Source organism: Balaenoptera physalus (genome assembly GCF_965194825.1).
Source record: "Balaenoptera physalus genome assembly, chromosome: 1".
NCBI classification, from domain to species: Eukaryota; Metazoa; Chordata; class Mammalia; order Artiodactyla; family Balaenopteridae; genus Balaenoptera; species Balaenoptera physalus.
In genome coordinates, this window is record NC_138882.1 from 184,446,206 (window position 1) to 184,731,350 (window position 285,145).

The following is a 285,145-nucleotide window of genomic DNA, read 5'->3' on the forward strand; positions in this document are numbered from 1 at the left end:
CCATGGTCCCCATCTCCAGGAACCAAAGTCTGATGGGGAAACTGGACAACTCATGGACCAACCAGAGGCAGCCGTAGTTGATGGCTTTCCTAAGAGGACTTCAGAGGCTGGGTTGGGGGTACCACCCTCCATAGATCAGCACATCCTCAGGAGCGCCCTGGACCAGAGACCCTATGGTCAGGGGTCGGGGGTCCCGCTTGGATGTACCTCACTGGACACTGGGCCCCTCTCTCTTCTGGCCCCCCTTGCCCTCCAGTCGGCCTCAGGACCAGAAGGCCCTGCCCTGAGCCTCTTGCCTGTGCATCACTGGCCGTCTGTTCCTGTGATCTGGCCCAGCTCTTTCCTTTTCTGGGCCTGAGCTTCCCTGCCTGTCTAGTGCAGTGCAAGCTTTCCCACCTCTGACCTGCTGTGACTATGTGTGGAAGCCATTGCAGTTTGATCAGGGCCTGGTGGTTCACGGCTTATGAGATGTGCGGGGATGGGGCAGGTGTCTTGTGTGTCCTTAACTCATATTCCCTCAGGCACCAGGTGGCTTCCTGGGGGTGCCCCCTCCACCAGCATCCCCAGCAGCTCCCTCCAAGGCCTAACCAGCCTGGCTGAGGGGGGTCTCTCATTGCACCCCTGGTATGGAAACGGGCAGCCCCTAGAGAGCCCGGGAACCCGCAGGGGACGCGCAAATCAAGAACGCGGGACGCGCAAATCAAGAACGCAGGTCGCTTGAGGGGGAAGGAGGTTTATTGCAGTTGCCGGGATTTGCAGCCTTGGCTCCCAGGGATGAATCACAGCTGTAAGTGCTGGAGAAGCAGAGAACAGAGTGAGGGACTCTGGGTGTGGGGGGGTGGTGAGGCTCTGCTGGGAGGGTAGGAACATGGCCGGCAGCCCCGGGCCTTGACAAGCCAGGCTCGCCTCTGCCCAAGGGGTCTGGCCCTCTCGGCAATTCCAACCACTGTGCAGGTGAGCTCAGGACACCTCCTGCTCCCAGGGTGGAAGCCCCCAGCCCAGGGTGACTCTCTGTCCCCCCACCCTCAAAATACAGACGGCCATCCATGCCGCCCCTTCTACTGTGCTGGGGCCATGTTTCACATTTGGGAGCCCTGGTGGGGAGCCTGGGCTTGGGACAGAAGCATTTGCTGAAGCCAATGGATGAAAGAGTGGGGAAGTGAATGACCTTTTCCTTCACTGCCCCTGACTCAAGGCTGCATGCAATAAGCACTCGATCAAAACATCTTGAAGGAGTGAGTGAGTGACTGGAGTGAGAGAGAGTGAGTAGGGGAGTGAGCGAAGGAAGGGCGAGGGAGGGTGAGGGGTGGGTGGTGAGAAGGGGGGCGGGCAGGCACACCCACCTGGTTGATCCAGTTGATGTAGGCGGACACGCGGGTGAACACCGTGGGCTTCTTGACGGTGTTACAGCTCAGCCCGGAGCCAAAGCTGACAATGCCCCGCAACTCCCAAGAGCCGTCCTGGGCCTGGCAGTTTAGCGGGCCGCCCGAGTCCCCCTGCACCAGATGGGGCGGGTGTCAGAGGGAGGCTCGGGAAGCAGGTGAGGGAAGCAGGGCGGGGCATGTGGGTTGGCCTCTAACCCCTGTTTGGGCCTCAGCGTGTCCATAGTGAGGGAGGCAGAGAAAATGTGGTTTGTGGGTAACTTGGCCTTATTCTGGGGGGGCCTTGGGGTGTCAGACTAGGTCTTGGTTTGCTGTGTGATCTTGGGATGTTGGGAACCCACTCTGTGCCTTGGTTTCCCTAGCTGTTCAGGTCACCATGCCCAAGGCTCTGAGCTGCCCAGAGGGATGAGGATGCTGGGAGCCGTGTAGGAGACCCGGGAAAGTGAAGAAAATGCGAGTGGGGAGAGGCTCGTGTGCTTGAAAACGGGACAGTCCCTGATTGTCCTAGATGTTTCTTCGTTCTGTGCCAGACGCCCTGAGTCTTCCGTCTCCCTGGACCTTTGGAGCTGATGGTATGAAGGAACGTGTGCCCGGACTTCACCGAGGTCTCTCCTACCTGTGTTAGACTCAATTAGTCCTCACAGCAGCCCTGTGCTTACTATCGCTCCATTTTATGCATGGGAAAACTGAGGTTCAGATAGATCAAACAGCCTGCTCAAGGTCACACAGCTATGAAGCGGGGGGACTGGGACTCGGACTCAGATTCACTTTCAGCTTTCATGCTCTGGCCACAGTGCTGGTGGGGGAGGGGAAGAGGGACGGTGACAAGTTTCTCCTGAGCCTCTTAGGCCCAGCCGGGGCTCAGTCTCCCCCCAGGGAGTGGGTGTGGCGTCTCCCCACTTCTCACTCCTTTGCCCTCCTCACTGCCCCCTTCCATCTGGCCACCTGCGGTAGGGACGTGGGGCAGCGCCTCGACACTCACGTTGCAGGCTGAGATGACGCCATCACCCCCGGCGCAGACCATGGTGTCCTTCACCATGGTGTTCCACCAGTCTTTCTGGGAGCATGTGGCGTGATCCACCACAGGCTGCAGGCCCTGCTGCAGCTCATCAGCGATGGGGCCGTTGGCTGGAGAGAGAACGGGTGGTGACCGGGCGGTCAGCCCAGGCAGCCTCAGCCCCAGCCCAGGCCCAGGCCTTCAGGGAACAGAGGGCTGGATGGGGCTGGGACAGGACCGGGCGAGTTCTGGATAGACTTTGAGGGACCCACACACAGGCCCTTAATTGAGAGGCGAGACTCTGAGCCAATGGTCCTGAACTGTTTGGGTTAGAGACCCCTCTAAGGGCAGGGAAGGCAGAGCCAACCCATAGAAAACCCTTAAGAAATAACCACTGAGTTATCTTTAATTTGGGTTCTGGGGTTTTAATTGCCAATGGTTTCCCTGTAGTTCTCTGCCTTTGGTGTCACACATTGAAAGGTCTCTCTCAACCCCAAATTTTCCAAATTTTAGAGGATCTGCATTTTCATCTAAGTATTCTGTAGTTTCACTTATTTGCATTTAACCTTTTAATTCAGTTGGAATTTACTTGGGCATGTGGTATAACATAAGATCTAATCCCCCACCCCAAAATGGTTAGTTTCATTTATTTAATAGTCACTTACATGGCACTTAGTATGTGCCTAGCCCTGTTCTAAGCCCTTGACAAATTCTAGTCCATTTAATCCTTATAACACCCTTTATATGCACTTGTTAGAGCGTCTGCCACATGGTATATGCTTAATAAATATTAACCATTATTACAAAATTTAAAAAGATGTGAAGATGTTAAGGCAAAAAGGAAAGTGGTGGGCAAATGTGGGTGGTGTGCTTATCATGGGAGCTGCTTCCTCCAATAAGACACTTGTGTTTGGCCAGGGGCTATACTCACTCCAGAGACGGCCCCAGCCAGTGACGTAGCAGGGGTAGTCCTGAGGCAGCAAGGAACCCTCCTCTGGCAGGCAGGCTAGCTGGATGGTGTCACTCAGTTCCACGGGCTCCGCCAGTTTGATAAGGGCAATGTCATTGCTGGAATCCAAAGTGGAGGTGGTGAATGGCAGGAGGGCCTGGTCCCCCAAGCCAATGCTAAGAGACCCAGGCTGTGAGTTGGGAGTCGGGCCAAGGGTGAGCAGGGATCCTCTGTAAACATCCTGGACCTCCAGCTTCTTACTGGCAGATAGAGATGCCGGAGGAGCAACGATCTGCCTTCTAACCCCATCACCCGCTCCTGTAGGTGTAGCTTCTTCCCCCCCATCCCGCGCCACCTTATGTCTTCACAACATGAAAGGCTTAACAGAGGGGAGACAAGAGCAGAAGCATTCTGAACCACTGCAAGGTTATGTATCAACTGAAATTCAGCTAAGCAAATTGGAAATTACAATGATAAAAACACTTGCGGTTGCAATTTTTAATGTTTTCGTGTTGCCAGAATGAAAATGGACAACCCTAGAGAGAGCCTGGTTTGATTTCTAGTTCTGCCATGTACTGGGCTGTGTGACCTGGGACACATTCCTTAACCTCTCTGATCCTCGGTTCCTTGTCTAGGGCTGTTGTGAGGATTAAATAAGAGATGGCATGTAAGCTGCTTATTACAATGCGGGCATGCAGTAGACATCAATAAAGGTGAGTGCTGGCTCATCCTCTGGCTGAGAGACTTCAGGTAATATACTGTGGGACCCTCAGGGTCCTTATTCCCTGTGTACTTTCCAGAGACCCTTGGCCAGTGATGGGTATTGGAGGGGTGTCCATCTCCACTTAGCATTTTGCCATTTTGTGTAAAGCCATCACCTGTTGGCTGTTCAGGATAAGGATGGGGTCCAGGGACAGGCTCCGGCTGCATCTCAGGGACCCCTCCTTCTTCTGAGCTGCTCCCAGGGGGCTGTGAGACGGCCAGCTGGGCACTCACTGAATTAGGAAGGAGTTCCACTTCTTGTGGACAAAGATGGTGTCCACGCCCACGAACAGGGAGCCTTCCTCATTCTCCACCGCCAGGTTGTTCTTCCCCAGGGCCACGCGGTAAGTCAGGGTATTGCTGGACAGAGCAAGGGGACAGGGTCAGGGTGGCCTCCTGTCCCCACTGGCCGGTGGGGTAGAGGGGGAAGTTGGGTCTTTAGTGACCCAGCTTTGGGGCCACCGTGGGACTTGTTTGGGGGAAGGGAGTGTTCATCCCATTGACCCTTCCCAGGGCACGGGGTAAGGACCCTGGTCTTGGAGTCAAGTCCACTTTGACTGCTAGGTGGGTAGGCTCGGCCTCAGTTCTCTCACCTGTAAGGTGGAGATAATCTTGGAACTCACCTGCCAGGGCTGCTGTGAAGATGAACTAGTCCACACTGCTGCTGGCCTGCATTCTCTCTCCTGCATGCCTCTCTAACCGCCTCTTCCTCTCCCCTCACACAAACTGCCCCTGCCACACCGGCTTCCACTTTATTTCTCAAACGTACCAAGTGGGCTCCCTCCTCTGGGCCTTTGCATTAGCTGTTCCCTCCACCTGGAACACCCTACCCCCAGACCAATGACGTCTTCCCTTATTTCCTTCAGGTCTTTGCTCAAACATCCCCTTTCAAGAGAGATCTTCCCCCGGCCACGTCATTTAAAATAGAACTCCTCATACTTTTTATTCTCTTCCTGCTTTCTTTTTCTTCCTTGCCACTTGCTTTGTTATATATTTACTCGTTGAATGGTCTGTCACTCTGTCTTCCACTAGAATATAAGCTCCCTGAGAGCACAGACTGTGTCCTCACTGCTGTGTTCCCTGGCGTATAGTAGGTGCACAGTAAATACTTGTGGAATGAATAAATGAACAACCGAGTTACTGGATGGGAGTAGCTTATTTAGCCCAGTGTCTGGAGTGTGTGCTTGAGAAAAGCAGCTTATCAGGCTCCTGCCCCCGGGCGAGGGTGGGGTGTCTGGCAGCATCCCGTTAACCTGATGCAGTGGGCAGCTGTGAGGACGTGCTTGGAGGTGATCAAGGTGCCTCCGCAGGTGTGCCTCCACTTGCCATTCTTGAGGTATTGGAGGGAGATCTGGAGGAGGATGGGGAAGGACCACGTGTCAGCCCCCAGGGACCTGCTCCCCACCCCCCTCCACCTTGCCTTCCCCACCTGCTGCCATGCGCTTACCTGCCAGGGCCAGCTGTGGGGAATGGCGTTCTCTCCGCCCACCACCCGGGCTGATAGGTTGGGCTGGAAGACGGGGACCCCGCAGCTGGAGACTGGGGATACAGGAGAGGAAGAGCACAGGTGAGCCGGGCTGGCATCGTTTTGGGGAAGGGGCAGGTGGAAAGAGCACACATTTGGGGGCTGGGCAGACATGGGTTTGACTTTTCCTGCATGACTTTGGGGAAGCCATCGAGTTTGCTGGGCTGCAACTTCCCTTTCTGTGAAACGGGGAGACTAGCACTAACCTGGTAAGTTCGTCCTGAGAACTAAATTAGATGATGCAGGTAAAGAATTGAGCAAAAGACCTGGAGTGAATGTTTAATCATTGAAGGAAACCCAAAGTGGTTGGCTTGTGTGTGAGTGCCCAGGTACACCTGTGTCCTTCATTCTTACCCTGCTGTCCCTTTTCAGGCCACAGCACAGTGGGGGTGTGTGAGCACTGAATCTACAGAATTCCAGACTGTCATAGCTGGGGAGCTGTGTGGAACAGTCAAGAGCAAGTGCTGTGCAGTGAGAAAGACCCAGACTCAAATTCTGGCTCTACCACTAACCAGCCGTGTGATCTTGAGCAAGATACTGAGCTTCACTGAGCCTCGGGGGTCCTCATCTGTAAAATGGGGATATTAACAGACCCTGCCTCTCAAGGTTGTTGTAGGATCAAATTGGCTCCTGAACGTCAAGGGCTTAGCACAGTGCTTGGCACATAGCAAACGTGCGGTACACAGGAGCAGCTATTATTATTATTACTGTTGTTATTAGCTGGAGGACTCTTAATCAAGTGCTCTCATTTGCCAAAAGAGCCAGTGAGCTTTAGAGAGGGGAAGTGGCTTGTCCAGGTCCTGCCAAGAGAGAGAGTGACATTCAAGCCAAGTTCCTGGATTCCCAATCTGGGAGGTCACCAGCATGGCGGGGAGTAAAGAATCCCCGAATGAGAAATGCCAATGCTGGGAAAGGTAGGCCCTGATGGCCCCGGGGTAACCCGGGATGAGGCATCTTCTGCGTCCCTGGTGCTTTCCATACCTCATGGCTCACCCTCACCCTGGGGTGAGGGCCGTCAATCCTATTTTGCAGATATGGAAGCATAGTTGCCAAGCAGGCAAGTGGCTCACCTGACACACAGCTGGTCAGTAGTAGCTGAACCCACATGGGGCCCCAAAGCTCCTTTCCTGAAGCCCTGGAGAGCAGAGGGTCCCTGACCCCATCCTTGTCCCCGGGAGGCCAGCCCAAGCTCACAGCCCGCTGGCTGCAGCTGGTCCCCAAGCCACAGCTTACCGTAGGCCAGGAACGCTGTGAAGACTGTGACGCCCAACATGTTGTGAGTGCTCAGGATCGAGTGGCCGTCGAGGTGACCAGGCCCGCACTTATAGGCAGGAGGAGGGCGGGCCCACCTTGTCAAGGCTGAGCCACCCCTTGGGAGAAACCTGTTCTGTCAAGGCCCTTTCCCTGACCTTGGCTGGTTACTGTTTAATTTGTGCAGGAGCTGGAGCTGGCTTGGAGGCATGGGTTTCCCAAATACCCTGAGACAGAGCAAATCTGACGTTTGCAGGTTTTGGGGGCCCTGCCACGCTGCTTGGTCTGACTCATTTTTTTTAGTTGTCATTTACTGTGCCGGGTGCCATGCTCAATACCTCTTGAAGTCACTTAATTCTCCCAACAACATGCGGTAGACACTCTTGTCCGCTCATTAAACTTCACGAAGCTGAGACTCAGAGGGTCAGGGGCAATCCGGGGTCACACAGCTGGGCAACAACAGACCCAGGATTTGAAGTCAGCGCTTCTAACGTCAGTCTGGGGCCGCAAACTCCTGTGATGCACCGCTTCCTTCTCTGTCTTTATAGCTCTTTGTTTGCTTCCTGTCCTTTTCTTTCTCCCTTATTCAACTAATACTGTCTGGTCTTGGGGTACCCCCTGCTCTCCAGCACCTCCTCCCCAGGCTGTGGGTGAAGGCTGAGGCGCTTGCACATCCTGGGAGGTGCTTGGTGGGCTAAGTTCCTACTTGGAGCCAGCTCAGTTGTCTCCCAGCAAGGTCTTCAGTCTCCCTGTCTCTAAAATGGGCAGGTAGGACCAGATGGGCTCTCAGGCTCCTTTCAGTCCTAAAATTCCATGACTTGGATGTCAAGGTCGAGTGCAGATCTGGATTTGTGATGTGTGCCCAGAAGTTCCAGCTAGAGCCCCAGCAGTTTGGGCTCAGCCTGGCTCTCGGAGCATCTGGTTTAACCCACTTGTCCTGAGGCCCGACTTGTCCTCTTTGTCCCCTTTTGACTCATTCTCGTGCTCCTAGGAAGTTGTTTTCTGAGCTGGGCCCACTGGTCCCATTAGGAATTATTTCCTAATAAAGAAATTCAGAACGCTACACACCCTGCCGGTCATGGTGGTGAGCTGGGGGTAGAGGAGGACTCTTTAACTCACACGTTTTTACAGCTTAAATCCTTTCTAAAAACAAGTGTGTGTTACTTTGGTCATATTAAAAATCAATAAAGTTTTGACTGAAAAAGCAACAGCAGAGAGGGAGTGTGAGGGAGTGTGTGTAGGGGTGATGGCCTCAGGCCTCAGAACTGGGGTGTCTGGGGGAATCACAGGCTGCGAGAACTTTCTGTTGCCTTCTAGAGGATGGTCAGTGGCTACTGCCCACCACACCTCAGACCCAGAGCTGTTGGTCACCAAACTCTGCAAAGGGTCGCCCTGGGCTGGGGACTGACATCGTAAAGAGATACAGGCTGAGCTAGGGACGTATTGGGGGTCGCCAGGGTTCAGGGGGCAGGAGACAAGACTCCTGGTTGCTGTCGCAGTCAGTGACTTGCTGGACCCCGGACCTTGGCAACTTCTGTGGCCTCAGTTTCTCTTGAACAACTTGGGAAAATGATTAGCTGGGCTTCTGTGAATGGGAGTTTGCTGATTTACACACACAGAGAGACAACAAGGTCTAGGCGCCCATCTCAGTCACGTGTACAAACCCATGGATATACAAGCATACAGGGACAGGCAGACAGACAGACAAACACACACCAGTGTCATACATAGAAAGCATTCCGTTATAAACACAGTCACCCTCAGAGCCATGAGCCACATGTTCAAAATGTACCCCGATATAGAAGTAGCCACAAGTGCACAGGCACATAGGTAGTGAGGTACCAGATAAAAAGTCATTCATTTTTTTTTCTTTTGGAATGTTCACAGAGAAACTGACCTTTTTGGAGAGGGAGTTTGCTGGCTGCTTTGGAAGGTGCAGACAGCATCAGCTTTAGGGGAACTTCATTGTTTTGAGACATTTACTAGTTGAGGTCCTTTATGTAAGACAGCACCAACAATTGTACTTGGAGAAAACTGAGGTCACCTTAGTCTTTTTCAGATGCTGAAGATGGGATGTTGAGTGCTTTGCCTAGTGTTGGACCATATTCCCAAAGGATGGAAAACCTAGAGCCAGTACTTCCTAGCTGTGTGACCTTGCGCTAGTGACTCAACCTCTCTGTGCTTCCACATCCTCATCTATAGAATGGAGGTTAAAAAATGGTACCAGCCTCATAGGGTTTTTGTGAGGAGTGCCTGGCATAGGGCAAGCACTATATAAATGTTGGTTGTTATTATTATTGTTGTTGGTCATCTGGTTCTCATGAGAAAGCTTGAATCTGGACTGTCACTGAGCCCTTTTGCCTTTGTGGGCCCCTTCCTCCACCAAAAAATATTAAGAATTTTATGTTTTATGATTGCGGGGGTATAAAGACTAGTATAATCCAGTTTGGATTCTATTCATTTTTTTTCCTGCCAGTTTTAAGAGAAACTAAAACATTTTTGTGGGCCTTAAAGTTATTGTGGGCTCCAGGCACTGGGTCCACCGTACTGATGGACGATTTGGCCCTGGCTGTGGCCCCTCCGCATGTCAGGTTCTGTACAACTGAATGGCTGAGAGAGACGTTGGGGAATGTTCTTTGGATCATCATGAGTGCCTGCTCTGGACCCTGGAGATGCCTTTAGCTGTGCCCTGGGGCAGCCAGGGAGAAAACTGTGCTCTCACTGGGAGCAACTGGGCAGAGGTGGGAGCTGCCTCTGGGCGTGCGCACGGCTAGTGCCAGCCCCTCCTGACCTGGCCCTGGTGCAGGGAGCCATCGGACAGAGGACGCCATCACTCCAGGGGCTCGAAATGCCTAAAGTTATGGTGGTGACACTCAGTTGGCTGACCTGATTTTCTGGCCACCAAGATTGAAGAAGCAGCCCCAGGAGGACTTGGGAATAACTGCAGAAGGGCGCCCTGGGGGAGTGGATTGCTGTGATTGGAGGGCAGGGGGCTTGGTATTGGATTAACTTAAAGCTGTGACTCTTGCCTGCCCAGACTGTGAGGCACTGACTTACCAGGTACACAGAAGCCCTTCATTTCCTTCATTCTTCCCAGACTTGCTGGGCAGCTCCGGTGCATAGGCGCTGTGCTAGGGCTGGGGCCACAGAGAGGATAAGACCCTGTTCAGCACCGCTGGACCTCCCTGCCTGGCAGGGTGATAAGTATTCCTTGGAGTGTTCTGGGCCAAGAGCTGGGAGCCCCAAATGAGAAGAGGTTAGTTCTGGGTGGGAGCTTGATAGGGGGCAGGTGGGAAAGGGTAGCTTCTCTGCAGATTCCATGTCCAAAATGAACGTGAGGACTTGAGACTGTGAGAATGCCGGACACCCCCATCCTTATCCCGCTGAAGCTCGTGTATTCCAAGGCCTGGAGCACGGCCTCCCAGGATCTGGGCACTTAATGTCCCCCAGCCATTCAGGGCCAGACTGTGCTGGAAAAATAACCATGGGTGACTTGGCAGAGGCTGGGCTCAGGGGAGGGGAACGCCAGGAGAAGCAATGCCAAGGTTGGGAGTCAAGCAGGGAGGCTGTTGGTGAGAGCCTGAGAAACAGGGCAGGTGCCACTGCCCGGGGCCCATAATTTTTAGTTGCTGGGACAGGACTTTTGGGTGGCAAGTGTTACATCTTGGGTGGGACCCACTAAGGAGGCAGGCCTGGGGGCTGGCAGGGTTTCTCCTCAAAGCCAGATGAAAGTACTGGGTGTTCAGAGAGGGTTTGGGGGCTGAGTGAGGGGTTCGGTGTTTGGTGATGGGGGCCGGGACTCGGCGGGGGGGAAGGCTTACTGAGAGCACGGGACCTGGGCAGGGTTTGAGGAGCCGTCTCCCTTTCCCACTCCTGGTCCCTGAATCACTTCAGGCCTCCTTATTCCTCCCGTGCCCTCTGCCTGGGCTGGGAGTGGGAGGTCTTGTGCGGGCCGAGGCTGGGGCCCCTCTCAGCTGGATCTGATGGTGGAGGGCCTGGCGTGGGACCGCTGGCCTGTGTCCCTCACATTCTGAGGGCTGGAGGCCCACATCCACTGCTGGGCCAGCTAGGCGGGGGCTCTGGGGCTTGAATTTTAGCCCTTGCCTGTCAGTATCCTCTGTCCCTCAGTTCTGAGACCCTTTTGCTAGCATGTCAGGGGTTCTGATGCTCTGCCCTTGGGAAGGCAATTGAAGGGCGACGTTTAACCCAACATGTGGTGTTAATGATGGTGGCATCTCAGGCCACAGGTGGCATGTGGGAGTGGCCTTTCTCAGGAAATACACTTCAAGGACGCAGCCTTCTCCAAGCAGGGCCTGTGAGGAAGCCAGAGGTGGAAAGCATTCTGGCTGCTGTCATACCACCCATGTCCACCCGGGGGCAGCGATGCCCAGCCTAATCTCAAACTCCTGCACCCCCAACTCAGGTTGCACTTGACAGACGGGGGACACCCTACCTGGAAACCAAAGGGTTGGGAAGACTTTGAGACCCTCTCATTGAACAGATGGGGTGACTGAGACCCAGCGGGAGCCTGATCTGTCCAAAACTAGGCAGGGATCACCTGGCTCTTTGCCTTTCATCCAACCACCCGCCTGCTGGGGAGGCTTGGGGTGTCTCTGAGTGCGGCAGAGAGTCTTGGGGGGCTCTAGGGTGCCTCAATCCAGAATCCCTGTGGCCTCGGTGCCACCCCTGGTGCACGTCCTCCTCTGAATGAACTTGCCAGGCAGGGCGGCTGGATGGGTAGGGGCACGAGCTGTGGACCGAGCAGCCTGGAGCTGCCCCGCTTGCCTGTGTGCCTCTGGGAGACTTTCTGGGTCTCTCTGTTCTTATCTGGGAATAACACAGCACTCCCAGCCCCCTCCTGGGCTGGCTGTGCAGATGAAATGAGTTGTTATATGTAAAGAGCTTAGACTAGTCCCTGGTGACAGCAGGCGAACATCAAACTCAACCTCCCATTAGGAAGAGCCCCTCTTCTCCCTGGCTTCTGAAATGACATGGGAGCCACCTGAGCCAGTGCTGCCCCAGCACCCATGTGACCTCATCCTGTCTGCTCCTTTCCCAGCCCCTCCCCTCTCTCACCCCAACAAGAACCACACACACATAAGAATATAGAATTTTATCTTATTTTAGTTAAAAAAAATAATCGTACCACCGAACGAAGAAGTAGCCTTTTTTTTTTTTTTCCTTTTTCTTTTTTGGTGAGAAGGGAAGAGAGAGAAAAAAAAGCAATAAGCCAAAAGAAAAAGAACTTTTTATATTCATCTGTATAAACATATCCGCTAAGGCAAACGCAATCCAGGGCCAAGGCTGCTGCACTGGGGTCAGTACCTCCTAATTCCTGCAGATTCTAAGGCCAAAAAAATAAAACCTCTGCAAGTCCAACTCTGCAAGTCCAACAGGAGTTTAGTGGACTCTTGGGGCATTTTACTAAAATAAAGAGTTACCGAGTTTAAAAAGCAGTGACGCTGTCACAACACACACTGAAAGTTGCATAACTGTGGCCTCAGTGGCCATTCACTTGTTTGGACTGGGGGACGGGCACAGCTTCACGACACAGCAATGGACACAGACGCACGTACACACAGACACGCACGCACGTGAGCGAGCACATCGGGAGCCGCGTAGGGCCGGGCCGGTGGCACAGGCTTGGCCACGGCCCATCTGGGGATGGGCACGGGGAGGGCTGGGTTCCCCATGCTCCCTCAGGGGGTGGGTGTGACAGGACAGGTCCCGTTGCTGGTGACAAGGCGGTGAATGTCACTTGGGGAAGGATGGCGTGAAAGAGCCGAGCCAGGCCCCCTGCTCCCCACCACCTGGTCCGTGCAAACCACTTAAAGCACTTCTTGGACGCCTCCTGGAGAATGGAGACGTGCTGGTTTCCTTCCCTATGAAGGGGCCAATCCCTCCTCCCCACCCTCCTCTCTCCAGAGACCCTCAGGCTGTTCTGGGCCAGGGAAAGGGGCGGGGGGAACCAGGGACTGGTGTTTCTGCCCCCAGAGCCTTCCCTGCCCACAATCCATGGCATGGCCGGCAGAGTGTGGGCCCGTGAGGTAGATTGGCACAGCTGCCCCCTCACCCTGCCTGGCTGGGCCCCAGAGAGCTGGGGTCTCCCTGCCAGCATGGGGTGCCAGGGGCCTGGGTCCCTTCGCCAAGATAGAAGCCCCCCCTTGATTCCAGCGGAGAGAGGAGGCAGGGCCAGAGGAACAGGTGCTGGTGATGGGGAGCCCGGGTGCCACCAATCAGCTCTATGGGGCCGGCCACGATTCTTGCCATCTGTTGCTCCCCCAATCAAGGGGGGGTGCTCGAGGGCCCCAGGGACAAGTGCAGCCTGTGGGTTAAGGGCAGGTGGTCTCTGCGGGGGTAGGAGGAGGTGGAAAGCGAGAGGCACAGGGAGGAGAGGAGTGTGTGTGCAGCAGCCCACCGGCAGGGGGCGCCCTAGAGCCGGGAGCAGAGCGGCTGGAGCAGGCAGTGGGCGGCCAGGAGGCGAGAGGTGCAGGACTGGCCAGGGAGGGCTGGGCCAGGCAGGGAGGCGGCTGGTGTCAGGGCCTCAGGAACAGCGGAAGGGAGCGGGGAGGGGCCGGGCCGCTCTGGGAGACCCCTCAGCCGGCTCGTTCACAGACATGTGTAGCTTTTTAGCACGGTCCCTTCAGACAGAGCCGAGGACCAGGCTTGGCCTCCGGTCTGCCGGCCCTCGCCACCCTCGCCAGCGGGACCGGGCGCCGGGGCCGGGGCCAGGCGGTGGGGCGCAGCCTCGCTACTTGAAGGTCGACTGCAGCTCCTTGAAGGCCGCCTTCCGCTGCTTCATCTCCTCTGCCTGCTTCTTCCTCTCCTCCTGCTCCGCCTTGATCTCCTCCTCGAAGCGGCTGGACACGTTCATGGCCTGGACCTGGGGTGGGGTCGAGGGAAGAGGCGGCTCAGGGCCAGAGGGGGCTTTCTCTGGGGTCTCTTCTGGTTCCGCTGTCCCCCTCCCCTATGCACACACAGCTCTGCCTCCCACTAGCCTGGTCCTGGGCCAGGCACTTCAGTCTCCTCTCTGAGCCTCAGTTCTTCCACTTAGAGCCTGGCGCTCAATAACTGCGACCTCATGGATACGTTGGGAGGATTGAAAGAGAGAAGACATATTCAGTAGCTGCTGCAGAGCACGGGTCCTGTAAATGCGAGCTTCCGAAGTTGCTATTCTTATCCTGTCCCCTGTCCTGGGAAGCCCAGATGCACACCTGGTCCTACTGATGAACCCGGAAACATCCCACCAACCCTAGAAGCCCAGAGGGAGGTGGGAGGAGGCCTCTAGAAGGAATGTTCTTAGCTAACATGGGGAGGGGGAGAAGCCAGAACAGGCAGGGGCCCCGGGGCCCGGGGAGGGTAGGATCCAGGAACCATACTTGTCCCCTCCAACTGAGCGTGTGCTGAAAGGGGAGGGTACTGTGCACGGCAGTGGACTCTGGGGCCCATCATACTTCCTCCCGGCTGGGGCTGGCGGGGCTAGTGTCTCCGAGAGGCCCCGGGAGCCAGTGCTGTGTTTCTGGGCCTGCTTCCTGTCTCTTGGGCCCCCTCTTTAAGGCCCAGTCCTTTGCGGGTAGTGGCTCCGGGTACAGGGCTGGGGCAGCTCAAAGTGGCCCCTGTCACCTCTTCAAGAGTACACACCCCTCCCTCACCCACCTCTGGGGCAGGGAGAGAAAGAGAAGCTGGAAAGGATCACAGGCTGGACGGGAGGCGACAGAAGCCAGGAGCGCCGTGGGCCCTGACCGACCCAGGAGGGGCGTCAGCTCCCCACCTCCTGTCTGCGGTCTCAGCAGGGACAGGAAGGGGACGTGCTGACCCTTGAGCTAACTCAGGGTCCCGGTGTACCCCGGCCACACCTGTCCTCAAGCGGGGGTCAGGGCAACCCCACCCTGGGCTCCACACCTCCTCCCATTCCTTACCTTAGCCTCAAAGAAGCTCTTGGCCCCCTTGACGCCCTCGGTGGACACATCGATCTCGGAGAGGCGGGCCAGCACATGCAGCCCGCTGTCCTCCTGCAGCTCCCCAGCCGCTGCCTTGCGGAAAATCAGGAGGAACTGCAGCAGGGAGAACAGAACACTGATGTTGTCAGGGAGAGAGGAAAAGGGGCCAGAGCCTGGCCACACCCGGGGCCAGCTGCAGGCCTCCCCGGAAAGGCGGTACTCACAGGCCTGGGAGCTGGAGGTCTGGGCTCTCCGTCCTCCGTGCTCTGTGTCCTGCACAGGCTGTCGCTTCCCTCCCTCTCTGGGCCTTGGTTTGCCCATCTGTACGATGGGAGGCTAGGTGACCTGTCTCCTGCCCCCCCTCAGGACTGGGGCTACTGCAGGCTGCTCTGCCCACGCTCAGCTCCCGTTAAAAGCCTCAACCTACCTCTTACATTTGTTACCACTGTTCCCCAAACGAATCCGCTCTAAATTCCATTTACTGAGTCCTAAAGGTACATGACTCTGCCCGTTCTACAGAGCGAGGAAGGCTCAGAGGCAAGAAAAAACCTGCCCCAATCTCAGCACCAGAAAGCGATGGAGGAAGGATTTGAACCCAGGTCCAGACTCCAAACCATCATTGTGTGCTGCTTGCACCTTCCTCCCTGGGACTTGGCTCCCCCAGGCGCCTCCCCCACCCCTTCTCTCGCCCTGCCTCTTCTGTGCTTCCTGATAGTTCTCCAAGGCCCAGCCTGAGCCTTGACTCCCCAGAGGCCACCTCTGGCATTTAACCCTATGCTGCCCGGGGACCAGTGCCCTTGCTCTCTGGCCTTGAGCCTCTGCTTCCTCCTCCAGCAAACAGGCTGGTTCGTGGCTCCTGTCTCAGAGTGAGGCCTGAGTGAGGTTCGGAGTGTGAAGTCACCCGGCTCAGCGCCCGGCTCCTCTCGGACCCGCAGTGCATGTCCCTCCTTCATCTGTCCCCTCTTCTCCTGAATCACAGCATCCTGTTATTTCACTCTCTGAGCATCTCCCCCTCTACACGCCAGGACCCCCGGAGCACAGGGCCTTTCTCTGTACTCTCACAGCCCACACAGGGTCAGGTATACAGAAGTCACTCCATAAGTGCTCACTGCATGAAGGAATGGATGCCTCCTTCTCACTTAGGCATCTCAGAACCTCTCCAGGTACCTGCTCTAGGATCCGCTGAAACCTCACTCAGCCAACTCTCAGCCACTCAACAGTGGCTGTTCACGGACAAAGTCGCTCAATGACAAAGAGGGGTTAGTTTCTCCCCACCCCCTGGTGTTGCCCCCCACGGGGAGTGGGGCTCACCTCTCGGAAGCTGAGCTTGCTGTCAAAGTCCTCATCCACCTCCTTGATCATGTTTTTCAGGCCCAGGTGGGTCTGGGGGGCTCCCAGTTTCTCCATCATGAGCTTTAGCTCCATCAGGTCAATGAAGCCATCCCGGCCGGCATCGTACCTGTGAGCGCAAAGGGAGAGGCCTAAGGACATCCTGCCACCTCATACCTGACCAGGGTGGTCATAAGCCAGAGTAAAAGGAGCCTGGGGGCTCAAAAGGTACCTCCCACCAACACATCATCTTATCACAGCTGGAGAGGACCTCGGCCCAGGTGGAATCCTGATTCGAGGCCCAGCTACTGCTTGGTTACCTCTGATGATGGGGAGCTCACCACGTGACCTGGCAGCCTCCTACATGTTGAACAGTGCTAACTTTTGGCCAAATTTACCTGCTACACAAGGAAGCGGAAACCACAGCCCCTCTCTACTGAATGAGATGTGAACAAGCAGGGAGGGAGAATTTACAATACCATGGGGGTGAGGATTGGGACGGTAGGCCCTGATGTTAGAACTCACTGAACATCTCCAGGTACCTCCACAGGCACTCGAGGGACATCTTGGCTCCATCTCTCCCCCTCTCCCTGTTCCCACCCAGGAGGGAAGCAGAAGGTACCACATGTCTCAGGGTAGGGCCAGAGGTCACAGGAGGGAGGGGCCACTTCTAGTTTTCTGGAAGGTGGCCTGGGGTGTGTTCTGGGAACAAGTTGTGCAGGGTGCCTGCAGCGAGCGGCGGGGATCCAGCTGGATGGCTGGAAAGACCTGGAACAGTGATTACGTGATGACCGTGCCTCTGCCCTGCACATTTCAGGTCTCTTTTCCTACCACCAACAGCCTGGCAGAGAGAGGGACAGGGTGAGGGGCAGAGTCTAAACGGCTCACTCGACTGGCTTCCCTGCGGTAAGAGCTTGGGTCAGAGCTGGACTCCAGGCCCGTCCCCTGGCTGGGGAGGTGCTGCTCGTGCCGGGAGCACACAGCATGGCAGATGTGGGTGCTGCTCCCACGGCCCAGCCAGGCCTCTTATCAGGCGAACCAAGCAACCACCCTGTCTCCTGGTGGGCTGGGGAGAGTCATCTCAGCGCCGGCCAAATGGGCCTTCTGAGCCTAAAGAACCTTGTGCAGTCCCCGAGGCCTCAAGATGGCTGGGTGGCAGCGCTGGTGACAGCAGTATGACATACAGGGGCTGAGTTCCAGAAACTTCCTGGAGACTTGGAGTTCCTACATAAACACACATCTCATTCCCGTGGCCTCTACAGGGCTTCCCAATTCCCTTCCCCCATCTCTCATTACACATAAGCTGCACACGACTATGGACATCTGACAGCAACCACTTTTTGAAATCTATCTTTGTGCTGGGAAATTTCCATACTTTATTCTACTTAATCTTCATAATAATCTTCGTTTATAATGGAAGCTCAGAGAGGTTAAGTGGCCTGCCCAAGGTCACACAGCAGTAAAGGAAGGGGCTGGGCTTCTACCCCACATCAGTAGGGCTCATAAACCTGCACATTTGCTGGGCCCCGCCCCCCCCCGTCCCCCGCCATGTCCTGGGGTTGCCAGCAGGACAGAGACGTCTGCCTGGAGCGCTGAGCAGAGCATTTGTGCAAGGGGTAAAAATAGTTCACGAGCAAGTGAGTCAGTGGTTGGAAGTGATGCAGCACAGGGAAGATAGGTCTCTGGGAACCCTGCAGGGAACACAGGGTCCTGAGACCTTTTCCCCCACCACAGGGTGAAAGGGGCCGGGGTGGGAGCAGTGGCCACAGCCGAGGCGGAAGCAGATGCGAGAGGATGTGGTGGAGGGTTGTGGGACTCGGGAGGTTCAGGGAGGCCAACGATCCCGTGGTCCAGGCTCCGCTTAGAGCTGGAGGGGCCCTGTGGGGGGCACAGCGGAGCCCCCCCTTCCATCTTTGGAGCCTGTTTGCCAGTGGTAAGGGGCTGGGTGGCTGCTGCAGGAGCCTTAGTGACCGGTACTGGAGCAGCCCTGGAGCGTGGCCAGGTGAGGGAGTCAGTCTTTCCCGGGGCAAGTCACACGGATGCCACTCCTTAGCGTCCCTGAGGAAGACAAAGCCCCCGCCTCTTTCTGAACTCGGGCTCCAGTGATGACATGTCAGGGCTGGAGCAGACTGCCTGGGTTCCAGGAGACTGTGTCATCGAGCCTCCAGCCAAGGCCGAGAACCCCTGGTATGATGGTGACTCTTTCGTAAGGTCACTGCGAGGACTGAGTACGTTCACACGTGACAAGCACTTAGCACAGCGCTGGCTCCAGAAACTGCAGCTACCAGCACTATCACGAGACTTCGTTACTTTTATAAAGCTCCTACTATGTGCCAGGCATTTTCTCTTTACAATCTCTGCGCTCAGCAATCCTGGGGGGGGGTCAGAGTTATGTCCCCATGTGACTGATTAGGGGACAGGGGCTGGAGAGGTTTGGTCACTGGCCAAGGGTTCAGACGCCCATCGCTGTGATTCCCACACTCTACCGCCCCACCTGCCTCTCCTGAGCCTCAGCTTTATTTACTGCTCATGGGTTACTCCTGCAGCCAGGGGTGGTTCAGTTTCAGAGGAAGTGCAGATAAAGTGTCCAAACTTGGACAGAAACTTGGGCTCTGGATCTCGGTCTCTGGCAGCTCCCAGGTCTGGCTGGGCTGCGGCTCAAACCACGGCGTGAACTGCTGCCTGTGTCAATCAAGCATCAATCAATTACTGGTTCCGGGCTCCTGCCCCCAGGGGGACAATGCAGGGGCTGGCCACACTGGAGGGGGTTGTTCCCGCAAGACCCCCGGGGGAGTGAACATCTACCATGTGCCCTGGGCTGTGACGTGGGTGGGCTCTGAGTCATTGGACCAGCCAGGTTCCTGGGTAAACCCTGGAGGTTTGTGCTCACAGCAGCTCTGCTGAGACCAACCTGAGTCCAACCCCAGCTCTGCCACCTGCTGGCTAGGTGACTCTGCTCAAGTCCCATGACCCTATGAACCTCAATTCCCCCATTTACATCATGGAGATCAGACCCATCCCAGGCTTGTGGCAAGAGTTAAGAGTTGATCCATGTAGATTCTTAGCACAGGGGCTGGCCCACAATAAGTACTTAATCATTACACGCTAACTACATTACTACTACTACTAAATTATTATTATCGGTAACATCTACCTTTAGGATTTGAGATAAAGGAGATTGTGGATGTAGAATGCCTAGTACATAGTACGTGCTTAAAACCTGCAATTTCTTTAGAATAGTGGCTATTGAGAACGTTTTATGTGCCAGATACTAGTTAAGTACTTTGCACATATATAATATAAAAATGGTGATAATGAGAATAATAATGGTAAAAAATACAATTTCTCCCTCAGGCACCAGTCCTGATGGTGCATGGCGGGGAGGAGATGCTTGTTGTAGACTGGCCTGGAGGCGGGGAGTGGACACGATGACCCAGAGGTCCCTCCAGCATCTTCTCTGAAGGTCCCCCTACTTCCCTCCCCCACCCCCATTAGGCCTGATTCAAGGACCCCGCCACTTGGGGAGGTGAAGAGACAGCAGGACAGAATCTTTTGCTCTCTCGCTGGGCAGAGAGAGAGAGAAGCCTCGGTCCTGGATTACTCTCTTGTTCCTCCTCTGACAGGGAGGGAGGTGACAAAGGGGGAGACTGTCACTGTGCCGCCAGGAGGAGGACGACCGGCAACCCAGGAGAGAAGGGTGTTCTAAGATGCTTGGAAACAGGCATATATCCCTGACTGGGGACAGCCTCTCTTCCCTCAGTGCTCTCCCTGAGCTGGAGCTGAGGTTGCAGGTAGCTCAGAGGGTCCAGGAAAAGAGTCCGTAGCCAAGATCCGCCTGGATGCCTGGTCTACCCCCTTCATGTCGTGCAGGGAGATGGGGGCCCAGAGTGGGTAGCAAGCAGCCCAGGGTCACACAGCTGGAGAAAAGCAAGATTCCCAAAGTTGTAAGTTTTCCTCCCTGCCTGCCTGCTTTCTTCTTGGGGAGGAGGTCCCATGGAGGCTCCCAGATTCTCAAGCCTGCAGGGCTGGGGGAGACTGGGCTGAGAGGAGAGGCTTGGGGCCTGCCTGGGAGGGCCAGTTCCATCTGGCAGGACTGACAACAAAGCTCCTGGGCTGGGAGCTCAGCACTTTTCTCCAGCATTGGAGGGAGGCTGCTGCACCTGGTGCTGTGCCCACATTCCTACCCGCCTCCCCCCGAGCCTCCCCCTGAATAGTTCTCGACGGAGAGGGCTCAGCAGCTGCCGTCCCGGATGCTGGTGACGAAATCCCCTCCCATCTGCCCTTGAAAGTGGAGCAGCGGCCACCACCCAGGCAGACTTTGCCCCTTTGGGCTGCAGGTCCCATCCGGCTGACGGCTCCTCCTCCCCCGGTTATGATAACCCGGAGATATGGGGGTGAGCAGCGGCCGGTTCCTACAGCGTGCAGGGCTTGCCCTCATTTCGTAACAATATTATCATTAGTGGCTGCTCTTGGCTGGGCACTTACTATGTGCCAGGCACCGTGCCAAGTGTTTTGTATCAGATCCTCACAGGAACTCAGTGAAGCAGGCATAAATATCCCCATACTACAGACGAGGAGACTGAGGCTCAGGGAGAAAGTGACTTGGCCAAGACTATAGCCGACAAGGGCACACCTGGGATCAGAACCCTGACCTGATGAAAAACATGTGCTTTTAACTACTATGCTATGTCCTGATGCCTACAGACCCTGCACCAAAGAAACTCAGGTTGGGAAGGATACTGGAGGCCACCTCATTTAGCCATTCATGAGGGTCAGATACACAATGCAGTTTTCCTGCTTGGCATCTTGAATACCTCTAAGGATGGGAAGCTCACTGCTTACCCAAAGCAGCACATTTTGGCTTTGGAACTATTAGAAAGTTGCTCCTCACGCACGACCCTCCCCACCAGCCAGCTGTGCCGTACAGTCTGATAGGAGAGTGAGGAGGAGTTATCACAGCTGCTGCACGAGGGGAGGGTGGGAACAGTTGATTTGGGAGCATAGGGGACCCCAATTCTCTCCCTTCTAGTTCCCATCCCAGGCCTTTGCCGATGGCCCCTCTGCCCATGGGGGTCCCCAGGAGGACAGACAGCTGGAGAGAGTGGTGTTTATGGACCACTGAGCCCCCAGGCCCACCTGGTTTTGTTCTCAGCATTCACAGACCTGGTCTTCCCCCATCCTATCTGGGGAGGCCCCAGAGGCTCCTAGGCCTCTACTCTTTGTCCTGCAAAATGGGAAGGCAGGTCACTTGGGGCAGGAAAGTTCTGGACAACAGGGAAATTCTGGCCTTGCTAGCTGTTACAGGCAGGTGCAGGTGGACGCCCACAGGCTCGGTGATGACAGCCGGCAGTGCCCATCAGTTCCTGCACTGTCCCACCCCCAGACTGCCTGACTCATGAGGGGAAAGCCCAGCCTCTCACCACTTCCTCCAGTCCTATCTGCGGAGTCTGACACTTGATCTGTTGCCCTGTGTCAGCCAAGGAGAGGGTGTGTGAGTGCATACGGGTGAGTGTGTGGCTGGGGGGGTTGCTCACGCCTCCTCCACAGCTTTCCAGTAAGTCCAAGGATCAAGTGGGGGCCCCCCAGGCTGATGGCAATTGCTGGGCGCTGTCAGGACTTGGGGACCTCAAGTTCAAGCACCTCATGCTGAGCCCACCCTGGGAGGGCAGCTCCCTCCACATGTAGTTTCAGCAGTGGGTCTCCCCCCGGCTCTCCTCTGTGCCGCCTCCTTCCCTGCCTGCACTTAATAATAATTCTTATTATAATAGTGATTGCAAAGAACATTCACTGAATGTCTAATATAACCCAGTGTTTACTATTTAACTCGATCTTCCCTCTTGTTTTCCCCTCACTGCCCAGACTAAGTAACGTGGCAGGGAGACGGCTATGGGGTGGCCCAGTGCTTCTTACCCCTTAATGTGCACACCTGGTGAGCCTTGTTAAAATGCAGATTCCGATCCAGTAGGCCTGGGGTGGAGCCTGAGCATCTGAGCTTTCTAACAAGCTCCCGGGTGACACCGGTGCTGCTCTCCTCGGGTCCCATGGGAGCAAGGGACTTGGGAGTCAGAAGGACCCTAGTTCAAATCCTGTTGTCTCCACTCCTCAAGTCACGGAAACCTCTCTGAGACCCAGTCTTCTTATCTATGAAAGGGGTGATGACCATCTTCCAGGATGTTGAGACAGGATTAAACAAGGGGCAAAGTGCCTGGGATGGAGAGGCCACAGCGGCCCTCTGTCTCCGCACAGCTCAGGAGTCCCTAGGCCCGGCTCCGTCCGGCTGCACCTTTCTGGACCGGAACCCTCGTTTCTCTAGAGACCTTGAAAAGCAGAAGTCTGCCGAGGGGCAGGCTGCTGGGCAGTCAGAGGGAACTCGGCTGCTGGAGGCTGTGGGGACTGTCCCTGCTGAGGCCACAGGGCGACTCTGCCCCTGGCTGCGCTGGCCCTGCAGAAAGGGCCCCAGGCAGCAGGGCTGGGTGTCGTACAGCTGGAGCCAGGCCCTGAACCCAGAGGCACAGAGGACAGAAGGCCGGAAGGTGCAAACCAAAAGGGAACCAAAAGTCCCTGGGGGGAGGGAAAGGAGAGGTGACTCAGAATCAGAAGGGAAGTAGGAGAGCAGAGGACAGGCCCGAGGCTCGGGAAATCCTCCCTCCCCAGGGGTGGGGCTTCTCCCCAGAAAGGCAGGCTCCTGGCTGCTGCAGGGGGAAGGGCCCAACCTCTGAACCCCCAGAGGACTCCCCCGACCACTGCCAAGGCTCTGGGACTCCTCTTGTCCCCCAACCATAAACGCAGCCCTCACTTGGCCTCGGGAGCTCCCAGTAGGCAGACCTGGTTCCAATCCTGGCCCTGCCACTTATTATAACCTCGAGCCTTGCTTTCCTCATCTGGCAAATGGGGATAATGACAGCACCCACCTCACTGGGCTGGTGTGAGGATGAAGTTCAGTTCCTGAAATAACACACCAGGCTCAACTGGGCCTGGTGGCTCCATTTAACAAGGAGAGGGCGTGGCGGCAGGGGGCTGGCTGTGGAGGGCCGTGGGCATGGCATCCCTCAGGAGAACTTCCACTCCTCGTCATAGAAATAAAGAAATGGAGCCTGCCGTTTCCAGCCCGGTGGGCCCATCCTCTCTATCCCCCCAAAGACCCCTCTATGCCACTGCTCTCCTTGAGACTTTAAGCTTCTCGAGGGCAGGAACTCTATTTTCTCCTTAATTCTCTGGACCTTGCACACAGAAACTTAATAAAATGTGATCAAAGGAATGGACTTGAAGCTTTTCAAAATCATCGTCTATGTTGTTAATAGCCCACAGACCAGACACAATGGTGGGCTCTTTACAAAGGCTCAGGACTTTTTTTGGCCACACCTTCAGGTTTGTTAGTTTCCCGACTGGGGATTGAACTTGGGCCCTCGGCAGTGAAAGGGCGGTGTCCTAACCACTGGACCTCCAGGGAATTCCCCAGGACCTTTTTAAACTTAATCCTCAGGACTTTACCAGGCTGGTTCTTCAGCCCCAGGGGAAACAGGCTCTGAGAAGCGGAGCACCCCGTCCAGAGTCACCCAGCTGGGCGGTGGCAGACGGGCGCTGGAGTCCTAGTTTTGTGTCATCCCAGGGCTGCTGTTTGCGCTGCCCTTTTTTCTGCCACCTGCCTTCCACGTAATTAAGTGATAATGAATTCGGTTTCCCATTTTTGTGATTTATCAAAGCCATAGGTAGCTGTCAATCAAAGTGTCGGTTCAGCAGGAGGGAAAGAAGGTTCTCATGCTGGGTCCCCATCACTCCGGCCCAAAGCAAGAGGGTTCTTGCCAGCCTGGCAGGCCGGGCACCTCCGTGGGGGGTAAGTGGAGTCAGCCAGTGGCTTCTGTGGAGCAATCTCCGTGCTAGGCACCACCACCAGGGCTGGGGACGGTGGTGACAGGAACTCGGAAAGTACTTATTTTGTGCCAGGCACTTCATAACAACCTTCTGAGGTGGGTTCTATTACTCTCCCTGTTCCAGGGTGAGGAACCGGGGCTCAGAAGGGTTTACATGCCTTGCCCCAGGGCCCAAGGCTGGGATTCCAACCCAGGGCGGCTGACTCCAAAGGCCCTGCCCTTAACCATTGCACCAGACAGTCCTCCAGGAAGGACGAGGGGGTGGTGCTGCTGAGCTGCAACAGCCTGAGGCGACACCAGGGAGGCGGAGCGGGTGGAGAGGAGGGGAGGGCAAGGTGGCAAGAAGAGAGGGAAGCCCCCCTCTTCTCTGACGCAAGGGGTCATGAGATGAAGTGGCTGGGGACGAGGCTGAGCAGGGCAGGGAACTAGGACATCTTCCTCGGATTCCACGGCAGGTTCAGAATTACATGGCTGCCTTCCTCTCTGGCAGGTCTCGGCTTACACCACCCCGCAGAGCCCCACGCAGGCTGTTGCCAGGCCAGAGGCCCTCTGGGTCCACACCACTGCCCCTTGCCTGGAGGGTTCCAGAGCAGCCCTGGATGGATGGGCAGACAGAGGAGGGGAGAGGGTCGGATTAGAGGCGATGGGTGCAGCCTGAGGCTGCAAGAGGAGGAAGGACTGAGAGTCCAGGCGCCTGGCACCGTGCCAGAGCTCTGCGTGCATCGCCTCCCCCCTGTCCCACCTCGAGAAGCAGGGACCACTTTTCCCATTGTATAGACAAGGATGCTCTGGTTCAGCCACTGAAAACCTCCCCATGAATGTCACTCCACCTTCCTGGGCCTCAGTTTCCTCTTCTGTAAAATGGGGGAGAAGCGTTGGTGACAACCCCAGAGGTCTCTCCCAGATGGAAACTACCAGCAGCGTGAGGTCAGCGATGACGGAGAGCCCGTCTATCTTCCCGCTGCCCCCTCTCTTCTCCCTCCATCTCCATCCTTAGGAAGTATCTGCTGATGATCACTGAATGGATGCACTGGAAGACCCCGGAAGGCAGTTCTGCCATCCGGGAGGGTTCAGGACCACTAAGAAATAAGGAAGTCATTGGTGAATCGCCTTTGGGAATCATCAGATACATCAGGCTCCTTTTACAGGTGGCAAGCCTGAGGCCCAGAGAGGGCAGGCAGACTAGGTAATTTAGTGGCAGAGCCACGACAAAGCCCCACTTCCCAGCTCCTGGCCTCCAAGACAAGTCCAGCTCTCAGCTCCCTCTGCCCTCTCCCAACTCCTGCACTCTGCTCTGGTGGATGGCTTCCCGGGGGGTCAGGCTCCCCTGCCCTCTGCCATGGGAGCTGCAGATCAGGGTGGAAGTGTCCCAGCAGAGCCCCGGCTGTGATCCTTGGGCCCTGCTTGGACCCAGGAGGCTGCAGCACCTCTTGGACAGCAGAAGCAGAACGCGGGTTTTGTCCTCCATGAGAGCCTGTCTGTTGGCTGTTCACAGCCGGGACGCGGCTGGGCTGGGCTCGGCTGGCACAGTGGAGCCTTGTTTCCTTGAATACAAAATCTGCAGCCTTCCATCCACGCCAGGGCCCCCCGGCCGGTGGCACTTCCTTCCCTAGAAGCTCCCTGACCCCTTCCTGCCCCCCTCACCCCTGCCAATACCCCATCGAGCAGTAGTGGTGCCAAGAGGGGGCTTCCAGGGGTTCAGCTCCCCTCAATTTTCAACGGAGTACCCCTCGTCAAACTAACAGCCAAAACAGCCTCTGTAAAAAGTGAGCTTGCTCTGCAGATGCAGCTTCACGACCATTCCCCTAGTCGCACGCCCCTTCCAACCAAGCTGCAGCCTCCCAAGTCCCTGCTCATTTGGTGTGTCTGGGTTCTCCAAACAGCTCCTTCTTTTTTTTGGCGGGCGTAGAGGGGATGAAGCCTAAGAGAAGGAGGACTATGGTGGTGGGTCCAAGTGGTAGAAAATCAGCCATGCACACGGAAGCGGGTGTTGGCGGGGCGTGTTTCCCCGCGTGGAGGCAGACGTCTGCGACGGGAAACCCAGCAGGGAAGAACATGGGTTTTGGAGTCACAGACCTGGGTTTAGATTATGACTCCATCGTTTTTGAGCTGTGTATTCTTGGCAAGTTACCTAACTGCTCTGTGCCCAGACTGCCCAACTGCGCCACGGTGGTGACAGTTCTATGTCATGGGGCTGCTGGGAGGAATGGAGGAGCTCCTTAGTCCTGCGGCACTGAGAATGCAGGGATCGTGGCCGCATTTGAATAATCTCCCTACTTCCCCGGGGGGCAGAATCTATAAGGAAGTTCCGACTGCCCTCAATTGAGGGTGCGATCCTGGAACTCCTGCTCTCCTGATAGGGCCAGTCTTTTATCAGGAAGAAACTTGAGAAGAACTCCCAGACAAGACCCTGGAGCCAAAGAAGCAGGCTTCTCAAGGCCCAGGGGTCTCCATGCAGAGGCCTGGAGTGGGGTTAAGGACTCAGTTCCACCCCAGGCTGACCCTTGGAAAAACATGGGGCTCCCAGCCATCCAGGTCTGAGAACCAAAAGCCTCTTCCCCTGCACTGGGGCCAAATGCAGAAGCAGCGGTCACAACAAGCAGTGAGGAGTGGGAAAGAGCCTTTCTCAAGCTGGGGGGTTGCAAAACCCTCCGCCCGGCCCCGGGCTTCCTGCTTGCGGCCCGGGCACACTGTCCCAGCCAAGGTGGGGTCAGCACCCCTCTCTCTCGACCTTGGGCTGCCAGACCTCCTGACTCCCTCACCTGAGACTTGGCCTCAGGACGGTTCTACCTTTTGGATCCACTTTCAGATCTACTCCAGATCACACCCCTGGGCTGTTTTCCCCTCCAGGGGCCAGGGGCAGGGGGGACGGGCAACAGGAGGTGGGTAGGGAAGAATACCAAAGGGAGGCGGGCTGAGTACCTTCACCCCCGCCCCAGGCTCCCGAAGCTGCTCGGGGTGGGGCAGCGTGGCTGACCATCTCAATTCCAACTGGGTGAACGCAGGGTTGGACCAGAAGGGGACCTGGAAGCCTTTCTCTCTAGTCATTTCACAGAGATTGAAAGTTTTTTTGTTGGGGGAGGGGGAAGCCCAGAGGCCAGGAAGGACCTGTCCAACCTGCTGAGGGCATGGGGTGTGGAATTTAAGGATGGAGTAAAGGCAGAGGTGAGAGCTACCAGCCAAGTCAGAGAGGAAGGTGTGGGGTGTCAGGGACCCTGCGTGGGGAGGGAAGGGGGCACGCAGTGGGGGAAGGGAGGCAAGGAGAGATGGGGCCTTCTGACAGAAAGCAGGGAGGCAGTGACTGCAAAGCTGCTGGGTGTAGCGGGGTGGTGAGGGCAAGAGGAGGGAGGGACGGTCTGGGGAGGGAGGCGGGGACTCGGCCCTGCAGGGACGTGGCTGCGGGGGGGGGTGTACATACCTGCCGAGTTGGGGGGCAGGGAGGAAGGGGTCCCTCCCTGGGGAGATCACCTGAGGGTCAAGGGTTGGGGTCCTGGCTAACGGAGTGGATGAGGGTAGAGGTGGGAGGGGCCGAAGGGTCTTTGACACAGTTTGCTGGCAGATGCTGAATAAGTGGAGGGGACGCGGGGGAGGGGTCTCGGCCCAGAATCCACGTTGAGAGGGATCTGAGATAAGCAGAGTAAATGAAAGGACCCCAGTGAAAGGAATGGTCACCTTTGTTGAGGCGCTGGAGGGTGGGGTGGGTGTTTTAGACCCGCGTTTGTGGGGGGTGGGTTGGGAATTCAAGTAGCTGAGGAGGGGGAAAGGGGGCCACGGGGTCCTCAATCTCGGTGTGCGCGCGTGTGGAGAAGCATCACTAACAAGGCCAGAGAACCGGACCCTCCAGACCCCTGTTCTTATCTAGAAGGAGCCGCGGGGTCCCCCACTCCGCGTGCGCGCGTGCGGTGTATCGGGGGCAGCGTCACCGTGAGGAGGGGTCGCGTGCCAGGGGCCGCGGGTCCCCAGACCCATATGCGTGGTAGGGAGGAGGTCCCGAAGCCTCGTGATTATCTGGAAGGGGCCCGGGGTCCCCGCCCCTGGTGTGTCAGGGATCGGGGAGCTCGGCTGGCCGCACGGGTCCCGGGACGGCGCGGGGTCCAGGGTTCGGGGGCTCGGGAGCCGAGGCCGGCTCTCGGGGTGGGTGGGGAACCGTGTCGGGCGGGCACTCACTGCTTGAACATCTTCTCCATGTCCTTGATCTGCTTCCTGGAGAACTCCTTGAACTCGGTGTAGGGGTTGAAGACGCGGCGGCTGGGCGACTGGGGCTCGCCGATGCCCTGGTTGAGGTCGGCGCGCCGCAGCAGCTTGGCGCTCAGCTCTTCGTCCGCGCTGCCCAGCGCCTCGGCCGCCTCGTCGGGCGCCCCCGCCGCCGCCGCCGCCCCGTTCAGCCCGGGCTGCTCCGGGGCCTCGACGCCGCCCTCGCCCTCCATCTGCAGCCGCCGGCTCAGCTTGCTGGCCAGCTCGTCCGTGGCCATGGTGGCCCGCGCGGCGCTCGCCCCCGGGCCCTGCTAGTCGCGCGCCCGCGCCGCCTCTGGCCGCGCTCTTCCTCTTCCTGACACTCCCCGGCGCCAGGCACCGCCCTCGAAGGTGGGACTTACGCCCCTCGCTGGGCCCGCCCGCTCCCGCCCCGGCTCCCGGCCCTGCGCAGCCCGCCCCGCGCGGGCTCGGGCTCCGGCTCGAGCTGCGCGACTAGAGTGGGCCGGGGCCGCCGGGCCCGCCACCATCCTCCCCCGTAAGGTTGGGGGGCTCCCGTAGAACCCATCCCCCCTCTCCTTCTCACTGTGCCGGCTGAACGGGAGAGGTCGGGCTGGGGGCCGGGGACCGAGGCGGGAAGGACGAGGGGGTCCTTCCCTGCAGTTTGGGTGTGGGTCTGGGGCGCAGGGGGGCGCCGCCCACAACCCCTTCTCTGGAATCCCCACGCCGTGGAGTCGTAATCCCATGTCGGTGTGACACCCTGTCGGTTGCCATGGAGACGACTCAATGTTACACACTGTCGCTTTCGATGAGGGTTGCGGGGGTAATGAAGAAGGTGCACCCGGTGAGCAGGAACCCCCGTTTAGATGTAACCGCAGGTGGAGCTCCTGCATCTTTTGGAGAGGGATGCATCAGCAGCTGCGAGGGAGATGGCGCTGGGCCTCAGCCCTGAGAGGTCCTCGGAGATAGCGGGAGAGCGAGAGGGAGAAGAGCCTTGCCCTCTCCCTCTGGGCCAGCACATCACATGAATGACTTGGCAGAATAGCTGCTGGGCCACGCGGTCGCCTGAGACTTAATTTTAGGGGAACTGACAGGGAGATCTTGATATTGCCATTTCAGTGGGGACCCCAGAGAAGAGATGTCCTCTCCAAAGGCTCAAGCGATGGCGTGTCAGGAAGAGACCAGAGAGAATTTCTCTTCTGTGGTCTGGTCTGTCACCTTAAAACTGCAAAGCTGTGGACCTCCAGCAGCAGAACCACTGCGGGGGTGGAGTGGGGCTGGTTAATAATTCAGGTTCCCAGGCTCCAATCCAGACCGACAAAACTGATGTCTGGAATGGGGCCCAGAAATCTGCATTTTTAGCAGGCACCCAGGGGAGTTTGAGAATCACTACTGTGCTTTGTGCTTATTCTCTAAAACAGGGGTCCCTAACCCCCGGGATCTAATGCCTGATGATCTGAGGTGGAGCTGATGTAATAATGATAGAAATAAAGTGCACAATAAATGTAATGCGCTTGAATCATCCCGAAACCTTCCCCCCCACCCCGCCCCCATCCTTGGAAAAATTGTCTTCCATGAAAACGGACCCTGGTGCCAAAAAGGTTGGGGACCGCTGCTCTAGAATGTTAGGATGATGCTCAAGACCCCTTTGCAGAAGCATCTCCTACCAGTCAATGTGCAGAGAAGAGATGGGCTTAGGGCTTAAGACACCAGTGCTCTGGAGGCAGAGAGCACTTGAGAATGTAAAACCAGCAAGCTGTTACAGACTGATTTGCACAGAACAAACCCTCAATTGATATTTTTTGATTTTCCACAGTTTAAGAATATTGCTGAATTAATTTAAAAGGCATTTTAAAAATAAAAGAATTGAGAAAAAAACCCTTCAGGGTTCAAGAAAATATGAAATTTACATTAACTTATTTTTGAGATTGTTTCTGAATCCAATAAAGATGTTCAGCTTAAATGACACGATTTTGTTTTTTTTAAAGCTTGGAATTAAGTTTCTGTTGGTCTTGGGCAACTTGGTACAGCTACTTGTAAAAGGTAAGTTTCTATATCTTCCATATGTGTCCTTTAAGGACCCAACAGAAGCAAAATAGTTGTATTTTTATTGAATGCAAAAGACTAGGGACAGGGTGTAGATCAAAACTTTAAAAATTATGCCTGCAAATGCTTGGGTTTGCAAATTCTGAGCTTTCTTTTTAAAGCAGCTAATTACTTAAAAAAATCTGATGAACCTCAACTTGCCCCAACCTATGGTTTATAGCGGATCTGCATGAAATAGGGCTACTTTTTTTTTTTTTTTCTGGAAACACCGTGAGGCATGCAGGATCTTAGTTCCTCCACCAGGGATTGAACCTGTGCCCCCTGCAGTGGAAGCACGGATCCCTAACACTGGACTGCCAGGGAATTCCCAGGGCTACCTTCATTATGAAATGTTTTGCATCTGGGAGCAAACTTTTTAACAGTGAAGAGATTAGGTGAGGGTTTGCCTTCTTGCAAAACAATTTACATGTATGTGAAAAACCTGGGGTTTTGGTTTGAATTAATCACACAGGCTGTATGTATTAAATGCTCTGGTCAATTACCCATTTGGCTCCTGTGGACACAACCCTCTGGAGGGAGGGAAGGCTCCGTGATGCACAGTTGGGGGAATTCCAGTTCATTACCTACTGCATCTTGTAAAAGGGGAGCAGAACGCCCAGACCTTGCTGCTGTTATGCTCAGGCAGAGCTCAGGAAATGCTGCCGGATGGGTGAGCCCTTTTAACACCTCTTGGGCTGATTTTCTCACAGGTGCTCAGGGGTTGAGAGGCCTGAGACTCTGTGACCATGGAGTGGGAGCTCATGCTGCCCAGAGCTCTGCCTCATTTCAGAGGCCTTGTTGATCCGCTCCAAAGACAGAGATGCATGCTAGGGGCTGCATTTTATTTGAGCTCTTTCTTTCTAAGGTCATTGGACTTCAGGAAAAGCACTTATTCAGAAACCAGAGAAGTAGTGGGGGAAGAACAGGCCGGGATAACTGATGATCCCTGATTGCTGGTGAAACTTCCGGGAACCATCAGTTGCCTGTTCATTAGGGGAAATCACTTCTGAGTGACCCTGAGCGCTGTGTCCCAAGCATGGATTTGGGCAGAAAGAAACGATCTGGACTGGTTATGCATTACGGCATTTGGTCATGCGGAAAGAATGATCTTCAGGAAAAATCACACCCTTGGCAAAGGATTTTTACAGAGGCAGGGGTGAGAGAGAGCCAATTCTGACAAAACTCCAGCGACAAGGGAGCTAGGCAGACTTAGTCATCGTTGACTTATATTTCTTTGCTTCCTCCCACATCTACTTGTGTAACTGTCTTTTGAGGAGGGGTAAGGTAATATTAAGAAAAACAACAGCACTTTGAAAAAGAGGAGGGAGACACAGGAAGGGTTGGGAAGAGCTCTTGGGTGATGGGGGCAGATGGAGAGAGCTCTGAGGGGCATTCCAGAGCCGGACGGAACTGGGTGGTCCCTCCAGCTTGAGGTGCTGGGAAAACAAGAAGGGATTAGGGAGGCCAACAGAGATAAAAGTCAGCTCATAAACTACATCATTCACTTGGCACTTTATAAATACCAATTTACTAATTAATCATCACAAACCCTCCATGTTCACCAGCAAACCCGTGATGGATAGAGAAAGGTGCACAGAGGTCAAAGTTCAGGGACAACCCAGATACTCATTTGGAGCGATTGGAGGAGTGAGAGCAGGGAATGGGGTCACAGCCTGGTTGATCTCAGAGGCTTTCTCTCCTCCTGCAAAGTCTGGAAGCTGCGCAAAGGGGGGTGGGGTGGGGAGCTGTGTCAGGCAGGCGCTCATGGGACTGCTGAGCAGGGCAGGTGCAAAAGGGCACGATGGGGCCAAGACCTGCAGGTGGTTGCAGGTCATTAGAAGCCAACCTATCTCTCTAGTGAGCTCTCTTTTTGGGGTTATCTTGGATGCGTTGAATCTACTTGAAAACCAAAATTGTCTTGCAAATTATTTGCATATGCCCGACTGGACAGACTGGAGGAAAAAAAATCTGAGCGTGATTTCTGCTTCTGTTAAACCCCAGGTGGTTCTGTGTCCAACTTTAACAACTGATAGGCCTGAGTCTTAGCCCTGTTTTAAACTCTCAAAGACTCTGCTTGTGTGTGTGTGTGTGTGTGTGTACCATGTGGCTTAAAACTCAGCAATGTTGCATCTGCAGTGCCCTCCTGGACCCTTTCCAAAGATGGCAATAATATGGGCAGCTGATTTCGATTTTTATACTATTCTGTGAAAGCAGTGTGCGTCTACGTCCCGGCAATCAAGACCTATTTATTAAGTGTGTTTGGCAGCAGGCTCTGGTCCTGGAATTCTTCTGGTCATGGGCAAGAGTGGGGATGGCGGCGGGGAGAGCGGGACTAGCCAGTCTGAAGAGTGAGATCTGTTGGACCCCACGCTGGGGGACTGACAGAGGCTCTGACTGTTGCAGCTAAACCCGCCTCTGGCTGGGACTGAGCACTTATTACAACCCACAATGAAGCTGTTAATAAAATATCTGACGCCTCCTACCCCACCCCATCCCGGCACAACTTCCTGGGGGAAGGGACCTGTCTGTCTGGTTCAGCTTTGGCTCCTCAGTGCCCTGCATGGTGCCTGGCCCAAGGTCCTTGTTGGAGAAATCGGGGTTGACTGGACGCATGATGGCCTGCTCTGCCTGAGGGCTCAGGATGGGCTGGATGTTTTCTCAGTGTCCCCTCCAGAGCATCCGGTGGCCCGATTTCAGGTCTCAAGGTCACTGCCAAGAAAGAGAAGCTGCTAAAGTGACACCTCTGTGCACGCACATGACTCAACACAAAAGTTAACAGGATCTCTTGAACAACAAGCCTCTCAAGTGTCTGTCCCCTGCTCCTCTGAGGACAGCGTCAGCCGCATCAGATAGGGATTGGGGCCGGGTGACCTGCTGGTCCTTGGGCATCGATGTGGCCCAGAGGTCATTTAGAGCTCTCTGCTCAGCACACAGGGTGGAAGGAATAAAAGGAAGTTACGGGTAAACACTGCTTGTGGCCGCTGCAGGGGCACATGAGGATTTGGGAAACTGAAAGGAAGGTTGTAAAATGAACACAAGGCGGAGACAGGCAAAGTCGGTTGAAAGAGAGAGCATGGTGCCTAGGCTGGGAACACCTGAACTTAGATAGTAACTAAAGAAAGCAGGGGACTCTAAGAAGGGCTAGTAAACTAGGATGCCGAGAGGAAGGGATGTGTTGTGAAATCTTGGTTCTTTCAGGCTTGGTCCAGTGGAAGGCAGGTGTCCAGACTCACCAGCAAAGCTTCCTGTTGTCCAGATGCAGCACGGTGATGGTGAAAGGCAGTGTGGTGTCATGGTTAGGAGCTGGGTTTGAAAATCCCTTTGGGGTGACCTTGGGCAGCCTGTTTTACCTTTCGAGAGGCCTTTCGAATGGCTCTCTCCTCCTGGAGTACTTGAGAGGATTAAATGAGAACATTTATGTAAAGTGTTTCGTTTAGTGCGTGGCACGTGGCACGCAGTAAAAGCTCACGATGCTCTCAGTGATGGAGACGATGATCAGCTGGCTTCCTGGTAGTCGTGCGGCAGACAATAGCCATGCAGATATTAACAATCTAGTCTGGGTGAGAGTTTAACACGGGTTGGCATATCTGGCCCTCTGCCTATCTTTATAAATAAAGTTTTATTGGGACACAGCCAAGCTCATTTGTTTAGGCATAATGCTGCAATGGCAGAGTTGAGTAGTGATGACAGCGACCCCATGGTTCACAAAGGGAAATGGCCCTTTATAGAAAACGTTTGCTGACCTGATCCTCGTCAACCAGTAGATACCAAGCTGGTTCCTGGACTTCACCGAGGAAAACGATGTATTGGAGCAGTTGAGCACGAAGTCTGGGCTCTGATGCGCCTGCTCTGGGGCAAGCAACTTACTTCTCATCATCTTCACACGTGAAACAGGAGTGATACAGACAGTGAGGACTGAGCGGGATAACGTCTGGACCGTGCTTAGTGCAGGGTCTGATGGCTGGCAAGGATGCTCTAAAAAGTTGGCTATTATTAGCTATTAAACTTCAACTGTTGAAAGGCACAAAGAAACTCCCAGAAGAGGGTCACTGCTGCATGCAGCTCTCTCTAGAGAAGGTCCAGCAGTAATCTCATTGAAAGCCAAAAAAGAGGATGGGAATGTTACAGGTGAGCTCTCCCAGGCAACACACCCACTAAATTAATGATTCCAACTCCTTTGCAGGAAGGCAGCAGATTAGACCGTGAAAAGAAAGGGGAGCAAAGGTTAAGGCCCCAAGGTCTAGCACAGTATCATTAGTACCTGGCGCGTAGTAGGTACCTGGTGTTTGCTGGAATGAATGAAGGCTGGTTGTTTAACCATAAAAGTGATTTATCAGTCAAAGGGCACCTCTAATCTGTGACGATAAGACCACATCGAGCCAGAGGTAAAATTTCTGCCTCCGATATCTTTTTTTTTTAATTAATTAATTTATATATATATATATATATATATATATATATATATATATATATATTTGCGGCAAGCGGGGGCCACTCTTCATCGCGGTGCGCAGGCCTCTCACTATCGTGGCCTCTCTTGTTGCGGAGCACAGGCTCCAGACGTGCAGGCTCAGTAGCTGTGGCTCACGGGCCTAGTTGCTCCGCGGCATGTGGGATCTTCCCAGACCAGGGCTCGAACCCATGTCCCCTGCATTGGCAGATGGACTCTCAACCACTTGCGCCACCAAGGAAGCCCTGCCTCCGATATCTTAGGGTCTTAGGAATGAAAGCAATATGATGAGAGGAAACTCAAAACAAGGAGCGTGCTTATGTTTCCCACTGCAGGAGGGAGGCATTGCAATGGATTCCCGGGGAACAGATGGACAAAGAAAAATGTTTAAAAACAAAAGCAGGCACATAAGATCATGAATGGGCCCAGAATAACTCGGGACACTGAGCAGACGGATGCAGGCAGCGCATCTTGATGGAAATGAGGCCAAGCTGATAAGCCGGAAGAGTTTACCCTCACCTGGCTCCCTAACTCCTGCTTTAGGAAACTCAGTACGAAAAAGAGGAGCACATGGGCTTCCCTGGTGGCTAAGAATCCGCCTGCCAATGCAGGGGACACGGGTTCGAGCCCTGGTCCAGGAAGATCCCACATGCCACGGAGCAACTAAGCCTGTGCGCCACAACTACTGAGCCTGCATTCTAGAGCCCGCGAGCCACAACTACTGAGCCCGCGTGCCACAACTACTGAAGCCCCCATGCCTAGAGCCCGTGCTCCGCAACAAGAGAAGCCAACGGAATGAGAAGCCTGCGCACCGCAACAAAGAGTAGCACCTGCTTGCGGCAACTAGAGAAAGCCTGCGTGCGCAGCAACGAAGACCCAACGCGGCCAAAAATAAATAAATAAATAAATTTATGAAAAAAAAAAAAAGAGGAGCACATTAGCATTAGCAGATTTTGGGTTTCTTCTCATCGTTAGTGTATTGCTTTCATCCCTAAGACCCTAAAAAATTGGAAACCACTTCACTTACCAGGAACACACTTCGGAACGCGGATCCGGAGGAAGCTGTTTTTTTCCGCAGACACTTCATGACTCCGGTTTCCACGACAGCAGGCACTGCTGGCTCTGCCAAGTTGCTGGAGAAGGGCACCTTATCTGCAAAGTCACGAATCCAAATGGGCCCCCATTGGCAAGGGTGGAAGGAAGTTTTTGGGCTTAGCTTCTTGGGGGATCAGAAGATTGGGAGTTCTGGTGGGGGGACGGCAGGTACCTAGTTGTCCCCTGGTACGACGTCAGGGGAAAGAAAGGTCTCTGGTAGCTTCTCAGAGCTACCAGTTGGGGCTGTGCAGAGCGTCTTAGTAAATGCCATTTTGGTTGCAAATAACAGAAACTCAAACCGGCTGAAGCAAAAAGGGGACATCTATGGGGAAGAAAAGACGGCTCCTGCCTGTCCAGACTCCTCAGCTTTGCTTGCCCTTTGATTCTCTAACCTTCCTCATTTCCTATCAGTAAACTCCTTTTCTGTTTCAGTTAGCCACAGGAGATTTCTGTTGTTTGCAACCAGAGAATCTTGAGTGATACAAAAAGTCCTAGTGGAACCCAAGGGCAGGCATTGTACACGAGGCCATCCTAAACTAGCCCCAGCCAAGCCAACCAGACCAGTACAAGTGGCCAGCTTGACGCATGGAATCATGAGAAATAATAGTTGCCATTTTAAGTCACTAAGTTTTGAGTGGTTTGCTCCACAGCACAAACAGGTACATCTGACCACCGTGGCTTAAACTGATAGGGATTTATTTATTTATACAACAGGATGTACAGAGGTAGGCAGTTCAGGTGCAGTCCAGAGCACAGTGATGCCACTAGGCGCCCACCCAGGCTTTTCATGTCTTTCCACTCCATTGTCCTTTGAGGTGGGCTTTGGTCTCTTGCTTGTTACCTGGTGATCCCCAACATGGCTGCTCCAGCTCCAAGTCTGAGCTCCAGGAGAGAAAAAGGAGACAAGGCAAAGGGACAAAGAGAAAAAGCTTTCTCCTAGCAAAGCCTTGCCTTTAACTCCAGAAGGGAAGCCCTGCCCAGGGCCTTCACCTGCATGTCATTGGCCAGAACTGAACAACACAGCCAGGTCTAGCTGCAAGGGATGCTGGGAAATGAGGGCATTTAGCGTGCTGCTTATACAGTAGACGGAGGCAATGACTAAGGGACTTGTAGTGTCTGCTGCACTGTCTCTCTGGGGGTCGTCTTGGTTTCTTCTTCTTTTTTTTTGCCACGCTGTGTGGCTTATGGGATCCTAGTTCCCTGACCAGGGATTGAGCCCGGGCCCTTGGCAGTGAAAGTGCGGAGTGGACCGCCAGGGAATTCCCTGGGTCTTGGTTTCTTGTCTCTACTTGTTGCTTATCTATCCTGGCCATCTCTTTCCAAGACTGGCTTTGTTTCTCCAAACACGGTGGGAGAAACGGCCACCCCAGCTGGGAACTGCATCAAGACCTTCAGCTCCGGACCATTAATGACCTGTGTGGTGACTCCGTGTCCCGCTTCCAAATATCAAGGGCACAGGTGCTGATTGGCCCAGCTTGGGTTACAAGAGAAACCTGATTGGTCTGGCTTGGGTAGAATATCTACCGATCAGCCAATCACGTGTGGCCAAGAGAGCAGCAGTAGGTAGGGTAAACCTGGCTGGGGAATGTGCATTCTCAGAGAAAGGGGTGTGTGGCTGAGGAGACACCTAAAGAACCATCTAGTTCAAGGAGTGAAGAAAGGAAATTGCCTTTGTGGGTTGCAATGTTGATATGGTAAAAATTAACACGTCCTTTGAAAGACCTCAAATACAGTGGCGTCACATAGGCGTTACATTTAACTTATGCAAATTCAAATATTTGTATTCAACCAAAGTATTTTTTTTTCCCCCACACAATTTGGCTTCCAAACATGAGCCAGCTACTTAACTACTGCCTGACCAAGTGATCTTTTCTGGTGCTGGAGATTGCTGTTTTGGATTTTGGGGATATGGTACAGTATAAGAAATATCATGTTCTTTATGGAAAACTGCTGGGATTTTCAAGATCATTTTTAAGGTCAGGTGATGCTCACCCTTCTCACTGTGTAAGAGGTACCTTTAGTGGAAGAGCATGCAAATAACTTGTCCCATTTCCTTCTAGTTTTAATCAGTATAAAGAATGCATTTGGTTTTAAAATATCAAAATATTTTTATGGTGGCTTTTTAAAAATAAAAAATAAATGATACTCATGACTTCTGGCTCTTCCTCCTGTTTTGTTTGGTGGTCTTTGGCCGTATAAGAAAGGCAGGGAGAGAACAGATGGCTGGAGAGAAGGCAAAAATGAGGGTCTCTTCAAACACCATGGGAAAGGGGTGTGTCCACCTGGGCAGTGTGTGCTCTTTGATGACTGGGTACTTGGTCTGTCCTGATGGCCTGGGACTTGACCTCCTGGGCTGTCTTGGTGCGGCAGAATGGGCAGCGTGAGATGGAGTTAGAAACCTGGGTTCCGGACCCAACTCTTGAATTTACTAGCTGTGTGACTTTAGATGGGCCATTTAACCTCTCTGGGCCTCAGCTTCCTCATTTGTAAAATGGGGAACATAATGCTATTTACCTCCCTGGGCTTGGGAGAGGATTAGATGAGAAGTGTTTTGAAAACCGCAGAGCGCCCTATAAACATGACTCACTGTTATGGAAGCGATAAAACAGGTTGGTGTTCGAATTTATTACAATAAATTCAGATATAAATGCACTATACCGTGGCCCCAACAGCCCTGAGGTTACCATTCTGTCCTGTGGCCCCAGTACACGCCCTGGGTTTTCTCAACTGCGGGTTTCTCGGAGCTCCTTGGAGGTGTGACATGTGGGTTTGTCACTACCCAAACACATAATTGTATCTACTGGGCCTAGGAGTCTGAATGTCAAACTTATTCTTCATACGCCTGAGTATGTTTACATTCGTAATATCTGTGAAAAGAACCCCTCTCCTCACACACTCCAAAATACAGTGTTGTGCAAAATACCAGTCTAGGAAGCAACACACTCGGGTAGCAACCTTTAAAGTCCTAAAAAAGCGTCTTAGTAGTTTGACGCAGAAGAGTTACACTGACTCACGGAGGATCACGCGAGGCCCAGCGGGACGACGTTTCTAGTTCCTTCCACCAGGTTTAGAAAACAAAAGGCTCTGGCTGGATCTGCTGGAAACTTCTCTCTTCAGCATCTCCCTTTCTTGGTCCGTCTTTGGGGTGCCTTTTCTGGCTCCAACCTTCAACAAGCAAGAGCAACAAATGCCCAAACTCTATAATTGTAGGGAGATCCCCAAATATTTCTCAAATGGCATTTTTTTTTTTTACTCAAAATAAAATATTTGTTGTAAAAAATATTTATATATACACATAGACGTGAGCAAAACGAAGGTAAAATGATCCACCATTATCACACTACCCACAGGTAACCTTATTCACATTTTGGTGTACACTCTTCCAGATACACAGATAACGTGTTCTTCTTCCATTTGCATCTTTTTTTGAACCAGGAGTTTCTGATTATAGGCACATTCATTGGGATGGACTTTCTCTCGAAAAGCTGTTACTGAACTGAATGCCTTATGTCTCTGATGTCTTAGGAGGAGAAAATGCAGGATACTCGAGGGGGTCTGTCTAACCCTTTTCTGAGCACTACTCCTGGCTCCAGGCAGCCATGTGTGTGACTCTGTCCCTGGTCATAGCTGATCGGGCACTTGGCACGGGCTGGGCTTTTAAGATGGTCACTCCCAGGATTTGGGGTTACGGGCTCTAAGATGCTACTTGCTCCTTGGGCTGGTCCTTTGAACTGGGGGACCGTGAGGTCATTCCTTCCTGTCACATGACTGGAGAGAGCAGAGATCAGGGGAGCCATGCAGAGACACAGAGAGGAGATACGGCCTGTGTGTGTGTGCGTGCGCATGCTTGTGTGTGTGTAAAAGAGATGATGCCTGAGATCTGATGGCTTACCAGTTCTACTTCGAGGCCAGGCTCTCTTTCAGCTCTCAGTTTTTATGAGGCACTCACCCTTTATCCTTATAAAAGCCCCCTCCCTCTTTCTGAATAGGTTTCCATTAATTGCATCCCAAGAGTCTCTCGCTCACACAGTTCTGTATGTACTGTAGATGCCACTGTACCTTACAAGTTTCTTTCCAGCAGGTTTCACACTGCCTTCCTGCAAGTTTTTGACTCCAACACATGCCCCTGGGGGAAGAGGGCTGGTGGGTAGTCAGCTGGTTTCAGCTGGTTTCAGTCAGGTGGTTTCAGCTCTGCCACTGACTGCGTGACCCTCGGTTTCCTCATCTGTCAAATAGGGACCAGAATGTCCTGTCTTTCTCAGGGGTCGAGAGGAGGTTCTGGGTGGATTTCAATGGGAGGGGCTGTTAGGACCATCTCTGTAGCTCTTTTCTCTTTAAGACAGGTTTAGAAATCACCTCCTGTGCCGGACCTGTGCCAGTGGCTGACAGGAGCCTTGAATGTGTTTTGAGACTGCATTCAAAATCATTTCAAGGAAAAAAAAAATCATTTCAGGGTAAGAAAGGCTAACATCTCTACACTAGCCCACAAAGTAAATCTTGGCGGGAATGCCCAGATAAAAGGAAAACAGACAGGAGATGTTGAAAATCTTTTGCCTCTAAACCACTTTTCCTTTGTATCCTTTTTTATTTGATTTTCAATAAAATTGCTGGCTCTGGGTGGTTCCCAGATGCCAGTGCCCTGACCCGGTGTGGGGCTGGCTGTCGGAGTTGGAGTCTGGGTGTTTGTTAAAAAATAAAGATTCCTTCGTCCCAGGGTCCCCCGAGCCCCAGGTCTGCCACGAGCTTGGGGTGGGAAGCACCACAGAGCAAGCTTTGGTCCACTTTTTTGAGTCGGGGGTCAGGGGCAGCAGAAGGCAGACGGGATGGCTGAACTGGGAAAAGGAAGAGATGGGGAATGGGAAACGTGAAAATGCAAGTGTGGGCCCGAGGGTTGGGGGAACCTGGCAGGGTCCGTCTTGAACCCGTGACCACAGGCAGCGACACGCATTCAGCCTGAGTGTTTGGAACCACATGCCCCGTCCTTAGAAGGACAAGGCAGGGGTAGAAGCCCCTCATTTAAAGAACAACATCCAGATTGGAAATTTGGAAATTAACTGGAAATTAACTCAGGGCATACTGGAGTGGCTGCTTTGGGCATCTGCAAGCATCGGTTCTAGAAAGATCCCAGTTCATTCCCACATCACCTCAGGTCTTGGTTTTAAACATCCCCCTTTCAGGGAGACCTCTCTTGGCCCTTGACCTGGGAGGTGGGGGAGGGAGGTCCCTGTGAAATATGCTCCTGAGCTCAGTGCACTGGCCTTTGTCCTCAAAAAGTAGTTATTTAGTCATTATATTTATTTATTTATCCCAGAATAAAACCCAGAAAGACAAGGAGTTTTGTGTGTTTCTTCACTGATCTAACCCAGTGTTTCTCACCCTTTTTTTCAGTATCGTTCTTCCCCTAAGGAGCCTTCTTGGGCATTTTTTCCTAATTGCTCTCACCTCCATAAAATTTGAATATTACAGAGAGCGCTGTGTGTACGTCTGCGCTTTATACATTAAAAAAGTAGAGTTTTGGCCTCGCAGGTGTGATATGGCTCCCACTGAGAACGGGATTGAACCTTAACACCTGGACAGTACCCGCCATATCGTAGGCTCTCAACAAATATTTGTTGAATGAATGAGGGCTGGAATCGTATCGTCTCGTTCATTCTTCTATCCCCGGTTCCTACCACAATATGTGGCCTAGACTAGGTATTCAATAAATATTTGTCAACTAGAAGATTTTCCCCTTTAGCATATGACTGACAAACAATTATAGAAGACTGTTAGCTGCAATGGAAAAAAAATATAAAATCGATGAATGGCATTTGGAGGACAGAAAACAAAAAACCAGAGGGTCTTAAAAAGGTAGGAGGTGTTAGTTCTGAAGTTTGTTAGAGATGGAGACTCTCTTATGAGTGGGCGAGACAGAGCAGATTTTACACGTCCCATCCTTTTCAAGGTGGTCCTGGTGACTCCATCCCCTGAAGGACTCCAGGCCCACTCTTGAGGATGGAGTCGCCCAAGTTACACTTGGCAAGGAACCTGGAGGAAACCTTTCTGTACCGAGGAGATCCTAGACACCAAACTTCTAAGCTCAGGCTGGAGGGCAGGGAGAATAGGAAGCTGGCTCTTTGCTCTTAGCCGAAGCACGATCTGCCCCGCTTCTGTTAAAGCCAGAGGCAGCGTGAAGTTCCAGGGGGTCTCACATCTCAGAGAAGCACAGTGTTCCCACAACATCCGGGACCCATCCCAATATCTCCTCTGCCATTTTACATCCCCAGGTGGTCCTCAGACAAAACCTAGATGTAGGGCAGTTTCTGCCTCCTCCCAGCTCAATCCTATATGTGAATGAGTAAGTAACAAACTTCCAGTCATTTCCACTTTGCAGGGTGGCAAACGTCTCAGATCAAGTGGGGCCCTCAGGATGCTCTCTATCCTCTTAACATCCTGCTCTGGGTAGTAACCACCTTCTGGTCTCAGCACAAGGATGCTGGTTGAGAAGCTTCTATTTTCCAAATATATCCCTCACCTAGAATATCTTCGTTTCTTCCCATGATAATTTGGTTGCCTCAGCATGACTGTGGCCTTTTATCAAACTTGAATGTCTCCTCTCTCATATTCAACCAAAATGTGTTTGGCTTTCAAGCTTCCTGAGAGCTCGCTTCTACTGTCTGCAAAGTGGGAACGTGGATTGGCTTAATTCCAGTTCCAGGGCTGATTTGTCAATGGCAATGTTTCAACATGTTCAAGATTTCATAGTCTTAATTCTCAACTTTTAAGAGAATTCTAGAGGATGCTTCCTTGAAATTTAAGAGAAATGCCACTGGAAATGTATCAGGTTTATTACCTGGAGGTTTATAACCTAAAGGAGGAAAAGCTAGCACTCACCTGGGTGTCAGATCTGCACTGATTCCCAGCTCTCCTACTGAGCTGTGTGGCTCTGGACAAATAAAGTCTCTGAGCCTCAGACACCTCATCTATAAATTGGGTATAATAACAACACCCACCCCATAGGGTTGCTGTGAAGCTTAAATGAGATACTGCACGTCGAGTGTTTGGCTCTGTGCCTGGCACATGCCAAATGCTCAGTACATAATAGATGTGGGATAACTGTCAACTGGGCTTCCTGCTGACGTTCTATGGTTTTCTCTCGTCTCTCTTCTGGCTCACCTGGAAATTTGAGTTCTGCATCTTTGAGTTCTTCACCATCTCTACAAACATTCGTCTCTTTAATACAGAGAGAATATTGACAAAATTTAGCTTATGTTCTTCTTTGCCTTTTGCATCAGAGAAAAATGGATTTTTCTCAACTTTCAGATGCTACCCATTTGGATGGAATGTTGAGCCTTCCTAGGTGAGGAGGTGAGGATGGAGGTCTGCAGAAGGGGGTGTGGCTTTTGGGCAATGCTACACTGTCCTGCTGAACCTCTTAGGGAATCTCTGTTCCAGATTCCAGCAGAGAAGGAGGTGGTCAACCAAGAAGGCTATGAAGGATACTGTAATCCTTCCTGGAGGACAGATCTGCTTTAGCTGGAAGCAGAGCCTCCTAGATCAGTGAAAGAGGCTGTAGATGTCCAGCGGGTTTCCACCCAGTGGAAATGTTGAAAGCCCCAGTGGCTAACCTCCCTGGCAGGGACCACAGGGGCCTGTTGGGAAGCCAGCATCACTGAACATCTGGAGCTTGCCACTCCCCTGGGGTTTGATGACTGTTGCGGACCCTGATCCGCTCAAGACCCCGCACCTCAGGGAAAGCTCATCAAAGAAAGAGCAGCCCCTAAGCACTGGAGACACAAAAGTGAGAGGGAACTGGGGTCTCCCTTGCAGACTGACACTCCGCAGGTGAACGTGCAGTGGTGTCAGGAAGGAGACTTTCTCCGAGAGCCCTGAGCATCCACCGGGGTCGCCAACCTGGTTCCTACAGGGGCCAGGAAAGTAAAAGAAGTGGGTGAAGTGAGCTGGGGTGATGGTGGACAGCAGCAAACACACGAGCCCAGCGCCCTTCTAAGGGGCCTGGAGGATGGAGGCTTGTGATGGTGGCTTGTGGGTCTGTGGGCCTAGGGTCGCCAGATCCTCCGAGTTTCCCAGAGAAGCTGGAAATCCAGAGTATTCCAGGAAACTGCCCTATTTTGAAATGTAACTTAAAAAAAAATCCCATGAGCCAAATGGAATATGTCTGTGGACTGCCCTCTTGTGACACCTGCTTCAGAACCTCCCTGCTTGGTGTCTAGTTGGTGCTCAGTAAATGTTGGAGGCGTTGCCGGATAAAATACAGGATGCCCAGTTAAATCTGAATTTCAGAATGAAGCCAACAAACTTTTTAGTGTGAATACGCCCCGTGTAATATTTAGGACATTTATACTGAATAGCTTTTGTTGTTTATCTGAAACTAAAACTTAACTGGGCATCGTGTTTTTTGTTTGTTTGTTTTCCCCTAAATCTGGCAACCCTACTGGGTAGTCACAAAACTCATGGAGGAAATAAGGCTGTCTTTTGGGACAGGGCATGGGTGCTTACAAGACTCTTCCATTCTCCCAGAAGGATGCTAAGTCTACCCTCAGAGGACTGTCCGTGAAGGCCGATGGGCCCGTATTGAACCGACAGGTGCCCTCCAGGCATTTTCCATGGAGAAGGCCTCGAGCCTGCAGCCACTCAGTATTTATCACAAGCTCAGTTGAGACAGTCACTATCCAAATTCCCAGATGTTATAAAGCAGGGGTTAGTTTTAAACCAACAGCCTTCTTCTCTCCCACCCCATCCCGCTCCCCCCCCTTTTTTTTGCAGAACCGTTTACCCAAGCAAAATCCCATGAGGAACTTGGGGTATAAGATAATGGAGAGCTTCTCTGGTGGGAGAAAGGTGTGTGTGCTTTGAGAGTCACACCCTTCCATGGTACCCAAAGGCTCCAGGGAACCCCAGTTTGAACATTGCTGCAAAATTCCTTCCTGGATTAAGTTCAATCAGTGGGCAGCTGGGCACTGAAGGGCAGAGCCTGGCCCCTCCCTGTGCACCTGCTTTTCCTGAACTTTACTGAACTCACTGGGATGTGATGACATCAGTCTGTCTCAAGAGCTGTGCACAGATGTGGCCCAGCCAACACCGCGTTGCCGTTCTCAGGGGTGCTGTCCATTATATCACACAATGTCCTCTCTGGGGGAAAATCCAGTATTGTCTTTGTTCTGTGAACACTTCTGAGCATCACATCTATCATATCTCATGGATGCTGTGAACTCTGGACCACACTGGGTTTTCCATTTCCCATGGGCTGCCAGAAAGCCCACCATCAAATGGGGCTCCCCTTTGGCAGGTGAAGGGATCGTTATAATAGGCACTTTCATCCTTATTTCTGGCTCCATTTTGTATCACTTTCCCCCCTTCTTTCACCCACATACTTCCTTCTTAGGGCAGGGGTTCCTGGGATGCCCCACTCCCCCCCCTTCTCCTTTTCTTATGATTTTGTCTCTATGTCCCCAAATCATTTAGCACCCAGGATGGTTGCACTGCCCTTCTGCCTTCTCTCACCTCCAGATACTGGGTCCCTTAGGTCATTTGTTCAGGAGAAGGGATGGGGGCAGGGGCTGGGGTGGGGGAGGGGAAGGAACTGGAGGTGTGTGGGTGTCTCTTGGGCCACCCACGCTGGCATTTACACTCCATAAGTTCTTACCCTTTGAAAATAAGGTACCTACTTTGTGTCTGGCTGCAAGATCAGAAAACCTCTCCATACCTGCCTCTCTTTCTCTTTGAAGGAACAGTTGCAAGGTGCTGATTCTTTGGCATTTCTCTGTACGAGATCCTCTAAACGTTCCTGAGTGAAAATACCAGGTGAGCACGACAGCGTTTAATGCATCCCCACCTGTTCCATTCGGGGACGCACCTCTGAGGTTTCTAGGAGACGCTGGGATTCACTGGGATTGGTGGGTAGAAGAAGGGGGTGGGTGAGGGTCTTTTTCTTTAGTCTTCTTCTACCTGTATGCTGCATAGGCCTGGCCACATGGTTCTACTTCATCACTGTGGGCGGAAGAGTACCACCCCAAGCCCCTCCCATCCCACGCTCCTCCTACACAACATCTACCAATTTCTACTTCCTGGTCAAAAACACACAAGTGGCACGGAGGAAACCAGAATCTTGAGAATACCTGGGCCTAAGGAAATCTTGCAAGATAGTGAGTTAAATAGAATAGTGAGGATAATGACGATGGTGGGAGATCATGTACGCTTTGTGGTCTTATGTGCTAAGGGTTTTGTATACAAGCTCCCATTGAACGGAAGGCTACGAGCTAGGTGCCATTTTTATTCTCATCTTAAAGAAGAGGGATCTGAGCGAATTAAGCAGAGGGAAGGTTAGGGGGTTTTCCTGGCTGAGACCACAAGGCAAAGCGGTGGTCACGCCCCCTAGCCAGGACTTGATTGGCTGGAGATTTGATTGGCAGGAGAGCTGAGCGGCTTCTCCTGCCAGAAACAGCCAGTGCCCTTCAGCCTTTCTTACACTTCAAGCCCCAAGAAAGGGCTTGCGTGCTTCTCAAGTGGCAACTTCTGTGCATTTAAAAATTTCCTATTGAAAATCCCAGCCTTAGCCCATTCACAAAAGGTATCTGGGTCCTTTCTTGGCCGTGGCCCTAGTCGTATTCACCAAAGAGAAGAGCGCGTCCCATAAGAGCTGCCGGCTTTGGGAGGACCGGGGAAGGCGTCAGCTGGCAGGAAGCTCCCTGAAAGAAATAGAGGAATCCCCACCCATCCATGAGCTGCCTATTCTTCCCCCTTAGAAACCGGGCTTGCGATGTGCCAGGCACTGCAGGCATTTTGCCATTTAACCCTCCCGCTGCCCCACGGAGTAGGCCCCTTGTTGACAGTTCTGGTTGCTGTTGTTGAGGAACCTGCGATACAGAGGTCAAGCCACTTACTCAGGGTCATTCGGGGCAGCGGTGGGGCTTGACCTCTATTTGTTTGACTCCAAATCTGGCCTCTGAACTCTGAGAGACACTGCCGGCTTCTCCAGTGATGTGGGATGTGGCTTAGAGTGAGTACGGCCTGGGCCACGGTTCCAGTCCCTCTGCCACCTGGACAGAGCCACAGACCCAGTTCTCTGTGAATGCCCAGCATTTTATACCAAGTCTCATTTTCACAGCCAAAGGTATTAGCGTGGAAGTATGACTTTTGATTCTTGAAAGTTCTGCTTGGTGAAGAGATGGTCAAACGTTAAAACTACAAACTACATTTTTTTGGGGGGGGCAATTCTGAAGCTTAAGATGTGTAATTTCATCTCAGTGCTTCAACCCTGCCACCTCTATGAACGGGTGAAGAGTTTCAACGTTTTATACAGGAGACTAAAAAAACTAAGGCTCCTTGTGAAAATACTAAGTGTAAAACTTAGAAAAGAGGAATTCTATTTTCTGTTAATTTCTGCTTAAAAACAACGAAGATATACTCCCTGGAAGGAACTGATGCCAAGACAGATGTATACAAGTGCCCTTTAGAATCCAGCAAAACTTTAAAATTTATTATTGTTTTCTTCCTGATAAACAGGGATTTCTGACGACATATTAATAACAAGCCTGAAATGCAAACCTGAGTCCTGGAGTGAAAACCCCAGGAGCAACGGTGAGAGGTATACAAGGGGGCCACCCTGGTAAGGGAGACACAGAAGGAAGGGGTGTGGAAAAGTGAACATGGGCTGGGGAGGGCAGCAGGTGGGGAGGGAATCCTGTTTCTGCTGCTGAGTAGCCAGGGAACGGTACCCTCTGTCAACTCAGCTTTCCCCTCTCTCTAAGGGGCCGACACTTGCCAGCATCCCTTGCGGGTTGATGGGAGAGATGAACAATGTGCGGCGTGGAGCAGGTGCCTGCCGCTCGGTAAGTGCTCAGTACATGACACCGTCGGCGATGCCATGATCGCGGCTGTAGTTCATACACATCTTTCCCCCGGTTGTGAATTCCACGAATTTGAAAGCTACTAGCTGTAGCTCTTCTGGGGACCCTGACACAGGTTCAAGTTGGCCATTTCAGACCCTTCTCAGCTGAAGGATGTCTAGCGCCAAACAGGCTGGCACGTCCCCTGCATTGTGTATGAATGAGGCAGCCCATGAATAATGCATGTGAAGCCTGATTATGTAAATCCTCAGGTTTTCAGTACATGACAATGGCTTTTTTTGGGCCCTTTGCTGTCCCATTCTGTGGTCGGGTGTCTCTGCTTTGGGGCCTAGCCTGCCAAGCCCTGGGGGCGGTGGGGGGCCACTTCGGGGAGGGGTGAGCTCTCCAGAGGGCACATCAAAGGGAAAGTCACAACTCTGTCACTGGCCCAGCTCTCCCTGGCATTGCTTGGTGTGAAAGGAAACTGTCCTCTGCCTGAGGCAGCCCCATGACACACGCAGACTAAGGCCTGTGATGTTTAATTCAGAGCAGTGAACACTGGAAACACGGCGTCCAGGCTCCCTCAGAGCAGGACAGCCACTTCTCATTTCTGGGGCTCTAAGCCAGAGAGCCTGCTGTATAGCACAGGGAACTCTACTCAATATTCTGTAATAACTTATATGGGAAAAGAATCTGAAAAAGAATAGATATATGTGTATGTATAACTGAATCACTTTGCTGTACACCTGAAACTAACACAACACTGTAAATCAACTATACTCCAATATAAAATAAAAATTAAATTAAAAAAAAAAGAAAGTTTAAAAAAATAGAGACAAGCTAGACTATGGGTCTCAGACAGGTTAAGCTAACACATATATATGGAATCTAAGAGAAAAAAAAAAGGTTCTGATGAACCTAGGGGCAGGCCAGGAATAAAGACACAGATGTAGAGAATGGACCTGAGGACATGGGGAGGGGGAAGGGTAAGCTGGGACGAAGTAAGAGAGTGGCATGGACATATATACACTACCAAATGTAAAATAGATAGCTAGTGGGAAGCAGCTGCATGGCGCAGGGAGATCAGCTCGGTGCTTTGTGACCACCTAGAGGGGTGGGATGAGGAGGGTGGGAGGGAGACGCAAGAGGGAGGGATATGGGGATATACGTATGAATATAGCTGATTCACTTTGTTGTACAGCAGAAACTAACACAACACTGTAAAGCAATTATACTCCAATAAAGATGTTAAAAAAAAAAAACAACAAAAAAAGAAAGCTGCCTGAAGTCACACAGTAAATGGTAGAGCAAGAGTCTAAACCTAGGTCTGCCTAATGCTAAAGCTGTTCTGCCACCTTCCTTTGCATCAGTGAATGCATTCTGTGCCGCCTGGATCCCACTGGGACCTCCGTTGGCTGTTTCTCAAGGGAGCTGAGGGGCAGCCTCAGAGGCTGTGCTCCGGGCAGGGACCTCTCACCTTCTGCTGCCTGATCGCCCTGTTGACCCTCTTCTCGTGGTGCAGCCGCTGCTCCGTGCGTTCCAGGGCCTCCTTCAGCAGCGCCTTTTCTTCGGCCTCTTTGTAGATGTCGTCCTCCAGCTTTGCCACCTGTGACTGGTACACCTGAACCGACACTTTGCTCTGCCTGAGCACACAGGAGAGACAAAGTCTCTTTTCCCCTCATCTTTCTCACTCACCACCAACGCTCCCGACCTGGGAGATTCTCAAAACACTTCCGTATATGCCTAACTTAGCGGTTTCATTACAAGTGGGGGAGAAGGATGAAGATTTGGGGAATAGAGGGCAGAATAAATAGCCCATTGGCTGTGGAAGTGTAGCATGAAGGCGGCAAAGGTTATGCTACCAGCCCCTCCCAACTTCCCAGAGAGGGTGGGGGAACGGATACCACTGAAAATAGGATGGAATTATGAAAAGCACACACATGGTGAAACATCAGACACATTCATAAAAGGTGTACCTTATTCCTTAAGAGAGAGTAGGGCACTTGAACTGCTGCTTTCTTGCCCAGAGACTTGGGTCCATCAGGCCCTGACTCACCATCCCGCCTCCCCCCTCCTCACCCAGGCCTCTGTCCTCCGGTCCTGGTCCCTACGGGTCTGCAGCTGCCCCGAGGTTTAGCCTGGAGAATGGAGGCCTGGGCCTTTTGCCGGGGACACGGGCCGCACCTGAGCTGTTCAACGTCTTTCTCGTATCCTCTCAAAAGCTCTTCTTTTCTCTCCAGCTGGCTTTTGAGTAGGGTGATCTTATCAAACACCAGGTCGAGGTCTCTTTGTCGAAGCTGGTTGACTCTCTCCCTCTCTTTTGGGGAGACGTGTTTCATGGACACGTGACCTGACATATCTTTGATGTTCATCAGACTCCCGAGGGTTTTGCTCATATCCATGTACTACGAGAAAGCGTTTCGCAGGTAAGAGGCCTGGCCCAAGACCGCTGGTGGCCACTTTGAGGAGGCAAACGTCTAATTCTGTTTCATTCATTTTCTGCAGTTGCAGAGAAGAAACACATGCTTTGCAAATGAGTGCATTTGGGGCTTTTGGTACGACTTTCATTTTCCCCGCATCCATTTACACTATGCCTTTTTGAGAACTGGGGGCGGGGGGGTGGGGAGGGGGAATGACAACAGACATAAACATTCATTCTTACTGCCCAGTCTTCCAAGGAATTTGGCTGTGCAATTTCCAGCCCATGCTGGGATAGTAGATGGGTCTCGTGGAGCTACTGTAACAACTAAATATGTATGTGGGTTGATGTTTAAATTATCTGCAGGGCACGCAGGTTCGGACAGGAGGGGACTGATGCTGGGTGTACCTACCAGCTTTTCACTAAGATCTAAAGCCTCAGCCACATCCGTTTCCTCTAACTTCTCAGTGGCCGTGATGGACCCTGGGCTGGAAAGGCCATTTTGAGGCTGAAATTAAAAAAAAAGAAAAAAAACTCTCTTGGCATTCTATTACGATTTTCTACATCCAGAAGAATAACCCAAAGAATAATGGAAGAACTGGAAAGTTACTAAAGAATAATTTGAGAGAGCTGATTTTTTTTTAAACGTCTTTATTGGAGTATAATTGCTTTACAATGGTGTGTTAGTTTCTGCTGTACAACAAAGTGAATCAGCTATACGTATACATATATCCCCATATCTCCTCCCTCTTGCGTCTCCCTCCCACCCTCCCTATCCCACCCCTCTAGGTGGTCACAGAGCACCGAGCTGATCTCCCTGTGCGATGCGGCTGCTTCCCCTAGCTATCTATTTTACCTTTGGTAGCGTGTGTGTGTATATATGTCCATGCCAAGAGAGCTGGTTTTGAATCCAGTCTGACTCTGTGAACTGCTTTCTTTATAACTGTGTTCCTACCCCTTCAGAGCACGACTGCCTTTGAAATGACACATCACTCGTGCCGTTCTTTGGCCACCGTCTCATCTGTCTTCCCTTTAGGCCAGCGGTTCTCAACCGGGGGTGACTCTGTCCACCCTACCCCCGCCAGGACATTTAGCAATGCCTGGCCACATTTGTGGTTGTCATAATTGCTGCTGGCATCTAGTGGGTAGAGAACAAGGATGCCGCTGAACACCCCACGATACACAGGGCAGTCTCCCAAACAAAGAGTTACCTGGCTCAAAAAATCGGTACCGCTGACGTTGAGAAGACAAGCTCCAGAAAAATGGGGACCATGTTGCTTTTGCTCACTACCCCCTCCTTGCGCCCAGCATGGCACCTGGCACCGAGTGGTGCATAGTGGGCATGTTTGTTGAATGAACGAATGAAGGTTAAGCAGAAAATAGCCTCCCTCCTCTTTATTAAAGGAATCTCATTTCTATGCAGCAGAAACCATACCCTCACAAAATTTGGCCAAACCTTCTCCTAGCTCTGGAACCTGGTGGGTGGGCATCACTTCAGACCCTTTCCAGAGACAATGCAGATAGTGTTTGCAGCTGCATCTCCCTAAGACCCCAAGCAGCCAGCTGGCTGCTGGAAGCCCAACTGACTGCATGGAAAGGCCACCAGACTGAATAGGGGGCCTGATCTGAACAACTACAAATAACCATAATAAGCCTCCTTAAAAAATAAGTTGGCTTTTAATGCTTGCCATGAGCATCTCTTAGCCCTAGCGTTTGTTGGCACTACCCTGAAAACCTCTGAGATTAAAAAAAAAACAACTACAAAAATATAAAGGCCCCCAAAGTGACTGTGATAGATAAGAGTGGACATATTTGTCTATATATCTATGGAGATGAGAATAAAAGAGGGTATCTGAAGATGACAATCAACCGGGCAGATCTGCTGCAAAAAGAACCTGAGATGCTGCTCAGTGTCTTCAGCGCCCCTGAGCTGCATCCTCTGTACCTCTCCAGAGTCCCCCTCTTCTCCTGAGGGAGGGTCACTAAGGAAGAGCCTGGGCTACAGGATCCAATCACACAGTCCCCTCCCGGTCTCTGCAGGTTAGCAGACAGACCACCAGGGACACACCCCTGGCTTCTTCAATCATTATTCCGTGACCTCGGATGAGGTACTTGACCTCCTGAGGCCTTAATTTTTCTTATCTGTTAAATGGGGACAATAATAGTAACTATGACACAAGGCTGCGACGATGGTTAAATGAGATAAGGCATGTAGCCGGCTGAGCTCAAGGCCTGGCACACAGTAAGCAGTTAACAGATGTCAGCTATTCTTCCTCCTGCTCCTTCTCTTCTTTTAACTACTGCCAACCTTGGAGGATTGAGAGTTGGGAGGTTTCCTGCTCTGTGGTGTCAGTGGTGGGATGAGGGGTTGGTGTCAATGGTGGGATGAGGGGTTGTTGCCAGGGAGAAGGTAAATCTTGGAAGCAGGGTCATCAGGATGGGAGATCCAGCTGAGCTCCCCATCTGGAGATGGTCCCTCTACTCCCAACCTCAGAGAAGGAAGGTTCGATTTTATCAGGAAAACCAACATGTTTCTGAAGAGTCACATCTCTAGACACGTGAGCAAATGTCTAGAAAAACTGTAGGAGAGAATGCTGGTACAGATAGGATGACTTTATTATTTTTTCCAAAAGCTGGTTTAGACCAGCTGCCGCAGCAAGCCACACCCAGTAGATCCCGTGATTAATGCTGACCTGAGCTGTCCATTGTCATGTGTCAATCAAACACCAGATCAAACATCCATTTAGGATACAGGGCACCTTCAACCTAATAATCAAATTACTTCCGAAAATCCTGGCAGATGGAACTATGCTCCCTAAGAAAGGAAGGTTTTCTTGGATAATACTATTTAAATACTGTTTAATAATAATAACAACTATCATCTATTAAAGTGCTCACTATGAGCTAGGCACTGGGATAAGCACTTTACATAATTATCTCCTTTAATTTTTCCATCGTCATTTTACAGCTGGGAAATGAAATCCCAGAAAGGTTAGGAGCCCGCCCAAGGTCACAGAGCTTGCAGAGCTGGGATTAGGACACAGGTCTCTGATTCTAGAACTTGTGTCTTCTTAATCATCATGGCTCCCTTCTGCTGCCCTTTATGTGTTCATGTTTTTCAGTTTACAGCAAAAAGCAAATGTTAGGCAAGCTCATGACAGAATGTTGTACATTAGCTTGTTGAGTATTTTCTGCAGAATATAACATGTGATGTGAAAAGGAGGGCCCAGAGATTGACCTGGCCAATATCAGTGCAATGCTATATCATGCTGTACATGATGGGAAGCCGCCTTTCTATTCAAACATTGGACCGCTGGTACGGCCAGGCACCGACCAGTCCATACAGGTGCTAGCCCATCAGGGAGGACCTGGCCTTGAACCAATGATGTATACAGTGGTGTCAGGGCACACGGCTAGTGTCTGTCCTCATGCCCACCCTCTCCACGTGTCAGTCAGTGCACAGAAAAATTTTCTTTGGTTACCGCTCGGATCTCTACTCTTGAAAAAGTTGGCAAGTCAGGTTTTACATCCAATATTTTCTGAACATTTTTTTCCATCCCGAGGGTCTTTAAGTCTAGAAAAGATCCATCCATGTGGTCCTTATGATCTATAAAGGAAATAATTTACACTCAAAAGAAAGACTCAGGAAGAAGTTACGGCATATAAAAATCAAAGCTGCTATTTACTGGACACTTACCACAGGCCAGTACTAATCCTCACCATCCTCCCTTGGCAGGTGAGGAATCAAGGCCCAGAGAGGTGAAATGACTTGTCCAAGGCCACACAGCTAATATGAGGCTGCAGCCTCACAGGGCTGAGGCACTGAGGGTGAACCTTCGGCCACAGGTATGAGGATGGACTTGAACCCAGGCTTCTGTGTCCTAGCCCAGTGCTCTACCCAGCAGCAAGCTTGGTTTCTTGAAAGCCCTATTCCCTCTAAACAGGGTATTTATCCTGGGAAGTTCCCCAAGGTTGGTCCTTGCACAGCATCAGTCTATGAAAAAGTTTCCACTGGGCCACAGTGAAATAAGAAAAAGAAGGACAAGGTTGTGAGTTTTTCATGAAATCCTGTTTATTTAATATCAAGGCCTACTCTTGACTCTCAGATCATGTCTGCCCATCTTTTTTTTTATAACTATGTCCTTTTAGTTATGAAATGATGGGGAGAGAAGATGGTAGTCCTGGCAAATTGGTCAGTCCCCAAAGTGAACCCTCAAGTCTGGGGCCCACGGCTCTCAGCACAGAGGGGGTGACTAGGAAGGAGGAAACTTACTTGACGAGCTGGCCTTCTCAAGTTCTTTAATTCGCGCGCGAAGCTCAGATAAGGCCTTTTTCTGACGCTGAATGACTTCCTCATGTCGGGACCCTTTGCACTTGGCCCCTAGGTCACTGAAGGACTGCTCCTGTGGCCAGAATGGTGGAGACAGCAGCTTTATTAGGGATCAGAACCTCCCTCTCTTGTATTTGAAGAAACATGAACAAGTCATTGGTTAGCAGAAACCCTGTCACTTACTTAGTATCTTGGAAAATATCATTAAGGGGCTTCAGCAGAGAAGGAATTTAAAAATTTCATTTCAAATACGAAGTCACATGTAGGAAGATTTACAACTTTCCTACCTACTTAGCATCACTATAAATAAGAGATCCCCTCTATGTTCCCTCCCTATGTTTTATTTCTTATTTTCTTCTAATATTCTTCTAAGCTTGGGTTTCCACTTGTTGTCATTCTGGTCTCATCTCTGAACAATCACATCAAATTCGCTCCTGGAGGGGCATTTTTTTTTTTTTTTTTTTTTTGCCCGCACCGTGCGGCATGCGGGATCTCAGTTCCCTGACCGGGGATCGAAACTGCACCCCCTGCAGCGGAAGCGCAGAGTCTTAACCACTGGACCGCCAGGGAAGTCCCTGGAGGGGCATTTTTTAGGTAAGAACATGTGATACTTTCTTCTTAGCTGGTAATAAGGATGGTGGTTTAATATTTGCTAGGGGGAATTTGATGGGCGGACTCCTGGCTGGCCTGGAGAAAGGAAAACACTCCTCTGAGACTTCTGGACCCTCTGGAACAGTGTGGTCCAACAGAACTTTCTGCAACAAAGAAAATATTCTATATCTGCGCCATCCAATATGGTACTCACTAGCCATGTCGCTAGAGTTGGGTTTACGAAGGGCACAGACAAGGAAAGGTCTTCTTCATCTCTTAAGGGTCATGCACATATCCTCCCCTTTGAGAATAGGAAGAATGCAGGTTTCTTCCTCCAGAAAAATTCACATACAAAAATTTGCAGATAACTTCTGGAGCTTCAGGGACCCCCTGAAGCCCTGTCATAGACTCCAAATTAAACAATGCTTCCCTAGGGTAAGTGATTCATTCATTCACTCATTCATTCATACCACAAAGGTTTATTGAGCATGTCTATGTGCCATGCCTTGTTCTAGGCTCTGGGGACTTAGCAGTGACTAAAACTGGCAAAATCCCTGTTATCATAGATTCTGCATCCTAGTGTGAGCAGACAGACAATAAATAAGATAATCATGGAAAATATATGGCGGACAGTGATAGATATTAAAGAAAAAAACTGGAAATGGGATGGGGTGTTGGGAATGGTTTTCAGATGTAAACACTGTGGCTAGGGAAGGTCCCAGTCAAAATGGCGAGAAAGGGAAGAAACTGACAATTTGTTTGTTTTATAACAATCTTATAACAATTTTGGTTCAGAGAGATAGCGCTCACCAGACACTGTTTGAGGCACTAGGGAGAGATCGGGGAACCAGGCAGAAAGCTCTGCTGCTGGGGGCTCATTTCTATGGGGCAGACACATCAAACAAGCAGAAAGACATGTTAAAATTCCAGAAAGTGATAAATGCTACCAGGAAAACAAAGCAGAGAAGAAGGAAAGGGACATTTATTTGCTCTTCCTTCCTTGCTTCATCAAATGCTTATTGAAGGCCCATGTGACATGTGCCAGGCCCCATGCTGGCCACAATGGGCACAAGGCTCATGGCCTCCCTCGGGGAGCCCAGCAGGGCCGTCTGAGGTCCTCCTGGGGCCACTTCTCACCCCATGTCCCCACCACTCATTCCTTCATTTCATTCAGGCTCTGCTCCTGGTCTCCTCCTGGAGAGGCCTCCCCACACCCCACCATCACCCTGTCCTAAAGAGCCCCCTCCCACACGCTACTCTGCCCCGAGTCCTGCTGTATCTTTCCTCGGAGCGTTCACTCCCGCTGGACATTTTGTTCGATGTTGACTTGTTTATTGCCTGTGTCTCTCCTTTTCCAGAATGTGGGCTCTGTGAGAGCAGAGTTTGTCTCCGCTGTAGACTGTGCTATTCCCGGGGCCCAGCCTTATGCCCGGGCATAGTAGGGGCTCAATAAATACAGAGCCGGAAGGGGTCTGCCCCAGTGTTCCTGCTGGGACCAGGGCTCAGTCCCTGAGAGAAGGGGGCACTCTACCCCCGGCTGCACTTAGTAGGACCTCAGTGGAGCCCGACCCTGGCTATAGCCGGCTTGCTTCCCAGGCTCTTTCTACACTGGCCTCCCTCTCTTTGAGGGTGTATGTTTGCCTTGGGAGTAAACACCAGGAATGTCGTGTGTGTGTGTGTGTGTGTGAGCACATGCTGGAGGGTGGAGAGGAGGAGGTGGGCAGGGGTGACCGGCCTTGGGGGTGGGGCAGCCGCAGCAGCCGGGCTTGGTGACAGCCCTTCCTCTGCCTGCAGAGCTCGCCTGAGCCCGATGTGACCCTTACTCATGGCTCTTCTGGGAATTTGTTTATTTAGAGAAGATGGAGATTCTTTCTCATACAAAGCTTAAGCCCTCTGACCCACTCTGGTTTAGAAAGCAGGAAGTAGCCTGAGTGTGGAAAGCCGTTCTGAGAAAGAAAAAATCCTTTTTTACTTTTATCTTGCAGCCCCCCTCCCCCATCCTCCTCAATTAACCCCGCCTCATCATAGAAACTAAAAATCACAGGCGTCTGGTCAACAGTCCTTTCCAGCAAACACGTGCAGAGTCGCAGGGCGTCTGGTGTGGGCAGGGACCCGGAGCATCCTCCCCTGAGCCCAGCACAGGGCCTGGCATACAGCAGGTGCTCAATAGTTGTTGAACGTGTGAACGAACATGGGCCGGGTCCTGCACGAAGAGCTTGGATTCCGACAGGAGTGAGACCTGCTTCCGGCCCCATGGAGCTCACAGCTGCGGAACCCGCTGCAGCCCCATCGCCAGGTGGCCCTGGTAACGAGGAGACGCCTCTGCGAAAGTTCTCTGGATGGTGATCGTTGCCAGGGCCGGAGGGCTGGGCCGCCGAGCCCTTTCCTTCACGCTGCGGGCGGCCCCGGCTCACCGCTGTTTGGCAGGGGAAAGGCATCTTTGAGAAAGCAGGAAGGCAAGCTGACACATTTGGCCCCGTCTCCAAGTGAAAGTCCAAAGCCCATTTCTGAAACGCTCTGCTCTCTAGTTTCATAAAGCAAAGGGTGAAAGGAGATCCCCGGACTCCAGGAAACCCGGGGCCTCGGGGAAGCGCCATACCCACAGTCAGCCTCCCACAGACAATGGGGAGCATCACAATCACAGCCCCTGCCACGGGCACAGACGTGAGCGCCGCCATTCAGGACCGCGTGGTGAAGGCTGTTCTCGCTCAAAGACATGATCCCTGTGTGCTGCGCGGCTGGGACTTCCAGGCATGCAAAGGCCTCTGGGCAGAGGTTGCCAAGAGTCAGCCATGGAGCGTAACTGGCATGGCTCTTTGGGAAGGCAGTTTGGCCATACCAAGCACAATTTAGGCTGTCCTCTGGACATCTCGGAATCACATCTAGGAATTTGTTCTACATACTTACAAGGATATTAACTACAGCAACGTGTGGAAGTAGAAACAAATGTCCATCAATACGGGACTGGTTGGATAAAAGGGACATGATGGAATTCATTGCTGCCGTTTAAAAGAATGAGGTAGATCTTTACATGCTTACTTGACAATATGCCCATTAAATAGTCTTATGTGAGAAAAAAATAGTTGCAGGGTATATGCGGCTTGATACCATGTTTTGAAAAAAAACCTATTAAATAAATATATGTATATGTAAGTTTGCGGGTGTTTGTGTGTATAAATTCATTTCTCAACAACCCCATGGGGATGGGCGGTGACTGTTATTACTCCCACTTCCCAGATGAGGGAATTGGTACCCAGGTGCATCCTTGAGGTCACAGGGTTTCTGAGTGGAGAAGTCAAGATTGGAATCGAATCCAAGCCTGACCTGCAACCACCGCACAATCCTGACTGTATGAGCATGTGGTGGTTTCTGTGAGGAAAAGGTCTGATGGCACACATGCCAAGCTGTTGATAACATACATTTCACATAAGCAAGTCATATTTTTGGAACTTAAAATGAAGATGTTTACAAAAACAAAGAAAGGGGCTTCCCTGGTGGCGCAGTGGTTAAGAATCCGCCTGCCAATGCAGGGGACACAGGTTTGATCCCTGGTCCGGGAAGGTCCCACATGCCGCAGAGCAACTAAGCCCGTGCGCCACAGCTACTGAGCCTGCGTGCCGCAACTACTGAAACCCGTGCGCCTAGAGCCCGTGCTCTGCAACAAGAGAAGCCACCGCAATGAGAAGCCTGTGCACCACAACGAAGAGTAGCCCCCATTCGCCGCAACTAGAGAATGCCCACGCACAGCAGCGAAGACCCAACACAGCCAAAAAAATAAAAAAATAAAAATAAAAGTTCTCCCAGATCCCAAACTGCCCTCCTTCCCACATATATTCCTCCTGAAACATATTTCTGCCTCAGGGCCTTTGCAGTGGCCATTACCCTGCCTGGACCGCCCTTCCCCAGCTGTGCCTTCTCATTCAAACTGGAACCTCACATCACCCTGTTAAAAAAAAAAAAAAAGCAAAGAAAGCCACCACTGGGCTCCTTCTTAGCTTGTCTTTCTAGCTGCCCAGGGACAGGGCAGGCACTCACCTCCTGGCTGCTCAAGAAAATATCGGTGTGGATTGGTTCTATCTGCACCGAGATGTCACACATCTGGGTTGTGTTCCTGGGCTTCTGTTCCTTCTCCTTGTGCAGCTGGAGTCTGTGTTTCTCTTGGGAGGCCCTAGGGCAGAGAAGATGAGACACTGGGCAACAGAGTAGCTGGCAGCATGAATTCCGGGAACCGTGAATTACCTTTGTACCCACGAGCAGAATTGGAAAAGGGACTCCATTTTTACCGGGTACCAAAATCTTTGAGCCTTCAAGTCTACTGCCCGAAGATTTCTAGAGAATTGAGCTTCGGGGGACTTAAGGCTATAGTGACCAGAGAGGCAGGCCCCTACCCATCCTTGCTTCCTGCATTGGGTCTGCGGGACACCTGCTGTGACATTCATGGTGGGTATTTACTGTGTGTCTGCTGTTTCTAACACTTATTATGTGTCAACCCTTCTATTTCTCATAGAAGCCCCATGAGGTGGGGACTCTGCTTGCACCGTTTTACAGACAAGGAGAGAGACATACAGCAATTTGCCTGTGGTCGTGGAGCTTGTAGGTGAAGGCGCCTGGCCTCGAATCCATGCAGCCTGGGTCTGGAGCCTGTTCTTTTAACCACTATGTGAATCTGCCTTGGCCATGAACCACGGAGCACATGAAGCTACAGGGTATACATGAGATATCAATTCTACGCAAACTTTCTTGGGAAAAACATTAATCTTATGTCAAAATATGGATACACTATAGATGAAAATGCAAACTCACATGTATTTTTGAGACGAATCCGTGGGACAACAACAATATACTTAGTTTAAGCTGACCTCTGACACCTCCAGTCTATACCTTTATACAGTCAATATTTACTATGTTCCTTTATATGCCAGGCACCGTGTGAATGCTGGGGAGTCAATAGAGTCTACACAGGGGTTCTCATGGGGAAGGCAGACAATCAGCAGGTGGGAGCAGCCTGGCTGTGTGAGAAGGGTTCGCTCAAATGGCATGCAGGAGCTGACGGAGCCCAGGCAGAGCAGGAGCCCTTGGCTATGTTTGGTGAGGGCGAATGATGGAGGGCTTCCTGGAGGAAGTGGCACTTAAGCTGAGACTCATCTGGAATATTGGGCAGGAATGTCTAGATGCACAGAACTGAGCAAAGCTTTGTTTTAAATGATGAGGTTGTAAATCAATGAAATGTATGTCATTCATTCATCTACTCATTCATTCAACTCTTCAACCAGCATTGACTGAGCACCCCCCCCCCCCCCCGCACTGCCTCTCTGTGCTAGGCTCCCTGGGCACTTGGGTGTGCCTGGGCTCCTCACACCCGCCATGCAGACCTTCCTACCCACCTGAGTGCCTGCTTGAGGACCTCTAGCTCCTTGTCCTTCTTCTCCACCAGGCTGGTCATCTGTGCCATCTTTTCCTTGAGCACACTCAGCTCGCTGCTTTGTTGCTGGACCAGCGCCACATTCCGCTCCAGTTCCACCTTCTGCTTCTCGTTAAGCTCCCCTGGGAGTGACGTGGAAGCTGGTGAGGGGGTCTCCCGCCCCGGGTCTCTGCGAGGGCCACAGCAGCTCTGCCAGGCCTCTAAGAACCATGAGGCGGTCCACCCTCCAGAAATGCTCAGGGGGCTTCAGTAACGGCCAGGAGGTCTGTGTGCATCTTCCCCCAAAAAACAGCAGAATAGCCCACCGGCAATACCTTTCAGTGAGTGCTGGCGCCATGAGGCAGCCCGTGAGGCGCCTGCCTGGCCTCAGCTGTCAGGACCTGTGAGCCTGTGCCATTCTAGGTCACCTTCGGCTGCCTGCTCTGCATGTTTGCCTACGGCGTTCTAAGGCCTCTGGAGACTGCTCTGCTCATGAGCCTGCCAGAGGCAACAGCCTCCAACCACGGACCGGTGGAGACAGGCTGGGGTACACAGCCCAGCTCCCTCCCACCCCAGGTGGCGCCCTTGCGACCACACTGACCACACTGCAGTAGTAAGCTCGGTCCCCCACTGGGCCCGCTGACTGACAGCACAGCCATTATCTGCTTTCTTCCCCCTCCTGTCTTACTTCACTTCCACTGCTGTTTTCCCTGGGATCATCTCTCAAATAAACCACCTGCAGTGGAATTCTGGTCTTGCGGGTCTGCTTGTGGGAAAACCCAAAGTAAGACACCTACACTGGGACTTCCCTGGCAGTCCAGCCGCTAAGACTCCGCGCTTCCAGCGCAGGGGGCGAGGGTCTGATCCCCGGTCGGGGAACTAAGATCCCACATGCCACAGGGCCAGAAAAAAGACACCTACATTGCCTTGAATCTTCAAAGCAACCCTGCAAGGCAGTTCCTAGTAACACCCCCATGTCACAGGTGCAGAAACTGAGGTTCACAGAGGTCAAGGGACTTGCCTAAAGTCACCCAACTAATAGACAGCAGACCCAGAACTGGGTCCAGCGCCTCCCCATTCTAGAACTGGACACTGTAGCCTCTCTCCCACGTGTTCTCATAACTTAGTATGGAAAAATCACTCTTTGAGAAATCCTGCCATAAAAGCCTTGGGGGCATCAGCTGGTCCAGACACAGGGAGCAAACACCACTGAAGGTCTGGGGTGCACACGGTTTGAGATGGGGACAAGAGGAGTGTTTCCTCCCTCCACCTCCCCAAACCTAGTTATACCCCCTGACTCCTGCCCTTTGGCTGGATGGAAGCTAGGGGTGGGAAAAGAAGGCAGCTCTAAGAAGCAAGAAGAAGAGAGGCAAAAATAAAAGTTTGGGGAGAAGAAGGGTCAAGTAGGAATATTCAGCCAGACTTGTGTCCGTCCAGAAGAGAGCAGACCTCGGAGCTATTTCGCCCCTACTCTAGTGGTCTCTGACGTTCAAATCAACCCCGGGAGGCAGACGTGCTGCAGGTGTTTTTGCATCAGAGGAAGGAAAGGCCCGGTGGACACCTTACTTGAGGTCCCTAAGCTGTTGGGTACTAGGACTTGTGCCGGCTGGCCTGCCCAGGGGCGCCCACGATTGACCCCCAAGCCTTTGCCCCCAGAGACAAATCCTCTGTGGTCATCAGAGATTCTCTCCGAAAAAGAAAGTTGCGTTTCCACACAGGGGTCCAGAGTCATCTCAGAATGTTCCCTGTAGCCCCATATCAAATGGAATCAGTTCAACACCCAGGATACAGCTCTTGCTGACCCTGAGCTAAAAGTACTGTGACAGCCCAGGAAATCAGGTTGAGTGGGATTTTTAATGCCCAGCTTTCCAACCCTTCAGACACGTTTCTTTCCTTTCTTGAAGTGGGTCAGGAAATCAAGTGACATGGGCAACTGTACAAACCTCTCAAATCTGACATTCGGCTATGGGCTTCAGTGAGGTTCTTCCTTAACCTCATGATGATCTCCTGCTGAGACAGGATTTCCTTCTGAGCGGTCAATAAATCCTCTCTGAAATTCACAGAAACAGACCAGGTCAGTTCAACTCAATCTCCTTGGTGTCTTGGGTGCCTGGAAGGGGCCAAGTACAAAGGCAAAGTGATGCCCAATCAGTGATGGTCCGTGCGATGCCAGTACCAGCAAGGGCGATAAGCACACTCTTTAAAACTTCTCAAAACAAAAATCCATTCTGATCCACCTTCATTACAAAGAAATACATGGAGACAGAACAAAGGATCCCGGCTGGGTTCGCTCTGAGGTTGAGATACAACTAATATGAAGATGAAACCTCTCGCTGCTCAAGCATCTGTCAGCGTGAACCAATGCTCTTGTGGACTTTTGATCTTTGGTGCAAAGAGGAAGGAAGACTATTTTTGTGTGGGTTCAGGGATTCTTTGAGGACGAGGAAGAGGAGAGAGAAGAGGACGGTATGGCTTCCGTTCTCTCACCAGCTTCTTTTAATTCCTGATGGAGAGACGTGGTGCCACGTGAGTGACTGGTGCTCATGGGACCCTTTGCAGAAGTGTGGGCCCCGGGGCCCAGAAAATCAAGGAGGACACAGGGAGAGTGGGATGAGGGCAGCTCTTTGGCCCCATGCTCCAGAGGGCAGGACGTCTTTGGCACCATGACGATCAGGGTGGCTGACAGGGAAGCAGTGTTCCCTGGGAAGGGGCCCAGCGTGACAGCGGGAGAGGTGCCTTGAGGGGGGTTATGAGCAGGGGTGAGACACCCCAGCCCTGAGAGACGCATGCTGTGTGTGTGTGTGTGTGTGTCTGTCTATCTACTCCTTGGCTATAACTCTTCCAACTTGAGGATGAAACTCTGCCTCAAGGGTGTCCACAGCTAAGGAAGTGGACCGGAGAAGAGTGACATGATGCTGATTCTTCTCCAGGTCGTGGCTACTGCTGTCTTTAGAGAGAGTTCTTTCTACCAGGAGGAGTCAGTTAGGAACTTTTCAGAACATGAAGGCTGAGTATCTGAGTATCTTTGCCTTCTTGGGGTAAAACTCCTGTGACATTAGACTTTGGTAACTGGTATGTGGTGCAGGGCTCAGGCTGGTGGCTTGTCTTTTTCGAGAAACTTTCTGAATCCTTTCTCTGCATCACATTCCTGCCTACTGATTTGTACACTGCTTGTCGGTGGCTTTCAGGATCTTTCCCATCCATGGTTCTCTGGAAACTGTCAGCTCTTTGCGGCTCCAGGTATGGACTTTTGGGTTGGGAGGGAGCCTCAAGGTCGTTTAGTCCAACCTCTTAACTTTTAACCATCTCCAGGACCCACTCCACCAAGTGGTCTCCACTGTTTGAAACCCGCTTATAATACCCAGGAATGCACTTGCCTCGAGCAGGTACTTGGGAAAAGTAGCCAATCATAGCGTTAGCTGGCATTCATGTACCTCATCTCACAAGCAGGGAAGCCGAGGCACAGGAGGTGACGTGACCTGCCCGGGGCCACACACCTGGAGAGTGTTGAGTTGGAATTTGAACATGCTTGAGAAACTAAACTAAAGGGATCGAAAAACTCAAATAGCAGCAAGAACAGCCCAGACTCAAATCCTTTTTGCAGACTCTGACAACGTGGCCAGAAGCAGGGGTCCGGTCGGGTACTCACATCAGGTGTTCACACACTGCGTCTTTGGCGGTGCTCTCCACCGGAGGTGCTGCCACAGTGTCTTGCTGTGATTCCCCCTCCTGGGCTGAATCAGAGGGACAGGCCAGCGTCACCACAGTCCTACAAGACGGATGTCTTCCTTCCCCTTTGCTTATCAACACACCTATGTCTTTCTCAACTTACAAAGCTTCCCTATGCCCCCGGCCCTCTCCACCTAATGGGAACCAACGTGTGTTCTGTGTCACAGGCTGCTGCCTCCCGCCGCACCACGCATGAGCTCATGAAATCTTCCCAGCTGCTCTCTAAGGCAGGGATTGCGGACTCCATTGAAAGACGAGGAGATGGGCGCAGGAGGGGCGGGACCTGCCGGTGACCACTCAGCTAAGCGGTGAGAGGTGGAGCCTTAACCCCTGGGTCGCACCTCCTGCCCTATTTCCTGCTCTCCGCTCAGACAAGAGTCTCGTCCTGTCCTCACCTCCCACTTACTCCTCAGCCCACTGCCTTCCAGTTTCCGCCCTCACCCTCAGTTCACCCACTCATTCATTCGATCGACAGATGCTTAGGGAGCATCTGCTTGATGGCACGCATGGATCTAAGAGCGGGGTGACAAAGATGTAGTCTCTCTCGGGTCCCAGCTGAAACATCCCCCCTCCGACCTGGACTTGGGCTGGGAGACTGAGTCCCCCCGCCGTGCTCGTGCCGGGGTGCCCTGTCCATCCTGGGGCCCCTGTCAGGGCAGTGATTTGGCTAGCTGCCTGGCCTGTCCATTGCTGAACCCCCAGTGCCTAGAATGAGCTTGGGACATAATAGATGATCAGTTATGCATGTTGAGTGAATGAATCCGTGAGGTGAGCCCTGACAGCTTGTCAACTGGCTTGAGGCTAGGACCAGGGTTCTCAACCAGTGGGGAGTTTGCCCTGAAGGGGACATTTGGCCATGTCTGGAGACATTTTTGGTTGTCGCACTGGGGTGGGGGCGGGTGCTACTGGCCTCCAGTGGGCAGAGGCCGGGGACAGTGCTCAGCACCCTAAGTGCACAGGACGACCCCCAGCCAAGAGCTCTCCAGCGCAAATGGCAATACCAGTGCCGAGGATGAGAGAGCCTGGCCCGAGGCCTCTGCTTCCAGAACTCTCTTCCAAGAGCTCACTGTCTTTAGTCTTACGCATCACCTTGGTCATTCAGGGCGAAAAAGTGCTCACAACTCTTGAGTTCTTTCTTTAGCCTCTTTTTTTTTTTTTTTTTTTAAAGAGATAAACCCCAGCTGGTTATGAAAGCGCATTAGACAAAGTCGCAAATTGCTGATGGCAGAGAGATGCCTTTGAAAGGCCCCTGCACGGGACGTTTCCATGTGGAAAAGATGATTCCCGTTGTGCGGCTCTGACACCCCTAACAGCCCCGGCAGCCTGTGCCCCTCGCTGGCTGACTAGCTCGGCACAAAGGCTGTCCCTGCTCATTGCTGTTACTTCTGTTGAACCTGGGCCTTGAGGGCGCCTAACCTTGCTGTGTAACAAGAAGAAAAGGCCTCCAGACAATAGAGGAGCTTTTAAATGAGGCGCAGACTTTTCTTGTGCATCGGCCTAGGGGGACCCACAGGGTCATCAGAACCTGCCCTGAACACTAAGATTTCCTCGGCGTCTCTTTGGACCAACCTGGGTCATTGTCCTTCAGCGTTGCAATCTCTCCTTCTATTTTTTTATGGTGTTCGGTCACTTTCTGGAGTCTTTCTTCAAGACTCACAATCGTCTGGGAGTGCTGTTTGATTTGCTCCTTGTATTCCATGATCTGTTTTTCAAATCCGTGCTTCTGTGATTCCTGTTCTTCTTGGAGGGCCCTTACTGTGTGCCCTTGCAGCTGCATCCGCTCCTCCATCATGATCTGGGAAAATGGACGTGGTTAACATGCTCTTGGGAGCTGGATAAGAGGACGATAACAACAATAACAACATGGGCCCCCTGCACCCACCAGCACCAAGCTCCACCCCACCCCAGGACCTTTGCACGTGCTGTTCCCGCTGCACGGTACAATCCTCCCCCAGCTCCTCGCATGGCTGACTCCTCATGTGACAGGCCTCAGGTCCAATGTCACCTCCTCAGAGAGGCCCTCCCTGACTGCCTATCTGAAGGAGACATCATCCTGTTTTATTTCCCCTGAGGCACTTGTCACCATCTGAATGATCTCATGTCTTTATTTGTCGCTCCCACTGGAATGTAAGCTCCATGAGAGCAGAAACTTACCCTTTCTTATTTACCAATATCCCACAGCATCAGTGTCTAGATCCCTGCCACAGCATCTAGACCCAGATGCTCAGTAAGTATTGGTTGAATTAATGAGTGAACAATTTTATAAGAGAAAAGTGAATGAATTTATAGTTCTTAAAAACAAAAATGATCAGTGGTCCGCTGATGGTGAGTCAGAACCTTACCTGTGACCGCCCCCCACCTTCCTCCCCTCTCGGGATGACGTCATTCTCCTGCTACCTGGATGACGTCATCCTCCTCCTCCTGATTCCCTTAACACATTGAGCCTCTGATCTTCTCCAGATGCGTAAAGTCTCTGCCTGAGACGCTCACATGCTTCCGCTCTCTCAACAATCACTCCACCAAGGCTATCTTCCAAATTTTGTTCCCATGTCTTGCTTCCTGCCCCAAATCTATTTTTTTGCCCCACCAAAAGTTTGGGCAACTTTTGAACTTGGTACTCCACCCTCGTCTCAGTCTGAATTCTTCACCTTCTCCAGAAGACAGCCCCTCTCCCACAAGAGACCCCCCCCTACCACAAACCCCGACCCCCATCTTTCCAGCATCTCCACCGTGTGCCGTCAGCTCGCCCGGTGCCCTGGCTCCAAGCTCGCCCGCCTCCTTTGGCTTCTCCCTCTCCTCAGTACTCCTGTCCTGTCAATCAGTTGTTAAGTCCTGCCATTTCTCTGGTCACTCTCGCCAGAGTGGTTCCTTCCTTCCCCTCCTCTGCTGCCCCGAGTGTCCAGGTCCTATGATTCAGTACTACAGCAATGACGTGCCACGCCCTGAGCTGGTGTCTCCAAGTCCAGTCCCACTCAGGTTCACTCTGCGCACTTCTGCCAGGTCAGTCCTCATCACCTCCTTGTACACAGACCTATCTGTTCAATGTATGAAGGACAGGCGAGTGCAATATTGAGCCCTGCTGGCGGAGGGCCTTGAATGCTGAGATAAAATGGAAAAACATTACCTTAACGTCTGAGGAATAGTCACTGATCCCTAGATTCTGGGGCTGCTCAGGGCTTCAGCCTGATCCTGTGAGGACCCCGAGTTACAACATCTTAGAAGACCCTGGACAGAGGGCGTCAGCATAGCTTCTGTTTACTTTTTATACTAAACTAATGCTTCTCAGCAGAGGGTGATTTTACCCTGCCAGAGACATCTGGCAAAGTTGGAAGACATTTTTGGTTGTCACAACTGGGGGGAGGGTGCCACTGGCATCCCGTGGGTACAGACCAAGGATGCTGCTACACATCCTATAAGGCACAGGACAGGAGAAAGAGTTACCCCACCCAGAACATCAACAGTGCAGAGGCTGAGAACCCCTGGTCTAAACCACGCATCCTCATGGCATCGTGATCTTGCGTTGAAGGGAAAATTCTCCCGTCCCCAGAAGGCACTGACTTACCATTTTCGTCTTGGCAGTTTCCAGTTCAGCTAATGTTTCACTTAATTTCATGGTGAGGCTCTCTGCTTTTAGACTTTCAGCCATCTTTGTTTTCTGAGTCTTTTCTACCATGGCCAGTGCATCATTTAATTTGTTATTTAAAATGTCTTCTTTTTGCATTTTTAAATCTATTTCCTAGACAAACGGCAAACATCAAATTAACAGAAATTCAGGTATAAATATTTACCCTAGCCTCCCCCTCCCCTGTTTTCAGAGAGGAAGTGACCTCTGTTCTGGTATTGTTCTGTTGATCCTTTTAAAGTCCAAAGTCCATGCTTCCTCTGGAAGGTTCCAATGATTACAGAACTCTTTTTTTATATGCAGCTGAGATCTGTCTACTTGAGATTTCTGGTCTCTGAGCTCAGTTCTGTCACCTGGAGCTCATTGAACAAGTTTTATTTCTCTTTTATGAGACAGCCCTTTAAATATTTGAGGAGGGCTGTCATGTCTCTCCCTAAATCTATTTTCCAGGATAAACGTGCCAAGTTCCTTCACCCCTTCATCACAGGACCTGCCTTCAGGACACTCCTCCATCTTCCTCTGTGGCTTCGGCCCTGGGATGACCTCCCCTCCTCCTGTGGGGCCCCGGCAAGTTTGGACTCTGGTCGCCGTGTCCTCAACACCTTCTCCCTCCTCCCGGGACCCATTCTTCCGATCTTTGTCAAAATTCTACTCTCCTCCTTGGGTCCATGCTCCAACACTGTGGAATGTGGGCTTCGTGACAGGCACTGTGCTGGGGCTGGACGGACTTTATTTATTTATTTGACTTCATTTTTTAGAGCAGTTTTAGGTTCACAGTAAAACTGAGCAGAAAGTACAGAGTTTCCATGGAACTCCTGCCCCCATCACATGCACAGACCCCTCCACTGTCAACATCCCCACCGGACTGGTACATTTCTTACACTGATGAACCTGCCTCCACACATCATGATCACCCAAAGTCCATAGTTTACGTTAGGGTTCACTCTTGGTATTGCACATTCTGTGGGTTTGGACAAATGTACAATGACATGTGTCCACCATTATAGTATCATCCAGAATAGTTTTACTGCCCTAAAAACCCTACGTATTCCATCTGTTCACCACCACCCCCCTAACCAATCCCTGATCTTTTTACTGTCGCCATAGTTTTGCCTTTTCCAGAATGTCATATAGTCGGAATCATACTGCATGTAACCTTTTCATGAACATTATTTAATCCAATCTAAAATATATTCTTGAGGTGCAGTGCTGGGCATTCCCAGACTCTGTTGGGGGCAGTGAAAACTGGTATGACCTTTCTGGAGGGTCATTTGGGAACGTGTATCATGAGCCTGAAAATGCTCATATCCTGTGACCCAGTGATTCCACTTTTGGAGATGTATCTTAAGGATATAACTACACACGCGCACAAAGCCCGGTGCGAAGGGCTGTTCAGCTAAGCATTTTTTACTTCAGTGAAAGTGAGATACAGCCCAGTGCCCGAGGGTAAACAAATTGGGGTTCACCCAACACAGTGCAAACCCAGGTCATCCTTTACTGGCAGGTTGTAGAAGAAAGTTCAATGACATGTGGACATACTTGTAATATATTAAGTCAATACACAGCGTGCACAGTATACCAGTGTAAATCACTTTGTAACAAATCGATATTTGTCGATCAACATATAGCTGGTCCAGAAGGAATCACATCAAAATGTCACTAGTGGTAACTCTGCTCAGTGGAATCATGAGTGATTTTCCATATTTTTTCAGAATTTCTAGAGCAAACAGGTGCTCCTCTTACACTTGGGAAAGGAAACTGATTTTTTTTTTTTTTTCGGAAACAAAACAAAACATGATTCTCATCATGTGATGCCTGCGAGCCTCATCTGAGAGAAGCTTCATTCTCTCGGTACCGTCACTGAACTCTCTCTGTTCTTATTTGGGATCTTGACGTGGTCGTTACTGTTGAGAAATCCCATTGCAGACAGTGTGCAGACCTGCCTGAAGGAGGCGCTCCCTGGGGTCGGTGGCAGGCACACCACGGAGCAGCGACGCTCCAGCTGTCCCAGGGAATCTACAACAAACTGAGATGGCTTCGTTGGTGGGCCAGAACACGCTGCCTGGCATCTTTGCTCCTTGCCAGCTACTCAGCAGCTTACTCAAGTTCAGTGTTCCGGCGGGTCTGAATTAATTTTTCTTCTCCCCTCTCTCCTCTTTTTCTCACATAAATCCTGTTTTTACCGGTGTAGATGAAATCAGTCTTTCGAATGCTCTTCCCTGTGTACAAGTAAAACAGCATGCGAATAAGCAACTCTAGGTCTGAGTGGGTCTTTGACCTTGTACTTCCTTGGTCTTTCCTGGTAAATGGGGAGTCCCCAGGGACAGAGTCCCGTTTCTCCTCGTCTGGTGTGATGCCACCAGCCTGCCTTGAAGGTTGTTGCGAGACCGTGCCCTCTGGCGTCACCGTTGTTTTCTCTAAGGGGGTCGTGGACACGCTGTTGGTTGCATTGTAGAGTCTCCTCTGTGATGACCCTGAGGGTACGTGCTTTCTGGGTCCAGCACCCAGAATGGTCTCATTTCCAGGAGCACTTGGTCCAGTTTTGCTCGTGAACTACACAACCTTTCACTGTAACTGCTGGAATAAAAACTGTGACCCATTCATTGATTTCATAATACACACTTTTTTTTTTCTTTTGCATTAGTCTCATTCCTAATCCATTTTCTGCCCTGAATAATCTGCTTTAAAATTCTAATTTCTCCTTTTCTCCTACCCCTAATTGAAGTACTGTGTGGAAGAGCCATGGTGAATCACTGGGGAAACAAGGCTGTGTGTAGAGATGGCCCCTCTTGGGCTCTCTCTCGGCCTGCAGCGTCCGCCTGCCCACGGGGAGTCCTGCACAGGTGCATCAGCCCAGAGCTGACAAGTCTTGCGTCACTTCACCCAGCTCTGCTCTGCTTCCTCTGGAGACGCTCCAATTGGTCAAGGCCCCTCTTAAAGTGGTGCCCGGGACTGATATGTAATCCAGATGTGCTTTCCTGGCACTAGTCTTCCTGGAGTAGCCTTGTTCCAAGAGCACCAGCTCCACTTGGGCTGCTTGTTAATAATGCAGATTCCTGAGTCCACCCTACAGACAGTGAATCAAAATCTCCGGGGGCGAAGCCCCGGGATTGGGCATTTAAAACAAACCCCCTAGGGGACTTCGCTGGCGGTCTGGTGGTTAAGACTCCACGCTTCCACTGCAAGGAGCATGGGTTTGATCCCTGGTTGGGGAATTAAGATCTCGCATGCTGCGCGGCGCAGCCAAATAAAGAAAAAGAAAAAAGAAGAAGAAGAAGAAAAGAACCCCCAAGTGATTCTACGTATGCCAATGTTTAGGAACCTTTCTTTGAAGAAAATGATCTAAGATCGATGTGAATGGACTTAAAGATCTGTTTAGTCCCATCTGGTATACTTATTTATTTATTTGGCTGCATCCGATCTTTGTTGCGGCATGCGGGATCTTTCGTTGCAGTGAGAGGGCTCTTTGTGACGGCGTGCGAGCTTTTCTCAGTTGTGGCGCGTGGGCTCTAGCGCATGCGGGCCTAGTTGCCCTGCGGCATGTGGGATCTTAGTTCCCCGACCAGGGATCGAACCTGTGTTCCCTGCATTGGAAGGCGGATTCTTAACCATTGGACCACCGGGGAAGTCCCAGCCCCATCTGGTCTTGAAAATCCTTTGAAATTGTATTTACCTGTATTTAAATTTAACCCACTATTGTCAGGTTGTGTGTTTATCATGTGCCTTGGCTTTTGAGATATCGGCTTGCGTGTGTGTGTGTGTGTGTATGTGTGTCTTGTACTGTTGGGACCCAGGAGGGGTGAATTCAGTCCTCCAGCTTGGAGGTGCCTAAGACAGGGTCCTGTGCAACAACTTCTGCTTCTACTGCATCTCCTACTCCCGGTAATAATCGTAAATGTGGTTTGATTATGAAGGTGATGATAGCGATGATGACAGATTCTGGTGGAGAAATAGCACCAAGGCGATCAGACATTCAGACATCTATATCCTGCCACCCCCTCTGTGACCCCGGGCAGCTGAGCCCACACCAAGCTCAAAGATAGAGAGAGGAGGGGTGATGATGAGAAGTCCTGGAGTCAGGTAGTCCTGGGTTAAGATTCTGCCCCTCCACTTCCTGGCTGTGAGATAATAATAATAATGATAATAATAATAATAATAATAACAACAACAACAACAATAATAAAACAGGCAGCATTCACTGAGTGCCAGGTGCTTGTCTCTGTGTATGTTAGCAATCAAGCCTCACAACTCCATGAGGTTGATCTATTGGATCATCTGTATTTCATAAGTGGGGACACCAAGGCACAGAGGTGCCTAATGTCCCACGGCCAGGGGGTGGCAGAGGTAGGATCTGAGCCCAGACCGCCCGCCCCCAGAGCCTGGTGCTCAGCCATGCCGGCTCCTCCGTGTCTTTTCCTCTTTGAGACTCATACCTCCTTCTGCTTGGTTATGCGGTTCTCCAGATCTTGCACCTTTTTCTTTTCCTTCTCTATGGCCTCCTTCGCTTTGTGTTTCTCATAGGCGATGCTGCTCTCTGAAATCTGGAAGTCAACAACAAGCGGTCTGAGGGTGTGTGCACGAGAAAGGAAGGGAAGTGACATGGCAAGGGGAAGCCAGGATTAGTCATTGTTGACACCAGTGAGTCAGGGTTTGGGAGCGAGAGCTCAAGGGACAGGATGCTCGCTGGAGAGAGAGGTGAGAAGGGTGGCGTGCCCAGCACGGTGAGAACCCGCAAGTCACGTCTTGGTTAGTTGTGTTCTTAAAAGAGAGAGTTATTCATCTTTCAGGATTTCTGGGCTGGTGTTCAGGAAGTGACAGGCTGGTGAGTGTTCAGGTCAAGGCATTTGGCGCTGAGCCGCGAACTAAACTACTAAACGGACAGGTGATGGCACCAGTGTGGTCCCTTGTTGGGAAGTACCTGGCTTCTTGGGAGGTGGGGCAGGAGAGGCAAAGCGCAGGGGTGGGGGCGGGAGGGGGTGGGGGGAGACACCTCCTGTGCCAGCAGGCCTGACGCCTGTGGCTTCAAAGGACACTGGTGGTCTCTCTCCAGCCTACAAAGGCTTGGGTGCAGAAACTGAGGCCCAGGACAGTTTGGGACTGAGAACATATACCCGACAGACACGGTGATGGGGAGGGGATTGGAGCCCAGCCTCACCTACACAAGCCCCAGGAGGGAAACAGCCAGAGTAGGGTCGAGAAACTCTATTTGCAGTTGTTGAAACTCTTGTAGTTATGCCTCCCGTACAAATATAGAGTTCACAAGAATAACATTTTAATGAAATAAATAATTTATATATGCATAAACAAAAGACTGGAAAGCTATGTACCAAAATATAAATAATGGCTATTTGGGGGGAATTGAGATTATGGTAATTTATATTTTCTTCTTTTCACTGGTGTGTATCTTCTAAATTTTCTTTAGTGAACGTGCATTATTGGGTAAAAAGAAAAGCTACTGACATTGCTATACTTTGCGGGTGGGTGGCCCTGGAGAAAAGACGATCTTCCCGACAGCCTTGCTGTTCTAGCATTGCGTCCTGGGCCTCCATCTCCACTGCCCTGCTCTGCACACGGGCCTCCCCGCCCCACCTGGGCTCTGACTCTCCTCCCTGCATGGGCTTGGCATTTTCCCACTGCCAAGTCTGCCTAAGACTGTCCAGACCCCACCCTGCCAGTCTGCGTCCTGCCTGACGTAAGAGGCCACATGCCCCGTGGGAGGGCGCCCTCCCTTCTCTTATTCTGCGCCGCTTGGCAAATTACAAATGAAAATGATGATGATGATGATATTGCCCACTCTCTAAATTCTGCAACACGAGCGCCTGCGCCGTGTGCTGAACGCGAGCCCCCAGGTGGCGTCTGCCCCCCATTTTGCAGGTAAGGACACGGAGGCTGTAAGTGAGGCAGTGAGAGGATGAGTAACGCGTCAAGGTCACACCGTCAGGAAGTGGTGGTGCCAGATCAGATGCCAGTGCCCTGCCCTAGCCATCCTGCTGGACCTTGCCTGAGCTGTCCTCCTGATTCAAACCCCACCCTACCTGGAGGCAGGAGACATGCTTGTGTATTCACACGTAGACTGGCACAGAGTCTGCCACCCTGCTCAGCAGGAGCCCACACTCTAAAACCCCACCCCTGGCCCACCTGTATAAGGGATGATCTGGGGACAGCTGTGACCACAGTTTGGGTTCTACCCCTTAACAAGGCTCGCTCTGTGTCGGAGCTCCCTCGCCCTGTGTGGACTCTGACCTCACTTCCCTGCAGGGGCTGGCACGGTCTCACTCCCGAGGTCTTTGCTTGACTGTCCAGCCCCCATATCCCGCCATGCACTCCATCCTCCCCACCCAACCGGGACTCTGACCTCACCTGGGGAGGTGCTTCACAATGAATGCACGGACTCCTCGAAACAAACCTCTGTCACTACACCCACATTAGAGATGAGGGCACAGAGAGGGCAAGGGGCTTGCCCAGAGTCACACAGCATGTTAGGGCAGAGCTGGAATTGGGACCAGAATCGACGCTTTTAGCCCACCCAGCTCTGCTGCCATGCCTCGCTTTGCCTACTCTGTGTCTCCCTCCGGCTTTCTTCCTCTGACCCCTCATTTGGCTTCCATCTTGTTCCGGCTTGATTTCACTCTTCCCGTCCTGCCTCTGTCCCTCTGGCTAACTCAGGTCCCCCTCCTTTGCACTTGGGACCCCTGACCTAGTGGCATTCTCTTCCCACAGATGTTCCCGTGGTGTTCCCTCTGCCCTCCAGTTCTTACTCAAGGTCACCTCCTTGGAGAGGCCCTCCCCGCTGGAGGGCCCACGGGCTCTCTAACCCACCCTGGTTTTGTCTACCCCACAGCCTGTGGCTCTGGAGTCACCTGTGTTTGTTTACATGGTTGTCTGTCCTCCGCCCTAGAGTGGGGGGCATAGCCGTGGTCCGTCTAATGCTCTGCAGTATCCCTGACACCCAATAAGGTCTGGCATGTGGTAGGTACTCAGTAAATATTTGCAGATGGATGAATAAAACTGAATTAAACAATTCATTGAGTCACCAGCTTTGTTTCTGGAAGTTCCACGAGGGCCGGCACATGTCTGTGTGTGCCCCCTCTGTCCCTAGAGTCCGGCTCCTGGAGATGCCATCACAGGTCACTGAGGGCACGGCCACCTGGCCTCCTGGCTCCGGAGAGCCCTTCTTTGACTTTCAGGGCATGACTCGGGCGTTCATCCCTCCTCTAAGCCTTGGGGCCTGCCTTTCATGGCGGCTCCGGGCAGGTGAGGCTGGTAAGCCCAGTCCCCAGGCTGGTGGCAGTGGATGTCACTGGCTCGGCCTGGGCCTGGCACTTGGACACCCTTTCCCCTCCCACATCCCCCTGCCCTTGAGGGTGTACTTCTCATCTGTTCCAGAAGGCACTGACCGCTGGCGCTTATTTGATGTGACCACCGTGTGAGCTGGGTGTGTACCGTCTACTCCATCTTGCTCTGCAATGTTTGGGTCTCTGTCTGTCCATCGGCCCAGGGAGAGTCTACTTTGGAGTCTATGAAACTAGGAGGCTGGAGCCAAGAAGGTGTTTTCCTACTGTGCCCACGCTGGGTGCATCATAAATACCTTTCGACGACAAGGAGGAGGATGCTGGCTGATGGACTGACCCAGACTCCAACACAGGGGGTCTCCCCTGGAGTGCATCTCCCTTCCCTAGGTAGTTGGCCAGCAGTGCTTTTGGAGACGGCCCTCCGTGTGCGAGTGCAGTTCTAAGTACTTAATGTACACTAACTCATTTAAACCCGCGAGGCAGGGACTGTATCCCTCCCCATGTTACAGATGAGGAAACTGACGCACAGGAGGTTAGGTGATCTGCCCTAGGTCATACAGCTGGTGAGTCCTATGATGTGATATCGGTCACTCTGAATGGAGGCACTGCTCCCCATCTGCCTGCTTTACCACCTGCTCTACATCAGGGCACCGAAACACAGCCTCGCATCTGGTTCTGGAGCTCCTTCCAAAGTGCTTTTGGCTGCCACCGCCCAATTTCTCTCTCTCTGCTCCTCATACCTCCTTCTGCTGGGTTAAGTGGTTCTCCAGATCTCGCACTTTTCTCTTTTCTGTCTCTAAGGCTTCCTTCGCTTTTCTTTTCTCATGGGCAATGCTGCTCTCCAAAATCTGAAAATCAATGACCAGTCTTTTTGGTTGCCTGCACATTTAGGGGGACAATTGCTAATAACGATGATACTAATTATAATGACAGTAGCTCAAACGTTGGGGGTTGGTCTTCCGTGCCAGGGCCCAAAGCTTTGGTGCCAGGGCCCAAGGCCAGCACTTCTCACCCACGTCACTCTCACGGCAACCTCATCAGAGAAGTTAGTGTCTGCAAATTTAACAGATGAAGAAACTAAAGAATGGAAAGTTGGTGAGGGTGCGGGGACCATGAAGTTTGTTAGTGGTGAGGCCAGGATTGAACCCCTCACGTTGCCTGTGGGTGGAGGCCCTGGCAGGGAGCAAGCGAGCAGAGGAGACCAAGCCTGTCTTATTTCAGAGTCTGAGCTCTTATCACTGTGCCAGGCAGCCTCTGTGATAAGAAGAAGAAGAATCTCATTAATAATGGAATTTCCCATTGTTGAAATAAATCTCTGAAAGACAATCAGGTTTCTGGAGGAGGGCAGTGTATTGAATTAATGAGCCATACGTAACAGTCTCTAGGAGGGGTGGGGGCAAAGCTCACAGGGGAAGCTCTGAGAGGATGCGAGGGCTGTGATTGGTATTTAGTGCCCGCAGTCAGGGAATTTCATCTGGGAAGCAGCTTGCTGATAAGCCGTTCAGTTAAATGGTTTATGCAAATTGCAGAAGGCTAGAAGTTGCCGGTAAGGCCCCTGTTTCTAGTCACTGCAAGAAAGAAGGGGCACCTCATATTCATCATCATTATGTTAAAAAAAAAAAGAAAGAAAAAAGGGCACCTCAACTCTCAAACGGGTTGTGTTTTAAACACCAGCTTGGCAGATGTCTGGAATTTGGAACACGGTTTCCATTATAGCTGGTGGTTAGGGTCCGAGATTAGCCTGCAAAAATATCTAATCCATAATATGGAGGAAGTACTACACATTTTTATATATTTTGCAGTGAAAAGCAGTTTAAAAAACGCCAGCACTCAGCTGTTCCAATACCAGCCCTCAACGAAGCAGAAGAGCAGTAACATCACGGGAGCCTGGCGTCTCCCATGAGACGTGAGGCAGCCGAACGTCTGAGGAGGGTTTCGGGTTAAGACATTTTCCTGATCTGCTGCGCCTGATCTCACGTCTACACGCGGGACTTTGCTCCCGGCAGCTCCTCTGCAGCCGAGACGGGCGCTACGCACTACAGGGAAGGCTGTCCTCGTACGACTCACGCCCAGGTCCCGGCCCCCTCGGCCACTTTGCTCCCACGCTCCTGGGCAGGTCATGGGAATTAACCTTTAACGTTACCTCCGAACCCGCATTATGACCTAGTGATTCTGTCGTCCTTAAATATTCATCTGACAGGGGCTTCCCTGGTGGCGCAGTGGTTAAGAATCCGCCTGCCAATGCAGGGGACACGGGTTCGAGCCCTGGTCTGGGAAGATCCCACATGCCGCGGAGCAACTAAGCTCATGCGCCGCAACTACTGAGTCTGCGCTCTAGAGCCTGCGAGCCACAACTACTGAGCCCGTGTACTGCAACTACTGAAGCCCACGTGCCTAGAGCCCGTACTCCACAACAAGAGAAGCCACCGCAATGAGAAGCCCGTGCACCGCAACAAAGAGTAGCCCCCGCTCGCCGCAACTAGAGAGAAAAACCCGTGTGCAACAATGAAGACCCAATGCAGCCAAAAATAAAAAAAAAAAAAAAAAGAAAAAGATTCATCTGACAGTGTGGAGGAAGGTCTAATAGAAAGAAAAATCAAATGACTGTTTGAAGTTGATCAAAGTCTGTGTCTGGGATTTTAATCTCAGGTTCCCTGACAAGAAGCCACGGAGAGGTCCTGCCGGGAGAAGTGGGCTGGCGCTGTCCGGGCCTGGGTGACCCGGCCACAGCTCCTGCCTGCCACGGGGCTGTCCACCACCAGGCTTTCCTTAAATCTCCCTCCTGAAGTGCCCCGTGACCTCGAGATCTCTAAAATCGAGGGGCTTCCCCATATTTGTTGGCCGCTGTGAACCCTTGTGGCACCCTCCTCCTCCTCGCCACCCCTGGAGAAATAACTCAGGACCGGGTACTGACACTGTTTACACAGGCCTGTAGAGCACAGCTGCGCCGGAGACCTGAGCGAGACCCAACGCATAAACACTTTCCCTCTCTGGATCGGATCAAATGGCATGGGCTCTGCCCACCAGGCTCCTTATTTCTCCCTCACTGGTGGGTGGGCCAGGGTTTCACTCTGAGGAGTAGGGATGCAGTGGGGGATTGGTAGGAGGCAAGTGCTTAAACAGAAGTGGAAGTACAGTGATTGATAGTACTAATAGCTACCATTCTTTGAGTGATGATTCTGGGTCAAACACTTTAGTGTACATTATCTCTAATCTTCACAGCCATCCTTTAAAGAAAGTAGGTATTGAGCCAGTAAGTAGCTCAGCCAGGCTGCAAAGCCTGCACTCTTCACTCCTCTGCGCTGCCCCAGGACTGAAGCGCTAATGAAAACATTTTGTAAAAAAGACTCAGGGATCTGAGAGTGACCACGAGGTGAGTATGAGTGAACACTGTAATAGGGCTTTTCCAAAAGCCATTTTGGACACATCAATAGAAGTACAACATCTTCAACGAGGGAGAGAAGAGTCCTGCTCTAGGCCACTAAATGCTGGAGAACTGTGTCCAGTTTTGGCTACAAAGACTTTAGGAAGAAAACAGATGATGGGTTGCAAACTCAGATGCCTACAGGGGCTCGACAGTTACCCAAAGTGAAGTGAGTTGTGTGTAATGCAATAGGGAATGGCGAGGACTGTGGCAAACTTCTGCTACTTGGTTCCACTCCGGTCCGTTTTTGCCAAGTGGAAAGGAGGGCCAGATTTCCCAACTTTTCAAGAGAGGATGGAAATCTGGATTTTTCAGTATATTTTATGAATTCAAGATAAAACACTCGAGGACCAAACATAACATGTCTGCAGGCCCTTTTCAGCCAGTGAGCTGCCTATCTGTGACTTCTGGAGCACAGAGCAGCTCAGAGGAGCGGAACAAGGCCATGCTCCAGGACTGTGAATGGCATTTGGGTCTGGAGAGGAGCAGGTGCCTCTATTTTCAAGCATCTATAAAAGGTTATTCTGTGGAAGAGAAAGTATTCAATAGACGGGTCTTGTAGGAGCCCGGGGGGCGGGTGGAGGACTGAAACCCTTCTGGGAGAAAGTCTGAGTCAGTTCAACCTAAAGGAAGAATGTTCTGCCAGCCCAAGGCATCAACATTGGGATGGGCTGCCCTGGGCTGCAGAAAATTCCTTGGTGGTGGAGTTGAAGGCTGGATGATTTTAGGATGTTGTTGGAGGATACACGCAGCCCTGAAGTCCCACAGTTCTGTAATTCCTCCATTTTTGTGATTTGGGATACAATCTCTGCGCAGAAAATGCTCATGTCACCAATCCCAACTTGTCCCCTATCTAAGGCTGTATTTTACGCTGTTTACAATTTTTCCAACTAATTGTGAAGACTACAGCTCTAGGGTTCTCTCCTAGAGTGCCCCTTGCTTCTTCCCAGACTAGCTGAGCCCTCCCAAGGACAAATCACTCTAGGAAACTCCGCCACACGCTTCTCGCCATCATCTATGGTTCTAAACTTCTTCCATTTGGCCCTCAAGCCGGATTTGGGCTGGAGCCAACTATCTCCCCGAGCTGCGTACCTCCTTCTGGCGGGTTAAGCGATTCTCCAGCTCTTGGACTTTGCTCTGTTCTTCTTCTAATGCTTCCTTCGCTCTGCTTTTCTCCCGAGAAATGGTTTCCTCCAAAGCCTGAAAGTCATGACTGTTGTTTAATAGACATGGTTACCATAGTAGGAATCTGGACTCTGTGCCAGACACTGCACGGATTAACTCTTTCACTTCTCACAACAACCCCACAGAAAACTGTGGGCAGTATACCTAGGGGCTAAGAGTACGGGGTCTGGAGTCGGCAGGCCCAAATTAGAGCCTCCTGTTGATCCTTCCTAGATATATAGTCTTGGGCAAGTGAGAAGCTTTAGAAGCCTCAGTTTCCCTATCTGTACAATGGGGACAGTAATAGTGCTTCCTGCATTGGGTTGATGTGAGGAGGAGATGAGATGATGAATATGAAATACTTGTCACATGATAACTATTCACGAGTAAAGATCAATCATTTCTTCTGTCATTTCGACTTTGCAAAGGAGGAAACAGGCTTAGAGAGATTAAGGAATCTGTTCAGTTTACTAGTAAATCACATCAACAGGAGTTTGAACCCTGGTCCCTTTGACCCTAGAGCCAGGAGTTGGCAAGCTATGGCATCTGGGCCAAATCTGGCCCGCTGCCTGCTTTTTTGTAAATAAAGTTTTATTGGCATCCCTCCATGCTCATAGTGGGTTGCCTATGACCGCCTCTGCACTGCAACAACAGAGCTGAGAAGCCACAACAGAGACCATACGACCCGCAAAACTGAAAATAGATACTATCTGGCTCTTCATGGAAAATGTTTGCTGATCCCTGATTTAAACCATTAGTGTGTGCAAATCAGAGGACTGCTGCTAACAGATCATAATAAAAAAAAGAACGTTAGTTCCGTAAGGGAACCTAGAATTTCTTACCATTGAAACAGAGTCCTCAGACAAGCTAGGACTCGTGACGAATTTAATTAATGAATTCTGACAAACGTATTTTTAGAAAGGGTGGGGGTGATGGTGTCATGTGGTATGAGGGAGGTTCATTTAAAATCGGGGCACCTGGCACTCGAGTCTGGAACAGTACTTTCAGATGAGTCCCTGGGGTCAAGCTGATCAATGTGCGTGTCTGGGGAAGGATGACCCTAGACGGGACAACAGTGGACATGAACAGCGGCACTCTGTCTTGGTGGGTCCCTGGCATTGCGTCCCCCTCTGGATGGGCTGGTGTGAGCTCTGAGGTTTGTTGTGATTAAAGGAGGATTGATGTCAGCCCTTGAAACCCTGTATCTGTTGGAATCGATGTTACAAATGGGCGTCTGGGAGGCCCAGGCCGGTGCCCAAGGTGATGTTGAACATGCTGGGGCTGCAATACCGTACATCCACAGTGGGAACAAGTCAAACCAAAGTTAAAACTAAAATAAGACATTTGGCAAGGGAGAAGTTAATCAGAGAGGAGGGAGGAAACAGGTGGAGAGTCTGGTGAAGATTTTGAAGATTCCTACGTTCTTTCTGGTTTTATTTCCCTCTCTGTGGAAATGCACTGGCTTTTTCTATGTCTAATTGCCCTTCTGGAGGGAGCTGCCTTGATTTAAGGCTGTTGTTAATGGTACCTTTATGTGGCTCACAGGTGATTTTGGTCAGGTGGTTCTTCCTTTTTAATCTTTTATTTCACAAAAGGCAGAAAGGCAGAGAAAGAGGCAAACAGGAGAAGAGGTAGTGGGGCACGAGCTAGAGGATGAAAGGAAACAGGCAGAGGTCTTTGGCTCTTGGACAGTTCTGGAGAGTGAGGGTGTGTGACAGAGAAGGACGGTCCAAGCAGGAAGTCACCAAGCTTCCCCTGGTGAAGGTGGAGGAAACGGCAGGTCCAGTCCTTCTCAGGGGAAGAAAGGAGGTGCTGGGGGAGAGTTGGGGTCCAGCGGATCTGGTGCTGCTGTCCTGAGGTGGGTGGATGAGGGGCAGCACGCAGTGGCTCTCCACCGTGGCGGCACATTGGAACCACCAGGGAGAGCTTACCAATCCCAGTGCCTGAGCCACACCCTCACCCCAGTTAGGTCAGAACCTGGGGGTGGGGTGGGGGGAGGGGTACAAGGCATTAGTATTTTTTAATCTCTTAGGTGACAAAAGTGCAGCCAAAGTCATGAGCCACTCATCTAGGATGATGGCGACCGAGGTAGTTAAATTCATGGCGGGTCCCTGAATATCAGAAAGGGCCAACTCAAGGACAAGGATGAGAATCAGCCCATTATCTGCAGTTTCCCAGCTTTCTCCTGAGATTCTGATTCAGTGGGTCTGGGGTGGGGCCCAAGAACCTGTATTTTTCACCAGCATCCAGGTGGTTCTTATCGGCCAACTTGGGGAAAACCTTCCTCTGAGACTTTGTGGCTGAAAATGTTGTCTGCAGAGCTGTGCCATCAGTACCAGCTGGGAGCTGGTCAGAAATGCAGAATCCCAGCCCCACCCCAGACCTGCTGAGGCAGAATCTGCATTTTAACAACATCCCCATGTGATCTGTGGACACATTTGAGTTGAGAGGCGCTGCTGTAAAGTTTCCTCTAATTGGATGGTTTCTGGAAAAGTAAGTAGCAGTTTTGGCCATGTGTTTCCCCTGATATGTATGAAGAGAAAGCAGAAGACTGAAATACTATTGGTTGGTCTTGCACACACTTAGACACAAACCAGGACCTGCAGTAATGGCTGGGATTTGTATCAGTAAAATCAGCTGCAGTATATAAACAAAGTACCATTTCTAGACATTTCAATAACCTTGCCTCTTCAAGTTGATCTTCAATTTGATCTCTGAGTTTTAGGACTCAAGCTTCATGTTAATTCCTCCTACCTCATTCACCCTCTTCAATTAATTTAGTTCCCAACAAGGAGTTGCTGAGATCTCTCCATCTAAGTACGCGCCCTCTGTTTCTCATAGGAAAGCCCATTTCATCAGTTTCCAGTAGTAAAGAGAAGGACGGGGACCACCTTACCGATTTCTCTTCCATTAGCCGCTTGACTCTGGCTTTCAGCTTCTCCTCTTGCTGTAGCCTTTCCTCGGTCAGCTTCTCCTTCTCTGCCAGATGCTGCCGTAACTTTTCTTGCAGCAAATACTGCTGAGTTTCCTGAGAACTGTTGATCTTGATCTGAAATGAGGGGAGGGGAAACTGCAGCTGATGGGGGACAGGACTAACGCAGGAGTAATTTCCACTACCTTTGGGGGCGGGACAAAGGTTCACGAAACTTTCTTCAAAACACAGAAAAATGATGCTTAGCTTAGTAGCTAGTAGGGAAGTAGTAGAGCATCGTGGTTAAGAGCTCAGACTCTAGATCTAGACAGAATCTCAGCTCTAGTTCTTTCTAGACACTTCTTCGTATAGAAAATGAGGTTAATACTAGTATCTACCTCTTAGAGTTGTAAGAATGAGATAATGATGGAAAGCTTTTGGCACAGTGTTTAGCACATAGTATGTGCTCAGTAAATGGTAGTTAGACTTATTTGTTATTATTTGCTGAGTGTAAGAGTAAAAACAGTGAGCTAGGGCCAGAAGGCCTGAGCTTTTGTCTTGATTCTTCCACCCACTAGCTGTGTGACGTTGAAACAGTCACCTAGCCTCTGAATGACATTGTCCATCTCTGTAAAATAAGGAGAATGGACTAGATCAGGGGTTGGCAAACTACTGTCTGCAGGCCAAATATGGACCACTGCCCATTTTTATAAATAAAATTTTATTGGAACAGAGCATGCCCGTCACGCCCATTCATTTACGTATGTCCATGGCTGCCTTTGCTCTACAACAGCTGGTCAGATAAGTGTGGCAGAGGCTGTATGTCCTGCAAAGCCTAAAATATTTACCATCTGGCCCTTTACAGAAGAAGTTTGCTGACCCCTGGACTAGATGGTCTTTGGGGTTGATCGTAATGGTGGTCCCAATATTTCACCCTTCCTCTATTCATATCTTTGGCTATGTAACTTGCAGTGCCCACCCATATCCTGCCCCCTGACTCTGAACTCAGTCATGTGACTTGCTCTGGCCAATGGGATGTTGGCAGACATAACACAAGCAGAGGATTGAAAAGCACTCCATGATTGGGCCTGCATTCTCTTCCCGATTTCTGCTTCCTCTGCTAGCGCCATGAGAACGTGCCCAGGCCAGCCTGCTGGAGGATCAGAGACACGTGGAACAGAGCACAGCCGCTCCAGCTGAGGCCAGCCTGTATCAACCAAGGTCCAGCCAACACCCAGACCCGTGAGCAAGCCCATCCAAGACCAGCGGACCCACCTAGCGGCTGGCCCCAGATGTGTGATCAGTAGACAATAACTGTGGACCACTGCTGAAAGTGTTATGGTTGTTTATTATACAGTATTAATACGGCAATAGCTACCAGAGAGATACAATCCCTAAGGATAATTTTGCCTCTAAAATGTTGACATTATGTAACTTTTGGTAATTCTGCTGCCTATACTGTGGCTAGCTGTACTTCTTCCACTGCATTTAATAAACAATTTTAAAGATCTGATGGCATTTACATTTTTCTGGTTTCTGACAGAGGAAAACAAGCCTCCTTGCCCTCCTGGGAGATCTCAGCCACCCTGTCTGAAGCATTTCGTGTGCAAATGGAGGTGTCATCTCACCTTTTGGAGGATGTGTGCTGACTAGCTAACAGAGGAGAAACAGAGTTCAAATGCTCAGGGCTAGGTGAATTCTAAGCAGGAGCTGAAATGAACTTTTGAAGTTCAAAGATTACCTGAAGTTCCTGGGTCCGGCTTGTAATTTTTTTATAATGTTCCAGAAGGTATTTCAGATACAAAGACAATCCTTAAAGAGAGAAGCAAGAAGAAGGTAAGTATCAATTCAATTCACTTCCTTTGCTTTCTGAATAATGTCTTCACAGAGCTTGCCGACAGGTGGGTGAGGGCAACGCCGCCCTCCCATCGAGGAAACGTGAGTTGCCACCCACCTTGTGTGTGTGTTTTTTTAAAAAATTTATTTATTTATTTATTTATGGCTGTGTTGGGTCTTCGTTTCTGTGCGAGGGCTTTCTCCAGTTGCGGCAAGCGGGGGCCACTCTTTCATCGCGGTGCGCAGGCCTCTCATCATCGCGGCCTCTCTTGTTGCGGAGCACAGGCTCCAGACGCGCAGGCTCAGTAGTTGTGGCTCACGGGCCTAGTTGCTCCGCGGCACGTGGGATCTTCCCAGACCAGGGCTCGAACCCGTGTCCCCTGCATTGGCAGGCAGATTCTCAACCACTGCGCCACCAGGGAAGCCCCACCTTGTGTTTTTAAAATTGTTGATCAGCTTCGGCTGGGCTCAAATCCAAGCTTCTTTTTGTGGGTGGGCAATAAGAACCCTCTGCAGAGCTCCCACCGACTAAGTGTCTGCTGTGTGCAGCACGGTGAGCTGAGCAGGGGGATGATATGAAGCCATTCAGCGTGAGAGACAAGCTCTAAGTGCCTGGTAGGAAACAGGCAGGGACGCCAGGTGGCGTGGAAATGATGGCTGAAGGAGTGCGGAAGCGTGAGGGTCCCAGAGGAGGCGCCATCATTCCCCTGGAGTGATCACTGCTTGGCTGAGGACCCACTGGGCGTGGGCACTGGCGGGTATGCAGAGTTGGAGGGGATGGCGTTTCAGAATGGAAGATGCGGTTGGGTGAATGATGCCTCCCCCCCCCCCCAGAGATGTCTGGGTCCTAATCCTTAGAGCCTGGGAGCATTACCTAACAGGGCAGAAGGACCTTTGCAGATGTGATGAAGTTAAGGATCTTGAGATGGGGGGGCTTATCCTGGATTAGCTGGGGGGACCCAATATAGTCGCATGGGTTCTTACAAGAAGCAGACACAGGGAGTCTGCCTACAACAGACAGAGACGGTGATGTGACAGAAGCAGAGGGTTGAAGATGCTCCTCTGCCATGAGCCCAGGAAAGCGGGGAATAAAAGCTCTAGAGCTTGGAAAAGGCGAGGAAACGGATTCTTTCCTAGAGCCTCCAGAAGGAACCAGCCCCTTGCCTTTACTTTAGTGAAACTGATTTTGGACCTTTGGCCTCCAGAACTGCGAAAGAATAAATATGAGTTGTGTTAAGCCCCTAAGTTTGTGGTAATTTGTTAGAACAGCCATAGGAAGCTAATATGCGGGGGTGAAGGCAGGAGGCAGGATGAGAGGTGGGGAAATGCAGTGCATGTTCTGGAAGAGGGCGGAGCTTAATTGGGGTAGAGCAGATGATGGGGGAGGGGAGGGGTAGAGGGAAGAGTTGGGATGGAAAGCTGAGTTCAATTTGTGGCCAGCCTAGAACAGTAGCCTAAAGAGTATAAACTTGACTTAAACATCACTGAACTGTCATGAGTGTGACCTGTGTGCCCAGCCCTCTGCTAAGCAATCAGCGCATCACCCCACTGTATTGTCCCGCCATCGCCTCCTTTTACACGTGAGGCCGTCGGGCTCTGAGACATGTGGCTGCTGGACGCCACACAGCTGGCAAATGGCTGAGCCAGGGCTTGGGCTCACAGTGGTGTGACGCCAGGGTCTGAGTCACTGCTATTTCAGCTTCTTGATGGAGCAGTGAGTTGGCTTAATCAAGGGTGTTTTTTTTCAGAAAAATAACCGGGATGTATTAGAGACGAAGGAGCCAGCAGCATTTCTTAACTGCAGCATCCTCGACGTGTTGGGTTGGACAGTCCTTGCTGTGGGAGCCGTCCTGGACACTGTAGGACGTTCAGCGGCATCCCTGGCCTCTACCTACTGGCCGCCAGAAGCATCCCCCACCCAAGCTGTAATTATCAAAGATGAGAGGGTTTCAAGAAAGCAAACCGAGAGGGCTGGGTAGGCCAGAGAGAACACGGCGGGGGGAGGAAGGTGGGGCTTCCGTGCAGGGGGGCCACGTCAGTTGCCAAAGAGGCAAAGACAAAGTAGGAAGTTGGTGGCCAGCACACAGGGTGTAACGCACTTCAAGGTCTTAGTGGGACAGGAGTACGAGAAGTAGAAAAGGAGCTAAAGAAGCAGTGGTCCCAGTGAAGATGCACCAGCTTGAAGCGCATGTTTGATGACATAGGAGAAAGATGGAGTGAGAGGCTGGATACGCTGAAGAAGGAGGTCGTGATTCAGGAGCTTGTGCACAAAGTGGTCTGGGAGGGAGAGAGAGGGGGAGACTCAGGGAGGGAAGAGCTGCATGTGGAAAGAGAACGTAGTGAGGGAAGATAGAGGGAAAGGAGAAAAGATGGGTGCGGAGGGAGACAGTAGGGGAGCTCAACAGGCTCGAGCCTGGGCCCTTGACCTCTGACAATGCCACTTGCTGAGAATTTCCAGCTTGGAAGAGTGAGAAAAATAATATTATAATAATAGCTATTCAGTATTAAGCACTTGCTGTGTGCCAGGCGCCATGCCAGGAGTTTAACACGTGATATTTTCTGATCATTACAAACAGCCCAGCAAGGAAATGTGTTTGCATTTATAGGTGAGACACAGACGCTCAGCAAGTTTAAGCTACGGAGCTGGTAAGCAGTAGGAGCAGAATTCAGACCTAGGTCTGTCATTCTCTTTTCAGAGAGACTAGAGGCTGGAGAGTGAAGGGCTGGGCTGACTGATGTGAAGGGTGTGTGAGGAGAGGGGCGCTGGGAGGATCCCGAGATGGCAGAGATGGGTGATGCTGACTTGGGCTGTAGGAAAGAGGGATTTTCTTCTTTGGGAGAAGAAGCAATTCTTGATTATATTTCTGGTTACAAAAGTTACACATGCCTATTACACAAATCTAAACAGGGCAGAAACCCATAAAGCGGAAAGTGTCGCCCTGCTGTATCCTCAGTGGCCGGCACACAGTAGGCCTGCAATAAATAGTTGTTGAACGACTGAAAGTCAAGGCTCATGCAGTCTCATCATGCTGGGATAATACTCTCAACACTTTTATGTCTTTTTCTCCAGATTTCTCCTGTGGTGGATATTGGCATTTAAAAAAAAAAAAAAAAAGGGGAGAACACTGTGCATATTGTATTACAACTTGCTTTTCTTTTTTTTTTCACATAAAAATAGTGCGTATCTTGGATATCTGAGAAAGAGCGATTTTCTATGTATGCAGGGAAGCCTTTTATTTGCAACAAAGTCTTGCAGAAATAGACACAATCAACTGAGCTTGCAAAGAAAAATGTAAAAAGTCCTTTCCTTCCCTTATCAAAAGAAGCTGGGAAACCAGGCAGGAGGAGAGGGGAGCTAACTTTTAAGGTCCTCCTTAGATGTTTCCTATCTTCCAGTGGGACCACACAGTAATCCTTCACCAATCAGATTTCTTTTCTTTTTAGGTCACAGCTTTTTTATTTTTTAATTGAGATATAGTCGATGTACAATATTATATGTTTCAGGTGTACAACATAGTGATTCACAATTTTTAAAGGTTATATTCCATTTATAGTTATTATAAAATATTGGCTATATTCCCTGTGCTGTAAAATATATCGTTGTAGGTTATTTATTTTATACATGGTAGTTTGTACCTCTTTTTTTTTTAATTGGAGTATAGTTGCTTTACGATGTTGTGTTAGTTTCTACTGTACAGCAAAGTGAATCAGCTGTATGTATACATATATCCCCTCTTTTTTGAATTTCCTTCCCATTCAGGTCACAAAAATATGGAACGCTTCATGAATTTGCGTGTCATCCTTGCACGGGGGCCATGTTAATCTTCTCTGTATTGTTCCAATTTTAGTATATGTGCTGCCGAAGTGAGCACAGTAGTTTGTTCCTCTTATTTCCCTACCTCTAACTTGTCCCTCCCCCTTTCCCGCTCCCCACTGGTAACCACTAGTTTGTTCTCTATATCTGTGAGTCTATTTCTTTTTTGTTATATTCACTAGTGTTATTTTTTAGAATCCACATAAAAGTGATATCATACAGTATTTGTCTTTCTCTGTCTGACTTATTTCACTAAGCATAGTACCCTCCAAGTCCATCCATGTTGTTGCAAATGGCAAAATTTCATTCTTTTTTATGGCTGAGTAGTATTCCATTGCATAGAGATATATATAGATATATCTATATCACATCTATTTTTTTGGGGGGGCCACACCATGCAGCTTGTGGGATCTTAGTTCCCCAACCAGGGACTGAACCTGGGCCATAGCAGTGAAAGAGTCGACTCCTATCCACTGGACTGCCAGGGAATTCCCTACTGCATCTTCTTTATCCACTCATCTGTTGGCACTTAGGTTGCTTTCATATCTTGGCTATCGTAAATAATGCTGCTGTGAACATTGGGGAGCATGTATCTTTTTGAATTAGTGCTTTTCATTTTGGGGGAATAAATACCCAAGAGTGGAATTGCTGGATCACATGGTAGTTCTATTTTTAGTGTTTTGAGAAAGCTTCAAACTGTTTTCCATAGTGGCCATACCAATTTACATTCCCACCAACAGTGTACAAGCGTTCCCTTTTCTCCATATCCTCGCCAACACTTGTTATTTGTGTTCTTTTTGGTGACGGCCATTCTGACAGGTGTTAGGTGATATCTTAACCAATCAGATCTTTAGTAGTGACCCCAATCTCCTGGGCTGCTCATGACATGATCCAACAATACTTACTCAACCTGGATTTCCCTGAGGGATTTATTCCAGGATTTTACAGACCTAGCTCGTTAGGTGTGTTTTATCCCTTAGGACAATATTTTAAAAGGCAGGTAGTATGGTGGTTCAGAGCAGGGGCTTTGAGGTCAGAGGGACCTGGATGGAGTCCCAGCTTTGAAATGCAGCCCATTGTCAAGAGCCGAGGAAGAAGGCCTGGGAAGAGAACTGAGTGCTCACGGCTAAGAAAATCTGACTAGCTGTCAAATAGAGATGCGGCAGGGGTCACAGGTAAAGGCACCTCGGCGTGAGTAAATCAAGCTGCCCTGCCTGTGTGCATACCCATCTGCCTTCCATCCACATTTAGTTCACATTAAATCAACAAGTATTCAAGGCTGATGCTCATGGCAGCTACCGTTTACTAAGGCTTATGTGTGACCCTATGATTTGGGTACCACATCGTTTAATCCTCACAACTACTTGGTGAGATCTTAACCCCATTTTATAACCAAGTAAACAGAGGCACACAGAAGTCGAGACTTGCTCACACAATGAGTAAGCGCACACTTGAGAGTCAAACCTTAGCAGCTGGTCTCCAAAGCCTGAACTCAGAATTATTCGCTCTAATGCAAATGGGGCTTTGCTGGGGCAAGGCCCGCAGTGTGCATCAGACACCCTTCACTCCAGGGAATGAAACTCTCAGGTTTGTCTCTGTTCAAGTTAATGACAGAACCTGTCCTCTAGGAACTGGGCATGTACCTGGTACCTCTCTGGATCTTCGGAGGGCCTGTGGGGTCACAGAAAAAAACACAAGTGCTAGGATCACAACGACCTCAGTTTGAGTCCTGACCCTACCATGTACCAGCTGTGTGACTTTGAGCAAGTCTCTTAATGTTATTGATACTCAGTTTCCTTACCTGCAAAATAAAGACAACAATAGTACCTGGCTCATTGGGTTGTTGCAAGATGAAAGTACACAGTACATGTAAAACAACTAACACAGTGACAAGTACCCAGGAGGAGTTAAACAAGCCATGGTGCCTACCCTCCTCTTAGGAACTGTGAACACAGAAGGTTCTTAGGACTGTTTGTGGATGGTGATGAATGACTGGGGATCCCCTGCTGGCCTCCGTAATGGGAAGTACCTTGAATCACTTATCATGGTGGACTAACTCATAAAAAGTTTTTGAGCCAGTTTCTTCATTTCTAAAATGAGGATAATGTTACCTGCCTTATAGAGGTGTTGTGATGATGAACCGAGGTTATGTATGGAAAATACTTAGAACACCATCTAGAATATAAGTGCTCAATGATGAATGATGGCCACCATTGTCACCATCACCATCCTCGTCACCATCACCATCTAATCATTATTCTCACCACCATGACCATCACAATCATCATCACCGTCATCCTCACCACCATCATCATCACCATCCTCACAATCATCATCATCATACCATCACCATCACCATCCTTGTGTACATGCCTCTAGGAAGTAGGTACAGCAGGACCTCATACAGAGAATATAGGGAATACTCTAGCTCATCCCATTCTTTTAGTCTTCTGGGGCTTTGCCATAACATTGCTAGTTCTGGAAGATAAAATGCCTTTTACCATCAACTTCCTCTCCTAATGAATGAATAAAGAATGGGCCGTACTCACTAACTTCTCTATTGCCCTCCATCCTTCTTCTTGACTTCTTAGAACCAAGTAGTTGTAATCACAGAACACAGTCTATGTTTCCCCAACAGGTGTTCTGTAGAACATTCTCCAAGAGTTGTTAGCTGGGGGTAAGGGCAGCAAGAAAGGAGAAACGTATTTTGGGAGCATCGCATTCTTTATCCCATCCTTGTGGATCCATAGTGCGTATCAGTGCAGGAGGGATTCCGCAGAGACCTGTTTGATGTTACTTCAGTCTCCTGACTCTGTGAAGTCTGGAGAAAAAGACGGTGGGCCTGAGAAATGCTGCCTGAAAAGAGTCTTTCTCAGGCTTTCTGGTCTGGCTGGCCTGATGGCTTAACTTGGCAACCCATGTTTCTTTACGGTAACATATGACTAGATTTAGAGACAGAGGCTTCAGTGACTCCTGGGACTGGGGAGGGTACAGTGCACACATTGCTTGGCCCCGCTATTACTAGGATAGAGATAATGGTCTTTCCTTGTTTTAGTTCTGATTTCGAAGAACAGCTAGAACTGTGGGCCACGTCTCTGCTGGTTTCATGCACACTCAGACTCTGCCATGATTACAACAACAGTAATACTGGGGTTGGGGAGGCTCTGGGTTGCTGGGAGAAATTCAGCCCCCCTCTTCTCTATGCTATCTGAGAGGGGCAGGCACTTACAGAAAAGTTAATCTTGATTTTGCCTTTCTTTTTAAAAACGTTTAAAAGAAATTCACACCACCTTCTGGATTGCCTTAGAGATATCCTGGCTGGGGTTGTTTAATCACCGGAGTTGAAAATCACTCCTCTATTCTCATTCATTATTGTAAGAATGTCAAATGCGTGCAGCCTCTCTGGAGGGCGATTTGGCAAGAAGGATCAACAATAAATGTTGGAGTTTCCCAGGTGTGGCCCTGGGCTCTCCCGTCTCATCCAATACTTTCTTCCTCGTGATACCGTTCACATGTATGGCTTTAATCATCATCCATCCATCCACCCGTCCATCCATCCCATCTGACTAAGCGCCCGCCATGTGGCACCAGTTCTTCTGCGTTCCGGGGCCACATGACTGATATAGTTGGATATCCAGGTGACAGCTGCGTCCTTGGCACCCCACTTTGGATGTCTACAGGCACCTCACACTCATCTTCCCCCTCAAACCTGGTCCTCCTGTGGCATTCCTTACTCTGGATTTTAGTGAAGGAACCACATCTGTACTTTTAACACAAGCCAGAAACCTGGAGATCTGTAGGCCCCTTTCTCTCCGTCACTTCCCTTCTAGCCATATCTAACTCCGTCACTGAGGCCTGTTGATTCATCTCTTAAATGCCCCTGGAATCTTCTCTCTTGCTCCGTCCCCTCCATTGCCACAGTGAGGGCCACCATCGTGTCTTGTGACAGCCTCCTAACTGCTCTCCCGGGGTTCTGTGCTGGCCACCTTCCTGTATGTTTTCCACTCGTGGCCAAGATGACTGTCTCCAAATGCAAACCTGTTCCATCAGTTCCTTACTTAAAACCTTTCACGGGCTTCTCTCTGCTCTCAGGTTAAAGCAGAGCTTCTTACCAGGGCCCTGCAAGCCCCTGGCCCCACCATGATACAGCCCCTGCAGACCTCCTTCACCAGTCCCCGACCTCCGCCTCCACTTCTTTTAGCCCCTTGAGTTCTCCATGCTTCCTGCGATCCCATCACGCTGCTCCCTCCACCCAGAATGCCCTCCCCTCCCCTCTTTGGCAAATAACTCCTATGCATCCTGCAGGTGCCCTGCCGTCCCTGACCAGGTCAGAGCCCTGCACTTCTCCTTCAAAGCAACTGTCACGATTAAAGTTTTACATGTGAGTGATTTTTCAGTTAATGCCCCACCCTATTCCTCCCTGAGACTGTAAGATTTACAAGCGCAGGGATAGTGCCTGTTATCTCCCCAATATTTTATTATGAAAGATTTCAAATGTACAGTGAAGAGGGAGGAATTTTACAGCCAACATCCATATACCCCATGACCTGGATTCTACCTGTTTCTGACCCCATTATATCTCCACCCTGAACTGTGCCTGGTATCTAGGAGGCCTGCGATAAATCTTCGTTGAATGAAAGTGGTTCATATCCTTCCACATCTAGGATGATAAAGATAAGATGAACAGGTATGTGTGAATAATATTTATGTCAGCATCATCTATTAAGTGTGAAAAACTGGAAACAACTTAAATGCCCGTGATAGAGGACTGGCTAAATAAATTATGGTACATCCTACGGAATGGGATTCCTTGCCATCAGTGACAGCGATGATGTAGATCTGTGTGTATTGACATGGAAGGGTGTTCCTGATGTACTGTTAGGAATGAAACTAAAGGAAATTGGGTATAATATGACATTATTCTTTTGTAAAGTTAAAAAATCAATAAATGTATATAGGTAGTGCCTATTTTATGCCAGGTACTATTCTAAGTACCTTACATACATCAATGCATTTTAATCCTCACAACAAGCCTAAGGGGTGGGTATTCCCTATTATCCCCATTTTACAGGTAAAGAAACAGGCACAGAGAGGGGAAGTAACTTGCCTAGAATCACACAGCTCTTTCCACGGGAAAATGCCTTGGAAGTTACACACAAAATATGATAGTAGTGACAATACCAAATGCTAGCGAGGATGTGAAGCCACAGGAACTCTCATTCATTGTTGGTGGGAACGCAAAACAGCCACTTTGGAAAAGAGTTTTGTGGTTTTCTTAAAAACCAAACGTACTCTAGGGACTCCCCTGGTGGCGCAATGGTTAAGAATCTGCCTGCCAATGCAAGGGACACGGGTTCAAGCCCTGGTCCGGGAAGCTGCCACATGCCCAGGAGCAGCTGGGCCCGTGCGCCACAACTACTGAGCCTGCGCTCTAGAGCCCGTGAGCCACAACTACTGAGCCCGTGTGCTACAACTACTGAAGCCTGCACGCCTAGAGCCCATGCAATGCAACAAGAGAAGCCACTGCAATGAGAAGCCCGTGCACTGCAAGGAAGAGTAGCCCCCGCTCGCGGCAACTAGAGAAAGCAATGAAGACCCAACGCAGCCAAAAATAAATAAAATAAAATAAAATAAATAAATTAAAAAAAACTAAATGTACTCTAACCACACGATTCAGCAACCGCGCCCTTGGTATTTACTCAAAGGAGTTGAAAACATGTCCACACAAAACCCTGCACATGGACGTTTATGGCAGCTTTATTCATAACTGCCGAAACTTGGAAGCCACCAGGATGTCCTTCAGTAGGTGAATAGACAATGGAATATTATTTGGCACTTTAAAAAAAAGAGCTATCAAGCCATGAAAAGACTTGGAGGAAACGAAAATGCATATTACTAAATAAAAGAAACTAATCTGAAAAGTTGTATGATTCCAACTATATGATATCCTGGAAAAGGCAAAAACTATGGCGATGGTAAAAAGATCTGTGGTTGCCAGGGGCTGTGGGGGGGCCGGGAGGGAGCACACAGGATTTTCAGGGCAGTGAAACTATTCTTTTATTTTTTTTTGGATAAGGTTCTTTTATTTGGAATAAAAATGTCCAGTTTTGAAAAGAAAAGAAGTTTTCTAAAAAACATAAGTCCTCAAACCACAAGTTTCCCCATGACGAGTTGAATTCCTGAACACCGCAGAGGGGATTACTGGAGACGTTGATTACTTAAGACACTAATAGGAAGGCACTGAAGAACAGCAGGGCCAGGCTTCAATCACACAAACGTGTGCTGCCATGGAGGAATTGCATAGGCTGGCTTTGAAGCTGGCTTCTCCTTTGCTTCTTTTATTTTGTTAAACTTGTAGCTTCACTTTCCTCAATTTCTAGAATATCAGTTTCTAGATATTCTGGTTTGTGGACTATCATCATTTTGCTTTATTACCACGTCCCTGATCTGTAACCTCACCCACCCCATTTCCCCTCTATGGACTCCACCGTGGCTTTTAATGAATTCTCTGTACTTTCTGTTACTATGTAGTTATAGAGTGATCTGAGAAGTGAAACTCATAAATCGAGTTGACCTAATACCAGGGCTTTGTGCACAGAATCACACCAATCTGCTCAGAGATGGCCTGATCTGAACCGCATCACCCACCGTGCTCCCTGCCTTCTGCTTATGGCAGTAGATTTGGAATCAAAGGCACCTTCAGGATTGGACCATCTTCCCAGTGGAGCATCGTGATTTACAGGGCCTCTGTGTCCTCTCCGGGGTTGGCCTCATTATTGGTGGACCTGCTGGTTCCAGGACTTAATGAAGCTCAGGTTCTTGATGTCTCATCACAGAAAGAATCCAGTGAGAGACAAGGTGATGGGTAAGAAGTGGATTTATTTAGAGAGACACACACTCCACAGACAGAGTGTGGGCCATCTCAGAAGGCGAGAAAGGCCAGGGCAGTGAAACGATTCTGTATGATATTATAATGGTGGATACATGTCATCACACATTTGTCCAAGCCCAAACCCATAGAATGTACACCACCAAGAGTGAACCCTACACAGCACTGTAAATCAACTACACTCCAATAAAATTAAAATTTAAAAAAAAGAGTGAACCCTAATGTGAACCATGGACTTTGGGTGATCATGATGCGTCAATGTAGGTTCATCAGTTCTAACAACTGTACCTCTCTGGTGCTGATGTTGATAATGGGGGAGGCTGTGTATGAGTGGGGACAGGGGGTACCTGGGAAATCTCTGTATCATCCTCTCAATTTTGCCATGAACATAAAACTGCTCTAAAAAAAGTCTCTACTATATATATGTATATATATGGTTACTTCTGAGAGAGAAGATTTAGCATAATTTTGATTTTTCCTTTTGCCTCTGTCACGTCTCATTTTTCTCCAGTAATCACGTCTCACTTGTGTACTTTTTTCCAGGAACATTGCTTCTCAAGTGGTGAAGCAAAGTGAAGTCTGGAGAAGGGAACACTTGGCCACATACCTAAGAAGCCTCCCTCAACAGATGTCCCATCGTGATCAGATTCAATGCAATATTTCAGTCATGCAACTATGTGAGAAAAGAGTTGCAATCACCTTTGTCGGAGCTGGAGAACTGGATCCCCACCTCGTGGAGGAGATGCTCCGTTTCCTCCAGCCAGGACAGTGACAGGCGCAAGATGTCCAGCGCCACCTTCTGGAGCCCTGAGACAGGTGGGCTCACCTGCAGGTGCTGCAGGAGGTCGACCTCCTTCTTCAGGTCATTGCTACAGCAAGACATTTTCATGCAAGCCTGGAAAGAGATGAGGTCGTGAGGAGCCCGGGCACCATCGCCAGAAATAGCACCTGACGGTTGTGACCCACCAAGAGCAGTGTTCCTGACGTGGCCATGAAGCAGGCAGCGCCGTATGTTGGCCGCCCTGTGACGGCCCAGTTCTACTTGCCTTTTTTGGGGGGGCAGAAGGAAGGAGGCAGCTTTTATTTCATGTGGACTCTGGATTTTATTTAATTTGGACTCTGGATGGTCAAAGAGACCCTGTGTTTAGGTATAGGCAATTCCAAAGTCAAATTGCCAAGGACGATTTGGCTGAAACGAGAACCAAATTTGGCTACAGAATTCCTGCTGAGATCAACACACAAGCTGGTCAGAAAGTGCGGTTTCCTGATTTGAAAGAGTGCTGACAAGCCAACATTTGCACAGACTCCCCAAATAGTAGCTGCGTTTTTCCAGAGAAAGCAGAAGCAGCTGCCTGATGTGATAAGCTGGATCCCTGCGTGGGGGCCATGAAGGGGGGGCTCTGCCAGACCCTGTGGTCCCGTCTCCTCCAAAGTCAAAGGCAACAAGGGTAAGAGCAGCCTTCCACTGCTGGGACAGAAAAGAAAAATGCAAATAAAGAGCAGAATGTTTCTTTGGTTTCTCTGGAAATAACACGGGGCTGGTTTTCTCCCCGGGGTCTGGGGCCTCCCGAAGGCAGTACTCGGATTGTGTCGGGCAGCTTCTCCTTGGCCACACCAAGTTCACCTGGGAGGCATTTCTGGAGGTTCTTTGTTTTCTGATCTCAAACAGATTCCTCCAACAAGAGAAAAGGTAGACTAAAGCAGAGCTGGACAATTTCCTGAACCAGGAGCACAAAAATGAGACACAGGGGACATTTGAGAAATGGAGAAGGGGGCACCTGGCAACTGTCTAAGGACGTCTTCAGCTTCTTGATGTTCTCTGTGACTTCCTCCTGTTTGGAGCTGCTGAGCTGGGGCTCCTTCTGCAGGGTCCACTTTTTCTGCTGAAAGTTGATGTTGTCCTCTGTGACCTTGGTGATCTTCTCTATTAACTGGTGAGAAAAAGAAAAAAAAAGATTTAAAATGCAGGGTGGCTCTGGGGGGAGGGGACCTGGGGGGCTTCAGCTTAAGCTCAGAGGAGGGAGGTCCTGGCGTGTTTTGGTGATGGCTCTGGAGGGCGGATGTCGGCTCTGACACCAGGGCATGTTTCCCAGGATCAGAGATGGTTTTTAAGAGCCAAAGGCCTGTCATGTGGCCACGAGTGTGTTCTAGATTCTTCTGCATTCTGGGAGTGATTCATCACGCTGAGCCTGATGCTGTGGGCCCCTAAAAAGCAGGTCCTCCAAGAGAAGCCCGTGCTGTGATTTTTTGACCCACGCGCTGACACCCAGGGTTGGAGAGGATAAATGGAAGAATAATAAGGCAATCGTTACAGCCAGAGGCCCATCCTCACTGCCATCTGCCTCTTCAGAAGAACGAGCGAGCGAGGACGCATCGTCTATGCTGAGGCCGCCCCTTTCCTCGCGGGGCTGACGGAGGTTAACTGTGCGGGTCTGGTGACCAGACACAGTCCTGGGTGGTTTAATTTGATTTTCACAGAAACACTGCAAGGGAGTTTAACTGGCTTTTACTTTAAAAGCCAGGAAATCCCAGAAAATCAAAACAAATCTTTATGGTGTAGCAACAGTGTGAAAAATATGTGCCACCAACAAAAAACAGAAACATATGCTCCCAGTGTCTGGAGTGCTGGGTCCCTGAAGGAGAAAGCGGGGAAGAGAGACGAACCTGCTGATCGGAGACGGGTTTGTCCTGGAACAGCTTCGCGCGTCCATAGGTGGCCTTGATGACCTGACTTCTGAAAAGCTCCAGCTGCAGCACAAAGAAAGGGAAGGGGATGAGGTGAGTGGTGCAGCTGCAGCCGCAAGGCTGGGGGAGGCGCCTCCATCGCTGGGTCTGGGAGAAATCGGTGAGAAGGCTCTGCATGCCTTTAGTGGTCATTATGGGTAATTAACACCTTCACCTCTCACCGGAAGGGGCAGTGCCCACACAAGAGAGGGGGACAGCAGGTTTTAACGACTTTTCAGGTGTGCCCGCCTAACCTAGCTGACGCACGTGGTCAGCACACACACGTCTCGGGCTCTTGGAAGAGCCACTTGCTGCCAATTATCCAGTGGGAAGTCCAGGGCCAGGAGCACTCTTCCGTAATTGCTACGTTGGCACCAGGCTGTGAGATAAATATTGAGGCTGTCAGCCCGAGTAACTCGTGTAATCAGCAAGGGCGCCTGGGGAGAGAAGGAGGAGCTGCCTGATGCCATTTTGTGCCTTAGACCTTGTGTCCTGAAGACGACGTCTCCTGTATTCCTCTCCAGGTCCCCAGAGCCTGGTGCAGTGCCTGGTACACAGCAGGCACTCAATAAATGTTCATCAAATGCTTATAACAGAAACATCTGTCAAGTCAGATGTTCGAAGTCCTCTACTTCAGTTCAGCCAGTTTTTATTGAGTGCCTCCCTGGTGCTGGTGTCTTCGTATTACGGATGATGAAACAACGCAGTTAAATTAAATCAGTGCTTCTAGAATGACGAGTTCAAGATGCCCCAGGCTCATGAGACCTGAACGGCAAAGAAGCCCAAGTTTCTCTGGAAATTTACCAACATGATGGCCCTTGGCCTGGGCTTTTGGCTCACTGGCAAAATGTGGTCATGAAAGGCTCTAAAACAGAGCCCTGAAGGACCATAAGGGCCACTGAATCAATGAGAACGTCAACAGGTCCCAAGACACAGGAGTCTGCTGCATACCAGGGAGCTCTGGGAAGCCAAGCAGAGGAATTGTGACTCTCCTAAGGACACCTCTGTGGTCATCCTGCCGGAAGCCAACCGGGTGATTGGAGGGACTCTGGGTCGTCTGCTGGTTTCATGGCCAAGGGAGGGTCCTAGCTCGCCCAAGGAAGAGGTTATGTAGAGAGGGCCCTGTGGGCGATGGCCCACATTACCACCAGAGGCGCCCTACGGGACTGCTTGGCGGGGGGTGGGGGTAGGGAGGGACAGGTCCTGCTGGACGATGGGCTGAGTCCCGTGGTCACTGGCCTGGGGAAGGGCAGGACCGCAGGCCGGGAGCGGGCTGTGGAGACAAGGGGGTGAAGCAGGAAGGCCCAGGCAGCGCAGAGAAGCCTCATTCGTCCTTTCTCTCTCAAGTCTAGACCTGGAGGAGTCTCAGTGTCTCTGAGGGTCTTCCCGGATGACCCCTGGCCAGAGCCATGACCAGGCCCTCGGCAAGTGGCCCAGATCATGCCCTCAAAGCGGGTGTGCGCTGTGGGTGCAGAGTGCCAGCAAGGTGAGGGGTAGCCCAGGTGCACAGAGGGGAGCCCAGGCTGGCGGGCTCTCTGCCTTGCTAAGGGGTCGGCACCCTGCAGGAGAAAGGACACCGGGGGTGACGGTGTGGAAGTTGGTTGAAGAGGCTTTAAAACCTCCCTGAGAGTCAGCATCGTCATTTAACTTGTGGGCACCTCTGAGGTTCAGCGTGTGGGACAAATTCCGCTCACACTGATGGTTCAGGCTTGGATGCTACCGAATGGAAGGGCTCTGGGAGCTGGGCTGGGTGGGATGTGGGGCTCCTTTAAGGATTGTGGTTCTTAACCGTTTTTGGTGGTTTACAGATCCTTCTGAGAATCCAATGAGTGACGAGGTGGACTCACTCTCCCAGAAAAAGAAAAGCACAAACACATACACGCAAAACGTTCTTGGTCCCCCTGGAGCCGTGGCTGCCAGGAGAGGATGCCTTGTGGAGGGGTCCAAGAGGGGCTGCCCTCGGTGGGCCATATTCCGGAGGGCCAGCGCCCCATCTTGGGTTCTCGTTTGCTCTCCCTTAGCCTTTGGTGAAGGCTCGTTTGCATGTTCTGGCCCTCATGTCTGTGCCATGTGTAAGAGGAAGGGCCACTGGGCCATCTTGGGTCAGAGCCCTGGGAAATGGCCCTCCCCAGACCTGCCAGGTCACAGCCTGCTCCCCACCCTGCCCATCTCCATCTGGCATAAGCCGTGGTATTCTGGGTTTTACTTTATTAAGAAAAGCGGCAGGACTTCCCTGGCGCTCCAGTGGTTAAGACTCCGCGCTTCCACTGCAGGGGGCACGGGTTCCATCCAAAACAAAACAAAACAAAACAAACAAACAAACAAAAAGAAATGTGGCATTTCCCTGTGGACACTGAGTGTAGCATCTGTTTGGGGGCCCAGAGGAAGAAAGATCGCTGTAAATGTCAGGACAAAAAATGTGATGGAGAAAGTGCTAGAAACACCCCCGGGGTCCAGAGCTCAAACCCTTCCCAAGAGGGAACCGCACAGCTGGTTCACTGGGCCGGGCCTTGAGCTGGGACTGGCTGCTTGGTCAGGGTCTCAGGCAACAGCAGACACTGGAGGGGGCAGCTTCCCAGAAGGAAAAGCCTCTTCAGTGATGCCCACTGGGACGCGGGAGCCACACAAAGCCCTGCCCCTGAGATAAGCGGGTGAGCTAAACCAGGCCGTCTTCTTCCTCACTCATCCCTGCCGGCCGCTTGGGTGCGGGATTCCGTGGAGAGCACGGGCCGGTGAAGGGGCCCTGCAGCACGCCTACCTGACCTACTGCCCTTTCCAAATTGGCTTTAATGAGCTTTTCTCTGTTTCCCATTTCTTGCAGCTGAAGCAATTTCCTTCTGGAATCCTCCTGAAGCTTCTCTTCAACCTGAAAGGATGATGAAAGCGTGGGCTTGCTGCTAATGTGATCATCATGCCCTCTGGGGAAACTCTTCTGGGGGGGCTAATGGCAGTGGGGGTGTCCCTGAGGGGTAGGGACAGCTGCAGCCCAGTGGCAGGGGTCACAGGCATGCACGGGGTGGAGGCAAACTCACAGGGAGTTGCCCCCTACGGGAAAGGGCCGAGCTCTGCACCCTGGGCTCAACTATGTTCTACCGCAGACTCCAGCCCCAGCTTGGTCCCTAACAAGCCGTGCGACCCTGGGAAAGTTATTTCACTGCTCCCTGACTCAGTGTCCTCATCTGTCAAATGGGGATGGTGATGCTAGTACCACTGCGTAGAGTTATTGTGGGGCTTCAATGTTTGGGATAGTGCTTAGGGGTTCTGTGAGTGTGTTAAGTACTGTTGTAACCTATGGAAGGTGGACGGGAATGTCCGCCGTACAGTCTCGTTCTAATAACTCATGATGGGTACTTGGAAATGTTATTATTGGGTTTATTATCATAACTATTTGTCGTTACCACTTTGAGCACACTCACTGGTGGAAACCTCTCTGGAGGCTTGCTAAAGCAATGTCTATTGAGAATAGACAAAGGAAGAGAATAGACAAAGAATAGACAAACGCTTTCCTGCAAAGGAAGGCGTTTAAAGTGGAGAAGCTTGCCTATTTTTCCTCCCTTGCTTGGGTAACAGTCAACGCACGGTAAGCTTGGGAGCGCCCCACGCTACCCTTTGCTGGCCAGTATAGGCCTTGCAGCTGCTCAATTCTTGGATGCACCTGCTGAGCCCTGGGCTCTGGCACCAACAGGAAACGAGGCAAACTCTCGTAAATAAATGGAAAGATTTTGTGCTGAAACAAATCCACAGGCTGTTTATTAGGGATCTGAAGAGGGGGATCACAGGGATGTAATTAAAGACCCAGAAAAGCCCTTAAGAGCTTTCTTCTGAGTAGTGTGGTACAGTGGAAGAGCCTCTACCCAGCTCTGTTACCTTGGAAAAGTCATCTAACCTCTCTGGGCCTTAGTTTTCTCCCAGGTCTAAACATGCTCTGACTTCTATTTCAGCAGCCTTTTTCATATGCTGCAAAAGCCAAGTCCAACCTTGGACTCTGCCCTTATCTGTGTTCTCCATGAACAGCCCCCATTCCCATCCCCAAGCCTCAGAGTCACCTTCAGCGGCCGACCTGCTCCCTCTCTCACACTCGGTAGTCTCCACGCCTGTCCTCCAATCCCTCTCACATGAAAGTTGGCCTGTGACAACTGGCCTCCTCGCCTCTAGTTTAGTTTCTTCCAGTGCAATCTTAACGGTACTGTGAGAGTTACCCAGCTGTAAGGCAGCTCTGTCCAACAGAACTTTCTGCAACGACACAGGTACTCTGAGCGAGCCTGTGTTGTCTAATATGACAGCCACCAGCCACATCGGGGTATCGAGCACTCGAAATGTGGCTGGTGTGACAGAGGAACTGAATTTAAATTTTATTTAATTTTGATTAATTTCAGTGTAAACAGTAGCATGTGGCTGTTTGCTACGCCAGGGTAACTGAAGTCAGATGAACCTGGAGTCAGACAAAACCGACTGTGCAATTGGGCTAGTTAACTTACTAGTAACTAGTAGCCTTGACTTTCTCAACTGTAAAATGGAGAGGATGATTTCTAGACCATAGCGCTGTTGTGAAGATGAAGAGATGAAATGTTCGGGGTAATGCCTAGTACATGAGAAATTGTAACTATCATTTTCACCCTTATTACTGGCCATGAATGTCATTGCATCAGTCCCCTGTTCAGAAGCCTTAGTAGCTCCCCACTGCCTATGTGGTACAGAGCCCAAGCGCCTGAACTAAGGCAAAACACCAAGCCAGGGATTCAAGAAGCCCCTATGAACTCTGAACGAGGTAAACAAAAATGAATCCACACCTAGGTAAACCATAATAAAACTGCTGGAAATCAAGCGAAAAGACAATCTTAAAAGCAACCAGAGAAAAAGACAGATTATGCAAAGGTACAACAGTTAGGCTTACAGATGACTTCTAAATAGAAATAATAGGAGCCACAAGACAATAGTGACATATCTAATGCTATCTCTAATGTGCTGAAAGAAAAGAATTGCCATTGTAGAATTCAATACGCAGTCAAATGTGTCTTAAGAATGAAGGTTAAATATACATCTCCAGACAGACACACAGGCACATCTGAGAATTTGTCATCAGCAGAGCCACAATGAGGGAAAACACTAAAGGGTATTCTTCAGACACAAGAAAAATGAACCCAGATGGATGATCAGAGATGCAGAAAAGATAAGCAACAGTAAGGGTAATGCGTGGATATGATACTGACTATATAAAAACACTAATAATGTCTTTTGGGGTTTTAACTATCAAGAGGAGTTTAGAGAATGACAGCAATGGCTTATAAATCTGGAGGGGGTAAGTGAAGTTAAGGTGTTCGAAACTCATTGTACTGTCAAGGATAAGGGCATAATTATCAACTACTATTGCCTCTTGGTAAGTTAAGAATGCATATTGTAGTCTTTAGGATGACTACCAAGAGAATAGTAGAAGAGTGAAAAACTTAATTAATGTGTGATTTAGGTGAGTCAAGGATGAATGCTGTTGTCTTACTATTATTAAAAGAATAGTAAAAAAAGTGAAATATTTCCAAGCTAATAGAGGGGGAAAGTGGAATGAGAGAAAACCATCAACTCAGAAGGAGGCAAGAAAGGAGAGAAAAAGGAATATAGCACAGATGGTACAACTGGTACTGAGCAAGAAGGTAAATTTAAACCCCAGTACATGAGTAATTACATAATATAAATGGACTAAAAGTCAAAGATTGTCAAACTGGATTTTGTAAAAACGATACGCTATTTGGAAGGCATATGTCTAAAACGTAAGACAAAAATTGACAGAGAAAGTATGAAAAAGATATGCTATGAAAACTCTAACCAACAGAAAGCCAGTGATGAAGCTAAATGACAAAGAAGACGTTAAGGGAGAAACACTACTAGAGATGAAAAGGGACATTTCATGATGATCAAAAGTTTTGTTCTACAGGAAGTATTAGGATTCTAAATTTATATGCACCTAGTAACACAGCCTCAAAATATATAAAGCAAAAATCATTAATATTGAAAGAAGAAACACACAAATTACAAACATGATGAGATTTTAAAAAACATTCTCAGTGACTGATGGAACAAAAAGACAAAAAAAAATCAATATGAGAATTTAAGTTGGAACAACATCATTGGCAAACTTGATTTAATGGATCAATTCTTTCCTAGATAATTTCACAATTAAGATTTGAAGGCAGGGCTTCCCTGGTGGCGCAGTGGTTGAGAATCTGCCTGCCAATGCAGGGGACACGGGTTCGAGCCCTGGTCTGGGAAGATCCCACATGCCACGGAGCAACTGGGCCCGTGAACCACAACTACTGAGCCTGCGCGTCTGGAGCCTGTGCTCCGCAACAAGAGAGGCCGCGACAGTGAGAGGCCCGCGCACCGCGATGAAGAGTGGCCCTCACTCGCCGCAACTGGAGAAAGCCCTCACACAGAAACGAAGACCCAACACAGCCAAAAATAAACATAATAAATAAATAATAAATTAAAAAAAAAAAAAAAAAGATTTGAAGGCAGTCTAGGGTAGTGGTTACACACAGGAGCTTTGGAGTCAGTCAGACCTGGATTCAAGCTCTGTCACAGCTACTTTATCCAAGTGAGCTTGGGTAACTTCCTTCACCTCTGTGAGCCTCAGTTTTCCCGGCTGTAAAGTGGGGTCAATACCAGTATAGACCGCATGGGGTCACTGTGAGGATCCACAGAGATGATGCAGGTGGAGTGCTTGCCCCAGAGTGGTTGCCAGGCTGACCCGTCCCTGCCATACCTTGCTCTTTTCCCGCAGCGTCTTAGAGATCAGGCTCTGCTCGGTACTGCTCCTTTTCAGCTCCTCCCTGAGCTTCCTCATTTCTTTCTCCATGTCATGGATTTGCTGAAAGAGTTCCAACAACAGGGAAGTCAACTTCATAACTCATTTCATCCGCTTCATTAAGGCAGAAACCTAGTCTGGGATTCGCTTAATTCCTTCCCATGGGGGACAATTCTACATCTTTAAGGCAAAGTGGACTTTCTTTCAACGGATGCAATGAAAGTGCTGGGTGAGGGAAAATCTGAGCTTCTTTAGAAGATCAGCATGGATCCTGGATTAAACAGTACAAGATACCTATCCACTCATTAGAATCTCTTGCCTTGGGGTATATTTTTGAGTTCAATCTAAATAAGGGCTGTTTGGAAGACACAATGGGCACAGTTTGGAAGAAAAGAACAATGACATTTTTCTTCTTTCTCATTTGAGGCAGAGAAGTGTGCTCCTGGCATAGAGAAGAGCACATGTCTCCTCCCCCGTCCCAGGCACCGTCCTTCCCAACGGATGGAAAACGTATGCCTGGTGATGTGCACGAGGATTCGGCTGGTACAGGGGGTGAACATTTACATTTAGCGGTCATCTTGTCATTGTATTAATTTTTATGTTCACCTTCCATACAAGGCCAGTGATACATTTGCTTTTTATTTTGTTTTTATGAATTGGTGTAAAATTGAATGTATTTAAGTAAAAATGCTTAAAGAAGAGTGGTGTTAATAACAGTGCCCGGGGCTGTGATAAAACTTGTGACAGTGGATCATGAGAGTTTGGGCATCACAAGTGCAGGGGTAGGGACCACGGTGAATTTCTAGCAGCATATGGTGGCCACCTCCCGTCCCTTTCCCCAGGGGAAACCTGATGAGGGGCCTCGAGCCCACTGCCCAGAAGATCTGGGGAGAGTGTGTTTTCCATGGTCTTTTCACCCATCTCTTTGAGGCTAGCAAATCAAAGAATTATGAGACTACATTAACAGACAAACACCCATAAAGCCCCAGAGCTTGTGCTAGCTAATGGGCCAAGGAACCCCTCCAAAACCCTGAAGGTCAAAATCTAGGCTTTCTGTGGACACCTAGGGGTGAGGAGGTTCAACGCACGGTTTTGCAGAGTTTTACCTCTTTCTCTTGGGCTTCCCAGTGCTCCTTCTGGGCCTCTTCCTTCTGTAACTCTTCTTTCAGCACTGAGCACTGTGGAGAAAAAGGACAAGGCCACGGGGGCTTGGCTGGGGCTCCCAAGTCCCTGTGTTCACGCCCAGGAGTGTTTCCTGCTGTATAACCCAATCACACCTCTGAATTCCGAGAGGCGAGACCATTTGTGTGATGGGAGCACGGGATACTGCAGTCGTTCCCAGTTCACCCCTCTCATGAGTTCTGAGGAATAGAGTGTCTAAATTCCTCTTCAAAAGCCAGCAAACTTCACCGCAGGGGAAATCCAGCTTTGTAGAGTCTGGGTACTTAGGGTGCGGGAATTGGGATGTTTTCACGCTGTGACCGGTGAGGGTGGAGGGGAGCGGAACCAGTGAGCTCGGGTCCATCTTAGGGCTTTTGTGCAGGTTGCATCTCAAAGACACAACTGCCCCGGCTGGTGTGGAGGGGTAAACGGAGCTGTCTTTCCCGAGGGCGGCTCGGCAACAGGCATTAAGGTCATAAGGATGGATGTGCCTTCTTTTGACCCAGCAATTCCCACTTTAGGAATGTACCTTAAGGGCAATGACTGGAGAAATAAGTAAATCTGTAATTTCAAGGATGCTTTTCACAGAATTGTCAGTAACAGTGGAAAAAAAAAAAAAAAGAGGCAACAACCCAAGTGTTGTTTATAACAGCAGACCACTTCATAACACTGGGTACATCCAGGAGAAAGTATGTAGCTTTTAAGACCAAGGATAAGAGCGTTGATTTATTAGCACGGGAAATAGTAAGTATTTAAAAATTTAAAAAATGTGCATAGTATAAATTCACTATAAAATGATTGATTGATTGATTTCTAGGTAATATATAGAAACAAGACTGGAGGAACGTACATGAAAATATTAACATTGATTTCTCAAAGTAGCATTTCCTCTCCTCTCTTTTTATTTTTTCTTTTCAATGTCATCTACTTATTTTTCTAAAATTAACACACATGATGTATGTCATTAAAAAAAAAAAGGCATCTCAAATGTTCACAAGGGCAGTACCCTTGGTGGTGAAGAGCCCTTGGTGGTGAAGAGCCCTTGTGCTGTTGGCCGGCACAGGCTAGAGGAGAAGGGACCTCATTCCAAGGTCAATGAGGAAGGGGAAACGGGGACATAAATCATCCAAATGCACTTCAGGAGGTAGAAGAGCCAAGCAGGTGCTGTCTTTGCATATTCCTTCTACTTAGCACCAGCTCTGCACCCCCTTCCCGTCCCCAACACACACACACACACACACACCACATAAAACAGCTATAGCACATGCCTAGGAAGACACTCCGCTTGGGAGAAACGAATGCAGAGGGCTTGGCCAGGCAGCTGACCCGGGGCAGAGGCAGAGGAGCACAACGAAAACCAGATTCCCACTTCTCGGAAAACGATTTTGTCATCCCCATTTCACAGATGGGGAAATGGAGGCCAAATAAGTTACAATAAAAGAAAGCTCTGGGATTGGACCCTGGTCTGTCTGACCTCAAAGCTCATGCAGTGCCTTTCACCAGCTCCAAATTGGGTATGGTACTACGTACCAGGTATTACTTATTATGCCTTTTCCTTGGAACCTCAAGATCTGTTCTCACCCCACCCCCATGCAGACCTAGCTAACCCGTTGGGTAGCTGCTGGGAATCTCTGAGTTGCCACCTGAGATGAAAGCTTTGTGGTTTTACCTTGACTCACAGAAACAGACACATCATACAAATACTGAGAAATCTTATCCTATAGAGTCAGGATTCTAAAGTTTGCCTTGAAGGCAAGATTTGCAAATAGTCAAAGTTACACGTAAAAAGCTCTTTGCTTGCCTACCACGTTCATTTTCCATAGAGAAATTCTACACACTAAAGTCTAAGGGAGAAATGAGAGTCTGCGTGTTTGCATCTGGATCTTCAAACATTCTGCTTTGAAGGCAGTTATGAGAACCAGTGGCGCTGGGACCACGATGCAGCCGTGTGGTCGTCCTTGCTCACAGAGAGATCCTGTTCTGTTTAACATTAAACTTTGCAATGGCAATATATGCTAATAGGTGTGTGTGTCGCTGGGGTTAAACAAACTAACTTATAATGGGGTTAGAAAATGTTTGCTGGATTTGAATATATATTATGCTTATTCTGAGCCACATACACGCTGTACTTTGAAAAGCTGCAAAGAAGTTGGCCACCTGCCCAGCAGCTACCTCCCTGTGCCCTTGGGCACTGGCCTCATCTCACCACCGTGTGTCATGTGACTCCACCGTGTCTGCTTTTCGCAGCTACAATTTGGTGATGACCCGACACTCACTCTGGAGTTGAGGGCTTCGAGCTGGAGATCCTTTTCTTTGTTCTCACTTTTTAGTTGATTCACCTCCCGTTTTAGTTGTTGAACTTGATCATCCTTTACTAACACATCTCTTTGCAAAGATGACACCATCTCTGTAAAAAAAACCAAACCAAACCAAAACAAAAAACTCATGGAGGTCAAAGAGGCAGGAAGGATTATTGGCAACACCATGGCTGTCAGCCAACGTTTGGACAAGACCTTCCAAGCCCGGGCCACCACCGGTGCCCGCCTAGAACTGGGGAGGCTTTTTCCGAGGGTCCCAGAGCAGGAGTGGGAATGAGAGCAAAGTCCACAGAACATGGTTTGAGGCTTCAGTGAGAATGAGGGGCAGTCAGCACCAGCGAGAGGAGACGCCTTTGGGGGCCCCTTGTGGGCACAGGCCAGGCAAAGCCGGGAGGACAGGCCACACCATGGGCCTGGGGAACGAAGGCCCAGCACAAGGAAGGTCCAGGAATTCTCCAGAGGCCAGGAGACAGGCTTGTGGCAGAGGGCACTGCTGGACACTATTGATGGGGTGGTTGGTTTCACTCTCCTCTGAGTTTGGACCCCTCTCTACCACTTATTAGCTTGGTGGTCTTGGACAAGCTATTTCACCTCCCACTGTCTGTCCCGCACAGAGTTATTGTAAGGGTCAAATGAGACGGTATGTCCCAAGAACATAAAGTGGCTAAATTATGTTTGTTACATGGCGCCTATTATTTTTCTCGGCAGCCAGCTTCCAAAATGCCCCCAATGATCCCTGCCGCCTAGAATTCATGCCCTGTGTAGCCCCTCCCACCCTGAATAGGGCTGACACGGGTAACCAATATGATCCTGTGGAAATGACGGAATGTTTCCTCCCAGGCTGGGTCATAAAAGACACTGTGGCCTCCTCTTGGCTCTCTCTTGAATCACTCACTGTGGGGGAAGCCAACTGCCGTGCTGTGAGGACGCTCAAGCAGCCCTAGAGAGAAGCACGTGTGGTGAGGGACTAAGGCCTCCAGCCAATAGCCACATGAGCAGCCATTCTGAACGGGGATCCTCCAGCTCCCCTCGAGGCTTTAGATGACATGACTGATGCCCCAGCCGACATCTTGACTGCAACTCATGAGAACTAAGTCACCCCCACCCCTCAAATTCCTGAACTACAGAAACTGGGTGAGATAATAAATATTGGTTGGGGTTTTATCCATTACATTTTGGGGTAACTTGTTATGCAGCAATAGATAACTACTCCATTACTGTAGTATCATTTTTTTTTTAACATCCTTATTGGAGCATAATTGCTTTACAACGGTGTGTTAGTTTCTGCCTTATAACAAAGTGAATCAGTTATGCATATACATATATCCCCATATCTCTTCCCTCTTGCGTTGTAGTATCATTTTGAATAAAAGTGGGAAGAAGGGTGCATAAACGCAGTGGTATTGGGTTATCCCATACGGTTCTTTTCTTGGAAGAACATTAGGCCCAGTTTTATTGGTAGGTATCAATCAAGAATGTATATGAAATACAGAACAAAATGCTCCAGAGTTTCATTTTAAAAATGAGCTTTGCCTCCAGGACACAGTTAAGTTACTTGGAAATCCCTCTGGGGCTTGCCACACTTTGAGTGGGTCCAGCTCATCTCAAGTGTTATCCCAACCCGGGTCTGTCCGACTCCCTGATCGGAGAAAGTGGGATCTGAGACAGGCTTGATGCTTGGATGAGGTCTGACTGGCCGACATATGGGAGGAAGGCGAGGACCAGCGAGTTCATCCGTACATTCCCGGTGCCCAGAACAGCACCTAGCCTGGGGGAGGTGCTCAGCAAATATCTGAGGACATCCCGAGTTAGGGAGGAGCAGAAGCAGAGACCTGGGGGCAGCAGGCAGTGGGGGTGGGAGTGATTAAGTTGCAGAGTGAGGCAGAAGAAAAGCACAGATTCATACAGAGATGGTGATTCACGTGCGACTCAATGCTATGCCCGGCTTTTACAGCTGTGGGCGTGTTTCCTGCTACGTGCTGGCTGCTTTAAGAGTGATGTGCCCCTCCGAAGCTCATTGCCTCCTCCCTGTCACCTGCTTCTCTCCCTCCCCTCGTATGTGAGTGGTCCCATCCTCTTCAGGTCTCTAGACATGTCATTTTCTGCTTAAAAAACCCCACTGGATTCCCAACACCCTTAGAATAAAAACCCCAGACCCCCCGACCCTGCCCAGCCCCACAATCCCTCGTTCACTCCATGCAGCCTCACTTGCCCTTGGTTTGTCCTTGCCCACCTGAAACAGGTCCTCTCTAAAAGAAGGACATAGCCGTGGAGGATACAACATAAACTGGTTAGAATCAGTTAGGTCCAAGGTGGCGTAAGATTCGACTTCCAGTGGAACTTGAGCCTCACTATAGGCTCATTGTAATACATTAGCTAAATGACACACTCACCAGCACCAGGACAGTTCCGAGGCTGCCCATGAAGGTCAGAAAGTGGGTGGTGGCCCAATTCCTGGAAATCCCCGCCCCTTCCCCAAAATATTAGAGTTGTCATAATCCTCCCACTCATTAGCCTGTAAAATTACCCAGCCCATAAAAACAAACCACCCCTTATTTGGGGGCCTCTAGCCTTCTGAGATGGCCCACGCTCTGCCTGTAGAGTGTGTTTCTCTCTAAATAAATCCACTTCTTACTTTGTCTCTCACTGAATTCTTTCTGCGATGAGACATAAAGAACCTGAGCTTTATTAAGTCCCGGGACCAGATGTGTGATCTCGATTAAAAGTTAGTGGGTTCTCACTGGGCTCGAGTCCCAGCCCACGGGTTCGAGTGCCACCTGAGTTGCGTGGCTGCACGCCCACTAAGCTGTTCTCCCTTGGCCTCCCCCCTTGAAGCGCTGGCCAGCACGACACACGGTTTATTTTCTCCACAGCACCACTGCTCTCTGAAGTGGGCTTGTTTGTTCATCCGTTTGCTTTTATTGTCTGTCACCCCCTCTCGAATCTGTGAGTACAGGAATCTGACTGTCTTGCTTGGCTCTCCCTCCCCAGAGCCTGGAACGGGGGCCTGACACCTAGCAGGTGCTCAATAAACATGTTGAAGGAATGAAGGAATCCAGGAAATCGAAGCGCAGCCACAGCTGTGCATTGGCTGCCCCTCTCCACACCCAAGCCCTTTATCAGGGAACCACCTCGGATAAAATTAGAAACTGTTTTCACTTGGGCCCAAGTGCACTCGGGTGAAATGGGTGAGACAATGGGTGCCTTAAAAGAGTGAACTCGGTGCGTCCTCAGCCCCGCCCCCGGCGCGCTGGCGTTAGGTGGACGCGGTGGTCTGGGCGCCTGCGACGTGCGTGGTGTGGTCGGGCACTGGCATCCGAGCGGGGCTGGCTGGGCGGCGGGAGCCGTCACAGGAAATAAGTGACCGTGGTGCTCAATAGTTTGGATAAGATGATTCAACTCCAGAAAAACACTGCTAACATCGGGAATATCTGTGTTTTGGCTCATGTTGACCATGGAAAAACTACTCTGGCTGACTGTCTTATATCTAGCAATGGCATCATCTCCAGCCGCCTGGCAGGCAAGTTAAGGTACATGGACAGCAGAGAGGATGAACGGGTCCGAGGGATCACGATGAAATCCAGTGCCATTTCACTACATTATGCAAAAGACACAGGCAGTTCTGCGACAAGCCTGGCTCGAAAACATCCGTCCAGTTTTAGTGATTAATAAGATAGATCGCTTGAGAGTGGAACTGAAATTCACCCCACAGGAGGCCTATTGTCACCTCAAGAATATTTTAGAACAGATTAATGCACTCACAGGAACTCTTTTTACTTCTAAAGTGCTAGAAGAAAGAGCAGAGAGAGAGAGACTGAATCCCAAGTGAATCCAAATTCTGAGCAAGGAGAGCAAGTGTGTGACTGGAGCCCTGGCTTGGAGGACACGGGTGATTCTCACCTTTACTTCTCTCCAGACCAGGGAAATGCGGTATTTACAAGTGCAATAGATGGGTGGGGCTTTGGAGACTTTCTGGGAACTTGGTAGCTGGACACATTGTTCTGCCACTTGCAGCCACTTGGGAGCCCGAGTTCAGAGACCCCAGTGTGTAATGGCCAAAGGGCAGGAAGTGAGCGAGGCCTTCTGTGAGCACCTCCAGAAGCCGCTGGCTGGGTTCCAGCCCTGTCACATCTGGGACGGCCCCTCGAGGTGGTTCACGGGCACGTGGTCAGAGTGCTCTGTGTCTAGCGGTGAGAATTCCGCAGTCGGCAAGTGACCTGTAAGCGCACGAGAGCCAATGGAACTGTGCAGGTGATGCGTCCGAGAGCATGTGCCCCCAGAGAGAGGCCTCTGGGAAGTACCTGCTCCAGCCACCCGTGTGTTCAAGGGCTTATTGAACCAGGGAACCAGTTGTTCCGATTAACTCCAAGCACCACATGGGTCCACGCTTGTCTCACTGGAAAATGCACAGCCCCAATTCTGTGCAGGGACGACGCAAAGCAGAGTGTGATACATCTTTCCGGAGCATCAAGTTTATTAACTAGAATTGGAAGAACCAAGGAGTTCTTGGAACAAGAACTATCCCCCTCCCCCACCAACACGGAAGACAGAAGAGTGGGGGAGGGGAGACGTGCCCCAGGAATGACAGTCCAGTCTCTCAAGTTTCACCCAGGTGGGGGTTGAGGGGCAGACCTGCAGCCACGGTGGCCTCGCTTTCGGTCGCCCGGGCTGCTCCGGACCATCCTCTGAGCTGGCCAGGGTCTTGGATACGATGCTTCTGAAGGCCGTGCAGAGAACGCGCTCGTCTTCCACTGGACGGGGCCCCAGGGAGCGCGGCGGCCTGACCTTCCTGCCTCGGTCATGCATGGGGTTCACATGGGCTCACTTTATTATGACGCCTCATGCTGGGCAGCTTGCAACAAAGATGTTTCAAAACAAAGTTCCAGATTCTCCCAGCCACCCCTTGCTTTTTCTGGCTCTGGCCAGAGACAGTGGATGAGGACACACTCTCAGGCTGCCCAGCGTGGGAGGACCTTCCAGTGTTGGACACACCCGGGGGGCAGCTGGTTCTCTCCGGGGCTCCAATCCTGCTGCTGCTGGAGGTGGATGTCCCAGTGCCACACTGGGGGCCTGGGCTGGGGGTGGCAGTCCTCGCCTCCAGGCTGGGTGGGGGACAGGCAGACTCACCGGTCTTCTGCCCTGCCTGCTGGTCTTCCTGCGGCTGCACATTTTTTCTCTGGTAGAGCCAACTGGTTTGCAGGGAGGACACCACAGGGCTTGGAGAAGGCTCAAGTTCACTGCCACTGAGGTCCCCGAAAGAGAAGGGCTTCACAGTTATGATGGAGACCCCCACCTTGGGTTTCACGGAGCTCACACTGCCTGTCCCAGTGTCCTGGATCTGGTCGCAAGTCAAGCCCGGAGTCCTCACCATTGTCACCTCCAGGTCCTCTGCACAGGGTGGCTGGAGTGGCTCCTTCTGGCCCATGTTTAACCAAGCATGTCTCATGAGGTCAGGTAAGGTGCCTCTGTCACTGGGGCTGAGGGCAATCATTTTTTGTAATAGATCCCTTATCTCTAAAGACAGATAAGGTGGGATGGGGTATTGCCCTTGTAGGATTTGCTTCCGCAGCTCCTGGAAGTCTTTTCCCACAAAGGGCCGGGACCCAGTTACCATGGTGTACAGCACTACTCCCAAGCTCCACACGTCCACCGCAGGGCCGCTGTAGCTCTGCCCCAGGAAGAGTTCCGGGGCAGCATAAGGGGCTGTGCCGCAGATCGTGTCCAGTAGGCCAGTGTCATCACACTTGTTGCTGAGGCCAAAGTCTGTAAGTTTAATATTCATGTTGGAATCAAAGAGGAGGTTCAGTGGCTTCAGGTCCCGATGCACGATGCCCCTCTGGTGGCAGTGCTGCAGGGCGGAGAGCAGCTGCTGGAACGGGCCACGGGCCTGCGCCTCTGTCATACGGCCATGGATCTTCAAATAGCGGTACATGTCCCCCCCACTGAGGTACTCCATCACCAGGATAAATGCCTCCTCTGTGTCAATCGTCCACAGCAGTTTTACAATATTGGGGTGATTCAGAGCCTTCATACCGCACACTTCCCGGAAAAGTGCCTGGACACTTGAGAAGCTCTGACGCCTTTTCTTAATCACCTTGAGAGCCACCTGTGTCCCGGTCAGAATGTGCCGGGCCAACTTCACTTTACCGAAGGTGCCTTCACCAATGGTGTGGAGGATCTCGAAGTCATCAATATGAGCCGCCTTGCCAGCAGATTTGGCTGTGAGGCCCTGCATCCTGGTGACCTGCTAACTACACTGACTGACAGCACTACCGAGCAACGCTAACTACACTAACTAACAATGCTAACTGTACTAACAGGGCTAAGTATGCTGTCTCTACTAACAACGCTAACTACGCTAACTGTACCAACAGCGCTAACTAGTACTAACTACACTAACTATGCTAATCAAGTATTAACTATACCAACAATACTCACTATGCTAACTGTAGAAAGAAAAATGAGACAAATAAAAAAGAGTAGAGAAAAGAGAAACGAAAATCAACAAAATGGCAGAAACAAGGAAAACACAAGCTAACTGTAGGTCCAAGGCCGTCAGGTCACCAAAAGCAGCTTCCTGGGCTCTAAGGACCAAAAACCTGGGCCCACCTTTCTCTTTTATAGGGCTTTGTGAAGTACATCACAGTGGTGCATTCTGAGGTCAGAGCAAGAAATGGACCCATCACCGCTGGGGATAAACCACAGGGGTTTTCTCACTTTTTGAGTTCAAGGCCCCTTTACACTTAGGAAAAAGGATCCCAAAGAAATTTTTCTTTACGTGTGTTATTAGATATTGGTATTCACTTTGTTATAAATTAAAATCTGTAGGATACTTCAGTGGCCTTTTTATTTCTAGTTTGAAAATGGGTAATAATTTTAAAGACCTCATAATGTCTACACTTGAAATATTCAATTCCTTTTCCTTAAATTCTGGTCTCAAAATAACGTTACAACTTAACTGACTTCACGATACTATACAAAATGTTCTGTTGCATAAGACACGATAAGGTACATTAGGAAAGTCTATGAAGCTGAGAGAAGATTTCCCAGGAAGGTAGGTCATGATCAGATTTCTCATTAGGAGCCTCGGAGGCCAGATGGCATGGCTCAATGTACTTGAAGTGTTGAAGGAAAGAAACCGTCAACCAAAAATCCTATATCTAGCAAAACTTTCCTTCGAAAATGAGGGAGATTGTGACCACCTAGAGGGGTGGGATAGGGAGGGTGGGAGGAAGGGAGACGCAAGAGGGAAGAGATTTGGGAACATATGTATATGTATAAGTGATTCACTTTGTTATAAAGCAGAAACTAACACACCATTGTAAAGCAATTATACTCCAATAAAGATGTTTAAAAAAAAAAAAAAAAAGAAAATGAGGGAGAAATCAAGACATTCCCAGTTAATCAAGAGTTAAGAGAGTTCTTAACCACCAGACCTGCCTGCCACAGGGAGTTCTTCAGGTTGGAGTCAAGGACCCTGGATAGTAACTCAAAGCCTTATGAAGAAATAAAGACCTCTGGTACAAGTAGATAGACGGGTGATGAGAAAAGCTAGTACTATTGTAGCTTTGGTTTGTAGCTCCACTTTTTGTTTTCTGTTTGATTTAAGAGACTAATATATAATAAAACACACACACATACAAATCATAAAAAAAAAAAAAAGAGTGACCCCATTTTGTCCACACTCTAGTTTGCACTCAGGCCGGTTTGTGGAACCACCCAAGCCACAAAGTGACCTGTGTTCTCCCTGGTGGGGCCGGTGCTCAGGAGACCTTGTAGCCAAGAGATAACATTCTCTCAAATATTTATCAGGCCCTGCCCTCGGAACTGGGTGGCAAGAAACCTCCACTGAGGGAGAGCTCTAATGAACCGACACGGGGGATCCCTGAGGCTGCACCCAGGTCACGGGCATAGGTGTGGTGGTTGACTGGTGATGTCTGCAGGGGGAGGGCAGAAGCTCTGGGGCCTAAATGCAGAAGGGCCTCACCTGATGTGATGGCGGTATCCCTCCTTAAGTTCTCGGCCTCGTTCTTCAGGGATGTGATTTCTAAGTTTCTCTCAGACAGGGTCTGGCATAGCACCTGGCTGTAGCCTTGCTGTAGGGCACTGATCTGTGGAAGGAGGCAACACACAGTCAGAGGGGGCCAGCCAGGCCTGCAGGACATGCCGGTACTTCTCCAACGTTGGGCAAAGAGTCGGGTTGATCTTGGGTCGGGGCGTTGGGGAAACCAAGCTTTTCAGTTATAACTAATGGAAGGGGAGGGAGGGGGCCTGTTCCTTCAGTGACCACCATGTCATAGGTCATCGAGACACGAACCTTATCTTTGTGGCCACCCAGGGGCTCAGGTGCCACTGTCTTCCTATGACCTGCGGATTTTCAGCCATAAATAGACCAGCTGTTGGTTCCAGATCATCCAGCAGTGACTGGATGCACAGCAAAGTTCAAGAGACGGGAGCAGGTTATAAACTGAATTCCCTCTAATGATAACAGTGGGTAGTTTATACCTCACAGAGCACTCCAGAGTTTACAAAGCCCGTTCACACATGCTACACTGATACTCCTCACAGCGTTGCTGAAGCCTGATGTTCCCATTAACGTTCCCATCTTGCAAGGGGGCAGGTTGAGACTCAGAGAGGCGAGGTCCCTTGCTCGGGATCGTGCGGCTGGTCAGAGGTGGAGTAGGATTCAAACCCAGTCTTTAGCTGCCTGGTTCCTCCTTCCCAGGCGGCTCTGGGAAGGGGCATGAGAAGTCAGAGGCTGTAAAGCATGGCACGGGCTCGGGAGCCGGACTGTGGCCTTCAAGTCCTGTCTCTGCCACTTACGGGCTTTGTGAACACAAGGAGGACACCGTATTCTGTTTCCTTTTTTCCAGTCTGTACGCGGGGTGATGGTAGTCCCAATCTGATGGGATTGTTAGAAGTTATTTTAATAAGTTAGCATGTGTACAAGCGCTCAGATCATGCCTGGCACATGGCACAGGGGAATGAACCGTGACGGTCCTCTCCTCTGACTACCCACGGGGTGCTTTAGCTTCAGCTTCCCTCGTCTGTCTCTGGGGAAGGTAGTTGGTAATCTTCATGTGTGCATTTGGAAGCCTTGCCAGGCTCACTTAAACACCAGTGTGGTTGTTATTAAGAGGAAATACCGGAATCGTGGGTGGGATGACCACAGGCCGGCTCTATCTAACGCTGCTGTGGGCACCCTCTAAGTCCATGGCTCAGAGCCCCCTCGAGGGCGGGCCCCCCTCCAGGGGTCTAGGTCTACACGTGGGGCGCGGAAGGCTCTCCATCAAAGGCAACGTTGGTAAGAGCCCGAAAGTAGCTGCCAGGCCTCGGCCTCCGCAGAGCAGGTACCCGAGAGGCTGGGAAAGAGAGCTGGGCCCGGAACCCCCTCCCTCTCGGTCTGATGGGGCCAGACTGCTTGTTCTGAGTGGCCAGGTCTTTCCCACCTCAAGGTGCACTGTGGGCCTTTGCCCCGTGATTTTTCAGATGTCAGGCCTCAGTACTCCCACAGGGACACGTTTATTGGGGCATAAATGCCACGCAGTCCGTAGACAGGACAAGAGTTAGCTTGTTTTGATAGATCAAAATGGAAGTGACAAGGAGAAGGGTGCAATTTCTTTTCTTTTTTAAAAAATAAATTTAGTTATTTTATTTATTTATTTTTGGCTGCGTTGGGTCTTTGTTGTGGTGCACAGCCTTCTCACTGCAGTGCCTTCTCTTGTTGCAGAGCATGGGCTCTAGGCGCACGGGCTTCAGTAGTTGTGGCGCACGGGCTTAGCTGCTCCGCGGCACGTGGGATCTTCCCGGACCAGGGCTCGAGCCTGTGTCCCCTGCATTGGCAGGCGGATTCCTAACCACTGCGCCACCAGGGAAGTCCCGGGTGCAATTTCTTTGTTCTCCTAAGGTAAGTTTGCCAGATATAGGGGAGGAAAAAAGGATGTTCACTTAAAATAGGATTTCAGATAATGACTAATATTTTAGTGCAAGTGTGTCCCATGCAATATTTGGGACGCACACTAAAACGAAATTCTAAAATTCAAATTTAACTGGGTGTCCTTACTTTATCTGGTAACCCCACCCTAAGAGAGTTCCTAAACTTCAGTCATTCATATACCACTTTCACTATTTTTCCCATGTCTCTTGGCTAGCCCCACTATAATTTCTTAGCATTTTTCGTAGAAGCAGCTCCCTTTTTAAACTTAAAAACGTGCATTAAATTAAAAGTAACTGTTATAAGAGTAAATAGAGACTCAGTATCTTAAATAAAAATAATCCCCCCAAAAGAAGAAATACAGGAATTTCCCTGTTTACCATCAGACCAGGTTGCGGGCATCACATTAAAAAAAAAAAAAAAAAAGATTGCGGGGAGGGGGTGGGCATGCCCAGGTAATGGGGTTCGGGCGTGGTGACCTGGCCACCAGATGGCGCACACAGCCTTTGGTCTTGGTTTGTGTCCTTGGAAATCTTGTCATTATTACTCTGGTAGAATTAACAGAAGCGTCAAGGTCTCACAAGTTTTCTGACTCGTTTCCTGTACCGTCATGGTTCAGAGTGTATGACAGTTGGGGCAGTTACACTTACTATTTCCCTGGGGCACCTGAGACATTATGGGGGGGGGGTCTATGCTAGAAGTTGTGGGGACACAGGCCACTCTGCCCCCTACTCTCCCCAAGGCTATACTTTTGCATGTTTGTGCTTTGGAAACTTTGAGTAAAAAAATTCTTTCACATCTTACTTTTCTCTGTTGGGGGGACATACAACTTTTCCATAAAAGATCCTTGGAACACTGAAAGTGTTTGTAAGTTCTTCTCAGCTTAATGCTTTTATTTGCATGATACCAGAGGCAGAACACACAGAGACAAACTTCTAGAAGGGAAAACATACATTCCCCTCTAAGACTCCAGTGCTTATGACAGATTTAAAATATTTCAATCTAAGTGTCAGTGTTTTAGGATTTCGGATTGCTGGAAAACTCCAAGAGTCTTCAAACCTCTTCGATACTTTTACTACCAAAATAAATATCCATATTGTTTGTAATTGGCATAAATTCCAAGATGTTTAATGTCTGTTAAGCTGTGTAATAAAATGGGCACTGAATCATAAGAAAGTTAATAGTGCTAGGAGGAGTGATTGTTTCAAGATAATAATTTGGCTTCTAATTAGCACAGGCGTATAAGAGCACATGGAGGTAAGAATTTTCTAGTGATATTGTAGCGGATCGAAGATCTTTGAGAGCAAATCATTATGCACACACCTTTGGGGACCAGGGAAAACACATAAAGTAATCAGAACAATAAATCAACCTGCCACGTGGCTTACACTTCTGGTGGAATGCTCTGCAGGCAGTAGAATAGTTAAGAAACTAAAATGTCAGTGGATGAAACTCGATTTGAGTTCAAACCAGGGGAGCCTCTGGTTCATATATGCCTTGTTATAAAATATTCTCCTTCAGTTATAAGTGAAGCTCCAGCGGTAGGGGAGGAAACAGCATGATGCATCAGTGTAATTATTTCTAGATAATTTCTTTGTAAAAAAACATTTTTTTCCCCCAGATATCGGCAGCCGCTTTAAATAATACTCAAATTGTGACCTGCTGATACTCAAAGATACGTGGAAATTATATAATAGTATATGTCAAATATATTTCAGTTAAAAAAAAAAGGTATGTGGGGATTTCCCTGGTGGTCCAGTGGTTAGGACTCCGTGCTTCCACTGCTGGGGGCCTGGGTTTGATCCCTGGTTGGGGAACTAAGATCCTGCAAGCCACGTGGTATAGCAGAGAAAAAAAGGTATGTGGGAATAATTCAGCCTCATCCATGCACCTGAAAAAGACATGTCATTTGCTCAGGAAAGCTCTGAAATGGGAGAATAACTGAAAGGAATATTTCAGCAAAATTGGGTTCAGTTCAAGAAAAAGATGCTCATTAACGTGTCAGCTACATGTCAAGGTAGCTGTTTGCACTAATAATTCCTATAGGACCTGTTACTTTCATTGTTTTTTCAAAACCAGGTTCGAAGGAGAGTCATTAGTTCGTTTAAATATTAGGGCATGTATTTGTTTACTTGTTTATTCTGTCTCCCTCACTAGAGCATAACAGGGGGAAGGATCATGTCTGTCTTGTTCTCTGCTGAATTCTCAGAGCCTGGAAGAGGGCATGGCACAGGATAGGCCCCCCAAAATATTTATTTGAATGAATGGACGGATGGATGGATGGATGAATAAAGAACAAACAAACAGACACGGTCCTAACAGAGTTTTGTTTTGTTCTACAGGAAGTATTAGGATTCTAAATTTATATGCACCTAGTAACACAGCCTCAAAATATATAAAGCAAAAATCATTAATATTGAAAGAAGAAACACACAAATTACAAACATGATGAGATTTTAAAAAACATTCTCAGTGACTGATGGAACAAAAAGACAAAAAAAAATCAATATGAGAATTTAAGTTGGAACAACATCATTGGCAAACTTGATTTAATGGATCAATTCTTTCCTAGATAATTTCACAATTAAGATTTGAAGGCAGGGCTTCCCTGGTGGCGCAGTGGTTGAGAATCTGCCTGCCAATGCAGGGGACACGGGTTCGAGCCCTGGTCTGGGAAGATCCCACATGCCGCGGAGCAACTGGGCCCGTGAACCACAACTACTGAGCCTGCGCGTCTGGAGCCTGTGCTCCGCAACAAGAGAGGCCGCGACAGTGAGAGGCCCGCGCACCGCGATGAAGAGTGGCCCTCACTCGCCGCAACTGGAGAAAGCCCTCACACAGAAACGAAGACCCAACACAGCCAAAAATAAACATAATAAATAAATAATAAATTAAAAAAAAAAAAAAAAGATTTGAAGGCAGTCTAGGGTAGTGGTTACACACAGGAGCTTTGGAGTCAGTCAGACCTGGATTCAAGCTCTGTCACAGCTACTTTATCCAAGTGAGCTTGGGTAACTTCCTTCACCTCTGTGAGCCTCAGTTTTCCCGGCTGTAAAGTGGGGTCAATACCAGTATAGACCGCATGGGGTCACTGTGAGGATCCACAGAGATGATGCAGGTGGAGTGCTTGCCCCAGAGTGGTTGCCAGGCTGACCCGTCCCTGCCATACCTTGCTCTTTTCCCGCAGCGTCTTAGAGATCAGGCTCTGCTCGGTACTGCTCCTTTTCAGCTCCTCCCTGAGCTTCCTCATTTCTTTCTCCATGTCATGGATTTGCTGAAAGAGTTCCAACAACAGGAAAGTCAACTTCATAACTCATTTCATCCGCTTCATTAAGGCAGAAACCTAGTCTGGGATTCGCTTAATTCCTTCCCATGGGGGACAATTCTACATCTTTAAGGCAAAGTGGACTTTCTTTCAACGGATGCAATGAAAGTGCTGGGTGAGGGAAAATCTGAGCTTCTTTAGAAGATCAGCATGGATCCTGGATTAAACAGTACAAGATACCTATCCACTCATTAGAATCTCTTGCCTTGGGGTATATTTTTGAGTTCAATCTAAATAAGGGCTGTTTGGAAGACACAATGGGCACAGTTTGGAAGAAAAGAACAATGACATTTTTCTTCTTTCTCATTTGAGGCAGAGAAGTGTGCTCCTGGCATAGAGAAGAGCACATGTCTCCTCCCCCGTCCCAGGCACCGTCCTTCCCAACGGATGGAAAACGTATGCCTGGTGATGTGCACGAGGATTCGGCTGGTACAGGGGGTGAACATTTACATTTAGCGGTCATCTTGTCATTGTATTAATTTTTATGTTCACCTTCCATACAAGGCCAGTGATACATTTGCTTTTTATTTTGTTTTTATGAATTGGTGTAAAATTGAATGTATTTAAGTAAAAATGCTTAAAGAAGAGTGGTGTTAATAACAGTGCCCGGGGCTGTGATAAAACTTGTGACAGTGGATCATGAGAGTTTGGGCATCACAAGTGCAGGGGTAGGGACCACGGTGAATTTCTAGCAGCATATGGTGGCCACCTCCCGTCCCTTTCCCCAGGGGAAACCTGATGAGGGGCCTCGAGCCCACTGCCCAGAAGATCTGGGGAGAGTGTGTTTTCCATGGTCTTTTCACCCATCTCTTTGAGGCTAGCAAATCAAAGAATTATGAGACTACATTAACAGACAAACACCCATAAAGCCCCAGAGCTCGTGCTAGCTAATGGGCCAAGGAACCCCTCCAAAACCCTGAAGGTCAAAATCTAGGCTTTCTGTGGACACCTAGGGGTGAGGAGGTTCAACGCACGGTTTTGCAGAGTTTTACCTCTTTCTCTTGGGCTTCCCAGTGCTCCTTCTGGGCCTCTTCCTTCTGTAACTCTTCTTTCAGCACTGAGCACTGTGGAGAAAAAGGACAAGGCCACGGGGGCTTGGCTGGGGCTCCCAAGTCCCTGTGTTCACGCCCAGGAGTGTTTCCTGCTGTATAACCCAATCACACCTCTGAATTCCGAGAGGCGAGACCATTTGTGTGATGGGAGCACGGGATACTGCAGTCGTTCCCAGTTCACCCCTCTCATGAGTTCTGAGGAATAGAGTGTCTAAATTCCTCTTCAAAAGCCAGCAAACTTCACCGCAGGGGAAATCCAGCTTTGTAGAGTCTGGGTACTTAGGGTGCGGGAATTGGGATGTTTTCACGCTGTGACCGGTGAGGGTGGAGGGGAGCGGAACCAGTGAGCTCGGGTCCATCTTAGGGCTTTTGTGCAGGTTGCATCTCAAAGACACAACTGCCCCGGCTGGTGTGGAGGGGTAAACGGAGCTGTCTTTCCCGAGGGCGGCTCGGCAACAGGCATTAAGGTCATAAGGATGGATGTGCCTTCTTTTGACCCAGCAATTCCCACTTTAGGAATGTACCTTAAGGGCAATGACTGGAGAAATAAGTAAATCTGTAATTTCAAGGATGCTTTTCACAGAATTGTCAGTAACAGTGGAAAAAAAAAAAAAAAGAGGCAACAACCCAAGTGTTGTTTATAACAGCAGACCACTTCATAACACTGGGTACATCCAGGAGAAAGTATGTAGCTTTTAAGACCAAGGATAAGAGCGTTGATTTATTAGCACGGGAAATAGTAAGTATTTAAAAATTTAAAAAATGTGCATAGTATAAATTCACTATAAAATGATTGATTGATTGATTTCTAGGTAATATATAGAAACAAGACTGGAGGAATGTACATGAAAATATTAACATTGATTTCTCAAAGTAGCATTTCCTCTCCTCTCTTTTTATTTTTTCTTTTCAATGTCATCTACTTATTTTTCTAAAATTAACACACATGATGTATGTCATTAAAAAAAAAAAGGCATCTCAAATGTTCACAAGGGCAGTACCCTTGGTGGTGAAGAGCCCTTGGTGGTGAAGAGCCCTTGTGCTGTTGGCCGGCACAGGCTAGAGGAGAAGGGACCTCATTCCAAGGTCAATGAGGAAGGGGAAACGGGGACATAAATCATCCAAATGCACTTCAGGAGGTAGAAGAGCCAAGCAGGTGCTGTCTTTGCATATTCCTTCTACTTAGCACCAGCTCTGCACCCCCTTCCCGTCCCCAACACACACACACACACACACACCACATAAAACAGCTATAGCACATGCCTAGGAAGACACTCCGCTTGGGAGAAACGAATGCAGAGGGCTTGGCCAGGCAGCTGACCCGGGGCAGAGGCAGAGGAGCACAACGAAAACCAGATTCCCACTTCTCGGAAAACGATTTTGTCATCCCCATTTCACAGATGGGGAAATGGAGGCCAAATAAGTTACAATAAAAGAAAGCTCTGGGATTGGACCCTGGTCTGTCTGACCTCAAAGCTCATGCAGTGCCTTTCACCAGCTCCAAATTGGGTATGGTACTACGTACCAGGTATTACTTATTATGCCTTTTCCTTGGAACCTCAAGATCTGTTCTCACCCCACCCCCATGCAGACCTAGCTAACCCGTTGGGTAGCTGCTGGGAATCTCTGAGTTGCCACCTGAGATGAAAGCTTTGAGGTTTTACCTTGACTCACAGAAACAGACACATCATACAAATACTGAGAAATCTTATCCTATAGAGTCAGGATTCTGAAGTTTGCCTTGAAGGCAAGATTTGCAAATAGTCAAAGTTACACGTAAAAAGCTCTTTGCTTGCCTACCACGTTCATTTTCCATAGAGAAATTCTACACACTAAAGTCTAAGGGAGAAATGAGAGTCTGCGTGTTTGCATCTGGATCTTCAAACATTCTGCTTTGAAGGCAGTTATGAGAACCAGTGGCGCTGGGACCACGATGCAGCCGTGTGGTCGTCCTTGCTCACAGAGAGATCCTGTTCTGTTTAACATTAAACTTTGCAATGGCAATATATGCTAATAGGTGTGTTTGTCGCTGGGGTTAAACAAACTAACTTATAATGGGGTTAGAAAATGTTTGCTGGATTTGAATATATATTATGCTTATTCTGAGCCACATACACGCTGTACTTTGAAAAGCTGCAAAGAAGTTGGCCACCTGCCCAGCAGCTACCTCCCTGTGCCCTTGGGCACTGGCCTCATCTCACCACCGTGTGTCATGTGACTCCACCGTGTCTGCTTTTCGCAGCTACAATTTGGTGATGACCCGACACTCACTCTGGAGTTGAGGGCTTCGAGCTGGAGATCCTTTTCTTTGTTCTCACTTTTTAGTTGATTCACCTCCTGTTTTAGTTGTTGAACTTGATCATCCTTTACTAACACATCTCTTTGCAAAGATGACACCATCTCTGTAAAAAAAACCAAACCAAACCAAAACAAAAAACTCATGGAGGTCAAAGAGGCAGGAAGGATTATTGGCAACACCATGGCTGTCAGCCAACGTTTGGACAAGACCTTCCAAGCCCGGGCCACCACCGGTGCCCGCCTAGAACTGGGGAGGCTTTTTCCGAGGGTCCCAGAGCAGGAGTGGGAATGAGAGCAAAGTCCACAGAACATGGTTTGAGGCTTCAGTGAGAATGAGGGGCAGTCAGCACCAGCGAGAGGAGACGCCTTTGGGGGCCCCTTGTGGGCACAGGCCAGGCAAAGCCGGGAGGACAGGCCACACCATGGGCCTGGGGAACGAAGGCCCAGCACAAGGAAGGTCCAGGAATTCTCCAGAGGCCAGGAGACAGGCTTGTGGCAGAGGGCACTGCTGGACACTATTGATGGGGTGGTTGGTTTCACTCTCCTCTGAGTTTGGACCCCTCTCTACCACTTATTAGCTTGGTGGTCTTGGACAAGCTATTTCACCTCCCACTGTCTGTCCCGCACAGAGTTATTGTAAGGGTCAAATGAGACGGTATGTCCCAAGAACATAAAGTGGCTAAATTATGTTTGTTACATGGCGCCTATTATTTTTCTCGGCAGCCAGCTTCCAAAATGCCCCCAATGATCCCTGCCGCCTAGAATTCATGCCCTGTGTAGCCCCTCCCACCCTGAATAGGGCTGACACGGGTAACCAATATGATCCTGTGGAAATGACGGAATGTTTCCTCCCAGGCTGGGTCATAAAAGACACTGTGGCCTCCTCTTGGCTCTCTCTTGAATCACTCACTGTGGGGGAAGCCAACTGCCGTGCTGTGAGGACGCTCAAGCAGCCCTAGAGAGAAGCACGTGTGGTGAGGGACTAAGGCCTCCAGCCAATAGCCACATGAGCAGCCATTCTGAACGGGGATCCTCCAGCTCCCCTCGAGGCTTTAGATGACATGACTGATGCCCCAGCCGACATCTTGACTGCAACTCATGAGAACTAAGTCACCCCTACCCCTCAAATTCCTGAACTACAGAAACTGGGTGAGATAATAAATATTGGTTGGGGTTTTATCCATTACATTTTGGGGTAACTTGTTATGCAGCAATAGATAACTACTCCATTACTGTAGTATCATTTTTTTTTTAACATCCTTATTGGAGTATAATTGCTTTACAACGGTGTGTTAGTTTCTGCTTTATAACAAAGTGAATCAGTTATGCATATACATATATCCCCATATCTCTTCCCTCTTGCGTTGTAGTATCATTTTGAATAAAAGTGGGAAGAAGGGTGCATAAACGCAGTGGTATTGGGTTATCCCATACGGTTCTTTTCTTGGAAGAACATTAGGCCCAGTTTTATTGGTAGGTATCAATCAAGAATGTATATGAAATACAGAACAAAATGCTCCAGAGTTTCATTTTAAAAATGAGCTTTGCCTCCAGGACACAGTTAAGTTACTTGGAAATCCCTCTGGGGCTTGCCACACTTTGAGTGGGTCCAGCTCATCTCAAGTGTTATCCCAACCCGGGTCTGTCCGACTCCCTGATCGGAGAAAGTGGGATCTGAGACAGGCTTGATGCTTGGATGAGGTCTGACTGGCCGACATATGGGAGGAAGGCGAGGACCAGCGAGTTCATCCGTACACTCCCGGTGCCCAGAACAGCACCTAGCCTGGGGGAGGTGCTCAGCAAATATCTGAGGACATCCCGAGTTAGGGAGGAGCAGAAGCAGAGACCTGGGGGCAGCAGGCAGTGGGGGTGGGAGTGATTAAGTTGCAGAGTGAGGCAGAAGAAAAGCACAGATTCATACAGAGATGGTGATTCACGTGCGACTCAATGCTATGCCCGGCTTTTACAGCTGTGGGCGTGTTTCCTGCTACGTGCTGGCTGCTTTAAGAGTGATGTGCCCCTCCGAAGCTCATTGCCTCCTCCCTGTCACCTGCTTCTCTCCCTCCCCTCGTATGTGAGTGGTCCCATCCTCTTCAGGTCTCTAGACATGTCATTTTCTGCTTAAAAAACTCCACTGGATTCCCAACACCCTTAGAATAAAAACCCCAGACCCCCCGACCCTGCCCAGCCCCACAATCCCTCGTTCACTCCATGCAGCCTCACTTGCCCTTGGTTTGTCCTTGCCCACCTGAAACAGGTCCTCTCTAAAAGAAGGACATAGCCGTGGAGGATACAACATAAACTGGTTAGAATCCGTTAGGTCCAAGGTGGCGTAAGATTCGACTTCCAGTGGAACTTGAGCCTCACTATAGGCTCATTGTAATACATTAGCTAAATGACACACTCACCAGCACCAGGACAGTTCCGAGGCTGCCCATGAAGGTCAGAAAGTGGGTGGTGGCCCAATTCCTGGAAATCCCCGCCCCTTCCCCAAAATATTAGAGTTGTCATAATCCTCCCACTCATTAGCCTGTAAAATTACCCAGCCCATAAAAACAAACCACCCCTTATTTGGGGGCCTCTAGCCTTCTGAGATGGCCCACGCTCTGCCTGTAGAGTGTGTTTCTCTCTAAATAAATCCACTTCTTACTTTGTCTCTCACTGAATTCTTTCTGCGATGAGACATAAAGAACCTGAGCTTTATTAAGTCCCGGGACCAGATGTGTGATCTCGATTAAAAGTTAGTGGGTTCTCACTGGGCTCGAGTCCCAGCCCACGGGTTCGAGTGCCACCTGAGTTGCGTGGCTGCACGCCCACTAAGCTGTTCTCCCTTGGCCTCCCCCCTTGAAGCGCTGGCCAGCACGACACACGGTTTATTTTCTCCACAGCACCACTGCTCTCTGAAGTGGGCTTGTTTGTTCATCCGTTTGCTTTTATTGTCTGTCACCCCCTCTCGAATCTGTGAGTACAGGAATCTGACTGTCTTGCTTGGCTCTCCCTCCCCAGAGCCTGGAACGGGGGCCTGACACCTAGCAGGTGCTCAATAAACATGTTGAAGGAATGAAGGAATCCAGGAAATCGAAGCGCAGCCACAGCTGTGCATTGGCTGCCCCTCTCCACACCCAAGCCCTTTATCAGGGAACCACCTCGGATAAAATTAGAAACTGTTTTCACTTGGGCCCAAGTGCACTCGGGTGAAATGGGTGAGACAATGGGTGCCTTAAAAGAGTGAACCCGGTGCGTCCTCAGCCCCGCCCCCGGCGCGCTGGCGTTAGGTGGACGCGGTGGTCTGGGCGCCTGCGACGTGCGTGGTGTGGTCGGGCACTGGCATCCGAGCGGGGCTGGCTGGGCGGCGGGAGCCGTCACAGGAAATAAGTGACCGTGGTGCTCAATAGTTTGGATAAGATGATTCAACTCCAGAAAAACACTGCTAACATCGGGAATATCTGTGTTTTGGCTCATGTTGACCATGGAAAAACTACTCTGGCTGACTGTCTTATATCTAGCAATGGCATCATCTCCAGCCGCCTGGCAGGCAAGTTAAGGTACATGGACAGCAGAGAGGATGAACGGGTCCGAGGGATCACGATGAAATCCAGTGCCATTTCACTACATTATGCAAAAGACACAGGCAGTTCTGCGACAAGCCTGGCTCGAAAACATCCGTCCAGTTTTAGTGATTAATAAGATAGATCGCTTGAGAGTGGAACTGAAATTCACCCCACAGGAGGCCTATTGTCACCTCAAGAATATTTTAGAACAGATTAATGCACTCACAGGAACTCTTTTTACTTCTAAAGTGCTAGAAGAAAGAGCAGAGAGAGAGAGACTGAATCCCAAGTGAATCCAAATTCTGAGCAAGGAGAGCAAGTGTGTGACTGGAGCCCTGGCTTGGAGGACACGGGTGATTCTCACCTTTACTTCTCTCCAGACCAGGGAAATGTGGTATTTACAAGTGCAATAGATGGGTGGGGCTTTGGAGACTTTCTGGGAACTTGGTAGCTGGACACATTGTTCTGCCACTTGCAGCCACTTGGGAGCCCGAGTTCAGAGACCCCAGTGTGTAATGGCCAAAGGGCAGGAAGTGAGCGAGGCCTTCTGTGAGCACCTCCAGAAGCCGCTGGCTGGGTTCCAGCCCTGTCACATCTGGGACGGCCCCTCGAGGTGGTTCACGGGCACGTGGTCAGAGTGCTCTGTGTCTAGCGGTGAGAATTCCGCAGTCGGCAAGTGACCTGTAAGCGCACGAGAGCCAATGGAACTGTGCAGGTGATGCGTCCGAGAGCATGTGCCCCCAGAGAGAGGCCTCTGGGAAGTACCTGCTCCAGCCACCCGTGTGTTCAAGGGCTTATTGAACCAGGGAACCAGTTGTTCCGATTAACTCCAAGCACCACATGGGTCCACGCTTGTCTCACTGGAAAATGCACAGCCCCAATTCTGTGCAGGGACGACGCAAAGCAGAGTGTGATACATCTTTCCGGAGCATCAAGTTTATTAACTAGAATTGGAAGAACCAAGGAGTTCTTGGAACAAGAACTATCCCCCTCCCCCACCAACACGGAAGACAGAAGAGTGGGGGAGGGGAGACGTGCCCCAGGAATGACAGTCCAGTCTCTCAAGTTTCACCCAGGTGGGGGTTGAGGGGCAGACCTGCAGCCACGGTGGCCTCGCTTTCGGTCGCCCGGGCTGCTCCGGACCATCCTCTGAGCTGGCCAGGGTCTTGGATACGATGCTTCTGAAGGCCGTGCAGAGAACGCGCTCGTCTTCCACTGGACGGGGCCCCAGGGAGCGCGGCGGCCTGACCTTCCTGCCTCGGTCATGCATGGGGTTCACATGGGCTCACTTTATTATGACGCCTCATGCTGGGCAGCTTGCAACAAAGATGTTTCAAAACAAAGTTCCAGATTCTCCCAGCCACCCCTTGCTTTTTCTGGCTCTGGCCAGAGACAGTGGATGAGGACACACTCTCAGGCTGCCCAGCGTGGGAGGACCTTCCAGTGTTGGACACACCCGGGGGGCAGCTGGTTCTCTCCGGGGCTCCAATCCTGCTGCTGCTGGAGGTGGATGTCCCAGTGCCACACTGGGGGCCTGGGCTGGGGGTGGCAGTCCTCGCCTCCAGGCTGGGTGGGGGACAGGCAGACTCACCGGTCTTCTGCCCTGCCTGCTGGTCTTCCTGCGGCTGCACATTTTTTCTCTGGTAGAGCCAACTGGTTTGCAGGGAGGACACCACAGGGCTTGGAGAAGGCTCAAGTTCACTGCCACTGAGGTCCCCGAAAGAGAAGGGCTTCACAGTTATGATGGAGACCCCCACCTTGGGTTTCACGGAGCTCACACTGCCTGTCCCAGTGTCCTGGATCTGGTCGCAAGTCAAGCCCGGAGTCCTCACCATTGTCACCTCCAGGTCCTCTGCACAGGGTGGCTGGAGTGGCTCCTTCTGGCCCATGTTTAACCAAGCATGTCTCATGAGGTCAGGTAAGGTGCCTCTGTCACTGGGGCTGAGGGCAATCATTTTTTGTAATAGATCCCTTATCTCTAAAGACAGATAAGGTGGGATGGGGTATTGCCCTTGTAGGATTTGCTTCCGCAGCTCCTGGAAGTCTTTTCCCACAAAGGGCCGGGACCCAGTTACCATGGTGTACAGCACTACTCCCAAGCTCCACACGTCCACCGCAGGGCCGCTGTAGCTCTGCCCCAGGAAGAGTTCCGGGGCAGCATAAGGGGCTGTGCCGCAGATCGTGTCCAGTAGGCCAGTGTCATCACACTTGTTGCTGAGGCCAAAGTCTGTAAGTTTAATATTCATGTTGGAATCAAAGAGGAGGTTCAGTGGCTTCAGGTCCCGATGCACGATGCCCCTCTGGTGGCAGTGCTGCAGGGCGGAGAGCAGCTGCTGGAACGGGCCACGGGCCTGCGCCTCTGTCATACGGCCATGGATCTTCAAATAGCGGTACATGTCCCCCCCACTGAGGTACTCCATCACCAGGATAAATGCCTCCTCTGTGTCAATCGTCCACAGCAGTTTTACAATATTGGGGTGATTCAGAGCCTTCATACCGCACACTTCCCGGAAAAGTGCCTGGACACTTGAGAAGCTCTGACGCCTTTTCTTAATCACCTTGAGAGCCACCTGTGTCCCGGTCAGAATGTGCCGGGCCAACTTCACTTTACCGAAGGTGCCTTCACCAATGGTGTGGAGGATCTCGAAGTCATCAATATGAGCCGCCTTGCCAGCAGATTTGGCTGTGAGGCCCTGCATCCTGGTGACCTGCTAACTACACTGACTGACAGCACTACCGAGCAACGCTAACTACGCTAACTAACAATGCTAACTGTACTAACAGGGCTAAGTATGCTGTCTCTACTAACAACGCTAACTACGCTAACTGTACCAACAGCGCTAACTAGTACTAACTACACTAACTATGCTAATCAAGTATTAACTATACCAACAATACTCACTATGCTAACTGTAGAAAGAAAAATGAGACAAATAAAAAAGAGTAGAGAAAAGAGAAACGAAAATCAACAAAATGGCAGAAACAAGGAAAACACAAGCTAACTGTAGGTCCAAGGCCGTCAGGTCACCAAAAGCAGCTTCCTGGGCTCTAAGGACCAAAAACCTGGGCCCACCTTTCTCTTTTATAGGGCTTTGTGACGTACATCACAGTGGTGCATTCTGAGGTCAGAGCAAGAAATGGACCCATCACCGCTGGGGATAAACCACAGGGGTTTTCTCACGTTTTGAGTTCAAGGCCCCTTTACACTTAGGAAAAAGGATCCCAAAGAAATTTTTCTTTACGTGTGTTATTAGATATTGGTATTCACTTTGTTATAAATTAAAATCTGTAGGATACTTCAGTGGCCTTTTTATTTCTAGTTTGAAAATGGGTAATAATTTTAAAGACCTCATAATGTCTACACTTGAAATATTCAATTCCTTTTCCTTAAATTCTGGTCTCAAAATAACGTTACAACTTAACTGACTTCACGATACTATACAAAATGTTCTGTTGCATAAGACACGATAAGGTACATTAGGAAAGTCTATGAAGCTGAGAGAAGATTTCCCAGGAAGGTAGGTCATGATCAGATTTCTCATTAGGAGCCTCGGAGGCCAGATGGCATGGCTCAATGTACTTGAAGTGTTGAAGGAAAGAAACCGTCAACCAAAAATCCTATATCTAGCAAAACTTTCCTTCGAAAATGAGGGAGATTGTGACCACCTAGAGGGGTGGGATAGGGAGGGTGGGAGGAAGGGAGACGCAAGAGGGAAGAGATTTGGGAACATATGTATATGTATAAGTGATTCACTTTGTTATAAAGCAGAAACTAACACACCATTGTAAAGCAATTATACTCCAATAAAGATGTTTAAAAAAAAAAAAAAAAAGAAAATGAGGGAGAAATCAAGACATTCCCAGTTAATCAAGAGTTAAGAGAGTTCTTAACCACCAGACCTGCCTGCCACAGGGAGTTCTTCAGGTTGGAGTCAAGGACCCTGGATAGTAACTCAAAGCCTTATGAAGAAATAAAGACCTCTGGTACAAGTAGATAGACGGGTGATGAGAAAAGCTAGTACTATTGTAGCTTTGGTTTGTAGCTCCACTTTTTGTTTTCTGTTTGATTTAAGAGACTAATATATAATAAAACACACACACATACAAATCATAAAAAAAAAAAAAAAGAGTGACCCCATTTTGTCCACACTCTAGTTTGCACTCAGGCCGGTTTGTGGAACCACCCAAGCCACAAAGTGACCTGTGTTCTCCCTGGTGGGGCCGGTGCTCAGGAGACCTTGTAGCCAAGAGATAACATTCTCTCAAATATTTATCAGGCCCTGCCCTCGGAACTGGGTGGCAAGAAACCTCCACTGAGGGAGAGCTCTAATGAACCGACACGGGGGATCCCTGAGGCTGCACCCAGGTCACGGGCATAGGTGTGGTGGTTGACTGGTGATGTCTGCAGGGGGAGGGCAGAAGCTCTGGGGCCTAAATGCAGAAGGGCCTCACCTGATGTGATGGCGGTATCCCTCCTTAAGTTCTCGGCCTCGTTCTTCAGGGATGTGATTTCTAAGTTTCTCTCAGACAGGGTCTGGCATAGCACCTGGCTGTAGCCTTGCTGTAGGGCACTGATCTGTGGAAGGAGGCAACACACAGTCAGAGGGGGCCAGCCAGGCCTGCAGGACATGCCGGTACTTCTCCAACGTTGGGCAAAGAGTCGGGTTGATCTTGGGTCGGGGCGTTGGGGAAACCAAGCTTTTCAGTTATAACTAATGGAAGGGGAGGGAGGGGGCCTGTTCCTTCAGTGACCACCATGTCATAGGTCATCGAGACACGAACCTTATCTTTGTGGCCACCCAGGGGCTCAGGTGCCACTGTCTTCCTATGACCTGCGGATTTTCAGCCATAAATAGACCAGCTGTTGGTTCCAGATCATCCAGCAGTGACTGGATGCACAGCAAAGTTCAAGAGACGGGAGCAGGTTATAAACTGAATTCCCTCTAATGATAACAGTGGGTAGTTTATACCTCACAGAGCACTCCAGAGTTTACAAAGCCCGTTCACACATGCTACACTGATACTCCTCACAGCGTTGCTGAAGCCTGATGGTCCCATTAACGTTCCCATCTTGCAAGGGGGCAGGTTGAGACTCAGAGAGGCGAGGTCCCTTGCTCGGGATCGTGCGGCTGGTCAGAGGTGGAGTAGGATTCAAACCCAGTCTTTAGCTGCCTGGTTCCTCCTTCCCAGGCGGCTCTGGGAAGGGGCATGAGAAGTCAGAGGCTGTAAAGCATGGCACGGGCTCGGGAGCCGGACTGTGGCCTTCAAGTCCTGTCTCTGCCACTTACGGGCTTTGTGAACACAAGGAGGACACCGTATTCTGTTTCCTTTTTTCCAGTCTGTACGCGGGGTGATGGTAGTCCCAATCTGATGGGATTGTTAGAAGTTATTTTAATAAGTTAGCATGTGTACAAGCGCTCAGATCATGCCTGGCACATGGCACAGGGGAATGAACCGTGACGGTCCTCTCCTCTGACTACCCACGGGGTGCTTTAGCTTCAGCTTCCCTCGTCTGTCTCTGGGGAAGGTAGTTGGTAATCTTCATGTGTGCATTTGGAAGCCTTGCCAGGCTCACTTAAACACCAGTGTGGTTGTTATTAAGAGGAAATACCGGAATCGTGGGTGGGATGACCACAGGCCGGCTCTATCTAACGCTGCTGTGGGCACCCTCTAAGTCCATGGCTCAGAGCCCCCTCGAGGGCGGGCCCCCCTCCAGGGGTCTAGGTCTACACGTGGGGCGCGGAAGGCTCTCCATCAAAGGCAACGTTGGTAAGAGCCCGAAAGTAGCTGCCAGGCCTCGGCCTCCGCAGAGCAGGTACCCGAGAGGCTGGGAAAGAGAGCTGGGCCCGGAACCCCCTCCCTCTCGGTCTGATGGGGCCAGACTGCTTGTTCTGAGTGGCCAGGTCTTTCCCACCTCAAGGTGCACTGTGGGCCTTTGCCCCGTGATTTTTCAGATGTCAGGCCTCAGTACTCCCACAGGGACACGTTTATTGGGGCATAAATGCCACGCAGTCCGTAGACAGGACAAGAGTTAGCTTGTTTTGATAGATCAAAATGGAAGTGACAAGGAGAAGGGTGCAATTTCTTTTCTTTTTTTAAAAATAAATTTAGTTATTTTATTTATTTATTTTTGGCTGCGTTGGGTCTTTGTTGTGGTGCACAGCCTTCTCACTGCAGTGCCTTCTCTTGTTGCAGAGCATGGGCTCTAGGCGCACGGGCTTCAGTAGTTGTGGCGCACGGGCTTAGCTGCTCCGCGGCACGTGGGATCTTCCCGGACCAGGGCTCGAGCCTGTGTCCCCTGCATTGGCAGGCGGATTCCTAACCACTGCGCCACCAGGGAAGTCCCGGGTGCAATTTCTTTGTTCTCCTAAGGTAAGTTTGCCAGATATAGGGGAGGAAAAAAGGATGTTCACTTAAAATAGGATTTCAGATAATGACTAATATTTTAGTGCAAGTGTGTCCCATGCAATATTTGGGACGCACACTAAAACGAAATTCTAAAATTCAAATTTAACTGGGTGTCCTTACTTTATCTGGTAACCCCACCCTAAGAGAGTTCCTAAACTTCAGTCATTCATATACCACTTTCACTATTTTTCCCATGTCTCTTGGCTAGCCCCACTATAATTTCTTAGCATTTTTCGTAGAAGCAGCTCCCTTTTTAAACTTAAAAACGTGCATTAAATTAAAAGTAACTGTTATAAGAGTAAATAGAGACTCAGTATCTTAAATAAAAATAATCCCCCCAAAAGAAGAAATACAGGAATTTCCCTGTTTACCATCAGACCAGGTTGCGGGCATCACATTAAAAAAAAAAAAAAAAAAGATTGCGGGGAGGGGGTGGGCATGCCCAGGTAATGGGGTTCGGGCGTGGTGACCTGGCCACCAGATGGCGCTCACAGCCTTTGGTCTTGGTTTGTGTCCTTGGAAATCTTGTCATTATTACTCTGGTAGAATTAACAGAAGCGTCAAGGTCTCACAAGTTTTCTGACTCGTTTCCTGTACCATCATGGTTCAGAGTGTATGACAGTTGGGGCAGTTACACTTACTATTTCCCTGGGGCACCTGAGACATTATGGGGGGGGGGTCTATGCTAGGAGTTGTGGGGACACAGGCCACTCTGCCCCCCACTCTCCCCAAGGCTATACTTTTGCATGTTTGTGCTTTGGAAACTTTGAGTAAAAAAATTCTTTCACATCTTACTTTTCTCTGTTGGGGGGACATACAACTTTTCCATAAAAGATCCTTGGAACACTGAAAGTGTTTGTAAGTTCTTCTCAGCTTAATGCTTTTATTTGCATGATACCAGAGGCAGAACACACAGAGACAAACTTCTAGAAGGGAAAACATACATTCCCCTCTAAGACTCCAGTGCTTATGACAGATTTAAAATATTTCAATCTAAGTGTCAGTGTTTTAGGATTTCGGATTGCTGGAAAACTCCAAGAGTCTTCAAACCTCTTCGATACTTTTACTACCAAAATAAATATCCATATTGTTTGTAATTGGCATAAATTCCAAGATGTTTAATGTCTGTTAAGCTGTGTAATAAAATGGGCACTGAATCATAAGAAAGTTAATAGTGCTAGGAGGAGTGATTGTTTCAAGATAATAATTTGGCTTCTAATTAGCACAGGCGTATAAGAGCACATGGAGGTAAGAATTTTCTAGTGATATTGTAGCGGATCGAAGATCTTTGAGAGCAAATCATTATGCACACACCTTTGGGGACCAGGGAAAACACATAAAGTAATCAGAACAATAAATCAACCTGCCACGTGGCTTACACTTCTGGTGGAATGCTCTGCAGGCAGTAGAATAGTTAAGAAACTAAAATGTCAGTGGATGAAACTCGATTTGAGTTCAAACCAGGGGAGCCTCTGGTTCATATATGCCTTGTTATAAAATATTCTCCTTCAGTTATAAGTGAAGCTCCAGCGGTAGGGGAGGAAACAGCATGATGCATCAGTGTAATTATTTCTAGATAATTTCTTTGTAAAAAAACACTTTTTTCCCCCAGATATCGGCAGCCGCTTTAAATAATACTCAAATTGTGACCTGCTGATACTCAAAGATACGTGGAAATTATATAATAGTATATGTCAAATATATTTCAGTTAAAAAAAAAAGGTATGTGGGGATTTCCCTGGTGGTCCAGTGGTTAGGACTCCGTGCTTCCACTGCTAGGGGCCTGGGTTTGATCCCTGGTTGGGGAACTAAGATCCTGCAAGCCACGTGGTATAGCAGAAAAAAAAAGGTATGTGGGAATAATTCAGCCTCATCCATGCACCTGAAAAAGACATGTCATTTGCTCAGGAAAGCTCTGAAATGGGAGAATAACTGAAAGGAATATTTCAGCAAAACTGGGTTCAGTTCAAGAAAAAGATGCTCATTAACGTGTCAGCTACATGTCAAGGTAGCTGTTTGCACTAATAATTCCTATAGGACCTGTTACTTTCATTGTTTTTTCAAAACCAGGTTCGAAGGAGAGTCATTAGTTCGTTTAAATATTAGGGCATGTATTTGTTTACTTGTTTATTCTGTCTCCCTCACTAGAGCATAACAGGGGGAAGGATCATGTCTGTCTTGTTCTCTGCTGAATTCTCAGAGCCTGGAAGAGGGCATGGCACAGGATAGGCCCCCCAAAATATTTATTTGAATGAATGGACGGATGGATGGATGGATGAATAAAGAACAAACAAACAGACACGGTCCTAACAGAGTTTTGTTTTGTTCTACAGGAAGTATTAGGATTCTAAATTTATATGCACCTAGTAACACAGCCTCAAAATATATAAAGCAAAAATCATTAATATTGAAAGAAGAAACACACAAATTACAAACATGATGAGATTTTAAAAAACATTCTCAGTGACTGATGGAACAAAAAGACAAAAAAAAATCAATATGAGAATTTAAGTTGGAACAACATCATTGGCAAACTTGATTTAATGGATCAATTCTTTCCTAGATAATTTCACAATTAAGATTTGAAGGCAGGGCTTCCCTGGTGGCGCAGTGGTTGAGAATCTGCCTGCCAATGCAGGGGACACGGGTTCGAGCCCTGGTCTGGGAAGATCCCACATGCCACGGAGCAACTGGGCCCGTGAACCACAACTACTGAGCCTGCGCGTCTGGAGCCTGTGCTCCGCAACAAGAGAGGCCGCGACAGTGAGAGGCCCGCGCACCGCGATGAAGAGTGGCCCTCACTCGCCGCAACTGGAGAAAGCCCTCACACAGAAACGAAGACCCAACACAGCCAAAAATAAACATAATAAATAAATAATAAATTAAAAAAAAAAAAAAAGATTTGAAGGCAGTCTAGGGTAGTGGTTACACACAGGAGCTTTGGAGTCAGTCAGACCTGGATTCAAGCTCTGTCACAGCTACTTTATCCAAGTGAGCTTGGGTAACTTCCTTCACCTCTGTGAGCCTCAGTTTTCCCGGCTGTAAAGTGGGGTCAATACCAGTATAGACCGCATGGGGTCACTGTGAGGATCCACAGAGATGATGCAGGTGGAGTGCTTGCCCCAGAGTGGTTGCCAGGCTGACCCGTCCCTGCCATACCTTGCTCTTTTCCCGCAGCGTCTTAGAGATCAGGCTCTGCTCGGTACTGCTCCTTTTCAGCTCCTCCCTGAGCTTCCTCATTTCTTTCTCCATGTCATGGATTTGCTGAAAGAGTTCCAACAACAGGGAAGTCAACTTCATAACTCATTTCATCCGCTTCATTAAGGCAGAAACCTAGTCTGGGATTCGCTTAATTCCTTCCCGTGGGGGACAATTCTACATCTTTAAGGCAAAGTGGACTTTCTTTCAACGGATGCAATGAAAGTGCTGGGTGAGGGAAAATCTGAGCTTCTTTTGAAGATCAGCATGGATCCTGGATTAAACAGTACAAGATACCTATCCACTCATTAGAATCTCTTGCCTTGGGGTATATTTTTGAGTTCAATCTAAATAAGGGCTGTTTGGAAGACACAATGGGCACAGTTTGGAAGAAAAGAACAATGACATTTTTCTTCTTTCTCATTTGAGGCAGAGAAGTGTGCTCCTGGCATAGAGAAGAGCACATGTCTCCTCCCCCGTCCCAGGCACCGTCCTTCCCAACGGATGGAAAACGTATGCCTGGTGATGTGCACGAGGATTCGGCTGGTACAGGGGGTGAACATTTACATTTAGCGGTCATCTTGTCATTGTATTAATTTTTATGTTCACCTTCCATACAAGGCCAGTGATACATTTGCTTTTTATTTTGTTTTTATGAATTGGTGTAAAATTGAATGTATTTAAGTAAAAATGCTTAAAGAAGAGTGGTGTTAATAACAGTGCCTGGGGCTGTGATAAAACTTGTGACAGTGGATCATGAGAGTTTGGGCATCACAAGTGCAGGGGTAGGGACCACGGTGAATTTCTAGCAGCATATGGTGGCCACCTCCCGTCCCTTTCCCCAGGGGAAACCTGATGAGGGGCCTCGAGCCCACTGCCCAGAAGATCTGGGGAGAGTGTGTTTTCCATGGTCTTTTCACCCATCTCTTTGAGGCTAGCAAATCAAAGAATTATGAGACTACATTAACAGACAAACACCCATAAAGCCCCAGAGCTTGTGCTAGCTAATGGGCCAAGGAACCCCTCCAAAACCCTGAAGGTCAAAATCTAGGCTTTCTGTGGACACCTAGGGGTGAGGAGGTTCAACGCACGGTTTTGCAGAGTTTTACCTCTTTCTCTTGGGCTTCCCAGTGCTCCTTCTGGGCCTCTTCCTTCTGTAACTCTTCTTTCAGCACTGAGCACTGTGGAGAAAAAGGACAAGGCCACGGGGGCTTGGCTGGGGCTCCCAAGTCCCTGTGTTCACGCCCAGGAGTGTTTCCTGCTGTATAACCCAATCACACCTCTGAATTCCGAGAGGCGAGACCATTTGTGTGATGGGAGCACGGGATACTGCAGTCGTTCCCAGTTCACCCCTCTCATGAGTTCTGAGGAATAGAGTGTCTAAATTCCTCTTCAAAAGCCAGCAAACTTCACCGCAGGGGAAATCCAGCTTTGTAGAGTCTGGGTACTTAGGGTGCGGGAATTGGGATGTTTTCACGCTGTGACCGGTGAGGGTGGAGGGGAGCGGAACCAGTGAGCTCGGGTCCATCTTAGGGCTTTTGTGCAGGTTGCATCTCAAAGACACAACTGCCCCGGCTGGTGTGGAGGGGTAAACGGAGCTGTCTTTCCCGAGGGCGGCTCGGCAACAGGCATTAAGGTCATAAGGATGGATGTGCCTTCTTTTGACCCAGCAATTCCCACTTTAGGAATGTACCTTAAGGGCAATGACTGGAGAAATAAGTAAATCTGTAATTTCAAGGATGCTTTTCACAGAATTGTCAGTAACAGTGGAAAAAAAAAAAAAAAGAGGCAACAACCCAAGTGTTGTTTATAACAGCAGACCACTTCATAACACTGGGTACATCCAGGAGAAAGTATGTAGCTTTTAAGACCAAGGATAAGAGCGTTGATTTATTAGCACGGGAAATAGTAAGTATTTAAAAATTTAAAAAATGTGCATAGTATAAATTCACTATAAAATGATTGATTGATTGATTTCTAGGTAATATATAGAAACAAGACTGGAGGAACGTACATGAAAATATTAACATTGATTTCTCAAAGTAGCATTTCCTCTCCTCTCTTTTTATTTTTTCTTTTCAATGTCATCTACTTATTTTTCTAAAATTAACACACATGATGTATGTCATTAAAAAAAAAAAGGCATCTCAAATGTTCACAAGGGCAGTACCCTTGGTGGTGAAGAGCCCTTGGTGGTGAAGAGCCCTTGTGCTGTTGGCCGGCACAGGCTAGAGGAGAAGGGACCTCATTCCAAGGTCAATGAGGAAGGGGAAACGGGGACATAAATCATCCAAATGCACTTCAGGAGGTAGAAGAGCCAAGCAGGTGCTGTCTTTGCATATTCCTTCTACTTAGCACCAGCTCTGCACCCCCTTCCCGTCCCCAACACACACACACACACACACACACACCACATAAAACAGCTATAGCACATGCCTAGGAAGACACTCCGCTTGGGAGAAACGAATGCAGAGGGCTTGGCCAGGCAGCTGACCCGGGGCAGAGGCAGAGGAGCACAACGAAAACCAGATTCCCACTTCTCGGAAAACGATTTTGTCATCCCCATTTCACAGATGGGGAAATGGAGGCCAAATAAGTTACAATAAAAGAAAGCTCTGGGATTGGACCCTGGTCTGTCTGACCTCAAAGCTCATGCAGTGCCTTTCACCAGCTCCAAATTGGGTATGGTACTACGTACCAGGTATTACTTATTATGCCTTTTCCTTGGAACCTCAAGATCTGTTCTCACCCCACCCCCATGCAGACCTAGCTAACCCGTTGGGTAGCTGCTGGGAATCTCTGAGTTGCCACCTGAGATGAAAGCTTTGTGGTTTTACCTTGACTCACAGAAACAGACACATCATACAAATACTGAGAAATCTTATCCTATAGAGTCAGGATTCTAAAGTTTGCATTGAAGGCAAGATTTGCAAATAGTCAAAGTTACACGTAAAAAGCTCTTTGCTTGCCTACCACGTTCATTTTCCATAGAGAAATTCTACACACTAAAGTCTAAGGGAGAAATGAGAGTCTGCGTGTTTGCATCTGGATCTTCAAACATTCTGCTTTGAAGGCAGTTATGAGAACCAGTGGCGCTGGGACCACGATGCAGCCGTGTGGTCGTCCTTGCTCACAGAGAGATCCTGTTCTGTTTAACATTAAACTTTGCAATGGCAATATATGCTAATAGGTGTGTTTGTCGCTGGGGTTAAACAAACTAACTTATAATGGGGTTAGAAAATGTTTGCTGGATTTGAATATATATTATGCTTATTCTGAGCCACATACACGCTGTACTTTGAAAAGCTGCAAAGAAGTTGGCCACCTGCCCAGCAGCTACCTCCCTGTGCCCTTGGGCACTGGCCTCATCTCACCACCGTGTGTCATGTGACTCCACCGTGTCTGCTTTTCGCAGCTACAATTTGGTGATGACCCGACACTCACTCTGGAGTTGAGGGCTTCGAGCTGGAGATCCTTTTCTTTGTTCTCACTTTTTAGTTGATTCACCTCCTGTTTTAGTTGTTGAACTTGATCATCCTTTACTAACACATCTCTTTGCAAAGATGACACCATCTCTGTAAAAAAAACCAAACCAAACCAAAACAAAAAACTCATGGAGGTCAAAGAGGCAGGAAGGATTATTGGCAACACCATGGCTGTCAGCCAACGTTTGGACAAGACCTTCCAAGCCCGGGCCACCACCGGTGCCCGCCTAGAACTGGGGAGGCTTTTTCCGAGGGTCCCAGAGCAGGAGTGGGAATGAGAGCAAAGTCCACAGAACATGGTTTGAGGCTTCAGTGAGAATGAGGGGCAGTCAGCACCAGCGAGAGGAGACGCCTTTGGGGGCCCCTTGTGGGCACAGGCCAGGCAAAGCCGGGAGGACAGGCCACACCATGGGCCTGGGGAACGAAGGCCCAGCACAAGGAAGGTCCAGGAATTCTCCAGAGGCCAGGAGACAGGCTTGTGGCAGAGGGCACTGCTGGACACTATTGATGGGGTGGTTGGTTTCACTCTCCTCTGAGTTTGGACCCCTCTCTACCACTTATTAGCTTGGTGGTCTTGGACAAGCTATTTCACCTCCCACTGTCTGTCCCGCACAGAGTTATTGTAAGGGTCAAATGAGACGGTATGTCCCAAGAACATAAAGTGGCTAAATTATGTTTGTTACATGGCGCCTATTATTTTTCTCGGCAGCCAGCTTCCAAAATGCCCCCAATGATCCCTGCCGCCTAGAATTCATGCCCTGTGTAGCCCCTCCCACCCTGAATAGGGCTGACACGGGTAACCAATATGATCCTGTGGAAATGACGGAATGTTTCCTCCCAGGCTGGGTCATAAAAGACACTGTGGCCTCCTCTTGGCTCTCTCTTGAATCACTCACTGTGGGGGAAGCCAACTGCCGTGCTGTGAGGACGCTCAAGCAGCCCTAGAGAGAAGCACGTGTGGTGAGGGACTAAGGCCTCCAACCAATAGCCACATGAGCAGCCATTCTGAACGGGGATCCTCCAGCTCCCCTCGAGGCTTTAGATGACATGACTGATGCCCCAGCCGACATCTTGACTGCAACTCATGAGAACTAAGTCACCCCCACCCCTCAAATTCCTGAACTACAGAAACTGGGTGAGATAATAAATATTGGTTGGGGTTTTATCCATTACATTTTGGGGTAACTTGTTATGCAGCAATAGATAACTACTCCATTACTGTAGTATCATTTTTTTTTTAACATCCTTATTGGAGTATAATTGCTTTACAATGGTGTGTTAGTTTCTGCTTTATAACAAAGTGAATCAGTTATGCATATACATATATCCCCATATCTCTTCCCTCTTGCGTTGTAGTATCATTTTGAATAAAAGTGGGAAGAAGGGTGCATAAACGCAGTGGTATTGGGTTATCCCATACGGTTCTTTTCTTGGAAGAACATTAGGCCCAGTTTTATTGGTAGGTATCAATCAAGAATGTATATGAAATACAGAACAAAATGCTCCAGAGTTTCATTTTAAAAATGAGCTTTGCCTCCAGGACACAGTTAAGTTACTTGGAAATCCCTCTGGGGCTTGCCACACTTTGAGTGGGTCCAGCTCATCTCAAGTGTTATCCCAACCCGGGTCTGTCCGACTCCCTGATCGGAGAAAGTGGGATCTGAGACAGGCTTGATGCTTGGATGAGGTCTGACTGGCCGACATATGGGAGGAAGGCGAGGACCAGCGAGTTCATCCGTACACTCCCGGTGCCCAGAACAGCACCTAGCCTGGGGGAGGTGCTCAGCAAATATCTGAGGACATCCCGAGTTAGGGAGGAGCAGAAGCAGAGACCTGGGGGCAGCAGGCAGTGGGGGTGGGAGTGATTAAGTTGCAGAGTGAGGCAGAAGAAAAGCACAGATTCATACAGAGATGGTGATTCACGTGCGACTCAATGCTATGCCCGGCTTTTACAGCTGTGGGCGTGTTTCCTGCTACGTGCTGGCTGCTTTAAGAGTGATGTGCCCCTCCGAAGCTCATTGCCTCCTCCCTGTCACCTGCTTCTCTCCCTCCCCTCGTATGTGAGTGGTCCCATCCTCTTCAGGTCTCTAGACATGTCATTTTCTGCTTAAAAAACTCCACTGGATTCCCAACACCCTTAGAATAAAAACCCCAGACCCCCCGACCCTGCCCAGCCCCACAATCCCTCGTTCACTCCATGCAGCCTCACTTGCCCTTGGTTTGTCCTTGCCCACCTGAAACAGGTCCTCTCTAAAAGAAGGACATAGCCGTGGAGGATACAACATAAACTGGTTAGAATCCGTTAGGTCCAAGGTGGCGTAAGATTCGACTTCCAGTGGAACTTGAGCCTCACTATAGGCTCATTGTAATACATTAGCTAAATGACACACTCACCAGCACCAGGACAGTTCCGAGGCTGCCCATGAAGATCAGAAAGTGGGTGGTGGCCCAATTCCTGGAAATCCCCGCCCCTTCCCCAAAATATTAGAGTTGTCATAATCCTCCCACTCATTAGCCTGTAAAATTACCCAGCCCATAAAAACAAACCACCCCTTATTTGGGGGCCTCTAGCCTTCTGAGATGGCCCACGCTCTGCCTGTAGAGTGTGTTTCTCTCTAAATAAATCCACTTCTTACTTTGTCTCTCACTGAATTCTTTCTGCGATGAGACATAAAGAACCTGAGCTTTATTAAGTCCCGGGACCAGATGTGTGATCTCGATTAAAAGTTAGTGGGTTCTCACTGGGCTCGAGTCCCAGCCCACGGGTTCGAGTGCCACCTGAGTTGCGTGGCTGCACGCCCACTAAGCTGTTCTCCCTTGGCCTCCCCCCTTGAAGCGCTGGCCAGCACGACACACGGTTTATTTTCTCCACAGCACCACTGCTCTCTGAAGTGGGCTTGTTTGTTCATCCGTTTGCTTTTATTGTCTGTCACCCCCTCTCGAATCTGTGAGTACAGGAATCTGACTGTCTTGCTTGGCTCTCCCTCCCCAGAGCCTGGAACGGGGGCCTGACACCTAGCAGGTGCTCAATAAACATGTTGAAGGAATGAAGGAATCCAGGAAATCGAAGCGCAGCCACAGCTGTGCATTGGCTGCCCCTCTCCACACCCAAGCCCTTTATCAGGGAACCACCTCGGATAAAATTAGAAACTGTTTTCACTTGGGCCCAAGTGCACTCGGGTGAAATGGGTGAGACAATGGGTGCCTTAAAAGAGTGAACCCGGTGCGTCCTCAGCCCCGCCCCCGGCGCGCTGGCGTTAGGTGGACGCGGTGGTCTGGGCGCCTGCGACGTGCGTGGTGTGGTCGGGCACTGGCATCCGAGCGGGGCTGGCTGGGCGGCGGGAGCCGTCACAGGAAATAAGTGACCGTGGTGCTCAATAGTTTGGATAAGATGATTCAACTCCAGAAAAACACTGCTAACATCGGGAATATCTGTGTTTTGGCTCATGTTGACCATGGAAAAACTACTCTGGCTGACTGTCTTATATCTAGCAATGGCATCATCTCCAGCCGCCTGGCAGGCAAGTTAAGGTACATGGACAGCAGAGAGGATGAACGGGTCCGAGGGATCACGATGAAATCCAGTGCCATTTCACTACATTATGCAAAAGACACAGGCAGTTCTGCGACAAGCCTGGCTCGAAAACATCCATCCAGTTTTAGTGATTAATAAGATAGATCGCTTGAGAGTGGAACTGAAATTCACCCCACAGGAGGCCTATTGTCACCTCAAGAATATTTTAGAACAGATTAATGCACTCACAGGAACTCTTTTTACTTCTAAAGTGCTAGAAGAAAGAGCAGAGAGAGAGAGACTGAATCCCAAGTGAATCCAAATTCTGAGCAAGGAGAGCAAGTGTGTGACTGGAGCCCTGGCTTGGAGGACACGGGTGATTCTCACCTTTACTTCTCTCCAGACCAGGGAAATGCGGTATTTACAAGTGCAATAGATGGGTGGGGCTTTGGAGACTTTCTGGGAACTTGGTAGCTGGACACATTGTTCTGCCACTTGCAGCCACTTGGGAGCCCGAGTTCAGAGACCCCAGTGTGTAATGGCCAAAGGGCAGGAAGTGAGCGAGGCCTTCTGTGAGCACCTCCAGAAGCCGGTGGCTGGGTTCCAGCCCTGTCACATCTGGGACGGCCCCTCGAGGTGGTTCACGGGCACGTGGTCAGAGTGCTCTGTGTCTAGCGGTGAGAATTCCGCAGTCGGCAAGTGACCTGTAAGCGCACGAGAGCCAATGGAACTGTGCAGGTGATGCGTCCGAGAGCATGTGCCCCCAGAGAGAGGCCTCTGGGAAGTACCTGCTCCAGCCACCCGTGTGTTCAAGGGCTTATTGAACCAGGGAACCAGTTGTTCCGATTAACTCCAAGCACCACATGGGTCCACGCTTGTCTCACTGGAAAATGCACAGCCCCAATTCTGTGCAGGGACGACGCAAAGCAGAGTGTGATACATCTTTCCGGAGCATCAAGTTTATTAACTAGAATTGGAAGAACCAAGGAGTTCTTGGAACAAGAACTATCCCCCTCCCCCACCAACACGGAAGACAGAAGAGTGGGGGAGGGGAGACGTGCCCCAGGAATGACAGTCCAGTCTCTCAAGTTTCACCCAGGTGGGGGTTGAGGGGCAGACCTGCAGCCACGGTGGCCTCGCTTTTGGTCGTCCGGGCTGCTCCGGACCATCCTCTGAGCTGGCCAGGGTCTTGGATACGATGCTTCTGAAGGCCGTGCAGAGAACGCGCTCGTCTTCCACTGGACGGGGCCCCAGGGAGCGCGGCGGCCTGACCTTCCTGCCTCGGTCATGCATGGGGTTCACATGGGCTCACTTTATTATGACGCCTCATGCTGGGCAGCTTGCAACAAAGATGTTTCAAAACAAAGTTCCAGATTCTCCCAGCCACCCCTTGCTTTTTCTGGCTCTGGCCAGAGACAGTGGATGAGGACACACTCTCAGGCTGCCCAGCGTGGGAGGACCTTCCAGTGTTGGACACACCCGGGGGGCAGCTGGTTCTCTCCGGGGCTCCAATCCTGCTGCTGCTGGAGGTGGATGTCCCAGTGCCACACTGGGGGCCTGGGCTGGGGGTGGCAGTCCTCGCCTCCAGGCTGGGTGGGGGACAGGCAGACTCACCGGTCTTCTGCCCTGCCTGCTGGTCTTCCTGCGGCTGCACATTTTTTCTCTGGTAGAGCCAACTGGTTTGCAGGGAGGACACCACAGGGCTTGGAGAAGGCTCAAGTTCACTGCCACTGAGGTCCCCGAAAGAGAAGGGCTTCACAGTTATGATGGAGACCCCCACCTTGGGTTTCACGGAGCTCACACTGCCTGTCCCAGTGTCCTGGATCTGGTCGCAAGTCAAGCCCGGAGTCCTCACCATTGTCACCTCCAGGTCCTCTGCACAGGGTGGCTGGAGTGGCTCCTTCTGGCCCATGTTTAACCAAGCATGTCTCATGAGGTCAGGTAAGGTGCCTCTGTCACTGGGGCTGAGGGCAATCATTTTTTGTAATAGATCCCTTATCTCTAAAGACAGATAAGGTGGGATGGGGTATTGCCCTTGTAGGATTTGCTTCCGCAGCTCCTGGAAGTCTTTTCCCACAAAGGGCCGGGACCCAGTTACCATGGTGTACAGCACTACTCCCAAGCTCCACACGTCCACCGCAGGGCCGCTGTAGCTCTGCCCCAGGAAGAGTTCCGGGGCAGCATAAGGGGCTGTGCCGCAGATCGTGTCCAGTAGGCCAGTGTCATCACACTTGTTGCTGAGGCCAAAGTCTGTAAGTTTAATATTCATGTTGGAATCAAAGAGGAGGTTCAGTGGCTTCAGGTCCCGATGCACGATGCCCCTCTGGTGGCAGTGCTGCAGGGCGGAGAGCAGCTGCTGGAACGGGCCACGGGCCTGCGCCTCTGTCATACGGCCATGGATCTTCAAATAGCGGTACATGTCCCCCCCACTGAGGTACTCCATCACCAGGATAAATGCCTCCTCTGTGTCAATCGTCCACAGCAGTTTTACAATATTGGGGTGATTCAGAGCCTTCATACCGCACACTTCCCGGAAAAGTGCCTGGACACTTGAGAAGCTCTGACGCCTTTTCTTAATCACCTTGAGAGCCACCTGTGTCCCGGTCAGAATGTGCCGGGCCAACTTCACTTTACCGAAGGTGCCTTCACCAATGGTGTGGAGGATCTCGAAGTCATCAATATGAGCCGCCTTGCCAGCAGATTTGGCTGTGAGGCCCTGCATCCTGGTGACCTGCTAACTACACTGACTGACAGCACTACCGAGCAACGCTAACTACGCTAACTAACAATGCTAACTGTACTAACAGGGCTAAGTATGCTGTCTCTACTAACAACGCTAACTACGCTAACTGTACCAACAGCGCTAACTAGTACTAACTACACTAACTATGCTAATCAAGTATTAACTATACCAACAATACTCACTATGCTAACTGTAGAAAGAAAAATGAGACAAATAAAAAAGAGTAGAGAAAAGAGAAACGAAAATCAACAAAATGGCAGAAACAAGGAAAACACAAGCTAACTGTAGGTCCAAGGCCGTCAGGTCACCAAAAGCAGCTTCCTGGGCTCTAAGGACCAAAAACCTGGGCCCACCTTTCTCTTTTATAGGGCTTTGTGAAGTACATCACAGTGGTGCATTCTGAGGTCAGAGCAAGAAATGGACCCATCACCGCTGGGGATAAACCACAGGGGTTTTCTCACTTTTTGAGTTCAAGGCCCCTTTACACTTAGGAAAAAGGATCCCAAAGAAATTTTTCTTTACGTGTGTTATTAGATATTGGTATTCACTTTGTTATAAATTAAAATCTGTAGGATACTTCAGTGGCCTTTTTATTTCTAGTTTGAAAATGGGTAATAATTTTAAAGACCTCATAATGTCTACACTTGAAATATTCAATTCCTTTTCCTTAAATTCTGGTCTCAAAATAACGTTACAACTTAACTGACTTCACGATACTATACAAAATGTTCTGTTGCATAAGACACGATAAGGTACATTAGGAAAGTCTATGAAGCTGAGAGAAGATTTCCCAGGAAGGTAGGTCATGATCAGATTTCTCATTAGGAGCCTCGGAGGCCAGATGGCATGGCTCAATGTACTTGAAGTGTTGAAGGAAAGAAACCGTCAACCAAAAATCCTATATCTAGCAAAACTTTCCTTCGAAAATGAGGGAGATTGTGACCACCTAGAGGGGTGGGATAGGGAGGGTGGGAGGAAGGGAGACGCAAGAGGGAAGAGATTTGGGAACATATGTATATGTATAAGTGATTCACTTTGTTATAAAGCAGAAACTAACACACCATTGTAAAGCAATTATACTCCAATAAAGATGTTTAAAAAAAAAAAAAAAAAGAAAATGAGGGAGAAATCAAGACATTCCCAGTTAATCAAGAGTTAAGAGAGTTCTTAACCACCAGACCTGCCTGCCACAGGGAGTTCTTCAGGTTGGAGTCGAGGACCCTGGATAGTAACTCAAAGCCTTATGAAGAAATAAAGACCTCTGGTACAAGTAGATAGACGGGTGATGAGAAAAGCTAGTACTATTGTAGCTTTGGTTTGTAGCTCCACTTTTTGTTTTCTGTTTGATTTAAGAGACTAATATATAATAAAACACACACACATACAAATCATAAAAAAAAAAAAAAGAGTGACCCCATTTTGTCCACACTCTAGTTTGCACTCAGGCCGGTTTGTGGAACCACCCAAGCCACAAAGTGACCTGTGTTCTCCCTGGTGGGGCCGGTGCTCAGGAGACCTTGTAGCCAAGAGATAACATTCTCTCAAATATTTATCAGGCCCTGCCCTCGGAACTGGGTGGCAAGAAACCTCCACTGAGGGAGAGCTCTAATGAACCGACACGGGGGATCCCTGAGGCTGCACCCAGGTCACGGGCATAGGTGTGGTGGTTGACTGGTGATGTCTGAAGGGGGAGGGCAGAAGCTCTGGGGCCTAAATGCAGAAGGGCCTCACCTGATGTGATGGCGGTATCCCTCCTTAAGTTCTCGGCCTCGTTCTTCAGGGATGTGATTTCTAAGTTTCTCTCAGACAGGGTCTGGCATAGCACCTGGCTGTAGCCTTGCTGTAGGGCACTGATCTGTGGAAGGAGGCAACACACAGTCAGAGGGGGCCAGCCAGGCCTGCAGGACATGCCGGTACTTCTCCAACGTTGGGCAAAGAGTCGGGTTGATCTTGGGTCGGGGCGTTGGGGAAACCAAGCTTTTCAGTTATAACTAATGGAAGGGGAGGGAGGGGGCCTGTTCCTTCAGTGACCACCATGTCATAGGTCATCGAGACACGAACCTTATCTTTGTGGCCACCCAGGGGCTCAGGTGCCACTGTCTTCCTATGACCTGCGGATTTTCAGCCATAAATAGACCAGCTGTTGGTTCCAGATCATCCAGCAGTGACTGGATGCACAGCAAAGTTCAAGAGACGGGAGCAGGTTATAAACTGAATTCCCTCTAATGATAACAGTGGGTAGTTTATACCTCACAGAGCACTCCAGAGTTTACAAAGCCCGTTCACACATGCTACACTGATACTCCTCACAGCGTTGCTGAAGCCTGATGTTCCCATTAACGTTCCCATCTTGCAAGGGGGCAGGTTGAGACTCAGAGAGGCGAGGTCCCTTGCTCGGGATCGTGCGGCTGGTCAGAGGTGGAGTAGGATTCAAACCCAGTCTTTAGCTGCCTGGTTCCTCCTTCCCAGGCGGCTCTGGGAAGGGGCATGAGAAGTCAGAGGCTGTAAAGCATGGCACGGGCTCGGGAGCCGGACTGTGGCCTTCAAGTCCTGTCTCTGCCACTTACGGGCTTTGTGAACACAAGGAGGACACCGTATTCTGTTTCCTTTTTTCCAGTCTGTACGCGGGGTGATGGTAGTCCCAATCTGATGGGATTGTTAGAAGTTATTTTAATAAGTTAGCATGTGTACAAGCGCTCAGATCATGCCTGGCACATGGCACAGGGGAATGAACCGTGACGGTCCTCTCCTCTGACTACCCACGGGGTGCTTTAGCTTCAGCTTCCCTCGTCTGTCTCTGGGGAAGGTAGTTGGTAATCTTCATGTGTGCATTTGGAAGCCTTGCCAGGCTCACTTAAACACCAGTGTGGTTGTTATTAAGAGGAAATACCGGAATCGTGGGTGGGATGACCACAGGCCGGCTCTATCTAACGCTGCTGTGGGCACCCTCTAAGTCCATGGCTCAGAGCCCCCTCGAGGGCGGGCCCCCCTCCAGGGGTCTAGGTCTACACGTGGGGCGCGGAAGGCTCTCCATCAAAGGCAACGTTGGTAAGAGCCCGAAAGTAGCTGCCAGGCCTCGGCCTCCGCAGAGCAGGTACCCGAGAGGCTGGGAAAGAGAGCTGGGCCCGGAACCCCCTCCCTCTCGGTCTGATGTGGCCAGACTGCTTGTTCTGAGTGGCCAGGTCTTTCCCACCTCAAGGTGCACTGTGGGCCTTTGCCCCGTGATTTTTCAGATGTCAGGCCTCAGTACTCCCACAGGGACACGTTTATTGGGGCATAAATGCCACGCAGTCCGTAGACAGGACAAGAGTTAGCTTGTTTTGATAGATCAAAATGGAAGTGACAAGGAGAAGGGTGCAATTTCTTTTCTTTTTTTAAAAATAAATTTAGTTATTTTATTTATTTATTTTTGGCTGCGTTGGGTCTTTGTTGTGGTGCACAGCCTTCTCACTGCAGTGCCTTCTCTTGTTGCAGAGCATGGGCTCTAGGCGCACGGGCTTCAGTAGTTGTGGCGCACGGGCTTAGTTGCTCCGCGGCACGTGGGATCTTCCCGGACCAGGGCTCGAGCCTGTGTCCCCTGCATTGGCAGGCGGATTCCTAACCACTGCGCCACCAGGGAAGTCCCGGGTGCAATTTCTTTGTTCTCCTAAGGTAAGTTTGCCAGATATAGGGGAGGAAAAAAGGATGTTCACTTAAAATAGGATTTCAGATAATGACTAATATTTTAGTGCAAGTGTGTCCCATGCAATATTTGGGACGCACACTAAAACGAAATTCTAAAATTCAAATTTAACTGGGTGTCCTTACTTTATCTGGTAACCCCACCCTAAGAGAGTTCCTAAACTTCAGTCATTCATATACCACTTTCACTATTTTTCCCATGTCTCTTGGCTAGCCCCACTATAATTTCTTAGCATTTTTCGTAGAAGCAGCTCCCTTTTTAAACTTAAAAACGTGCATTAAATTAAAAGTAACTGTTATAAGAGTAAATAGAGACTCAGTATCTTAAATAAAAATAATCCCCCCAAAAGAAGAAATACAGGAATTTCCCTGTTTACCATCAGACCAGGTTGCGGGCATCACATTAAAAAAAAAAAAAAAAAAGATTGCGGGGAGGGGGTGGGCATGCCCAGGTAATGGGGTTCGGGCGTGGTGACCTGGCCACCAGATGGCGCACACAGCCTTTGGTCTTGGTTTGTGTCCTTGGAAATCTTGTCATTATTACTCTGGTAGAATTAACAGAAGCGTCAAGGTCTCACAAGTTTTCTGACTCGTTTCCTGTACCGTCATGGTTCAGAGTGTATGACAGTTGGGGCAGTTACACTTACTATTTCCCTGGGGCACCTGAGACATTATGGGGGGGGGGTCTATGCTAGAAGTTGTGGGGACACAGGCCACTCTGCCCCCTACTCTCCCCAAGGCTATAGTTTTGCATGTTTGTGCTTTGGAAACTTTGAGTAAAAAAATTCTTTCACATCTTACTTTTCTCTGTTGGGGGGACATACAACTTTTCCATAAAAGATCCTTGGAACACTGAAAGTGTTTGTAAGTTCTTCTCAGCTTAATGCTTTTATTTGCATGATACCAGAGGCAGAACACACAGAGACAAACTTCTAGAAGGGAAAACATACATTCCCCTCTAAGACTCCAGTGCTTATGACAGATTTAAAATATTTCAATCTAAGTGTCAGTGTTTTAGGATTTCGGATTGCTGGAAAACTCCAAGAGTCTTCAAACCTCTTCGATACTTTTACTACCAAAATAAATATCCATATTGTTTGTAATTGGCATAAATTCCAAGATGTTTAATGTCTGTTAAGCTGTGTAATAAAATGGGCACTGAATCATAAGAAAGTTAATAGTGCTAGGAGGAGTGATTGTTTCAAGATAATAATTTGGCTTCTAATTAGCACAGGCGTATAAGAGCACATGGAGGTAAGAATTTTCTAGTGATATTGTAGCGGATCGAAGATCTTTGAGAGCAAATCATTATGCACACACCTTTGGGGACCAGGGAAAACACATAAAGTAATCAGAACAATAAATCAACCTGCCACGTGGCTTACACTTCTGGTGGAATGCTCTGCAGGCAGTAGAATAGTTAAGAAACTAAAATGTCAGTGGATGAAACTCGATTTGAGTTCAAACCAGGGGAGCCTCTGGTTCATATATGCCTTGTTATAAAATATTCTCCTTCAGTTATAAGTGAAGCTCCAGCGGTAGGGGAGGAAACAGCATGATGCATCAGTGTAATTATTTCTAGATAATTTCTTTGTAAAAAAACACTTTTTTCCCCCAGATATCGGCAGCCGCTTTAAATAATACTCAAATTGTGACCTGCTGATACTCAAAGATACGTGGAAATTATATAATAGTATATGTCAAATATATTTCAGTTAAAAAAAAAAGGTATGTGGGGATTTCCGTGGTGGTCCAGTGGTTAGGACTCCGTGCTTCCACTGCTGGGGGCCTGGGTTTGATCCCTGGTTGGGGAACTAAGATCCTGCAAGCCACGTGGTATAGCAGAGAAAAAAAGGTATGTGGGAATAATTCAGCCTCATCCATGCACCTGAAAAAGACATGTCATTTGCTCAGGAAAGCTCTGAAATGGGAGAATAACTGAAAGGAATATTTCAGCAAAATTGGGTTCAGTTCAAGAAAAAGATGCTCATTAACGTGTCAGCTACATGTCAAGGTAGCTGTTTGCACTAATAATTCCTATAGGACCTGTTACTTTCATTGTTTTTTCAAAACCAGGTTCGAAGGAGAGTCATTAGTTCGTTTAAATATTAGGGCATGTATTTGTTTACTTGTTTATTCTGTCTCCCTCACTAGAGCATAACAGGGGGAAGGATCATGTCTGTCTTGTTCTCTGCTGAATTCTCAGAGCCTGGAAGAGGGCATGGCACAGGATAGGCCCCCCAAAATATTTATTTGAATGAATGGACGGATGGATGGATGGATGAATAAAGAACAAACAAACAGACACGGTCCTAACAGAGTTTTGTTTTGTTCTACAGGAAGTATTAGGATTCTAAATTTATATGCACCTAGTAACACAGCCTCAAAATATATAAAGCAAAAATCATTAATATTGAAAGAAGAAACACACAAATTACAAACATGATGAGATTTTAAAAAACATTCTCAGTGACTGATGGAACAAAAAGACAAAAAAAAATCAATATGAGAATTTAAGTTGGAACAACATCATTGGCAAACTTGATTTAATGGATCAATTCTTTCCTAGATAATTTCACAATTAAGATTTGAAGGCAGGGCTTCCCTGGTGGCGCAGTGGTTGAGAATCTGCCTGCCAATGCAGGGGACACGGGTTCGAGCCCTGGTCTGGGAAGATCCCACATGCCACGGAGCAACTGGGCCCGTGAACCACAACTACTGAGCCTGCGCGTCTGGAGCCTGTGCTCCGCAACAAGAGAGGCCGCGACAGTGAGAGGCCCGCGCACCGCGATGAAGAGTGGCCCTCACTCGCCGCAACTGGAGAAAGCCCTCACACAGAAACGAAGACCCAACACAGCCAAAAATAAACATAATAAATAAATAATAAATTAAAAAAAAAAAAAAAGATTTGAAGGCAGTCTAGGGTAGTGGTTACACACAGGAGCTTTGGAGTCAGTCAGACCTGGATTCAAGCTCTGTCACAGCTACTTTATCCAAGTGAGCTTGGGTAACTTCCTTCACCTCTGTGAGCCTCAGTTTTCCCGGCTGTAAAGTGGGGTCAATACCAGTATAGACCGCATGGGGTCACTGTGAGGATCCACAGAGATGATGCAGGTGGAGTGCTTGCCCCAGAGTGGTTGCCAGGCTGACCCGTCCCTGCCATACCTTGCTCTTTTCCCGCAGCGTCTTAGAGATCAGGCTCTGCTCGGTACTGCTCCTTTTCAGCTCCTCCCTGAGCTTCCTCATTTCTTTCTCCATGTCATGGATTTGCTGAAAGAGTTCCAACAACAGGGAAGTCAACTTCATAACTCATTTCATCCGCTTCATTAAGGCAGAAACCTAGTCTGGGATTCGCTTAATTCCTTCCCGTGGGGGACAATTCTACATCTTTAAGGCAAAGTGGACTTTCAACGGATGCAATGAAAGTGCTGGGTGAGGGAAAATCTGAGCTTCTTTTGAAGATCAGCATGGATCCTGGATTAAACAGTACAAGATACCTATCCACTCATTAGAATCTCTTGCCTTGGGGTATATTTTTGAGTTCAATCTAAATAAGGGCTGTTTGGAAGACACAATGGGCACAGTTTGGAAGAAAAGAACAATGACATTTTTCTTCTTTCTCATTTGAGGCAGAGAAGTGTGCTCCTGGCATAGAGAAGAGCACATGTCTCCTCCCCCGTCCCAGGCACCGTCCTTCCCAACGGATGGAAAACGTATGCCTGGTGATGTGCACGAGGATTCGGCTGGTACAGGGGGTGAACATTTACATTTAGCGGTCATCTTGTCATTGTATTAATTTTTATGTTCACCTTCCATACAAGGCCAGTGATACATTTGCTTTTTATTTTGTTTTTATGAATTGGTGTAAAATTGAATGTATTTAAGTAAAAATGCTTAAAGAAGAGTGGTGTTAATAACAGTGCCCGGGGCTGTGATAAAACTTGTGACAGTGGATCATGAGAGTTTGGGCATCACAAGTGCAGGGGTAGGGACCACGGTGAATTTCTAGCAGCATATGGTGGCCACCTCCCGTCCCTTTCCCCAGGGGAAACCTGATGAGGGGCCTCGAGCCCACTGCCCAGAAGATCTGGGGAGAGTGTGTTTTCCATGGTCTTTTCACCCATCTCTTTGAGGCTAGCAAATCAAAGAATTATGAGACTACATTAACAGACAAACACCCATAAAGCCCCAGAGCTTGTGCTAGCTAATGGGCCAAGGAACCCCTCCAAAACCCTGAAGGTCAAAATCTAGGCTTTCTGTGGACACCTAGGGGTGAGGAGGTTCAACGCACGGTTTTGCAGAGTTTTAACTCTTTCTCTTGAGCTTCCCAGTGCTCCTTCTGGGCCTCTTCCTTCTGTAACTCTTCTTTCAGCACTGAGCACTGTGGAGAAAAAGGACAAGGCCACGGGGGCTTGGCTGGGGCTCCCAAGTCCCTGTGTTCACGCCCAGGAGTGTTTCCTGCTGTATAACCCAATCACACCTCTGAATTCCGAGAGGCGAGACCATTTGTGTGATGGGAGCACGGGATACTGCAGTCGTTCCCAGTTCACCCCTCTCATGAGTTCTGAGGAATAGAGTGTCTAAATTCCTCTTCAAAAGCCAGCAAACTTCACCGCAGGGGAAATCCAGCTTTGTAGAGTCTGGGTACTTAGGGTGCGGGAATTGGGATGTTTTCACGCTGTGACCGGTGAGGGTGGAGGGGAGCGGAACCAGTGAGCTCGGGTCCATCTTAGGGCTTTTGTGCAGGTTGCATCTCAAAGACACAACTGCCCCGGCTGGTGTGGAGGGGTAAACGGAGCTGTCTTTCCCGAGGGCGGCTCGGCAACAGGCATTAAGGTCATAAGGATGGATGTGCCTTCTTTTGACCCAGCAATTCCCACTTTAGGAATGTACCTTAAGGGCAATGACTGGAGAAATAAGTAAATCTGTAATTTCAAGGATGCTTTTCACAGAATTGTCAGTAACAGTGGAAAAAAAAAAAAAAAGAGGCAACAACCCAAGTGTTGTTTATAACAGCAGACCACTTCATAACACTGGGTACATCCAGGAGAAAGTATGTAGCTTTTAAGACCAAGGATAAGAGCGTTGATTTATTAGCACGGGAAATAGTAAGTATTTAAAAATTTAAAAAATGTGCATAGTATAAATTCACTATAAAATGATTGATTGATTGATTTCTAGGTAATATATAGAAACAAGACTGGAGGAACGTACATGAAAATATTAACATTGATTTCTCAAAGTAGCATTTCCTCTCCTCTCTTTTTATTTTTTCTTTTCAATGTCATCTACTTATTTTTCTAAAATTAACACACATGATGTATGTCATTAAAAAAAAAAAGGCATCTCAAATGTTCACAAGGGCAGTACCCTTGGTGGTGAAGAGCCCTTGGTGGTGAAGAGCCCTTGTGCTGTTGGCCGGCACAGGCTAGAGGAGAAGGGACCTCATTCCAAGGTCAATGAGGAAGGGGAAACGGGGACATAAATCATCCAAATGCACTTCAGGAGGTAGAAGAGCCAAGCAGGTGCTGTCTTTGCATATTCCTTCTACTTAGCACCAGCTCTGCACCCCCTTCCCGTCCCCAACACACACACACACACACACACCACATAAAACAGCTATAGCACATGCCTAGGAAGACACTCCGCTTGGGAGAAACGAATGCAGAGGGCTTGGCCAGGCAGCTGACCCGGGGCAGAGGCAGAGGAGCACAACGAAAACCAGATTCCCACTTCTCGGAAAACGATTTTGTCATCCCCATTTCACAGATGGGGAAATGGAGGCCAAATAAGTTACAATAAAAGAAAGCTCTGGGATTGGACCCTGGTCTGTCTGACCTCAAAGCTCATGCAGTGCCTTTCACCAGCTCCAAATTGGGTATGGTACTACGTACCAGGTATTACTTATTATGCCTTTTCCTTGGAACCTCAAGATCTGTTCTCACCCCACCCCCATGCAGACCTAGCTAACCCGTTGGGTAGCTGCTGGGAATCTCTGAGTTGCCACCTGAGATGAAAGCTTTGAGGTTTTACCTTGACTCACAGAAACAGACACATCATACAAATACTGAGAAATCTTATCCTATAGAGTCAGGATTCTGAAGTTTGCCTTGAAGGCAAGATTTGCAAATAGTCAAAGTTACACGTAAAAAGCTCTTTGCTTGCCTACCACGTTCATTTTCCATAGAGAAATTCTACACACTAAAGTCTAAGGGAGAAATGAGAGTCTGCGTGTTTGCATCTGGATCTTCAAACATTCTGCTTTGAAGGCAGTTATGAGAACCAGTGGCGCTGGGACCACGATGCAGCCGTGTGGTCGTCCTTGCTCACAGAGAGATCCTGTTCTGTTTAACATTAAACTTTGCAATGGCAATATATGCTAATAGGTGTGTTTGTCGCTGGGGTTAAACAAACTAACTTATAATGGGGTTAGAAAATGTTTGCTGGATTTGAATATATATTATGCTTATTCTGAGCCACATACACGCTGTACTTTGAAAAGCTGCAAAGAAGTTGGCCACCTGCCCAGCAGCTACCTCCCTGTGCCCTTGGGCACTGGCCTCATCTCACCACCGTGTGTCATGTGACTCCACCGTGTCTGCTTTTCGCAGCTACAATTTGGTGATGACCCGACACTCACTCTGGAGTTGAGGGCTTCGAGCTGGAGATCCTTTTCTTTGTTCTCACTTTTTAGTTGATTCACCTCCTGTTTTAGTTGTTGAACTTGATCATCCTTTACTAACACATCTCTTTGCAAAGATGACACCATCTCTGTAAAAAAAACCAAACCAAACCAAAACAAAAAACTCATGGAGGTCAAAGAGGCAGGAAGGATTATTGGCAACACCATGGCTGTCAGCCAACGTTTGGACAAGACCTTCCAAGCCCGGGCCACCACCGGTGCCCGCCTAGAACTGGGGAGGCTTTTTCCGAGGGTCCCAGAGCAGGAGTGGGAATGAGAGCAAAGTCCACAGAACATGGTTTGAGGCTTCAGTGAGAATGAGGGGCAGTCAGCACCAGCGAGAGGAGACGCCTTTGGGGGCCCCTTGTGGGCACAGGCCAGGCAAAGCCGGGAGGACAGGCCACACCATGGGCCTGGGGAACGAAGGCCCAGCACAAGGAAGGTCCAGGAATTCTCCAGAGGCCAGGAGACAGGCTTGTGGCAGAGGGCACTGCTGGACACTATTGATGGGGTGGTTGGTTTCACTCTCCTCTGAGTTTGGACCCCTCTCTACCACTTATTAGCTTGGTGGTCTTGGACAAGCTATTTCACCTCCCACTGTCTGTCCCGCACAGAGTTATTGTAAGGGTCAAATGAGACGGTATGTCCCAAGAACATAAAGTGGCTAAATTATGTTTGTTACATGGCGCCTATTATTTTTCTCGGCAGCCAGCTTCCAAAATGCCCCCAATGATCCCTGCCGCCTAGAATTCATGCCCTGTGTAGCCCCTCCCACCCTGAATAGGGCTGACACGGGTAACCAATATGATCCTGTGGAAATGACGGAATGTTTCCTCCCAGGCTGGGTCATAAAAGACACTGTGGCCTCCTCTTGGCTCTCTCTTGAATCACTCACTGTGGGGGAAGCCAACTGCCGTGCTGTGAGGACGCTCAAGCAGTCCTAGAGAGAAGCACGTGTGGTGAGGGACTAAGGCCTCCAGCCAATAGCCACATGAGCAGCCATTCTGAACGGGGATCCTCCAGCTCCCCTCGAGGCTTTAGATGACATGACTGATGCCCCAGCCGACATCTTGACTGCAACTCATGAGAACTAAGTCACCCCCACCCCTCAAATTCCTGAACTACAGAAACTGGGTGAGATAATAAATATTGGTTGGGGTTTTATCCATTACATTTTGGGGTAACTTGTTATGCAGCAATAGATAACTACTCCATTACTGTAGTATCATTTTTTTTTTAACATCCTTATTGGAGTATAATTGCTTTACAACGGTGTGTTAGTTTCTGCTTTATAACAAAGTGAATCAGTTATGCATATACATATATCCCCATATCTCTTCCCTCTTGCGTTGTAGTATCATTTTGAATAAAAGTGGGAAGAAGGGTGCATAAACACAGTGGTATTGGGTTATCCCATACGGTTCTTTTCTTGGAAGAACATTAGGCCCAGTTTTATTGGTAGGTATCAATCAAGAATGTATATGAAATACAGAACAAAATGCTCCAGAGTTTCATTTTAAAAATGAGCTTTGCCTCCAGGACACAGTTAAGTTACTTGGAAATCCCTCTGGGGCTTGCCACACTTTGAGTGGGTCCAGCTCATCTCAAGTGTTATCCCAACCCGGGTCTGTCCGACTCCCTGATCGGAGAAAGTGGGATCTGAGACAGGCTTGATGCTTGGATGAGGTCTGACTGGCCGACATATGGGAGGAAGGCGAGGACCAGCGAGTTCATCCGTACATTCCCGGTGCCCAGAACAGCACCTAGCCTGGGGGAGGTGCTCAGCAAATATCTGAGGACATCCCGAGTTAGGGAGGAGCAGAAGCAGAGACCTGGGGGCAGCAGGCAGTGGGGGTGGGAGTGATTAAGTTGCAGAGTGAGGCAGAAGAAAAGCACAGATTCATACAGAGATGGTGATTCACGTGCGACTCAATGCTATGCCCGGCTTTTACAGCTGTGGGCGTGTTTCCTGCTACGTGCTGGCTGCTTTAAGAGTGATGTGCCCCTCCGAAGCTCATTGCCTCCTCCCTGTCACCTGCTTCTCTCCCTCCCCTCGTATGTGAGTGGTCCCATCCTCTTCAGGTCTCTAGACATGTCATTTTCTGCTTAAAAAACTCCACTGGATTCCCAACACCCTTAGAATAAAAACCCCAGACCCCCCGACCCTGCCCAGCCCCACAATCCCTCGTTCACTCCATGCAGCCTCACTTGCCCTTGGTTTGTCCTTGCCCACCTGAAACAGGTCCTCTCTAAAAGAAGGACATAGCCGTGGAGGATACAACATAAACTGGTTAGAATCAGTTAGGTCCAAGGTGGCGTAAGATTCGACTTCCAGTGGAACTTGAGCCTCACTATAGGCTCATTGTAATACATTAGCTAAATGACACACTCACCAGCACCAGGACAGTTCCGAGGCTGCCCATGAAGATCAGAAAGTGGGTGGTGGCCCAATTCCTGGAAATCCCCGCCCCTTCCCCAAAATATTAGAGTTGTCATAATCCTCCCACTCATTAGCCTGTAAAATTACCCAGCCCATAAAAACAAACCACCCCTTATTTGGGGGCCTCTAGCCTTCTGAGATGGCCCACGCTCTGCCTGTAGAGTGTGTTTCTCTCTAAATAAATCCACTTCTTACTTTGTCTCTCACTGAATTCTTTCTGCGATGAGACATAAAGAACCTGAGCTTTATTAAGTCCCGGGACCAGATGTGTGATCTCGATTAAAAGTTAGTGGGTTCTCACTGGGCTCGAGTCCCAGCCCACGGGTTCGAGTGCCACCTGAGTTGCGTGGCTGCACGCCCACTAAGCTGTTCTCCCTTGGCCTCCCCCCTTGAAGCGCTGGCCAGCACGACACACGGTTTATTTTCTCCACAGCACCACTGCTCTCTGAAGTGGGCTTGTTTGTTCATCCGTTTGCTTTTATTGTCTGTCACCCCCTCTCGAATCTGTGAGTACAGGAATCTGACTGTCTTGCTTGGCTCTCCCTCCCCAGAGCCTGGAACGGGGGCCTGACACCTAGCAGGTGCTCAATAAACATGTTGAAGGAATGAAGGAATCCAGGAAATCGAAGCGCAGCCACAGCTGTGCATTGGCTGCCCCTCTCCACACCCAAGCCCTTTATCAGGGAACCACCTCGGATAAAATTAGAAACTGTTTTCACTTGGGCCCAAGTGCACTCGGGTGAAATGGGTGAGACAATGGGTGCCTTAAAAGAGTGAACCCGGTGCGTCCTCAGCCCCGCCCCCGGCGCGCTGGCGTTAGGTGGACGCGGTGGTCTGGGCGCCTGCGACGTGCGTGGTGTGGTCGGGCACTGGCATCCGAGCGGGGCTGGCTGGGCGGCGGGAGCCGTCACAGGAAATAAGTGACCGTGGTGCTCAATAGTTTGGATAAGATGATTCAACTCCAGAAAAACACTGCTAACATCGGGAATATCTGTGTTTTGGCTCATGTTGACCATGGAAAAACTACTCTGGCTGACTGTCTTATATCTAGCAATGGCATCATCTCCAGCCGCCTGGCAGGCAAGTTAAGGTACATGGACAGCAGAGAGGATGAACGGGTCCGAGGGATCACGATGAAATCCAGTGCCATTTCACTACATTATGCAAAAGACACAGGCAGTTCTGCGACAAGCCTGGCTCGAAAACATCCGTCCAGTTTTAGTGATTAATAAGATAGATCGCTTGAGAGTGGAACTGAAATTCACCCCACAGGAGGCCTATTGTCACCTCAAGAATATTTTAGAACAGATTAATGCACTCACAGGAACTCTTTTTACTTCTAAAGTGCTAGAAGAAAGAGCAGAGAGAGAGAGACTGAATCCCAAGTGAATCCAAATTCTGAGCAAGGAGAGCAAGTGTGTGACTGGAGCCCTGGCTTGGAGGACACGGGTGATTCTCACCTTTACTTCTCTCCAGACCAGGGAAATGTGGTATTTACAAGTGCAATAGATGGGTGGGGCTTTGGAGACTTTCTGGGAACTTGGTAGCTGGACACATTGTTCTGCCACTTGCAGCCACTTGGGAGCCCGAGTTCAGAGACCCCAGTGTGTAATGGCCAAAGGGCAGGAAGTGAGCGAGGCCTTCTGTGAGCACCTCCAGAAGCCGCTGGCTGGGTTCCAGCCCTGTCACATCTGGGACGGCCCCTCGAGGTGGTTCACGGGCACGTGGTCAGAGTGCTCTGTGTCTAGCGGTGAGAATTCCGCAGTCGGCAAGTGACCTGTAAGCGCACGAGAGCCAATGGAACTGTGCAGGTGATGCGTCCGAGAGCATGTGCCCCCAGAGAGAGGCCTCTGGGAAGTACCTGCTCCAGCCACCCGTGTGTTCAAGGGCTTATTGAACCAGGGAACCAGTTGTTCCGATTAACTCCAAGCACCACATGGGTCCACGCTTGTCTCACTGGAAAATGCACAGCCCCAATTCTGTGCAGGGACGACGCAAAGCAGAGTGTGATACATCTTTCCGGAGCATCAAGTTTATTAACTAGAATTGGAAGAACCAAGGAGTTCTTGGAACAAGAACTATCCCCCTCCCCCACCAACACGGAAGACAGAAGAGTGGGGGAGGGGAGACGTGCCCCAGGAATGACAGTCCAGTCTCTCAAGTTTCACCCAGGTGGGGGTTGAGGGGCAGACCTGCAGCCACGGTGGCCTCGCTTTCGGTCGCCCGGGCTGCTCCGGACCATCCTCTGAGCTGGCCAGGGTCTTGGATACGATGCTTCTGAAGGCCGTGCAGAGAACGCGCTCGTCTTCCACTGGACGGGGCCCCAGGGAGCGCGGCGGCCTGACCTTCCTGCCTCGGTCATGCATGGGGTTCACATGGGCTCACTTTATTATGACGCCTCATGCTGGGCAGCTTGCAACAAAGATGTTTCAAAACAAAGTTCCAGATTCTCCCAGCCACCCCTTGCTTTTTCTGGCTCTGGCCAGAGACAGTGGATGAGGACACACTCTCAGGCTGCCCAGCGTGGGAGGACCTTCCAGTGTTGGACACACCCGGGGGGCAGCTGGTTCTCTCCGGGGCTCCAATCCTGCTGCTGCTGGAGGTGGATGTCCCAGTGCCACACTGGGGGCCTGGGCTGGGGGTGGCAGTCCTCGCCTCCAGGCTGGGTGGGGGACAGGCAGACTCACCGGTCTTCTGCCCTGCCTGCTGGTCTTCCTGCGGCTGCACATTTTTTCTCTGGTAGAGCCAACTGGTTTGCAGGGAGGACACCACAGGGCTTGGAGAAGGCTCAAGTTCACTGCCACTGAGGTCCCCGAAAGAGAAGGGCTTCACAGTTATGATGGAGACCCCCACCTTGGGTTTCACGGAGCTCACACTGCCTGTCCCAGTGTCCTGGATCTGGTCGCAAGTCAAGCCCGGAGTCCTCACCATTGTCACCTCCAGGTCCTCTGCACAGGGTGGCTGGAGTGGCTCCTTCTGGCCCATGTTTAACCAAGCATGTCTCATGAGGTCAGGTAAGGTGCCTCTGTCACTGGGGCTGAGGGCAATCATTTTTTGTAATAGATCCCTTATCTCTAAAGACAGATAAGGTGGGATGGGGTATTGCCCTTGTAGGATTTGCTTCCGCAGCTCCTGGAAGTCTTTTCCCACAAAGGGCCGGGACCCAGTTACCATGGTGTACAGCACTACTCCCAAGCTCCACACGTCCACCGCAGGGCCGCTGTAGCTCTGCCCCAGGAAGAGTTCCGGGGCAGCATAAGGGGCTGTGCCGCAGATCGTGTCCAGTAGGCCAGTGTCATCACACTTGTTGCTGAGGCCAAAGTCTGTAAGTTTAATATTCATGTTGGAATCAAAGAGGAGGTTCAGTGGCTTCAGGTCCCGATGCACGATGCCCCTCTGGTGGCAGTGCTGCAGGGCGGAGAGCAGCTGCTGGAACGGGCCACGGGCCTGCGCCTCTGTCATACGGCCATGGATCTTCAAATAGCGGTACATGTCCCCCCCACTGAGGTACTCCATCACCAGGATAAATGCCTCCTCTGTGTCAATCGTCCACAGCAGTTTTACAATATTGGGGTGATTCAGAGCCTTCATACCGCACACTTCCCGGAAAAGTGCCTGGACACTTGAGAAGCTCTGACGCCTTTTCTTAATCACCTTGAGAGCCACCTGTGTCCCGGTCAGAATGTGCCGGGCCAACTTCACTTTACCGAAGGTGCCTTCACCAATGGTGTGGAGGATCTCGAAGTCATCAATATGAGCCGCCTTGCCAGCAGATTTGGCTGTGAGGCCCTGCATCCTGGTGACCTGCTAACTACACTGACTGACAGCACTACCGAGCAACGCTAACTACGCTAACTAACAATGCTAACTGTACTAACAGGGCTAAGTATGCTGTCTCTACTAACAACGCTAACTACGCTAACTGTACCAACAGCGCTAACTAGTACTAACTACACTAACTATGCTAATCAAGTATTAACTATACCAACAATACTCACTATGCTAACTGTAGAAAGAAAAATGAGACAAATAAAAAAGAGTAGAGAAAAGAGAAACGAAAATCAACAAAATGGCAGAAACAAGGAAAACACAAGCTAACTGTAGGTCCAAGGCCGTCAGGTCACCAAAAGCAGCTTCCTGGGCTCTAAGGACCAAAAACCTGGGCCCACCTTTCTCTTTTATAGGGCTTTGTGAAGTACATCACAGTGGTGCATTCTGAGGTCAGAGCAAGAAATGGACCCATCACCGCTGGGGATAAACCACAGGGGTTTTCTCACTTTTTGAGTTCAAGGCCCCTTTACACTTAGGAAAAAGGATCCCAAAGAAATTTTTCTTTACGTGTGTTATTAGATATTGGTATTCACTTTGTTATAAATTAAAATCTGTAGGATACTTCAGTGGCCTTTTTATTTCTAGTTTGAAAATGGGTAATAATTTTAAAGACCTCATAATGTCTACACTTGAAATATTCAATTCCTTTTCCTTAAATTCTGGTCTCAAAATAACGTTACAACTTAACTGACTTCACGATACTATACAAAATGTTCTGTTGCATAAGACACGATAAGGTACATTAGGAAAGTCTATGAAGCTGAGAGAAGATTTCCCAGGAAGGTAGGTCATGATCAGATTTCTCATTAGGAGCCTCGGAGGCCAGATGGCATGGCTCAATGTACTTGAAGTGTTGAAGGAAAGAAACCGTCAACCAAAAATCCTATATCTAGCAAAACTTTCCTTCGAAAATGAGGGAGATTGTGACCACCTAGAGGGGTGGGATAGGGAGGGTGGGAGGAAGGGAGACGCAAGAGGGAAGAGATTTGGGAACATATGTATATGTATAAGTGATTCACTTTGTTATAAAGCAGAAACTAACACACCATTGTAAAGCAATTATACTCCAATAAAGATGTTTAAAAAAAAAAAAAAAAAGAAAATGAGGGAGAAATCAAGACATTCCCAGTTAATCAAGAGTTAAGAGAGTTCTTAACCACCAGACCTGCCTGCCACAGGGAGTTCTTCAGGTTGGAGTCGAGGACCCTGGATAGTAACTCAAAGCCTTATGAAGAAATAAAGACCTCTGGTACAAGTAGATAGACGGGTGATGAGAAAAGCTAGTACTATTGTAGCTTTGGTTTGTAGCTCCACTTTTTGTTTTCTGTTTGATTTAAGAGACTAATATATAATAAAACACACACACATACAAATCATAAAAAAAAAAAAAAGAGTGACCCCATTTTGTCCACACTCTAGTTTGCACTCAGGCCGGTTTGTGGAACCACCCAAGCCACAAAGTGACCTGTGTTCTCCCTGGTGGGGCCGGTGCTCAGGAGACCTTGTAGCCAAGAGATAACATTCTCTCAAATATTTATCAGGCCCTGCCCTCGGAACTGGGTGGCAAGAAACCTCCACTGAGGGAGAGCTCTAATGAACCGACACGGGGGATCCCTGAGGCTGCACCCAGGTCACGGGCATAGGTGTGGTGGTTGACTGGTGATGTCTGCAGGGGGAGGGCAGAAGCTCTGGGGCCTAAATGCAGAAGGGCCTCACCTGATGTGATGGCGGTATCCCTCCTTAAGTTCTCGGCCTCGTTCTTCAGGGATGTGATTTCTAAGTTTCTCTCAGACAGGGTCTGGCATAGCACCTGGCTGTAGCCTTGCTGTAGGGCACTGATCTGTGGAAGGAGGCAACACACAGTCAGAGGGGGCCAGCCAGGCCTGCAGGACATGCCGGTACTTCTCCAACGTTGGGCAAAGAGTCGGGTTGATCTTGGGTCGGGGCGTTGGGGAAACCAAGCTTTTCAGTTATAACTAATGGAAGGGGAGGGAGGGGGCCTGTTCCTTCAGTGACCACCATGTCATAGGTCATCGAGACACGAACCTTATCTTTGTGGCCACCCAGGGGCTCAGGTGCCACTGTCTTCCTATGACCTGCGGATTTTCAGCCATAAATAGACCAGCTGTTGGTTCCAGATCATCCAGCAGTGACTGGATGCACAGCAAAGTTCAAGAGACGGGAGCAGGTTATAAACTGAATTCCCTCTAATGATAACAGTGGGTAGTTTATACCTCACAGAGCACTCCAGAGTTTACAAAGCCCGTTCACACATGCTACACTGATACTCCTCACAGCGTTGCTGAAGCCTGATGTTCCCATTAACGTTCCCATCTTGCAAGGGGGCAGGTTGAGACTCAGAGAGGCGAGGTCCCTTGCTCGGGATCGTGCGGCTGGTCAGAGGTGGAGTAGGATTCAAACCCAGTCTTTAGCTGCCTGGTTCCTCCTTCCCAGGCGGCTCTGGGAAGGGGCATGAGAAGTCAGAGGCTGTAAAGCATGGCACGGGCTCGGGAGCCGGACTGTGGCCTTCAAGTCCTGTCTCTGCCACTTACGGGCTTTGTGAACACAAGGAGGACACCGTATTCTGTTTCCTTTTTTCCAGTCTGTACGCGGGGTGATGGTAGTCCCAATCTGATGGGATTGTTAGAAGTTATTTTAATAAGTTAGCATGTGTACAAGCGCTCAGATCATGCCTGGCACATGGCACAGGGGAATGAACCGTGACGGTCCTCTCCTCTGACTACCCACGGGGTGCTTTAGCTTCAGCTTCCCTCGTCTGTCTCTGGGGAAGGTAGTTGGTAATCTTCATGTGTGCATTTGGAAGCCTTGCCAGGCTCACTTAAACACCAGTGTGGTTGTTATTAAGAGGAAATACCGGAATCGTGGGTGGGATGACCACAGGCCGGCTCTATCTAACGCTGCTGTGGGCACCCTCTAAGTCCATGGCTCAGAGCCCCCTCGAGGGCGGGCCCCCCTCCAGGGGTCTAGGTCTACACGTGGGGCGCGGAAGGCTCTCCATCAAAGGCAACGTTGGTAAGAGCCCGAAAGTAGCTGCCAGGCCTCGGCCTCCGCAGAGCAGGTACCCGAGAGGCTGGGAAAGAGAGCTGGGCCCGGAACCCCCTCCCTCTCGGTCTGATGTGGCCAGACTGCTTGTTCTGAGTGGTCAGGTCTTTCCCACCTCAAGGTGCACTGTGGGCCTTTGCCCCGTGATTTTTCAGATGTCAGGCCTCAGTACTCCCACAGGGACACGTTTATTGGGGCATAAATGCCACGCAGTCCGTAGACAGGACAAGAGTTAGCTTGTTTTGATAGATCAAAATGGAAGTGACAAGGAGAAGGGTGCAATTTCTTTTCTTTTTTTAAACATAAATTTAGTTATTTTATTTATTTATTTTTGGCTGCGTTGGGTCTTTGTTGTGGTGCACAGCCTTCTCACTGCAGTGCCTTCTCTTGTTGCAGAGCATGGGCTCTAGGCGCACGGGCTTCAGTAGTTGTGGCGCACGGGCTTAGTTGCTCCGCGGCACGTGGGATCTTCCCGGACCAGGGCTCGAGCCTGTGTCCCCTGCATTGGCAGGCGGATTCCTAACCACTGCGCCACCAGGGAAGTCCCGGGTGCAATTTCTTTGTTCTCCTAAGGTAAGTTTGCCAGATATAGGGGAGGAAAAAAGGATGTTCACTTAAAATAGGATTTCAGATAATGACTAATATTTTAGTGCAAGTGTGTCCCATGCAATATTTGGGACGCACACTAAAACGAAATTCTAAAATTCAAATTTAACTGGGTGTCCTTACTTTATCTGGTAACCCCACCCTAAGAGAGTTCCTAAACTTCAGTCATTCATATACCACTTTCACTATTTTTCCCATGTCTCTTGGCTAGCCCCACTATAATTTCTTAGCATTTTTCGTAGAAGCAGCTCCCTTTTTAAACTTAAAAACGTGCATTAAATTAAAAATAACTGTTATAAGAGTAAATAGAGACTCAGTATCTTAAATAAAAATAATCCCCCCAAAAGAAGAAATACAGGAATTTCCCTGTTTACCATCAGACCAGGTTGCGGGCATCACATTAAAAAAAAAAAAAAAAAAGATTGCGGGGAGGGGGTGGGCATGCCCAGGTAATGGGGTTCGGGCGTGGTGACCTGGCCACCAGATGGCGCTCACAGCCTTTGGTCTTGGTTTGTGTCCTTGGAAATCTTGTCATTATTACTCTGGTAGAATTAACAGAAGCGTCAAGGTCTCACAAGTTTTCTGACTCGTTTCCTGTACCATCATGGTTCAGAGTCTATGACAGTTGGGGCAGTTACACTTACTATTTCCCTGGGGCACCTGAGACACTATGGGGGGGGGTCTATGCTAGGAGTTGTGGGGACACAGGCCACTCTGCCCCCCACTCTCCCCAAGGCTATACTTTTGCATGTTTGTGCTTTGGAAACTTTGAGTAAAAAAATTCTTTCACATCTTACTTTTCTCTGTTGGGGGGACATACAACTTTTCCATAAAAGATCCTTGGAACACTGAAAGTGTTTGTAAGTTCTTCTCAGCTTAATGCTTTTATTTGCATGATACCAGAGGCAGAACACACAGAGACAAACTTCTAGAAGGGAAAACATACATTCCCCTCTAAGACTCCAGTGCTTATGACAGATTTAAAATATTTCAATCTAAGTGTCAGTGTTTTAGGATTTCGGATTGCTGGAAAACTCCAAGAGTCTTCAAACCTCTTCGATACTTTTACTACCAAAATAAATATCCATATTGTTTGTAATTGGCATAAATTCCAAGATGTTTAATGTCTGTTAAGCTGTGTAATAAAATGGGCACTGAATCATAAGAAAGTTAATAGTGCTAGGAGGAGTGATTGTTTCAAGATAATAATTTGGCTTCTAATTAGCACAGGCGTATAAGAGCACATGGAGGTAAGAATTTTCTAGTGATATTGTAGCGGATCGAAGATCTTTGAGAGCAAATCATTATGCACACACCTTTGGGGACCAGGGAAAACACATAAAGTAATCAGAACAATAAATCAACCTGCCACGTGGCTTACACTTCTGGTGGAATGCTCTGCAGGCAGTAGAATAGTTAAGAAACTAAAATGTCAGTGGATGAAACTCGATTTGAGTTCAAACCAGGGGAGCCTCTGGTTCATATATGCCTTGTTATAAAATATTCTCCTTCAGTTATAAGTGAAGCTCCAGCGGTAGGGGAGGAAACAGCATGATGCATCAGTGTAATTATTTCTAGATAATTTCTTTGTAAAAAAACATTTTTTTCCCCCAGATATCGGCAGCCGCTTTAAATAATACTCAAATTGTGACCTGCTGATACTCAAAGATATGTGGAAATTATATAATAGTATATGTCAAATATATTTCAGTTAAAAAAAAAAGGTATGTGGGGATTTCCGTGGTGGTCCAGTGGTTAGGACTCCGTGCTTCCACTGCTGGGGGCCTGGGTTTGATCCCTGGTTGGGGAACTAAGATCCTGCAAGCCACGTGGTATAGCAGAAAAAAAAAGGTATGTGGGAATAATTCAGCCTCATCCATGTACCTGAAAAAGACATGTCATTTGCTCAGGAAAGCTCTGAAATGGGAGAATAACTGAAAGGAATATTTCAGCAAAATTGGGTTCAGTTCAAGAAAAAGATGCTCATTAACGTGTCAGCTACATGTCAAGGTAGCTGTTTGCACTAATAATTCCTATAGGACCTGTTACTTTCTTTGGTTTTTCAAAACCAGGTTCGAAGGAGAGTCATTAGTTCGTTTAAATATTAGAGCATGTATTTGTTTACTTGTTTATTCTGTCTCCCTCACTAGAGCATAACAGGGGGAAGGATCATGTCTGTCTTGTTCTCTGCTGATTTCTCAGAGCCTGGAAGAGGGCATGGCACAGGATAGGCCCCCCAAAATATTTATTTGAATGAATGGACGGATGGATGGATGGATGAATAAAGAACAAACAAACAGACACGGTCCTAACAGAGTTCTAGAAGGTTACTGGGCCCAACCTTTGCCTTCATGGAGCTTACAGTTTCCTGCTAGAATCTCCTAGGTTCACCATGCACAATCTGCGTCCTTTCTAGAGCACCATTTCTAGGACTGAGACTGTGTACCTAGAATCGGTTACAGAAGGGAAAGACAGTAAACAGAGAACAAGAGAACCAAGGCCCCCAAGCACTGACTATGTTTTTTTTTTTTCTCTCTCTTTTTAAAAAATGTTTATTTATTTATTTATTTCTTATTAGTCACCCATTTTATACACATCAGTGTATACATGTCAATCCCAATCTCCCAATTCATCACACCACCATCCCCACCCCCTGCCGCTTTCCCCCCTTGGTGTACATACGTTTGTTCTCTACATCTGTGTCTCAATTTCTGCTCTGCAAACTGGTTCATCTGTATGATTTTTCTAGGTTCCACATATATGCGTTAATATACGATATTTGTTCTTCTCTTTCTTACTTCATTCTGTATGACAGTCTCTAGATGCATCCACGTCTCTACAAATGACCCAATTTTGTTCCTTTTTATGGCTGAGTAATATTCCATTGTATATATGTACCACATCTTCTGTATCCATTTGTCTGTCGATGGGCATTTAGGTTGCTTCCATGCCCTGGCTATTGTAAATAGTACTGCAATGAACATTGGGGTGCATGTGTCTTTTTGAATTATGGTTTTCTCTGGGTATATGCCCAGTTGTGGGATTGCTGGGTCATATGGTAGCTCTATTTTTAGTTTTTTAAGAAACCTCCATACTGTTCTCCATAGTGGCTGTTATCAATTTACATTCCCACCAACAGTGCAAGAGGGTTCCCTTTTCTCCACACCCTCTCCAGCATTTGTTGTTTGTAGATTTTCTGATGATGCCCATTCTAACTGGTGTGAGGTGATACCTCATTGTAGTTTTGATTTGCATTTCTCTAATAATTAATGATGTTGAGCAGCTTTTCATGTGCTTCTTGGCCATCGGTATGTCTTCTTTGGAGAAATGTCTATTTAGGTCTTCTGCCCATTTTTGGATTGGGTTGTTTGTTTTTTTAATATTGAGCTGAATGAGCTGTTTATATATTTTGGAGATTAATCCTTTGTCAGTTGCTTCCTTTGCAAATATTTTCTCCCATTCTGAGGGTTGTCTTTTCGTCTTGTTTATGGTTTCCTTTGCTGTGCAAAAGCTTTGAAGTTTCATTAGGTCCCATTTGTTTATTTTTGTATTTATTTCCATTACTCTAGGAGGTGGATCAAAAAATATCTTGCTGTGATTTATGTCAAAGAGTGTTCTTCCTATGTTTTCCTCTAAGAGTTTTATAGTGTCCGGTCTTACATTTAGGTCTCGAATCCATTTTGAGTTTCTTTTTGTGTATGGTGTTAGGGAGTGTTCTAATTTCATTCTTTAACATGTAGCTGTCCAGTTTTCCCAGCACCACTTATTGAAGAGACTGTCTTTTCTCCACTGTATATCCTTGCCTCCTTTGTCATAGATTAGTTGACCATAGATGCGTGGGTTTATCTCTGGGCTTTCTATCCTGTTCCATTGATCTGTATTTCTGTTTTTGTGCCAGTACCACATTGTCTTGATTACTGTGGCTTTGTAGTATCGTCTGAAGTCAGGGAGTCTGATTCCTCCCGCTCTGCTTTTTTCCCTCAAGACTGCTTTGGCTATTCGGGGTCTTTTGCGTCTCCACACAAATTTTAAGATTTTTTGTTCTAGTTCTGTAAAAAATGCCATTGGTAATTTGATAGGGATTGCATTGAATCTGTAGATTGCTTTGGGTAGTATAGTCATTTTCACAATATTGATTCTTCCAATCCAAGAACATGGTATATCTCTCCATTTGTTGGTATCATCTTTAATTTCTTTCATCAGTGTCTTACAGTTTTCTGCATACAGGTCTTTTGTCTCCCTAGGTAGGTTTATTCCTAGGTATTTTATTTTTTTGTTGCAATGGTAAATGGGAGTGTTTCCTTAATATCTCTTTCAGATTTTTCATCATTAGTGTATAGGAATGCAAGAGATTTCTGTGCATTAATTTTTTATCCTGCAACTTTACTAAGTTCATTGATTAGCTCTAGTAGTTTTCTGGTGGCATCTTTAGAATTCTCTCTGTATAGTATCCTGTCATCTGCAAACAGTGACAGTGTTACTTCTTCTTTTCCAATTTGTATTCCTTTTAATTCTTTTTCTCCTCTGATTGCCGTGGCTAGGACTTCCAAAACTATGTTGAATAATAGTGGTGAGAGTGGACGTCCTTGTGTTGTTCCTGATCTTAGAGGAAATGCTTTCAGTTTTTCACCATTGAGAATGATGTTTGCTGTGGGTTTGTCATATATGGCCTTTATTATGTTGAAGTAGGTTCCCTCTATGCCCACTTTCTGGAGAGTTTTTATCATAAATCAGTGTTGAATTTTGTCAAAAGCTTTTTCTGCATCCATTGAGATGATCATATGGTTTTTCTTTTGCAATTTGTTAATATGGTGTATCACATTGACTGATTTGCGTACATTGAAGAATCCTTGCATCTCTGGGATAAATCCCACTTGATCATGGTGTATGATCCTTTTAATGTGTTGTTGGATTCTGTTTGCTAGTATTTTGTTGAGGATTTTTGCATCTATATTCATCAGTGATATTGGTCTGTAATTTTCTTTTTTTGTAGTATCTTTGTCTGGTTTTGGTATCAGGGTGATGGTGGCCTCAGAGAATGAGTTTGGGAGTTTTCCTTCCTCTGCAATTTTTTGGAAGAGTTTGAGAAGGATGGGTTTTAGCTCTTCTCTAAATGTTTGATAGAATTCACCTGTGAAGTCTTCTGGTCCTGGACTTTTGTTTGTTGGAAGATTTTTAATCACAGGTTCAATTTCATTACTTGTGATTGGTCTGTTCATATTTTCTCTTTCTTCCTGGTTCAGTCTTTAAAGGTTATACCTTTCTAAGAATTTGTCCATTTCTTCCAGGTTGTCCATGTTATTGGCATAGAGTTGCTTGTAGTAGTCTCTTAGGATGCTTTGTATTTCTGCGGTGTCTGTTGTAACTTCTCCTTTTTCATTTCTCATTTTATTGATTTGAGTCCTCTCCCTCTTTTTCTTGATGAGTCTGGCTAATGGTTTATCAATTTTGTTTAACTTCTCAAAGAACCAGCTTTTAGTTTTATTGATCTTTGCTATTGTTTTCTTTGTTTCTATTTCATTTATTTCTGCTCTGATCTTTATGATTTCTTTCCTTCTGCTAACTTTGGGTTTTGTTTGTTCTTCGTTCTCTAGTTCCTTTAGGCGTAACGTTAGATTGTTTATTTGAGATTTTTCTTGTTTCTTGAGGTAGGCTTGTATAGCTATAAACTTCCCTCTTAGAACTGCTGTTGCTGCATCCCATAGGTTTTGGATCGTCGTGTTTTCATTGTCATTTGTCTCTAGGTATTTTTTTATTTCCTCTTTGATTTCTTCAGTGATCTCTTGGTTATTTAGTAACGTACTGTTTAGCCTCCATGTGTTTGTGTTTTTTACAGTTTTTTCCCTGTAATTAATTTCTAATCTCATAGCGTTGTGGTCAGAAAAGATGCTTGGTATGATTTTAATTTTCTTAAATTTACTGAGGCTTGATTTGTGACCCAAGATATGATCTATCCTGGAGAATGTTCCGTGCGCACTTGAGAAGAAAGTGTAATCTGCTCTTTTTGGATGGAATGTCCTACAAATATCAATTAAATCTATTTGGTCTATCGTGTCATTTAAAGCTTGTGTTTCCTTATTAGTTTTCTGTTTTGATGATCTGTCCATTGGTGTAAGTGAGGTGTTAAAGTCCCCCACTATTATTGCCTTACTGTCGATTTCCTCTTTTAGAGCTGTTAGCAGTTACCTTATGTATTGAGGTGCTCCTATGTTGAGTGCAAATATATTTATAATTGTTATATCTTCTTCAAGGATTGATCCCTTGATCATTACATAGTGTCCTTCCTTGTCTCTTGTAACATTCTTTATTTTAAAGTCTATTTTATCTGATATGAGTATAGCTACTCCAGCTTTCTTTTGATTTCCATTTGCATGGAATATCTTTTTCCATCCCCTCACTTTCAGTCTGTATGTGTCCCTAGGTCTGAAGTGGGTCTCTTGTAGACAGCATATATATGGGTCTTGTTTTTGTATCCATTCAGCAAGCCTGTGTCTTTTGGTTGGAGCATTTAATCCATTCACGTTTAAGGTAATTATCGATATGTATGTTCCTATGACCATTTTCTTAATTGTTTTGGGGGTTTTTTTTGTAGGTCCTTTTCTTCTCTTGTGTTTCCCACTTAGAGAAGTTCCTTTAGCATTGGTTGTAGAGCTGGTTTGGTGGTGCTGAATTCTCTTAGCTTTTGCTTGTCTGTAAAGCTTTTGATTTCTCCATCGAATCTGAATGAGATCCTTGCCAGGTAGAGTAATCTTGGTTGTAGGTTCTTCCCTTTCATCACTTTTAGTATATCATCCACCCCCTTCTGGCTTGTAGAGTTTCTGCTGAGAAATCAGCTGTTAACCTCATGGGAGTTCCCTTGTATGTTATTTGTCGTTTTTCCCTTGCTGCTTTCAATAATTTTTCTTTGTCTTTAATTTTTGCCAATTGATTACTATGTGTCTCGACGTGTTTCTCCTTGGGTTTCTCCTGTATGGGACTCTGTGCTTCCTGGACTTGGGTGGCTATTTCCTTTCCGATGTTAGGGAAGTTTTCGACTATAATCTCTTCAAATATTTTCTCTGGTCCTTTCTCTCTCTCTTCTCCTTCTGGGACCCCTATAATGCGAACGTTGTTGCGTTTAATGTTGTCCCAGAGGTCTCTTAGGCTGTCTTCATTTCTTTTCATTCTTTTTTCTTTATTCTGTTCCACAGCAGTGATTTCCACCATTCTGTCTTCCAGGTCACTTATCTGTTCTTTTGCCTCAGTTATTCTATTGATTCCTTCTAGTGTATTTTTCATTTCAGTTATTGTATTGTTCATCTCTGTTTGTTTGTTCTTTAATTCTTCTAGGTCTTTGTTAATCATTTCTTGCATCTTCTCAATCTTTGCCTCCATTCTTATTCCGAGGTCCTGGATCATCTTCACTATCATTATTCTGAATTCTTTTTCTGGAAGGTTGCCTATCTCCACTTCATTTAGTTGTTTTTCTGGGGTTTTATCTTGTTCCTTCATCTAGTACATAGCCCTCTGCCTTTTCATCTTGTCTTTCTGTGAATGTGGTTTTTGTTCTGCAGGCTGCAGGACTGTAGTTTTTCTTGCTTCTGTTGTCTGCCCTCTGGTGGATGAGGCTATCTAAGAGGCTTGTGGAAGTTTCCTGATGGGAGGGACTGGTGGTGAGTAGAGCTGGCTGTTGCTCTGGTGTGCAGAGCTCAGTAAAACTTTAATCTGCTTGTCTGCTGATGGGTGGGTCTGGGTTCCCTCCCTGTTGGTTGTTTGGCCTGAGACAACCCAGCACTGGAGCCTACCCAGGCTCTTTGGTGGGGCTAATGGCAGACTCTGGGAGGGCTCACGCCAAGGAGTACTTCCCAGAACTTCTGCTGCCAGTGTCCTTGTCCCTTGGTGAGCCACAGCTGCCCCCGCCTCTGCAGGAGACCCTCCAACACTAGCAGGTGGGTCTGGTTCAGTCTCCTATGGGGTCACTGCTCCTTCCCCTGGGTCCCGATGCGCACACTATTTTGTGTGTGTCCTGCAAGAGTGGAATCTCTGTTTCCCCCAGTCTTGCCGAAGTCCTGCAATCAAATCCCGCTAGCCTTCAAAGTCTCATTCTCTAGGAATTCCTCCTCCCGTTGCCAGACCCCCAGGTTGGGAAGCCTGAAGTGTGGCTCAGAACCTCCACTCCAGTGGGTGGACTTCTGTGGTATAAGTGTTCTCCAGTTTGTGAGTCACCCACGCAGCAGTTATGGAATTTGATTTTATTGTGATAGCGCCCCTCCTACCATCTCATTGTGCCTTCTCCTTTGTCTTTGCATGTGGGGTATCTTTTTTGGTGAGTTCCAGTGTCTTCCTGTCGATGATTGTTCAGCAGTTAGTTGTGATTCTGGTGTTCTCGAAAGAGGGAGTGAGAGCATGTCCTTCTACTCTGCCATCTTGAACCAAATCTGACTATGGTTTTAAGCAGAATTATGCACTGAGGCCAAAATTCATCAATGACCAATTGCTTTTTTTATCAACTTTGTTGAGATATAATTTATGTACGAGATCAATGGCCAATTTTAAAGTAGTTCTTCAAAATTTAAAAACAAATTTTTTTTTTTTTGGATTTAGTTTCAGGAGAAAGGAAGTTGACTGGTAAATCCATACATTCTGGCTGGAGAATTTTTGGTGAAATTCCCTATAAATGAACCAGCAGCTACCTTCAGGGTTTGATAAAGTCCTCAGTGTTTGGAACACTGTGGGGTTCCTTCTCCCCATCTCCAGCTCTTTCTGGCTGGGTCCGGGTGGGTGTGAGAAGTGGTCACTGAAGCGACAGGAGTTGGGTGGAAATGCAAAGTGGGTGTGAAAGCATGAGGTGTACAAGGTGGCAGAGCTGAGCCCAAATCACATCACTGCCTCTCACTTGCTGTGCAAGCTCTAACAAGCTCCTGGGCATCTCTGAGCCTGCCTCAGTCTCCTCATCTGTAGAATGGCATGTGTCAGAAGACTGAGGTTTAAATAGCTAATGTGGGGACTTCCCTCATGGTGCAGTGGTTAAGACTCCGCCTGCCAATGCAGGGGATACGGGTTCGAGCCCTGGTCCAGGAAGATCCCACATGCCATGGAGCAACTAACCCCGTGGGCCACAGCTACTGAGCCTGCACTCTAGAGCCCAAGAGCCACAGCTAATGAAGCCCGCATGCTGCAACTACTGAAGCCTGCGCGCCTAGAGCCCATGCTCTGCAGCAAGAGAAGACACCGCAATGAGAAGCTCACGCACCGCAGCGAAGAGTAGCCCCTGCTCACTGCAACTAGAGAAAGCCCGTGCACAGCAACGAAGACCCAATGCAGCCATAAATAAATAAATTAAATAAATAAATAAATAAATAAGCTAATGCACCAAAAGCGCCTGCACCAGGGCCTGAACATGGTAGGCACTTAATCAAATCTAATTTTGTTCTTACAAGGCTAGGAACCTGCCAACCCTCCACTCCCTGGATCCGCAGTCTTCTCCACCATGCTACGCTGACTGCCCATTTCTAACTGCCCGGGTGGCTCCCCCCAGGCTCTACCTGAGAGCTGTCACCCTGTGTTGTGACTCCAAGGCCCCGACCCACTTGTCTCTGAGCCCTACCTGGTTTTTCAAGCTCTGGATCTCTCTCTGTTGGGCATCGTCCTCTTCATGCAGAACCTGAAACTTGGGCGGGATCACCCTCTCCTTCTGCCTGGAGGCGGCTGTTTCCGACAGCTTCTGGCTCAGGTTCGCCACTTCGTTCTGCAGGCTTGCTATCATGGTGTCTTTGTATTTGGATTCAAGTTCAAAATCTGAGAGACGGCTGACTTCTTTTCCCAGCAGCAGAATTATTTCATCCTGGGTGGAGGCCAGATGGGAAATTTACTAGGTGTGGGTCTGGGTGTAAGGCTGAGCCCATTTAAAGAAATACAGGAGAAATATGGTATCATTCTTTGGGAAGGTGAGGGCAGGCAGGGAGGGAAAAAGCAGACTTTCAAGGCTATCTCTGTCACTTGGAAAATTTCATAGAGACAAGAATTTGATTAAAATGATGTACTTGTATATAGACTCCTGTAATGGATATCTATACCTCACAGGTACGGAAACTTTCCTTTCCCTGAGAATTATACTTTCATATTAAGAACAACCATCCCACTTGGGAACTTTTGTTGCTAGAAAGTTTACTTATAATATTTTCATTTATAATATTCAGCCTAGCACACTAGGGACCTAGGAAAGGTAATTAGGAAAACAATATTCTGTTTGACCACATTCTGCCTATAATGAGGGTTATTTTTTTTAACTTAAAACATTCTGAAATATTTATTTTCCCTTTCCTCTCTTCTAGTACTTCCTGCCTCTTTTGGCTATTCATGTAAGAATTTTTTCCAGGTAACTGAATCTGGAAAGTAAATGAGACGGGGATGGTGATTTATTTGCGTGGGCTCATGTAAACTTTCGGCTGGAAAAACAAAATTGCTGGTAGACTTTACCCACAGGTATAATTAACACTGTCCTCTGTCTCTCCAGTGAAAAAGCTCTGCAGCCAAAGAATTTGTCAGGTTTTCCAAAAAAGGAAAAAAAATTCCCCCAAACTTCTCACCAGAAGTTATCAATAAAATGTCAGAAAAACTGAAGAAGAAGAAGAAAAATTCCCCAGAGGCCTTTTCCAAAGCAGCCACAGGAGGAGGTAAACGGGCAATTTCTAGGCCAGCTCATTCCCAGGGGAACCGTCCAGTGAGCCTCACGACCTGCTAGCTCTGTGACCTGGGGAAGGACAGGGTCTCGCTCATGAGAAAGCCTGTCTGACATTGCCAACTGCTGCCAGGGGCCTTCCTTTGGGTCCTTGTGAACGGTGGTGGCAAAATTTCAAGAGAGAGCATCAGACATATTCCCTACTCCCGGGCACTTTCCACTGTTTCACCCTGTTATGATCAGCCAGGTGCTTATTCATTTTTCATGCAACAAACATTCATCGGGCAGCAACTAAGTGCCAGGCCCCGTGCCAGTGCTGGAATGTAAGAAGTTTGCAGAGGGCAGCAGACAGCTGTGGGTTCTGCTTTCCTGGTGAGGGTCCCCTTGCCCTTCCTGGAGGCAGCGTTCCTCCTTCCATGTGGTCTGGGTAGGACTGTCAGTCATGTGCCCTGCTCATTCCTGTGCCACCTCCCCATGTGCATGTGGCCCAAGCTGGTCAATCAGAGATTTCACACATCGATTACAGAGGGAGAAGATCTTGTCTCCTTTTGGTTCATAAACTTTAAATATGTAGGCTTGTTTGCCTGAGTTTGTCTTTTCTAACACACAAAGCCAGCCTTATGTAGAAAGCCAGACTCTGAGGGAAACAGAGGGGAGAGATTGGTAGTGGGGAGGTGTTCTGATGACATCATTCAGGCTCCTGGATCTAGCCATGCGTGAAGCTAGTGGTCCTTTAAATTTTCCAATAAGGTGAGCTAATAAATGCTCCCCCTCAAGCTAATTTGTTTAATGTCACTTGAAGGAGTCCTGGCAAGTCAGAGTATAAATGGCTTATAAATAGAAAAAAATATTTCTATTATAAATAGAAAAACTTATAAATGGCTTATAAAAATCTTTCTATAAATCGAAAAAATTATAGTGGTTGCACTATATTTCCAAGTTAAAATTGAGGCAGGTTGAAAAATGGCTGCAAATACTTTGCAGCTTTGCCATCAGTCTATTTCCCCACCCTCTAGTGTGGGCTGGCCCCGTGACTTCCTTTAACCAACGGAATGGCGTGGAAGTGATGCTGTGTGATCTCCAGGTGAGTTCTTACAGGCTGTGCAGCTTCTGCTCTGGCCCCCTGGGAACCCTGAGACCACCGTGCTGTGATGAAAAACCACACGCAGAAAGGGGCCCACCAGTCCAGGCATCCTGGCTGAGGCCCCAGATGTGGGAAGGAGGCCATTGGAGACCACCGGCCTGGCCAAGCCACCGGCTGACTGAGGCCGCATGAGTGAGGCCAGGGGACGTGAGCAAAGGACCCTTCCAGGTCAACCCATAGATTCTGGGGAATAATGAATTGCTGTTTTAAGCCACTAAGTTTTGGGGTGGCTTGTTACACAGCGATAAATACAGAATCTGAGCGTGGCTTCTCGCCTTTCTGCAACATTTTTCAGAGTCTGGTCCCAGGACGCCTGAGTTGGAACCCCCTGCCTCCTGAAGTTTTGGATTTCCGTGTCTGACAAGACCCCCAGGTAGTTCTGCTCCTCGCAAACTCCGAGAATTGCTGCAGGAGCAGCCCCTGGCCCTTAAGGGAAGCGAGATATTATAGACTGCTTCTTTTAGAGTAACTTTCAGCTCGTGTCTAAGCAGGGAGAAATTGACCTGGGCCCTTTCCACGATGGCTTGAATCCACCTGTTCTGCTCGCATCCCTGCTTTAAACCTCTCTGGTTCTTTAACGAGTCTCTCTGCCCAGGCCTCCCTGACTTCAGTGCTCACTTCCTCCTGCTAGGAACGTGTTTTTGCATCACTGTTCCATCTCTCAAGGTTGACCACGTGATTACTGTGCGGGAGTTAGAAGTACCCGCTGAGAAGTCAACCAGACCTAGGTTTGAATCCTAACACTGCTCCTTGCGCTGGGCAACCTTCAACACATTACTTAACCTCTCTGAGCCTCAGTTTCCTCATCTGCAAAGTGAGAGTGATAAAATCTATTTTGAAGATGGTGAAGATTAACGAGCTAATAAATGTCAAGTGCACAGGACATGGCCCAGCACACAGTAGGTGCTCAGTACCTTGTAGTTGTAGATGTTATTTGGGATAAAATGAGCAGTGGCCAAACCTGGCTGAATGTCTTGGGAGGAAGAGGTGGTTTCTTGGAAGTAGGAAAAAGGGGCAGTCCTTGAGACACAGGAGAAGAGGCAGTGGCAATCTCTCCATGGTCCCTCTTGCTGCTGTAGCTCTGTCCTTCCCCGAGACCCCTCACCTTATCGTGCTGGGCCAGGTCCTGGTCCACAAAAATCTCTCTGGAGGACCCTGCCCCGGGAATTTCCTCGGCCACTGATTGTTCCGACAGCTCCACGGCGTTGGTCCACACTAACACACAAGGTCGACAGAGAATGCAGAGGAGACTGTGAGTTTCCCCAAAGTCTTAAAGAATATTTTCAGATTAACCTTCACATTCATGACACTTATGCAATGAAAGCATTACGGGAGTACTGGAAAGGGTAAGAGCCGCCTCATTTCTCTTCCCCAGCGTTAACTGCACTGATGCACTGTGATGTGTCTCTTTCCAGACTTTTCTCTATGCCGCATAAGAGCTGATGACCTTGGGCAAGTCATTTACTCTCTCTAGTTTCCACATATATAATTTAGGATCACTGATAGTCTCTGCTATAAAGGGCTATCTGGAGATTAAATAGAATAATGATATAGAGCAGGGGTTGGCAAACTATGGCCCTGCGGCCAAATCTGGCCTTCTGACTATTTTTGTAAATAAAGTTTTATTGCAACACAGCCACAGTGATTCATTTACATATCATTTATGGCTGCTTCCCAGCTACAAAGGCAGAGCTGAGTAGTTGCAGCAGAGACCATGTGACCCACAAATCCTAAAGTATTTACTATCTGGCTCTTTACAGGAAAAGTTTGCTGACCCCTGATGTAGAGCATTTAGCACTAAATGTTAGCTATAATTTTTTTATTGCAGTCATATCTTTTCAAAAAACAAAAATGGATTTATGTGACAGAGATTCTTCTCCAGCTTACTTTTCACCTAACAATATCAAAAACATCTTCCCATGTCAGTATTTGTAGCTGTGCTGGGTTCTTTTCAATGGTAGCGTTGTGGTCCACTGTACAAGTGTGCCAAACGTATTTAACTAGGATCCACTTGATAGACATTTCAGCTTTCCTAATTTTTTTCTTATTAACCCCAATATTACAAGGGCTGTTTATAGGACTTTCGGGGGGTATGGCATTATGTTTGGGGGCCCCACTCTGTATCACATCAGACATCTCGCAATTCACTCACATCAACACTGAATACATTTTTAATTTTTATTGGTGTAGAAACTTTTGTAAAGATTTCTATAATTCTGCTTGTGAGATCACTTGGGCCCAAGCAGCGTATTTTAAATTTCCAAGTGACTGTGGTTTCTGGACAGTCACTGCGCATTCTTATCTTCTTGTGAAGTGAGAAACTGAACAAATTGTTTTCAAAGGTGATGAAACTTTAATGAGTATTAACATTAATGATGAATGAAGCACGCACTGTCATGTTTGTGGACATTCATTCAATCACTTATTCATTTTGCTTCTGCATTTTTTATTTATGCATTTTAGAGTCAAAGATTCCTGCCCCCCAGCCAGGTCTCAAACCTGTTTGTGGACCCCAGAACCTCTAGTGGATACAGCTGATGGCCTGTGGTGCCCGGAGAACGCACGGCCTTGCGTGTTGAAGGAGCAGGCCTGGCCACGGTGTTTCCTGGGGCGCGAGGAACAGAAGGGCCTGGAACTTCAGCAGCTGCCCATTTTCTCTCCCTCCGCCTCCCCAGCTAGGTCCATGATTAGAAAACTTTTATTTGAAGCTCACTGCCCGCATCTGACCCTCTTGGATCCTGAGCAGCTAAGTCCTAACTGACTACAGCAGCAGTGCCTGATAGAGAAATAATGCGAGCTACAGAATGCAATGTTCAATTTTCTAGTAGTCGCGTTAAAAAGGTAAAAAGAAGAGATGAATTTTTTAATGATAAATTTTATTTAAACCAATACATTAAAAAATTATCATTTCAACACGTAATTGACAAAAAATATGGAGATATTTTATATTCTTTTTCTTTGAGGTATGAAGCCTTTGAAATCTGGGGTTTATTTTACACTGATGGCGCATCTCAATTTGGAAACTGAATTTTCAGCAGGAAGACTTGATCTGTTTTCAGATTCCACAAAAACTTAGAGTTGAAAAAGTCGATTCGCCAACTCAAAATGTTCCAGACAGACTTCGACCCTTTCAGTAACTGGATCAAGTATCAGTTTTTAAATTTAAATGAATTAAAGTTAAACGTTTGGTTCCTCAGTCGCACGGGCCACGTTTCAGACGCTCAGCAGCCACTGGGGCTGGTGCTGCCGTAGCAGAAAGCACAGAACCAGAACATTTTCCCCTTGTTCCCCTCCTTCCTGACCCAACACCTCCTTTCCTGCCAACATCTGTAACTGGGTTAGGAAAAAAAAAGGAATAGAGAAAAAAGATTTTTAAAAAATCCTCTTCTGGTGCAGGCTTGACTATAACATGCAGCCTAATTCTGGGGGGGTCCCTGTGGCGCATCAAGGATCGTCACAGGCCTGTGGCTTAGTTTCTAAATATTCAGCATAGTCTGTTTGATGCTATATGTGTGCCGGTCATTTAATTTTCAGGCTGGGGCGGTCAGCTGCCAGAATCTGCGGTCCCCAGGCCTGGTGTGGCCGGGCAGTATTACATCAGACAGGCTACTGTCCAGAGGCAGCTGTGACTCCTAAAGTTTTCCTGGTTAGCAAACTGAAGGCCAGAAATGGGTTCTTATTGGTAAAAGGGTGGCCTCTTACCTAGTATGCTGAATGCTAGAAATCGGCTCCCACTGGTCAAATGGAGGAAGGTACTTCCTGGCCTGTGTCCCCAGGCAGGGCCCTGGGGTCTGACCCTAACTGGGCCCCTGTCCAGTCTCAGCTTAGAGCTCTGGCGTCTGATGCCATCTCTAGGGGCGACTCCGGCTGCCTCTGCGACCCTGTCGTGGCTGTCTTGAGGGGCCCGTCCCTGCAAGATGATGGCCGGAGGGGGGACTTCATCAAACCTACAGAACAGGCTGATCGATGGGGTCCCTTTACTGGGGAAGGTGTGTTTACTGAAAGTCTTTGTGGGGCTAGAATTTGCTCTGAGACTCGCTTTCCTTACACCCAGGCAGGGAGGTGCTGGAGCAGTTACCCCTCACCCGCCCCAAACTTCTTTACCGGCTACTGTTATTTATCAAAAAGAACCTAAGGGCCGTGTATGACCAAACCGGCTTAACTCTAGCTGCTGGATCATTCGGAGATCCCAGTGGGGAGAACCCCCAGGGAGGGTCGGGAGGGCTGGGGCGGTGGGATGGCGGATACGGGGACACAGGCACTTTAAGAATTTTCGGGCATGAGCTGTTGGCCAAACGGCAGGGGAGTTACTTTAATATTTTAACAACCCCCAGCTGTCCTGGTGCTCTCCAATAACCACCAGTCTGCAGCAGGGGCAGTATGTGTGCACCTTAACTGTGTCTTTAAGACACTGCTACACATTGTAAGTTGTAAATAAAAGTTAAATAACAATCATGGTTAGGTAATAACTTAATTTTTAAATTTTAACATTTACTGAATGTTCGCTATGCACCAGGCGCCGTGCTCAGCACTTACAGGCAGGATCCGATTTCGTCTTCATAACAACCCAGTGAGAGAGGCATTATTATTCCCATCTCCATTTTATATGTGAGTGATATGAGACACAGAGATGTCAAGTCACCTGCTCAAGGACACACAGCTGGTAAGTGGTAGAGTCAAGGGATGAACCTAGGTTTGTTGGATTCACAGCCTATGCTTTTAACCACTATGCAGTCAATGTATTGAAGTGGGAAGATGTTTATGATATATTATTGAATTTTAAAAATCAGGTAGGGAATTCCTTGGCAGTCCAGTGGTTAGGATTCTGTGCTTCCACTGCAGGGGGCACAGGTTCCATCCCCGGCTGGGGAACAAAGATCTCGCAAGCTGAGCGGCATGGCCAAAAAAAAAAAAAAAAAAAAGGAGGTTACCTATGTTAGGTTCATATGATCTCATTATTGGGAAAAGATATATATATATATGAATCAAGATGCTATTTTAATAAATCACTCCACATATTTTCTTTTCTCAGTAATTCTTCCCCACCTCCCATGAGCTCTTGCCATTAAGATTTGGCCTTGGAGCTGATGTTTTATTGCCTTGTGGAAAAGGAAGGATGAGTATTAACTAGAACAGGGTGATTTTGCCCCCAGGCAAAATGACGTTTTGATTTTTGTCTGGAGACATTTTTGAGTACCACAGTTAGGGGGTGGTGGTGGTGGTGTTGCTACTGGTATCTCTAGTGGGTAGGAGTCAGGGATGCTCTAAATATTCTACAGTGGACAGGACAGACCCCACAACAAGGAGTTATCCGGCCCCACATGTCACTGTGCCAAGATTGAGAAACCCTCACCTGACCTGCAATAAATAAGTCCTTGGCTTTGGGTTTTCAAATAGAATTTTTCAAGTCTAAAGCAAGGTGGCAGTCTAACAGTAAACCAATTTAACGTGAAGAGCCCAGCTTTGCTAAGAGAGGAAAGAGCTTTCTCGGAACCCTCAAAAATAGGTGTTTTCTGTCAAGAGTCAGCATGGAGGACTGGAGCACAGAGTTTTCTCCAAAGCGTGGAGTAGAGAGGCCCAGACAGAAAGGAACTCCCCATCACACAGGAAGATGAAAGTCCTTTTCTGAGGATGGGGAGATAGTCAGGGGAACGAGGGCAAAAGTTTGGAAACATGAGACCTGGCTGGGAGGCTGAGGAGATAGAGCCCAGGTAGATGCGAGGGCCTCTAAGTCATACGACTCATCCTTCATTTCTCCAGGGGGAATGCAAGTCCTTTAGAGAAGCCCCAAGTTCAACATGGCGCTGGAGAAACTGGTGATTACAGTGGAAAAATTTAAATGGCGGAGTAAAAAAAAGAAAAGAAAAGAAACAGCCCATGTGCCATGTGTCCAAAGGATGCATTAAAAAAAAAACAAAAAACCCTGTATATATGTTCATAAAACAGAACATGATCCGTACAACAAAATGAATGAATCTCAGAAATACTACGCTGAGTGAAAAAAAGCCTTCCACAAAGGAACATGTACTACATGGTTCTGTGTACTTGAGATTCTAGAACAGGAATATCTAATCCATGGCGGGAAAAGAATTCAGAAGAGTGGTTGCCTCTGGGGCCTGGGGCTGGGAATTGACTGGGGAGGGACATGAGGGAACTTTCTGGGGTGATGGTAATGTTCTATATCTTGATAGGAATTCGGGTTACATAGGTGTACACGACCGTCAAAACTCAATGAGCACACTCAAGATCTACACCTTTCACGGTGTGGTAGCCAGTCTCCAAGATGGCCCCACTGATTCTTGTCTCCTGGTATTCAGACCCTTGCATCATCCTCTCCAATACTGGATGGACTTTATATTAGTTAGCTTGGGCTGCCATAACAAAACACCACAGGAGGTCTTAACAAAAGAAATTCATTTTCTCACAGTTCTGGAGGCTGGAAGTCCAAGATCAAGGTGTGGGCAGGGTTAGGCCTCTCTCCTTGGCTTGCAGACGGCCGCCTTCCTGCTGTGTCCTCACATGGCCTTTTCTCTGTGCACGTGCATCCCTGGCGTCTCTCTCTCTCTTCTTACAAGGACACCAGCCCTTGGATTAGGGCCCACCCAATCATCTCATTTCAACTTACTCATCTATTTAAATACACTATCTCTAAATATAGTCACATTCTGCGATATTGGGATTGAGGCCTCAGCATATGAGTTTTGGGGGAATGCAATTCAGTCCATAACAAAGCTTATCTATGTAACCAAGGATATTGCAGAAATGACAGAGTTCGATTCCTGAGGTTAGATCATAAGAGACATTGCAGCTTCTGCTTCACTCTCTAGGACCACTTGTCTGGAGGAGCCGGCAGCCATGTCAGGAGGATACTCCAGCAACTTACGGAGAGGTCCACTTAGTGAAGAACCGAGGCCTCTTACCAAAAGCCATGTGAGTGAACCATCCTCGAAATGGGTCCTCCAGCCCCAGGCAAGCCTCCAGATGACCAGAGCCCCAGCCAACACCATTACTGCAACCTCATGAAAAATCCTGAGCAGGAACCACCCAGCTAAGCCATTCCCAAATTCCTGACTCAGAGAAACTATGAGATAATAAATGTTTACTGTTGTTTTAGGCCATTACATCCTGCAGTAATTTGTTATGCAGCAATAAGTAGCAAATACAGGTTTTGGCACCAGGAGTGGTGCAAAATTTAACAAAAATCCTAAAATGTGGAGTGGTTTGGGATGGAACAGTGGCCAGAAGCTGGAGGACTTTTGCCAAGAGTCTTTGAGAAAGCCTGAATCGTCTTAGTAGAAGCCCGACGGCCTTTGAGGAGGCAGTGAGGGAAGCTTTCCAGGAAAGTGAGGAAAATGTTACTGGGGTTAAGGGGTCCTTGTGAGGTGGTGGCAGAAGGTTTCATAACACGCTGCCTGTGGTCATGAGGAAGGTAGAAAATGTTCGTGATGAGGTTGAGTGGTCAAGCTAAAGAGAGTCCCAGACACAGTCTTGGAAGATGCTGCCTGGTTACTTCTTGCTACTTATAGTGAAATGTGAGGGGGAGAGACAGTTAAAGGAAGGGCTGTTAAACCAGGGCAATGCTCTGGGCTTGAAAGTTCCCTGCCTCTCCAGGTGGCAAATGAAATGCAAGAAACAGGTTCTGGGCAGAGATCAAATCAAGGGCGCTCTCAAGAAAACACGGTCTAGAGAAGAAGCTGAGGGTGTGGCTGTAAAATCCTTTCTTAAGAATACAGATCCAGGGCAGTGTCCAAGAGAACCCTTCGGTCAAAGAACTGGGCTTCTGAGAAGCTTCTGTCCTTCGTCAGTCTTTGCAGAAGCCCATGGTGGAAGGGCTTGTGTCAAAAAAATCTGTGGGCGTGGGTTTTGCCTAATAGGATGAACCCCAATAAGAAGCACTGCCAACTCAGACTGACAGAGACCCACAAAAGTAAAAGAAGCGTCTGGACCCCCAAGCTTCTACAGGCAGGAAGCAGGCTATAAAACTATGCAGCTGCACACATGTGATACCTTTCATAGGAAAGGTAGGACGACTCAGAAGGCGGAACTCAGGGACCAGGGGGCAGAGCCAAGAGCCCTGGAAAGTCATTTCTGGGCAAGAGTTGGACTGAAGCCCAATCAAGGAACTGCCAGTATTTTCCCGGCTGGATTTCAGAATTGCTTTGGGCCAGTGACTCTTGTGTGTTTCCTGTTTTTCTTCTTTTGGAACAAGAGGAGTGTATGTAGCAGTTATGCTATGTCTGTCCCGCCAACATATGCTGGGTGGGTAAGGGACAGACACTTTGTTCATAGGTCTTCAGATTTCTGGAAGTAGTACTTGATGAGTTGAACTTAAGGAACTACACCCATGAGCCCCATCTGTACCTGGACTTGATTTAGATGAGATTCTGGAATTTGAACTGATGCTGTTAATGGGGTGAGATTTTGGGGCGCCTCGGGAGAGAGGAGGAGGAGCGAGAATCGTTGAGGACCCGAGGGCAGGCTGTGGTAGCCAGCCTCCAAGATGACTGCTGATAATCCCTGCCTCCTGGTCTTCAGGCCCGTGTGTAGTCTTCTCTCACACTGGAGGGTGACGCCCTGTGTAACCAGTAGGATATTGCAGCAATGACAGAGGCTTCTGAGGCTTAGTCACAAGAGATGCTGCAATTCCATCTTGCTCTCCAGGATCACTTGCTCAGGAGGAGAAGCTGCCATGTCATGAGAACACTCGAGCCACTCTCTGGGGAGGCCCATGTGGTGAGGAACCAGGGCCTCCTGCTGACGCCTATGTGAGCACGCTGTCTTGGAAGCGGATCCTCCGGCCCAGGTCAAAGCCTTCAGATGACTGCAGCCTTACGAGGGACCCTGAGCCACAGCCGTCCTGCTAAGCTGCTCCCAAATTCCTGACCCACAGAAACCGTATAGATGATAGCACATGTTTGATTTTTGTTTTAGGCTGCTAAGTTTGGGGAGAATTTGTTATGCAATCATGAGAACTAATACACATTGCGTGTTAATTTTACATGAAAGAGACAAAAAATGTTGAATTCTAGTTAATGGTATATGTGCTAAAACATTTAGGGGGAGGACTACAGATGTGTGCTATTTATTTTGAAATGCATCAAAAAATAAGATGGATTAATGCAGGGCAAGAAGGATGGGTAGACAGAAATGTAATAAAGAGTACAGCAAAGTATTAGCGGTAGAATTAGGAGGAGAGCTGTTCTCTGTAAAATTCTTTTTGCTTTGCTGTATGTTTGAAAGTTTTCACATTAAAATGCTGGGGGGAAATGGCTGAGTAATTTCTTAACTTGGGTGGTAGGTACATGAGCGTTCCTTAGACGATGATGATGATGATGATGATGATGATGAAGTAAACTGTAGAGATACCTCTCATTTGCTCCTTAGTCTGTATATTTCAGAATAATAACTATTATTTGAATGGCTTAGGGAGGTGACTAGGTGAGTGGTCCTGAGTGAGACCAGGGGAGGGTGTGGAGGCATCGAGAGACCTGGGGACTCAGAGGGGTCTGGGGCTGGGACGCAGAAAACAGAGAATGGGACCTTCACACCAGCGGCCACAGAAGAAACCTGGGAATCATGCCAGGGACTAAGTCGACCCAGCTACTCTGCCAGTGAGGCTGGCAAGGCCGAGAGGATGGTGACAGACAGGAAGTCTCCTCCCCAAATGCCATGAGGTCTTCTGGGGGGGAGGGGGGGAGAAGGAAACCCTGATGGCTATGTGTCCCCAAAGTGACCAGGCTGTGAGTGACAGTCACTGAGATAACCAGCCTTAAATTTGACTGAAAAGCGTTAGAGTAGATTAGATTGAATATATCACCTCCGGAGAAGTAATTTTCTCCATAAGCCTCAGTCTCCTCTAACTGGTAAAATGGTAATAAAATATTTAAAAACCTCCTAAGGCAAGAGGGATTTCAGTTACCAATATGTCTGTACATCTGAGTCAAAGTATATAAATTTAGATTCTGATACACATTCATATATATTCATATATACGTACACACACACACACACACACACACACCACAGAGGTACTGACGTGTGCAGATGGGCAGAGCACAGTCTTGGAGGAGTTTGTGCCAAAAAGTCAACAGAGAGAATTCCAGTGATAAGGGTGACAGCTTATCTTTTACTGTTTTCTAACTTTCTGCTTACCCCAATTTTTTCACAATTGATTTTGTTCTACTTTAGAATCAGAGAACATAAGCAAAAGCCAGAGAAAGACAAATATCATACGATATCGCTTATATGTGGAATCTAAAAAAAGATACAAATGAACTTATCTACGAAACAGAGATAGAGTTACAGATGTAGAAAATAAACTTATGGTTACCGGGAATAAGAGGGGGGAGGGATAAATTGGAAAAGAGGGATTGACATACACAATACTATATATAAAATAGATAACTAATAAGGACCTACTGGATAGCACCGGGAACTCTACTCAATACTCTGTAATGGCCTATATGGGAAAAGAATCTAAAAAAGAGTGGATACATGTATATGTTTAACAGATTCAGTTTGCTGCATACCTGAAACTAACACAACACTGTAAATCAACTGTACCTCAATAAAAATTAAAAAAAAAAAAAAGGGAAAGCAAAAACCGAGACCCATCCTCCCAGCCAAAAGCCCATCCCCTAAGCCGCCATGGATGCGCCCATGAGTACCTTGCTTGATGATGGGAACCCTGTGGGCGGCTCTGTCCACCACGAAGGAGAACATCTTCCCGCTGGCACTCATGGGCCGCTTGTGGGAGGCAGGTGGGACCATGCGGGGCCCGGGGAACCCCTGGGACCAGCTCCTCTGCACTGGCGCTGGCCAGATGCCCGGGTGGAAGGGGGTCTGTGGTGGTGAGGGTGACTGGTTCGGTTGCTGGGTGGCCCGAGGTGGCTGTGGCCTTGGCCAAGGTGCTGGGTCCCTCACCCACGGGAAGGAGACCTGCAGGGGCAGACAAGAGGGTCAGGGGAGGTTACGAGCAGCTGGGGTGGTCTTCACCCTTCTGTCCCGGCGACATAATTGCTGCCCTAGATTTCAGCGTATAAGTCACTTCTCCCAGGAAGCCCTCCCAGACTCTCCCCAAATTTGGGATGGTGGTCCCCACCATGGGTCACCTTGCACACTATTGCACCACCATGTATTGGGTGCAGCCTTCGTGCCAGGCACCCAGTCAAGAGATTCGCATGCGTTACCTCATTTAATACCCCTGATGCTCTGTGATGAGCCCGAGGCTGAGCAAGACCTAGTGACTTTCCCAGGATCACAGATTTGGTAGAGAGCTGCTGAGCTGGTAGAATGCCACCTCTGAGAGGGGGAGGGCTTTTTGTCTACCTTGCTCACCACCGTATCCTCAGCTCCTAGAATAAACCCTTGGCACATACAGAGTAGGTCCTTAAATATTGGTTGAAAGAATGAATGAACACATCTCCGAGATTCAAGCCCAGCTCTCCAGGACACACACATCCACACTGTGCGTCTCTCTGGCACTCCTACTCCATCTGTTCCCAGAAGCCAAGAGCTCTGGGGGGGCAGGCACCCCAACTGGCTCATTAACCTGTGATCCTCAACATCTGCCACATCTGATTCTTGGCAGACACTCCATAAATATCTATCGAGGGAACCCTTTTTCATCTGACCCAGCGGAAGATGTCTGTAGCTACTTTCAACAGAGCACATCAAAAGCCATCTAAACCGGGAGAAGCAAATACTGAGAGGTGCTGACACGTGGCTTTGTCTTAGTTAATGCTGTCGTGGCCGTCCCTCCCCGTGCCTAGTGGTTAAGCCGTGACATCGTGAATGCTACCATTTACTGTAATTACTCACCTATTTCTCACAATAGCCCTGCAGGGGAGGAGCTCTCCTTATTCCTAGTTTACAAATGAGGCTTGGAGAGGTTAAGGAATTCATCAAGCTGAGGTGGTGGTGGAGAGGGTGGTGGGACTGGGGTCTGGAAAGCTCTTCCCCCCCCCCTCCCTTCTCTGCCCCCCTCTCCCGCCCCCAGTCTCCTGGCAGAAAAAAACACACTTTTCAAGTAAGAAGCTAAGTTCAAAGGTTTGCCGCCTGTGGCGGGTCACGTTTCTCTTTCTGCAGACTGGAGACACATAATGAGAAACAGGACAGAATGCTTCCGAAATAGGAGCACTGGCAGACAGAACTTCCTATAGCTCCAGCTGGATTGTATTCAAGAGGAAGGTTCTCCACTCACTCAGGTTCCCAAACCAGTCTTTTAGCTACAGTCTTTCCCAGCCAAGTCAAGAATCCGGTGAATTCCCCTGAAGACTTTTTTGGAGTCAGGGAGAATACTGTTTGGGAAAATCAAACTCCAATTGCCTGGCGACACCTGGCCCAGCATTTATGATGACACTGGCCCCGTTGAAACCTGTTTCAGGAACGGACTTGGCAGTGTTCCAGAACTCTGTTACCTTATGTGAAGATTCGAATTTCTCTCCACTGTGGGCACCTCGGTCTCCACCGAAGCGTTCTTCCTTTCTCTCTTTTCCGAAGCTGAGGTGTCCTGCTCCTGCCTTGCACTAACTTCTCCATCCATCCTATCCCTTCCCGTCCTCTCCTCTGGGGCTGTCTTGCCTCAATCATTCCTATAACCTTTCCTCATCGATTTAATAAAGATTTATCGAATGAAAGGGCTGAAGGTGAGAAGGGGGAAATTTGAATATGTTTTACCCCCGCCTGCTAGAAAACAAATCTAGAGACCACGGGTAGTGTGGAGGAATTCCCTTTTGTGCTGGCATGCTCAGGTAGATGTGCCTCACTGCCCACTAACTGCCAGGGTGCTAAAGGGAGTGGTCATATCTCATGCCTCAAGTGGTCCACTGCTGTAGTGGACAGGCCACCACCCACCCGGCTCTTCTGGAAATTCCAGGAATCTCCCTCCCAATCTGTCGGCCCATTGCTATGGGTGGGGCTAAGCAATCAGCCAATCACACTCCCTGGCCATATTGATTGGTTCAGCGGTGGGGCAAGTGATCCAATCAGAGCCAAGGAGACGCAAGAAGACTTGGCTGGACACCAGGATCTGGAGTGACCTGGTGGGACTTCAGAATGCAGCCAGCATGAGGGAGTGGAGCCCAGACATGGAGAGAGGGAAGCTGTTTATTTATTTTTCAAATTGTGGTAAATAACCTGCAACATAAAATTTGTCATCTTAGCTATTTTAAAGTATATAGTTCAGTGGTGTTAAGTATATTCACATTACTGTGAGATGGATCTCCAGAACTTTTTCGTCTTGCAAAACGTAAACCCTATTACCATTAGACAACAACTCCCCATTCCCTCCGCCACCCAGCCCGTGGTGACCAACATTCTGTCTCTATGAATTTGACTACTCTAAGTACCAAGTACCTCAAATAAGTGAAATCACATGGTACTTGTCTTTTTGTGACTGGCGTATTTCACTTAGCATAATGTCCTCAAGGTTCATCCATGTTGTAACATGTCAGAATTTCCTTCATTTTTAAGGCTAAATAATATTCCATCATACAGTTTAGAGTGTATTTTGTTTATCCATTAAGCGTCATGGGCACTTGGGTGGTTTCTACCTCTTGGCTATTGTAACTATGCTGCTGTGAACATGGTGGGGAAAATAAGCAAGCTGGTTTTGAGCCTTGGCTGGGGTGCTACCCTGAAGTGCTCCATCCCTGAGGCCGGCTAGAGCTGGTTTCTGTCGCTTGCAGCACACAGAGCCCGAACGATAGGGCCCCTCGGGAGAAGGAGCCAAAGATGTGTAAATGTAGCAGAGACTCCAAGCTCTTCGGGTTTAAAAATTAAAAAATAAAGTTTTGGGTTTTTTTTTTTTTTCTCTGAAGCGTGTTGGTTGAGGGTAGCTTTAGTTGGAGGGTTAAAGTTGGTTTTCTCTAGTTTGCTGGCTTGCTCTATCACAGGGAAGGTCAAGGTTTTCTCAGAAATTGTGCTGGTAACTACAACGAAACAGGCAGGGAGAAAAGCAAACATAAGAAAAAGACTCACGTTAAAAGACAGCTCCGGGCTGTACAGGAAGCATGGGGTCAAGGTCAGTTATCAACAAGTCTGTTTTTATTATTTATTTATTTTAGATTTAATTTTATTTATTTTTGGCTGTGTTGGGTTTTTGTCGCTACGTGCAGGCTTTCTTTAGTTGCGGCAAGCGGGGGCTACTCTTCGTTGTGGTGCACGGGCTTCTCCTTGCGGTGGCTTCTCTTGTTTCGGAGTGTGGGCTCTAGGCACATGGGCTGCAGTAGCTGGGGCACACGGGCTCAGCAGTTGTGGCACGTGGGCTCTAGAGCGCAGGCTCAGTAGTTGTGGCGCACGGGCTTAGTTGATCCGCGACATGTGGGATCTTCCCGGACCAGGGCTTGAACCTGTGTCCCCTGCATTGGCAGGTGGATTCTTATCCACTGTGTCACCGGGGAAGTCCCCAAGTCTGTTTTTAGAAACTTTAGTTTAAAAATACATGCTAATGCCTTTTCTCTTTCTTTGTGCCTGTTCTCTGACCATATGGTATGTTGCCATGGTTGGGTGTTTTGTTTTGTTTTTGAGGTAGCATATGTTACACTCCTGATTTCTTTTCCATACTACCTTTAAAATAGCAGGTTGTCAACCACCTGGATTAACCGTGACCACATCCACGGCTGAATTTATATTAGCTTTAATAAACACGGGTCAATGATTTACTCAAGAAATCACTATCCATTTTTTTTCAAATTATCTACTTGTTCTTTGTGTTATTTCTCCAATATCTGCTTCTAACCCTGTAAAGAGTGTAGGTTGAATGGGAGACCCTAAAAAAAATTCAAGGTGGTTTGCACACCGAGTGCCTATAATACACATGAATTCTGCCAGGAAGCCCTGGAGCCTGCATAGAAGGTGGAAACTTAGACCTTGCCCTTGGAGAGCTTGTTATGTGCTCTGCCATTTGTAAGTAATTGTGGACAATACAACGGCTATGAGCCACTGTGTAGAGAAGCCACAGATGTGCCACAGACTGTGCTGGGCACTTAACGCATGTGGTCTCATCTGATCTCCAGAATAATCTTGGAGGAGGCATTTTACCCCTCATTGTGTGGATTAAGAAACTGAAGCTCAGAGAGGTTAAATGACTTGCCCAAGGTCTCACAGCCAGGAAGCGGTGACACTATTTGACTCCAATACCTGTGCTCTTAGGACTTCTAGGTTACTCGAAGTCATGATTTATTACCTGCTTTCCATACTCACAAATGGATCTTAGATGATTGGTTAGTGAATGATAGGATATTTTCCGAGTTAAAAAAAGGAAATGAGCATTAGATGGTGTGAAAAACCACAAGACATTGCATGGGCTACTTAGAAACGGGATTTTCTAGGAACACTGACAACTGTCTTATGGAAGTGTAATTCATCTGGTACATGCCACGCCCTGGAAGCAGCTCAGAGGACCCCAGCCTCCATCCGGGAAGACCTGTGGTATGTTCACTGCTGTACCAGAGGAGTGCTGGGGCCAGCTGGTACCCGCCCACGAGAACCGATCATTAAATGTCCAGGAATTTTGCCAACTGGTAGATAAACACAGCCATTAATAAGAATTAACTTACATAAATTTACAATTAAATTATATCAGAAACAAAGGTGATACAAACTTAAAACTCACCCCTTCCTAATTATTTTACTCTATTTTATTATTACCTATGCTCTTGAGGTTATTTCACTCTACTATATGTGTCTGTTGGAAATGCTACATAGTGATGTGTTACCACACCTCTCTTTCCATCTCTGTATTCAGGGATGTGTCATTGGGAGCTTGAAATTGACCGTGGAGGGAGTATTACACCATAGAAATCAGGAAATGCTATAAATCAGGGCTTGATTTTTAAAAACTTTTTAAAATAGATTTAATAATGGTGGTTCGTGTAGAGCTTGATTTTTGTTTGTTTGTTTGTTTCGTTGATTGCCTAGACTTAAGACAGTAATGGAGAAAATGTTAACAATGCAGGTTATACAAAAGCATGTTGTGTCTTAGCCATTATGTTATGAATAGAACAAAAAATTGAGGAAACGTTCTTCCAGTATTTGAAAATTATCATCTGATGCAGCAAAAAAGTCACTCATGTCACTGATGAACATGTGAAGTTCTAATGTCTTTCTTTTTTCACTTGTATTATTCATAAATCCAAAATATCCAAAAATATCCACCAGTGCTCAGGTTGGGAACTCTCTCATTCGTCAACTGCAATGAGAAATTGGCTATGGATACAAGAGTTCAGCTAAAGTCAATGAAAGCATTCTGTGAGACTCAGCTGGCTATATAGAATTTACAAGAAAGAGTACTGTATTTCTTGTTATATGGAAAGACTGTGCTACACATTCTTTATATCAGTAAACCTTATGCTATGCATGCATGTACTTTACTTTTTCCAGAGAGCTGGTCATTAAATATTTACCAGCCAATCGCTGGCTGTGCTGGCACCCAGCAGAGTGCCTGGTACTCAGCTCGCTGACTGAGCTGAACAGTTGGCAAACAGAGTGTAAATAAAAAGGACTTTGATTCTGGGGCTGGGATGGGGAAAATACATGCTAAGCCTGGCGTACCTTGTAACAGCAGAGAGTAAGGAAGTGCCCAAAACAAAAAGGTGGGGAGATGCTCAAGGACACAGCAACCAACCTGAAAGAGCTCCCAGTGGCCAAGGCTGGAAGAATTTGAGCGATGAAATAGATAATGAGTATTGGATTATAACTCAAAGTGTAAAATAAGTATACATGAGTCCATACTGACATAGATACATTAGTGAGTAAATACGTAAAGGAGGGAGAAGAGACCGTCTTCCTTATAGAAGAATTTCACACACGTAGATGTGGAGCTTAATTCCCACGGTCTGGGAGGGCCTGGGGGGTAGGGGTGATGGTGGGGAGCAGACACACTGACCACAGCCATGGACCTGGAAAGACAGAATGGAGACTATAAAACATGGCCAGTAGATCTCAGAAGCCAGGAGAGGGGGCTACTTGGTGCCAGGACAAATGGCCTTTATCTCAACAGCTCCCGGGGTGTCACCGTAACCCAGAGAGGGGTAATAATTCTAAGTCCCCAAGAAAAGGGTAAATTATGTACGGGGTTTCAGTGTGAGAAATCAGGATTATACATTTAGAACACAGAACTGCCAAGTTACACATTATTTTAAGGTTTTGGAACTTAAAAGAATTAGGTCCCTTTGAGTTGTTCAGAAAAGTCATTCGCTTGGGTTTTTCCCAGCTGTGTTAAAGGAGATCTGGCCCATCTAATTCTCCCATTTTCTTGCAAATCTTCAATCTTACGGTTTTTCCTTTCCTTTCAAGTTCTAATCAGCTTCCTGGTCAGTCCATAAAATGGGAAATAGAATCTAATGAGAAAACAGCCGGATTTTTGCAAATAGCTTTTGCTACCCCTAGACTTGGCCTACTTCAATTCGGTCTTGCCAGATTGAGAGACGGAATGAATGAATGAATGAATGATCATCAACTAAGTTAAGAGAAGGGGCAATGTGGTTCTGGTTTGGTAGCAAAGGATGTGGTCTGCCAGAGGAAGCAGGAAGCGGCCCGGTTCCTGGCCGGGTCTGGGTTCTGTCTCAGCAGGATGCTAAGGGTTCAGCCCGCGCTCCCGTCTCCACCTCCCCCGATGTCGTCTGCATCGTCTGTAGACATCTGGTGACAACACAGCCTCAGGGGTCCTTTTGTGTGAGTTTTTGCTGCGAATGCCGAGCCTGAGGCTGTCTGCTGCCCCGTGCCCTCCACTTCACTGGTCTCGGGAAATCGCCTTTGATATAAAACACCCAGCCTCAGGACTTCTCGTCACATCAGTAGGTCCCCACGGGACTTGTAAGAGCACAGGGTAGAGGAATTCCTACAAGGTAAGGTAGGAGATGACAAAGCTTGACCAGAAAGAGCTTTTGTTCTGAAGGGCACCGTGTTCTCTGGTCATTCACTCAGTTGCCAGCTAGCTCCTCAACCCCGGCTACAGTAAAGTCACATCCTCCTCAAGAATGGGCCCTATTCAGAGGTCCCAGGAACGTGGAAACGCCACCCTTCTTGGGGATGCACAACTAAGGCCCCGACTCTGAGCTTCTCATCACACCTGTTCACCAGAGGAGAGAAAGGAGCTACTCTGCTTCCTTGGAGACTGGTCTGGGACTTTTCCAATGGAAAAGTGGATTATTCGTCATTTTCCTCCCCCAAATCCCTAGTGGCAAATCCCGTTAGGAAGGTTCCACTTAGGCAAGAGGAATGCTTCCTAATGTCATGGACATCTTCTTTGTTTTTGCCTACCCCGCATCCATTTTTTCCATCTTCTGGATGGGCACCTTAATTTTTTGCGGGGGAGACACCCTTTCCCTGACAATCCTGAGTCCATATAACTCTGACCCTAACCCAGGCCTGGCCAATCAGAGCATTCCTTGCCCCTGGCCTCAGTGATTGGTTCAGGGGAAGCCACATGATCCAAGCCACGCCAATGAAGATGCTGGCTCTTTCCCTGGAACTGCTAGTTTGTAGGGTGCTGGGGCTGCTTGTGGCCACTTTCCTACAGGTGAGGCAAGAGTCTGTCTGAGATTGTGAAGCTCACAGGGAAGAAAGAGACAGATTCCTGACCATGATTTGGGCGCCTGGATCCAGCTGGGCCTAAGCTGCAGCTTTTGGCCTTTTCAGTTACATAAGCTTTTTTTTTTTTTTTTGCCTAGGCTAGTTTTAGTTGGTTTTCTGACACTTGCAAACAATAAAATTTCCTGGACAGTATGCTTATTGAGACTTTAGCATAAGCATCACTATGTACTCAGAATGAAAGTTGTTTTAAAGGTTATGACATGCTCAAATAAAACCCACCAGACTGTAATCATGCACCAAATTTACCTTTAAACTTATAAAAGTAAAGCAGCATCTCCAGAGAAGAACGATTTAAGACCAAGGAACTAATCGTAAGACAAGTAGTAAAACGCTGCTTAGAGAAACTTTGACAGATAAATAGTTCTCTAGCTACAGCAGGCTTCAGACTACAAATCCCAAATTTCTGCTTCAAAAGTTACCCAGGGAAAACATTCCATAGTTTTATTCATTTATTTTTTTGGCCTCGCCGTGCACTTGTGGGATCTTAGTTACCTGACCAGGAACTGAACCCAGGCCCTCAGCAGTGAGAGCGTGGAGTCCTAACCACTGGACCACCAGGGAATTCCCAACATTCCACAGTTTTAAAAGAAAACTTTCCAGTTGAAGAAACAGGTAAAATTTATAATATGCATCTGTTGTATATATAATATGTTAATGTCTAGTATATTTATCAGATACATGTCAATGTTATTATATTATTACTATATATGCAAATGCATATATATGTGTTTGTATATTTAGAACCACATATTTCCAGCTCTTTTTTAAAGAGGTATTGAAAAGACTGTCCAAAATTTATTTTTCCAGCATGTCTGTTTTTTCTTATTCCTCAGTAAACTTAAGCAATTAACCAGCACCTTTCCCGGCACACAGTAAGGCTCAATCTGAGTGAGTTCTTTCTCCCCAGCTCCCCCCCTCTATTTTAAGTTCTTCTTTCAGAAACCAAGTAAAATGAAAGAGGCAGTACAGCGTAGTGTTACAAGCAGAGGCTGGTAAACGTTTTCTGTAGAGCCAGACAGTAAATATTTCCAGCCCTGTGTGCCACATGATCTGCCCAGCTAACTCTGCCGTTGTAGCAGACAACATAGGCAATACTGAAATGCATGGGATGGCTGTGTGCCCATGAAACTTTACAGAAACAGGCGATGGCCTGCATTTGGCCCTGGGCCATAGTGTGCCAACCTCCGGTTAAGAACTTGGGAGTTGGCATCACACAGAATCCGGCCCAGCTCCCTGCTCTGCTCCTTCACTGTGACCCTGATGAATGTGTTATTTTTGTGCCTTGTCTGTAAAAAATAGGGATAATAACAGCCATTTCTTAGTCTGTGCGAAGTGGGTGAGATAGTGCACACGAAATGCTTGGAACACTTCCTGGTCCATAATAAATGAGCATAGAACATTGGCCATCAGGTATTATCATCATCATCAAAAAAGAAGAAGAAAGGGGGCAACTGAATTTGTCCAGGAACGGCAGCAATATCCCTGGTAAAAAGTTAGTGGATGGACTTCCCTGGTGGCTCAGTGGTTAAGAATCCGCCTGCCAATGCAGGGGACATGGGTTCGAGCCCTGGTCTGGGAAGATCCCACATGCCGCGGAGCAACTAAGCCCGTGCGCCACAACTGCTGAGCCTGTGCTCTAGAGCCTGTGTGCCACAACTACTGAGCCCACGTGCCACAATTACTGAGCCTGTGCTCTAGAGCCCATGCTCTGCAACAAGAGAAGCCACCGCAATGAGAAGCCCGCGCACTGCAACGAAGAGTAGCCCCCGCTCGCCGCAACTAGAGAAAGCCCGCGCGCATCAACGAAGACCCAACGCAGCCAAAAATAAATAAATAAAATAATTAAAAAAAAAAAAGTTAGTGGAGCCAGGGACTTCCCTGGCCGTCCAGTGGTTAAGACTCCACGCTTCCAATGCAGGGGGCGCAGGTTTGATCCCCGGTTGGGGAACTAAGATCCTGCGTTGGTGCAGCCAAAAAAAAAGTTAGTGGAGCCAAACAAGCAAGGAAGCCAGATAACTGAAAATGCATTTTCTTCTATTATCAGTGGCTTTGGTTTTTACCCACATAATGAATCATCCCCTGTCAGTGTGTGAAATTGCAGGTTGGACTGGGAATTGCAAGACCTTCCTTAACCGCTGGGCAGTGAAGGACCTGCCTGGGCTCTCACGGCCCCATGATGCTTCGTGCTGTTAGGAAAAGCCTCCGAGGGACTCAGGAGAGCTGGCTTTTCATCCTGGCTCTGGATCTATGTGACTGATGCCTAACCTTGGGGAAGTCGCTGAAACTCTCTGGGCCTCAGTTTACGCCATGATAGGGGTGGTCCCAGGGACCTCTATAAAACTGAAGGGGGAAAGGGGACCTGGGATTAATGAGTAGCTCCTTGGCAGAAATTGGAAATTGAGGCTCAGAAAGGTAAAGTCAGTTGCAGCTGGCATTTCAACTTGGGTCCATCAAACTCCAAAGCCCTTGCTTTCTCGATTGTGTTCTGCAGAGCTTCCCCATTAAAGCAGCAAGGAACATTGGCCGACGGAGGGCGCTCTTCTCGCAAGACAGGACGTCATGACATTGCAGGGACAGAAGACAGTATCCAGGAGCCACGTGGGAGAGTTTGGCTGGACAGGGAACTGGGCAGAGCAGGCTACAGGGAAGGCCAGACACAGGCAATCGTGGGGCTGGGGGCTGCTGCCAAGGAGCTGTCAACCCCCTCATGGAACAACTCGGCACGTCATTTGTGGCGCCTGGCTTCCTTTTTCATTCTGGCCATTTCCATCAGTTTTGCCGTATTTCAGAACAGAGAAAGACATGATTTATACATATGGGTGACGTGGGTTTCCTTACTCAGCTGCCTTGTAAGGACGGCGCCACTGTGACTAGCACAGCTTGTTTCTACACCTCCTTTCCCAGAGCTCAGAAAGCACAAATAAAGGCAACAACAAACAAAACCCACAATACGGCAGGCACACCTGACTTTATGACTTCAATTTCCCACGCCTGGTACCAAGACTCTATGGTATTAATCAACGGTTGCTTCAGGGCATTGCAAACGGCCCTGCGGGTTACGTCCTGCACAGCTCCAGTGGGTGCCATCCACATGGACTACGTTGTGAATGGTGACCCTGGAGTTGTGCAATATGGCAGCCCTAGGTAATACTTTGATGAGACAGCTATGATTTACAAAGTATGGTCCTGGGCACATCCTGGCTGCCAGGGTACTTTGTCAAACAAGAGTTTTTCTTTATATTTTTCCATCTTGTATGTTATTCTATGGGTAATTTATCTGCAAATGTATTTATCTGCTAGTGGGGGCAGGTCTTGGGAGGTTTCCCTGTCCAAAAGGACACTTACGAAGGAGGCATCTTGGCTGCTCCATGCTGGTTTGCTTGACTCTAAAGCTGAGGGTTATCATGTGCTTATTAGGTGCCAGACGCTGGACTAAGCAACTTACGTACTTTGCCCACTTAATACCACGGTCACTCAAGGTGGTAGGAACTATTATTACAGGAGTGGGGACCGAGGCTCTGAGAGGTAGATGATTTGTGCACGTCCAGTATAAAAGCCAGTACAAGAGCAGGGCTGGGACTGCACTGGAGTCAGCCTGACCTCAGGGCATGTGCTCTAACCACTGTGACATCTGCAAACACATCTGGATTCCTAACCGCCCGCCACCTCACCCCCCTCCCCCAATAAAATGCTGTCACACCCTCCTCTATTGGTTATGGTCACCACAAAACCTGAAATAGATGTTTTCATTTGGGAACTCTTTGTCAGGAGAAGAACAGTTCTGATCATACTTAATCTGTATGATATCAGGGCAGTCCTCTGTGGAAACTCCACCCAAGGAGGAAACACAGCGCCCTCACCAGGGCCCCCAAAATCAATTGGAAACAAGAACATGCCGGAAGCAAGACAGCCACGAATTTCTTAGAAAAACTGGGCTTCAAAATATTTGATGAGAGATGCTCTTCAATACCTCTCCCTTTTTCCCCTCTTTCTTTCTCTTCTTCTAAACAGCCAGCAGGTTGGGGTCATCAGGAAGTGGAATTTGTAGGAACGTGTCAGTCAGTCCACAGGCTGCCCTCACGCAGGCCCTGCAAAGGACCCCTCCATGAATAAGAGCGTCATGGATGGAAGCTTCTCAAGCTGCGGACGCCCCGGCAGAGAGCACTTTTGAGAAGATGGGGTTGGGGAGAGTCCTGCAAAGTGCCCTGGGCACAGGCCAGGGGAACACTTGTGCAGCTGTCCGCAGTCACCTGAGGAATGAAGCAAGGTGCAAGTGCGTGTAGAAATAAGAATTGAAAAAAATCCATGTATATCCGAGTGACCGTGAGAGTATGCTTTGCTCTGTGTGAAAACCAGTCAAGGCTACTGCTCCAGCTAGCATCAGACTAAATGGTTTTCTCCCCTCCTTTTTCCACAAGTGGGGATAGTGTTTAATTTGCACTGACTAGCTGTGTGGCCCTGGGGAAATTACTTAACCTCTCTGAGTTTCGGATTCCTTGTCTGTAAAATGGGGCTCACGGGAGAGCCCATCTCATAGGTTGCTGTGAGCATGAAATAAGGGAAAGCAGGTGAATTGCTTAGCACGGTGCTGTTCACGTCAGTGATTGCTCCTGCTGTTCTCCTGGTTTCTCTTCTTACAAAGCACCTTCTTCCGTCTTATCTACTCAAGGTTAGAGGTCGTCATCGCTGTTTCCCACAATTATATAAGAAGCACCTTGTAAAATAAAGTCCCCATTCCATATTTGTACACCCAACTTACTCAAAATGGCCAAAAGGTGGAAGCAACCCAAGTGGCCATGGATGGATGCACGGATAAACAAAATGTGGTGAATCCACACAATGAAATATTATTCAGCTGGAATGAACCATGAGGACATCATACTAAGTGAAATAAGATGGTCACAAAAGGACAAACAATGTAAGATTCCATTTATATGAGGTACCTAGAAGAGTCAAATTCACAGACACAGAAAGCATGGTGGGAGGGGAGGACGGAAGCAGGGGGTTTTATTTGATGGGCATAGAGTTTCAGTTTGGGAAGATGAACAAAGTTCTGGAGATGAATGGGGGTGATGGTTGCACAACAGTGTGAATATATTTAATGCCACTGAACTGTACACTTAAACATGGTTAAGATGGTAAATTTTATGTGTATTTTACCACAATTTTGAAAATTAAAAGTTAAAAACAAACCCCAAAATGAAGTACCTCCAGGGTTTCTCCGAGGTTTGGGGTGATAGAAATGGATGAAAATGTTCTGAAAGCAGGTTGTGGTGATGGCTGCACAACTCCATAAATGTATTAAAATTGATTGAATTGGACACTTAAAATGGGTGAAGTTTCTGTTATGTAAATTGTACTTCAGTGAAGCTGTTAAGAGTAAGCAAGCAAACAAACACATGCTGTGATCCGGAGGAAACTTTGGAGGAGGAAGGATCTGTTCACTGTCTTGATTGTGGCGATGGTTTCACAGGTGTACACATATGTCAAAGCCCATCCACTTACAGACTTTAAACATGTGCCGTTTACTGCATGTCAATTATATCTCAATAAAGCTGTGTTTTAAAAAGGCAGAACAGTATTCCATATATAAACGAACTCCTTATAATTTATTAAACAATGCCCCCCTTTTGAGGGAAATTTAGGTTTCAAATTTTATGCCCCTATAAATAATATTTCAATAAATATCTTTGTATGAAAAAAAAAGAAAAAAATGCAGATATTGTTTGCTGCTCCCTGACTTCTTCCCCGCCACGGGCAAGCCACAAAGTCAGAATTTCCCAGGGAGGGGGCCTGGGAACCTGTAATTTTACTGACCATTCCTGAAAAATTCTTGTAATCAGACATGTTGGGGCACATTGAATCAAACTTCACGAACTTGGATTTTCAGGCTTGGGAGTTTGAAATCCCCTTTTCTTTGATCCCTAAAAAATTCTGTAAGTGTTCCATACAAATGATTCTAAATTTGGGTTTCCCTACTATTGGGGGTGCATCAGAATCATCAGGGAGCTTGTGAGAATGCATATTCCCAGGCCCCACTCCCAGGGAGGATGTGTACGGTTGCCAGATCTCGCATAAATAAATAAATGAATAAATAAATATATAATAAACTATAGGGTGTCAGTTCAATCTGAATTTCAGATAAACACCAAATGATTTTTTTTAGCATACGTGGTTCCTTGCAATATTTGGGCCACACCTGTACATAAAAATTATTTGGTGCTTACCTGAAATTCAGATTTAACTGGGTGTCCTGCATTTCATCTGGGAATCCTAAGTATGAGTCCTCAGGCCTGGGGTGAAGCCCAGATCTGCACCGTTGGTCCACTCCCCACGTGGTTCTGACAAGGGGGACCCTTAGAACCCATGCTGAGAATCCCTGATCAGGTCAACACCTGCTGGGTCAGGAGCCCCTCCTCAGGGCGGCCAGTGGACCCCAGTGCATCCCACAAGTGAGCACACTTTAATGTTGGTCCAAGGAGGAAAAGGGGGCTGAGCAGCAGCAGGAGAAAACTGCCCCAGATTTGCAAAGCCAAACGTGATGGATGCGGCGTCACGGGCCCTGCAGCCTGAGGGGTGCTGCTGATCTTCTCTGAGTGAGTATTTAGGGCTGCCTAGGGGACCCACACCCCAGGATTCTGTCTAGACTCTAAACTTTATTTACTTATACCCAGCCTCGTCCCAGAAAGGAGGTCTCAGTCCATGCAGCGCTCTTGGTGCTGGGCAGTGAGGTTAACACACCGTCTCTCTGGGACACACATGACCGGTATTAATTGTGTGCTCACCACGAACGGGCACTATTCTGGGAGTTTTACAATTATACCCATCTCATTTAGCCCTCGAGATAAGCCTGCAAGGTCACTGCTGTCGTTGGCCCCATTTTGTAGATGAGGAAACCGAGGTTCCGAGGGGTCCAATGGCTTGTGCAAGAGCACACCGAGTGGGCCAGTGGCAGAGCTGGGGTTCTGACCCAGGCCTGTTTGCTAACCAGCCCCCATCCTTCCTCCTTACTGAACCAGATACTTCTTGTGACTGAGCTTTGCTGGGCGAGTTTTGGGTTACGTTCCGCTTAACCTGGGGCCATACTTTAGGTCCTGATCCCGGGAACATTTCTGATCCGGGTGTGATAACAGCTGGCAGGCCTTGAGCGTCTACTCCCGCCAGAGACTTTGACTTTTTACACACAGATACTATCTCAACGCCCTGCACCGCTGAGAAGACCCAGACCCAGGCACGCAAAGAACCCTGGCCGAGGTCGCAGCGCTAGGAAGTTGCAGAGCACTGATCTGCCTAAAAAGGAAGCATCCATCTCTGCATCTTTAAAAGCACACACCTGCTTTCCACCTCCCCTCGCCAAGCTTCACTTTTCAGGAAAATGCTCTCGCTCTGGGCTGGTCGCTAGGCAACTCTTGCATGTAATTCCAAGAAATGCCCAGAAGAGGGCGCGAGGACTCGCTCTCCCCCGGCACCCACGCGATGGGTCCGAACTCCGCAGAATCGCAGAATCGGGTCTTGTGGCTGCCACTGTGCGTGCAGCGTGAGAGCTGAGTGACGCGCTCCAGACCAACTCCACCTGTGGCCGCATCTGAGCCCTAGGCTGCACGGAAGGTGACACAACACGGCACCTCTGCACCCCCATCCCCACCCCGCAGGGGCCTGGACTCACCGAGGCTGGGTTTTCGATGACCAGTTCGTAGGTCGGCCCTCCGGACCCAAACCTCAGGATGTCTCCGGGTAAGAGCTTCACAGCCACGTTCTGAATGTGGCACTCGTTGACGAACGTGCCGTTGCGGGAATTGAAGTCCTGGAGAACAAAGCTGCTCTCGGCCTCATTATATTCAATGAGCGCGTGATGGTTGTCGATGTCTGCAGACTGAAATGGAGAAGGGGGACAGTCAGAGCCAGGAAAACAGGAATAACAAGGGGGGCCCTAATATTTACTAGTGCCACTGACACTGGGTGCCCCAATGTGCTAACCACTTCATCTGGCTGGATGGTCACTGCAATCCTCATTTTAAAAGGTGGATGCTGAGGGTCAGAGAGGTTAAGTCACTTGCCTAAGGCCACACAGCTAGTGAGTGGAGGGTCACCAGACCCTGACACCAGACCCAGAATAGATGCCCAGTTTTTGGGTAGGGAGTCAGGCAACACAGAGGCAAGAGGGAACTCGGGGGGAATTGGCCAGGAATTGGCCACATTATAGTTCTCTGATCCCATGCAAGTATCCTTTTGGTTGTCCCGAATGGCAAGACAGCAGAAGTGGCCCAACACAAACCAGAAAGGTCAGTTGGCAAGTGACAACTGTCCATTTACTGCAAGTGTTAAAGTTAAGGGGAGGCTATGTAATAATTGTTGTTTTCATTTGTTTGCTCTATTCATTTTTAAAATAACATGTTTTTCGTAACAATGCAGAAAATGAGAACTAGAGAAAAACACAAAGAAGACATTAAAATCACATAGACTCCCGTCCCCCAGAGGCAGGCATTGTGAACACGGTGGTTCACATCCTTCCAGACTTTTTTCTATGCTTACAATCTTTTTAAAAAGTTTAAACACAATTGAGCTCACACCACACAACACAGTTTTATAACTACCTTTTAAAAGCCTTGGTGTACAATGAAGGTTTTTCCCATGTGATTAATTATTACTGTTGCTTCTTAAAAGCTAATCAGGATTTATCTAACCAAAGATGATCTATTTTTCAATAGGGGCCCTGGTGTGACCACATTTCCCCCAAAAGAGAGAGACCCCAGACAGTGAATTGTCAGTGGGGTCAGAAGCCTCCTGTATAACCACTTTAATAAGAAGAATGAGCAAAACTCGGCACCAAGGAGGAAATATCACATTCCCCCTGGCCCCGGCGCCCGGGACTATGGGCTGCAGGGCACGTGTGAAGTCTTCTGTCTTTTCAGGACACTGCCATGAGCCATCCACTCCAGCCTGAGACTTTGCAATTATTTTCTACGTTACTCTTCTCAGAGTGCCTCATCCAACTTTCATAGAGAGTACTTGGACTTAGAAATCTCTACTAACGTCCCACAATATAATTATAACCAATAGCTTATATTAATAATATAATAGCTTATATTATATGAATAGATAATAATATAACTGCATATATTAGTAGAATATATTAATTACACATTATGTGTAATTACACAAATGCCAGAAAATTTGCTAAGTGCTTTATTGCATTATCCCATTTCATCTTCACAATAATTCAAAGGGATACTTCCTCATTTAAAAAAATTTTTAATTTTTTATTGAAGTATAATTGATTTACAATGTGTTAGTTTCAGGTGTACAGCAAAGTGATTCAGTTATACATATATATAATATCTATTCTTTCTCAGATTCTTTTCCGTTACAGGTTATTACAAGATATTGAATATAGTTCCCTGTGCTGTACAGTAGGTCTGATAGTTACTTATTTTTTAGGTGAGGAAACTGAGGCATAGAATGATTAAGTGTGCCCACGGTCAGCCAGTTTGACTCGCTTGGCTTGTTCCCAGGTTTGCCTGATTCAAATGACTGTGCCCTTACCCACTTTGCAAATTCCTACCAAACACTCTGGCGCTTAAAATACTGAAACACAAGAAGAAAGCAGGAGTAGCTATATTAATTTCAGGCAGAGCCAACTTCAGAGGAAGGAGAGTTATCAGGGATAAAGAGAGGCGATACATAGTGATAAAGGGGTCGATTCTTCAAGAAGACATAACAATCCTTCATTGTATGTGCCCAACAATAGAGCATCCAAGTATGGGAGGCAAAAACTGATAGAACTGCAAGGAGAAGCAGATGAATCCATCATGGTAGCTGGAGACCTCAACAGCCCTCTGTCAGTAATGGGCAGATCCACCAGGCAGAAAATTAGGAAGAATGAAGTTGAACTGAACAGCACTATCATTGCCTGGATCTAACTGGTAACCACACCACTTCATCCCACAACAACAACACACACGTCCTTCTCAAGCTCACATGGAACATTCACCAAGCAGACCACATTCCAGGCCACGAAATATACCTCAACAAATTTAAAACGATAGAAATTATGCAAAGTATGTTTTCAGACCACAATGGAGTTAAGCTAGAAACCAATACCAGAAAGACAGCTGGAAAATCCCCAAATATTTGGAGATTAAACAACACACTTCTAGATAACAGACGGGTCAAGGAGGAAGTCTCATGGGAAATAAAAATTTATCTTGAGCTAAATGAAAATGAAAATACAACCTACGAAAATTTGCAAGATGCAGTGAAAGCAGTGCTTGGAGGGAAATTTATGGCATTGAAGGCACACATTCGAAAAGAAGATCTAAGCTTCCACCTTATGAAACTAGAGAAAGAAGAGCAATATAAACCTACCACAAGCAGAAGAAAAGAAGCAATGAATGAAATAAAAAGCAGGAAAACAATAGAGAAAAGTCAGCAAAATAAAGAGCTGTGTGTTTTTTTTTTTTTTTGTAAAGATCAATAAAATTGACAAACCTCTAGCAGGATAACCAAGAAAAAAAGAGAGAAGATACAAATTACTAAAATCAGAAATGAAAGCGATGGCATCACTCCTGATCTCATGGACATTGAAGGGATAATAAAGGAATATTATGAATAATTCTATGCCCACAGATTTTATAACTTAATGAAGTGGACCAGTTCCTTGAATGACATGATCTACTGAAACTCACACAAGGAGAAATAAATACTCTGAATAGACTCATATCTAGTAAAGAATTTGAATCAATAATGAATAATCTTCCAAAATGGAAAGCAGCAGGCCTGGATGGGTTCACTGGTAGATTCTATCAAACATTAAGGAAAGAATGATACCAGTTCTCTATAATCTCTTCCAGAAAATAGAAGAAGAGGGAACACTTCCCAGCTCATTCTGTGAGGCCAAACTTATTCTAATAGCAAAACCAGATAAAGATATTATAAAACAGGAAAATTGCAGACCAATACCTCTCATGAACATAGATGCAAAATCCTCAACAAAATATTAGCAAATTTAATCCAGTAATGTATAAAAAGAGTTATACACCACAGTCAAGTGGGATTTATTCCAGGTATGCAAGGCTGGTTCAACATTTGGAAATCAATTAATGTAATCCATCACATCAACAGCGTAGAGAAGAGAAATTGCATTGTCATATCAGTAGATGCAAAAAGAACATTTGACAAAATTTAACACCCATCCATGATAAAGTAACAAACCAACAAACCACCACAACAACTCTTGGCAAATTAGGGATGGAGGGGAACTTCCTCAACCTGATGAAGTACATCTATAAAAACCCTAAAGCTAACATCATATTTAATGGTGAGAAACTAGAAACTTTCCAATTAAGACCAGGAATAAGGCGAAGATGTCCCCTTTCACCACTCATTTTCAACATTGTACTGTATGTCCTAGCTAATGCAACAAGGCAAGAAAAGAGAATAAAAGATATATAGATTGGGAAGGAAAAAAAATCTTCTTTGGTGAGGTGTTTGTTCAGATCTTTTGCCCATTTTGCAGATGGTATGATTGTCTATGCAGAAAATCCCAAAGAACTGACAAAAAGCCCTCCTGGAACTAATGAGCAATTATAGCCAGGTTGCAGGGTACATGATTAATATGAAAAAGTCAATTGCTTTCCTATATACCAACAATGAACAAGTGGAATTTGAAATTAAAAACACAACACCATTTACATTAGCACCAAAAAAAAAAAAAAAAAAAAAAAAGAAGTACTTAGGAATAAATCTAACAGAATACTTAGCTATATGAAGAGGCATATGAAGAAAACTACAAAATGTTGATGAAAGAAATCAAAGTAGTCTAAATGAAGAGATATTTCATGTTTATTTGAAATTCCTTAATGATATATGTTTAACATCTTTTCATGTGCTTATTTGACATCTGTAGATCTTCTTTGGTGAGGTGTCTCTTCAGCTCTTTTGCCCATTTTTTTTTTTTTTTTTTTTTTAATTTATTTATTTATTTTTGGCTGTGTTGGGTCTTCATTTCTGTGCGAGGGCTTTCTTTAGTTGTGGCAAGCGGGGGCCACTCTTCATCGCGGTGCGCGGGCCTCTCACTATCGCGGCCTCTCTTGCTGCAGAGCACAAGCTCCAGACGCGCAGGCTCAGCAGTTGTGGCTCACGGGCCTAGTTGCTCCGCGGCATGTGGGATCTTCCCAGACCAGGGCTCGAACCTGTGTCCCCTGCATTAGCAGGCAGATTCTCAACCACTGCGCCACCAGGGAAGCCCCTCTTTTGCCCATTTTTAAGTTGGGTTGTTTGGTTTCTTATTGTTGACTTTTAAGACTCATTTATTTTGTTTATTTATTTATTTTATTGAAGTATAGTTGATTTACAATGTTGTGTTAATTTCTGCTGTACAGCAAAGTGATTCAGTTATACATATATATACATTCTTTTTAAAATATTCTTTTCCATTATGGTTTATCACAGGATATTGAATATAGTTCCCTGTGCTATACAGTAGGACCTTGTTGTTTATCCATTCTATATGTAACACCTTACATCTGCTAACCTCAACCTCCCACTCCATCTCTCCCCCAACCCCCTCCCCCTTGGCAACCACAGTCTGTTCTCTATATCCATGAAGACTCATTTATTTTGGATACATGCTTACAGCGTCTTTATTCATAATTGCCAAAAACTGGAAGCAACCAAGATGTCCTTTAAAAGGTAAATAGATAAACAAATTGTGGTACATCCATACAATGAAATATTAGTGATAAAAATAAATGAGTTATCAAATAACAAAAAGACATGAGGAATCTTAAATGCATATTGCTTAGTGAAAGAACCTAGTCTGAAAAGGTTACATACTGTATGATTCCAACTGTATGAAATTCTGGAAAAAGTAAAACTATAAGGACAGTGAAAGATCAGTGCTTGCCAGGGACACAGGGGCTCTGGGGCTCAGGATGAATAGAAGCACAGGGGATTTTAGGGCAGTGAAAATATTTTTTATGATACTGTAATGGTGAATACTTGTCACTATACATTTGTCAAAACGAAAGAACGCACAATGCAAAGAGTGAACCCTAATATAAACTATGGACTTAGTTAATGATAGCATATCAATATTGGTTCATCAGTTGTAACAAATGTATCACACTAATGCAAGATGTTAATAATAGGGGAAACTGTGTGTATTGGAGGGGTAGATATATGGGAACTCTCTGTATTATCTGCTCAATTTCCTGTAAACCTAAAACTGTTCAAAAAATAAAGTATTAAAAAAAATTGAAACACATTAGTTCTTTGGAAAATGTCACCCACATCATCTTCATCACCATTCCCATTGATCTTTGTGTCCTTTGAACCTTTGATAACCCATGAATGAGGGAAATTCTGTGTGTTACATTTTGATTTCCTCTTCCCAGGCTTCACTACTTTCAGTTCCTCAAAAACTGTCAAGCCATTATTAAGAAATCAAAGCAAGCAGGAAGTTTTAAATGACTCCACAAAATTGGGTGAGCCTCTACCACATGTTAGGCCAGGAGAGAGCTTCCTAGTTCTGCCCTATAATATCACTCGCTCCCTTTACTTGGAAAATTGCTAAATGCTACTACTGCACAGACGCCCTGCTGCTAATACAGAATGACTGTATAAGCTCCATCCTACTGAGCTGTCCAACTATGCGATGAACTGTTATTTATTTATTATTATTATTATTATCCTCATCATCATCTAACATATTTTGAGGGCTTCCAGTGAACTGGGCCCTGCTGAAGCATTTTGTGTGCATTCTTTCATTTAATCTGCATGACAGCCCTAAACAGGGGTTCTATTATTATCTCCATCTTAGAGATGAAGAAGCTGAGACTCAAAAGGTGAAGTGAGAGGACAGCATTACCTTGATACCAAACCCAGACAAAGACACTACAAGAAAACTACAGACAAATATCTCTTATGAACACTGATATGACAATCCTCAACAAAATATGAGGAAACTGAATTCAACAGCACATTAAAAGGATCATACAATATGACCAAGTGGCATTTATTCTTGGAATGCAGACTTGATGGTTCAACATATGAAAATCAATCCATGTAATACATCACATTAACAGAAAGAAGGAAAAAAATGATCATCTCGATTGATGTACAAAAAGCATTTGACAAAATGCAACACTCTTTCATGATAAAAGCACTCAACAAACAGGGAATAGAAGGAAATTACCTCAACATAATAAAGGTCAAATATGAAAAGCCCACAGGTAGCATCATACTCAAAGGTGAAAGACTGAAAGCTTTTCCTCTAAGATCAAGAATAAGATAAGGATACCTGCTTTTGCCACTTCCATTCAACAAAGTACTGGAAGTCCTAGCCAGAGCAATTAGGCAAGAAAAAGAAATAAAGGCATCCAAATTGGAAAGGAAGAAGTAAAATTATCTCTGTTCACAGCCAACATGATCTTACATGTACAAAATCCTAAAGAGTCCATGAAAAACCACAACCCTCTTAGAACTAATAAAATTCAGTAGCAAAGTCGTAGGATACAAAATCAACACACAAATATCAGTTGTGTTTCTATATGCTCACAATGAACAATCTGAAAAGGAAGTTAAGAAAATAATTTCATTTACAATAGCATCAAAAAGAATAACATATTTTGGGATAAATTTAACCAAGGTGGTAAAAGATGTGTACACTGAAAACTACAAAGTGCTGCTGAAAGAAATTAAAGACACAAATAAATGGAAAGACACCCTGTATCCATGGGTTGGAAGACTTAATATTGTTAAGATGTCATTACTACCCAGCAGGATCTACAGATTCAATGCAATCCCTATCAAAATCCCAATAGCAGTTTTTGCAGAAATAGAAAAATCTATCCTAAAATTCATATGGAATCTCAGTGGACCCCAAATAGCCAAAATAATCTTGAAAAAGAAAAGCAAAGCTGGAGGTCTTACACTTCCTGATTTCAAAACTTACTGCATACAAAGGTACAGTAATCAAAACAGTGTGATACCGACATAAGGTCAGGTACATAGATCAATAGAATAGAGAGCACAGAAATAAACCTTTGTATATATGGTCAAATGATTTTTGACAAGGGTGCCAAGATTATTCAATGGGGAAAGTACAGTATTTTCAACAAATGATGCTGGGAAAAACTGCAAAAGAATTAAGTTGAACTCTTACCTTACACCATATACAAAAATTAACTCAAAGTGGATCAAAGACTTAAACGTAGTCTAAAACTATAAAACTTATAGAGGACAACACAGGAGGAAAGCTTTATGACATTGGATTTGGCAATGCTTTTTTGGATATGATACCAAAAGCATAGGCAACAAAAGTAAAAATAGATAAATTCAACTATATCAAAATTTAGAACTTCTGTGAATCAAAGGACACAATAAACAGGGTGAAAGGCCATCTAGAGAATGGGAGAAAATAGTTGCAAATTACAAATCTGAAAAAGGGTTAATATGAAGAATATATAGAGAACTATAACTCAACAACAACAACAGAAAACCCCCCAAATAACCTGATCAAATATGGGCAAAGAACTGGAATAGACATTTCTCCAAAGAAGATATATAAATGTCCAACAAGCATATAAAAAGATGCTCAACATTACTAGTCATTAGGGAAATGCAAATCAAAACCACAGTGAGATACCACCTCATACACATTAGGATGGCTACTATCAAAAACAAACAAACAGCAACAGAAAATAACAAGTGTTGGCAAGGATGTAGAGAACGTGGAACACTTATGCACTGCTGAGAATGTAAAATGGTGCAGCTGATATGAAAAACAGTATAGCGGCTTCTCAAAAAATTTAGAATAAAATTATCATAAGATCCAGCAAGTCCACTTCCGGGTATATACCCCAAAGAATTGAAAGCAGGAACTTAAAGAGATATTTGTACACTCATGTTTATAGTAGCATTATTCACAATTGACAAAAGGTGGAAGCCACCCAAGTGCCCGCTGACTGATGATTGGATAAGCAAAATGTGGTCCATCCATACAGTGGAACATTATTCAGTGTAGGAGGAAGGACATTCTGACACATGCTACAACATGGATGAACCGTGAGGACATATGTGAAATAAGTGTCACAAAAAGGCAAATTTTGTATGATTCCACTTGTGTGAGGTACATAGAGTAGTCAAGCTCATAGAAACAAAATAGAATGGGGGTTGCCAGGGGCTGGGGAAGGCGGAAACGGGGAGTTGTTGTTTCATGGGTACAGTTTCAGTTTTGCAAGATGAAAAATTCTGAGACTGGTTGCACAACAATGTGAATAACTTACAACTACTGATCTGTACACTTAAAAGTGGTTAAGACGGTAAAATTTATATGTATTTTACCACGATTTAAAAAATGGCTAAGATGAAGTGACTCAGTCAACATCAAGATGCTGGCACAGGGCAATGTCAGGGTTTGAACCCAAGTCTAATTCCAAAACCTGTACCTTTGATTTGTACCCTGTGATTTTCAGAGTAGAGAGTGATTTAATAATGAGAGAGGAGACAGGCAGAACCTAATATAGAAAACAAGTGCATTTTTTAAAGGCTCCCGCATTTTAAATATCTTTAAAAAGTATATAGTGAGTCCGTAAAATATTGAGACGTTTAAACATCTATTAACAATGACCATCTGCTCTGATGACTCCTGTGCTTTGAGGAAGCCTCCTCGGGAAGCTGACTTAGTTATGACGTTGCCCTGAGGTTCGCTGACGTTGTCGCTGAGGTTCGATGTGTCCCTGGAACCGTCCTTTGGAGCTAGGTTTCAACCTTGAACTAGGAAGCCCCATCTCAGACCATAACCTCCCGATCCCAGCCTTCCTTATCCTCTCTCTTGTCCTCTCCTTGAGTCACATAGCCTTTGCTCCCCCTCCCCTCCCTGTGGGTAATGCCCTACACTCACCCAGCCCGGGCCCTGCTCAAGCTCACCAGCTCCTTCAAGTCCATCCCGGCCCCCAAACCCTCCTGCCACCCTCACACTTCTGTCCTGAGGCTGGCCCAGCGCCCTTTGGGCCCCCCAGCCCACAGGTCCCTGGTCTCAGGCTTTTCATTCTACTTTGATAACAGCCTCCCAGGTCTTCACCTCCCGCACCTGCCAGGCCTTCTCCATCTGCTTCTCCCGATGCTCCTCCATCCCCTTCCACTGCGCCCCCTGCCCAGCAGGCCCACCTGCGCAGCTGCATCCATGGGCTGATGGGCTCCTTGCCCCTGGTTTCTGGTTGGGTTTGGCCAATGGGGGGTTAGAGATCAGAGCAGGGGGAAGAGAGGTTGGGGTACTTACTCCCCTGGCTTCCTTTCTGTGGGACCACACAGCTTCCCTCAGAGGACTCTACCCAGCCCTCGGGGTCTCCGGGTCCCAGGAAATGCCCCTGCCCCTCGCCCCTCAGCTCTGGGGGTGGGAACGGTCCTCACTCATATTAGCTCTGGGCCGTGCACTATCCTTTGTGGTTTCTCTGAGCCCTGCCCACTCCCTATGGAGTCCCTTCATGAAACTCCCCTCCATCACTCCACACCCCTGTGAATGTGCCTTCAGCTCCCTGCCAGGACCTGGACTTCCCAGGTATGGAGAGGCTCTTGGATGGGACCTTCAAGGCTTCTCTTAGCTGCCAAGGGCCTCAGGGTGGTCCTGACTTCATCCCACCCTGGTCTGGTCCCTCTCCTCAGCGATCTCCTCTTTTGCATCCTCATCTTGACAGTGTAACTTCCGTCTAACCTGTGAACGTGCTTACCATCCCCCCCGGCCTAGAAACGCCTCCCCTTCGCACTTCCTTTCCTTTATTGTCAAATGGCTTCAAGAGCGTTCCTTTCCTTTCCCGATGGGTTCTCAACCCACTGCCATTGCCCTCGGGGGCCTCCTCGGGCTCTCAGCCTTCCTGTGACATTTGACACAGTTGTCAGAGAGAGGCACGTGGCCTGATGGTTCAGGGGTTGGGGAAGCAGGACAATGTGGTGGTTATTAGACTGGCTTTTGAGGCGGGTGGCCTGGGCTCGAGTCCAGCTCTCCTACTTCCTAGCAGGGTGACCTTGGGCAAGTGATACCTCAGTTTCCTCATCTGTAAGGTAACAAAAGGACAGTCTTATAAGTTACTGGTGACGTATAAATGATATAATACATACAAAAGCACTTAGAAGAGAACATATGGCAAATGCGAAATGTTCTCTATTATGAGCAAGAGGATGGGCTCTGGAGTTAGAAAGCCTTGAGTTCAAGTCCCACCTCTGCTATCTTCCAGCTGTGCAGCCTGGGGCATGGTTCTTTGCTTCTGTTTGGTTGCTCCCTGAGCAGCAAAAATGAGTTTGATAAGCTGGGCTTTGTAGGATTGACAAAAGGTACTGCTTGGTGAAATGTTCAAAGGAGTGGCATAACATTTTTGAAATTAACTCGTGTGTGTGTGTGTGTGTGTGTGTGTGTGTGTGTGTGTGTGTTTTATCTATTTCTTTTAACCTTTTGGTTCTTGGCTATCCCATCCCCCAGGCCCATCCCCCCACTGCCTCAGGAAAGGGATGTAGTGCAGAAGTAATAAAAAAATGGGGTTTTCAAAAGAATAAGGATATGAGGAAATGGCCAGGCGCTGGTGAGACGATGAGTCTGGGCGTGGAAGGAAAGAGGAAGTTTCTCTGCTTCCCCATCAGCTGGATCCTTCCTCCCCGGTCTCCCCGGGAGAGCCCTGTGGACCAGCAAGGCCTCAGGAGAGGCTGGTCCTGAAATCAGACTGCCTGAGTGTGGTTCCCAGTGCCCCAGCCTCCCTCTGTGACCTCAGGCAGGATACTCAGCCTATCTGTGCCTCAAGGCCCTCATCTGTAAAGTGGGGCAAACAACACTAACCTCCTAAGGATGAAATGAGTTAACACACTTGAAAGTGCCAAGAACAGTGCCTGGCACAAAGCAAGCTGTCTCTGTTATTAATACCCCCAGCCTGGCAACAGCTCTCTGGCTCCCTCACCTCTCTGACTGCTTCCAGGTCTCCACGCCGGCCCCCTCTCCCCTCAGATGTCCATTTCCTCCTCACTCTGTCCATGGGCTGGGGCCGCTGTACCACCCCCTCGATCCACGGATGTGTATTTCCAACCCCTGGTTCATCTCCAGGCCCCAAACTACCTGGCTGCTTCCTGGATGTTGAGGTGCTCACTCAGCCAATCCTGCTTCCTCCCCTCTTGGTAATGGTATTATCACCTTCCAGCTCATCCAGCCATCTTTCTCCATGGCCTGTGGCATTGATCCTACTGATTCTTCCAGAAAGCTCTCAAACCAGTCCCAAAGCAACGGTCCAGTCAGGTGGTAGTATTAATGTGGTGGGCAGAATGGTCTCCTAAAGATGCCCATGCCCTGATCCCCAGAACCTGGGAATATGTTCCATTACGTGGCAAAAGGGACTGTGCAGATGTCAAGGTTACTAATCAGTGCTCTTAAAAGAGGGAGACTAGGGACTTCCCTGGTGGTGCAGTGGTTAAGAATCCGCCTGCCAATGCAGGGGACATGGGTGCGAGCCCTGGTCCGGGAAGATCCCACATGCCGCGGAGCAACAAAGCCCATGTACCACAACTACTGAGCCCGCGCTCCAGAGCCCACGTGCCACAACTACTGAGTCCGCACGCCTAGAGCCCGTGCTCCGCAACAAGAGAAGCCACCGCAATGAGAAGCCCGTGCACCGCAATGAAGAGCAGCCCCGCTTGCCACAACTAGAGAAAGCCTGTGCTCAGCAACGAAGACCAAACAGCCAAAAAAAAAAAAAAAAAAAAAAAAAAGAGGGAGACTATCCTGGGTTATCCAGGTGGGACTAATCGAATCCCACCAGCCCTTATAAGCAGAGAACTTACTCTGGCTGGATTGGAGAGATGAGTGGTGGTTCTTGCTGGGGCCCCACTTAACAGCTCCAATGCTCCTCTTCCTGGGAAAGCACCAGGTCAACGTTTCCTCTTTACCCAAATCGCCCCCTAGATGGCGCCACCTCAGTCTGTTGCATGAATGAGGATCACGAGACCATTCATCTCACATTTCACTGACAACCCCCATTCTGGATTCCACAGGGTGGAATTTCCCTAGCTTAGTCAATTATCTTGTTATCTCAGTTAACTTACTGAGAATTTCCAATTTAGATAGTAGATGTTCCCAAAGCTAAATTTACACTCGAAAAGTGAAGCTTCTTTTTTTAGAAGCTTGAGTCAGCTCAGTCTGAAACTCAGCCCCACCTCCCCCGACTAGCTGTGTGATTTGGGCCAGTTCCTTAACCTTTCTGAGTCCCATTTCCATGTCTTCAAATGAGGATAATAATGATAATAGTAGTTCTCACCTGCACAGGATTTGTTTTGAGGATATAATTCTATAAATATATACACAGAACATACATAGATGATGTATAAAGCCATGTGAAATACAGTAAGTAGTCCATAAATGTATGCTGTAGCTGTTTGTATTACGTATGCTGTTCAAAAGATTATGATCTTTCTTTCATCTCATCCATCAGAATGGCTACTATAAAAAAAAAAAAAAGGAAATAAGTGTTGGTGAGGACGCAGGGAAAGGGGAACCCTTGTGCACTGTTGTGAGAATGTAAATTGGTGCAGCCACTATGGAAGACAGCATGGCGGTTCCTCAAACAATTAAAAATAAAATTATCATATGATCCAGCAAGTCTGCTTTTGGGTATATATCCCAAAGAACTGAAAGCAGGGGCTTGAAGAGATATTTATACACCCACGTTCATAGCGTCGTTTGCAACAGCCAAAAGGTGGAAACAACCCAAGTGTCCATCGGTAGATGAATGAATAAACAAAGTGTGCTGAATCCACACAATGGAATATTATTCAGCCTTAAAAAGGAAGGAAATTTGGACACATGCTACAGCATGGATGAACCTTAAGGACATTATACTCGGTGAAAGAAGCCAGTCACGAAAAGACAAATACTGTTATGATTCTACTTACATGAGATGCCCAGAGTAGTCAAGGTCATAGAGACAGAAAGCAGAATGGTGGTTGCCGGAGGCTGGGATGGGGGGGCACGGGGAGTTGTTGTTTCATGGGTGCAGTTTCAGTTCTGCAAGATTCAAAGAGTTCTGGAGATGGATGGGGGTGACGGTTGCACAACAGTGTGAATATATTTAATGCCACTGAACTGTACACTTAATAAAAGTGGTTAAGATGGTAAATTTTATGTTATGCATATCTTACCACAATAAAAAAATGAGAAAAATGAGATCACGATCTAGCGCTTCCCTCTGAACTTTTTCCTCTTGGAAGCCCTCCATCTGCCGGTGCGAAACTAGGCCCATCAATTGCTGTGGTGGGAACTGACCAATGAAATCAGCCGCCAGTTCCCAAACAGGGGACACAAAATTCCCTGAGGACTGGCGAGACCAAATAGGTGAACCCCCAGAGCGAGGAGCACCTGGGGAGGAGGTGGGGGTGAGGGAGGGGGTGGGACAGGAGCACCACCCAGGCTGAGGACAAGCGGGATGCAGGTGGGGAGCCAGCAAGTGCACCCTCCCCGGCCTGTTTCATTCCGTGGATTTCCCCACAGAGAGTCCTCCTGTCACCTTATGTCTCAAAATGTAGGTGTTCGCTTAGAATAAGAGAAATGTGAGTCAGAATGACACAGGTACCATACTTCACCCCGTAGATCAGTGAAGATCCAATGGGTGGACAACACCCTAGGCTGGGGAGGGAGTGGGAGACGGGCGTCCACGGCTGGCAGGACACCACATCCGGGAACCTCTGGTGGGCAATTTGGCCATGCCCATCAGAGTTACAGCTGTATGTGTCCTTTGACAGAGCGCACATACCGGCACGTCCGCGAAATGATGCAAATACTAGGACAATCCCAGCAGCCTTGTTTAATAATAATAAACAAGATTATGATGTAGGCTCTGGTTCTTTTCTGAGAGGCAGCCCAGAACTGGCAGCAGCCAGGAAAAGGCACGAGAGTCACCTGGCTGTGTGGGATCCGGTGTGTGTGTGTGAGATCAGTCTGGCTTCACGACCCTCAGATCCCACATGAGAAGGGCTGACACAGGCTGGAGAGATGGCTCCACCCATGAGAAAGGAGCCGGCTGGCAGGACACTGACCACTGAGGGTGGAGGTGCGGACACCAGCATTTCATCCCCCTGTCATGTCTGTTCTTTCTTTTTCTCCTCCATCTCCACCCTCCCAGCTGCAGCCCTGCGCTGACTTGGGCTGTCCTAGAGCTCAGTCTTCTAGGGATCCTGGAACCTCCCCAGGGTGGGACTGGGGGAGTCCCTGGGGAGGGGGGAGGGTCAGTCAGCCCTTCATTGTTTAAACTTCGCTTCTCTTGTCCTCAAAACAAAGTTTATTAAAATAATACACACACACACACACACACACACACACACACACACACACAAACACACACAAGCAGGAGCTCCCAGAACATCAGAAGGGAAGATGCACTGCTGATCAAGAAGGGAGAGGGAGGGAGCACTGATGGTGGGGTTCTCAAAGTGTGGTCCTGGAACCAACTCCAGGGGACTCCATTCCCCCCACCTGAACCTGGGGAGCATATACATGTGAAGATTCCTGGGTCTTACCCCAAACCCACTGGGTCAGAATGTCTAGGAGCTCATGTTTAGTAACCACTCTTAAACATATGGAAAATCCAACAACCACTGGATTGGTGTTTCTTCATTCTGGAAGAATTGAGCCCCTTTCTCAGCAGAGTTTAAATAACAGCCATATCCAACTCTAAAAATTACAGTTTACAAGGCACATCAAATCATATAAATTATAACTCGCAAGGTTTAGCTGTGAAATGAGCAAGGCTGAGGCATTTGAGCTGTGTAAAATGGGAGAGGGGAGATTGTGAATAGAGCTCCTGATGGCTCGTCTGCACACAGCAGCCGGGATGTTCACTGGCAGGTCTCCCCCTTGTTTACAATCCTTCAAGCCTTCTTCCCATTGCTTTTCAGATAAAGATCAAAACCCTTATGGTGACATGAAGGAGGCCTACTTGTCACTTAGCCCTCCTCCTTCCCACTCTGACTTCTGGACGCCCTGGTTTTCTCTCAGCCCCTTGGGCTCACAATACGCTCTTCCACCCCAGGGCCTTTGCACATGCCGTTCCCTTCTCCTTTTGTCTAGTTAAGTCCTCCTTGTCCTCCATATTCCTCTCCTTTACAGCCCCAATGTTGGAATGGAATTAGTCACACCTTTGTGGGATCATTTGACTTATTTCTCTCTCTCCTGGCAGCTTCCTGACTGCAGGGACCATGTCCAGTTCTGCCATCGTTGTACCCCTAGACTTGGCTCAGTGCTGAGGTTCTGGGTAAATACTGTGCAATGAATGAGTGATAACAACAGTTATCACTGTGGACTATAAACAGTTCTAACTCGCCTGGCTATAAACAGTTTTCCTATTGCCTTTAGGGAACCAAACTCCTTACAGGATATAGAAAAAAAGTCTGGACGGTAAAACCCTGCAAATATCAATATTGATTTTTCCCTGAGCCAAATGATTACAAGTGACTTTTATTTCCTTCCTTATATTTTCCTTTCTCCCAATTTTTAAAAACAAGAAGCATGTAACTACTTTCCATTATCGGAAAGAGTAAATGATGTCAAAATACTACGATACCAACAGTCAAAACAACATGTCAGCCTATTCTTTAGGATTGATCCAGGTAAATAAAACAAACAATCTTTTTTATTTGCTAGATGTAACCTCTGGGTAATTGCAAGGATGACTTTTTATTAATATATATCCCTGAATTTTATTTAGTGGAATGACTTCTAGTGGCCTCAATAACATAAACTATAAATTGACTGCTGAATTATTCCTCGGGATGGCTCATAGCTGATCAGGGGTGATTCTTCTGATCAGAAAGGCCCAATGAAGTCAGCAGAGGGGCAATTTTTACCTTGTCTTATTTTATAAAACTGGAAAATGTTGACATGTCTGTAGGTTTCAATTCTTCAAAATGGACCCATGTCCCCACACCCCTCTTCAGAGCAAATCTCCTCTCCCAAACCCATTTAAGCTTTGGGAAGATGATGTGTCTAAGAGAAGACAGAAGCGCCCACCAAAAGTCTAATCCCCCAAACGCTTGGCAATTCATGTATCACCTGTCCTCCAGGGAGCCAAAATGAGCTCGCGCTTCTGGAAATGCAACTGATTCCTTCATAACTCAACGTGACTGTAGCTGGCGGCAGTGACGTATTCCTTACGCTAAGTCCGAGGAGCAGCAAGCAGTCAATTATTTTTATACAACGAACGCAACTCAATTTCTGTCTAGTTAACAACTGTCCTCATTGGTATGGATTATGAGTGTCAGTGGATCCTCATCTCGACCCTGTGCCCCTCTGAGGATTCTTCTCAGTCTCTGTTTTATGAGACCATAATAATGATCATTGTGCCATTTACTGAGCACCACATGCCAGGCTCTTTATGTGCATTTCTCACTTAATCCTCAGAATAACCCTGTGAGGTAAGAGGTTTACAGACAGGGGAAATGAGCTCAGAGTGAGTAAGTAATTTGGTTGAAGTCACTCAGCCACAAAGTAGCCTAATGAGATTCAAACCCAGGTCTGTCGATCTCCCAAGCCTGTGCTTTTAAAAATTACTACAGTTTTCTAAAGCATAGTCAGGTTCAAAACAGAGATCTCTGTCTCTACTTTAGCCAGACAGGAAATAAAACTACCCCAAATCTATGCCTTTTTATAATAAAGAAGAAACTACAGTTCTTCTTCTTTTTCCTCCCACTTTGCACACTGCACAGATTTTCTGTGTCCTTGAAGGGAGACCACATCATGGAGGAGAATCTCACGGGGAGGTTCATGGAGTTATCTTTAAATCTGTTGAGTTTACAATAAACATTCTCAGAAAACTAGGAATAAAGGGGGAAATTTCTCACTTCGTAAGAACATGTATGAAAACCCTACAGGTAACCTTGTACTTAACGGTGAAAGACTGACTGCTTTCCCCTAAGGTCAGGAACAAGCGAATATAAAGATTTATACACTGCTCTTGTTCAACAGAGTCCTGGAAGTCTTAACCAGAGAAATAAAGCAAGGAAAAAAAAATTAAAGGCATTCAGATCTCCTTTTCTGAAAGGAGAAATAAAACTGTTCTTATTTGCAGGTGACAAGATTGCTTATGTATAAAATCCCAAGAAATCTACAAAAGCCCTTATATAAGAAAGTTCAGTTAAGGTTGCAAAATACCAAGAAGCATACAAAAATCAACTGTAGTTCTATATACTGTCAATGAACATGTGGACACCAAAATTAAAAATATAATACCATTTACAATCAGTCAAAAAAAAAAAGAGAGAAATACTTAAGTGTAAATCTAACAAAACATGTACAGGACTTGTACGCTGAAAACTACACAACACTCATGAGAGACACTGAATAAATGGAGAAATATACCATGTTCATGAATTGGAAGACAATGTAGGAGTATATCAATTATTTGCACATTGATATATAGGATTAAACACAATTCCAATCAAAATTACAGCATGATATTTTGTATGTATAGACAGGCTTACGCTAAAATGTAAATGGAAAGGCAAAGAAACTAGAATAGGTTAAAAATTTTTTTTAAAGAAGAGAAAAGTGGGAGGAATCACTCCATCCGATTTAAGACTTATATAGCGACAGTAATCAAGGCTGTGTCATAATGGTAGAGGGACTGACACATAGATCCATGAAACATAATAGGGAACTAAGAAATAGCCCCCATAGAAAGTATGGCCAGATTATTTTTGACAAACTTGCAAAAGCAATTCAATGGAGAAAGGATAGTCTTTTCAACAAATGGTTCTGGAACAACTAAATATCCACATGCAATAAAAGTGAACTTTGACCTAAATCTCACATCATAAACAACAGTGAACCCAAAATGGTTCATAGATTTAAACATAAAACTATAAAACACTTAGAAGAAAACATATGAGAAAATCCTCAGGGTCATGGACTTGGTGACATGTTCTTAGACATGACACTAAAAGCATGATCTATAAAAGAAAAAAAATAACTACCTGGACTTCATCAAAAGTTAAAACTTTTGCTCTGTGAAATATTCTGCTAAGAGAATGAAAAGACAAGCTATGGATGGGAGAGAATATTTGCAAACCATCTATCTGACAAGGGACTCATATCTAAAATACATAAAGAATTCTCAAAACTCAATGGTAAAAAACCAAACAATTCGATTAGAAATGCTTAAAAGACATGAAGAGATATTTCACCGAAGAGGATATGCAGAAGGCAAATAAGTACATGAAAAGACATTTAACATCACTATCAATTTGGGAAATGCAAGTTAAGACTATGATGAGATACCACTACACACTTACTAAAACAGCTAAATGAAAAACAGTGTTTATGCTAATTGCTGGTGAAGATGTGTCCCATATATTGCTGGTGGGAATGAAAAATGGTACAGCCACGCTGGATAAGCCTGGCAGTTTCTTTACAAACTGAATATATATTAACATATATGTTAATCCATGCAATCATACTCCTGAGCATTTATCGCAGAGAAATAAAAACTTATGTTCACACAAAAACCTGTACACAAATGTTTACAGTAGATTTATTTGTAAGAGCCCCAAATGGAATCAAAATGTCCTTCAAAAAGTGAATGTTTCAACATAGGTGATACGTCCATACCGTGGACTATTACTCAGCAATAAAAGAACAAGCTAATAACCTAAATGGATGTCAAGGGCATTACACTGAGTAAAAAAAAAAAAATCAATCGCAAAGGTCATACATAAATGATGAAAATTATAGAGACGGAGAACAGATTAGTGGTTGTCGGGGCGTGGGGACGACGGTGGGAGGAGGAATTGTGACTATAAAAGGAGTATCACAAGGGACATCTCTGATGATGGAATACTTCTATATCTTGATGGCCACACAGAAATCCACACGTGATAAAATGGCACAGAACTCCACACACGCTTCGTGCCATTCTCTCTACCATTTGTGCATCTATAATTATTTCAAAATAAAAAAGTTTTTAAAAATCTGTTGAGTGAAGTCTGAGAGAGGTCTCCCTTTCACAGTCAAAAGGGATTCCATTGCATTTCTCTTTCTGCTTCAATATTTTCATCCCTTTCAAAATTTTAAAAGGCTCAAAAGCCACTGTTTTTATAATTCCTTACTTACAATTTCTTCCAACTTCCTTGGCTGTCAATGAGCTGGGACTGTGGACCAAGCCACAGCTAATTCAGAGAATGAAATGAAATGAGAGAGCGCTGAGGCCACGCCCGGGGCTTACCCTGATTTACTACTTGGAGGGGCGGGGGCGGAGGAGGGCTCCGAGGGGCCCACAGTCTCCAGAAGCTCTGGAAAGGGCGAGAGGCCATTGCTCAAGCTGGGCACTTCAGGTGGCCGTGGCTGCCAGACGCGGAGCAGGTAAAGGTCAGGCATCAGCTCTACGCCCACCTTCCAAACCGCCCCATCAGGGTGGGACACTGCAGACACAGTCAGCAAAGGACAGAGGGCCCATCGCACTTTGCACTGTGCTCGTTCTAACCATATGTGCCAGGGAGACCCAGCACATGCGGGGATTGGTTACTGGTGGCCCACCGAGGAAGGCTGGGACTGTTAGCCAGAGGCTGTGCTTTAGAAGAGATTGGAGTCCACAGAACAGTAAGGACTTTTGGTGGCGTGTGGGGTAGGGAGGGTCGGGGACTGGGTAGGAAGAGGTCTTACCTCTAAAACAAGGTCTGAATCTTCATGCCTTCCAATCGTAGTGCTTTTATTCAGGACAAAAAAGCCTTCTGCGCTCTTTAGATAGGCTTTCATACTCTCTGCTTTACCTATAAAAGGTTTTCAGAAAACAATTTTGTTAGAAAAATACAGTCCTCTAATTATTCAATATCATATTTAGAATGAATGAAATACAACATAATGTCCAAAGGAGAAGTCAGCAGAGGTAGGAGTGGATAGCTGGATTTAACAATGATCACAATTATAATTCCGTACATTTCTAAAACTGTCCTTTTAACAGCGATATCCGGCATAGATGAGCTTGGTTCTGATAACAAGAGGACATCCTTTATGTAACTCAGAGCACAAACAAGCAATAGCAAAAAAAAAAAAAAAAACCCCAAACAAATCTGAATTCCACTGATAACTGCTCTCTACCTCCCATTAAGCTTAGTTTGGGGTTAGTTATTTGACAGAATCAAGTACTCAGTGTTACTAACCCACCACTTACTAGCTCTGTGACTCTGGGTGAGTTACTTATTCTCTCTCTATGCCTCTGTTTCCTCATCTGTAAAATGGGGCTAATAATACTCTGTATCCTAAAGAGTTTTGTGAGGATTAAATGTGAAGCATCTAGAATGGTGATTGCTACACTAAACACCCATTTGTCCTACTGTGATTATGACTGTTATTAATCTTGGGCTTCTGAACTTTGACTCAAGGAACCCCAACTTCTACAGAGCTTCTTAAAGTGCGGAAGAGTCAGTCATCAAGGAAATGGGCAGTAGAAGATACTATCTTTTTAAGTCACAGCATTCCTTCATATATTTAGGTTGAAAAAAAAAATGATTTCCAAAGACAAAATATCAAGATTATAGCTTGGCTGTACGGTCAAGACTCTGTACATCTCTTTTCCTGGCATTTTATTATGAAAATGTCAAACACACAGAAAAGTTGAAAGAAGTGGATGGTGAACTTCTATATAACCACCACCCAGATTCTACAATCGACATTTTGCTATATTTGCTTTATCACATATCTACCCATCTATCCGTTTTATATTTTAATGCATTTCAAAGTAAATCCTATACATGTTTTCTAAAACATAAAAATTTCAGTGACTTCAGTAGGTTTCAAGATGTTCATGATAATTCATATGATATTTGAATTCTGATCCATCTCAATGCCATGTCAAAGAAAGTCTCTTTTCTTTTTTTTCCTTTTTTTTTTTTTTTGGCTATGTTGGGTCTTCGTTGTTGCATGCAGGCTTTCTCTAGTTGTGGCAAGCGGGGGCTACTCTTCCTTGCAGTGCGCAGGCTTCTCATTGCGGTGGCTTCTCCTGTCGCGGAGCATGGGCTCTAGGTGTGCAGGCTTCAGCAGTTGCAGCACGCGGGCTCAGCAGTTGTGGCACGTGGGCCCTAGGGTGCGTGGGCTTCAGTAGTTGTGGCTCGCAGGCTCTAGAGTGCAGGCTCAGTAGTTGTGGCTCGCGGGCTCTAGAGTGCAGGCTCAGTAGTTGTGGCACACTGGCTCAGTTGCTCCGAGGCATGTGGGATCTTCCTGGACCAGGGCTCAAACCCGTGTCCCCTGCATTGGCAGGCGGATTCTTAACCACTGAGCCACCAGGGAAGTCCCAAAAGTCTCTTTTCAACTGAAAGGTCACTGAAGTGTGAAGTTGTTAGACTGTGGATAAAAACAAAAATCATCTAGGTGTGACCGTAGAGGATCTCCGGTCTGGCTCTGCTTTCCATCAACACCTCCATCATCATTTCATCACTGAATCCCTACTAAGTGCCAGGCACTGGGCTATCCTTTTACACACATGGCCTCTTTTCATCCTCAGAACAACCCTGCGAGGTAGGTGTCAGTATTGTCCTGCTTTACAAATGAGGAAACTGAGACTCAGAGAAGTTAAGGTCACACAATAGTAAGTGTGTGACAACTCTGGGCCTTTGCACGTAACCAGTGTACAAACCTCCATTGTTGCTGGTGGGGCAGAGTAGGGGTGGGGGAATTGCACTGTCTGCTGACACTTGGGAAATGTAATAAAAGAAAGTCCTTGAAACCAGCATTCTATCCTCTGAAAGGAAGACGAGACCCTACCTGGGGGTAAGAGAAATAAAAATAAGCAGGATAGTTTATATTTGTAAACTTTGAGGCCTGTGGATGTCCCACAAATATTGATGCTTTCATATAATGAGAAATAAATTTTATTAAGTTCGCTGTCATGTATATAGGGGAAAAGACATTTCTTCTTCCCAAAGAACCATGCTCTGTTGCCTTCAGTTATTAATCTTCAATTGCAGAGGACCATGTTATCAAGCAACACATTCAAGTCTAATTAATCTAAAATGTAAACTTTCAAGAAATGTCTCTTCTGCAGGAAAACCACAGGAAACGCCACTAATCTAAAACTTAAACTTAGATCATGCGCATGTTTGTTTTTTAGCTCTCACCCCAGACATCCCCAAGGCTGGGGTCTTCTCTCTGCTCAGATGTCCCCCCTCGGGGCAACCACCTGACCACTCTGGCTAAAGGCACCCTCAGTCATGTTACTCCCCTGCTAGTTTTCCCCTGCTGTGTTTCCTTCCTTGTACTTATCATTCTCTGACATGTTCTTGTTCCTTTATTTAGTTATGTTTGCTGTTTGTTTCTCTTTCACTAAGATATATGTTCCTGGAAAACCAGAACTGTGTTGATTTTGTTAAGAAGCGATTCTTCATGGGTATTTTGTGTTTGTACCCATCTTCAGAGCAAAGGCATTGAAAGATTTTGTCCTGCACTAACTTTCCAAGGATGCTTGTATGGCAAACAGCCTGGGAGGATATAGGTAATGTTTATAATAAAGATAACGGCTCCTTCTGGGGCAAAAGTTGGGCAGGTTTGCTAGCAGCCCCTTTCAAAGATTGCGGTTTCCTAAGTTTGGAGCTCCTTACCTGGGACACAGACCCACTGTGGGCACAGCAACCACATTGGCTGTTCTGCACCACCCCGAGGGACTTTCAGGGCAACCGGAACCAATGTGCATATGCAGCTCTGGCTGCCTGTTATGTCGGCTGTGCTGTGAGTAATAAAGTTCTTTGTTTCTGGCCCAGGAGTCTCTTGTCTTCTGCCAGTAACTATAAGCTGGGCAGGCTAACTTACTAACTTTCAAACAGGGTAAAACGTCAGACCCTCTGCAGTTCCTGCCAGTTCTGTGCATTACCCCTTCTCCAGGGTGGGGGGCGGTGGGGGGGGGGGCAGCACCTGACACATAGTAGGTGCTTGGTAAACACTTGCTGAGTGAATGAAAATACAAATGACACCTCAAAGCAAGTCAGTACAGCCAGCTGGCTAGGAAGCTTTGATAGTAACTACCTTCCATTTTTCCTGTCAGTATCTATTTTTGATGACTCCTTGGAAAACCTAAATTCTATCTCTTTAGCTTTTGGATTGGACAATATTTCTCCACCTTAATTTTGCCCTGTGCATCACTTCCTTGCCTGAAAACACTGTAAAAGTAATTTGAATGTGTTTAGCTCTGTGAATTCGTTCTTACTCAGTGCCATGGAGCACCAGGCACAGTATCTGCATCCCCCCTGACCACTTTGGATGGCTCAGAATTGGGCTATAGGAGCAAACTTTCTTTTGAGGTTTACAGTGGCCTCAAAGTTCCTTAAAGAAGGAGAGTTTAGGTAAGCGGCGGGTGTGTGTGTGTGTGTGTGCGTGTGTGTGTGTGTGTGTGTGTGTGTGTGTGTGTGTCTGACCATTGGGTGGCTGTTGTCCATAAATCAGGGGAAACAGGGGTTCCTCTCTTAATCCCAGCTATACCCCCAGGACATCCAAGAGCTGGCGCCCAGGAGAGGCGTAAAGCTCCCGTGCCGGCTACCTCGGGGGGCGAGGTAGGGGCTGAGCTTAGGAAGGAACGGCTGGTGTTGGGGCACCTTCTCTGGGGGGTGCTCCTGGCGACCCGAGCCTGGATCAGGGAGTTCGGACTCGGGTGGGGCCGGGTCCCCCGCCTACCCCAACGCCCTTGACCTCGCAGGGCTGGCTTCCTCCGGCCCAGGTTTCCGCCCGCCGCCTCCTCGCGTGCCGCTCTCACCTGGCCAGAGGAAGAAGCCCACGCCCCGTCCTCCGCCGAGAGCCCTGACCGCTCGGGAGGCGCCGGGCCCGCTCTGGGCGAGGCCGCCAGGCCGCGCTCCCGCGGTGTCTCCAGCCGGCGGCCCGCAGCCCGCGCGCCCACCCGGCCTGTGTACGCGCGTCGCCACGACAACGCCACCCGGCCGGCCGAGCCGATGAGGGGCGTGGCGTGCGCGGCGCCAGAGGGCGAGGGGCGGCGCGCGGGGAGCGCTCGGCCAATTACAGCCCGCTGCAGCGCTGCGAGCCCTCCCCGACCTGCCGCCTAGAGGTCCCCAGCCGCGTTTCAAGGATGGGGAAGCAGGCTCAGTGTTCACAGAAGTAGCCTAAAGCTTTACAGCGGGGAAGGAGCAGACTCAGGAATCCTTCCTACTGACCTTAGCTCTAGGCTAGGTGCGTTGAGGAGGGGGTGGTCAGGCGTGGGAGGGTAATGGAGCTGAACCACGAGAAGCTTGGAGGTTAGTACCCCCGTCCCACCCGAATCTCTAGTTCTCTCTGTTTCGGAGGAGAAAATAGAGTAAGCTGGAGGGACCATCACTTCTGGGGGTGGGGGTGGAGATGGGAGATGGGTGGGGTGGAAGGAACAATTTTGAAAGAATGAAAGATTCTTCCACGTGCTAGGGAAAGGGTATTTACAAACCCACAACCTTACTGTTCCTGTCCTTCCCTATCAAAACTCACGTTTATTCATTCATGTGTTCTTTACTTCTACAGACATTACCTGAGTCCCTACAAGTGTCAGACGGTGGCCCCAGTGTTGACCTGGATCAGATCCTTAAGAAGCCCCCCCCCCCCATGGGCACGGGACTGGGGGGATGGAGCGTGTGGAGAAGACATGCAAATCCCAACTATCTCCCCTCACCCCATGTCACCTTTTTCAGATCAACCCCTTCTGCCTGGGAGCAGAACAGCCCCGCTGACTGCCTACAGAATGCCTCATTTCCCTGGCGGGAAATGACTGACAAGGTGCCCCAAGACAAACTCAAAATATTCATCTAAGAAAGATGAAAGATGGCAGACTCCACTCTAGTCAATTAGAAGAAGATATAAGAGAGAAAAATCATGGAGATCGATATGGGATGGAATATATGGTAAACATGCTCACAAATGCCTAGAGGCTCTTAGAAATGCACATTCCCTGGCACAGACCTCAGAGATTCTGATTAAGCAGGTCTGGAACATGGTCCAGGAATTAATTTGTTGCATTCTTGCAAATTCCTTGTGCATTTGTTAAAAGCTTGGCAAAACCCCAGGATTTATTCAACCCTGCAGTTGAATCACAGAGCCCTCCCAGAACCTGTCCCTAGAAATCTCTTCCAGGCCCTCAGTCAGCCTGGAAGGTTCTGCCTGGGTTAGTTCCCTTTGACCAGAAAGACCCTAGGAAAGTATGAGGAGTGACCACAGAGGCCGAGGCCCTGAGTGGTAACTTCAGAGGAACAGAGAGGGTCAGGCTCAACTCTCCAGGCACATTTCTGCCTCAGGGCCTTTGCATTTACTGTTTCTTCTCCCTACCAGGCACTTCCCCCAGGGATCTCCTTCAGCTCCTTTAGATTTTTACTCAAATATCACCCTATTTAAAATGGTCTTGGAATTCCCTGGCGGTCCAGTGGTTAGGACTTGGTGCTTTCACTGCCCGGTTCGATCCCTGGTCGATCCTGCAAGCCCCGTGACGCCACCAAAAAAAAACAAAAAAACCCCAAAAAACATGAATAACGAAACAAAATAAACACCTCACTCTATTGCTCGTCCCTTCATCTTACCACTCCTCTAACATGCTATTTATTTAGTTTCCTTATCTTATTTGTTGTCAGTCTCCCCACTCCCAACTCCCCCCTGCCCCCCAGCTTAAGCTCCATGAGGGCAGGGATTATTTTTCTCTTTTGTTCACTGCTGTATCACCAGTACCTAGAACAGTGCCTGAATGAATGAATGAATGAATGAACAGGGGCAGCCCTTGCCACCCGCCCACAGCCTTGCCTCCTACCTCTTGAGCTGCTGAGCTGAACTGTCCTTACCCCAGGACCTAGGCTTCTGTAGCCATGGCCCTCCCCGGCCCCACCCCCATCTCCCTGCTTGTCTTCAGTGTCATCAACATGAGCACAGAACCCTGCTCACTGCCAGCCAGACCCTACGGAGCCAGAGCAGCCCATGGTCCCCTGATAGGCTTGGGAGAGCATATGTTGTCATCAGTCCATCTCTCAATGAGGAAATACTAAACAGAGAACAAAGCTGACATTCAGGCTCACTGGAGCAGAAATTGCCAAATCTTGATTGGATCCCGCCACTCCCCACAGGATGCCACAGTCATCTCAAAGGGTGTGTGAAAGTCTTAAAACCCAGTTCCATGTCATCCACTTAAATTTCAAAAACAGAAAATAAAATACCCCAATAACTCATGGCTTTATAATAGCATGTCCTGGGCTGAGTGAGAGTTGTACTTTGCAGTGATGGGCTGTGAAAAATACTGCGCCTGGGGAACTCCCTGGCGGTCCAGTGGTTAGGACTTGGTGCTTTCACTGCCGTGGCCCGGGTTCAATCCCTGGTGGGGGAATTAAGATCCTGCAAGACACACGGCATGGCCAAAAAAAAAAAAAAAAAAAATAGAGGTTTCTAGATTATATGGGCTCCTTGGTGATGCCTGTAATCAATCAATCTTATGGAGCTCTGGGTGGCTACCAAGGCTGTACTGTATCTCCATCAGCATCAGAACGCTGGTGTCTGAAAGGCCTGGGTTCAGGTCCCAGCTTCGTCATTCCCAGCTGTCCTCATAATGCTGGAGCGAGTGATGTTAACTCAGGGCTTTCCACCTGCGGGGCACTGTCTCAGTCCTTCCCGTGGATCATCTCATTTAATCCTCACCATAACCTGGGGCAGTAGGTGTGTGTGAAACACCTGGAACGGTGAGCTCTGCAGAGAAGCACTCAAAAATGTCGTGATGGGTATTATTTCTATCAAATCACTGCCCCCTGAACAGGAAAATAAGGCTCAAGAGACATGGAGGTATGTGCCCAAGGTGGCGCAGCCAGAAAAGGATTTGAATCTAGATGACTGTGACGGGAAGGTATTTTCCCCGGGGACTACAGGTGACAGGTGTCACAACCACGAGACACCCATGCTCACCACCTGCTTTCCCCCAGCCCTGAACAATCTGGGCTTCCGACTGTCCTGAAGTTTTGGCAGTGCCTGTAGCAAGAGGGGAAGGGGGCTGAGACCAGGAGGGGGTAGCTGGGGCTTGCCACGGACCTCTCCTGTCACCCACTGGGCTTCTTTCCTGAAAGACCTCTGCCCCCTAAAATCTCATTCGGCCGCAGTTACCTTCCCTGGGCTGTCCTTGACTGGGAGAGCCCATCCACTGTGCCCCCTCCCCAGACCTGCCTGTTGCGCCCTGCATTCCAACAAGAAATGAATGCTGGTCTCCCGCCCGGAAGAGGTAGGGAGCTTGCCCAGCCTTTAAGGGGTAAGACAGAGCCAGGGAAAGAGCTGGAACAGGAGAAATGGAGAGTAAAAGAGAGAGAGAGAGCTTGAAGAGCAGGAAGTAGCCAAGCTGTTGAGTAGGGTGACAGATGGGAGAGCAAAGGGCCACTAGAGGCTCCACAGTCCATTAATAACCTGACCCTATGGGCTAAGGAAATGCAGGTTTTTATACACACACACACACACTCACAAAAATAAATTCAAACCACAAAATAACAGCTGGTAACTGAGGCCTTCTGCAGCTGTGCTCACCCCCTTCCCCTCTCAGAAAATGAGAAGACACCCAGTTTTTTCTCAGATAGAGACAAGGCTGGTTGGGACATTCATCTCTTGCAAATCAAAGCTTTGCCAGGGAGGTCAGTCTGTATGTTCTGTTTGAAAACTGCAGATGAAGGGTGCTGATGCCACCTCTGATGGGCCTGGTTTTGTTTGTTTGTTTGTTTTATTCTGTCTGTACCTCACTTCTCTCACCTGTAAAATGGAGGTAATAACAGCATTGACTGTAAAGATCAAATGGGTGAATATGTGTGAAGTACTAAACTGTGCCCGATACCACAGACTCCTTCTGAGAATGTTCGCATTGCTGTCTGTTTTTGTTTGTTTGTTTTTGTTGTCTTCTTGATGATATGGGAGGACAGCACCATCTCAACCCGATCACAAACATCCTGGGGAGGACTTTGATTTGCATCGTCTCAGTCCCAACCCAGAGCAAACTTGACCTCTGAACACTCCCATATCATCTTGCTTGTTGCCCAGGGACCTTTCTGGGTGTGGGTGTCAGAGGCAGGCTGAGCTCCTCCCCTGATCACTGCTAGAGGGATTCTGAGAATCCAGCTGGTCTCTGTGGGGTGGTACCTGCAGGACAACTCCATAAATTCGACTTCCAGGCATCCAGGCAAATCAACCTCCACTACTTTTTTTTTTTGAGATTAACAATGAACCATTATGAATGAGGTTAACCAAACTAGCTAATATTTACTGAGGCTTGTTAGGTACCAGCCGCTATGCCATGCACTGTTTTATTTAATTCTTAGCCCAACGCATTTTACAGAAGCGGGCTCAGAAAAGTCAAGTAACTTGCCCAGTTACAAATCTTGTAAGTGATAGGTCCAAGATTCGAACCCTAGCTGTTTGACTCCAGCATACTATCTTTTTTGTAAACTTTTTTTTCCAAAACATAATATACATCTCGAAAAGAGCACAAATGATAAGTGTACACTTGAAGAATTTTCACAAAGTGTATGCACCCACCCTAACCAGAACCCAGATCAAGAAGCAGAACACCACCCGCCCCTGCCCCTCCGAGAAGTCTCCCTGTGCTCCCTTCTGGTTACCACCCCCCCCTTCCGCTAGTCTGACTCCCAATCATAGATTAGTTCTGCTTGTTTTTGAACTTCATGTAAATGAAGATTCCATTTGCTGCCTGGTTTCTTTCACTCAACTATGTGAGATTCGACCACGTTGTCTGATGTAGCTGTGGTTCATTCATTCTCACTGCTGCATTGCATTACACTCTGTTATCTATTCCTGCAGAACAAATTAATGGCAAACTTAACGGCTCCAAAAAACACACACTTACGTCCCCGTTTCTGTGGGTCAGGAATCCAGGCACTGCTTAGCTGGGTTTTCTGCTCGGGGTCTCTCCCAGGCTGCAGTCAGGGAGGCGGCCAGGGCTGGGGTCTCATCTGAGGCTCAGCTGGGGAAGGATCCACTTTCCGGTTCATGTGGCGGTTGGCAGGATACAGTTCCCTGAGGGTTGTTAGTTAGTCTGAGGGCCTCACCTCCTTGCTGGCTGTTAGCCAGAGACCCTGCACTGTTTCTTGCCATGTGGGCCTCTCCGTAAGGTGGCTTGCTTCATCAAAGCCAGTGAGGGTCCAAAGAGAGAGTCTCCAGGCAAGATGGAAGTTACAATCTTCTGTAACATAATCACAGAAGTGACATCCCCATCGCCTTTGTGGCATCTACTGATTAGAAATAAGGTACAGTCCTGCCTACTCTCAAGGGGAGGGGACACAGAGGTGTGAACACCAGGGATAACTGGGGGCCATTGTGTATGCTTTTTGGTATGCACATGTGCTCATATCTCTTGGGTATATATCTAGGAGTAGAATTTCTGCGTCACACATACGTCCGGCTTTACGAGATTCTGCCAAACATTTTTCCAAAGCGCAGGTACCCTCTACACTCCCTCAGCAGGCTATGAGCTTCCCAGCTAGAGCACATGCTTTAAATACACTCCTCCCCTCTCTCCTTACAGAAGGGGTGTTTGAGCTGGGGCTCCTTGGGAAGACAGGTCCTAATTCTGGCTCCATGTCAGAATCACTGAATTCCCAGGCTGCTTTGCCAGACCTTCTGATCATCTGAGGGCTCAAATACAAACTGGAAGGTCCACTCCATGAGGCAAGGATCCCTGTATCCTTGGTGCCCGGAGCAGTACCTGGCAGGTAGCTGGCACTCAATAAATGTTTTTTTGATTAAGTGAATGAGTTTAGGAACTCTTGTTCAAGAGATGGGCCCCAGGGCAGGTATAAGCTGCTTAGACGGGAAGGAAACTTTATTGTGTCTGAGGCTGTGTGCATTTTTCTGGGAAGAGGGCCCAGAGCCTCAACCAGATATGTCCCCAACAAAAGTTAAGGGCCGCTGTGATTGGATACTGTCCGGCTTAGGTATTTTATCACATGAAGAAAGCATTGGTCCCCGGGGTAGGAGGCATGGGAACTGTGGACAAGGTCCCATGGTCCTTAGAAGTAAAAAGCGAGACAGTGCTTGCCTGGGGTGGCTCAGAAACTGACACCTTACTTGTTTTGACCTTTGACCCATGGTAGCTCTTTTGGTACATCTAGCAACTGCCTGGTCTCCTGGGACCCTCCCTGTGTCTGTCTGTTGAACAGAAAATTCCAGAAGGCCTCGGTGCCCTGAGTTTCCATCAGTGGCAAGCCAACATGAGCCCTAGCTTTTGAAAAACCCCTTTCAATCGATAGAAAGCCTCCCAGTTTATCTGGTTTGAGATGACCTCATCCTTTGTCACCTTCTCTCTTGTTTTCTGGAGGTTTCTCAGTGTCTTGCTGCTGTCTGCATTCTTTTCTCATGTGAACAGTGCACCTATTTTGGGCATTTTGTCGTTGCTGTTTTGGGTCATTCCCGTCACACATTTTTTATATTCCTTTCCAGTCAGATCAACCTCATGCCTCTCTAGACATTTCTTCTCGGGTTTCCTCTGAATCATTTCGTTTGGTCTAAATATGTCCAATTTTTCCTCCTTCCTCACTGCACTCCACATAGACCCTCTCTTTTCCCCGGAACAACTGTTCTTTTCTTTCTAATCCCTTACTCAAATCCTCATCTTTCACCATGTTTTCTGACTTCTCCTAAGAACTGATTGTTTTTTGAAACTTAAGCCTCAAATATCATCCCTTCTAATCTGGGTCTGAATTTGGATCACGGTCAAGAAGCAGGGGAGACAGGAATGTTGCTGGGTAATTAGGATCCTCAGCAGAAGGGCTGAGTGTTCATCGGGGGGTCAGAGGGACCTGGGCATGGAGGGAGAGGTATCTTCTTCTGCCTGGGGTAGGGCTTAGGGTGGGGTTGTCAGGAAAGGCGCTAAGAAAAAAGGAACCATTTGACTTGAGTTTTGAAGGATGAGTAGGATTTCAGGAGGTAGAGCAGGGAGAGAAGAGTATGGTACAAGGAAGGAGCAGTGGGAATGGAGGCTAGAAGATGAGTAATAAGAGAAGCTAGGTACAGTACTGCAGAAGGAGAGGGGTGGCCAGGTGCTGAGATTGCAAACTGAAGGTCCATGGTCGGCCCTCAGATATGTTTGTCTGGCTTTCCCAGTGTGTTAAAAGACTTTTAATTAGTTGCTGAAGGGATAGGCCTCTTTCTGTGGAGTGACAGAGAGAGAAACCTATTCAAATTGTCTTCAGCATGAATGCAAATTCACTGGTTACCAAAAATGAAAAGTCTAGAGGGAACCTCTGGATTCAGGCTCAGATGATTTTACGAGGCCTTGGCCCCTCTCCAGCTCTCAGGGATTCTTTTAACCATGTGGATCCAACCTTAAACAGAATCTCTGTATAATGGTCACAAAAAGGCTGCCAAAGCTCCAGTCCTTACATCTTCTCAGCTTTGAATTCCATAGGGAAGGATAAGAGTCTTTTTCCTAAGCTTCCCCCAATGGCCTCACTGCTTCTCATTGTCTCTGGGTGGGTCACAAGCCCATTCCTGAGCCAATTATTGTGGCCCAGGAGACTGCTCTGCTCTGATTGGCTGAGCTTGAGCCACATGCCCATCCCTGCAGCCAGAGGTGGAATCAACACCATCTCTAAGAAACTGGACTGAGAGTAGGAGAAAGGTGTTGTCCCCAAAGGGGGATCGTAACACCATAATATTTTAGAAGACAGGTGAATTGTTATTTAGGTGACAAAACCCAGATGTCTACCACAGTAGCCAACATGTACAGATCATTAACATCTGGATTTATGCCTTTTTTTGGGAAAAGGGGAATATCTGGCAATACCTGGACTCTCTTCTTGTATATAGATCAACAATCTGCTGGGGCTGAGAAGAGGCTCCCTCTTTAGATACAGCCTATGTTCTGCCTGCCCAATGCACTGCTCACATTTCCTCTCTGGCTCCTGGAAGCACTTGAATTTTTATTGCCAGCATAATTTGGTTCTGTAAATGAATCTGTTTTTCCCACCCGAATGGAAGAGCCAAAAGTACAGGGGTCAAATAGCTCTCCTGTGCTCCCACAAACTCCTGAGGACAAATGCCTGGCCATTTTTGATAGTCTCATTCCTCGCTCATTTTAAAAGCCTTCTTTAAAAAAAATATTGAATACATAGTGATTTTAGAATCTGTTATCTGATAATTCCAACATCTGAAGTCCTTGGGTGAGAGTGGTGGGGGGTTATCTGAATGTCTTGTTTGTTGTTTCTGCTTACTCTGGCTCATACTGACTTATTGCTTGGATGTTTAGTAATTTGACTGTGATCTCATTCTTGATTGAACTTAATCTGTGGGAATCCTGAGGGGTCTGATTCCTGGCTGCATTTCTCTCGGAAGTCTTTTTTGTTTGTTTCAGCTGGATGCCGGGGATGCTAATAACCTCTGAACACTGACATTTATTTCCTCAACTTGGAGTTTTCCCACTGAATACATGGAGTATAAACTTGAGCCCCAGACCCACGTGGTTACAAACCCTCAGGGTGATAATCATCATCATCATTATTGTGGCCATTATTAGTTTTCCCCTCCAGAGCCACATTGAAAACTACAGGTTTTCATAGACTCCCCTTTCTGAAAGTCCAGAAAAAAAATTTTTTTAAGCCCTCCTCTTGCCAGGGTGTAGAGCATCTTTGAGGGTGCCGGCTTAATACAGGCATCTTAGACTTGGTTAGCTCACTTTGCAAAGGCCCGAGGCTTAATCTCCCGTTTCCTGCACTTATTAAACGCAAATGGCTTCCTCATTTGCTTACGCTTTGGTTGTAGCTCACTCTGTTTGTGTTGTGTGTCTGTATGTTCCTTTGAGACTGCCTACATAAAAATTGTTTTTTATTATGGGATTTTGGAAACACACACGAAACTAGAGAAGAGTGCGATTAACTCCATGTATTCGTCATCCAGCTTCAACATTTTCCCAGTGTTCTTTCATTCTTTTTTCTTCCTTTTTGAGTTTTTTTCTAGGTTAATTTAAAGCAAGTTGTGCCATTTCACCCATAAAGACATCCAAACTGAAAGGACTTTTTTTTTCCTTTACATTATCCCCGCCTTGACATTATCACAGCTAAAAATACTTATAATCATTCCTGAATATCATCTAATATTCAGTCCATGCTCACATTTCCTTGATTCTCTCAGAGATATCTTTTTTACTGTTGGTTTGTTAGAATGAGGACCCGGACAAGGTCCACACATTACATTTGGTTGTTATGTCTCTGAAATGTCTTTAATTCTGTAACGGCAGCTCCCCGCCCCTGACCTTTTTTATCCCCCAGCCACTGATCTGTTGGAGAAACTGGGTCTTTTGTCCTGTAGAACATTCACATCCTGGATTTGGCTGATCACTTCTTCTTGGTTTCAATTAACTTGTTCCTCTTTTCCCCATGTTTCCTGTAAACTAATAGTTAGATCTAGAGGTCTGAGGAGATCAAAGTCTTTTTGCTGTCCAGACGCCTTCATAGGCGGTGCTGTGTGATCCGTCCTGCATCACACAGTGAGCACATAATGTCTGGTCATCCCGTTTTTAACGATATTGAGATTGAACAGTAGGTCCAGTGCTAACAGACTGAGCCATCCATTACAAAGTCCCCAACAGCTTTTTTTCCCCCAATAATTAACATTTTTAATTTTTAATTATGGTAAAATATACATAAAGTAACATTTACCATCTTAACCATTTAAAAATATACAGTTCACTAATGTTAAGGATATTCACATTGTTGTGTAACCAACCTCCAAAAACTTTTCATCATGTAAAACCAAAACTCTGTACCCCTTAAACAACTGCTCTCCATTTTCCCCTTACCCTAGCCCCTGGCAGCCACCCATCTATTTTCTACTTCTATGAATCTGGCTATGCTAGGGACCTCATATAAGTGGAATCATACAGTATTTGTCTTTTTTGCGACTGGCTTATTTCACTTAGCATAATATCCTCAACGTTCATCCATGTTGTAGCATGTGTCAGAATTTCCTTCCTTTTTAAGGCTGAATAATATTCCATTGTGTGTATATACCTTGTTTTATCCATTCATTCGTAAATGGGCACTTGAGCTCATCCATCAGCTTTTTACCTAATAGTTTTAGCATCCTTTGAGGATCATTCCCTGGATCCGTATTTCTTGTGGGGTCACAGAGTTGTGATTTTTTTCTGATTGTTGTTCCTTTGGTAATTATTAGCTAGAATCCTTCATCAACCATTTGTTTATTTGTTTATCATAAAATACAGTTGGTTCAGGAAAGGCAGAATAAAAGATTGGTTCTTTCCTTTTATGTGTCAGCATTCAAAGAAGCAACTGCCAAAGTGACCAGTGAGTTTTAAAAAATATCATTAGGAATCTTTGATTTAAACAGTGTAGATGTGTTTCAATCCACTGAAGTCATTATTTGGTTTGAGGCTCATACTATGCCACCTCAGGGGGTCATGCAGTTTGGCTCCTGTGTTTTTGTTTTTCTAGGTGGAAACTACACAGTATTTAATTATAACCACCTATGTTTGTATTGCATTGGTGTGGTCTTTAGACAAACAACTCTGCCTCTCAGTTTTCCTTCTCTGTACAAGGAAGTTGGACGAAATGAGCTCTAACACCATTCCTGTTCAAAACTCTCCCTTTTGTAGCATTTTCATTACATATAACGTTATAGTTTAGTCATTTGATTCTTCCAGTCCTGTGGCTGAATGCAGTTACCAACATCTTCCTTTTACAAACATGAAAATTGCCACCCAGCTGATACTAGTTTTTTTCTACTTCTCCATACTGCATTTCCCCCCAGTAGACTTAAAGCTGTAGCTCTCAGTTAGGGATATTTTGCCTCCCAGGGGACTTTTGACAATGTCTAGAGACATTTTTGATGGTCACACCTGGGAGGGGCTACTGGTATACAGTAGGTAGAGGCCAGGGATGCAGCTAGATATCCTGCAGTGCACAGGACGGCCCTCCCCCCCCCCTCACATAAATGCGCTCCGGCACCAAACGTCATTAGTGCCAAAGCTGAGAAACTGTGACTTGAAGAAATCCATAGAGATAAAATCATATTCCTCTTACTTCTATGCTTCAGTGAAAGGAAGTACATATAAAAATGTACACATCTGAGAATTCAGCTATACATGAAGTAGGACGATGAGATAGTCTGTTTTTAACCTACCCATAGAATTTAGTCATTTGATATGCATCTCCTTACTGTTTCCCCTTCAATCTTATTTCTGGCTCCTATTCTGCCCCTTGAGACCTTTCTATTATTGGCCTGAGGGAAGATTAATGGACAATTTTTACTGCTTTCAGGCCACTGGAAAAATCTTAGGTCTTAAATTTTTTTTTTTTTAAACTCGGGAAATAAACATCAAAATCAACTTTTATCGTAAATAGCAGTTAGAGTTTTTTGGTCCCAGTTCCTCTTTGCCATTTTAATTGATTGAGTGGATATTTTCAATAAACTTAGCATTACCTTTCAAATTATTGCTCTCTTCTGCTCACAGCATCTCCTGTGAGATGTGTACTCCTGAATCTTTCTCTCTGATGCTTTTGTGCTGATTTAAAAGAACCCATTTGGTGCTAAAATGAATTTATCATTGGCAACTGCTAGAATGATGTGTCCTTTCCTAATCAAAAAGTCAATTTGTGGACTCATACTTTGAATCTGATTTTTAAAACAGACAGTTTGTCAGAAACAAAAAAAATGCAGCTTTTATCTTTTTTGTGGTTGTTGTTCAGCTTTGAAAGAGGCAGCATTTAGATAAGGCAGGTACATTTATTTTTATTTATTTTTATTTTTGGCTGCGTTGGGTCTTTGTTGCCGCACACTGGCTTTCTCTAGTTGCGGCGAGCGGGGGCTGCTCTTCGTTGTGGTGCTTGGGCTTCTCATTACGGTGGCTTCTTTTGTTGCGAAGCACGGGCTCTAGGCCCGTGGGCTTCAGTAGTTCTGGCACGCGGGCTCAGTAGTTGTGGCTCACGGGCTCTAGAGCACAGGTTCGGTAGTTGTGGCGCATGGGCTTAGTTGCTCCGTGGCATGTGAGATCTTCCCAGACCAGGGCTCAAACCCATGTCCCCTGCATTGGCAGGCAGATTCTTAACCACTGCACCACCAGGGAAGCCCAGGCAGGTACATTTATTCACTTGTTTATATCAAGTATTCACACAATTTCTCTTACCAACACATATATTCACAGCTTGTCAAGTTTTACCCAAAAAGTGAAGGAAAAAGCTTGCTATCACATTATTATATGATTTTTCTCTATTTTGTGTTTTGTTAAAGTAGATGCTGATGATTTTTCTTGACTGGACATAATCATCAAGGATGCATTCTGAAATAAGTCATCTTGAGGATAAACACTAAGGACATTTTCTTGCGTTTAAAGTTCCCCCGCACCCCCCAAATGTTATACAGTATTGAGCTTAGATTATCTCTGAGATGCATGCTGTATTGTTTGACATTGGTTCTTTTTTCTGATAAGGAAGACCTATAACCCAGAAGGGTTTTTGCCATAACTTTTGCTTCCCAAACTGTATTCTAGTTGGTTTTTTTGCTGTTGTTGTTATTCACCCTCCATTAGTTCCAAGTATGCTTTTAAATAACCTAAAATTTCTCAAAATCAATTTGAGTTTGTAACTACTACTGACTCTTTTCTTTCCCACATTTTTTTATATTACAATTAATAAATTCCAGGTTTTAATGCACAGAGTTGGGACTGGAGATAGAGACAAGGACTGATGAGACACATGGCAGTCAGGCGGGTTGGCCCCGAGGAAACTCCTGTTGCCAGGGCTACGTTTTAAAGGTGTCTGGTGCACGTGTATACATGTTCTCTCTAGTGGCTTTTCTGGAGAAATTTGCATCTATGTACTGTGCGCTCGTATTTCCCTGTCTATCCCTCCCTCTCTGGGTCAGCTTGCTTTGCAATGTCCAAGGAGAGCCGGTTTCCTGACCACTACTCTCCTTCAGTTATTGGAGAATCTGAGCCTGATGTGCTGTGGCTCGCTGTCACGCACCATCCCATCTTCAGGCACTCTCGGACATCGCTTCCTAGGCCAGCTGCATTGCTACAGAGAAACCGGGGAGTGGCTTTCTCCTGTCGGCTCAGCGTGAAAGGTGCTTCTGAATGGTCTGACGGTGCCTCGCGAACCACCACCCACACAGGTGGCAAGAAATTTGCAAAGCATCCACCCCTCTGCCGTGAGGCTGTCATGAGGGGGTGCAGGCTTCCCATCAGAGGCACACGCTTCCCTGCCGGGGAGTGGACACAGGGAGGTCTGAGCTGGAGGTTCCAGGCGCCTGTGCCTGGCTCATCCTAGACCCATGAACTTGGTTCGACCCCGCTGCCCACCGCCACCGCTGTCAGGTGCTGGGCCATCTTAGTAGCTTGCCCTCACTGGTGATCTGCGATCTGAATGCCACACAGCGAGAAAGCTGATGCACAACTTCTTCAATGAGCTGTAGGACTTTGGACAACGCTTGTCTGCTCTGGGCCCGCTTCTCCCCCTGCAGAATATCAGATTTGGCTCCATCACCATTCCCTGCAGGGTGTTCTGTGAAAGCTGACCCTGGAAGATGCTCTGTGAGGAAAAAGAGTTTCTGTGGCCAAATGGGTTTGGGAAATGCTACGTCATACAGCATCTGTTTGGAGATTCATAATGCACACAAGCATTTGAGAGATTTTCTGGAATTCTCTGCACCCAGACATCCACGTGGCTCACTCGCCACTTTTCTGCAATGTTATTTCCCTCGGAGACTTTTCCTGATCACCCAGATCTGTGATCCCTTCTCATCTATCCTTTACCCTGCCTCATTTTTCTTCACAGCACTTCTCATTTTCTGACATTGCATCATATTTTTATTTATTGGTTTATTTTATGTCCCCCCCCCTCCACCCAAGATGTGCCCTCTGTGTCAGCAGGGACTTGATCCATTTGTTTGCAGATTATCCCTAGCATGTGGCACATAGTAGGGGCTCAATAAAAATGTGTTGAATGAACAGATTTTGTTTAACTTGGAGATTCCCAAATGTAGCTAATCAGGGATGTTTTCCTATTAAAATCCAGGGAAATGTGCCTGGGGACTCCCCAGGAAGAGGGTGGCTAAAATCCTGATGGCCGTGGTTCCTAGTACCAGCCACGTAGTCCTGAATACACAGACAACTCGGCGTTAGACTGAAAACAAACAAAACGGACGCCATGAGAGTTGCCATCACGTGCCTTGAGGAACCAAGCCTTGTGCAAGGCTGACCCCAGGGCTGCCTCAACTGGTCTTACCTACGTGGTCCTGCTGCCGTTTTCCTGGAGATGGCTTTATGTGAAGATTCCTTGCAAACTATTGGTGGCGCCTGGTGAATTTTCTCCAAAACACATTTTCAGAAATGCGTGTGAGGCTCACACTTGGAGAAGTGCTTGAATCTTCAAGTTCTCCATCAGGAGACTGTGGTCTAGTCACGGCCACCACGTGGCAACCCCACCCCCACTCCCCCGCCTCCACTCTGTGTCAGGTGTAGCTTTGGCGCTTTGCTTGTGGTTTCCTCAGGTGCTCAAAATTAGGAAACTCCATTTTGCTGGTGTAGAGAGCAAGGCTCAGAGGGATCAAATTATTTGCCCACGATCATCCTTCTAGGAAGCAGCAGTGCTTGGATTAAAACAAAGTCCTCCCCAATCGAAAGCCCATCTCTCGCCCTCTGCGCTTGCAGACAGAACAGGGGCTGTCCTTTTGTACTGCCACACTTAAATACTCAGCACAATTTGTCCTAGGAGCTAAATGGGCCTGGTCAGGGCCCTTAAGGCAACAAATGAGACCATGAATCCTCAGAAGGGCTCTTCGTGTACTGCCCTTTGTGGCCTGTGGTTTGATTGATCCATCCATTTCCAGGGATAAAGCTGTGTCCCATTTTCAGTTTTGGTCCAGCATTGCGGGTTTATTTTAGCTTTCCCATCTCACACGTGTTCATCCAGAACCAAGGCGTCTCAGGACATTTGGCATCAAGCAACAGAAACCCACTGCAACTCGTTTAAATATAAGATAGGGCTTTATTGAAAGTAGCCTGGGGCATCCTATAGGACAGTGAGTGAGGCCAGGCTAAGGAGAACCCAGAACTCTCTCTTTCTATGAAGGACTGTTCTCTCCGTGAACCTCTGCTTCATGAGTCTCCTCTTGCAGACCAGCTTTCTCTGTGCACGTGGCTCCCTGGTGGCTTTCAAGTTTATTATATCCAGTGCAAGTAGCCAGTCCAAAATGACCATGGTCATTGTCACCCGAGGCCATGGGACCCACTTTGGGAAACACTGTCCAAGCAAGGACCCTTCCCACGGAGAGCAGGGCTTCCTGCTTTATCCCCAGAACCCAGAACAGTACCCTGGCGCATATCTGTGGAGCTCAATACTTATCTGTGGGTGGAGGCAGCTGACGTAGCTGCACACACCCCCCCACCAGGCCGCGCTCTGCACTGCAGTCACAGCTGAGCTCCAAGTACGGTCTTTTACCTCAATCATCTGCTTGTGGCTCCCATTTTCAGTACTGTAACTGCTCTGAGAAAAGTGAAAATCAAAACTAAGACCAGGTGGAGTATCCACTGTGGGCCCAGCGCCGCCTATGACAATATGCAAAGGCAGGGCCCGCCTTCAAGGACATGGGCTAAATTTAGGATCCGGGGAATTTATTGGGAGGACACAGCATCTCTTGTGGAACCCAGGGGCAGAAGTACAGCTGGGCTTTCCAAGGGATCAGGACCAAAGACCAGAAAGTCATCAGGAGACAGCTACGTCTGAGGTCTCGTCTTCATGTCTGCCTCTTTCAGCAGTCAGCTGCCCTCTGTGCTGAGGAACGTCCCCTGCTTCACTCACCTGTGGGCCCCTGATCCCTGATACCACATTGCCCAACCCAGGACCTGGGAGAGGTGAGCCTAGCCCAGCCCAGGTTCTGATTTGTTCTCCTGGGTCAGGTGAACACATACCTATCAGCTGTGGCTTGAGAGGGCGGAGGTCACATGACACCAACATGGCTGCTGAGATTCCTCCTTTTGGGTGGGGTGGGAGTGCTGGGAGGGAATTTTCTTTGCTCTTTCATAGCCCTGGGGCCAGTTAGGGCTCAAGAACAGGTGGGTGGCTTTTGATTTTTCTCCCCTGTCTCTGCCTTTCTTATATTTACCCTAAGAACAAAAACACGGTGGAGAGGAAAGGAAGGGCCAGGGTCTTTCTTCTGGTTTTTACCTTTTTAGCTTTTTTTGTAGTCAAAAGATAGAGAGCTCTGATAAGTCTGAACCAGTGAGCAAGCAGGATGAGTGTGCCTTGGGGAATTTTGAGGTGAAAGTGACCTCCTGCTTTGGTTTTAATTTACTCTTGCAGATAACTTCCTTGTCTTCCTAGGCACTATTCAGGGCTCCAGCCTATTGCTACCATTCCCAGCTCACATTCTCCCTGCCTTCCTTTTAGACGGAGGTGCATCCGTGCTCCGTATTTTACGTACTAAACATCCATGAGCTATTCTCTGAACAGCGTGAATAATTTTCTACTTGATTGTTTCCACACATACGAAACAACTAAGGTCCTTCGTGCAATTTCCACGGCACTCCTGCCTTATAGGAAGAGTCCAGAAGTGTTCCGATCAAAGTGGGGGCTGGTCTCTAATGAGTTGAAGATTGAGCGCCGTGTTGGTTTGCTAAACATAGTAATGAATTCCCACAAGGTTAGTGACCTAAAACAACAAAACTATTCTTTCATGGGTCTGGGGGCCGGAAGCCGCAAATCAGCATCAGCTGGGCTGCAATCAAGGTTTTTTTCAGAAGGACCAAACTCCCTTGGATACCCTAAGGAGGAGTCCATCCCTTGCCTCTTCCAGCTCTGGTGGCTGCTGGCATCCCCCCCCTTTTTTTTTTTTTCCTCGCTATGTAGGATTCCCATGTAGGGAAATACAATAATTTATATGTGCATTTTCCTGTTGATGGACATTTAAATTGTTTCCAATTTTCAATATGATTTCTTTTTAAAAAAATGTTCATATACTTTTTAAAGGTTACTTTACATTTACAGTTATTACAAAATATTGGCTATATTCCCTGTGTTGTACAATACATCCTCGAGCCTATTGTAGACCCAGTAGTTTATATCTCTCACTTCCCCACCCCTGTATTGTCCCCTCCTCCCCCTCCGCGCTGGCAACCATTAGTTTGTTCTCTATATCTGTGACTCTCCTTCTTTTTTGTTATATTCGGTAGTTTGTTGTATTTTTTTAGATTCCATATATAGGTGATATCCTACAGTATTTGTTTTTGTTTGACTTATTTCACTTACCACAATGCCCTCCAAGTCCATCCATGTTGCTGCAAATGGCAAAATTTCGTTCTTTTTTAAGGCTGAGTAGTATGCCATTGGTTATATGTGCCACATCTTCTTTATCCGTTCATCTCTTGATGACACTTAGGTTGCTTCCATATCTTGGTAATTGTAAATAATGATCCTCCGAACATTGGGGTGCATGTATCTTTTCAAATACATGTGTTTGAAAACACGTGTTTTTGTTTTTTTCGCATTTATACCCAGGAGTGGAGTTGCGAGGTCATACGGTAGTTCTATTTTTAGTTTTTTGTGAACCCTCCATACTGTTTTCCACAGTGGCTGCGCCAGTTTACATTCCTACCAACAGTGTAACAGGGTTCCCTTTTCTCTAAAAATTGTAAATTTTCTTCCTAGGGGTAACTGAGATGATAGTTCAATAATAACATAAGATCAGGTGAAGTCTAAAGAAATTTTAGAAAACCTGGATAAAGTAAGAAGACATCTGTTCGCTGGCATCTGAATGTTAGAGAGACACCAAGACATGTGAGCCAAGTTCTGGAGAGAAGGGAAACACAGACGCAAGCTTGACGTTTGGTGCAGCTTTTCTCCTTGGGGCATTTGCTGAGTCAAATGTTACAGCCTAGGAGCTGAAAAGCCAAGGAGTTCAAAAGACTAACCACAGAAGCTGCTGGCATCCCTTGACTTGTAGGTGCATCACTCTGGTCCTGCCCCTGTGGTCACTGCCTCCGCCTCTTCTATGTATATAATCTCCTCCTGTCTCTCACTTATAAGTGTACTTATAAGTACACTTACAGATGGCATTTAGGGCCAGGATAGTCTCAACTCAAAATCCTTACTCATATCCGCAAAACTTTACTTTGTAAAGGTAACATTCTCAGGTCCCAGGGATTAGAGCCTGAGATCTTTGGGGCCACCAGTCAGCCCACTGCAAGCCCTAAACTTCTTTCTCTCCTGAGGAAGGTCTAGGCTGGGCAGACACCCCGACAGACATCTACCAGAGGCCAGATCAAGAGCCCTTTTAGAAGGTCATTTCTCAGCTCATTTGGAACCTTGCTATTGCCCTTTCTTTTTTCCTCCTGTTTGTCCTCGCATCAGAGGGAAGCATTAAGAGTAAATGAGGGGCTTCCCTGGTGGCGCAGTGGTTAAGAATCCGCCTGCCAATGCAGGGGACACTGGTTCAAGCCCTGGTCTGGGAAGATCCCACGTGCCGTGGAGCAACCAAGCCCGTGTGCCACAACTACTGAGCCCACGTGCCACAACTACTGAAGCCCACGCACCTAGAGCCCGTGCTCCTCAGCAAGAGGAGCCACTGCAATGAGAAGCCTGTGCACTGCAACGAAGAGTAGCCCCCGCTCGCCGCAGCTAGAGAAAGTCCGTGTGCAGCAACGAAGACCCAACGCAGTCAAAAATAAAAAAGTAAATAAAATAAATTTAAAAAAATTTATTAAAAAAAGGAGCAAATGAATAGTAAGTCCAGCCCAGAGATACATGGAGAGGCATAGGCTGGCTCAGGGGTGGGCTGGGACCAGACCAGGCCTCCGGGTATCCCAGGCCACCGATCAGATACCTGGTGCTCCGGTATTGCAGCTCCCTTTTTATAGATGGATTTACATAAGGAAATGAAAGGTTGGAATCTAGGCACGGTTGCCAATTCTGATATAAGGTGCTTGACTTCCTAATTGCCGCTCCTTCTCTCCCACAGGAGCTTTTAGGAAACATCAGGGCCTGAGAATGTGCTCTTCTAACCACCGTCCTAGCTACACAGACCCCCAGCAGCCCGCTCCATGCTTGCCAGGACCAGGAAGGGAACTTTTTTTTTTTTTTTCCTGGGCTGCGCCGCATGGCATGTGGAACTTCCCCAACCAGGGACGGAACCCGAGCCCCCCCGGCATTGGAAGCGCAGGGTCTTAACCACTGGACCACCAGGGAAGTCCCAGGAAGGGAACTTTGGACTCAGATTTGTCTTCCCAGACTCCCACTCCACAGTCAAGACTGTGACCCCAGATGTCCCTGGTCCTCTCATTCAGCCCAGCCTCAGCAGTCTGCCATCCCCTGCATGTTCTCGTTTGTTGAACTTCTCTCCTGGGCTCCGCAGGTGGGCACTCTGCCCTCTCCACGAGGACACGCTCACTCTGCATGATCATACAGCCCATCTGGGCCAGTTCCTAGGAGAAGAGCTGTCACAGGATGTTTAGCTGCTGTCTAAATACCCAGAACCTTCTGTTGGGCATGTGGGTTGACGGGGACAGTCTCAGCTCTTGGGAAGCACAGGTCCTCATTCAAAGTCTGAAAAAGCCCTTTCCACTGAGTGGCACACTAGAGTGTTTAAGAACTCAGGCCCTGGAGGCCTAGGTTCAAATCCCGGCTCTGTCATTTCCAGCGGTGTGACATAGGGCCCTTTCATTAACCTGATTGTTCGTGAACTAACCCACAGGAAGTAATACCTGGCTTGGGTACAGTTGAAAATGGGATAAATATGTGAGGTGCTTAGCACAGCGCCTGGCATATACTAAGTGTTCAGGATATATTAGCTAGTATTATTCTCATCAGTGAGATTTCTCCCTAAGCAAGTCAGTATTGGAAGAACTGCTAAAGTAATTCAGCACCAAATGTGTGACATATAAAATATTTTATTACAAAAAGCTCAGTTGCAAGGCATTTTAGAAGGAACAGAGCATCCCAGACGGCTTTCCTTTTTCTGCCATTACACAGGAGAGACTAGTAAAGTCTACCAATTAAAACTAGGATCTTATGCATCCTCAGGCTTTGGGCCCTCAGAAGAACTGACGGCATCAGGGGCTCTGAGAACCCCACCTGGGTCTCACCCCAGGGTAATCATCCAGCCTCTCATTCGGCTTAATTCACAAAACGGGCCCGTGTCCTTTCTATAAAGCGGGTCATCTTTCCTACCCACAGTTCAGGATACCAGGGAAAAAGCGAAGGTATAACTTGTTTTCTTTTGGAAACAAAACAGTCCTAGTGGAAGCTAAACAAAACCACAATCTAAACCAGTTGCTAGGTATCCTTTCCTAATTGGAACGAGGAGTGTCGTCACTGGCGATTCAGAGTCGCGGAAGGACAAGGGGGAAGATGCGGCCGCCATCCCTTGATGGGGTCACAGCATCACGAGATCCGAAGCAGCAGCTCTTTCCGATGCACCTACCATGTGAGGTCCTGGGGGCTGCAGAGTCGCTCCTGAATCCCAGAACCCCCTCACCCCCCGGCCCCGTCCAAACTGCTAAGTACACACCTGGCCCCTCCGCTTCTCAACCGTGGCTGAGTGGCTTCATTCGGGATCTGTTGGCGTGGAGGTTGAGTGACAGGAGGGAACACGCCCGGGAGGGGTCGTCAGTCCGGGGGCCGGGAGTCGGGGGCCTTCTCTTGGACCTCATCATACTGTGGCGGGGGAGTCAGAGGCTCGATGGACGGAGGAGGCATATTTTTGTCTGGCAGGTTGATCCTAAAGTCTTTGAGGTGCAGCTTTTCGGATTTTATCCTTCGAACTTTCAGCGGCTTCAGGCGTTTGGCCAACTTGGAGTTCTGCCTGTCGGGGGGGTTCCCCGGGCTGGTCTCCACGTCAGCCCTGGTTGTGGTGGGGCTTGTCTCATCCAGCCCCGTCAAGGACTCGTAGGAGGGGAGAGAGATGCTCATCCTGGGGTTCTGGTCCGGTTCCCTCGCTTCCGAGTAGTTTGTGCTCATCACTTCCTCGTAGCTGGGGACGTAGTACCTTGAGGAGGCCTCCTCCTCCTCTTGGCTGCAACACACCAAGCACAGACACGGGAGTGTTAGCCTGCGCCCAAGTCATTTAAAATCACAAATAGATGGACTCCAGATCCCGTGTTGCCACTGGGACCACGTAGGCCAGCCTTGTGAACAACAAATGTGTCCAAGAAGTAATAAGAGCTAACACTTCAACTGTTGGCTATGAGCCAGGCACTGTCCCAAGTACATATGAACCAATGTCACCTTCCTAATGACACTATGGGTTAGGTTCTATTAGTATACCCATTTTACAGATGGGGAAATGGATACATTGAGGTTAAGTGACTTGGTCATACCTTTAAGAAGTGGCAGGGCAGGAAATGAATGCCACACTCTCAACTACTACACCATATCATCTGGGAGTTAACCACCCTTGCCTTTTAGCCTCACACTTAATAGCATGCTGGGTGGGCTATTCCGATGCCCAGCTGGGCATCCTTTGACCAAAGACAACATAAACATGCATGAAACAGCTGCAAATTTGAAGCAAAATGTTGTCCCTGGGTAGAGAAGGAATATCTGGAATGTAAAATTTACATGTATCTCAAATTATTCTGTGATTTTGTCTTCCACGTTCACCATTAGACTCAAAGGATAGGTCAGGTCCTCAGCCTTACTCTCATTTGACTGTTGAAAGAGAAAACCAAAAGGTCAGGGCAGTTTTTACACATTTATAGGGAGTAATGCCAATAGCCATTTTCCAGCACCCTACACTTGAACCTGTATAGGGGATAATGGCCAACATCAGAAACCTCATTGTTTGCCTGGGCTTTCCTCTCATCTCCTTTAGGAATGAACCTGTGAGCTCATAGCCAGGGTGGGTAATGATGGGTGACTGATTTCCTTCTTTGTTCTTTTCTCTATTTCCCAAGTTTTCTAGAATATGCCTGATTATCTTTTACTCTCAGAAAATCGGTTTAATTTTTCCAAAATAAAAACAACTCCTGTCCCACTTTAAAGATAAGACATTCTTACTGAAAATTCAAACGACACAGAAAAATCTAATGAAGAAGATAAAAACATCCGAAATTGTTCCACCCAGAGACAATCACTGTTAACATTCTGTCGTATACCTTTCCAGATCTTTCTCTAATCCCAGAGCCGCAACATTTGATGTGATGAAAACCTTTTCTAACATGCTGTGTTATATAGAACCTCTTTTTCTCAATGTGGTGGATACGAACACACGTTAGCAAATATAGATCAGTGATGGCTGTGTAGAACTCCACTGAATGGGCATGTCATACTTTAGCTCGACTGATGGATATTTAGGTTGTCACCTACCTGTCTTTGCTATTCTCAGCAATGCTCTGATAAACATATGAGCACAAAACCCTTTGCACTTGTGTGACTGTCTCCCAAAGTTAAGCTCTTAGGAAGAGAACTGATAGGTGCACACATCTTTAATATGGCTTCTTTCTGTGAACGCCCCTTCAGTAAGGTTATGTCAATCAACACTCTGATCAGCGACCTACTTCCCTACAAATCTCCAACCCCGGGGGCAGTCCATCTGGGCCAAAATGAAAGCCAAGGAATTATGATGCCTTATTTTGGTTGTTTGCATTTCCTGGCTAATGAGGTTGAACATCTACAGTGTAAATATCTATGAAATGCTTGTGTCCTTTGTCCATTTTCCTACTGATGTGTTCCTCTTTCATATTCATTTGTAAGGGCTCTTTTTATACTAGGGATATCAACCTTTACCATAGGTTCCCCAATTTACCACTTATCTTTTAAATGTGTTCGTGGCATTTTGGGTCAAAGAGAACACTACTTCCCAACCTTTTCAACTTAAAAGCATAAACACACAGGACACTGGGGTAAATGGACAAGCTTCCAAGTGCGCAGGCTCTGGCCGCCCCGGGAGCCATGCAGATCCCCTGGAGGTGTCAAAATCTCGACACACCTGTAATCCATTCAAGCCACATTATCTGGGAAACTTTGGGATCGAAGGACAGAGTTATCTGGAAAATGATAAACTGTTTTGCAAGAAGCGTGAATGGGAGAAAGCCTCCTAGACTAAAACGCTCTCGTCGTTGTTGAGCCCCCGCGCGTGTGGGTGTGCACGTCATCTCCCGCCCGGGGCGGCTGGCCAGGCCTCACCTGTCTTCCTCGTGGGCGTGAGGCTCGACCCCCGGGTGCTGGATGTGTGCCAGCTCCTCACCGCGCCGCTGCTTCCTCTTGTCACGGACACTCAGGCAGATGGACAGGAGAAGCAGCACCACCCCGGCCCCGACCAGCACATACGCCACGGAGAAGGTCTTGCTCTTGAGAATGCCGCTCCCTGTCTCCGTCTTGTTCCCCTGAGCGTTTGGCTTTTCGGTGGCGCTGAACCCGGGGACCAGGTTCCACATGGCCATGATGACCCCGAGGACCAGCATCCCCAGGCCAATGGCAGTCAGCGCGTAGTGCGAGCCGTTGGCCTTGGACTGCGCCATCATGCCAGCGCGAGCGGGGCGAGGCCCGGGTTCAAAGAAAGAAAATAAATAAATAAAAAAAAAACAGCGGCAGCAGCAGCAGCCACAAAAACCCCGTAAACGCCTTGCACTAAATCCCTAGCGCCACGCTAAAAAAAACAGCAGCCAGACTCTCAAGGGATGGTTTCAAGCAAAGGTGAGGCATCCCGTGCGGACAGCTGCGGCTGGGAGGTCTGGAAGGAAAGCGGAGAGAGGAGAGAGGAAAATCAGTTCTGATCCCAAGTGCTCTGGCGAACGCAGCGGCTGTGCTCCTGAAGGTGGGGAGAAGCGGGACTGAGTCACAGGCCCTTGCTGGGCTGGCCTCTGATGCATTCCAGAGGTCCTACGTGCTCCTGTTCCTTCTGTGATCCGCCTACCCCCACCCGAAAAGGAAAAGCGAGACCTTTCCCTGCAGGAGGCCGGAAAGGTCAGAGCTGCAGGGCGTTCAAACATTTTGTGGGATTTAATGAAGTGCAATAAAATCTCACGTCTTCCCGGGCATGGCGACGAGAGTGAATGGTGGCATGCCTGAGCCACGATCAATAGTTGTGACCGAATCGCCTGGCTGACCGGCATCGGTCAGTGATATGACCCGGTCCGACAGCCGACCGCGGACCCTCACCACCCTCAATGGCTCCCTGTTTCCTGCAGCACAAAATCCAGGCTCCTCAGAATCACGCTCATGGCCGGCTCAGCCTGGCCCTGCCTCTCCCACTCATGGCGCTCCTCGCCCTCCTTCGCAAACCCCCTCCAGCGTTTCTGCCCTTCTCTGATCGCCGGGGCTCAGCTGCCCTTCCGTGTGTCCCGCAAGCCGCCAGCAACTACCGTGGCAAGTCTCTCTCTTTCCGTGACCACATCTTCTTCACTCTGCTCCTGGGACATAGCAGGGCCCCCCAAAAACGTCTGCTGAATCAAACGAAGGAAATGAACAGAGGCCAGATGAAGCTGTCCTGCAAGACACGCTTCTTTTCAGCCACACGGAGTTTTGCTTTTCTTAAAGGGGCAGAAGCCTGCACATCTTTCATCTTAGCTGCTGTGCCCCAGCTGGATGAGAAACCCTGTCCCGTGAAGCAGCTCAGAGACCTTGTGCTAAAGGCAGCGGTCAGCCGTCCTGGGAGTCCGTAACCATTTGCTGGCTGGGAGAGGGAGCCAGATAAGCCAGTGACTTGAAGAGTTGAGTGTAGAACACTTTCAGGGGGCGGGGGGACCAGAGAGCAAGGCTCCTGGCTAATTACTCCTCAAATACGTTATTCCTGCCTAAGCAACTTTTGCAGAACAGTAAAACTTTACAGCTGTTTTGATGGGCAAGATCCTGTTTGCCATTCTGCATTCTTTCCGCTCCTTGCGAAAAGACGGCTAACCAGGCCACGTGAAAGCTGATGCTGCCGAGATATTTTCTCATCAAGCACTGGGCTCCATCTGAAACTGGCCACTTTGTTCAAAAATACTCTAAAAATAATTGGGATAACATCCTCTATCGGCTTGAAGTCAGTTCCTTCTCTCTCTCTTTTTTTTTTTTTTTTCCACTCAACAAATATTTCTTGTGCGTCTGCTAAGCAGTGTTAGGTGCTGGAGAAACACTGGTGACCAAGTTAAGGATTAGGGGGGCTTCCAGGCCAGCAGGAAAACAGTCTACAGGGAACAACAAAGTGGGAAGAAAGTGCAGGAACTGTGGCACTAGGCAGCTGGGTGTCTTAAGTTAGGCTGGAGGGCATATGGAAAAGTCTCTGTGAGAGAAGCCCCACTTCACATAATAGTATCTGCATCTGCCCCTGAATGCATTGGGCACATGTGTGTACATACACGCACACCCATGCATGCATGCTGGTATATGACCCTGCACATGTATGCATACAGAGCACTGAACAGGGAGCGCTGGCTCCATCCTTACTGATTTTCCCCCAGGGCTGGTTGGGGCCGCAGATGGTGAGAGGGGCAGCTCTGGCCTTGGTAGGTGCCTCTGCCCTTCATCCTGGGATTTCCTTGCCCAGATCTTGTTAAGCAACTGTCCATTCCTGCTGGAGACATTTGCAGCGAGACCAGCTGGGAACAGTCTACGGTATACACAAGGCTGTGTGTTTCTCACATCACTCACAGCCAGCGAAGGGAAGGAGGAGGGGTTTGGCAGCCCTAGGAATGCACCGGTCCTGCCAAATGTATTGGAGACAAGGCCAGACTTGGAGGGCTCCGTGGTGGAGAGGTGCAGCCCGAGCCTCGTGCTGGAAGCAGGAGAGATGAAGAAACCATTTCCTGAGCACCTGCTCAGGGCCGGACAGGCAGGCTTCGTACCCAGGAGGCTGACAGCCTGTTTATTAAACCAGGGGCCGTGTTATCTCCCCCTGCCTCCTCTTCTCATTAATTCTCAATTCAAGCTTTGCCTTATGCTGTCACGTGAGTAAAACAGGTCCCCGATGAGAGACACGGGCAGAGATGAACATGTCAGAATTAACACATTTTTGGCCTGTTAAGTTGTCAATGACTGAAAACAGGTACTAATACTCAGTGTGGGTGAGGGTGTCGGGATGGGCAATTTCATACAATTTTTCTGGATGGCAAGTTTTGGCATTCGTGGATCAAAAGTTTCAAAAATGTTTATACCCTTAGGCTCCATTTAATTCCCACTTCTAAGAGTTATGCACAGGGCAAGGATATTCACCATAGCATTATAGTAGCGAGAAACTAGAAACTACTTAAACAGCCAATAATCTGGATATGGTTAAATAAAATATGGTACATGCACTTATTCAATTATGGTCTCAAAGCAGCTAATGATACATTTTAAAGTCAAACAAGAGTATGTTCAGTGTGATTCTAATTTTAATAAAACTCCATACATGGGTCTGTAGATAGGAATATACAGGGGAAAGGGCTGAACGATCCTACTTATGTTAAAATAAAAAAGATACAATATATTTTCATGTATGCAAACACATATGTAAAATCCCAGAAAAGGGGCACATTCCAAACTTGTGCCAAAGATTGCTTCTGGGGATGGAGGGGGCTTGGGAAGTGTAACTTTTACTCTATGTCTGTATTTTGAATTTCCTACAATCAGAATGTGTTGTCACAAGGCAACATAGTTTGATAGTTAAGTGTGAGCTTTGGAACGAGGCTGCCTGGACCTGAGTGACCTTGGACAAGTTACTTAACCTCTCTGTGCCTCAGTTTCCACAACTGTAAGAATGGAGATAAAAGCTCTCTAGGACGCACCTCATAGGGGAGTTATGATAAATGAAAAGGTTAAGTGGACCTAAAGTACCTAGAATAGTATGTGACCAGCACACAGTAAATTCTTACAGAAAGGTTTGTTATTTAATATTATTTAAAGCCCTGCATTCTCAATGGGGTGAGATCACCCACAAGGGGGAAACAATTGGCTCTTGGGGATGGTGCAAAATAATCTTACCTGTTACAATAGTTTGTGGTCCTCCAGATACCCAGCATGTCGGCGGCATTAAAATTTCATGGGGCGGGGTTGGGGGAGCATTACAAAAAAGAAGGTCTAAAAAGACTCCTCGGGGAAGGAACGATAGTCGGGGAAGAAAAGGTTGAGAGACACCAATGAATGTATTATATTAAATTTCAAAACACTCAAATTATACAAACCATGATGTTTACAGTTATTTTCTCTGTGTGCTGGGATTAGAATGATTTTTATTTTCTTTTTCTTTCTGGGAGGATAAGAATTGGAAAACACAGAAATGTGTTGCTTTTCAAATAAGAAAATGAAATAAAGGTGTTTTTGGCGGGGGTTCATGGCAGGGTTATGCGTCCAATGGTAGCTTAAAACTGTTGGTCGTTTCCACCCTCCCTCTGGAGACCAGGATCTCGACGGTTCACTGCGGGTGTGGAGACACAGTTCCCCGAGGTGCAGCTGGCAGCTATTTATCTTGTTTCTGGCTTGTTGACCCACGTTATATTTAGCATGGTGTTCTTTCCCTTCCAAAAATAATGGAAAGAAGCTAATTTTGTGCTTAGAGAATTTGGACCACATAGTTTCCAAGATGTCCCTAAAACAGAGGAGTCTTGGTGAACAGCCTGGGGTCCCAGCTCAGCCGGACTCACCTCTGGACCCAGGAGTTGGATCCATCATGGCTCAGGTTCAAGGCAGCCCTAAGGGATAAGTGAGTGATCCTGTATCTGGGTTTTCAAGAAAACGGTGAACCAGTTACGAGAGGCACCTACCTGTTGTTACCTAGGGAGCCTTCAGGCACGCCTGACAACAACTCTTCATGCTAAAATCTTGAGTTAAGGATCCACCTGTAAAAAACCAGAAATGCAGCTTTCTAAGTAAGCTGTGAGCATGTCAATTTGAGGTACTCCTGGGGGAGGCTCGTGTTTGCTTTTTGAAGGGAAGGTACATGCAAAAAAAATTCAAGATTCTGTACCAAGAGTGGGGCTGCAGAAGGATGACGATATGGCGGCTACACTGACAAAATCCTTCCATGGTTTTCTCCATCTTACACAAGTTCTCCTGAGAGTAAAAGGAGGAGAAGCACTCCCCAGGTCATTTTATGAGGAATCTGTAATCTTGACCCCAAAAGCGACAAGGCAGGAGAGGAAAATGACAGGTCAATTTGATCTGCTAGCACAGAAACAAAAATCCTAAACAAAATATCAGCTAATGGAATCCAACATTTTTAAAAAAGGTTTATCCCAAGAAGGTAGAGTTGATTCAACATTAGAAAATCGAATAACGTCATGTCCCAGGAGAAAGGATAAACCACGACGGCAGCTGACTATGCAGTTATAGGCCAGCAGAGTACTACGCAGCTGAGAAAATGAATAAACTGCAGCTACATGCACCAGCGTGGTCCATTCTGACACATGTGAGGTTGAACAGGAAAGCAAATTGCAGAAGAACACACACAGCGTGATTCTATAATATTTATATGAAGTTCAAAACCAGGCAATGTATTGCTTTATCTTTGTAATTATTAGGAAGAAAGGCAAAATTATAAACTAAAATTTAGGATAACAGTTATCTCCCTGGAGGGGTGAGAAATGGTGTTGGGGAGGAATAGTGAAGGGTACAAGGATGTTTATTAAATTATTTCTTAAACGTCACATATATCTTATATATACTCTTTTGACTGGCTGGAGTATTTTGCAATAGGAGATTCTGAAAGTCCGTCAATGTCTTTCTATAACTCTTAGCATAAAATCTGAACTCCTCTGCTGTGGCCTTCAAATCCCACCAAACTAGGCTGGGCTCCTGCCTCTCTCATATCTTATCTCTTGGCTCACCAACACTCTGTGGCTTCCTGTCTGTTTCTAGTCACACTAAGCATATCCTGCCCCAGGGCCTTTGCACTTACTGTTCCTGATACCCGAAACTCTTCCACCTGTCTCTTTTGTTTGTCCACTTCTTTACTACTTCTGTCTCTCAGCTCAAATGCCACGTCCTCAGCAAGGATTTCCTCGACCACACTATAAATAATGTCCCCTCCCTCACCCAGCTACTCTCAAGCCCCATGCTTCGGTCCCTATGACATTCCTTCTCATGGATGGATGACATTAACTCAGGCTATGATCGTCTTGTTTTGCTTTCCTGTTGCTTCCTTGTCTCCCCCACTGGAGTGTAAACTCCCTGAAAGTAAGTTCTCGTCTGCCTTGTTCACCTCTGTATGCCCAGCACCCAGCATAGTGTGCCAAGACCATACCAGGTGCTTAATAACTATTTGTAGAATGAATGAATGACTATCTAGCAAGTTAAAAAGTTTAACTGATGTCCCATATCAATTAGGGGAAATGCCTAGTCCAAGGTTGGCACCGAGGAGGAGAGGATTAGATAGAGCTAATTTTCAGGATACCCAAATCTTGTGTCTGTATGCAAATGATTTGCCAGCAGCATGGGAAAGGCACCCAGGTTAAATGTGACTTCCATTCTGACCGGAGATGGTGACCCTTATCAATATTCCCTGGTGGGGTTTGAGGTTTCAGCTGGTCCCTGGTCTTCCCAGCACGTAGGTAAGCACCCAGAGCTTTGTTCCTCCAACCTGGGCAGCTGCTGTCTTTATTCCCGTACCAAGTAGAGCCAGAGCCAGGGACTCCCCTGGGGGCAGGGGAGGGGCTGTGCCCTGGGGACAGTAGTCCCAGCTCTGACATCTGAGTGCTCACCAGGCTGAGCTGGGGGTGGGGTGTTGGCGGTGGTCATTGTCACCAGTCCACACTTGGATTAGAGTCTCTCTATATAGACATAGAGACAATATGAAGACAGTGATTAAAATAAAATCAAACGATAGAAAACCGCACTGCTCTGGCTGAAACAGCACAGGGTTCCAAGTGTTGATGGGCAAGCCTTCCCTTGCCCCGCTTCTCGCTGAATCCCAGCAATTCTCTGGAACACGGTTTAGAAACCTGGGCTCTGATCTAGACCCTCACGTGGCCTTTGAACTCTGCCCTGTGGCCCCGGAAGGCAGAGTTCCAGAAGCTTCCAGCCCGGCCAGCTTTAGGGGGAGGAGATCTCGGCAGTCGGAGGTGTCTGGCAGCACAACCGGCCCCCGTGACAAAGAGGCTCCTTGACCATTCTCCCCGAGCCCCAAACTCTTCCTGCCAAGCTGCATAATTGGGAAAGGGATCCCTAGCTCCATTCGCAGGAACCAGGCTGTGCTACATTCCCATCACAAAGGAAGAATTCAGTGGGGCCCTTTGGCCAGGTTTCAGCCCACAAGCACTTTTGTCACCAAGTTCCAGTCCCATGCCACAGGGAAGGGGTGGGAGCGGGAGGAAAGGCTCTGAGCCACCGCTGCCGCTGCCCCTGTCCCGCCTGGGAGTTTCAGGCTACCTCCCCAAGAGCCAAGGTGAAAGGGTGTCGGGTTCCTATTCTTTTAGAACAGGTTCTTGTAGACTGTGCACTCAGGAAAAAACGAAAAGCACTGTGCAAATGAGTCCTAAAGGTAGAGGAGAGAGGAGGGCTGCCTGAGCCGGAGAGCGCTGATGGGAAAAAGAAAAAGAAAGGATATGGAGTAAACTGCGAGGCAGTGTAACGATAATAATAGGAACAGTTCAAGAAGGAATCAGGCACCCTTTCTAAAGGCATCCAATCCTCACAGACGCCCTTCAAAGATGATTAGCCCCACTATATCTGAGTCTCCGAGAGGTTAAGTAATTTGCCCTGGGTCACACAGCTGTAAGCTGCAGATTCAAGTTTCACAATCAAATGTAGCTGACTTGGAAGCCCACCTCCTTTCCCTTGCACCACACCAGCCCCTGCAAGGCCGAGTCCCTGTGGGCCACTCCCTGGGTGGGGCACGTAGGCCACTCCCTGGGTGGGGCACGTGGGCCAGAAATGGGCAACGCACAGTTCACCCCTGGAGATACTTCATCACCGAAGCATGAGGGGTAACGTATGTGCATTTCTTTTAAAATGACTTTTTAAAGAATTTCTTTCCAACAATTCCTGGGTCCCTGCTGTGTGCCAGGGGCTTTGGGGGATACACAGATGTGTGAGACTACCTTTACAGTCCAGCAGGAAGACAGGTGATTCTTTCTTATAGAAGGGAAGTCAACATCAGGTAAGAGGGAACGTGCGTTGGATGCCGACTCTGTGCCAGGCCCTCTGTTGAGCTCTTTCCATGCATAATCATTTAATAGTTATTAGTTCTACCTAGGACACTGAGGTTCAGAGAGGTGAAGTAACTGGCCCAAGGTCACACAGCTAGGCAGGGGTAAGGTATGTCTGATTCTAAAGCCCATGCTTTGCACCACTAAGCACTAAAACGGGGTACGTAAAATGAGGCTACAGAGAGAGCGACCAATTCACTTTGAAGGGGGCAGGAAGGAGGAGGATAAAGCAGCAGCTTTGTAGGACCTGGAGGCATCTATAACTTTTCCTTGGGCGGAGTTTGGGGGCAGGAGGAGATAAGGTGTCCCGTGGGAAGGGTTCAGCCTGGGAAAGTGCACAGAGATGGGAGAGCAGACACCTCCCAGGATGCACCACTTCTTGCAGAGAAAAGAGGCAGCTTCCCCTCCGCAGTATAAGACATCAGTGAATTTTATAAGACCTGACGTCTCCAGTCTCCTTGCTAATCCATTAAGTGTTGGTGAAATTAAGGAAGGAAATTAAGGAAGGCAAATTCAAGTCTGAAGACTCCAGGAGCCATAAACAGAAGGAGCAAGTTAACAAACCAGGTATCTTTTCTTCGGGAGCTTGACACGGTATCTTTCTCTAAGCAAGTGGCTGGGTGTGATCCTACTTACAGGGCTGGCGCTGGGCACCCAATCTCGAGGGCTCCAGCCACACTCAATATTTCTCGGGAAGTGTGACATCTCCGTGTGTTCCCTGCCAGGATGGAGTCTGAGAGCTCCTGTCACCATCAAAGCGAGTCTGACACCTTGATCCTTCTCCAGGCTCTAGGGATGAGCCACCAATGGCCTCCCGCTCTGGTAAGCAGGGCCGAGTACAGGCTCTGACCACCCAACCCGGCCGCCCCGACCCCAGCCCCAGTCCGCCGTCAGCACCTGTGAAATATCTGCTCCTGCTTCCTGGACCCTGACCGTGTGCCGGGCTCACGCTAAGCGCTCTGCATGGGTTAGCTCATTTTTTCTGCCCAACAACCATATGAGGAGGTCCCCATCTTCGTCCACGTTATCACTTAATACACTGAGGCCCAGAGAGGTTGAGAAACTTGCCCAGGTCTCACAACTTAGAGGTGGTGGCCCTGAGCACAGTCTCCCCGTTCAGAACGTCCTCATCCTTGGAACAACAAAAAACCAGCCTTTCAGCCAAGCTTGATTAACTCCGATCAAGGCAGGGCAACATCCCTGTTACTAAGGGCTGGCTCCACCGTCCCGCCACTGAGGCTACCCTCTGGGCACGAGGAAGTTAAGCGAGATGTCACGGCTGACCTGTGACCAGGAACACAGACGTCTGAGGCTCAGCTCCGAGTCTGGGGAGGCGGGAGGACTGGGGACCTGGTGGGGAGAGACCGGAGTGCGGAGCACATCTCACCTCGCTGCCCCTGGTCAGGGCACTGGCTGCCGGCCAGGCTCGTGTGAACCTGGGCACCGTCTGGACACACCATTTGTCCTTGTGCAGCGGGCCGTTTTGGACACGAACTTGATTCGTTTGGTTTTTCCTTCTCAAGAGGCATTTTGCAGCACAAAGTACAGGAGGGCAGAGGAGAAAACTTCTAAAATCGGGGACTACGGAGGTTGACTGCAAGGGTCAACTCCACTCACCATGCGGTGGGCTCCGGACCAGAGGCTGCGTCCGTATCTCAGCTCTGCTAATTAACTGTTACCTAGAAGGGTGAATTCTTACCTCTCTCAGCCTGTCACCTCATCTGTAAGAGGGGAATGATACTGGGATCTACCTCACTGGGCTGTTATGCGTTACGAGCTCCAAGTTTTGAGTTCCAGGTACTTATTCATGCACTCAACAAACTATTCACTGAGCACCTACCACGTGCCAGGGCCCGTTCAAGGGCTGGGAACAGAGGAATGAATAAAACAGGCAGAAGCTTTGTCTCATAGAGCCCACAGACCACCAGCCTAACAGAGAAAAGGCTATAGAGTGTTGGCTGGTGATCTAAGCTAGAGGAAAGCTGTGATGCTGGGCTGGGCGGCAGGGAGAGCTGGCGGTGCCAATTTCAAATCTGGTGGTCAGGGGGACTTCTCTGGCAGTCCAGTGGTTAGGACTCTGAGCTTCCACTGCAGGGGGCGTGGGTTCGATCCCTGGTTGGGGAACTAAGATCCCTCATGCTGCGTGGGTGTCCAAAACATAAAAAAAATAAAATAAAATCTGGTGGTCAGGGAACACAGTCACTGGGTAAGGGATATCTGAGCAAAGACTGGAAGGAGGTGAGGGCTCCAAGGACGCATGTGGGAGATCTGGGAGAAGGGCACTTCCCACAGAGGGACCCACAGAACGAAGGCCCTGAGGCAGGAGCCTGCCTGACAGTTTCCAGGGACAGTAAAGATGATGTATCAATGAGTGAAGGCATTAAGGGCCTTCTCCCAGTGCCCGGCAGAGAACGACGGCTCTAATGACACGTCAGCTGTCATTTACACACCTGTGGAGGCGGGTGAGAGGCCATCCACATTTAAAGAGGCCCAGAACGGGTGGGTCGCTAATTTAAGGCCATTTAAGTTGGGGACAGAGAAGAATCCGGGGTCCACTTCAGGACTATTTGCGACTCACCACCCTGTGTTTCTCAGAATTTGGGAGGCATGTGGGAGGCTGAATAATAGCCCCCAAAGATATGCAGATCTTAATCCCCAGAATTTGTGACTGTTACTTTATATGGCAAAAGGGACTTTGCAGATGTGATGACCTCAAGGATCTTGAGATTAGCTGGGATTATCCAGGTGGATCCAGTGTCCTTATAAGGGGGAGGCAAAAAGTCAAAGGAGGAAGTAGGAAATGTGATGATGGTAGGAAGAGGCTGGCGTGATGAGAGGAGAGGTCACGAGCCAAGGAAAGCAGGCGGCCTCGAGAGCTGGGAAAGGCAAGCACTCGGATTCTCCCCTAGAGCCTCCAGAAGGAGCCAGCCCCTCCGACACTGTGACTTTAGCCCACGAAACTGACTGCAGGAGAATAAATCTGTGTTGTTTTCAGACCCCAAGTTCGGGGTAATTCCTTATAGTAGCCACAGGAAATGAATATCGGCAGCATTCGTGCTTATACCTTTCTATGGGCACCTGCCAACACTTGGACTGTTTGGTTACCCAATAATTGGTTTAATCAGGCACAGTTCCTTAGTCTTGATAAAACCAATCTCTTGGTGAATTTTGCACCCATTCCTTGTGGGACCAGGTTGAAGGGAAGCTGGGCAACCCAGCGTTCCTTGACCTGGTTTACAGGTTAATCCGAGATTCCACTCTCGAGCCAAGTCTGCACCTGTTCTAACTCTGCTGGGATAGCAACTGTGATAAAGGCTAGCCCTCTCAGGCTTGTATCAGCAGGCTCTTCTAGTGGCTCAAAGCTACAGTTCCTAAACCCTGGGGACGAAACAAGGCGGATGTCTGTTTTATGTGGTCTTTATATGAGGGGCTTTAAACCAAAACCAGAGGTGTGTAGAGGAGAGACAGACTTTGCAGAACCAAAGCCCTCCCCGTTCCCAGGCCTTTATCAGACTGGCCCTGATTCTGGAGACTAGGACACAGCCTGAGAAAGTTTATCCTGCCCATATCTGGACATTTTCTTTTTTAGCTACAGCAAACGCTGCCTCCATAGAAGTGGTTCCCAAACCTTCTGCCAAGAGCCCTTTGGGAACACAGCTGAGCTGTCCAACACTCTCCCCACCCCCTCTTCTCCACTTTCCACCTGCAATTCCTACTTGAAGCATTTTAGCCAGAGCTGCTTTCTCCAGCCCCCTGGCCTCCGCCTGCTTCTGATTTTTAGGAAGTCACTTGTCACACTCAATTCTTTTTCCAGCGGTTACATTTTGGAATTGTAGCAACACCCATGAACATTTCCTAAGCACTCACCAAGTGCCAGGCACTGTGCTGGGTGCTTTCCATGCATTTTTTATTATTATTAATAATTCTGTTTATTATTTATAAAATTTAGTATATTTCATATAAATATTCATTAATGAGTTATTATTACTATTTATTCAATATAATTATATTTTGATTTACTCTTTACTATCCTGTTTAAATTTCCCCAAAACCCTAATGAGGAAGTTTCTAAAATGATCCCCGTTTCGCAGATGAGGAAACTGAAGTTCAGAGAAGTTAAGGTACCTACTCAAAGTCACACAGCGAATGGTACAGCAAAGGTTCAACCTGGATATGTCTGATTCCAGAGCTAGCATGCCCCACCACCCACTGCCTCCCGTCCCAATCCCCACACTCCGATGGAGAGCCCCCTCCCCACGCCCCGGCTGCTGGAAGCCCTCCCTAGGCCGACCTCAGCCTCTGTGGTCAGGAGGTAGAATTCCTTGTTTTCCTTCCCCTCATTTCCCCTCCATAAGAACCAGCTTCCCCCGTGTGAGTTACTCAGTCCCCTGTAACCCTGATACTCATCTGGACAGACTTGTAAATAATTGACACTGATGTTTAATCATAAAACCAGAATAGAGGTTAAACTGGGGCAGCCTGCAGGAGAGGAGGAGAAAAACAGCTGAGGGAGGGGGGCTTGCTTTAGGGGGCTTGGGACCTCTTTCACATTGGGAGATAAAACCAGAACTACCCCTGGCCGAGAGCTTACTACCTCCATGGCATAGCCCATGCTTTCCAACATCTTCTCCCTTGTTGCTCCCAGCAGCCTGTGAGGGAAGTGATGCCGTAACCCTCACTTTACAGAGAGGTCAAGGCACAGTCAATGCAAGGGCTGGAGTTAAATCCCTCTCTGTCCAGGGGTGATTAGAACAGACAGAATCGACCTCACAGGGCTGAGGAGTGAATGTTTTATCCACATTAAGTGTACAGTGCTGGGTAGTGCCAAGACATGGTGCAGCAAGGGAAGGATGACATTTGGATTCCCCCAGCCTGTTACTGGCCCACACTCACCACCACCCACTCACTCCCCCAGGTTTTAAAGTCCCCTAGGAACTGAAAAAGACCCATTCTACTTTCTTTGCAACCAACAGGTGATACTGCAGTGGCCTCTTCATCTACAGATAAGCCCCGACGAAACTGCTGCGGCACAAAACAATTTCTCAGGGGCCTCAGAGCACACAGCTCGGCTGCCTTTCCTCTCTGCCATCTGATCTGTAAGTGCCAACCAGGACCCAGCTAAGTGCTGGGAAAAGGGTGACCTTTTCAGGGATGTGCCAGACACAGCTGGCTAAGGTGAGATGTCACCTGTAGGGCACAGCTCACCTCCAAGCATAGGTCACCTCCTGAGAGAAGATAACAACTCACTAGCCTGATACTCAGTAGGATGGTTTTGTTTTGCCTGCACGTGGTTCCCAATATCCACTCTTCCCTTCCTCCATTGTTAAGAAAACTCCTGATGCTCAGTTTCCCGTGGCTTATCCAGCTTCTTGGGCAGCATTATCCAGCTTCTCGGGCAGCTGGCCGTGCCATATGACTAAATTCTGGCCGACGGGATATAAACAGAAGTGAGTATCAGGGGAGAGGGTCATTCAGGAAGGGTTCTTAAATGGAAGGGACATGTCTTCCCCTCCCCCACCCCTTTCCGACTGGCTGTAATGCAGATATGATGGCTGGATCTCAGCAGCTATGCTGGAACATGAGGTAGATGATGGCAAAGCAACAAGACAGAAGGGGTATGGGTTCTTGGTAATCACAGAGCTAGCCTCCCAGCCCTGGACTGCTGACCTCTGGACTCTGTTTACATGGGAGAAAAACAAAGATTTATTTTATTGAATTTACAGTTACTTAGGGCTTTTTACCACCTAAACCAGCCAAGACCTGGTGAATAGTAACAGTGAATTTATTTGTAAGACTCAGTATGGTCTTTCCAAGACAGCCAGAGCCAGAGGTGGGGAAAGAGGGGAGCCTGGGCAAAGAAGCCAAGAAGGGCTCCTCAGGCAGAGGAAAAGGTCCCCAGAAGGTACAGGGTCCAGAAGTTCCAGGAGGAGGTGTCAAACAAGGAGGGGCAGCAGTTAGTCTCAAGCACCCTAGAGAAGTTCAGAGGATGCTGTTGTCCCTGCCCAGTGACCGCTCCTAATCCTAGTGCAGCAGCACTCTAACTTTCCTTTGCCAGGGCCTCTCCACTCTCAGCCCAGGTGTCTGACCCAAACTCTGGCTCCACAGGTGGGCACATGCCCCAGGCCTGGCCAATCAGGGCATTGTATGCCCCTGGGATGGTTGCCCCGGGGAGGAAAGATAAAATGGAATGGGGGAGGGGAGAAAAAAGAAAACGAAATAATAACAACAATAATAAAACACGAGAGTGGCCCAGCAAGGGCCACAGACGATGATGTGGCACAAAGTAAGGGCTGGATTAACCCAACCTTCTGAGCTGAGGCCCAGCACCTCTGCCCACCACCCCACAAAGAAATGCTGGTTCCCCAATTCCACAACAACCCAGCTGTGAGAAGACACGGAGCTGAGTGTGGGCAGTGTAATCCCGAGCTGATTGTGGTAGGAATGGACTGAGGGCTGCTCAGCTCCACTGGGCGGTGCGAGTGACACCAGTCACACCCAGGTGGCTGTTGGGATGGCCAGTGGGAATTCGCTGTATGCAAGGGCTGCACTGTCCAATACAATGGCCACTAGCCACGGGTGGCAAAGGAGCTCTTAAAATGTGGCTGGTCTGCAGTGAGATGTGCTGTAGAAGTGTAAGATACGCACCAGATTTCAAAGACTTAGTAGGACAAAAAGAATATCTCATTAACATTTTAAATTAATTCCATGCTGAAATGATCTATTTCAGATATACTGAGTTAAATAAAATATATTATTAAAATTAACTTAGCCTGTTTCTTTGTACCTTTTAAAAAAATATGGTTCCCATTTAAAAGTTAAATTTAAAATTACATGTGGGGCTCACATTCTATTTCTATTGGACAGAGCTGTTCTGAAATGGTAGCTCTTGAGGCTGGGAATTTCTGTCTGCTTTGTTTGCTGCTTTCTCTCAGTCCTGGAACGGGCCTGGTCCACGCAGGAGGAGCTGAATAAATGTTCATGAATGCAAAGCGAATGCAAAGCATGATGGGGAATTCCCTGGGGATCCAGTGGTTAGGACTTGGCACTTTCCCTGCCACGGGCCTGGATTCGATCCTTGGTCGAAGAACTAAGATCCTGCAAGCCATGCAGTGAGGCCAAGAAAAAAAAAAAAACATTAAAAAAAAAAAAAAGCATGACCTAGTGGTATCATGGAATTTAATAAAAGAAAGAGTAGGAGACTTCCCTGGTGGTCCAGTGGTAAAGAATCCACTTTCCAGTGCAGGGGACGCAGGTTCGATCCCTGGTCGGGAACTAAGATCCCACATGCCGTGGGGCAACGAAGCCCATGCACCACAACTAGAGAGCCCTCATGCTGCAAACGACAGAGCCCACGTGCTCTGGAGCTCACACACCACAACTACAGAGCCCACACACCCTGGAGCCCTTGCACCACAACTTAGGGAGAAGCCCGCATGCCACAACGAAGGTCTTGCGTGCCGCAACGAAGACCCGACGCAGCCAAAAAAATTTTAAAAATAAATAAAAAAATAAATAAAAATTTTTAAAATTAAATAAAAGAATGAGTAGCTGACCTAGTGGTGTCATGAAAAATATAGAGTCCGTTGGACCTTTGTTCAGTTCAGTACACCCATCCCTGGCAATGCACTTCACCTCCGCAAGCCTCAGTTTCCACATCTGTAAAAGGGAGATGCTGCTTCCGAGGACCCAGTGATGTAACCAAGGCCAGATGTGGCCCAGAACTGGAGACCGCTCGCTGCCGCCGCCCTGTGTGTGGGAAACCTGGGAAGGTGAGAGGCTGGAGGGCTCTACCGAGGCGCGGTTGCTATTTTGGGTGAGTGAATGATAAACCCAAGTGACGTGCCAGGTTGTGGCCTCCGGCAGCTGCTAAGAGGTGCCTCTACCGCTCCCGCTGCTGGAACCGCAGCCCGTTTCCCCGTCCAGACGGGCAGCAGCAGCTTGGAGACAGGCCCAGAGCTGGTGTCAGCAGTGACTGAGGACCAGGGGAGGCACCCTCCGTGGGCACCTGTCATGGCCCTGATTGGCGAATCCCCAGGGTGACAGGACAGGCTGTTTTCAGAGGCCTTTCCAGAGAAGAAATTAGTGGTGAAACATGCATCTGCATTTCAGATGGACTCCGTGAGAACATGGGGGGGCCCGAGGAGGTGGGGAAAGTGGCTGCAGCAACACCGGCAGGGGCTCCCAGGGCCAGGTGAGATGCTGGGGACCGGTGACTGCTCGCCCTCTGACCGTCAACACAGATGAAAATCTGATAAACACCTAAGGACACCCCCCGCCCCCGCCAAGAAGGGCTGTTAGTTTCCTGTTGCTGCTGTAATGCTGCAAGAAATTACCATAAATTTAGTGGCTTAAAGCAACACAAATTCATTCTCTTACAGTTCTGGAGGTCAGAAGTCTAAAATCAAGGTATCAGCAGGGCTGCATTGCTTCCGGGGGGTTTAGGAGAGAATCCGTTTCCTCGCCTGCTTCAGCTTCTAGAGGCCGCCTGCAGTCCTCGGCTCCTGGCCCCTCCTCTCCATCTTCCAACCTCCGCTTCTGTCGTCACATTTCCTTCTCTGACTCTGACCCTCCTGCTTCCCACTTACAAGGATTCTTGTGACTACATCATGCCCATCTGGATAATGTGAATCTGCAGAGGCCCTTTAACCATACAAAGTAACATATTCACAGGTTCTGGGATTAGGATGTGAACATCTTTTGGGAGGGGAGGGTCATTATTCATTCCTAATTTCATTTTTCAGCATACCCTAAGGGCCCCCAGGCACACTGCTGTACATCAGGGGTTCACTGGCATTTCACTGACTGTCTGCCAGGGAAAGCATCCCCGCTCAGGTATCAGGAGCACCTGGATATAGACAAGGTGTGTCATTACAAATGGGGGGGAGGATTACATATTTTACAAGAGGGCCTTTTGTTTTCAGAAACCTGCATAGGTCAGTCATGATAAGAATAGCTAACATGCATTGAATGCTTACTCCGAGCCTGGATTATCTCATTTAATCTTTACAAACACGCTGCCACCATCCCTGTGTTACAGATGCCCAGAGAGGTTACGTGACTTGCCCAGAGCCTCACGTTAATAAGTAGCAGAACGAGGCTGTGAAGCAGGAAGTCTGAGTCCAGAGTCCCCCTAAAATCCTGCCTCTCGCCTGTCCGCAAGCCATGCTTTAAAGAAGGAGTTTTTAAACATCTACACACTGCCTCCATGAACATGGCAGTCCTTTGTCTAATATCAGAATCAGAGATTTGCTGATGACAGAGATGGAACGGGTGTGTCCAGGACCACTCAGTGACAAAGATGCAAGTCAGTGTCTTCAGTAACCTGCTTAGAGCTAAGGGTCCAGGCTGAGTACTGACCCTGCACCTCTCCTGGCCTCGCTCAGCCCCTGGGACCGGGGGCTCATGGGGCTGCCTGAAGCCCCATCTCAGGTGCAAGGAGTCTGTCCCTCTCTGAGCTGCCACAGCACAGTGTTAGGGGTTGTGACCCGACACCCACACTCAGAGCCCTTCCTGGGCCCGAGCACCGAGCTGGACACTCTCACACGTCATCTTTGTAGCCCGAATCATCAGAGCTCTCTCTGGCTGCTCCCTCATCCCCACTGTAAGAGGAGGGAAGGGGGTCGAGGGTGGGGAACAGTCAGAGACGACAGGCTCTGTCCAGATTCGAACCTGGCTCATCCACCCGGAAGCCCCACAGTGGGTGTCACGGTCTCCGGTGCATCTGTGGGTGTTCCGGTCATGTCCCTTGTCCCCCTCAGGCCAGGAGCTACGCCACATCATCTCTGCCCCACAAGGGGCCTGGACAGCGCAGGAGTTTATTAAATATATGCAAGGTCTGGCCCTTAATCTACCTTGCAGGGTGTTTAGCTCTGAAGATCAGCTGAGGAATCGTTCACTCCATGCGTTTTGGCACAGAACGTCATCGCCGAAGCAAAGGTAGCCAGAGCAGATGAGGGCGATCAACGGTCAAGACTGCTCCCTGAGCCGGCAGAAACTGCTAGGCTCAACAATGATAACAGCCATGAAATTACAAGGGCAACAACTACCACCACGACCAATACTTATAATGATGATAAAATAGCTGCTATTTCCTGAGTGGTCCCGACAAGCTGGGCAGGGACGGATGGATGGTGCTGTGCGGTGAGGGTGGGCCCTGAGGGGCAGGAGCAAGGCTTGCTGTCCCCCTCCAGTCACCGATTCCACAAACATTCACTGCACACCCGCAACAGGCCAGGCAGTAGTCCAGGTGTGCGGGGAAGTGGCAACAGGCACCTCAGAGAAACCAGCCAGTGACAGGCATCCCACAGGTATGCCCTCTCTTTACAGAACTCCGGTATCAAGTAGGAAAGTCCCAAACGGGTGACCAGAGGGATGCTTGTTGTTATTTCAGAATTCTCTACAGGGGCCCTTGGAATAGTGATCCGGAGCCTGTTGCACTGCTCGCTCCCAGTGAGGGTCACTGGACACCCACGGGAAGGACCACGCTGGGCTGGGGGAGCCAGGCTGCCCAGGGTTACCCGGATGAGGGCATCTATGCTGAGTGCCGGTTCCCCTTCTCCTGGCTCTAAGACTGGGTGTGGCCAGGCCCGGCCAATCAGATCTTCCTATTTGCCAATGGGTTGGGCCTTGGCCCAGCTAGGACCAGGAAGACCTGATTCTCCGCTGTTCAGGAAATACTGGTGGGGGAGTCCCGTCCTCTCCTGCAGGGCCCTCCCCCTGCTGGCTTTGCTGGAAGGACGAGGTGTAGCTACCATGCTGGTAGCCATCTGGCCCTCGCAAGGGGAGAAACGAGAGCTGAGACAGAGAGTGAGCAAGACTTGAACCCATGAATCCCGCTGGAACGACCGGTGTTTCTGCTACGTGAACCAACACATACCCTCTTTGCTTGATACAAAAATTAAAATAAATAACGACTAAAAGCCAAAACCAAAACCAAACCAGCCAGTTGCCCCCAGTCTTCCCTTTTCCGAAGCGAGCTGGGGCCGACGGAGCCGCCACCTTCCCCTGGGCACCCTCCTCCCACATCCCCTCACTGCAGGGTCAGGCCACAAGCGGGAGTTCTGCAACAAGGAGGGGAGGGGGGAGTCAAGGCCTGATTCCAGGGTTACTGGGTCTGTCTCCTTGGCTGGAATGTTTGGAGGATGACTGTCAGGGTCATTCACTGACAGAGGCATGGCCGTGGCCATGACCGAAGAAGGACACTGTCACAGTGCTGAAAGTTGGCAAATCTGTCCTCGGGGCAGTGCCCTGGAACACGCCACCCGATAGCTATTGCCATAAATCACCGGGCTGGGAATGCCTCTAGGTGGTTAGCGGGAAATAGAGGGCGGGAGAACCAGGCCTGTCCTTGAAAACGTTATTGCCAAGGTTATAATGTACATCTAGCAAACGGATACACACAGAGCAAAAAAGGAAGCAGGAAGGGAATGCACTGGATGGGCATGTGGCGTCGGGGACAGGCAGACACGCCCGAGGGGACGCCGTCTGTGCCCTGTGGGCCAGGCACTGTGCCGGGCACCGAGATGGCCAGCAGCAGCAAAACGTCCTCAGCCTTGTGCACCCAAGAGGGGCAAAAGAGAAGAAAAACTAGGAGAGCTGACAAATCGGGGAGGGGAACAGGAAGGAAAAAAGAGGCACAAACAACCCAAAGAAGGAGAGAAAAGTGAACAAAAATGGAGTGGACACCGTGGAAGCACGGCAGGAGGAAGAAAGGAGAGGAGAGGCAGGAGTAATGAAGATCTAGTCCTTGATGAGGCAGGGGAGTTGCCGGGAGACTGCTGGGGGCCGAGGGGCGGATGGGGGGCTGGGCGGTGGCGGGCGCGGGGGGAGGGGGAGGGGGGATTCCTTGAAAGGAAAGGTGGATCTGGTGCTGGGCCTCACGCGCCCACTCCGCGGCAGCTGCCTCTCTGGTCAAAGAGCCAGGCCTCTGCTGTCCTGGCAGCTGTCGCAGGGGCCGGCCCAGCGCACGGTTTGTGTGTACAGACACGGTCACGGAGAGCCCTAGAGTGGCGTCGCTGGGACCCACACTGGCCACCCTGCATTCGTCGCGGCGGTTGCCCGAGCACAAAGGGGACAAGCAAGCTGGGCCCTGGGGAGAGGCCATGCTCCAGGAGGGCCACCACCTCCTGCCTGGCCCAGGCTGACCTCACACCTCACCCGCATACTGCCCACAGAGGCTTCCTCCACGGCCTCCCTGCCTCCCGGCCGCCCGGCCTGCCGTCTCTCCACTGCTCTCAGGGGGCTCTTCCCCAAAGGCAAATGTGATCACACCACCGGCGTCAAGACCCTTCCATGGCTCCCCAGGGCCCTCAGGATAAAGCCCTGCCCACAGGCCCCTGGCACCTGCCTGCCGCCCCCCTGGGGCCCGCTGATTTCCATGCAGTTCCCATGCACACTCTCACGGCGTCCTCCCCACGACCCGACCTCTGCAGATAACGTAACTGAGGCTGGGAAAAGGCTCCGTGACCTCTGCCGTCTCCCACGTCGGCGGAGGCGCCATCCTCCTCATCAGGGCTGGAAACCCTGCTTATCCATGACTCCTGGCTCTCCCTCATCCCGGCCCGAGTCCCACCCACTCGTCCTCCTCTTCCTCCTTTTCTGTTTCCACTGCTGCCGCTCCTGGGTGCGCCCTCCCACCTCCCTGTGCCCACCTGGCTTCCTGCCCCAGCCTCGCCTTCCTGCCCAATTCCTCCAGCGTGCTGTTGCCGTTCTGAGCTCCAGGAAACAGCCTTTTTCATTCTGTCTCTCGCCTGCTCAGAAGCTTTCAGGGGCCCCCCAGTGCCAAAGAGTCTAAGGCCAAACCCCTTAGCTTGGTGTTCAGGGTCTGCTCTAGCTGAGGGATCTGGGAAAACAGGTACAGAGGAGTCCCGGGGAGCCTTCCTAATGCACCCCTCCTCGCTAAGGTTCCCACCCCTCTCACTGGCCAGGCAGGAGGCCAAATCCCTCGGGGGTGGGGGCTGGGGAGAGGGCTGGCCGATGGAGACCACAGCTGGATTCCAGGTGTGGGCGCCCTCACTGCTGCCAGAACTGACCTCCCAGACCTGCCAGTCCTCCCCTGGGGTCCTACAGAGGTGGGGCCTCATTCTTTCCACTTGGGGGGCTCCTTGAGGCCTCGTAAAGGACAGGAGCATGGTGACGGAAGGAGGGCCCCCCCATGGGCAGCACTGCATACCTGAGGCTGCATTGAAACCAGACCTCCCCAAAGCTGTGAAAATGACGCCAAATCCTGCCCTCGGTTCGGCCAGTGAAAACAGAGGAAACCAGTACTTCCCACACCTCGGAGTTCACAGACCAGTAAAATCCCTCCTGCTCTTTTGAGAAGACTGCCATTGGGTTGCTACCTTTCTCTTCCACTTAGTAAGGGCACTGAAGGCAAACAAACCCTGAACAGAAAGCGTCCTCCCCTCTGCTACTGCCATCCTTTCCGAGCAGAAAGACCAATGGAACAGTAAAAATAGTAAGAGAGAATCTTGGAGTATAGGACACACTCTCAAAATGAAATTAATTCTGATTTCAGGGAAATTTAATACATTGTCTTTAGCTTTCTAAGTTTGTTAAACTACGTCCCCTTTGTCAGCCACTGTAACCAACCTCACATACGGACGCGTCCAAGAAAAAAAACAAATCAGGAACATAAGCTGTCACTGTGCATTACATTGGAGATCTGAAATTAAAATCCCAGTAATTTAAGAAGAGACTATTATAAAAGGATTTTTTCCATTTACAAAAAGCCTTGGGCCTCAGTTTTCCCGTCTGTGAAATAAGAGGTTGGGTGGAACTAGGTTATCCCAATGTGTCCTCTGGCACTGAAATCCTGGATTCCTTGAGTTAGCCCCAGTTAGAGAGGCTGCCTGCATCGCAATGTGCAGTTTTCAGAGTGCTCTTTGGAGAAAAGAAAGACTATCACAGTTTATAGAGGAATAAGGTTTTAGGACACTTGCCAGCCCTCCCTCCTCTCCCCCTTCCCCCCTCCCTCTGGGTGTGACCTTCAGTGAGTGGGAACAGATTTGGCAAAACAAACAGATGCCCTCCTCCGTGCCCGGCTCAGCGCTCCCAGGTTCTGAGCATTTCCCTAGCACCCCTTCCGGGGTGAGACGGGATACAGGAAATCTGCGTACTGTATATGCACAGTGTACCGCCTGGAGAGTTGTGCGGCAAATTGGTTAACACTGGTTCTCTTTGGGTTGTAGGGCTGGGGTGAGAGGAGGGGGCTCTGCATGTCTGACTTTCTGTGCCTCTGCACCAGAGTTTCCCCACCTCAGCACCATCGACAGGTTGGGCCCAATAATTCTTTGCTGGGGGCTGTCCTGTGCATCATAGGCTATCTAGCATCATCTCTGGTCTCCACCCACTAGATGCCAATAGTATCTGGATCCCAGCTGGGACCTTGCCAAATGTCCCTTGGACTGGGGTGGGGTGGCAGAACACCCTGGGCTGAGAACCACTGCTCTAGACTATTGGTTTAAAATATTTTAAAATGAAGCACATACAAGAATAGTTATTAAGAATAATAAGGAAAAAAAGGATTATTAAGGATATCTATACTCAACACCTCAGCAAGTGTTGTCAGTCTACTTGCCCACGGTTCTCAAACCTACTTCCTGCCTCTTCCATTGCTGCCACTGTCACCTGTGCGATTGCATCGCCTCCTACCTGGCCTCCCTGCTGCCACCCTGGCCCCAGCAAGTCTTCTCCACACAGCAGCCAAAATGAGCTTCTGGAAGCGTCCTTTAGTCATGTCACTCTCCTGCCTGCCTTCCTACTGCCTTCGAGAATAAACTCCAAACTCCCCACCTGCCTTCCAGGCCCTCTGCCTCGACCCTGGCTCCCTCTGTCTTCCGGTACTGGCCACTCACAGCGTGGTCCACGGACCAGCAGCCTCGGTGGCCCTGGAGCTAGTTAGAAAAGCAGAACCTCAGATCCGCCTGGACCTGCTGGTGCGGCACCTGCATTTCCACAGGTGAGGTGCAGGTGCATCTCAAGTCTCTGAAGAGCTGCTCCAGTCTGCCCCTCACCCCCACCCCGTGCTCCAAGCACTCTGCCCCTCGTCACTGGCTCCCTCTCATCTGTCACTTAAATTTCACTATCACAGTTCCAAGCCAGACGTTTGCAAGCATTTCCCCACGTGATCCTACATCTTAGCTCCCTGTTGCTTTGGGACACAGCTATGACGGCAGACTGAATTCATCTTGTTTGTTTATGTTATGTTTTGTCTGCCTCCACCCCTCCCCTCCATATCCCACACCCCAGAGTAAGCTCCACGAGGGCAGGTACAGGGCAGACAGCACCAGGCCCATAGAATGCTCTGCAAATATTTTTGGAATTAATAACAGCCACAAGTATTATGCCCTTACTATGTGGCATTAACTTCTCTTTACATGGATTATCTTGTTTATTTTTCATGAAACCTATGAGGTAAGATAGGTACTATTTATGATAATCCCCATTTTGCAGATGAGGAAATAGAGGCACATTAGACACATGGTCTCATAGATGGTAACAGGTAGAGCAGGGGTTCCACCTGGAGTGGAGTGGGGAGCGATCTAGCCCCTGTAACTACACCTGCTACCACTGCACAATCTTGCCCCCTTATTCATAAATCAAACAGCATTCTACATGTACGAGGGGTGCTTGACATTGAGAAGAATTTCCTAGTGAATACTTCTATAAAATAAAGAATTCTGCTGTTGGGGAATCATAATCCCTTCATGTGCTTTTTGGGTAAATTGCATCTTTGTATTCGGAATCTGTGTAAGCAAGGTCTGTCTATCCATATGTTCCCAAAGACTGTTGCTATGAAACATTTTACTTCCAGACATGAGTCCAGAAACAAGCCCAACACGGAAGACCCAGGGGCCACTCAAGCTAGGAACAGTTGTTATTTCTGTGCCCTCTGTCGGCTGGCACACCTTCACCCCTCACCACCACCTGGTAAGTAACCGGTGTCTGGCCTCTCCCTCACTCCAAGAAGCATCAACTACATTCCCTGGCACTAGGGGCTGTACCAGGTACCCCCAGCATCGCAGCCCCGGGACACTTTGGGGGATGCTTATGACCTTGTTCAACCTCCCTGAGAGTCAAGGCCATGTGCCCCCAGCGTCACGTTGTCAGCACAATCACTTGAATATCCTAAGGACAGTGCCAGGCTGCCTTTAGGAGTTATCTTCCTTAATTTAATCCTCAGGACAAGCCTTTACATAGGGAACACGGGGTCTCAATTTTGCAAATGAAGAAGCTGAAACTCAGAGAGGTGAACTAATTAGCCCAAGGTCACACAGCCAGTTGGTGAGAGACCCAGAGCTTGAACAGTTCAACTCAGAGTCAGGCTGGTAAACTGATAATCCTGTTAGCTCATGCTTGTTGAATCTGTACTGTGTACCAGGCACTGGATTAAGACCTTCACTGCCTCATCTCACAACAGCCTCATGAGGTGGGTGCCACAATTGTGCCCATTTCATAGACGAGGAAACCGAGGCTCAGAGAGGCAGACTGGCACCTCCTCAGGCCAAGAAGAGCACAGGGGTTGGACTCCAGAAGAGACACGCCGTGCTGTGTGGCCCCTCTGCTTTCAGCCTAGTGCGGTCACACATTCTTCATTTATAAACCAGCCTTCACGGAGTCTCATGCAGGCAGCTGGATGTCACGGTTTGATGGTCTGCCTTTTATTTTTGTTTTCAACCCAAACGAAAGAGAGCAGCCTGAGAAACCCACACTGTGGTTCCCAAGATGCAGGCAAAAAAACAAAAACCAACAACAAAAAAAACCAACAACAAAAACAGAAATCCAAAAAATCAACAAACAAAAGGGTTGTCTGTCCACCTTGAGCTCAGTCTTGTCCAGCACCTGCTGCCACCCCACCCCCCAACCTGAGAGCCAGCTCAGTGCGGCGAGAAGCCTGCCGTCCATTTAGACATGACAGGGGCTGCCAGCCCCGAATCGCTTCCAATGGAGGAAACATGATGGTTAGGAAACACGGGACAAGGCTGGGAACAAGGCTTTGAGTTTTTAAAATGAGAGAATCCACGAGAGGGTTTAATCCCAGAACTTCAGATTCCCTGCACATGGTTCAAAAGGCTCTTTTCTCTGCCTGTTGCCACAGGCCGCCCTGCAGACTGTCCTGTCACTTCCTCGAAGGCATGAAGGACAACCTCCCATCCTCTCGCAGCTGGGGTCCCACCCGGCTCAGTCATCTCAGAACCGAGAGGTGTGCAACCTTGCAGTGACGGTAAATAAAGCTGACCAGGCTTATGGGCTTACCGTGTGCTGGATGCCATTCTGTGTGCCACATACATACCGACTCATTTCATCCTCACAACAGTCTTTTAAGGTCGGGATTAGCACTCCCATTTTACAGATGAGGAAACTGAGGTGGTTAAGCAGCTTGCCCAGGGCTCCACAGCTGGTAGAGCCAGGATGTGAACCCACTTTCAGAACCAGTACACACGGCCTTCCTGAAGAAGGGCACATCTCTTGTTCAACTAGCGATGGATTCTCATTCCAGTGCATGGGGGTCTTCTGCAATGATCCCCATCCCACAAAGCTGATGGCAGTGTGGTGCAGTGAAAAGCCTCAGGAGTCAGGCAGACCCCAGTTTCGATTCCAGCTCCACACAGTCCTGGCTATATGACTTTGGACCAGGGACTTGACCTCTCTGAGCCTCAGTTTTTGCTCTGTAAAATGAGGATAAGAATAGCACCTATGCCCATAGGGTTATTATAAGAATTAAATTAGGTAATAGTAATTGTAACAGCCAACATTTACTAAATGCTTCCCCTGCTCAAGGCACTGCGAAGAAGTATTGCCATCTTCTTCATTTCACAGATAAGGAGCACAGAGAGGTTAAGTCACTTGCACAAAGACACACAGCTAATTGTGGAGATGTGGGACTTGAGCCTAGGCTGACTCTGAGCTGAGGTGCCTAAGAACATCCTCTTATAAAATTCAACGTATACACTAAACAGTATAACGCAGCAGCTCCTCAACACACAGCCAAAGTCATGATTTTCCAGAGGGCAGGGAGACAGAACCCAGAGAGGGCCTGTCTAGCTCTGCCTGATGCCCAGTGCCTGGCAGGTGTCCGCAGCCCTGTGCAGGAGTCCTGCCCTCTGTCCCCAGCACAGCAGACCCTGTGATGCCTGGCACACGGCCAGGATCAGCCCGGTAACTGAGGGTGCTTTGTGCACGGCTTAGAGCTGCTCTTGCCGATTATCAGGAGTCAGTCCCGGGACCAGACTTTGACCCCAGTTAGGTTTATGCTTAAAAACAGACTAATAGTAAATGCTCAACATCTTCAAAGACTCAACTGTCCTGGCCAGAAGAGACTTTAGCGATTAGAGTCTGGGGTGCCCAACCACAGGCTGAAGGTCGATGCTGTCTGTGGTACTTGTTGAAAATGCAGATGCCCCTGGGCCCCACCCAAGACTGCTGACTCTGAGTTGCCAGGGCTGGGGTAGAGGCATCTGCTCATTTACTTGTTTACTTAAAGTATAATTTATATCTAGCAGATTGCATAGATCTTAGTGCGCAGTTTGATAAGTTTTAACAACATATATCCATGTAACCACTGCTGAGATCAAGATACAAGCCACTCCCAGAAAGTTCCCTGTGTGCGCCTTCCTCCAATCATCCCCCACCCCAGGCGATCACAGATCTGCTTTCTGTCACTATAGGTTAGTTTTGCCTGTACTAGAAATTTATATAAATGGACCAATACAACGTGTGTTCTGTCCGCCTTCTTTTGTTCATCCACGGTGTTGCCTGTGTCTGTAGTTCGCTTGGTTCCTTTCTCTTGCTCGGAAGTCCATTGTGTGGCTACACCACAGTTTGTTTATCTGGTCACCTGCTGGTGGACACCTGGGCTGCTTTCTCGTTTGGGCTGCTGGGTATAAGCTGCTATGAACATACGTGTAAGAGTTTTGGTGGGTCGCTGTTGGCCTTTCTCTCCATAAATACCCAGCAGTGGAATTGCTGGGGCACAGGGAGAAGCATTTACTTTCACCCTCTCTCTGGGTGCTGCAGCCCAGTTGGGGTGGGATTCCCTAGTCTATCTAGGGGAGAAGCCCTCTATCTAGGGGAGAAGCCCCCAGAGGTTATTGGACCTGCTCTGGGTCACAGAGGAATCCGTCCTCCTACCCAATGATCTTTGAGTCATTCCACATTTTGATTCACATGTAGCTTTGAAAGCTGAACCCGTTGAGGTCTGACTAATGACTTCAGCTGTTCACACCAGGCTGAAAAGCCCATGGAGATAACGCAAGGAGTATTCTGGTTGCCAAGGTTTTGACTAAGGTTCACGCCTCCTTCCCCAGCGTCTACAGATTGCATGTGATGAAAATGCATCATTCACAGCCCTACCTCTAAACCCCACCGGGGACCCCCAGGGACCCCCAATGCCAATTTAGCAGAGGCGGTAAAGCAACGTGGGTAGAGTCAGTGGTGATTAAAATCCAGGTCTGCCTGGGTGGCCTTAGGCAAACCGCTTCACCTTTCTGAGCCTTGCTCTCCTCATCTGTAAAATGGGGGCAACCGCAATACTAATCGTGGCACTGGAGTAAGGACTAAGCAACCGGAGGTGTATAAAAGGAGGTGGCCGTGGCTGACTGAGCAGCAGGTGGGGGTCAGGGAGCGGAACTTGGGCCCCGCTATTATCTGAGAACCTTTGCATCCCTTACCTGACAGAGGTGGGGAGGGGGGTTGCTAAATACGCAGATTTGAGGGCCCCATTGTGGACTTACAGAAGCAGAATCTGGGGTGGGGCCCGGGACCTGCTGTTGGCAAGCTCCCTGAGTGATTCTGATGCTCAAGGAAGCCTTAGAACCCTCATCCTGAGTGTGGACCAAGGCGGAGCCTGGGAAGTCAGCTGGGCATGAGGACGCAGAGACAGGCAGGGTGGAAGGACCCAGTGCGGGAGCTGAGGCTTGCAAGAGCTACAGCTAAGAGCTGGGCCAGGGAGGACCAGGGACTGATTTATTCCTCCACCAAGACTGCCTCTCAGCTCTGCCCCAGGGATTCTAGCCACACATGCCTCACGTGGCCTGTGGGTCCACTCAGCAAAGTCCTACCTCCTTCGCAAGGGTTAAAAGTTCTGGCTCTGGAGCTAAGAGGTTCTAGGTTCGACTCCCAGCTGCACAGCTTCCTGGTTATGAACTTGAGCAAGTTATTTCAGCTGAGCTGTAAAAGGGGCATAATAAAAAGTGTGTCTCTCTAATGGAGCTGCCAGAGGAAGCCATGAGCTCGAGCGGGTAGGGCATGTACCACCACGCCAGGCAGCCTTCACCCGGTTGGTACTGACGCAGCACTAGGAGCTTATTTCGCTTCCACTTTAGGTTTGGAGGATGCAGTTGGTGACTGTGGACAACTGAGAAATACTCTCTGACGCACGGGGCCTGGGCACAGAGGACGTGGCCCTCTCGTGCACACGGCTGTTCCAGCTGTGTTCTCCCTCCTTTCGGTCTCAGCTTGAATCCACCTTGTCCGTGATGCTCCTAATACACCCATTTGCTTGGCTCTCTACAGCTAAATAGTGAGGTCTCCTGAGAGCCAGGGAGGCCCAGCTCTGCAACCTAGGGAGGGAGGGGAACAAGCGACTTCGCTGAGTCTCAGTTTCCTCATCTGTAAAGTGGGCGTCATAATAGAATGACCCTTAGTGCAATGTTGTGGGACTTAAGTAAAACAACCCAGAGAAGCCAGGTAACCCAGTGCCTGGCCCGTAGTAAGTACTCAATAAATGTTACCACAAGCACTGTGGTCTGGTGTTGAGTAGCCTGTGTCACCTTCGCTCCTGCCAGAGACTAGAAGCTCCATGAGGACAGGGCCCATGTCACACAAAACTACCCCTGAACTGGTGTCCAGGGCCGCAGGATGTTCTCCAGCTGCCCTGACCAGGGAGGGGGCCACTCACTGTCCTTCAGGATCCCTCCCCGGGGGGTTGAGAGTCCCCCGCAGTGAAGGGAGGTTCTTCTGGATGTTGAGGGTGTGCCGTGGCTCTAGGTGGCCGATGGGAGCAGCCACGCTGGGGGAGGTAGGATTCACGATGCCCAGGAGGGTTGAGGGGAACCAGGAAGGACCCCATGTGCATCCCATCCGAGGCCCTGGATCCAGGAGAGGAGGCCGGGGTTGTGCGGGGTGAGGGTTACTGTAAGACAAGTATTTTAGCGCCCGGTGTGGGGCACGGGGACCTGGGGAGGGGCTGGGGACACCTCCTCCCAACCCGTCAAGGCCAACATTCTCATCCACGCGGGACAGAGACCCAGAAAAGGGGGGCCCCAGAGAGACTTGGCCCAAGGTCCCTGACAGCAAGGGGCCGACCCAGGATTCAAACCCGTGTCTCTAAGGCTCTAACACTGCGTTCTTACGTTTGCCTCCTAGCAGGGTGCAAATCTTAAACGAACCCTCTGCCAAATCCAAAACAGAATGAACCCCTTACAGAAGGTCCCAGGGAGACCACTTCCAGACCCATCACCAAAGAACCACACTCACAGGCCCTCCCTCCAGTCTCTAAAAAACGGCCTTTGAAATCCAGCTGTTTCCGCAGAAAAGCTGCTTTTGCTGGTCCGTGCCCTCCTTCATCATACATCACAGACATCCTCCTTCGTCCACATCATTCCAACATCATCCTTCCCCGCCCCCTCCTCCAGACTTCCTAATTACAGTGTGAGAGACCACCATTCTCCCGGTGACCTGGGCTTGAAATCTCAGTGTCCTTGAGCACTCTTTCTCCTCCTTACCCCATCCCCAACCCAGACGCACCCCCAGGTCTCAAACTGGCAGCCTAAGGGCTGTATCTGGCCCACGGACGTGTCTTATTTAGTCCGTGAAGTGTTATTTATTTTATATGCTATAGAGTAGTTGCCAATATTGAGAACATGGTGATCTCATACACAAAACTTGAAAACCTGGTAGCCCTGGCCCCAGTTCTCACGTGTAACAGGCAGCCGGTGCTGTGTCACAGCTGTCTCCTATGGAAGGGGCCTGCCTTCCACTCTGCCACAATCCCCACCACTCCCTCCTGCCTCACGTCTGGCCAGACTCTCTCCTTAACACCCACTGCTGCATCCTTTTAGACATGGGCATTTGCAGCCCCTGCTCACTTCCACATTCGCTTGGTCCCCAAACTTGTTTCTTCTTCCTTCTCAAAGCCTTTCTTTGCAGTGATTCTTCCCGCCCTGACCATCTCCCTCCTATTCCTCAGGCCTGGTTGATTGCGAGAATTACTAAATCCTGCTTCTCTAAGGCTTTCTCAGCCTGTAAGTGCAGCCACTCCAACCCTCCAGCCACTGTGTCTGTCAAAACGTCAAAGGAGTCCCTCAGAGCCTACAGGACAAAGTCCCATCTCCCGGGAGGGTGTGGACTGCCCCGCTCAACCTTACTTCCCATGTTTCTCGAGTGACCACTGTGTGCAGGGCCCTGTACCAGGCACCAACGATTCCAGCATGGATAAAAACATGCTCTCTCCCAGAAGGAAGATCAGTGCAACGTCAGGGACACGTCCGAGGGAGGGAAACGGTCCTGAAGTCACCCCTGAGGTCACGTAGGTCTGCCTCCCCATCTCTGCACACTGTGAGTCTCTCTGCCTTGGCTTCCTCCCCTCCCCCAGCTAACCAGGAAGGCCTCGCATCCTGGTTGGTTCCACATCCAACTGATTCCCCTTTCCCCACAGCCAGCAGGAAGCAGCTCTCCTTTGAGCTGTCAATGCAGGACCTCTGTCTTAGCCAACTGTCACCAGCAGCTCTCGGATGTCTTGAGGGAGTCTTTTTCCTTCCTACTTTCTCTTTTTAACTGAATTTAAAGTTAAGCAGGCAGGGCACTGCCCTGGTGGTCCAGTGGTAAAGAATCCGCCTTACAATGCAGGGGATGCAGGTTCGATGCCTGGTCAGGGAACTAAGATCCCACATGACGCGTGGCAACTAAGCCCGCGCGCCACAACTACTGAGCTCGCGCGCCTCAACTAGGGAGGCTGCATGCCTCAAACTACAGAGCCCACACGCCACAACTACAGAAGAGAAAACCCGCACGCTACAACTAGAGAGAAGCCCACACACTGCAACGAAAGATCCCGCATGCCACAACTAAGACCTGACGCAGCCAAATAATAAATAAATCTTAAAACAAAAAAAAAAAGTTAAGCAGGCAGGACTTAATACCTGTGTTCTTCTGATCGCCGCCTCAGGGCATTTTTTTTTTTTAAGATTTATTTATTGATTGATTGATTGATTGATTGATTGCTATGTTGGGTCTTCGTTTCTGTGCGAGGGCTTTCTCTAGTTGTGGCAAGCGGGGGCCACTCTTCATCGCGGTGCACGGGCCTCTCACTATCGCGGCCTCTCTTGTTGTGGAGCACAGGCTCCAGACGCGCAGGCTCAGCAATTGTGGCTCACGGGCCCAGTCACTCCGCGGCATGTGGGATCCTCCCAGACCAGGGCTCGAACCCATGTCCCCTGCACCGGCAGGCAGACTCCCAACCACTGCGCCACCAGGGAAGCCCCCCGCCTCAGGGCATTTTTACATTTCTCTGGGACTCCTCAAACCCTGAACGCGGAACTATGCCCATCATAAAGTCTCAACAAATCTCTGCTGACATCATTCATTCATTCATTCAACAAACGCTCACTGACCAACTACTGGGGGCCCGGCACGATGAACACAGGCATGAACAAGACAAAGCCTGTTCTCATGAAGCTTCTCTTCTACTGAAAGAGACAAACACGTGGAGGGATGGATTAACAAGAGATGTTCCGAAAAGGAAACAGAATAGGAAAGAGTAAAGGGGGAAGATGGTCTTTTGGACAAGGTGATCAAGCAAGGTCTCTCAGAGACGG

General features: G+C 48.4%; 6 protein-coding genes, 1 long non-coding RNA gene and 2 pseudogenes across 19 annotated transcripts in view; 1 reads left to right on the forward strand and 8 right to left on the reverse strand.

The window, feature by feature from the left end:
• Positions 1-717: 717 nt before the first annotated feature.
• Positions 718-6,967, reverse strand: LOC309639802 (chymotrypsin-C). Its single transcript, XM_082417540.1, has 8 exons — positions 6,849-6,967; positions 5,538-5,629; positions 5,344-5,441; positions 4,325-4,450; positions 3,311-3,447; positions 2,365-2,510; positions 1,344-1,496; positions 718-794 (listed from the first exon to the last, which is right to left on the reverse strand). The coding sequence occupies exons 1-8, from the start codon at positions 6,886-6,888 to the stop codon at positions 780-782; spliced, it is 807 nt and encodes a 268-aa protein (XP_082273666.1). The 5' UTR covers positions 6,889-6,967; the 3' UTR covers positions 718-779.
• A 5,129-nt stretch (positions 6,968-12,096) lies between these two features.
• On the reverse strand, positions 12,097-28,559 carry EFHD2 (EF-hand domain family member D2). The gene is made up of 4 exons (XM_082417485.1): positions 28,174-28,559; positions 16,118-16,265; positions 14,786-14,920; positions 12,097-13,749 (listed from the first exon to the last, which is right to left on the reverse strand). Exons 1-4 carry the CDS (start codon positions 28,476-28,478, stop codon positions 13,618-13,620), a joined length of 720 nt encoding a protein of 239 aa, XP_082273611.1. The 5' UTR covers positions 28,479-28,559; the 3' UTR covers positions 12,097-13,617.
• Positions 28,560-28,645: 86 nt separating this feature from the next.
• LOC309639831 lies at positions 28,646-38,344 on the forward strand. Its single transcript, XR_014251872.1, has 3 exons — positions 28,646-29,041; positions 30,186-30,240; positions 35,068-38,344. It is a non-coding gene; the product is annotated as an uncharacterized lncRNA (long non-coding RNA).
• An 84-nt stretch (positions 38,345-38,428) lies between these two features.
• LOC309639647 (forkhead-associated domain-containing protein 1-like) lies at positions 38,429-117,328 on the reverse strand. 8 transcript variants are annotated; one of them, XM_082417100.1, is made up of 24 exons: positions 116,064-117,328; positions 108,035-108,165; positions 105,686-105,775; positions 104,556-104,660; positions 100,560-100,667; positions 97,742-97,825; positions 96,856-97,008; positions 95,777-95,972; positions 84,280-84,350; positions 82,524-82,676; positions 79,556-79,663; positions 72,181-72,288; positions 67,688-67,861; positions 65,695-65,920; positions 64,046-64,130; positions 62,340-62,446; positions 60,380-60,539; positions 59,031-59,163; positions 54,348-54,477; positions 53,557-53,681; positions 50,487-50,582; positions 49,840-50,060; positions 49,133-49,298; positions 43,318-45,614 (listed from the first exon to the last, which is right to left on the reverse strand). In XM_082417100.1, the coding sequence occupies exons 1-24, from the start codon at positions 116,239-116,241 to the stop codon at positions 45,492-45,494; spliced, it is 3,231 nt and encodes a 1,076-aa protein (XP_082273226.1). In that variant the 5' UTR covers positions 116,242-117,328; the 3' UTR covers positions 43,318-45,491. The 8 variants fall into 8 exon arrangements, 7 of the variants coding, with proteins under 7 accessions (XP_082273225.1, XP_082273228.1, XP_082273226.1 ...); XM_082417099.1 differs by lacking the exons at positions 43,318-45,614; positions 116,064-117,328 and adding an exon at positions 38,429-38,992 and having other exon boundaries at positions 108,035-109,321; XM_082417102.1 differs by lacking the exons at positions 43,318-45,614; positions 116,064-117,328 and adding an exon at positions 39,000-39,595 and having other exon boundaries at positions 108,035-109,321.
• Positions 111,321-115,730, reverse strand: LOC309639707 (serine/threonine-protein kinase MARK2 pseudogene; annotated as a pseudogene). Its single transcript has one exon. The product of its transcript is annotated as a serine/threonine-protein kinase MARK2 pseudogene (transcript).
• A 3,631-nt stretch (positions 117,329-120,959) lies between the features above and the next one.
• Positions 120,960-133,246, reverse strand: LOC309639794 (forkhead-associated domain-containing protein 1-like). Its single transcript, XM_082417521.1, has 4 exons — positions 132,689-133,246; positions 124,659-124,789; positions 122,310-122,399; positions 120,960-121,284 (listed from the first exon to the last, which is right to left on the reverse strand). Exons 1-4 carry the CDS (start codon positions 132,864-132,866, stop codon positions 121,099-121,101), a joined length of 585 nt encoding a protein of 194 aa, XP_082273647.1. The 5' UTR covers positions 132,867-133,246; the 3' UTR covers positions 120,960-121,098.
• Positions 133,247-145,510: 12,264 nt separating this feature from the next.
• On the reverse strand, positions 145,511-150,580 carry LOC309639710 (serine/threonine-protein kinase MARK2 pseudogene; annotated as a pseudogene). Its single transcript has 2 exons — positions 149,316-150,580; positions 145,511-148,530 (listed from the first exon to the last, which is right to left on the reverse strand). The product of its transcript is annotated as a serine/threonine-protein kinase MARK2 pseudogene (transcript).
• Positions 150,581-154,211: 3,631 nt separating this feature from the next.
• On the reverse strand, positions 154,212-233,492 carry LOC309639692 (forkhead-associated domain-containing protein 1-like). 2 transcript variants are annotated; one of them, XM_082417241.1, is made up of 11 exons: positions 230,043-230,395; positions 227,937-228,064; positions 225,968-226,074; positions 205,955-206,161; positions 190,359-190,629; positions 180,797-180,906; positions 177,474-177,710; positions 165,935-166,058; positions 157,906-158,036; positions 155,557-155,646; positions 154,212-154,535 (listed from the first exon to the last, which is right to left on the reverse strand). In XM_082417241.1, exons 2-11 carry the CDS (start codon positions 228,031-228,033, stop codon positions 154,350-154,352), a joined length of 1,560 nt encoding a protein of 519 aa, XP_082273367.1. In that variant the 5' UTR covers positions 228,034-228,064; positions 230,043-230,395; the 3' UTR covers positions 154,212-154,349. The 2 variants fall into 2 exon arrangements, with proteins under 2 accessions (XP_082273367.1, XP_082273368.1); XM_082417242.1 differs by lacking the exons at positions 227,937-228,064; positions 230,043-230,395 and adding an exon at positions 231,183-233,492 and having other exon boundaries at positions 154,213-154,535.
• A 16,667-nt stretch (positions 233,493-250,159) lies between these two features.
• The window catches only part of TMEM51 (transmembrane protein 51), a 51,749-nt gene continuing 16,763 nt past the window's right edge, over positions 250,160-285,145 (reverse strand). For 2 of the 3 annotated variants that reach the window (XM_082417455.1, XM_082417457.1), the window contains exons 2-4: positions 257,949-258,023; positions 253,411-253,957; positions 250,160-251,299 (exon numbers count right to left, since the gene is read on the reverse strand). In XM_082417455.1, coding sequence (XP_082273581.1) covers positions 250,894-251,299; positions 253,411-253,748 — 744 coding nt within the window. In that variant the 5' untranslated portion in view covers positions 253,749-253,957; positions 257,949-258,023 and the 3' untranslated portion in view covers positions 250,160-250,893. The remainder of the gene's footprint in view (positions 251,300-253,410; positions 253,958-257,948; positions 258,024-285,145) is intronic. The other variant, XM_082417456.1, reaches the window with a different exon arrangement.

Bases quoted from the DNA above. Each gene is read 5' to 3' on its own strand.
- LOC309639802 (XM_082417540.1), bottom strand. From the start codon at position 6,888: ATGTTGGGCGTCACAGTCTTCACAGCGTTCCTGGCCTACG. The intron at 5,630-6,848 runs GTAAGCTGTGGC...CTGTATCCCCAG, and splicing joins CACAGCGTTCCTGGCCTACG to TCTCCAGCTGCGGGGTCCCC. The intron at 3,448-4,324 runs GTGAGTGCCCAG...TTTGGATTCCAG, and splicing joins TGGAACTCCTTCCTAATTCA to CAATGACATTGCCCTTATCA.
- LOC309639692 (XM_082417241.1), bottom strand. From the start codon at position 228,033: ATGCTGGTTTCAAGGACTTTCTTTTATTACATTTCCCAAGTGTCAGCA. The intron at 177,711-180,796 runs GTGAGGGGTCTC...GCCTCCACCCAG, and splicing joins ACCTGGCCCAGCACGATAAG to GATGAAATAATTCTGCTGCT. The intron at 158,037-165,934 runs GTGAGGCCCTTC...TTTTTTTTACAG, and splicing joins GGATACCGCCATCACATCAG to AGATGGTGTCATCTTTGCAA.
- EFHD2 (XM_082417485.1), bottom strand. From the start codon at position 28,478: ATGGCCACGGACGAGCTGGCCAGCAAGCTGAGCCGGCGGCTGCAGATG. The intron at 16,266-28,173 runs GTGAGTGCCCGC...TTGCGCTCACAG, and splicing joins ATGGAGAAGATGTTCAAGCA to GTACGATGCCGGCCGGGATG. The intron at 13,750-14,785 runs GTAAGGAATGGG...ACCCCACCCCAG, and splicing joins AGAGCTTCTTTGAGGCTAAG to GTCCAGGCCATGAACGTGTC.
- LOC309639794 (XM_082417521.1), bottom strand. From the start codon at position 132,866: ATGTCCTGCAGGCCTGGCTGGCCCCCTCTGACTGTGTGTTGCCTCCTT. The intron at 124,790-132,688 runs GTGAGGCCCTTC...TTTTTTTTACAG, and splicing joins GGATACCGCCATCACATCAG to AGATGGTGTCATCTTTGCAA. The intron at 122,400-124,658 runs GTGAGTGTCGGG...TTTTCTCCACAG, and splicing joins TCGAAGCCCTCAACTCCAGA to TGCTCAGTGCTGAAAGAAGA.
- LOC309639647 (XM_082417098.1), bottom strand. From the start codon at position 108,373: ATGTTCTGTGGACTTTGCTCTCATTCCCACTCCTGCTCTGGGACCCTC. The intron at 84,351-95,776 runs GTGATTGCAACT...TCTCTCTTTAAG, and splicing joins GTTCTCCAGCTCCGACAAAG to GATTGTCTTTGTATCTGAAA. The intron at 79,664-82,523 runs GTAAGGTGGTCC...CATGACTTTCAG, and splicing joins GGCTAATGGAAGAGAAATCG to GCTTTGGAGGAAACCATTTC.